At 41.6% G+C, this 284,555-nt stretch overlaps 17 protein-coding genes and 2 long non-coding RNA genes across 36 annotated transcripts; 7 read left to right on the forward strand and 12 right to left on the reverse strand.

The window, feature by feature from the left end:
• Positions 1–639: 639 nt before the first annotated feature.
• On the forward strand, positions 640–8,599 carry LOC147203589 (uncharacterized). The gene is made up of 15 exons (XM_086114550.1): positions 640–734; positions 2,017–3,479; positions 3,559–3,690; positions 3,789–5,882; positions 5,955–6,077; positions 6,161–6,304; positions 6,449–6,568; positions 6,654–6,809; positions 6,911–7,023; positions 7,107–7,239; positions 7,316–7,467; positions 7,545–7,641; positions 7,747–7,908; positions 7,984–8,147; positions 8,239–8,599. Exons 2-15 carry the CDS (start codon positions 2,114–2,116, stop codon positions 8,335–8,337), a joined length of 5,055 nt encoding a protein of 1,684 aa, XP_085970676.1. The 5' UTR covers positions 640–734; positions 2,017–2,113; the 3' UTR covers positions 8,338–8,599.
• Positions 8,600–8,770: 171 nt separating this feature from the next.
• cyp21a2 (cytochrome P450, family 21, subfamily A, polypeptide 2) lies at positions 8,771–14,301 on the forward strand. Of its 2 annotated transcripts, XM_086113695.1 has the most exons (12): positions 8,771–8,993; positions 9,255–9,377; positions 9,478–9,567; positions 9,938–10,092; positions 10,238–10,333; positions 10,535–10,645; positions 10,732–10,818; positions 11,184–11,255; positions 11,609–11,722; positions 12,879–13,045; positions 13,787–13,890; positions 13,969–14,301. In XM_086113695.1, the coding sequence occupies exons 1-12, from the start codon at positions 8,771–8,773 to the stop codon at positions 14,214–14,216; spliced, it is 1,590 nt and encodes a 529-aa protein (XP_085969821.1). In that variant the 3' UTR covers positions 14,217–14,301. The 2 variants fall into 2 exon arrangements, with proteins under 2 accessions (XP_085969821.1, XP_085969820.1); XM_086113694.1 differs by having other exon boundaries at positions 13,787–14,301.
• LOC147203591 (uncharacterized) lies at positions 9,376–15,325 on the reverse strand. Its single transcript, XR_015101189.1, has 4 exons — positions 15,181–15,325; positions 12,855–13,010; positions 9,926–10,085; positions 9,376–9,825 (listed from the first exon to the last, which is right to left on the reverse strand). It is a non-coding gene; the product is annotated as an uncharacterized LOC147203591 (long non-coding RNA).
• Positions 15,326–16,040: 715 nt separating this feature from the next.
• On the forward strand, positions 16,041–17,673 carry LOC147203592 (allograft inflammatory factor 1-like). The gene is made up of 6 exons (XM_086113541.1): positions 16,041–16,115; positions 16,208–16,269; positions 16,356–16,422; positions 16,505–16,546; positions 16,638–16,803; positions 16,892–17,673. The coding sequence occupies exons 1-6, from the start codon at positions 16,097–16,099 to the stop codon at positions 16,974–16,976; spliced, it is 441 nt and encodes a 146-aa protein (XP_085969667.1). The 5' UTR covers positions 16,041–16,096; the 3' UTR covers positions 16,977–17,673.
• Positions 17,674–18,456: 783 nt separating this feature from the next.
• LOC147203593 (uncharacterized) lies at positions 18,457–55,508 on the reverse strand. 9 transcript variants are annotated; one of them, XM_086113855.1, is made up of 34 exons: positions 55,349–55,508; positions 43,583–45,057; positions 43,191–43,457; positions 43,008–43,112; positions 42,544–42,662; positions 42,137–42,355; positions 41,943–42,030; positions 40,271–40,423; positions 39,786–39,883; positions 39,315–39,487; positions 39,118–39,225; positions 38,371–38,553; positions 38,078–38,230; positions 37,195–37,980; positions 36,734–36,928; positions 36,427–36,645; positions 36,080–36,322; positions 35,780–35,992; positions 35,503–35,682; positions 35,168–35,401; positions 34,877–35,041; positions 34,521–34,718; positions 34,172–34,363; positions 33,846–33,878; positions 33,541–33,734; positions 33,262–33,327; positions 33,134–33,172; positions 32,494–32,556; positions 29,919–30,092; positions 24,712–25,089; positions 24,176–24,298; positions 22,450–22,560; positions 22,286–22,366; positions 18,457–20,353 (listed from the first exon to the last, which is right to left on the reverse strand). In XM_086113855.1, exons 2-34 carry the CDS (start codon positions 45,047–45,049, stop codon positions 20,324–20,326), a joined length of 7,050 nt encoding a protein of 2,349 aa, XP_085969981.1. In that variant the 5' UTR covers positions 45,050–45,057; positions 55,349–55,508; the 3' UTR covers positions 18,457–20,323. The 9 variants fall into 9 exon arrangements, with proteins under 9 accessions (XP_085969981.1, XP_085969980.1, XP_085969982.1 ...); XM_086113854.1 differs by lacking the exon at positions 55,349–55,508 and adding an exon at positions 52,726–53,244; XM_086113856.1 differs by lacking the exon at positions 55,349–55,508 and adding an exon at positions 50,843–50,986 and having other exon boundaries at positions 38,096–38,230.
• A 1,965-nt stretch (positions 55,509–57,473) lies between these two features.
• On the forward strand, positions 57,474–61,349 carry LOC147203594 (potassium channel subfamily K member 5-like). Its single transcript, XM_086113863.1, has 5 exons — positions 57,474–57,749; positions 58,625–58,736; positions 59,779–59,945; positions 60,036–60,204; positions 60,283–61,349. The coding sequence occupies exons 1-5, from the start codon at positions 57,564–57,566 to the stop codon at positions 60,984–60,986; spliced, it is 1,338 nt and encodes a 445-aa protein (XP_085969989.1). The 5' UTR covers positions 57,474–57,563; the 3' UTR covers positions 60,987–61,349.
• On the reverse strand, positions 60,968–67,488 carry LOC147203595 (serum paraoxonase/arylesterase 2-like). Its single transcript, XM_086113864.1, has 9 exons — positions 65,432–67,488; positions 65,260–65,330; positions 65,132–65,187; positions 63,049–63,211; positions 62,451–62,577; positions 62,123–62,326; positions 61,961–62,048; positions 61,690–61,818; positions 60,968–61,571 (listed from the first exon to the last, which is right to left on the reverse strand). Exons 1-9 carry the CDS (start codon positions 65,506–65,508, stop codon positions 61,410–61,412), a joined length of 1,077 nt encoding a protein of 358 aa, XP_085969990.1. The 5' UTR covers positions 65,509–67,488; the 3' UTR covers positions 60,968–61,409.
• Positions 67,489–68,190: 702 nt separating this feature from the next.
• Positions 68,191–73,043, reverse strand: LOC147203596 (serum paraoxonase/arylesterase 2-like). The gene is made up of 9 exons (XM_086113656.1): positions 72,918–73,043; positions 72,758–72,828; positions 72,627–72,682; positions 71,706–71,868; positions 70,826–70,952; positions 69,350–69,553; positions 69,170–69,251; positions 68,885–69,013; positions 68,191–68,757 (listed from the first exon to the last, which is right to left on the reverse strand). Exons 1-9 carry the CDS (start codon positions 72,992–72,994, stop codon positions 68,596–68,598), a joined length of 1,071 nt encoding a protein of 356 aa, XP_085969782.1. The 5' UTR covers positions 72,995–73,043; the 3' UTR covers positions 68,191–68,595.
• A 3,910-nt stretch (positions 73,044–76,953) lies between these two features.
• Positions 76,954–81,603, reverse strand: LOC147203597 (serum paraoxonase/arylesterase 2-like). The gene is made up of 9 exons (XM_086113655.1): positions 81,439–81,603; positions 81,280–81,350; positions 81,149–81,204; positions 80,120–80,282; positions 79,586–79,712; positions 78,111–78,314; positions 77,932–78,013; positions 77,642–77,770; positions 76,954–77,514 (listed from the first exon to the last, which is right to left on the reverse strand). Exons 1-9 carry the CDS (start codon positions 81,513–81,515, stop codon positions 77,353–77,355), a joined length of 1,071 nt encoding a protein of 356 aa, XP_085969781.1. The 5' UTR covers positions 81,516–81,603; the 3' UTR covers positions 76,954–77,352.
• Positions 81,604–82,584: 981 nt separating this feature from the next.
• LOC147203598 (casein kinase II subunit alpha-like) lies at positions 82,585–94,370 on the reverse strand. The gene is made up of 15 exons (XM_086113372.1): positions 94,297–94,370; positions 93,453–93,544; positions 93,197–93,278; positions 92,951–93,079; positions 92,767–92,878; positions 92,571–92,672; positions 89,147–89,197; positions 88,992–89,051; positions 88,814–88,897; positions 88,616–88,726; positions 88,427–88,528; positions 88,244–88,344; positions 83,708–83,856; positions 83,514–83,603; positions 82,585–83,432 (listed from the first exon to the last, which is right to left on the reverse strand). Exons 4-15 carry the CDS (start codon positions 93,049–93,051, stop codon positions 83,317–83,319), a joined length of 1,179 nt encoding a protein of 392 aa, XP_085969498.1. The 5' UTR covers positions 93,052–93,079; positions 93,197–93,278; positions 93,453–93,544; positions 94,297–94,370; the 3' UTR covers positions 82,585–83,316.
• Positions 94,371–95,870: 1,500 nt separating this feature from the next.
• LOC147203599 (uncharacterized) lies at positions 95,871–98,625 on the forward strand. The gene is made up of 9 exons (XM_086114445.1): positions 95,871–95,878; positions 95,969–96,021; positions 96,123–96,155; positions 96,308–96,355; positions 96,557–96,616; positions 96,745–96,801; positions 96,891–96,932; positions 97,723–98,034; positions 98,503–98,625. The coding sequence occupies exons 1-9, from the start codon at positions 95,871–95,873 to the stop codon at positions 98,538–98,540; spliced, it is 651 nt and encodes a 216-aa protein (XP_085970571.1). The 3' UTR covers positions 98,541–98,625.
• Positions 98,400–100,298, reverse strand: tyrobp (transmembrane immune signaling adaptor TYROBP). 4 transcript variants are annotated; one of them, XR_015101271.1, is made up of 6 exons: positions 100,140–100,298; positions 100,054–100,068; positions 99,847–99,939; positions 99,703–99,755; positions 99,078–99,619; positions 98,400–98,597 (listed from the first exon to the last, which is right to left on the reverse strand). XR_015101271.1 is itself a non-coding variant. In XM_086114447.1 (5 exons), exons 1-5 carry the CDS (start codon positions 100,282–100,284, stop codon positions 99,563–99,565), a joined length of 363 nt encoding a protein of 120 aa, XP_085970573.1. In that variant the 5' UTR covers positions 100,285–100,298; the 3' UTR covers positions 98,400–99,562. The 4 variants fall into 4 exon arrangements, 3 of the variants coding, with proteins under 3 accessions (XP_085970573.1, XP_085970575.1, XP_085970574.1); XM_086114447.1 differs by having other exon boundaries at positions 98,400–99,619; XM_086114449.1 differs by having other exon boundaries at positions 98,400–99,619; positions 99,847–99,981.
• An 82-nt stretch (positions 100,299–100,380) lies between these two features.
• On the reverse strand, positions 100,381–103,778 carry hcst (hematopoietic cell signal transducer). The gene is made up of 5 exons (XM_086114450.1): positions 103,710–103,778; positions 102,698–102,769; positions 102,526–102,546; positions 100,956–101,102; positions 100,381–100,823 (listed from the first exon to the last, which is right to left on the reverse strand). The coding sequence occupies exons 2-5, from the start codon at positions 102,741–102,743 to the stop codon at positions 100,777–100,779; spliced, it is 261 nt and encodes an 86-aa protein (XP_085970576.1). The 5' UTR covers positions 102,744–102,769; positions 103,710–103,778; the 3' UTR covers positions 100,381–100,776.
• Positions 103,779–107,115: 3,337 nt separating this feature from the next.
• Positions 107,116–119,786, forward strand: nfkbid (nuclear factor of kappa light polypeptide gene enhancer in B-cells inhibitor, delta). 2 transcript variants are annotated; one of them, XM_086114709.1, is made up of 12 exons: positions 107,135–107,249; positions 110,425–110,552; positions 110,649–110,682; positions 111,675–111,856; positions 111,950–112,131; positions 113,815–113,920; positions 114,012–114,158; positions 114,975–115,026; positions 115,425–115,582; positions 116,575–116,691; positions 116,771–116,935; positions 118,568–119,786. In XM_086114709.1, exons 1-12 carry the CDS (start codon positions 107,234–107,236, stop codon positions 118,637–118,639), a joined length of 1,359 nt encoding a protein of 452 aa, XP_085970835.1. In that variant the 5' UTR covers positions 107,135–107,233; the 3' UTR covers positions 118,640–119,786. The 2 variants fall into 2 exon arrangements, with proteins under 2 accessions (XP_085970836.1, XP_085970835.1); XM_086114710.1 differs by having other exon boundaries at positions 107,116–107,249; positions 111,675–112,131.
• Positions 119,787–121,025: 1,239 nt separating this feature from the next.
• On the reverse strand, positions 121,026–123,950 carry LOC147203603 (uncharacterized). Its single transcript, XR_015101193.1, has 5 exons — positions 123,923–123,950; positions 123,416–123,451; positions 123,269–123,343; positions 121,242–121,273; positions 121,026–121,156 (listed from the first exon to the last, which is right to left on the reverse strand). It is a non-coding gene; the product is annotated as an uncharacterized LOC147203603 (long non-coding RNA).
• A 1,185-nt stretch (positions 123,951–125,135) lies between these two features.
• LOC147203604 (phospholemman-like) lies at positions 125,136–133,506 on the reverse strand. Of its 2 annotated transcripts, XM_086112832.1 has the most exons (10): positions 133,318–133,506; positions 132,374–132,410; positions 131,001–131,057; positions 129,291–129,308; positions 129,167–129,190; positions 128,225–128,299; positions 126,356–126,392; positions 126,211–126,248; positions 126,076–126,102; positions 125,136–125,225 (listed from the first exon to the last, which is right to left on the reverse strand). In XM_086112832.1, the coding sequence occupies exons 3-9, from the start codon at positions 131,050–131,052 to the stop codon at positions 126,098–126,100; spliced, it is 249 nt and encodes an 82-aa protein (XP_085968958.1). In that variant the 5' UTR covers positions 131,053–131,057; positions 132,374–132,410; positions 133,318–133,506; the 3' UTR covers positions 125,136–125,225; positions 126,076–126,097. The 2 variants fall into 2 exon arrangements, with proteins under 2 accessions (XP_085968958.1, XP_085968956.1); XM_086112830.1 differs by lacking the exon at positions 132,374–132,410 and having other exon boundaries at positions 133,318–133,502.
• A 6,624-nt stretch (positions 133,507–140,130) lies between these two features.
• On the reverse strand, positions 140,131–157,197 carry fcgbp (Fc gamma binding protein). The gene is made up of 26 exons (XM_086112833.1): positions 157,010–157,197; positions 153,321–154,355; positions 152,895–153,229; positions 152,219–152,798; positions 151,554–152,149; positions 150,945–151,488; positions 150,324–150,865; positions 149,717–150,257; positions 149,364–149,557; positions 148,964–149,105; positions 148,119–148,696; positions 147,469–148,033; positions 146,604–147,172; positions 145,931–146,492; positions 145,652–145,851; positions 145,083–145,218; positions 144,674–144,993; positions 144,005–144,584; positions 143,354–143,940; positions 142,707–143,274; positions 141,979–142,559; positions 141,353–141,908; positions 141,078–141,277; positions 140,618–140,992; positions 140,268–140,539; positions 140,131–140,194 (listed from the first exon to the last, which is right to left on the reverse strand). The coding sequence occupies exons 1-26, from the start codon at positions 157,050–157,052 to the stop codon at positions 140,182–140,184; spliced, it is 11,214 nt and encodes a 3,737-aa protein (XP_085968959.1). The 5' UTR covers positions 157,053–157,197; the 3' UTR covers positions 140,131–140,181.
• Positions 157,198–157,570: 373 nt separating this feature from the next.
• LOC147203606 (uncharacterized) lies at positions 157,571–169,108 on the forward strand. Its single transcript, XM_086112829.1, has 8 exons — positions 157,571–157,717; positions 161,339–161,393; positions 162,375–162,410; positions 163,191–163,223; positions 164,390–164,464; positions 164,587–164,655; positions 164,843–164,885; positions 167,394–169,108. Exons 1-8 carry the CDS (start codon positions 157,586–157,588, stop codon positions 167,437–167,439), a joined length of 489 nt encoding a protein of 162 aa, XP_085968955.1. The 5' UTR covers positions 157,571–157,585; the 3' UTR covers positions 167,440–169,108.
• Positions 169,109–169,266: 158 nt separating this feature from the next.
• On the reverse strand, positions 169,267–175,518 carry fxyd5 (FXYD domain containing ion transport regulator 5). 4 transcript variants are annotated; one of them, XM_086112826.1, is made up of 10 exons: positions 175,382–175,518; positions 173,759–173,804; positions 173,185–173,226; positions 172,962–173,081; positions 172,763–172,813; positions 171,920–171,991; positions 171,564–171,593; positions 170,024–170,098; positions 169,901–169,946; positions 169,267–169,525 (listed from the first exon to the last, which is right to left on the reverse strand). In XM_086112826.1, exons 1-10 carry the CDS (start codon positions 175,436–175,438, stop codon positions 169,483–169,485), a joined length of 582 nt encoding a protein of 193 aa, XP_085968952.1. In that variant the 5' UTR covers positions 175,439–175,518; the 3' UTR covers positions 169,267–169,482. The 4 variants fall into 4 exon arrangements, with proteins under 4 accessions (XP_085968952.1, XP_085968951.1, XP_085968954.1 ...); XM_086112825.1 differs by having other exon boundaries at positions 171,920–171,994; XM_086112828.1 differs by lacking the exon at positions 175,382–175,518 and adding an exon at positions 174,905–175,359 and having other exon boundaries at positions 171,920–171,994.
• Positions 175,519–284,555: the final 109,037 nt, after the last annotated feature.

The raw sequence follows: 284,555 nt of genomic DNA on the forward strand, positions 1-284,555 counted from the left end.
ATGTGGTTTACAAAAGGACGGATGGTGGGTGGCCATTTTGGTCCAAGATGCAGAGCGTCCACAGAGCATTTCTTAAGATGTGCTGGATAGTTGGTCTCTTACATAACTGTGGTGTAGTTACCTCTCATTAATGCCAACAGACGGCCGATTCATATAGCAGGAGGTTCCTGTGCCCCCAGAGTGGCCACTGAATACCTGCAGTGTTATGTTATGCATTGCAGCTGAATCATGATTCTAACACCGAGCATTCATTCAATCACTGTTGATGTGTCTGCGAGTGTATGTTTGTTTGTGTATGTGTGAGTTGTACGTACATTGTTATGCATACAGTGTTGGGTAACATTATATTGGAGGGAAAAAAAATCACAATGAACCAACTTTAAAATGAATTGAAGATAAATGATAACGTATTCAACTACATTAAACAGGGTGTTCTTAATTGAGATAGTGGTCAACAATAGAAGATCCATGGGAAAGGACCTGAAGTCAATGGAAATGTACCCATTTTTTTGTCGAGCTCCAATATTTTCAGAGGTGGTTGAGTGAGTGGGATAGCTTGGGGGAGGAGTTGGGGGGGGCGGGGGCGGAAAATATGTGGGGGTCCCTTAAGTAGAAGCGAACTTTATCCCTTGCCACCTTTCTCCTGCTCAACTCCCACCCTTCAAGTCTGTGGACAATTTTCCACTCAAATGGAGGGAGGCAAACAGAGATAAGATACAAAAACCATTAATCAGGTAAGTGCCTCTTCATCCAATGATAAGTTGGGGTGAGGAAATAAATGTATTGGTATTGATCTCTTTTAACTGTCAAAATATCATGCATTTTGGCGGAGAACTGATGTGTATATTGTTTAAATATTGCATGAAATCTGCATATTTGAAATTAAATACATCAACTGCAAACCCAGTTTTGTGATATGACCGTGCAAAAGCTGTTTCAAATATTTGCCAGTAAAAAGATTTTTGGCTCGCATATTATGTTCATACAGGTCTTGTGAAGGCAGCCCTTTCATTCACTTCAAGTGTCCGGTAATTGGTTAAGGCGCATGCATCTTTGATTGCAAAAGTTAATGTAAATTAACTTGTGATAACTTACGCCTTCCCTGTTTAGAAGTTAAAGTGGTGCACTTCAGTGCAGTACATACACTCTTAATTGCCAAACACAAAATGTAGGTCATCTGGTGTTGCAATATGTTGACCTGTTGAACAGTTTACTTGATATTCTATCAATTACATTCAGCAGTTTGACATATTTCTTTAGGTGGGTTTTATTGGCCGCGGCTGCTGAGGCTTATGTAAGCTTCTGTGGAGCGAAAGACAAACAATGTCCCACAGTCCCATACAGTCCCCCACTGTTCGTTCTCCACTAAGGTTCACCATCAGACTTCTTCCTTCCTGTTCAAAACCATCTAAGATGGACTGGGCAAGCAGATGAATGGACTATTATGGGTGTGGGTCGGAACACTGTCACATTATGTCAGCTCCTATTTCATATAGGTTTATTTTGAAATTGCACAGTAAATGCAGTTTTGATCAAATGTGAATCAAGGATAAGCTTTCTTTAGTACAATATGTTAATAAAATTATATGTTTGTATGTCTGTTCTGAGTAAATGGAAGAGACTAGGATTTACATTTTTACATGAATTTACGTGTTTATTTACTGATACAGAAAATCAGCTAAAACTGATGGAATGGGTTTTGAGGGCATCGTTTGTGGATGACTGCTTAATTAACCTTTTACCTTCTCGGAACTTATGATCACAGGGTTTAAAAAGCTTGAAAGACCACTTTTTTTTTTTTATGAAAAAGTACTGTCTTTCAACACTGCCATGTATAAAGACTGAGCATGAACCTTACTTTTAGTAGCCAACAAATGGTCATCAAGACTCCAAGATGAGAAGACATCAAGATCAGAAATTGACTGACTGAAAAAAGCAATACATAAGATCCTCAGATTTTTTGAAATTGTTGATCAACCAAAAAGACGCAATTAATCGTGTTCTTCTCATTTGTAGGTAAAAGCTGGCTCAACCCAACGGAAGAAAAACGTCATAATTTTAAGAATAATATTCAACTGATATTCCAAAGTCAATCTCTGGTTACTGCCTCAAAATGTTGTTTTCACTTGGACTTCTCCTCCTTCTCACTCCATTTGCTTCACTTCAAACCAGCACCAATCAGAAGAGAAGATCCACAGAAAATGCCTTGACTAAAACCAATATTGCTTTCACTGCTCCGAAACCAAAAACCAGCACCACTCCTGCCAAACTGAACGGCCGCCCCACCCAAAATTTAAACATCAACCAGACAGTTTTACCGACTCTTCTCCCCAACCAAAAACCTTCTGTACTAAACCTTACAGCAACCGCTAGAAGCAAGCCCAAACCGACAGTGAACTCCACCACTGTGTCCCCACCACTGAAGACATCCACAGCTAGTGGAACTGTAACCAAGAAGGACAAGCTTACAGTGTCAGTTAATCAGACAGGTTTAGCTAAACCCATAAGAGCCAGTGAAGTGAAGGTTACAAAGGGCAGTCATGGACCCACTGGAGCCCTTAACGATCAGTCAGCAGCCATAAAATTAGCAATAGTCAACAACACTAAAACCACTAAAGAAAAACTTCAACTTTCAGTCAATCAAACAGCTTTTGATAAATCTCTTTCGGACAGCAATGGGAAGATTGCCAAAGTCAAGCCAGGCCCCACGGGAGTTCAAAATGCTCAGTCAACATCCACAAAGTCAGCCAGTAGCACAAAAACCACCAAAACCAAGCTAATAGCCTCTGTCAATCAGACTGTTGTTATGAAATCTCCCTACACTGGAGAAGTGAAGAACTCGAAGGAAAGTCCTGCCCCCACAGTCCAGACTCCTCTCTTAATTTCAGCAAAGGCCTCTACATCCAGCAGTTCTGCCGCTGTCAAAGTGAAGACCATGGGATCTGATAATCACACTGTCGGAGTCAAAGATTTGAAGAACTCCAAAGTTAAACCGACTTCCACAGTCCAAACTGCCACACCTGCAAAGGCTGCTGCACCCAGCACCCCAGTAAAAGTCAAACCCCAGACAACAGCCTCTGCTGATCCTACAGTTGTGGCCAAATCTCCCTCTAGTGGTGATATCAAGAATTTAAAAGAAAAACCTGTGCTCACCGACCAAAATATAACGAGAGGTTCTGCTGCTGTCAAAGATAGGGCCCAAACCTCTGCAGATCAGGCAACTGTAAACAAGGCTCCCAGCGACACTAAAGTAAAGACTGTGTCTTCACAGCCAATCAAGGTGGTTATTGCTAGTGACTGTCAATCAAGCAACACCAAAGAGCATGAAGTAAGCCTAAAACCTGGTGCTCCGCTGGTCATGACACATAAGATCAGTTTGATGCCCGGTGGCTGCACTGGCGGATGTGAGGCCGAGATGGCCGAGCTGAAAGGACGCTTGGCCAGACTGGAGAGAGAGATATCCTCGCTAAAGGACAAATGTATGGTTATTAGCTTCCTCCTATATGGCTGCTAGTCTCTGCGTTTTAATATAACAGAACTGTTTTTTTCCCCAATCAGGTCCGTGTTCTGCAAACTGTCCAAATGATTGTAGTGACAATGGAGAATGTCAGAAAGGAAAATGCATTTGCCAGGAACGATTCATGGGTCCAGACTGTAGTCACTGTGCCCAAGGAGCCGAGTGCAGTAAAAGTAAGTGATTCCCTCATGGATTGAATGACTAAATGTGAGTAACTGTAATGATCCTAAATTCAAACTCTAACAATAATCCCTCTTCTCTGTAATGCCAGAAGAAGCCAAAGGAGTGATAAAGGTAAAAGTGGACACAGAATCCCAGAAAGAAAATAAAGAAAGAACCACTCTTAAGGAAAACATAGAGGACAGAACCAAAACGTCAGTGCAGGTGCAACTGGAGAAGAAGGACCAGAGGAAAGGCACTGATGCCAAAGAAACCGACACGAGTTCAAAGTTCGCCACTACTGCTAAATTAGGTCTTGCAAAAGCACAGATCAGCTTGGATGCTTCTGAAAAGAAAATTATCATCAAAGGTTCCACAAAGACCACTGTCCCTACTGTTGGCCAGATTCTGTTGAAGCATGAAGGCAGAAAGCAAGAGGAGGCCCGCAAAGGCAAAACTATGGCTAAAAAAACTCCTCTTAAAGTAGTAAAGGAAGGAACCATGGCTAAATCATATTCAAAATCCCATCAACTCAAAGATGAACCTCAGTTTAACATAAACCAGAGTGATGCAAGAAATTTAAATAGAACAGCAAAATTTTCAACAGTTCTTACCAGGATGGTGGCAACCAACAAAACATTTGCTGGAAAGGACGCCAAAGACCAGTCCACACTCATTGAAAAGAATTCAACTCAAGGATTAGAATCAACACAGATTAAAAAGGTAAAAGTGGATACTGCTGTACATTCTGTTGATGGAAACACTGATAAACAGACAAATGTGCCTGCTGTTGAAGACATAAACATTGATCCTACCAAAACCAGACAAGGGAGGTATTCAGTAACGGATGCTAAAACTGGACATACATCTACATCTGTGGTCTCTGGTGATGACAGAAAACCAGATGCTGGCAAGAGCACAAAGGGGAGGGATGCTGCAACAGTGCACTCTGTGGATGGCAAGTCCGGAAAGTTGGGAGGTGCAAAAACTTTGCATTCTGTTGATGGCAAGACTGGACAAGGCAGACAAACTACAACTATGCACTCTCCTGACAGCAGAAGTACAGATGCTAGCAAAACCGGAGGAGGGAGGGATACCAAAAAATTGCATTCAGTTGGTGCAAAGCCTGGACAAGGCAAACATACTGCTACTGTCCAGGTGGTTGATGACAGAAATGTCGATGCTGGCCAGAATGGGAAATGGAAGCCTACGAAATCTTTGCACTCGATTGATGACAAGATTGAACATGACAGACATACGACAACTGTGAACTATGTTGTTCGTAAGGCTGAACAAAGCAGACAAACTGTGCATTATGTTGACGACAGAAACACAGATGCAAGCAAGACAGAAAATGGAAGAGATACTGTAGCAAGGCATTCTGTTGATGGCAAGACTGGCCAAAACAGAGACACTATGACAAGGCACTCTGTTGGTGGCAAGATCGGACAAGGCAGTGGCACTGTGCACTCGGCTAACAGCAAGACTGCACAAAGCAGACATACGACTACTGCGCACTCTGTTGACAATAGAAACACAGATGCCAGCAAAACAGGGGAAGGGAAGAGTACCATAACAGTGCACTCTGGTGATGGCAAAACTGGAAAAGGAAAAGATACTTCAACTGTACATAGTTCTATCGATACCACGGATGCAAGCAAGACAGGAAAAGGGAGTGTCACTCTGAAAATTCAGAACGTAGTGAATGCCTCTGTTGCAGCCACTTCAGACAATGCTCGAGTTTCCCAGAGCCAAACAACGACCCATGGCAGCTCCATGACAAGTGCCACAAGGACAGGAGGATTAGGTTCTGTGAAAGTTGTAAACATCTCCTCCCACAGCTTCATCCTCTCATGGTCAGCACCACAGGGAATGTTCAAGAACTTCACAGTGATCAGAAGGGAACCGCAAACAGAAGGCGATGAGGAAGAGTATGAGGAGTTTGAAGAGGAGGCTTTTGAGGGAGACAATGTTTATTCAGCAAAGAACAAAATTGAGGTCCAGGTACATAAAGAGAGCTCCTCTTCAAGTAAAGTTGTTGCATCAAAAAGTAAAACAGAAAGCAAGAGGATCATGCTGCTGGTACCTGGCAGTGTGCGATCAGTTGAATTCAGTAACCTTCGCACTAATACGCGCTATGTCCTGCACATATATGGTACGGCGGTGGACCGAAAATCCAAGATTCACAGAGTTATTGCGACTACAGGTAGAAATCAAATGCACTACATTGTTCCTTGAGTCAGTGAATGTGTCCAAACTCCAAGTCTTTCTTCTTTAGGTCCAGAGCCAGCCACAGATATGCTTTTCAGTAACATAACAGAGACATCACTCATGGTCTCCTGGGCTAAACCCAAGACAACAATCACAGGCTACAAGATTACATACACCCACATTGTCACAGGTATGTTTAAAAATGCAGAATATTGAAATGCATAATCATTAGTCGTATATAAATGTTGTATTACTTATACTTTTTCCTTCAAGGTGAGACCCGTTCCGTGAACTTGGACTCCCAACAGACTTATGTGGTTCTTTCCAAGTTGTCTGCTGGATCATCCTATATTATCACTGTCACCACAACACAAGGGAGAGTCCATAGTGATGCGCTTGTGTCCATTATCACCACAGGTACAACAACTCTGTTCTCAAATTGTGAAAGTCCTGCATATTTACTACAGTGCGATTATTTAAGATATCCTTTATTTGTCCCGCAATGGGGAAATTACAATCAGAATTCAGAAAGGAAAAAGATTTGCTGTTTCTCATCTGCAGTGCCCGCCCCACCAACCCACCTACGAGCCAACAATGTGACAGATACCAGAGCAGTGCTACAATGGACTCCCAGCTTGGGCAAGGTAGACCGCTTCATCATCAGCTACGAGTCATCCAAGAGTGAGTGATAGAACCATAAATCTAGTATCTTGATGATATGATCTTAGTGATTGCAAAACCAACTAATTGATTCTCCGTTCCTCAGCTCCTAATGTGACTGTGACAGTGATGGTATCTGGAAACGCCGTGGAGCACCAGCTGAGAGGCCTTCAGAGAGGGACTATGTACACCATCAAAGTCCTGAGCCAGAAGGACAGTCTTCAGAGCGCAGCCATTACAACAACATTTACCACTGCCAATGGTCAGTAGATAGATGCAAGTTAAGGACTGGATCAAGCATGTTTGATCAGGTCCTGAAGACACCAGAACTTACTATTTGGGCATGTATGTATCTTTCATAAGTGGTCAAAGCCAGCGAAGTGGGTGCTCGCTCTGCTCTGATTGTTTGGAGAAGTTCCACTGTGGTTTATCACAGCTACAGACTGATCTACCAAGTGGTAGGAGAGGAGGCAATGGTGAGTCCAAGACCTTGATTTTTGTTCCCAAACAATTAAATAAATCCATAGGGTATTACTGTAATTATTTCTGTTTATGCTAGGAGCTTATCCTAGAGCCCACCATCACAGAGTATAAACTGACAGGACTGTTACCCATGTCACGCTACAACGTTCTGGTGGAAGGCGAGAGAGATGGGCGTTACACATCAATTGTAACCAGCGAATTTATCACAGGTAAACCTCAAACCCAAACTCATCCGTCCACTCCAGTGTTAACGCTCATTATTTCCCCTCCAAACCCATTTCATAGGTAAGCTGCGTTTCCCCTACCCGACCGAGTGCTCTCAGGAGCTGCTGAATGGAGCTCTTCAGTCAGGAGAGGTAGACATCTACCCCGAGGGAAAGGAGGGCCAGGGCTTCAGAGTCTACTGCGACATGGAGACTGATGGAGGCGGTTGGACGGTGAAATGAAAGTTATTGAATTAACTTGTGACATGACAGAATATTTTCCTCTAGATGCCTCAATTTGTTTTTTTTAGGTGTTCCAACGACGAATGAATGGAAAAACAGATTTCTACAGGACCTGGAGTGAATACAGAGACGGCTTTGGAAACCTTAGTGACGATTTCTGGCTCGGTATAGTCAAAGTTTGCTTGAGTAATCACTAAACAAACAACCGAATGTCACTTAATAGTATGATTTGTGTGGACATCACGTTTTTCTTCCGACCACCACCAACAGGAAATACAATTCTGCACAACCTCACCAGCATCGGTCCCGTGAGCTTGAGGGTAGACCTGCGATCCGGAAACGAAACAGCTTATGCTCACTATGCTAACTTTTCCATCGATTCTGAGGAGAATCATTTTGCCCTCACAGTGTCTGGATACACAGGAACAGCAGGTGACATGTTTTGTTCAATCTTGCAAGCTATCAGCAGAACTTCATTGCAATTAACACACTGTCATTCTTGGCCAGGTGACTCAATGAAGTACCACAATGAACGTCCTTTCTCAACCCGGGATAAGGACCCTGACTCTTTGGGCATCCACTGTTCTCGGGCCTACATGGGAGGTTGGTGGTATAAAAACTGCTACAAAACCAACCTCAATGGACTTTATGGCATCAACACTAATAATCAGGTACAATACAATCAGGAGTTACTGGACTTTTCTTATCCATGTTTCTACCCACTGACCAAAGAGAATCAATGTTGTGGTTAATCCAACGCAGGGAGTGGTGTGGATAGACTGGAAAGGTAAAGACTCCTCCATTCCCTTCACTGAGATGAAGTTCAGACCGTCCAGGTTCTCTCCTGCGACACATGGCTAAAGATGATCAAGCTCGCAAGAACTCCATATGAAGAAAGGATCTCATTGTTATTGTGTGTCATCATTCAGCTGTTTGATTTTTAAGTGTTCCACTTCAACAGAGCCTTATCTCTGTTGAGCCCTCTGTTGAGCTTTCTATTTTGCTATGCGGCCCATCCAATTCAACAGGATGGCGTTCACTACTACTGTAAATATGCACTGTCTCACTCGTTGAAATAAATGTAGGTCTGATGTGGCCTGGTTTTACATTAAACACATCCTGTTAAGGGACAACTAATGTGTCGTCCTTCTTTGCATGAAACAAAAACATTGAGAATCAATCTGTCACGTTGCCAAGGGAGTGTTGTCATGTCCTTCGCGGGGACACCGATTTTGACTCAAAAGAAAACATTTAGATGCCCTTGATATGAACGGCAAAAGTACCCACACATGCAATGCAGATGAGAGATGCTTTGGGTCACTATAAATGGGGCGAGAAATTTGATGAAAAGTGTTTCGAAGAGGAGCAGCATCACAGGAGACACAAGATGCCAACAGAGGTGGTGGTGTTCACTGTGGCAGCTGCCCTACTCATTCTGGTATTAGCGCTCCTGCAAACTTTCTTCAAATCTGCACCAAGTAACGACTCTCAGTGTCCCAAAGGAAAGACTCCACCAGGTAATTCTTTTCAAGATAATGTCCAACAAAAATGATGCATATCATGATTTCTTTATTTTTAATCAGAAAAAAATACCAGCCAAAATTTTGAGGGATGTTTTTTCCTGAAAAATGAAGAGTAATGTGTCATGAGAAACATGCTTTTCATTGGACAGCAACGGTATCTACATGGCCCATATATCACTGTCAGAGATTTTTTTTTGTCATCTTATTTTTCCTTTTTTTCTTCTTCTTCTTTTATTTATTGTTTTTCCTTCTCAGGCCCTGCAAGCAGTTTCTTTATAGGCAACATGATGGAGTTAACTCACGACCATCTGCCAATTCACTTAACCCAACTCGCACAGCGCTACGGACGCATCTACCAACTTAAATGTGGAAACACTTGTAATCACCAACATTTTAATTGCTTCTTGTGAACATTTTTTGTTCATCTTAACATGTACGGTAGACACACACCAAATACATCTTTCATTCTTTTCTTCAGGCATGGTGGTTCTGAACAGCACTGAGGTCATAAGAGAGGCTTTGGTGAAGAAATGGTCAGACTTTGCAGGGAGGCCCCTTTCATTCACAGGTGAACACTATAGTGGTTGGCATGTCTGCCTTACAGTCAAGAGATCCGAGCTCAAATCTTGCTTAGAGCATCTCCGTCCTTATTTTTAGGACACTCTGGTTATCAGCTATATTTCCAAAATGTGCATTTTATTTTAACTGAAGACTCTAACTTGTCCAAAGGTGAAAATGTGAGTGAGAATGGTTGTTTGTCGCAATGTGCCCTGTGAGAGAGTGGCAACCAATTCAGGATGTCCCCCTTCCTCTTGCCCTACGTCAGCTGGGATAAGCACCAGTTCATCAGAGACGCTCATGAGGACATGTGCTTTACAAAATGAACAGATGGATGGTTCAATTTGAATTTGTGACCGTGAACTTACCCTCTTTCCTAGGAGATGTCGTGTCTGGTGGAGGGCGCTCCATTTCTCTGGGAGACTACAACGATGAGTGGCGAGCCCATCGCCGCCTGGTCCATGGCGCTTTGCTGCGATGCTGCCATGATTCGTTGCACGGGTTGATTGAAAAGCAAGGGTTGCATCTCTGCAAGGTAGGTAGACACAACATCGCAGGGAAAAAAAAGAGTTTAGAGAGAGTCCCCGCTGTTCCTGAACTATAAATGTGACCATTATTGGGCTATTTGATAATGATAATGAATGGTATAATACAACGTTGGTTGTATCTTTCTTTTGTAGGTTCTGAAGGCCTATCAAGGCAGTGCCGTTGATCTCTCTGATGATTTCACAGTGGCAGCCAGTAACGTGATCACCACGTTGACTTTTGGAAAGGAAGTGAGTTTGTGTCCCTTTAAAGGAGGCGGGTGACCTCGAGGGACACACATTTGATTTTTGAAATGGACAGTTAAGTCAAGTCATTGATAGTTAGTGCATGCATTATCAGTTAGCATAAATGCATCAATAGTGAGAGGAAATCCACATTCCAGTCTTCAGTTTTTAAGCATTATTGTTGATGTTATTGATCAATTGTTTCAGTATGACAAGAGTTCTTCAGAGCTGCAGGAATTACACAACTGTCTGAATGAGATTGTCGCTCTATGGGGCTCCTGTTGGATTTCCGCCCTGGACTCCTTCCCTTTGCTGAGAGTCAGTTAAAGAAATAATAATTCAAAAGTCTGTAAAAATCATGAATATAAAACATTTAATGTAGAATGTAATCTGTTCTCTCCAAGAAATTACCCAACCCTGTTTTCTCCCATCTCATGCAAGAGGTGACTAAGAGAGACAACATCATACGCAAACACCTCAAGGACTACAAGGTCAGTGTTCACTCATGTCATTGCAATGTGGTTTGTTTTGAAAGGATACAGCCTTTGGGGGTGAAAGAGGGTGACTCATTTGTCATGAGAATTCAAAACAAACATTCTCCTACACACTTTCTATTTTAGCTCTTATTTTGGAGGATTCTTTCTTTGGTTCTGGTGAAAGGCAGGAACAGTTTCTGTTTGGCTATTTATGCTAAATGAAACAGGGTAAAAAAAAAAATCTCTCAAAATTCATAATTTTTACTTGTCGGTGCTTACTGGGAGCACGGATTGGCTGCGACTGCCTGGGCGCTGCCCTTTGTAGCCCAGGTGGTACAATTAGTATAATCTTATCATCTTTTGTTTTGTCTCTTGTGCAGTCACAAGACAACAAACCTGAAAGCACCATCACACGCTACTTCCTCCAGGGACTCGATACGAAGAATGGAGTGGTAATCAGGATCATTTACAAGCATTCTTATGGTTAAATCCAGATATTGGTGGAGAGTATCAGTGACACAGGTTCTTGTGTTTGGCAAATACCACTATAAATGCCTTTGGTGTCCTCATTAGAATAACTCAAACATCATGAAAAGGCAGATTTTTTCTGGTTGGCATGTATGTAGAGTATTGTCCAGAAAGATATGAAGTTCAATGGAAATTCTTAACTTTTGGGGCTTTCAAAGGCACCCTATAGTGACAATGACTGTTTCATATGATTGTTTTATATCAAATCTACTGTGGTGATGGATTAAATATACCGTACATGGACAAAAGTGTATGTGGTTGCTGTGTTGGCCAACAGCAGCTGACGGACATTCATGTTCACATGGCCACTGTAGACCTGCTCATTGGAGGAACGGAGACCACAGCGGCCTTGCTCAACTGGACTATAGCATTCCTCTTGCACCGACCAGAGGCAGGTCACGTCAGCATTTTCATTCCTCATTTACTGTATGTACAAACCCCAATTCCATTGAAGTTGGGATACTGTGCAAAACGTAAATACAAACAGAATACATTCATGTCTAAATCCCTTTCAAGCTATATACATGTGAATACACTTCAAAGATGAGATATTTAGTCATGTTTAAACTGACAGCATGTTTACCACTGCATTTTGTTATCTTTCCCTTTAACAACACTCAATAAGCATTTGGGAACTGAGGACACTAATTGCTTTAGCTTCTGAGGACACTCATTGCTGGAGCTTCACAGGCAGAATTCCTTCTCATTCTTGGTTGTGTACAACTTCCGTAACTTAACAGTCCAGGGGTTTTCGTAGTTGTAATTTGCACTTCATAATGTGCTCCATATTTTCAATGGTTGACAGGTCTGGACTATTGGCAGGCCAGCCTACTACTCACACTCTTTTACTAAGAAGCCATACTGATGTCATACATGTAGAATGTGGCTTGTTGAAATAACCAGAGGTGTCCTTGAAAAAGATGTTGCTTGGATGGCAGCTTATATTGCTCTAAAACCTTTCAGCATTAATGGTGCCTTCACAGATGTGCAAGTTACCTTGGCCATGGCCACTAACATCCCACCATAGCATCACTGATATTGGCTTTTCAACTTTGCTCAGACAACAATCCAGATGGTCTTTTTGTCCTGAGCTCCATGATTTTGACAAACAATTGGAAATGTGGACTCGTCAGACCACAGCATTCTTTTCGACTTTGCGTCAGTCCGTTTCAGATTAGCTCAGGCCCAGAGAAGCAAGTGGCATTTTGGGTGTTCTTAAAATATGGATTACGCCTTGTATGGTCGAGTTTTAACTTGCATTGGTAGATATAGCGACAAACTGTGCTAACGGTCAACGGTTTTCAGAAATGTGAAATGAAAGTACAGTATATCTACAAAAAGAACAACAATGTTCATAAGTCTGAACATTAAATATCTTGTCTTCATAGTGTATTCAATTGAATACAGCTTGAAAAGGATTTGTAAATCATTGTATTCTTTATTGAGTTATGTTTTACACAACATCCCAAATTCACTGTAATTGGGATATGTAGATACATTACCTTTGACATGCATGTGCTTACTCGCTCCTCTGCTGTACCCATCAGGTCCAGAATCAGGTGTATGAGGAGCTGTGCACTGTACCAGAGGGTCACTATCCCAAATATAGCGAGAGGCACAAACTTCCTGTCCTAAGTGCGCTCATCAACGAAGTGCTCCGACTCAGGCCTGTTGCTCCTCTGGCCGTACCGCACAGAGCCATCCGAGACAGCAGGTCAAAAAATTGGAAACATGCAAAGACACAGAAGTGGTTAATCATTAAGTCATTTCGTCATGACTTTTGTTTTTCCAAATTTAGTTGCTTTTAATAAGGCTCTAGTGTTAGAGTGGGGTTTTTTTTATACTTTATTTTAGGTTATTTTTAGTCTGAGTATTTTTTTTTTATATGGGGTATTTCTTATAATTACAAATTTTATTGCTAATTATTGTTAGTTTTAGTGTTGTAAATGTAATTTTAGTAATTTTTTAAAAGAATTGTATTTCATTTACAAAACAGTTTTTTTCCAGGTTTAGTTATATATTTTTATCAACTATAATAAACCTGCTATAACACACCTGTGTTTTTAGTTTCAGGGATTGGCAAATTGAGTGAAATATTTTTTTTTATTAAATAAAATAACATTAGTCACTAAAAATGTTATCCTTATAATATTGATAGTGAATACAACTGTGAAGGGTTGCCATGGATAGGCTACAGCACCCCCATCACCCTTGTGAAGATAAGTGGTTTAGAATATACGGTAAATGGATGGATATATTATTGTACAGTAAGTGTACAGTATATGTATAATATGTACAGTAAAACAAACAGATTCCAGTATCTTTTGAATTACATCAACTCCGAATCTCTGTAATTCATTCAAATAAAGTGATAGCTATTCAATGAACTTGAATACTGATGAACTGGCTTTGATGAAGTTCCTCAACTCATTAAAGTGAACCGATGCTTGTGTAGTATTGCAGGTTATTACATCCCCAAGAACACAGTGATCATCCCAAATCTTTTTGGAGCTCATCATGATCCTTCAGTCTGGACTGAGCCGGACAGCTTCAAACCAGGTAGGATATATTTTTTTGAAAATGAACGGAATAAATTATATTTCCTTCTACAGCAAACCTCACCATTTTGTCTTTCAGAGCGTTTCCTGGAGGGAGGAGGGGCCTCCCCGAGAGCTCTGATTCCCTTTGGAGGGGGGGCTCGTCTCTGTCTGGGGGAGTCAGTTGCCAAAATGGAGCTTTTTCTCTTTACGGCCTATTTGCTGAGAGATTTTCACTTCTTTCCCACTGATGCCTGTCTCCCCGACCTGAGGGGCGTTGCTAGTGTTGTACTCAAGGTCAAGGCATACAAAGTTATTGCATGCCCACGACCTGTTCACGACAACTAAAGTCTTGAACTATTTATGTGGCTTTAAATTGTGAAATGTCCAATAATTGAGGATTGCTGCACACTTGCCGACTAGAACAGATTGAACAAATCAGCATCCTTCACTTTTGAGGGTTTGTCTGTTTGTTTCTACTGTAACTATTATTTCAGTACCATTAAATGTGATCAATGCAAATATTTATTTCATTCGAAACGTGGTTCTTTTTTAGGGTGTAGGTTTTTTATATTTAATCACAAATCATCAGTTAGACAATGCAACAGTAATTCATCATTTCATCCAACGTTTCTCCTGAAAATACGACACCATGATCGGGTTCATGATGATACATGAGATCATTTGGTACAAAACGTTATCATTTCTACGTTGACCGATAAACACTTTTTTCAGGGCATCTTTAAAAGGAACAACAGTGCCACTATGTGGAGAAAATACGGCACTACAACACTTTGATCGGAGGAACAAGCTGGTTTGCGTTTGAACCTTATCGTTCCTTTTCCCTGGCCATGACATGACGGTCGGCAGGCATGACTGTTCTCTGGCATGACTGTTCTCTCTTCGACGAAAAGTGGATTTCTAATGAAGTCCCGCCTTCGTACAGAACTTTTGTGGCTAGCTTTTCAGCACGATCAACACAAGTGATTGGTTGTTATGTCAGTCAGTCTCTTTGGAGTACATATGAAACACTTAAATAATATTTTGTTAGTTTTACTGTTTTATTAGTTTCAAGATTATTTTCCAGTAAAAATTGTAAGAAAAGCAAAGGGTCAAAGATTTGTATTTTTTCTTTTAAAGAATGGCTGGCACCTAACATAAGGCAAAACCCTTCCACCAAAGAACGCCTGCAGTTGCGAAAGATATACAAATGTTACTTTCACTACACACCAAATAGTTTAAATTCTGTCTATTCAACATTCGTCCCTGCATGAACTAAAAAATGACAAAATAAACAAGCAAGAACACTGACCTGGCAGGAAGTGCATGATCCACATGTGTACGCCACGATCACGAGACCCAAGACACAGCATGAGTAGGCCTAATGGTGAAAGGAAATGGGGATGATTTTGAAATTTCAGTGGGAATAACTTTATATGTTGAAAAAAATAATAATGAAAATAAACTACTAACGGACTAATTACAACTAGACTTTAATTGAGTGGTTTTTCTGCAGCACGTACACCACTCTTTTTCAAGTTAGTGGCAAAAAAAAAGTCACTTTCACTTGTTCTTTGGTGTCTGTGTGCTGCCTTTTTCAGTTCAATCTATAAAGTCCTAAAATAAACCATGGTTTATTTTTATTCTGAAAAAGTGCAAAAATTCTGTGGCGAGTGTACACCTATGAAGACAATAAAAAAAAGTAACTCAGGGCCAAACCTGTGAAACACATCCCAATTTAGGGATTGTAATATTGTGATCACTTTTAAATAATGCTAACGAGAATATACAGTATATATCTCAGATCCTTCATTTACGACGTGCTGACATATTAAATTTCAAGGTTACAGTCAGCCACGAAAAATACATCACCGTGTTTCTCATTTGTTTTATATTTATTGTGAGATACACGAAGAATGTAATCAATTGACGGCTTCCCTTTGTTACATTTGAAAGGATGTTGATCAACACTGTACATTCCAGATGTCTTCCCCACGAATGATATCATTTGAAAAAGTTATTTTGAGAAACATCCTACGTGCCGTCACAAAAAATGTGAATGACACTGCATCTTCCCAAACATGATGGCCTTGTGCAACACAAGTCTTGTGAAAAAATGTGAAAGTCTGATGGCAGCTTTAATACTAAGAGAAGTTCACTTCCTCTTTGGACTCATTTTAGAGAAGCAACAACAGGCTGCGTTTAAATTTCTCTTTTGCAGTGTACAAATGGACAGCAAAGTTCAAGGTTGGTTATTTTGCGATCCATCTTTCTATATTTTGCTCGCCATCTTTCACTTGTCGAACCAACCATTAAAGATGTGTTTTTGTTGGTGGCAGGTGGTAAAGCGTACGGCCTCCTCAAGTCTCACCAAGAGGACAAACTAAACGCCATCAATGAGGTAAGACATAAGGATGTCTTATATTCAAGAACACAATGTTGAATTCCTAAAAAAGAAACAATAAGTGTTATTTTCTTACCTGATAGGCTTTTCTGTCTGATGAGCAGTATGCAGACGTGGAAGACCTTGCCTGCAAGCTTGACGTGTTCAAACGTAACAACTTTAAGACACGGTGACTAATTGCAAATGTTAGTCTCTGTTCGATTTTAACTTCTTTTTTTTTTTAACTCTCCAGAGAAATACATGGAGTTTGATCTTAACGACAAAGGGGATATAGGTAAACCTTTGGATTCATGAATTACAATTCCAGAGGCCATGAGCAATGACTATCTTTTGATTTTTACTTTATTTTTGGTGGTGGATTTTAGACATGATGGGCTTAAAGCGGATGCTGGAGAAACTGGGACTTGCCAAGACTCACTTGGAGTTGAAGAAGATGATGTCGGAAGTGGTTGGAGGAGCATCCAAAGAGACAATCAGTTACGCTGACTTCCTAGATATGATGCTGGGAAAAAGGCATGCCATTTTGAAGCTGTGAGTGGAACTGCAGGCCAATTTGTCCTCTGAAGTTTCTCTACAGACGGTTGCCACATGCACTTATATGTGATTTCTTTGATTTCAGAATTCTTATGTTTGAAGGCATGAACAAGGACGAGAAGAGACGTGAGGGACCAGCTTCTCCCAAAAACTTCTCAGAATTACCCTGAGGGAATTTTCTCTAACACATCATAGGTTCCACTTAATATTGGGGATCGACACAGGAATCAATTATTATTATTATTTTTGTGGAAGTGATTGTTGTTTAATCTTGTCTTGAGGTGAAAAGGAGTTGATCGCTTGGCCTTGACTAACAGCGGCCATTTTGATTCGGTCTCAACGAGTCTGTGCTGTGAAGAACATGACGTCAGACAAGATCGTGAGCTTGTGCAATCGCGTTGAAATATTTGAAAACATTTGATGAATGATCAGTCTATTTTCACCATCGTCATGGAAGTGGATACAAATGCCCACCCTCTACCTCTACCTATTATGTAACCATTGTAAATTATTTGTCATGCAATATTTAGCCTACTTCCTCGAATGATTTTTTTTATATTGAAATATGTATATATATATATGAAACATGCCTTCGTTGCTCTTAAAATAAGATGTTCAAGAATCATAAATATTCAATATGATGGAAGCCAGATGAAATGTCTTAATGTACACTAGGTTTGCTTTCAAAAGAATCTATCAACTGTTTCTTTGTGTTGGAGAATCATACAAAACATTCAAGCCAAACCTACAAAATGTCTTGCATGGGTCAAGAAATAGCATGTTTCTTGCAAGTTTCGTGGAAATCAATGATGACGTTTTGTGCTTCTATACAAATGGTGATTAAAGATCTTTTCTGGAAAAACCAAATTGCCTCTGAAGTAGTAATGAAACCTTGACGGGCAAAGTTGTAAAAATTCCGAAAACATTTAAAACAAATCCTCATCAAATGAAATAAAAATGAGTTTGGACGTTCATCACAGTTCTTTCATAAATTCGATGAAAAGTTGTGATACGGTATAAAGGAAGTACTTGGAATAAAACTCTGCTCTTCCCTTACACTCGGATCGTCCAGCATTTTACCACACAAAGAATTCAAATCATCTTTTCCGCGGCAGCCTCACATTCTGGACTAAAGGGGTGCCCGAGTCCAGTCCTGTTGTCCATGTTTCCCTCCGCCAACACAACTGAATCACAGGCCGAATACGGGCTCTCCAAGGCCGCAGTTGGACATCCCTACTTTTGTATGTTTTGTTCCCACATCATTCATAACATTCCTCCGCATTTGCTTCTGGACCCGGATTACAAAATGAGACCGGATGAGTGCAAATTGTGTCAAAGCGGACTAGTTTCAGCTTGATGACGAACAAAGACGTTGCGCATAATTACCAAATCCCTTTGAAATCTTGCCCTTCAAGAGATATTTTGAAATGAATTGTTCTCCACAGCAGCGTTTCCCAACGTTTATGTACTTTCAGCATGTAATTGTAATGCCTGCCACTATACGTCAATGTCATAGACAGACGAACAAAGATACTTGATGTGCATTAATTAAATAGTGAGCCACGGCGAGGTGCTGTATAGTATCCACGGAGGCTTTTGGGAAACAAAGTCATACTTTGCATAGTGTGCAGAGTCCATTAAGAGGCAGAATAATGTTTATTTCATTTTTTTAATAAACGACAAAGAAGAATCACAAAGCAACAATGTTTTCCACCATCTAAAATCTATTTTTCCCATGTGAAATTCTAAATTTCTTCTGGGGAGGTTGCCGTTGTCGTAGCTACCAGGTTTGCGACCGAGACTATGAAACACGTGGTCTAAAAAGGGACGGGTGTGTTTGACAGCGTCTATCTTCTACAGAAAAGCACATAAGACAGCGAGTGGGCGCAAATCTACTTGGACTATGTGGTAAAAGGCTTTACAAACTTTCTTGATATAAACTCGGTGACGTCTCTAAACGGAAGCCGCTTTTTCCTTGAAATGTCACAGTACATCAAATCACATAAAACAGTTGCTACTTTACAAATAAATTACTGTATAGTAGAACGTAAAAAAAACAACAAAAAAAAAACAACAACAACCAAAAACGTGTGCTCCTATGACATCAAAAGCCACATTTACCAGGACAGCTGCCTTCGCCTCCCACTTGCGCTTTTACCCAGACGAGCCACAAGCGCAACGTGTTCTCGCAAGAGTTTCCTTGGAAATTGTACAAAAAGTTCTGCACGATATTTGGTCACATTTGCCTGTTTTCCAGAGACTGTGCCCCAAGGACAAATGTTATTTTCCCATAAATGCAAATGAGTTAATGAGGGCTTTGTGTCAGGGGGAAAATGTGACTATAAAATGTATTGTTAAAATGAAGCCTTTTAAAGCCACCTCCATTCTTGCACGCATTCCTCCGAAATTCTCGTGAGAACAGGCTCTTTCCATGTTTTCACTTCACTCGGCTGACCATGAATGTACGTTAAAAGTAGGGACAGCTAGAAATAGATGGACATTGCTCATACATTCTAATTGAGGTCTGTGGTCTTGCGAAGTGTATTAAAACCTGAGAGAAACAGACCAAAAGCGTTCAACGTTTATCAACGCGTCACAACTGAGGGAAGCACAACGTTACACCATAGCTAATTAGTGGCGGGGCTGACTGACGAGGTGTTCCGCAAGAGGAACTGAGTAAGGGCAAATCACGGAAGAAAGAGACCTCCACTTTTGTCAACGGCAAACTTAAATCGGGGGGAGGATATGAATAACTTAAAATTTTCAATTTGTACAAACACTATAAAAGCATTACACCTATAAAATAGATGAATATGTCAAAATAGTTTTAATTCAAACTTTACAAGAACTTTTAGGCTACATGTTGTCAGCTGGTCGTAAAAGAACAAAATTTTGGTTACCGGTATTTGTTTTTCCTGAGCAAAACCAAACAACTGCCCGAATCGGGGCACAGAATTATCTTTGTGAATCAATGTGAGCTACATAATTGTATCCGATGTTTCTCCTGAAAGTAACGCTTGAATAAACAGCAAGAAGAGTTCCCTTGTGACTACTCCAAGGGAATGAACACTGACAATCGAAATGAACTCAGAAACAGTGCATTTGTGAAATAAATGTCTTTTTTTTTTCCAAATGGGAAGTAAACGAGTTTCAGAGCAAACACGTCTGCTACAATTGAAAAGAGAAAAGCAAACATGTCTGCTACAAATGAAGAGAAAGAGAAATATGTTTTCAAACAATGGAAGTGGAAGTGAGAAGCTTTCCAGACCCTCTGTAAGTGAGGTTTGATCAACAAACACGGAGCAGCCCTCTAACTTTCTATGAATAACTCAAAACCATAAAGAGAACGAAAACAAACACGATCTACGCAGATTCGGCTACCGGGTGCACATTCAGAGATATGTGTGCGTGCGTGCGTGCGTTAAGTGTCGGTCGGTCAGCGTGTGCCGAGTGCTGCACTCTGACCAAGGGATATGGGAGATGGACAGTCAAAGTGGGAGCTGCGCGTGGTGCCCAGTTACAATGCTGATGCGCCGCCATCTTTCTCCTGGAAGAGATATAGACCATATAAAAATTGCTTCAATTCTAATCATGTTGGGAATAGTTGAAAAGGACCGTATTTTCCGCACTGTGAGGCACACCTAAAATCATTCAATCTTCTCAAAAGCCGACAGCGTGCCCTTTAATCTGATGGGCCTTATGTATGGCGTTACGCAGTCTCGTTATATTCCCCAATGATTTGTTTCCCTGTTAGTGCTCCTGTGCCATCTCGTGGTGATTATTAGAATTGACATGTGCTTTCGCCAACACACACTCAAGCAGACAACTACTTTGTAAGCTCTGCGCAGCCATTATGAAACAAAGATAATACCAAAAGCAAAAGCATAGTTAACTACTGATTAAACGAAGGAAGAAGGATATTTAGCCCCTTGTGGATGTGAGCCCACGAGGTCTGTGTGCCTTTTTCCTGAATCAATTAATTGTCTTCATAACTTTTGACTTTTATTTATTGTTTTGTGATGCCATTTGTATTTATATGTTTAATGTCCGTGTTTGTGACCAGTTCTGCATCACTTTGCTCTACAATAAATAAAGCTGTATTGTATTGTATACTCTTTAACATAGCTCTATCTAGTGCGGGGGTCGGCAACTCGCGGCTCTTTAGCGACATCTAGTGTCTCCCTGGAGCTTTATAAAAGATGTTTGAAAAGGGAAAAAGATTTTGATAGTAGGCTAATATAGCTCAAATCGATATAGATACATGTTCCAGCTCCGAAAAAGGAGAACTGTGGTGTTGGTTTTTAAAAACATACACTTTATTTATGCTTTTAACAGTCTCGACAAACACAGACACGTCTGCGTCCGACTCCGTGCCTTCTCTCTTCTCGTTCGACTCGAGAGGCGTTCAAAGACAGCCTCCGAAAAAGGGAAATTAATGATCACTTCAGTGACACAAAGAAAAGCGAAAATGCACCAAAACAAAAAATCAAGCGAGGAAATCATAAAATACATTCTATGGGGGCGTTTGTGAACACACAACAAAGGAATGAATAACATAAATAATTCTGAGACAGTCCAGTCTCCTACATACATACAGCATGTGTTTCCTTCATTTAAGTTTTATAGAACGCTTTTATTTTTGTGCGGCTCCAGACATATTTGTTTTTTTTTGTCCTTTATGGCTCTTTCAACGTTTTGGGTTGCCAACCCCTGATCTAGTGGATGCATAGCGCAACCATTATTGTCGCCTCTATTCTATGCCCTTTGTAATGCATTGCGCCCTACATATGAAAACAGTTTTGAAATAGGCCATTCATTGAAGGTGTGCCTTATAATCCCAAGGACTTTATAGTGCAGAAAATACAGTACTTTTCCTTTAGATTCACATAGCTAACTGGTCGCTATTTGAAGCTAACGTACTGTATAGAACCTCTCGCAACAACGCATTGGCGCTTTTACGATCTGGCTGCCTTGAGATCGAGTTTCAGAGATGTAACAGAGGCGGGACGCCGCCGGTCTACAAAAAATAAGATTGTAAAGGGGTGGACAATTTCCAGTAAATTTCCCTTAGGTTTCCAGTAGATTTTCATGGGAGTTGAGATGGGGAATTTGGAACATATTTACTTAATGGAAACTTTCCATTGCAATGATATGAGATTATGCAAATTGAGGGTACTTTAGTGGAAAACTTCAAACATAAATACAAACATTCTATTTTGTAAAAGCAGAGATTCCATGAAAAATAATAACTTTCCTTCCGACATGTGAAGAAGGCATGACAGTCTGTTAATTGTGCCACCAAATTGTGCAAAATTTCGCATCTGTTCTTGTGTTCAAGGGTATATACTGTATCGCAAAAATGGGAAGTTTAACTCCCGACGCTGAGTTCTCCGCCTCGTTGTATGTCATTGAGTCTAAAAAGGTTATTGTTATGTGAAAATGGGCTTGTCAGTTTATGGCATCAATGGAGCTTTTGTACCTTATCCTGGTCAACATCACTGTCAGCAGTTATGACAATTCTTTTCTCCACGCGAGTTTCTGAGGAGCCACTTTTCACAATCTGCTTTCGGGAAAACAGCAAAAATATGTGAATAACAGGAAAATATGAGAACAGAAGAGCAGATTGAAAAACCAGCAGCTGACCTTTGAGATGTGTGTAGTGGTGGTAGTGACGGTGGTGCCACTGATGGTTTCTGAGGTCTGAGAGATGGACACGGTGCTTTCTTTGTCCTCTTCTGTCCCATCAACTGCACCCTGAGAAAGACAAACCAAAAAAAAAAAAAAAAAAAATCAACATGAATGGTTGTAGACAACCACTACGTACGCCATCTGAACTTTGTTGTGTATTGCAACGGGCAAGTTGCTAAAAATAGGTTACTTCGCTCAAGCTATTCCCAATGGGTGTGCTGCAAGAAATGTTCCAATTCCACCTCATTGGTACAAAAACGATTACCGTTTTATTTTTCAATGAATGACTAAATATACACTATCTTTGATCATGTAGCTATGTCAGTCTCAACTCAACTGTATTTATAGAGCACTTTCAAACAGCCATCGCTGCATACAAAGTGACGTACAATGAGCAACTATCATATATACAACAATAAAGCAATAGATCAGTAACAAGGACGGTAGAAAGCACGAAACAGTAAAACTAAGATCAAGTCTGAGTCATGCTGAGTCAAATGCCAAAGAATACAAGTGAGTTTTGAGGTGGGTTTTAAAGATGGGCAGCAAGGGGGTTTACCGATTAGTGATTAGGCAAAAAAAAAAAAAAAAAAAAGCTCTGGCACTACATGGCAAATAACCTCAATGGGGATAATAAATACAACGTTTGTCAACCATTTGACATAAAAATGAATGGTACAGGTACCATTTTTGGTACCGGCGATCGACACAGTAGGCAATATTAGATTCTGACAACTTGATAAGCATGAGAAAAAATACTGGGGTATGACGGTATTATTAAAATCATGTGAAATATTTCAGAACTGTGTTTTATTTACCCAATATTTTTTTGAAATATTTGGGTAAATAAAAACAGACATTTTCCTCCCAGTTTTGCAGAATATATTTTATTTTTAAACAAAATCTACAATATTTAGTACAGAGGAAATGTGTACCATGTTAAGTTTAAATAAATAAATGTTGACACTCTTCTCCAGCTTTAATTATTCTTTGTAAGTCACAGTGTCCCAACACTGGTGAGCCATTTTTGAACAGACCTGTGGGCTACTCATGTTGTCCACTCGTACCCGCTGGCACAATTTTTTTAAGGACAATGCACATTAATCAGAGCAAAACAGCATCCATTTTTCAGTGTCTGTTAGCGTCTTGACCATGCGAAACTGCTCACCCCCCCCCTTTGCTCACCAAGAGGAGAAAAAAAAAGTTAATAGGTGGCAAATAACTTCCAAGGGGCCGCTTGTTTACTCAACTCTGCAAGCAGCCAATCAATCATCTTGTCCCTGCTTAGACACCTCCTCAAAAAATACAAAAAGAAAAGAAGAGGTCATTACCACTGACAGCCATTACTGAAATGGTGACTTTTTAAAACCACGGTCAACTGTCAAACTTGTCATCAGCCCATGATTAAGGGACCCCAAAAAATATTTTCCAAATACAGCCGGGAGACTTGGGACCTGTCTTCCTTCACACTATCACAGACGTGGCATACAAACAATGACAAATTCATTGGATTCCAGTGGGAATCATGATTTTATGATTAGCAACCAGGTAAGACACGGGGCTCTGTGGTTTGGCTTTATTCCTAACAGAACTACTCACACTTTGCTGATGCTTCTTCCTTCAGGTGACTACTTGATATAGATGGAACAGTAATGGCTGAGGCTAGTTCTGGAGCCCCTACCTTTGCAGACTCGTAGGTGACGGTCTTGGTTGGGACGATAGGGACTTCTGTGGTGGAGATGCCACTGGGTGAGGAGTTAGGGACAGCTGTGATGGTGACTGTATGGGTCTGCACCAGAGGCGGCTGTGGATGGGAGCATAGCCCCATGAGTGGCTGTTTAACCTGACAGACACCTTGCAACCCACAGCAAACCTTTCACACCATGCATGCCTTCTGAGGCAATTCCCAGAACAGGTTTATTCATGATGAAATAAGCCCGTTCTTCGAATCATTCCCTTTCCATCACCAGTGATTACAAAAGGAAAGCAGAAAATATGAAGCAGGGGTCCCAGAAATGAACAAAAGATCAAAACCAAGATGGTAAAAGAAAGTTTAGATCATTTGTGGCATCGTAGAGAGCACCATCACCATATCTGAGAGCCCAACGCGCCACTGTGCAATGCTGCAGTGAGAAGCAAGTGTACTTAAATACACTGAAAATAGTAAGAAGTTTGGAAAGAGACGGATAAATGAGCCTTAAGGCGACGGGAGGCTACCTGGAAACTTTGTATGACCTGTGGACCACCGCTCATGAAATACGAAGCAGGAGAAGATCCAACTATACTCCCAGAGTGCTCCGAAAATCTGGGACATGAAACTTCTTCTTTCTGGGTCTCATCTAAAAATGTACTGCTGGGGTCGAGGGAGGGAGGCAACTGCACCATCTCCACCTCGACCATTGGCACCATGGATGATCCAATCACCACAAGTGCTTCCTGATCAAATGACTTGTCAAAATGAACTCTGGGAGCCACAGCGCTATGGCAGTGGCTCACAATGGGACTGGACTTGCTGGAATAGCCCAAACTCACAGCGGTTTCCTCGAGTGCAGCTCTGGTCTCTGTACCTCTGCACAGCGGACTAATGTGCAAGCTCTACAAGAAAAAAAGAAAAATGCCAATCTGTGTAAATCATAACGATGTACTGCAGTCGTACACTCCTGTGACAAAAGGCCTTTGAGCTTAAATGACACGCTAAGGCAAGGGTGCCCAAGTCCACTCATCGAGATCCCCTATGCAGCCTGTTTTGCATCTCTCACTCGGCCAACACAACTGATTTAAATGCACAGTTCATCAGTAAGCTTTGCAGAAGCCCAAGAACAATCCTGATCATTTGAATCAGGCGTGCTGGAGGAGGGAGACATTTCAAACAGGCTGGATATGGGGCTCACGATGAACAGAGTTGGACACCCCCTTTGCGCTAAGGGGTACATCATTGAAATGCTAGATCTTAACAAAACATGGATGCATAGCGGGTATACAGGATCCCAGTGACAAAATTCAATTAATCCAAGAGACTCAACCTGACATGACACCAAACAAAGCTGATATGACACCAAACAATACAGACAGAGATTTAAATGTTTGTTTATTATTAATATTGGTACAAAGAAGTCATAGTCATTGTTATTATCAATCCTATATCTGTGTACCATATTTCCTCAAATAGTGGCCTTAGGGGTTTATTATTTACCCAAAAGTACAGTACCAGGTGCTGCGAATGGTTCGGGCATGACAAAGCGATGCCTGTTAATTGGTGCAATCCAACGAGGGAATAACTCTTCCCTACTCATTGACATTCATTTTGTTGATTGTATTTTCCCATACATCTTTATTTATGTAGCGTTTTTCACAACAGCTGCAGCTGTGAATTGTTTATATCGAACACACGTATCTTTGGTAGTTTTGAAAATAAAGCAATGTTTTTAACCACCTTAATGTTTAACTTTCACAGAGGATGTCCATAGTCAAGAGTCAGAGTGTTTGTCTTCAGTGGCGAGTTACACACCGCACTGCTGCCAAAATGCCACACTATTTAGACAAATATTGGTATGGCGCCTTTACATATGTGGTGGAGCCGTAGCACATAAAACATACTGTCCCACTTGTTAGAAATGTGGCTACAGTAAGGTGTCGTATTTTCCGCACTATCGGGCACACCTAAAGCATTCAATTTTCTCAAAAGCCGACAGTGCACCTTATAATCCGATGCGTCTTATATATGGATCAATATTCAGATTTCTTGGATGTACTATTTTCAATGATCTGTAAAGCACTTTGTTACAGCTGCAGCGGTTGTGAAAGCGCTACATAAATGAAGCTGAATTTAGTGCATTGTATTGTATTCTCTTTAGCATAGCTCCATCTAGTGGCTGCATTATGTAACCTCAGCCACTATTGTAGCTTCTATGCTATGCGCCTTATAATGTGGTGCTCCCTATATATATATATATATATATATATATATATATATATATACATATAAAGTCTTAAAATAAAATAGGCCATTCATTGAAGGTGCGTCTGATACCCCGAAGCGCCTTATAGTGCGGAAAATACGGTTCTTATGGTATCACCTCGTATTTTTTTCCAGAAAAGGAAAAAAAGAGACATGAAGCACAGTGTTTGTGTTCAAGAAGATTATGCTTATGCCTGGTGAATTGAAACGGTGGTCACTATTTGAGGATATACGGTAAACTACACAAGACCACGGGTAGTTTAAAAAACAAACAAACAAACAAAAAACTTAAAGGGTACCTGTGATTGTCAGATGACAAAATGTGAATGTGGTTTATCAAGAAAAATTGCACCCAAAGGCATTTTGATAACACTGGTTGTATTAAAGCAAGCTTATTATAGCTTGCGGGACCTATTTGTCGGAGAGGCCATGGCAGTTAACGAATGCAGACATACTTGCTCCTTCTTGGTCTGCAGGAAGCGGAGCTGTGACGTAGCGTCGTTGAAAGGCAAATCTGGATCGATATTGGCTGCCGTTGGCAGTACCTGCTCGCACAGGATTCTGGTCTAAAAGCTATCATGGCGGAATTCAAAGCACATGGATGTCTCAATAATAAGCGAAAAAACAATGCGGTAGCGATACACACAAATTGGTGGTGACACGAACTGAGTAGCGTATTGGTGGTTAAATTACTGTAACTATTTTAAACTAACGGTTGATGCTGTGTTGCCGATAACATGCATGTGTACTCTAAATGTGTTCCAAAAAGTGAATTTGAGCCTTTGGCAAGCGTTTTATACAACATATGGTGTATATAAAGTATTGTCAAAATTCATTTATTTCACCCTCATGATAAAAATGGATGTTACTTTGTTTTGGATTATAATGTGTTTTTCAGGGAAATTAACATTAGTAATGCATTCGTATGGATCCAGGATTCGGTGGTTAAATGATTAACGAACAGCGATCACGGATTTGAGGTACGAGTCCAGCCTCAAAGTACTACAAAGTATATGACAAAAACAACAGCAACAATCTAGCGTATCACTCAATAACTACTGGCAAGGGGAGGCCCGGTCGACGATGTGACATCAGATCCATTCCTACTATGGCGCCTTGCATTAAAATTAACCAGAGTGATTGCGGTCGTGCCGTTTTGGCAAATATAAGACTAGACAAAAAGATGGGAACAGCAGATATTTATTAAACTTTACAATGGTGCGTTGCTTCCCCATCAATTCCTCAAAATGAGCGGTCGGAGGTACCCTTTAAGTTACTACTTGGTTGCTTCCATCAGACATCAATCTACCTTGATGATGAAAGAGACGTGTTACTCCATGTTTGGCGGTATGATTTACATGTTCTGTAATTATACAGAATGTTGCAAAAGTTTCTTTTTTTTTTTTTACTTTCATAACATGGGCATCATTTTTTATACACCAATTACATTTCAATAAATATTTTGACATGATAAAATGCACACATAAAAAATTCAGAATGCATGAATACACAACCAGTGACGTGTAAATGGAATGTTTTTATTCTTTGGTCATGCATGAAGACTCATGCAGTTGCTACACTTGACCAACATGTGTAAAAAAAAAAAAAGGTTGAGTATTACAATATAGCTGCCTTGTGGATTCTCATCACAGAAACAATGACAAAGATTTTGATGAATGTCTCAGTACACCAGAACTATTGGCTGATTTCAATAAATATGTCTTTCTTTCGCAATGTGAATAAAAGTCGGTTGGAGAGGCAATACGATGTCAAACAAAAATGTGTTTGAGTCCAACAGAAGGTCCGAGAAGATGTAAAACAATGTTGGATTAAATTCCAGTTCTAATCAGTCTGTTTGGAAATAGCGTGTTAAGAAACAGAAAAGGTAATAGTCTTGTTCCACGAAGGAGAGGGGGGGGGGGGGATGTCTTCTCGAGTGGGAGGATGAGAAATGAGGAATGCTACAAGTGATGTGAGAGAGTAGGCGGAGGGACGGAGAAGAGAAAGAGAGATGGCCAGGTGATTGGGTTCTGTCTCCGCAGGTCACACTCACGCCTGTGTGGGACTTCCACAGAGTCCAGACGGCCCCTCAGCTGCGTTTGGAGTAGAAGTCGAGCAGGGGGCCGCGCGGGAGGCGGGTGACAAACTGAAGGGGATAGGGGAAGCAGGGGAGAGAGATGAGAGGGAGGAGTTTTGATGGCCATTGAACTTGCAAAAATGCTAAATTGGCAGTGTTTGAAATTTAGATAAAAACATGGCAAGTGTTTGTTTGAATTTTAAACTGCAGATCCTCGTATTCCAAACATGGAATTGTTAGCACATGCATTTTAACATGCATTTTTGTTTTGTTTGTTTTTTTCATAAATTAATAAAAAGACATTCTCACTTCGACTTTCTTTCAGGTACTCTTTTACGTGCCTTACATAATTACATTACACACTACATTGCATAATTTCATGTAATTCTCCTGCTCATTACGGATATTTAGTTGTAATGGTTTCTTCAAGTGCAGACATTATGAGAGCAGTGAAACGGGAGCTACACCAGAAAGTATACTCCATCCATCCAAAATGCAATATTGGTGTGATGTTTCTAATCAGATTATGTAAGACACAATTGACGATTACCTTTGATTCTATTTAGGATCTAGTTCACGATTTTGATGGTGGCTAAAGGGTAAAAAAATCGATCGCAGCTGTCAATGCTTCTCTCTTCAGGAACAAGTAAGGCTCGAAGAAAGCAGCAGTGAAGTGTAAAAGCAGCGTGGAAAGAGAAGGGTGCAAAGCAAAACTGTCATAAAAGCAGAAAAGGCATGATGAAGAGAGGAGGGAAGTAAACTGTGTGTTGTGTGAGAACGTGCAAATCCTCCGGGGGAGAGGTTCATTTCCCATTGTCATGCGTCACGTCTGTCAGCATGCGATGTGGACATGTCAGGAAAATCTGATGCATGTCCGATGAAGCATGTCGGCAGAAACCCAAAGATGCCTCATCCACATCAGACTTGACTGAGTGACAACAAACAAATGCAGCCCCTATTCAACCAGTCCAACCACCATTCTTCATCAGATCATGCGTGTGCTGCATCTTGCATGCCATCGCCATGAATAGGTCTTAACATGCGCACGCAGACCGTTACTATCAAACCATCAACCAAGAAAGCAACCTGAGGGACCCTCATCAAATACTTTGCCATTTAAACCAATTTGGTCACAGGGAACAGTGATGAAAAATAAATAAATAAAAACAGCGTCCAATTTGCACATGGATAATAGCACACACTCTTGTGATGCTTTCCAAACACACACACCATTCTTGATAGCTGTCAAACTATGAGTAGATGTCGGATATCTGATGATACGATGCATGCATGTGTACGCACATTTTCTGTATTTGAACCACTGTGTGTGTGTTTCTCCTTTTCAATTTGTGTCATACAATGATGTGTCGTTTGATGCGTGACACCTACCCCATCTGCACCGGGCTGACCATTGACACCCAGAGTACGTAATGGTGAGTGGGTGGACAGACGCTTGTCCCATTCACTGGGCCTGGAGTCTGGCACAGCTTCCATGAAGTTCCTCTTCAGCTCGCTGACACTGGCGTGATGCCTGAGCAGGTCCTCATGAGGCTTATCAAACTCCTACAAAGGGAAGGAAGTAAAGGGAAAGATTGATGAATATGGAATATGACAGCAGGCTAGAAAAAAGGACGGGTGTGGAGAAAATTAATCAGGGATTATCATCAGCTTTGGTAAATGTTTGATTAAATTTGACTAAGCAAAAGCAAAGTTAGTGATTCAATTTCGACAAACCGTAAATGAGACGCATTTTAAATATTCTGGATTGTGCGTTTCACATGACTGATCAATGGATTGAGACTCATTGCATAATGCAAAGTTACGTGACTTGATCAAATGATGTTCCAACCTGTGCCGTGATTTGTCAAACAGAGTTGACTGTAAAGCTTTAAATCAGACTGATATAGTGCCTTGCATGATGCTTGCAAAAATCTGGCAAACATGCTGCCAATCAGTGAAAGTGAAAACTGCAGCCAGGTCGATGAAGGTCAGCCTTCACAAAAAACAACAACTTTGAACAAAGCAGCAATAACCCTGAACATGTAGCATCAAGTGGATCGCTATGGATGTGCAATCACACATAATGTAGCCAAAGCTTTCGTAAGGAACTGCCATTAATCATTAACTGTGGTGCATAGAGCAACTTAATGTTAAGTGTCCCTAGATGTAAATCCTTAGAATATGCACAGGGAATAATTACAGCCTACTTTGTTTTCATCTCTAATCGCTAATAACGAATGCTAAATTAGAATTCCATTAGTAGATGAATTTTAGTTGCAGAACTGCACAGACTGTCAATGCATGCGTTTTAAGCAAATTAGCAAATGAGATGGCAAAAGCATGGCGAGAGAAAGGGCATAAGCATAACAGGAGGATCCTGATGGTCTATTGAAATATCACATATGTGAAAATCTCAGCCCAGGTGAGCAAAGTCACAAGCATACACCACACCTGCACGTTCTATTTGTAGGTTCCTCCTTGATTAATAAGACAAGCGTGTGTGTGTAATGACGCTAGACCAGGGGTGTCAAACATACGGCCCGCGGGCCGGAACCGGCCCCCGAGGGGGTTCGATCAGGCCCGCGGGATAATTTAAAAATGAAAAAAAAGCATAAAAGACACAAAATGAATATTTTTATTAAGATGCAATTCATGTATTAACCGCTAGTCATTGTTTTCTCTTTCGTTTGTAAAGTGTAGGTGGGGGTTACATTTAGATTTCATATGCACATGTGTAAATGGTTTAAAAAAATCCTTTCTTTATAAATCTTGTTTAATCTTAAAATGCATGACTATATTTTTAAATACTAATTGTTCAAGTTTTGTGCCTTTGTACAATCAGTGGGATCAGTTGCACTGCATATATGTGAATGATAAAATTAAATTGCACATTTGTCGAAGGAAATCTAAGGTGTTTTATGAAATGTTAGGTAAATGAAATGTAGGTACATTTCAACATTTTCCTCATGTACTTGTGCGTCGCTATATCAAAACAAAGGAAAGACATATTTTGGTTATTTATAGCAGAGTATGGTATAATTTTAATGGTCTGGCCCACTTGACATCGACCGAGGCCGTATGCGGCCCACAATATGAAATGAGTTTGACACCCCTGCGCTAGACTGTATCACCGGTTGATACAGTCAACCTATCCCCGTTTAATCTGACCGTACACTGTACTACGAGAAACAGCACTTCAACTATTACATTTGTCGGTACAAAAAAAAAAAAAAAAAAAAAAAAACCCGCATGAAACAGGCACAATAACAAGAAAGTGATCATTGTGATGACAGCAAAGCATGCTGGATAACATCTCCTATTCCCTAACACGGCACACTATCGTTTTTCTTCAATAACGCGATGTGAAGCGCGATCATGACACACAAACACAACCTACAAATCCCATAACGCAGTGCAACAGCTGCGATGTTGAACATTAGGCACCCGCAATCTTAATGTTATCTTAATGATGGAGGCCTTTTTTATGTACATCGCTTTCTTTCAGATCTGTGTTTTTTTCCCAAGGTTCTGTTCAAAACATTTTGTTCTAGTCAGTTCAATAAATATTTACCCTGTTCAGACGTCAACCGAAAGTGTGCTTTAGGTTTTGAACCGCCGTGCATTTGAGATAAAAAAAATAAATAAATGTGATTTTGCTTGCTGCCCCTCACTCGAAGGATCGTTTTATGGACTGTTAAGTATAATCAGTGCAAGAATCAAGAAGAGCAGCCTTCTTGGCAGAGGCCTTCAGCGTTCAGTAGCAAACTCCTGGAACAAGTGGATTAGAATTGGCATAAATACACATTTCTTTAATCTGTAATCTAAATAGCCTATCAGACATGATGAATTCTGATGTGAGTCCAAAATCAAGCCTTCATGCAAGCGTGATATGAAACAGCAGCCAGGGCGCCAAAGAGCAAGAAAATAAAGCGAGAGACGTGGCATCTCCAGTGGGGATACAAACCTCCAACATTAAAAGGCTATGCCTCATATAAATTGAGTCACCCTCAATTTTCTTAGCCCTTTTCTGTGAAAAATGAACAGAACAAAAAGGGAGGAGTCAGGGTGTCAGTTTCCTATGAAGGTAGCTACACGTCAGACAAGCGTGCTATGACGTTCACTCGAGTGTTAATTGAAAACAAAGGAGCTGCAAAGAGTCGACATGCAAAACGGTTTGAGGCTATTCATCAAGTCCCTACAGGATTACGTCCTCTAGTCTGATGTTAACGAAAGAAACAAGCATTTGTGGTGACACGAGTGGAAATACAGAATGGATTATCATGACCAATCCTAAATGCACAGAAGATCCATGCAAATGCATTCCAGGGATTGCAACGTCATGCGATGAGGATAATAATGTCGTCAAAGGCAAACGTGTGTACAATCTTGAGGCACGAATACAAATACGTGTACACGGTCCATATGGCTTGCAAATTATGTTTTATTCATTCTTGCATGTTCTATCCAATAAACTGCAGATGCCCCGAACATCGTATGGCCGAGCTACATGTTTGCATACTGTATGAGAAGAAGATGGAATTGTTTTGGACGCAGCAAATTGTCCGCAGAAATGGAGAAGCGACACACACGTCTAAGAATCTGACCTTTCTCAACTGCACCACCTCTCTGCTCGTCACCTCAGACTGCGAGGAGAGAGGGAGACATGTTAGCATACCTACCACTTGTTGTCTTGAATGGAAACATGTCTCTGAGGCTGGAGTCTGACACTAACCTGAATGTCCCCATTGATGGAAAGTGTCAGTGAGGAGTCAATTCTTTGGTCAGTCCATACTGCTGACTACAGCAGCAAGAGACATAGTTCAGAGAACAATCCCTGATTGGTCATTTCGCATTTTATTTCTCATTCATGGAAATATTTGAATGGTAATCACTATTTTTGAGCAATCTTATGACAAATTTCATGAGGCAGCAGTTTTTCTAAGAGGGACTTAAAATATACTTGTGAAGCAGTAAACACTTGAAAGCACAAAGGTAAAAATTGAAGGACTACCTTGTCCTCAGTTCTTGATGGCTCAACAACTTCTAAAGTGACCTCAAGTTTCCCTTCCTCTTTGATTCCTGTCCTGATGGGAGTGGAGGTCTGTGGTTGCTCCCACGGTGCCATTGGAATTCCAGCCTCTGCCAAAGCGGCTTGGGAGAAGACTGGAGCGCTGACAGGACGGGTGCTTCTCTGTGTGATCACCACTGGACACAAGAGAAAGCGGAACAGAGCTCAATGGAAATTAATGTTGGGAAAAACAGATTACCGGTATCTAAAAAAAAAAAAAGACACACACACACAAACTCCACACTTACATTGCTGTTGCCTCGATATCTTTCCGCGAGTTTCTAGGGAAAAGAGCACATACTGTGGGATACTTTACCTTGAACTCTCCTTCATTGATAACTTCAGCAAAGCACACACAAAATACCACCAAGTGGAAAGAATGAGAAGTTGCAGTAGAGTTCTTGTGAGGAAGCGAGGAGCTACGAGGCTCAATGTGACTGAGAAAGTGTAATTAGGAGGTGATATGACATCCTTAAGCGATGGTCAGCCATCATCCATCTTGATTTGATGTTAATAAGCAGGGGTCAAGAAGCCAAACCAAGTGCGAGTCGCACATCAATAAAAGGCAGAATACCTGGCTTTCTGGGGGCAAAGTCGAGTAGAACAAACCAATCGTCATGGACATGAGTATGTTTGAGGAGACGTCTTTCTTCCTGGATCTGTTTTTCAAACTGGGGTCTCTCAGAAAGAGAAATCCTTGTTTTGGTCTCAGAGCTTATCACTCTCGGAACTTCTGCCGGGAATCTGAGGCGCTCAGGGATGGCGGCTAATGTCACAGAATATCATTAAAATACATTAAGGCACAAACATTTACGATGAACTAGAGCAACCACAAGCTCTGGTTGAAAAGCCAAATAGCTCCGTAAACTGACCCAGTAATGTGACAAATGTTTGCATGAAGGAACGAGTCCTTTCCAATATACCTTTTTTCCTAGGAACCACATCTAGAAGAGTAAACCAATCATCCACCATCTTTGTCCGCGTTTGAAATGGTTGCTGATGCAACATCTCTTGCGTCCACATTTGCTCTACTGCAGTAATTCTCTGCAGTGACTTTTGCTCTATGACTGACCAAGCTTTGGGTGCAGCTACATCAGGATACCTTTGGACAGGTTCAGCCACTATTGTAGAATTTAAAAAAAAACAACAACAACAAAAAAACGTCAAATCAAGCTTAGTCACAAAAGGTGATTCGTTTTAACTTCTACGTATAGAAAAAAAAAACCTGTGCTGAAATATAAATCAAACTCTGCTTTGTGCGTTGTTAAAACAGACATACCTGGTACTTTTACTGCATCTAAAATCACAAACCAGTCATCATCCACTTGTCGTGGTTGTGGTTTAATTTCAACTAACTTCACTGGCAGCCTCACTTCTTCTCTGCTGGATTTTTGTGTTGTTGCTCTAACTGCGGTGTCATCCACGAGATGCTCAACCACAGCAGCTGAAAATGTGTACATAACGCAGATATGAAATGAAACTTGCAGTCGTTGCACTGTGTAACTGATTCTTTCTCGTTAACGTGTAGGGTTTAAAAAGTGTTCATGAGGATACATTTAAAGATGGATACCTGATGGTACAGGAGCTGTCTTTTCTAGGATTGTTTGTTTTTCGAACACTTCAAACCAATCGTCCTCTCCTTCTCTCCCTGATGTTGGTACAAGTGGCCTGAATTCTGTAATTCGTGTCTCAACAAGCCTGGTGTTGTCACCAGTTACCATCATCTCCCATTTTCGAGTCCCAGTGGTGAACGCCTCAGCCTCAAAGGGCTTCCTCACAACTGGAGTTACTTCAACAGGGGCGTCTGGCACAAGCAGACAAAGCCAAAAGGAAAGGAGTGTTTCTATCGGCCAATCAAAGGCAAATGTGCTCTGTTGTCGGTGAGCGCAAACACAAACGAGATACCTGCTAGTCGTATAAACGCCTCATCACGAACGGCATCAAATGCCACAAACCAGTCATCATCTTTCTCTGGCTGTGGTTGGGATGGGCGCGCTCTCATTTGGTCCAAACCAACCGGTAGCGGTGTCGGCTCTATGCCTTTCGCTTCAATCACAGGCCCAGTATCTGGATAGATCTTAGCTGCTATTAGTAGGGAAAGTATTTAAGAAAATTTCATTCCTTTGTTGCACTGGCATGTGAGAAAACCACAAAAGATAAAACGTAAGATGGATGTGGGTACCTGGGGGCACAAAGGCCCTTTCTCGGGGAACAACATCCAGCAGCAGAAACCAGTCATCATCTCTGTTTAAGACCGTCGGGAATATTTTCAGCTCTGTGTTTTGAGAAGCCTCTTGTTTTCGCGCCATCTCTTCTACTACAACCTCCACTCTTTCTTCAACCAGAGTAGAAATGCCTTTTTCAGCATAAGTCTGAGCGTACCCGGCCTGGGTCACTTGACCAAAGCAAGGATGTGAAGAAAGATATTCAATCAGCGAAGGTTGCATGAAGTAAGCAAGGGAATGTGGGATGTCAGCAATACCTGGAGGTACAAACTGGAGCTCTCTGGTGGGAACGTCCAGCAGTAAAAACCAATCGTCGTCTATTTCTCTGAAACTTTGTGACAGCATTGTGACTTCATTTTGGCTCAGGTCCTCTTTTATTTCTGTCTCTTTAATTAATACATCCTCGGGCTCGTCCCTCATTTCAACTATCACGTCAGTCAAAGAGGCATCTTCTTCAGCAGACACATCAACAGCAGCTACAAGATACAAACCTGTAGAGCCTACATGTTGGAGAAGGGCTTTTAGATTAAAAATGGCAGCAAAGCTCAAAGCAACAGTTTGTTGTTGTGAAGTTGTGAAGCAATGCAGGGGACCGTAGCAATACCTGGAGCTACATAAGCCGTTTCTTTGGAAACAACATCCAGCAACACAAACCAGTCATCATCTCGTTCTTTCACCGGCTGTTGTTGGCTTTCTTGAAGATATGTTGGTGCCTCTTTCCTCATCTCTGTCTCTTCAAGTTTCACCTCTCTAAACTCCTCATGCTTTTCAACCAGACAGACCAAACTTTCTGCCTCCATCTGGCCTGCTTTCTTCAAGGTCACTGATATGAGCAAAATATGCGAGCATGAGAACAAGGCACAAGAAAGCTCAAGTGTTTTGCAAAGCGGCACAAGGGAAAGTAGCAGTACCTGGTTTGACAAATCTGGGAACACAATCCAGCAACACAAACCAGTCATCTTCTCTTTCTAGAAAGGTCTGTGGCGGTGGAATGTCTTCTACTGGTCGTTCTTCTAGTTGGACCCTTTTATCCTCAACTGCTGTAACCCCCGATTTTGAGGTGAAAAACTCCCCCTCATCCAACGCACCATGCTTCACTGATGTAACTGAACAAGGTGAAGAAAAATGACATACTTGGACTTAAGTGATAAACAACTTGCACCAAAGCCCAAAAAGAGGCAAAGCTTGTTGACATTTGCAGGAAGCCGTTGCAAATTTTGTTTACAAGTGCAAACCAGTTGAAAATCCGTCAAATCTAAATTTAGAAAGCATCAGCAATGTGTTTTATGGTTAGCGCTACAATCTACAAGTAGAACAAATAGACAAGTAGACAAGTAGAACAAAGCTCGATTTCAAATACTCAATGATGTACCTGAAGGTTTGATAACAGGTGCGTATGGTAGACGGTCAAAAAGCAGGGACCACGTATCCATGTCGTTGTCTGGTGAAGATCCACTTTCAACCTCAGTAACTTCCCTCTCAGCTCCCTCCTCCAATATTTCTGTCTTCAACCCAATCTCACCATTTTGGGAAGTCTTTTCTGAGATTATCTTTAGAAGCCTATCTTCCATAGCATCAAGCCTCTGTGGGCTCTGATCCACAAAAGTAACTCTCTTCTTAGTGCTCACCACCGTCTGATAAGCCACCTGAGAAGAGGTATCCACCTCATCTTTCCATTCTTCTTCTATCTGACGTAGCTTCTCTCTCAGACTATAATCAAATAAATGTTCATCTTTTTCTTTTTGAGCATCGTCTTCCTCGGGCAAAAGGCCCTTTAGAAACACCTCTTTTATTTGCTCCTCTAACTCATCGTGCTCCTCACCCTCATTCGTGTTACTCACAATCCTCACAGAATTTTTCAGCACCATCCGAGTTATGGCTTTACTTTCCTTCTGTACTTCCTCTTCCTCTAGTTTGGCAACTTCTTGTTCCCCTAATTCCTCTTCAATCACTTCTTGGATCCTACCTGACATTTCTTCTACTTCTTGTAGCCTCTCTTCTAAATCTCTAACTTTCTTCAGCTTCCTCTCCAACTCCTCCATCTCTTCTAGCTTCTCCACCATCATCACCATCTCCTCTAGCCTCTCATTGACCTCCTCGTCTGTCAATTCTTGCCCTTTGACACACTCTGTCTCCTCATCCTTCACCTGGAGCTGGGCTGCATGGAAGAGAAGCAGGAACGGAACACGAAACGAGATGCAAAAATAGGTGTTATGTCTCATTGACCATAGAAAATGTCTGCTTGCAAAACATACCATCACACAGTGACTCACGCTGAGGTTTATCGACATGCTTATACAAGGACAAGCTGGAGCTTCGATCAAAGTAGAGGAACCAATCACGGTGTCGTTCCTGTGCTGGTTGCAATAGCCTGTCAATAAAGCTCATGTTTGCCAAGCTGATGTTAGCTGACAATTTGAGAAGAAAAGTAAGACAGACCAAATAAGGAAAAATACAGAATGACAAAAGTGTTCAATAAATGTACACTGAGCACACCTGTGAAGGCAAATATGTTCCTGAAGCTAGCAGGCATTACAAATGCTCATACCTGGCCCTTTTACAAACTCAAAAGATGGGGAAAAGGGAAAAGGAGGATCTCGTTCAACCAGGGTAGCCCAGTCGTCTTCTTTTCTCGTCTGTAGCTCTGCATCATACGAAAGCTCCCACCACGGCCGACTGCCTGCCTGAGTATTCCAGGACTGAATAATTGTCTGTTCAGACTCACCTCTGGCTGTGAAGACATGATGGAATGATGCCATTATGTGATGACGCTTTCTGGTGTTTCAAGTTACATGAAAAGCATTTGAGCAAGGTTTCGGTGAGCCCAGTAAGCAGCGGTTAGTGAGAAAGCTCAACGTAAGTGTTTTGAACGTGGCCATTAAGCAGAAATGCTGTCCCCAAAAATGGCAACGCTGTTTCAAGAAGTCATTGAAGCAGGGATGGTTGCACAAAGGGGATCCAAGTTAAGACAATGTGCACAAAGCTGCTGACCACATTGCATGAGATCAAGCTGCGACTTCTGAGCAAGACGAAAAACCAATGTCAAGCCTGGATCAGTCGGCGTATTTTGCAGCGTCCAAAGATATGCTGGGATCATGCCAGGGGGAGGACAAAGAGGGTGGCTGAACAGTTCACAGAACTGACACTGTCACCCATATTTGAATGGTCTTATTTGGTCAGAGGATTAATCATGATGGCAAAGGAAGGATCCATTGGTACATTAAATGAAAACATATTGCTATTAGTAAGCGAAATGAACCTTGCCAGGTGCAATGCTCCACACAATTCTGGGTACCTGGAAATTCAAGGAAAGGGTGGGGCTTTTCAGAAACAAGCAATGATGACCAGTCATCAACCTCACACCTGGTTGATGCTGTGAGGCTCTGGAGAGTCTTCTCTCCAGCTGTTGGGCCGAAAGAACAGTATCTTTCTGCATTCATGGTTTAATGAAGAAATCTTTGTGCAGCACAAAGGTTGGGCTCTCAAACCTACCTCCATCTAAATTACGGGAGAGGCGTTTGCTTGCAGAGCGTGTGAAGCGAGGGGCAGGGCGGTCGATCATGGAGCTGGCTTGACGGGTCTGTGCCTGGGTGCGCCCGCTGTACCTGAACTTGGAGCCCAGGACGAGGAAGCGACGTGACGAGGGAGGCTCAGTTGTTGATACCCTGAGGAACAGAAACATTTCTTCAATTTGCGTTGACCATCGAAGCAGCAAGCCTACAGTTGCACGACTGTCGATGGTTTCGAATTCCAAAATTGGCAGTGTTGCGTAACTTGGTAAGCAAGAACTTTGACACTTAGATGGTTCATTCTAAGGTCGGGACGAGTGCAATGTCGCTGGTCAAAAGGACAGAGAGCCAATTTCACGGATTAGGCTGCAGTGAGCCAATTATGCAGAGGACGGGCATGTGTTGGCAAGAAGGGGCATGACATTCAAACTGGTCAAGCTCAACCTGTTCATACCTGAAGAAGGTGTGATGTTCAACGCAAACTTTCCACAACTTCTTCGAGGCTTTGTAGTTTGGTAGTCTGAAGCCGATTGTGCTTTCATACTGCTCTTGCTATGTGAGAAGAAAACAAAACAATTGAGGCAGAGTCAAAAGGGGTCACAATGGGTTGATCACATTAGTCTGCCACGCAGCATGAAGCATGACATTTACCCCGGAGCAAGGTCGCATGAGTACAGTCTAACTCCTGTGCGGGCAGACAGGCTATTATATTCAATTTCTGTAATTTAAAATATGAAGAGTATACTTAATTAGGGCTCAATTAAAACATTCAGAAAGCGAAAAAAGTAATTAATCCATCAGGATCACAAAATATAATGCAGAGTCCCCAAAAAAAAGAGCTGTTTTTTGTTTTTTTTTTAAACTGATTTGGTTTATGAAGAAGACACATGATACACAATTCAACAGTGGAACGGATGGAAAATGTGTACTGTCATTGACCTCAGATGGACGGATCTTAATGAAGAAGCTGCTGCGCTTGTAAGAGATCTTGAGAACTTTTGGCCAAGGGAACCGGTTGATTCTCAACTTGTCCTTATAAACCATCAGGCCACCAGAGCAAACTCCAAGTGTAATGTCAACACCATCAAGATCCTGCAAAAGCACAAACAAACGGGTCACAATGAGCTGGCCATTGCAAAGTTCTGCGTTTTTAAATTCCGTCCACTAGGGGGCAGACTTTCGAACACGATGAGGTTCAAAAGCATGTTTACTGAGAGACACCTGACATCAATTTCATCCATCCATCCATTTTCCGATCCGCTTATCCTCACACGGGTCACGGAGGGTGCTGGAGCCTATCCCAAATGTCTTTGGGCAGTAGGTGGGGGACCACCCTGAACCAGTTGCCAGCCAATCACAGGGCACACAGAGACGGACAACCATCCACGCACACACTCACACCTAGGGACAATTTAGTGTTCAATCAGCCTGCCATGCATGGTTTTTGGAATGTCGGAGGAAACTGGAGTACCCAGAGAAAACCCACGCAGGCCTGGGGAGAACATGCAAACTCCACACAGGGAGAACGGAGCTGGAATTGAACCCGGTACCTCTGCACTGTGAGGTCGACACGTGAATCACTGGACCACCGGGCCGTCGACATCAATTTGATTTTGTAAATAAAATCTGGATGTTACTGATGTGAATCACAAGCTGTCGCATCATCATGGAAGATATCTTTAAAATACAAAGGGGCTCGAGGCATTAAAATGTGAGAACCTTTATAGACTTGTAGGTAATTCAAAGGCAAACCACACCCGAGGCCGAACTTGAAATAATATACAGTATCTCTTGTCAAAATTATACAAATTTAAAGTAGAATTATGCTGCCCAAAAAAGTGTGAAAACAAAGAAAATTTGTGCTTTTCGCCATGTTGGAATGATAGCATCTCGGCGTCTTTTTTGGGAAACAAGTTTGCTTGTGTTTGGAAGTAAGGTTCTGTGTGGTTGTGAGATTCTCAGCATGGGCTTCAGATGTTCATCAGTGCTGTGAGTGCAAGGGGATGTTTTGGTAATTGTCATGACAGAGAAGAGCTACTCACAAAAATATGTGCGTACAAAGATACAATGTTTATGCGGCAGAATGATTGCAAGTAGACTGTCGTTTGTAAGGACAGCTTTTGTGCTGCACTATAGGAGTTGTAGTTTGAGTGTGTTATCAGCGTTTCCTACAGTATCACGCCATTAAAAGATACTTGCGGAAACGTAGCAGTGGGGGGGGGGGGGGGGGGGTCTGTTAGAATGATCATGTTTGGTTGTGTTATCATGGGCCATGATTTTTCATAGACATGGTGTAACAGTGGCGGCGTGTTGTTTTCAGACATTTACACCACGGTTAAATTACTGGTGCTTTTGGTGGCCACGAATATGACACACTAGTTTGTGTAATTAATGATACTCTGGTCTCCTTCAACCTACAAGCATACTTCTGTCTCATAATAAGAAGTTCTCATCAGTAGTGACTAAGATCAAGCTTGTTGCGAGAGCGTGGACCAAATTCCACGCTATTTATCAAATGTTTCCACAGACTGGATTTAATTATGGAATGCGATAGATGTGACCCATATGCTGGGAAATAGGATAATAGGTAATTGTTGGAACCAGATATCACCTTGGCTTGGTGAATGTCCACACCATACATTGCAAGTTTCTTGGCATTTTCCAAGAACAGCATGTCGGCTTGGGCTGGAGTCATTGACCTTCCACATTAAAAAAAAAAAAAAAAAAAAGAGAAGATGGGTTCTGAATCAAATATTAAAAACGGGGTTGACATTCTTCAAGTGGTAATACATTGTGGAGGCTTACCTATATGTCCGATGTAACTCCATCACCTTTGCCTCCAGCTCTTTACTTTGTCCAGGAGCAAGACTGAGATCTTTCACATAGTCAGCTCCATGGACTTCTGGGTCATATTCACCAAGCTCTGACTGTGCTGTGTAAGAGCCCAGCAGGGAGAGGGTGACAAAGGAACATGGAAGAACCCCAGTCATGATATCCTTTCTCAGCTGGAGACACAGATAGTACCTGGAAAAGAGAAGAGCTTAGAATGTATAATAGAGGTGATGTTTTGGTCATTGTCATGACAGATGGGTGGGTGGGTGTGGGGGGGATACACAGTTATTCATTACCAGAATTTATATGCACTCTCCTAAGTACGATGCTAGAGTCTAGAGGCCATCTCACAAAAGCATAAACACCAAAGTGAAATTCACCTTGTGAGGTCTTCAGTAAGCTGTGCCGGGTCAGGAGGATAGAACTTAATGTTGAAAGTAAACTCGTAGACAGCACCTGGCACCTGTTTTCGGATTTCCTTGGCAGGTTCCAGCCATGTCTGATGGAGGAAAATGTAACAGTCAAGAACATTTTATGATCCAAATAAATTACTGTCAGATAAAACTCCACTAAGTAAGCTTGAAGTGGCTTCACCGGGGTGTCTCAGTCACATGTTCAGGTTGCCCTCATGGTGGCACCTGTAATATTTGACATTGATAGTGACCAACTTCTCTGATCACAACCACCTTCTAAGTGTGCGCGGTACATGTCAGTGGCGACGTGCTTTGCATTAGTAAAAGAAAAAAAAGTTTGGAAAAAATCAATCGTATTGACAAGGACAGTAAATGAACTGATAAAATCAATTAGCTAATCCATGCAAACGAATATTGAGTTTAAAGCTGACCTTGCTGGTTGGTGTTTCCCAGTGAGCAAGGCCGAAGTAATCTTTCTCCAGCAGGTTGAGGTTCTCACAAACTTTTGTGATGAGCTCCTGTCCTTTCGCATGTTTCTAAATGACAAGACGCAATAATCAGAAAGATCAAATCAAACATTTGTGAACGTCCCGTCATTTGTTGCGATGACTTACGTCCAGCTGACACTCATACTGAGTGTCATCCAGCAGAGTGACTTTGCACTGGATTGTTTTCAGTCGTTTGGAGCCTTTGGCATCGTCACCCTTCTTCTCGGTCTTCTTTTCTTTCGCAGGTTTTTCCTCGTTAGGCTCCTCATCTCCCTTTGCTTCCATCTGCTCTGCTTCGGCTTCTGCCTCTTTTTTCTGTGCACCCGCCTCCTCTTCCGCTACTTTGGGCCCCTCCTTGATTGCAGCTTCTTCCTTGGGCTCCTCTGAAGCTGGCTGGAAGATGTCAGAAAGGGAGAAGAGATAAATGCACAGACAAGTTTGAAGATGTGAGCTCAGTAACATGAATGACCACAATCATGCTTCAGACAACCACTCATCTTGGCGGTTTTTCCTCTGACCTGCATCTCGGCGCTGCTGAGTGAGTGCTGATCAGGAGCTTGTTCGGTTTCTGGCTCCGTTTTAAGTTCGGGTTCTGGGGCAGCAATTGGTGCTTTCACCCGCGCCTCACTTGACCCCTTTTGCTCTTCCTGCGTTCCTTTTTTCACTTTTTGTTTTTTCTTCCCTTTGTCTTCTTCCGGTTTATCCTCTGCCTTCTTCTTCCCTTTCTCCTCTTCCTTCTTTTTGGGCTCTTTTGATTTGTCCTCGTCTTTCTTTTTTACCTGTTTTGATTTCTCCTCTTTCAATGTTTCCTCCTCTTTCTTTTTGGCCTCCTTCAATGTTTCCTCCGCTTTCTTTTTGGTCTCCTTCGATGTGTCCTCCTCTTTCTTTTTGGCCTCTTTCAATGTTTCCTCTTCTTTTTTCTTGTCCTCCTTCAACTTTTCCTCCTCTTTCTTTTTGGCCTCCTTCAGTTTTTCCTCCTCTTTCTTTTTTAATTTCTCCTCCTTCACCTTCTCCTCCTCCTCCTTCTTTTTAGCCTTCTCCTCCTCCTTCTTCTTTGCTTTTTCTGCCTCTTTTGCCTTCTCCTCCTCTCTCTTCTTCTCTTTCTCCTCCTCCTTCTTCTTTGCCTTTTCTTCTTCCACTGCTTTTTTCTTCGCTTTTTCCTCTTCCTTTTTCTTCACCCTTTCCTCTTTTTCTTTTTTCTTTGATAACCTTTTGTCAACTTTTTCCTCCTCTTTAGTCTCCTTTTCAGGCTCAGTTTCGGTGCATTTATCTTCTGTCCTTTTCTCCTCTTTTGTCTCGACTTTTTCTTCTTTTTTTTCTACAGTTTCCTCAACCTTTGCCTCTTCTTTTTGCTCCTCTTTCTTCTCCTCCGCTTTCGTCTTGTCCTGTTCCTCTTCCTTCTTCTCCTCTGCGGTTTTCACCGTCTCTGCATCCTTCTCCTCTGTTTTCTTCTTGGTGTCTTTCTTTTTCTTCTTACTACCCTTCTTCTCTATTTTATCCGGCTCAGTCTTTTTTTCCTCTTTTTGTTGTATCTCTTCACTTGGTTTTACCTCCTTCGATTCTGCCGTCTCTTCTGGGAGCGCATCCTTCTCTTCAGTTTTCACTTTCTCTTCTTTTTCTTCTTCCGCTTTACCAGCCTCTTCTTCTTTGTCCTCCTTGTCCTCCCTTGCTTTCTCTGCCTCAAAGCCCTCTCCTTCTGAGCACTGCGAGCGGCGTTTAAGGAAAGAGGAAAAGAGGCGAGAGAGGCCTTTGCCAGCAGAAGTTCTGGTGCGAGGCTTCAGCTGCTCCTCTTCAGGGGAGGAGGCTGCATCAGCAGAGGCAGGCTCAGCGGCCTGTCCCTGTGCCTTCTTGCTCGACTGTTCCCCCTCTGGCTCTGATGCTGTTGCCTCTGGACTCTGCTTGGTCTCAGGTTCAGGTTCAGCGGCGCTAGCCTTCTGCTTGCCTTCAGTGTCCGCCTCGCTTACGGCACTTGCCTCTGTTGTCATGGTAGCCACTGGAATGGAGAAGAAGAAGCCAGTCAGAAATGTAGACGGGTCACGGCGCTTTTCAGAATGTGACAGAGCACAACACTGCTGCACTTGAAACACAACAAACAAGATTAGGATCAATGAACTATAATCTTGTGTGTCGTAAACATACGTAATTCTGTTTGGTAAACATATGCAATAAATGGCAACAGGCTTGTGTATCCATCCAACATTGGTAGTAGCAAAGAAACCAAAACATTTTGCTTCAGTTAGTCTCAAAAATAATTAGAACACGCTTCTAATGTTTCCTAGCTAATAATAGTCCAAGAATAACACATTCCTGTTTTGCCTCTTCAGAACATTCATTCACTGAGTTACTATCAACAATTTAGCAATCCGCTGTTTTACGTTGTTTCTTTCCCCTTTCAGTGGCAGTTACCCAACTGTCAGCCACAGACTACATTTGCAATACACACTCATGCATGGACGTCCTGCCATGCATGCACACAAGCATAATTTGACAATAGCTGTTCTTGTTGGATAGTGTGTCCACTATCACAACCTCGCCTGTTACACACTCATTAAATCTTATGGGCACAAAGGAGGCATTCTACACTGTGTAGGTGCCTTTTAGCAGCGCTTGTATCATCCGTGTCAACACTGCGCACCAACCTATGTAGTTCTACCCTCTCGCAGACGAGAACAGCTTGATAACAGCAAAATACGCATTGCGAGCATTCAAATCCCCAATGCCAGTCAGGCTTGCTTTGCAAAAAGATTTTATGCCCTACTGAATAAATACTTTATCTAATTTCTTTGGTACAAAATACACAAAATTTGAAACTGTCACATCAAAGCCACAGTAACTTTCTCAAGACGTTGACTGTAGACAAGAGCAACTGTTTGGCTCATGACCTGTCCAGTTACGGTATTTAACATATAGAGAACACTGCAATATTTAAAAACAAAACCTCAAAATGGGCACATTGTAACTGTATACGTGACGGTTGCAGGAAAGCAGCCTTGTAGTTTAATGAACACGACTTTGTTGGGGTTGCGGAGAGGACAGATCTCACATATTTAGAAAGGTCTTACTTGCCGATTAAAGCCGTTGACTGGCTGAAATAAACTGCCAGCATTATGCAATCACGCAACCTCTACTGGCTGAGAAAACTTCCCTTACAGTAGCGATACAACTCGTCTGAACTACAGTGCGTTTTGCCTAATTGGTCACTAATGTTGCAGTGTTAATGTCCGCCATATAAGTTGAAGCCCCCCCCCACCCCCGCCATGAATGAACTAGGGGGAGGGGAGACGCTCGGCAGGCAGACAGAGGGGCAGGCCACTCGTCCCTAGGCACAGGGTCGCCCCAAAGGATACAAGCTTTGGCCCACTATACCATGGATGCACCTCCCATTGGAAATGTAGGAGAGAAGGGGGGAACCGCACACAGGCACACACAACACACACATACACACACTAAAATCCTCTTTAGCCCTCCCATTGTTTGTGTCCAGTGACCAATAACTACGCTGCACTCTATAACTAATCCTGACCACCCTTCCCCCCCAAGATACCCCCCATAGGCCTTTTCCCTAGGTCACCAAACATACACCATGTCACAAGCACACACACGCACGCACACACACACACACACACACACACACACACACACACACACACACACACACACACACACACACACACACACACACACACACACACACACACACACACACACGCACGCACGTAGCTATGCATCAGTGCTCACAGCTTCCACCGGGTCTTTTAATGCTCTGTCATCTCAATTCTGATTGTCAGGAAGCAGACATGCTCCTAATGGACCAGCTGAGCTTGTGCCTGCTGCCTCCTCCATTTTGAGGTGCCTATCTAACATCTTAGCTTTAGGCCAGCTGAGCAGGGGGGAGCCTCCACTTGACTGATGGAGATAACAGGAGTGACCTTGCTCGTTGAAGTGCAGGACTGTATCTTTTTTTTTTTTCATCATGGAGCCAATAAAATAAATGCCACTGCACTATAAATAAAGGATGCCCTCAATAATACATAATGAGTCTTTCTAATGAGGTAAATTATAGATGAAGTAGGCCACCCTCTAGCAAGAGCGAGTTGAATGAAATCCCCCTCCAGCACAGGTGTCAAACTCAAGGCCTGGGGGCCCAGATCCAGTCCACAACATAAATTTTGGGGCCCATAAAAGGAAATCATGTACGTCAACTTCATGTTATTTGCAAGCATTTTGGTTGTCAATCCCTCCGTATAAATCAATGGAAAAATAGTTGAACAATTACTGACTAGCTTCTGATTTCAAACCTAGTTATCCATCAATGTGTTCGGTATATATGAAAATATAAGGTGATCACCCATTTACATGGGTTTGCAGTCAGAACAGCTCTCAGAGGGACATCATAACTACGATGTGGCCCGTGACAAAAATGAGTTTGACATGCCTGCCCTAAAGAAATAGTGTGAAGGAAATGTGCTGTGTTGAATGAAACATCGTGCATAAATTAGTTTGTCTTTTTATTTCCTTGACCTCACTTGTAAAGTAGATTGGATGATTGCCATTTCATGTCAATTTATCTCACCCCCCACCCAAAAAAAAGAAATCCTTTTAAAATTCAGACTTATATATGAGTGATGCTTAACAGCTGTTCTGACATGGTGTGCAAATATGAGGTGAAGTGAGACAGAAGGGCTGAATGAGGAGGAGGAGGTATGGTATATAAATAGCTGTTTGTGCTGAGGATGCTTACACTCATTAGTTAGCCTTTACTGACGAGCTCACATCTATTTATGTTCACAGCATTCTGCAACACATGGCACGCATATGCACATGGACACAAATGTATCCACGCTTGCCCCAACATACATACAATTCGTGCAATTAGTATTCATGTTGCAAAACTATATACATGAATGGGAATGCTGATACAGGTTTGGAACGCATACATTACATTATTTTGTCAATTTAAAATAAGGAAAGCGTTTTACCTTGTCACCAGGAGTAGGCTTAAGTAATTAGCAGGAGTTTAGAGTTAAGCAGGCCCAAGTTATCGAGTGAGATTATCTCTACCTACCTGCCTTCAATGGCCATCTCACTGTCTCCATTAGCAATAGGAATCTTTTTATTTTTTCCGAGGGGGGGGGGGGGGGGCAATACCAATTATTTAGAAGTCAAGAATGCCAAAGACCGATATTTGGAGCCGAAATTCATTTTCAGTAAAATGAAAAATATTAACATAAAAAAGTTTATGAAATACATACTATCTCCAACTTGTTGAACAGCCTTTAAGTATATGTTGAACAACTTTTTAGATTTTGTTTTGTTTTTTAAATCTCAGACAAGTGGCATCTTTGTTTTAAAATTCTAATCACATGAAAAGATCATGGAGCTCACAGCATCCTCAGTGTGTCTTAAAAAGCTAAATCAAAACTGAAACAATAGATGCCCATTGATTTCTACTGTAAATAAAGTTTTTCTCCAGGAAATGAAATGTTTCACGTCTTTGTTCAAAAAATAAATAATAAAATGTAGAGACGACCCATCAAGCAGCAGCATCTCTTGAACAGTTAACTGAAAATTTAAATAAATAGTTCCCTGAAGTCAAAACTGTTTTAAATTGATCTTGTATCGGCCTTCATTAAAAGATGAAAAGATATATACATTTTTAAAAGGCAATGCCGAATTTGCCGAATATCTGCGCTGATAGTCTGTCTATCCCTCGTCTCTGTGAACTTGGATTCACTGCCAGTATGGCTTGTAGGCGTTCAATGGAGACGAGCTGGTGAAGAGACGGAGACAATTAGCTATGCTATGCTCATTCATGGTACTGTATTACAAGGGACTCCGCCCGTCCAGCTAAAAAACAAGATCAGGAGAGCTCAGCTAAAAGCCAGGAGATTTGCCCTCACATCACATAGTCGCTCCTAATATTATACTTGTTGGTAAACACAGATATAGTACACACGCGCTGACATACAGTACACGCCAACCCGTGCATTTTCGCGCTGGACCAAACGGTCACTTAATGAAAACAGACCTGCCTAACAACACTAGCAATATTTCCTAGTTGAGGTTTGACTGACTATAGCGACCATTAGTCGTTGTTTTTATCAATCCGCAAGTAAAAAGAGACAAAGAAACTAAACACGGTCTGCAGAGTAATTAATGTGTACAGACACAATTAAATGGATAATAAAACTGTGAAAGGGTACACTATTCCAAGGTCATTCTAAGACATTGATGTCTTTTTATGTTGGTTACACAGTTACAGAGGTTTATTCCATTGTTAACTTATTCAAAACCCAGTTCCCAATGAATCAATACACACAGATGGCAAGTGCTGCTGATAGTGTAACATGAACCAACGAATGAAGCAGCCTGATTGATTTTGTGTGGTCACCCTGTAAGTGTGTTTCCAACATCAGCTCAGCCAAAGCCTAGCTGCGAGAATGGTGTGCACTAGAGAACACAGAGAAAGAAGGCTTCCAAACATTCAACGTTTTGTCAAGATGTTTGCATTTATCGGGCCAACTAAATGGTATCACAAGAAACATACAATCCATCCTGTGCAACACATGATGCAGAGTACATCAATTTAGAATACATTGTTGAAAAATGGGTGGATTCCTCCGTCATTGACAAGCAAAGAACTGTGGCATGTGGAGTTAGTTTATTTAGCACTACAATGGTAGTCTAACTGCCCAAACGCATCATAACTCCCAAAAGAGGATTAATAGCAGCAAGCTCCGATGGGACCTCAATAACCTCACTCTCACACAGCAGTCGCAAACATCCTTCTGCATCACTTCCATGCTCTCATCACTTTCAGCACGACACTGATGACCCCGAATAATAAAAGTGCCATCATTGTCATTTTTTTTAACCTCGCTGTTTCCTCTAGCAACTGGGTGCACCGCATGAACTCTGACTGCCTCTGCGTCATCCTCCCCACGTGATATTTGCAGCTTCATGAAAGATTATCGGACTATATTTACCCAGCAGTATCATCAATGGAGAGGAAGCTTATTGCACGATGGTCGCTTAAGTGTAAGGCACCTATTTTTATATTCTGCGCCAAGTGAGTGCGGGTATTTTAACACATCCGCCCTCTTGGGGTGAAAGCAAGTCAAGCAGAAAATTCAATTCAATAGCAGAAGCATCTCTAAGACAGCGTGAAGAACGACTGCACGTCAACTAAGTGTGCTGTGGAATAACCGCGATGTAAGACAGGGATCTAGAAGGACGAAACCGACATCAAAGCAAGACAGAATCTCAATTGTATTTTGGATATTGTCCTGTTAACAACTGAGAAAAAAAATAAACAAGCATGAAATTATCCATTCTAATGTACTAATTATTTAAGGATGGCGTTCGGTGTATTAACTGATGCAAAATAAAATGCACCTGACACATTCAAACGCTATTGCATGCGTGTTTTAGCCGAGTGAAAACATGCGCCCCCAGCCATGTTCACCCATATAACTCACACGCAGAGATAGTGAGTACTTTTGATTTGTGAGCTTCACTACAATGCCAGTTTCAAATACACCATTCATTTCTGCATTGTTCAGAAAAAAAGGCGTAGAAGCAATTTCATAAACAACATAGATCGGATTTGATTTGGAACTTTTACCGCAATTGAAAAGCGCAGACCTGAGCTGTCTGTGTCGCACCACCGCGCGGCGGCTATTTAAACTATCCGAGTACGAAAATGGCGCCGAATGTGCGGCAAACCAAAATAAACAACAAACCCGGCCCATCATCGTCATCGGTGCATTCGAACTCACCAACTGCGGGTTGCGCATCAATGGGCAAGAGCAAAGAAGAAGTCAAAAAAGGACAGAATCCCGTCGTCGGCACGTTCAGATGAGGAACAATGTTGCGGTGCCACACATGCTTTGTTGTGCTGGAGGTGTCCGACGCTCGTAAAGGGGCGGAGCCTCCACCAAGGCTTGGACCCGACTCCGCACCCAGCAAGCACGATTCGACCGCAAATGCAATGTGCACATCAACTTATTAGATTATTTTTCATAGAGATGCTGGATATCATAACGGAATAAACATTTAAAATGTAATTTAATTCCCCATTAATCTTTAAACACAGTTGTCCAACTCTCCGCCTATGTATTTTTCCATGTAGTGTACTGTATCTACAACAGCTGTTGGGAAAGGTCAGATGAGGATGCTCAGCGAAATACTAAATGCTTTTTATTTAAGCTTTACTACATTCCAATACTTTTTTTTTAAGTTTGATATATTTCACAAAATGTGTAAACACCCATCTATCAATTTTCTGCAACACTTATCCTCAGTAGGATGTGGGTCTGCTGGAGCCGATTCTAACTCGCTTCGGGCAAGACGCCGAGCACACATTGGACTGGTCGCCAGCCAGTCGGAAGGCACATATAGAGTCAGTCCCCAAAAACTTCACACACACCTTCGTACAACTTAGAGTAGGGTCTCAAATTCAATTTATGTGGGGGGCCACTGGAGCTGTGTCTGGGCTGCACCAATTGTTCCAACAAAAAAAAAAAGCAGTTCAAGTAGTCAAAAAAAAGCACAACTAATCCAATTCTCTCAATCTTTATTAGTAACAGCGCAGATCATTGACGGTTCTTGAGAACGTGAACAAGATTGATGACCGGGCCGTCTATTTCATCTCCCCGGTTGAGTAATGGTGTCTGATTTCTTGAGCACTGCAAATTTATTTGTGCATTCAAAACATGTTGGGTGTCCCGTGAGCAACAATAAAATTTTGCATCTCCTGATTTTCTTTAATTTAGCTGTTCTTCACGCCAACCTCTCTCTTCATGGCAGTTTAAAAATATATATACATGGCTGCAAATGTGTGAAAAGATTCCTTCTCTTGGTGTCACTTCAGAATTCCATTTTGAAGAAAGCCGTCATGAGTCTGAAGTATGGTCGACCATAACTGATTTTAAAAAACAAAAACAACTTCCCTCTGTCCCCACACACACAAACCATCCAGGGCAACGACACACCAAAAACGTGGGGGCCAGATGCTGATGTCCAGTAGTGGGCCACATATTATTATTCAGAGAGCCACGAATGTTGATCAGGCCACGATTTTGAGAACCCTGACTTTGAGTCTTCAGTCGAAATACCATACATGTTTTTGTAAGGTGCAAGGACGCCACGGTACTCTTCGTGAGATTTCTGTTTCTTTTTTTCTGTACATAAGGTTGTACCTTATCATTGTGTGTCTTTGCTCACTGTCTATGAATCACAGGCGTCTGAGTGCCATCTTTTTATGTTTAGTTTTAACTTACAAAATATGACTTATTACACTAGAGAGGGCTTTACAAACAATCACAAAGGCAATAGCAGACAAATCATTTGAACGCTCTCATTCCTAAGGCACTAAAAGCCAGTTACACATAATACTGACATAAAGTGTCAGGTTCGACCCATCAATCTGAATTTCAAAAACAAACAAACACATTCATACTTGTGTGCACACATTCAAGCCGTCTTAATGGAGCTCACCCATCTGCCTGACCCCATTAGGGCCATACGCTTGATAGGCAGCGGGCGGGTGGGAAGGGGGTCAGTGAAGGGGTTCATTATTCTCTCTCAGACACCATCACCTTTGTCTCACAGGGACAAGTTCATGTAGTATGCCCGGCAGTTAGCGATTCAAAGATCTTACCAGTGAATAGGTGATTCTGTTAATCCAATGAGCCCAAATTCGCCGGTCTGCAGGGGATACTCAAAAAAAATTATACTTCCAGCATAGCAAAAGTCACTTTTTTTTCTTGTAGACTTTAGTCACAGAGCAAAGTGACGCCACATCAGGGTGTTCAAAGTGCTGTTAATCATTTACTAACTCATTCCCGGAAGAGACCCGACGAATCATGCCTGATACAGAGAGAAAGGTAGCACTTAGTTTTTTTGCTCAGATCATCTCGCGTGCCCAGGTCTGAGAGAGAAAAACAATGGGGCACATGAAGGAGTGGTGCTGCAGCTCAGTTGCTTAGGAGACTGTTGTGTGCCAGTGCAAGAAGCAGGTGTTGTGCTGGACCCAGGAGAGCAACGGGAGACAGAACCAGGAGGGGAGGAGCGCCACTCACAGACCTCACAGATCCCCTGAGACAACGCCAGACTGAAACCACAGACTAACTGACGAGCTCACACTCACACTCTGGACACACCCTAAAAAAGTGACATGTCCTAAAAAAAAAGAAAAAAGGAAAGAACAGCCATATGCACTGTTCATGTATGATGATGCAGAGCACCATTCAGTCATTCAGCTCCAGCAGAGTCACAGTGGTGGGGGTGGGGAGAGGACTATGTTTGTTTGGAACATCTTTATCCCTCTCTGGCTCAGTCACTTGATGATTACATAATAAAGTCCTGCATCCACCCAAATCATCTCCCTTTGACTTTCAGCGCTGCATCTGGGTGCATGTTACACATCATACAGCAGTCATCTTATGTAAAGCTACGAGCCGCCAGGAAAATACTGCAAAATATGAATTTTGAGTGCACGCACGGAAGCACAGTCGCCGTGGTTTTTGTTTGTGCTCCCGCCCTGAGCTCTCGGGAGCACTAATGGGATGGCAACGGCACATCAATATTCATGAGGCACTGTTATATCATGAAGAATTCATAAAGCAGGAAAGAATGTTGTTGCCCCAGTCTACAAGCAGACTTCTTTGGTCTGGCTTATGTTTATGAATTTACATCAAGGCACAGTTTTTCAAGAAATAATCTGTACATTTAGTTACAGTCGACCAGAAAGGAACTAATTTTAACTACCGGTAAGCTTTTCATGTATATTGTAAAATAAATAAATATGTATAAAAAGCTTTAAAAATGACTGTAAATATATATAAAACCATACAGTACTGATTTTAAATGTATCATAAAATCTAACATCTAAAGTAAACGCTTATTATTTTGTGTGCTCGGGATTGAAAACAACAACTCTCATAGAAAGACACTGCACTGGCCAAACAGTGATGGCTTTTTTGCCCATCTGAGAGCATCGCCGTGTTTTAATTAATGGTACTTGCTTGTGCTAGTGTGTGCTGCCACCTAGTGCAGAAACAAATTAGCACACTTATCACATGTTAGGTCAACCACTGCAATTCTTTTAGTATTTACACACAAAATTATGGTAAATTACAACTGATATTTTTAATTATCAAAATAAATATTTAAAAAAAACATTCCTGAGCACAGTGGACCGGTTTTTAGCACATCTGCCTTGTAGTTCGGGAAGTACAGGGTCCAAACTCTCCAGGTACTCCTCACACATTTAGAAAGCATGCATGTTGAATTCATTGATAATTCTAAATTGTCCATAGGTGTAAATGTCAGTGTGAACGGTTGTTTGTGTTCAAGATGCATAGTAGTGAGTGCTGTGACTGACTGGTGACCCATTCAGGGTGCACCTGCCTCTCACCAAAAGTCAGCCAGTCGTTGCCGAGGACAAATGCTACAAAATGCATTGCTAACTTACTTTATTTACTACTATGTGTGAGAAATCTCAAGTACAACTGTCTATCGTCAGATGTGCGCCGACCATTTCGAATCAGAACCTGTTCTCTTTCACAATAGAAAGATGATTGTTAATACCCTCTAACAATCATCTTTCTCTCAACACCATCGATGAACAATCCATTAGAAGAAAAAAATCTGCCCAACCAAACTTACATTCTTTACAAAGAGTATCAAATTCTTCCTTATGGCAGGAGATTTAGAGTTCCCCGGAGCAGGCTGAACCGTTACAAACATTCTTTTATTCCTACATCTATTAAGATAATGAATGCAAATATGTTGGTTAGTGTACACTGCTTTGATTTGATTAGTTTCACGGGATTGTGGTGTGTTTCGCCATGGTGTGTGTATGATGCTGCAGACTGTAAACTGCAGAACCAGTTGAGTGTCCATGACAAATTTCCCTTTGGGGACAATAAAGTATATGAAATAAAACGATAAATGAAAAGACATACAGTATATGGCTCGGAGCAAGAGTGAAGGAATCCCTCGCCATTTCCTGGGTACCTTAACACAGATCTGGCATTTCGAGAGCATATGTTCTCATAAGATAAAGATGTGTTTGCGCGCAAATGCTTCAGGGTGACTTTGTGACCCCACCCCACCCTCCAAAAAAAAAAAAATGAAGAAATTCCACAATGCAGCCGTTGCACAGAATTACAATGACCATACTTGCAACCCAGTTTTACATGTGCGACACACAAGCAGCATTCGAATTGGATATCAGACCATATCATACTTTATAAGGTTAAAAGTGAATGGTTACTCACATGTTCATGTCAACGTCCAAGATAGTGTGTCCACATGAAAAAGCAAGAAATAAGACTGTCAAGTGAGCAAAAGTCAAACAGTCTAGGCCTTTGCAACAATATATAGTGGATAGACTATTCAATGTCAGACAGCAAACGATATTAAAAATTAAGTCTAAACATCTATAATAATACATTGCATTAACGAAGAACAAAACAATAATGTTACCTGAAGTTGTAAATATTTAATTAATTGCAATGATGACTCTTTAAAACACTCACGATAGTGTTTTACAGTATTCGTATTATTAATGTGAGTCTTATCTAGGGAGTGCAAACCTAGATGGTGCTTAGCGTTAATACACAGAGCCTTCTCCAACAGCTGGGAAGAGAAATGTGAGTTGAAAACATTGTAAACTGCAGACGTTGCAAAATAAAAATGTTTCTTACCTGAGCGACGACATTTTTGGAGGATGTTGGCGCCATCTTTAGTGAGAAACCATTAGTTCCGGTGTTTCCCCCCGCAAGAGGAGTCAAACGGGTTTCCACGGAGGCGGTGACGTAGGACGGTGACCAAGCAAAACCGTCGACCTGAAGGGTGGAGTTATGTAGTGTAATTTACGCATAAACACTAACTCTTTTCTTGTCCATTTAAGCTCCTTTTGGGGGTTGCAAAAGCGTCACAACTCACCTCGCACATACTATGTTGCCATTAGGTTCATAACATTACAATACAGGCGTGGGCGTTATTGCACAAGGTGCCGCGCGTGCGCAGTTGAAGGGAGTCCCTAAAAAATAAAAACAACGTACAAGTCACCAAGCAGTACACAACAGGTTAGAGTGGTTTAATTAGAATGACATTAATTCATTTGACATTTATAGGTATTTTCAGATCTATCAGATAGATGACACAGTCTGGCATATCGTGTTATTTTGACACTAAAGGTATTCCATAATTAGAATCTCATATGAGAACAGATAGTTGCACGACCACTGTCGCCTTTCTTGGGTGAGCATCAACTCAAGTACAGTGCAGTACAATGCAGTACAGTATTATCATTCATTGCAGTGTGGGTCCAGCCCACTTCGATTCCGTTTTACACAAACACATGGATGCTGTTTCTACTTCTGGGTCCTTGCAAATGAAGATAAGGGTAACTGTCACCTCTTGCATGGTTGACACAGTTTACTACTTGTAAATGGTTGTATTTGTCTAAAGCTCACCTTGTACAATGAGATAGATAGACACCTTGAACTGGTCACCAAAGCACCAAGAGGGAAATCAATCACATGTATGGACAATTTACAGGCTTCAGTTAATCCACCATACGTGTTTTTGGAATGGGGGAGAAAATTGGAGCACCCAGAAGAAACCCATACAAAACAGGGAGAACATTCAACTCCACACAGGAACGTCAGGACCAGGGTTTCAACTCATGACCTCTGAATTGTGAGGCTGGTATGCCAACCAGTCACCCAGCATTCCTAATCATGAACTGGTCAATGAATTTCAATGACATCCTCTTCTTTGCTTTTCTTTGACTACGTACCAGCTGCTGATGGCCCTTTCTGAAGCTATCAACGAGGATCAATAAATATTATGTGATGCCTGGCTCTCCTAAAAAATTTAACAAACGACTGCTTGAATAAAAATTCTAATTAAAATATGAAATGCACTGGTCGATTTATGGCTTAAACACCTCATATAAATATTGCTATTCAACTCCATATTATACAACAGCAAGTACTGCATAAAATACAGAAATATAGTGCACGTTAAGAGAAGGTCAAATTAAGTTCACTTTACAGGTTGTAGTGCATTTTAAATTCATCTCGACGTATCAGGTTTATCATTTTAAATTCATCTCGACGTATCAGGTTTATCATTTCACTTTTTGTAATAAGTGTGTGTGGACTTGATGTGTTTCTTAGATGAGATGAATATTTACTCCAATTTAGATAACAATTTGCCGCAAACAATTAAATCAGACACTTTTTGTATTGTTTTTGTCAACCTGCAAAGCGTTTTCACCTGCAGCACCAGCCAGGTACACGGTAATATTACGTTCTTCAGGCGACTGAACGTTGGAGAGGCGTGCGCGTATGCGTGCGCACGCGCGCTTGTGTGTGAATCGAACAGGTCTTTTTTTTTTTTTTTTTTTTTAGTTCAGGAAGAAGAACGTTGAAACGGGAATGAGAGATGCGGCCGGATGGGGCATAAAGTTATTTCTTGAATATGGCTGACCAGGGCCCCCTTTTAACATCGTGCGTTATTTTTTACTTGTCGATTGGGGCTGCGATATTTCAAATTCTTGAGGAGCCAAACTGGGAATTGGCAAGGAGCAAATATGTTCTTCAAAAAGATCATATTTTGGAGAAGTACCCCTGCCTTCGGAAAGAGGATCTGGAAGAAATTCTTGGGGTATGAATTTATTTACCATACAAGTCGATATTCGCGCAACAGTTGGTCGGTTCCGATTTGTAATTAAACAGGAAATCTCACGCCAAGTACGTCTAAGATTAGCGAGGCTGCAGAGTGCAGTATTTCAGTTTTTCCGTTCGTCTCAGAAATATGCTTCGTTGTTGAGTTAGAAAGCACAAAAAAGTGATCCACAACAAAAAGCTCATTTTGTCATGCATGTGTTTCGACGAGGAAAAAGCGTGACGCTATTAAATACTCTCCCCACGGGCAGCAAGCATGAATCTACACGTCTTCTTCAAATGTTGGAATGTTGGCACAAGGTGTGTCTCGTCTTCAACGTCTCAACAAGTGTTTTATTAAGTTACAAAACGTCACAGTATCGATGTTTTTATTCGCGTATTTTATTCAACTAAACTTGCACGTCTCATGGATTCCAATGTAACATCTGTCAAAAATTCCGCCTTTTTACAAAAAACGTTGAAACTTCGAGAGTAATTCAACTAACAATGATTATTGTTGTGGTTTGCAATGACGTAAACGTATTATATGAACGCATTGTACTGTCTCCATTTCGTAGCCCAAATATTGCCAGTGTCAATATGTACAGCCAGGTACATTGACAACGATATCCGTCTCACAGTTCTTAAATTTATGGTGACAATCTGTACTTCATATGTGTCATACTTGTGACTCTTCAGCTTTCGGCTTGCTCCAAATTGTCCATTGTGATTGTAAAAGTTTCATTTGTCTATGCGTGCCCTGCAATCGGTTGGCAAACAGTCCAGGGTGCAACGAGGTCAAGCATTATACCTGTAGAAAATGGATGAATTGGTGATGTCCTCATTAATGAGTGTATTCTTTATGACACCTTCCAGGTAGCGTCAGAAGCTGCAGGTCAAGGTGTGATCATCACTGGGGACAAACATTACAACATGTGGGACTGGGGTAATTCTGTCATCTTTGCAGCGACTATTGTCACAACAATAGGTGTGTGTGTTATTTCAACTAAAAATGCCCATGCACTTGAAATACGAATTGAAATAATAAAACAATGATTTTGTATGTACGGCAGATGGAACAGTTCTTTTTAGTCACAGTTGTTCAGATCCAGGTATATTAAAGTATAGCACAAAAAGTAAGAAGGAAGGAAGACTCTGGGATAACTTGCTTGTCAAACTAGATAGTTTTCATATGGAAGTGAGATTTTTTACACCAAGGTGGAAAGTAGTTGTTTCATTGGACGTGGGTGCAAAACCGTTTGGGATATATTTACCATCCAATACTGTCGATTCTGACATGCTATGTGAGCATCACAAATGACAATGCAATGAGCCTTAGATACGTTAATTACCGGTAAGTAGCCAACACAAAAAAAAAATATCAAGAGGTTAAAGGTCTCCTGACCGGCTTCCACATTGTATTGAATATGCCCCTTATAAGTTTAATCAAAATAAAGAAGTGAAAATCAAGTTAGCTGACTTTGGGCAAGAGGCAGTGTATACACCGGAGCTTTCACAGTCAATTACAGGCACATTCAGACAAGCTGCCCTGCAATAGGCTGGCAACCGGTCCAGGGTGTCCCCCGCCTTCTGCCCGAAGATGGCTGGGATAGGCTCCAGCACCCCCCCGCGACCCTTGTGAGGATAACGCGGATCGGAAAATGGATGGATGTACTCAGACAAGCAACAATTTACACCAGTGGGCTCTTTAGAATCTTCAATTAACACATCATGGATTTCTTTTTAATGTAGCATGCAAGGGTGAACAAGGGAGCACACACAACCGGGCCGACATTAAGAAAACTAAGAACCTCAGCTCTGTGAGGCAGATGTGCTAACCACTCGAGTACTGTACTACCCTGCATTATTTCACTGGTTCTTATTGTAGTATGTGATTATTAAAATAACCTACAGTATGTATGATGAGGAAATTATTTCTTTTCTCTTGAAGAAATACCAACAATTAGGATAGTTGAATTTGCTACACATCCTCCACAACAACGCATTTTTGTTGTTGTTGTATTCTATAGGTTACGGTAATGTCGCCCCAAAGACTAGTGGAGGTCGAATCTTCTGCATCCTGTATGGTCTGTGCGGCATTCCGCTGTGTCTGGTATGGTTAAGTAAACTGGGTTCATTCTTTGGTGACCGGGCAAAACGTCTCTCCCAGATCCTCATCCGCAAAAACGTGCCAGTGGTAAGACTTAACACATAAAGTATGGAAACCATGTAAAACTACTTAAAAAAAAAAAACTTTTTTTGGGGGGTGGGGGGGGGGGGGGATCAGAAACGTGTCCAGCTTATCTGCACAGCTATATTCCTGTTATGGGGGCTCTTCGTGCACTTGGTTTTCCCTCCACTTGTCTTCATGTCCCTGGAAGGATGGAGCTACTTGGAAGGCCTCTACTTTTCTTTCATCACCCTCACAACTGTCGGCTTTGGAGATTACGTGGCAGGTTGAACGTCAGATCTTCGTCGATTCCTCTCTGTGGTACATGACATTCTTGTATTTATCACACGCGCATTCATTTCAGGTGTGAATCCAAATATGGACTACCCCAGGCTGTACAAAGTATTTGCGGAGATATGGATCTACATGGGCCTGGCGTGGCTGTCTCTGTTCTTCAGCTGGAATGTAAACATGGTCGTGGAGGCTCACAAGGTGTTGAAGAAAAGACGACAAAAACGCCGACCCTTCCATGATGAAGAACCCAACCCCGAAGAGGTCACGCCCAAGTCGGACGCGGCCAAGCTGTCTGTCATTGATATTTTTAGCTTCTTATCGGACAAAGAGGAAGACTACAGCACTGTCATCAAGGAAATTGGAATGACCGCAAAACCAAGTTCCATAGACGTTTTCAATCGCTCCAAGAGCTGCAGCGACATCGTTACCACCAACATCGAGATGCTGGATCACTCGCCACGACACAGATGTCTGATGAGCATCAGTGAAGTGTTTATGAACCCCAAGGATGACAAATGTCAAGGCAAAGAGAGTCAGTCGTGTCTCCAAGAAAATTCTTCGACAACAGAACCAGCGGAAGGCGCGAGGACCGATAACGCGCTCGACAAAGTCAGCGGTAAAAACGATTCACCAAACGATGGCATTATATTTACTCTGCCACCCTCGGGAAGCACACAGGAAGAAATTGCACAGCCAAGTGATGCTGTGACTCGATTTACGATTTCTAAAGTAGTGGAGGAAGATGTTTCACTTGATAAGGATGAAAAGGGGTAAAGTTTATTATCAGAAGGCACTACATGGACAAAAATATTGTCATTATAACAGAGACAATGTGCAGTTGGTCATTGTCTCTGCTCTGGTTGATCCCAACAGTGCTTGATGGAGTTGAGGTCGGGGCTCACATTTTTCTACACCACATTTATGATAAACCTGCCACGTCATCTTCTGTTACATTTCATTGCCAAGTGATACCCAGGACTTTATATGCAATGTGTTTCACTATTTCTGTAATTTATTTGTTTTGTCTTCATTCGCTCCAAACTGTGTGGTTGAATCTCAGGCTAATCTACATGCAGTACCATCAATATGTCTCTTTACAGGCACCCTTAAATTCAAATTAAATCGTTCAAATTCCCATTTCTTCATTCATTCATTTTTCCAAGTCTCCTTTTTTTCCCTGAGATCACATTTCCTTTCCTAATCTAAATCACAACATAAAGCCTTATGAAACACGGATCCAATGAGCAGTTTGCCTCCGTAGATCGTCGCTACAGATGAGCCCATGATCACATGACCGTCATCGGCATACACTTGTGTCACCACTGGCTCCTCTGAGAGAATGTTTTGAATGCGGATGACCTGGAGGACACGGTATCATGGGAAGTACGATGAAATAAGGGAAAAAAAAGCGAATTGGGTTTGAGTGACTACACATCACAATCAGGTTGACAAATAAAACAAGGGTGTTGAGACAAACCTCTGATCCGGGTGGATTTTTAACGTCAAACTGGAAAATTCTCACTAGGTTGATGTGACAGCCTAACCACAGGTCACCTGTTTTTGGGTCGACTTCGATGTTGTCACAGAGTGAGCCCAAAGCCACGGACTGGTGAAAATGTAGGAGATAAAAATAGAATGAAATGTTTTTTGTTTTTGTTGTTGTTTTCTAATCACAGGGCATTCCCTAATTTCCTTTCATGTAACAATGATTGCTCAGGATACATGCGTACTTGTACTTTTTGTTTTACTTTACCTTGACAAAGACCAAATGCATTGTCTTCTTTCCGCTCCAACACATGCACATTATGGGCAAGGATATCAGCCACATATATATGTCTATTCATGTCATTAAAAACATAAGATGTAGATATTCATCACTCAATGATGCAACTTCTAAAGAACTCACCAACCTTTTATCGGGTGAAACGTTGATGCCATTTGCAAAGTAATACCCATCAGAGACCACTTTGACCTTCTCTGTACTGTAATACACAACGTTACTCAAAGGTTGAGCCAGAAGAGGCTCCACAATACTTTTCAGCAGTACATCTGAAAAATAATGATCATTGGTGGCATAGAATCGATCCACTCCTAAAGCCACAATATCATTCACACTAGTGGGGGGGGGGGGGGGGGGGGGGGGGAAAGAGAAAAATGTTATTGACTATAAGTGATATAAAGAACATGATTGAGTTTTGTTGAGTTCAGTTATAAACATGAAATGTAGCGTTAGAATACCTGTGAAGAAGTTTATGTTTGAAGGTCTTCAGATGCGACAGGGACAATCCCCTCTCAACAAATTCAAACAACTCAACTTGGTTTCCGTAATGAGGATGATTCACAACAAACAAGTAGACTGTGCCATCTGAAAATGATGAAGGGGAAAAAGAATGAGGAGCAATTCTTTTGTATACAATGTACATTTGTATATATTTATCAGGGACAGCGGTTACGACAGTGGACAACTTAGCGCGTTATCAGGTTACACGGTGCATGAAAGGGTTAAAAAAAGGACAGTCGTGCAGTGATTTCAATATCAAACAACAGCTAAAGATCATAAGAAAATACTAAACGGTAAAAGAAACTCATTCACTCCATCGCATAGTGGTAAATTTACTTCAATGTTCTTCATTTGTTCTGTAGAGTTTGTCAGAATATTGACAGGTCCAATAGCAGACCGTCTCCGAATAGGTTTGTCCATATACTTTACAAAGCTGCATGTTAAGTAGTTAAAAAAAAAAAAAAAAAAAAAATCTATTGTTGTATTGTCAAATAAATTGTCTTCACGGTTTTGCAAAAAGACAATGAATGCAATTCAAAGCAGAACTGCTCATACTGGTTGGCTCTGTGAAGACACTGATGCCATGAGGGTTGAACGTTTCCAGGTCAAAGTTCCCTGATATGGGCATCTCTATGGGTTCCATGTCAGGCTCCTTCAGATTGAGGAGGAAGATCTTACCAGGATCATCGGAGGATGGCAACCGAGGATACTTTAAACCCTGTGAATATTGAAAATATACAGGGAGACATCATGAATTTACATCATATCAACTCCCAGCTGCAGAGAATTGAAACCCGCATGGTGTTCACTCCGGAGGACAAATTCATTCGTTTTTGCGAAGACCTTTAAAAACGAATGAGTGCATAGATAAAGGCGTGGCCAATATTGTGTTTTCTGGTTACGTTAGGCCAGTTCCTTGCAAAGGTTACCTCTTCTAAGGGTTGGAGTGTAATTAGTCGACACTCCCTATACAAGTGTTTTGCCAAGAGACTTGTTGGGTCAATGTAGAAGCTGCGTCCATTAATGCAATGCAGGTGGTGAGAAACTGATGTGGCGCCAAAATGCATGTGGTTATCATTATGTGTGTGATCTGTTGGTCAATTGGAGTACCCCACACACTATAAGAGCAGTAATCACACAGATACCCTTTTTTTCCTTGAGTGAGTAGATTAAAAAAAAAAATGTCAGTCAAGCTTTACTGCCTCGATAGACGAGTTTGGTGAACAACTGCGGCTGTACCCGCACCTGAGCAAAATTGTCACTGTCTCACCATGTCCCCCGAACCTCCGAACTTTAAAGATCCAGGCGTCAAATTACACATTACAGGACATTAAGTTGATATCAGCAAGCAATTGAGCTGATATCAACATGGCCTGGCACCTGGAATGGTTCAAATAAGGACACTGACTTGCAGTACAATCAAGACTGGGGTCACTCTGATGTTGTGCATTCGGTGCGTGTGGGTCAAGGCCCTCTCGACAGTTTATGTGACTGCAAAGTCGGATTTTAGTTGTAGGTTCTCTTTATAGTCTAATACTGTGGTTGTAATGTATTTATTTTATTTATTTTTTACGCCGAGTACTGCCTAAAAAACACTTGGCTTTTCATGTACCACCATAATAAAAAAAAGAAAAAGAAACAGTAACATACTCGGTTCAAGTATTCATAAAATCAAGGCAAATGTTGTAGTGTATTTCTAAAAGCTGTTTAATGTTATTGGAATTTTAACATTTTAACATTGTGCACAATTTTAACATTAAAAGAAATTACTGCACTGGAAGGAGGGAACTGTACTTACATAGTTGAATTATGTTTTGTACAGAGAAGTTTAACTAAAAATTGTACGTGCGTAAATGCTTGACAGCAAACAGCTCTAATTAAATAAGATAAGATAAGATAAGATAACCTTTATTTGTCCCACACTGGAGAAATTTACAGTCTACAGCAGCAAGATTGTGGGTAGAAAGAAGAAATAAGAAAAACCAAGTGTTTGCATTCAAAATGCATACAAAAATGCCAATGTATTGTCCTTGAAAGGCAAATACAACTTAACTGGACTTAACAAATGTACGGTTAATACGATTGTAATGTTTAAGCCATTGTCACCTGATGCAGTTTGAATATTTAACTTCGTGATTCTTTTGCATACCACTAAAGGGAGCACGTGTACCACGAGTGATACTCGTACCACACTTTGAAAAACCACAGCACTGAAGAAAGAAAATGCTTGACTTAAGTTGAACATGTACATCAGTCACATATGATTGAAATGTATTAAATTAACATTTTTAACATTTTTTTGAAATCCCCCAGTATGGTCGACAGACCAGGATCTTTCTGAGAAGGGGTCCAAACATATTTCTTGGTCCTCAACCATCATCAGCTTGCTCTTCAGAGGCAGAAGACCAGCCCCAGGTCATGTGCAACATTTGTTTTTCATTTATTTGTAAATGTTGATGCTGTTCAATCATTAACTCATTCACTCCCAAAGACGTTTTTAAACGTCTTTTCAGACTTGGTCTAGAATTAGCTGGTACTGAATGAGTTAAAAAAACAGTTGATGCAAAACGCGAATGACACGTACATGCTATTCGGGACAAGACTTGAGAGAGGTCAACATTAGACCAGTGCAACTTACAGTGCTGATAAAAGCGAGTCCATCCCCAAAGACAGTTATATCCTCTGAACCATTATCTGGAAAAAAAAATAAAAAATTAAATGCATGCTTACGGAATACGCAAATGTTTTGTGTTCACGTGATCTTACTCAGATTCTTCAGCAGTGCACAATTCGGGAGGTGATTCTTGACAGGTTGTCGAGACGCAAGATACATTTCCCTACAATGTTTGCGAAGGAGATGTTAGTGACGGTGCAGAACTGTAGAAAAATACAAACGTAAAGTAGGCTAGAGCTGATGTCCAAAGTGAACGTTGCTTACCTCACCTTGACCATCCTCGCGCCAAACAGCATGTAAAAAAGTGTTACAGCCACTGAGACCAAGCCGAGTATTTCCATGTTTAAATCGCACAGCACACTGTGCGGCAAAAGACGCCGAGCTATTTATCCTCAGTCGGATAAATAGCACCGAGCTCACCCGGGCAAATCTGAACGAGTGAGAGAGTAAATAAACCGGGGAATGAATGACCCCTGGTTTATCTGACGCACGGAATCTAAATCGGTTGTCTTTCCAAGGGCTGTCTTAAAAGGAATAACCACTTTACGCAGGTCCAAAACAATGGAAATTGAGAGTTAATCGTCAGAGGACATCAACGTGGGATTGAAGTTATGCTCTGTCAATGCAATGCTACACACTGGAAATCGCCAAATAAAAAAATTAAAAATCAATAATGATACCCAGTTGCCGCTACAAAGGTGCCATTCATTTTGTGATGCAGCTTTAAAAGGAGTTGCTTGTTTAGCTTCCTTCAGTCATGATAGGCAAGTATTTTTGGTTTCATTTTAACATGCCAGTTGTTCCAAGTGTACCGGAGAACAATTAAGTGTGACACGGTGGCCGAGAGGGGCAAACGCGCTGCAAAAGGCCGAACGCTGCAAACACAGGAATGTTGCATCCAACAACAACAAAGATTAAAAAAAAAAAAGACGAACACACGTGCAAACTAAAAACACAAACCAACTGTAAAACGAAAACGCTGTTAAAAAATGCTGCAATATGGCCACACGAGGAATGATGCAAACAAAAAAATCATAAGCACATAAATGCTGATAAAAACATAAATGCAACAAAAAAATGCTGGGGTCACACCAACAACGTGGAAGCAAATATTACAAACCACAAAACAATTTTTAAAAAACGCTGCGGAAAAGAACTTCTATCTGAAAAATGATGCCAGTTTACTCCACAAAACGCAAGTTTGCCTGGCCACGAGTGGGCATTGCAGGAGCACTCTTGTGAGACCAACCACATCCTCTGGAAAGACAAGAGCGGGATTTACACACGTACAATTTTTAGTTAAACTTCTCTGTACAAAACATAATTCAACTATGTAAGTACAGTTCCCTCCTTCCAGTGCAGTAATTTCTTTTGTTAAAATTGTGCACAATGTTAAAATGTTAAAATTCCAATAACATTAAACAGCTTTTAGAAATACACTACAACATCTGCCTTGATTTTATGAATACTTGAACCGAGTATGTTACTGTTTCTTTTTTTTTTTTATTATGGTGGTACATGAAAAGCCAAGTGTTTTTTAGGCAGTACTCGGCGTAAAAAATAAATAAAATAAATACATTACAACCACACAGTATTAGACTATAAAGAGAACCTACAACTAAAATCCGACTTTGCAGTCACATAAACTGTCGAGAGGGTCTTGACCCACACCCACCGAATGCACAACATCAGAGTGACCCCAGTCTTGATTGTACTGCAAGTCAGTGTCCTTATTTGAACCATTCCAGGTGCCAGGCCATGTTGATATCAGCACAATTGCTTGCTGATATCAACTCAATGTCTTATGTGTAATTTGACGCCTGGATCTTTAAAGTTCGGAGCTTCGGGGGTTTGGGGGACATGGTGACAGTGACAATTTTGCTCAGGTGCGGGATTGTCTGATTAGTAGGTAGGTATTGTAATATGGCATTTTTGAGAGAAAATAAAAACGGTACGGAGGTACCGGGTTCAATTCCAGCTGCGGCCTCCACTTACAAACCCCCCAAAGTAGTGTCTTCATAACAAATGTTACATTTTAGTAAAGCATAAAAAGAAAGGACTATGTCCATGTGTTCAACGTATACAGTATTAAAAGTGTGTGTGTGCTAGAACAGGAGTCCCCAACCTTTTTTGCCCCACGTACCGGTTTATGTCAGACAATATTTTCAGGGACCGGCATTTAAAATGTGGCGGATTAATACAACAAAATAATATGGTATGAGCTGCATGAAAACTGTGGTGTTTTCGAAATATAATAATAAACACAAGGAGCGTCTAATCTGGCTGCAACATTGATCGCTATGGTCATATTTAATGCCTTCAAAATATGATACAACGCAAATTCAAAGTGCATGAAAATAACGACTCACCACAGCCCCGAGCTTGATTTTCTGCAACTAGACGGTCCCATCTCAGGGTAATAGTCGACAATGACACCTCAAGTGTGTGGTTTATGTCCAGTCTACTTCGTAATTTTGTTTTAGTCGCCGTTGCTGCAGAAACCCCCCACCTCACACAGGTGGGATGTCGGAAATAGCAACAGTGCTATTGTGGCGATATCAGAGTATTCAGACGTAACTTGAATCCAGTTGTCTCGAACGTACTTTTGAGGCCGCCGTTATTTGCGATCTCCAGCAGTTTTTTAACTCATTTTGCGACCTCCAACGTTTTGTTTTTAGCGTAATCGGTCACGTGACGGAGAAGCGTGACACAGACGGATGTAACGGAGAATCCGGTAATTTTTCAAAATAAAACATCTTTCGTATTCCGAAATAAATAAAACGGAATTAAGGCAAGTTCATTCTGTGCGCAGCAGCACCAAATGCCCTGCGGACCGGTACCGGTCCGCAGACCGAAGGTTTGGGACCCCTGTGCTAGAAGACTGACCATTTCCTTCAGTTGCCCCCCCCCCCCCCCCCCCCACAGTCTTCCTTCAGGAAACGCATGCAATTTCTGCCTTGCTTACTTCAACAACTGCCGTCTGGAATTTATGGGAATATCATAAGCAACAGTGCTGCACCAAATTTCATTTAAAAACTTTTATTTCTGCACATTCTGATTTTACGGCACAAAATATGATACATGTACAAATACATGTTTAGTGTTTGAACGTACAATATCGTGTAGGCTTATTCATCTATCGGAAAAATAGATCCAAGTTTCTATAGCATTTCGGGTGCGTAAAATGAAATCCATCCAAGTAGAATTTGGGCGAGATGGACTCGTCGCCAAACGCACAGCAATAAGTTTATTCACCTGTAATTTTACCAACACTAAGGATGAATGTACAGTAATGTTGCCTTACTGGGCTCCGATACAGATTTACAAAGAGAGACATAAGTGCAATATTGGGGGAAGAACAGTGCCAAAGACTTGCTTTACTTTCAATTAGTGTTTCCAGTGGTTTTGTGAAATGTACACATCATCGCCTAGTCCAAATCACACCATAAAGCCTTATGAAATATTGATCCAATGAGCAGTTTCCCTCCATACGTCGTAGCGACAGAGGAGCCAATAATCTTGTGACCATCATCGGCAAACACCTGCGTCACCAGTGGCTCTTCCGAATGAATGTTCTTAATGTAGATGACCTAGATGACACAACATCATAGCAGATATGATGAGTGACAAAGTTACATCAGAGTTGATGAATGGAAAAATTGCTTTGTGATATTTGGATGTTGCAGTGGTTCGTATGGTGGGTGAGTGTTCCCCAACCTCTGATCCAGGTGGATCTTTCAGGTCATTGTTCAAAAGTTTCCATCCGTTGGGGTGGCAGCCTAACCACAGGTCACCTGTTTTGGGATCGACTTCGATGTTGTCACAGAGTGAACCCACATCCACGGCCTGGTGGCATCGTAAGACATTATCATTCGGTTTGTCTACAATCTACATGGTCTTCCTCAAGTATTTGACTTCTATAAAATATTTCTCCAAAGTTAAAATGAATCATCACTATTAATTACAAATATTTTTTTTCTTCTCTATTTTGAAATGATTTACCTTGACAAAGTCCAATGCGTAGTCTTCCTTCATTTCTAACACGTGTACTTTATGGTCAAGGAAATCCATCACATATACATACCTATTCATGACAAGGAAATAATGATTAATCCGTGAAATAGTTTTTTCCCAAGACATTGGGGGTAGGGGGGAACCAAATCTTATGAAAAAATCGCCAACCTTTTGTCCGGAGAGATGTTGATGCCATTTGCAAAATAATACCCCTCAGAGACAACTTTGACTGTCTCCGGACTGTAATACACAACATTAGTCCAAGGTTGACACATGACAGACTCCACAATCATTTTGAGGAGTTCATTTGAAAAATAGTGATCGTTGGTGGCATAGAAACGATCCACTCCCAAAGCCACTATATCATTGACACTAGAAAAACACAAAAGAAAAACAGTTCATAATCAACTGAGCAATACAGGAAATAGGCGATATATATTTATACAGTGTTACAAAATATTTGACATCATTTGTGAGATGTGAATATCTGAGTCGTAGGCAAACACAATCAATAGGCTCCATGTAGAAAAACAAATGATTCATGAAAATTCCAACAACATAAGTGATTTCACTAAATTGTAAAAAATGTTCAATAAGTGCACCACATTTGCAAACACCTCATCACTGACCAAAAATGTCAAAACAAAGTGACGCGTTAGTTTTGTGCCCCCTGCCATCTATTGGGGACGGTATTGGTTCTGCCTGTCACTATTTGTCACTGGTATAGATCGATGAAAAAAAGATTTTGTTGTAGTCAAATCATTTTCTGACCAATTTAGTGCAAGTGGATAATTTCAGCATGTTGGTTTGGGAATCACCAATTCATAAGGTGCCATCTTCTGATCTGCTTTATCCTCACAAGGGTCGCGAGGAGTGCTGGAGCCTATCCCAGCTGTCTTCTGGCAGTAGGCGGGGGGACACCCTGTACGGTTGGCAGCCAATCGCAGGGCACACAGAGACAAACAACCATCCGCGCTCTCACTCACACCGTGGGACAATTTAGGGCGTTCAATCAGACTTGCCGTGCATGTTTTTGGAATGTGCGAGTAAGCCGGAGTACCCGGAGAAAACCCACGCAGGCCCGGGGAGAACATGCAAACTCCACACAGGGAGGCCGGAGCTGGAATTGAACCCGGTACCTCTGCACTGTGAAGTCGATGTGCTAACCACTCGACTACCGGGCCGCCCCACTATATATTACTACATCAAAAATACTATATAATAGTAATGAGGGGAACCACTAAAATCAAATGACTGTGTGGTTGTAGGTCCAAGAAAAAAAATACCTCCCAAGTCATGCAAATTAATTCGGAGTTCACCCTCATGTCTCATATCATGCAAGACATTACCAAGAGTCGTTTTTATTTGTGAGAGGTGCAATCATACTTTTACACTTGTTTGACAGCTAATATTGTTGAAGTTACTTAAAACGTTGCCTGTGCAGTTATTAAAGTTTTCTCGGTGGCGACAGTTTGACCTATATGTACAGATTACAACATAAGTAGCAAAATTACCCATGAGCAAAACAATTAGGGGATCAACCGACATCAGGGAGTTTGGCTTGACCTTAGATGTTTCACGGTCATTCAAGTTCAAAATGAATAAATAATTTCAAAGCAAATTACGTTGCCTTGAGAGGCGCACCTGTTAAGAAGTTCATGTTTGAAGGTCTTCAGATGCATCAGCGACAATTCCTCCTCGACAAATTTAAACAACTCGACTTGGCTTTTGTGGCGAGGATGATTAACGACAAAAAGGTACACCGTGTCATCTGAAAAACAACAAAGAGACCAACAAAGCACTGTGTTAAAAAGAACTTGTAGCAGCATTTTTGTGTGTAAAAGGGAGGATAGACGCTGCTTCAAAGGCCATCTTGACATTCAGCAGGCATTATGAGGTGTTACTTTAAGATAAGAAAACCTTTATTAGTCTCGCAATGGAGAAATTCCCAATTCACAGCAGCAAAGTTATGAAAGGAAGAAGTAGAACAACAAAATATAGGAGCTGCTGGAAAGGCAGCCACTCTCGCGGCACCATTTTGAAGTCAAAATAACAAAAATAACACAACACATAGGACACAGACAGTCGTGCAATCTTCACCAATTTTCTGCATACACTTTGTTGTCTGAAGCAGTTATAGATGAAAGAGGAGAGGATCAAAGTGTCCTTTCACCAGTGGATCAGAGACGTCATGCTGAAAATGTGCACACGTCTGCTCCAAGCTAAGTTTTGAAAGCAAACACGAAGCTGTAGTTGGGGGCAATTCTTGAAATGAATTGTATTTCGACATTGTACCAAGATGTATATTTAAACACAGATTAGTTAATAGAACAGACACACCCAGGGTAAGGTTTTGCAAATGCTTGCATAGGTAACAGGTTTGTACGCATGCTTAGCGCATCGACTCTCATACCAACGTTTTGAAAAAAGAAAAAAAATACAACAACGACAAAAATCCTCAATTGTTATTGCACTCAAGGTGAATATTTTTAACTTCATGAACTCAATGTTGGACAGCTGATACCATTTGGGTCTGCGTAGACGCTGATGCCGTGAGGGTTGAACGTCTCCAGGTCAAAGTTTCTCGCCACGCGCAGCTCGATCGGCCTCACCGGAGACTCTTTCAGATCGAGGAGGAAGATCTTTCCTGGAGCATCCGAAGAGCAAACTCCGAGGTACTTTAGACCCTGTGAACAGAAAGATTGCAGACAACAATGATGTTCTTGTTGTTGTTGCAAATATGATCAACGACATAAGCCAATACACTTGGTACTTTCCACAAAATTGATTAAATTAGTATTTGTTAGCACATATTTTTTAGTGTGTGGAATTGAAAGTTGATTCATCCAATCCTGAAGCAACTGAGGAAAATGGAATTTGAGGTGACGTGCTATTGGCTTAACCTCAACAAGTTCACTGTCTAAAGATGTATGCACACATCAATAAATGGACTCATTTATCAAAAACGTTGCTGAAAGGTGCACATGCACAACATCATGTGGCCTTTTTATGAAATGACCAAAAACCATATCGCTCACCTTTGACTACACAAAAGGGCTGCCAATCTTTATTAGCAAATGCACAGTTTATTTTCTTGCTTTAAATGGCACGGTAGGTGTGCTCACAAACATATTCACGACACTTGTTTTGCTGTTGGTACTTTTGAGTGTGTCCAGCAGGCATTACATCAAGGTAGAATAACAGGCAAAGCCAGGTCATATTGCTTTTGTTTCCTTTAAGGGGGCTTTTTTCAAGCAATGCTTGCAGACAGTAGAATTTCTGTCAATAGCTTTCACTCCCCCATTTCACTGTGGCCCTCTGTAGTCACGCTTCACAACATTTATTAATACAGTGCTTCGATAAGTAGGCGCCACGATTGTGCAAACTTTAAAAAACATTTAGTTTATTAAAATAATCCTAAACTCATCGTGGTTCAAACACTTACATTGCTGACAAAAGCGAGTCCATCCCCAAAGACAGTGATGTCCTCTGAACCGTCATCTGCGAATGCATATTTATTAACATTCACAATGTATTTATGTATTTCTTGTGGAATAATATAATGAGCCCGCTTACTCAGATTCTTCAGTGGAACACAATTGGGGAGGTGATTGTTGACCAGCTCTCGTGAAGCGAAGGTCCTCTTCCTTTTTTTCCCCGAATGAAAAGTTCGGAAAGACCACAAGACACATGCATGTTACTGATTGCAATTACGTGGGAAATAAATATATTTTACCTTAAATTGACTATCCTCTCCCCAAGTAGCACAGATATCGCCGCTACAACAAGTGCGACGAGGCCACACTTGCCCATGTTCAAGAGCCCGCAGGATCAGCAAAGTGCTGCATAACTTTCCGACGCACGCACGACTTTAAGCAGACGGGCGTGCCCGCCTGCCTCGGCGGAGCGGACAAGAGATCGCCTCGAGCATCTGCAAATACATGTAATGGTTACAAAAGAACTGTACAGCGTGTGCGTAGACGATTGATGGACTAATACGTACTACCTGTTTGCGTTACGTCGACGTGAAACGAAGCTTAAGTACGAGACTGCAAAACCGCCGTAAACCGAAGACCAGCTGGCGGATTTGCGTTTTGATTGTTGTACAGTATTCTGAAGAAAAGCTATATTGTCACGTTCGATTGCGATTTGGCAGTCTCCAAAACAGTTCGGAATGTCTTTGACAAAGAGAAAATTAAGATTCTGCAGGATAAACACCTGCCGCAGCTATTGAGTGAAGGTCTATTTGACCGGCACTTCTCTTAAAAAGTTGACTTACTGTTTTGGTTTTAAACTGCAAATGCTAGGGTGCCAAAATAAAGGGCAATAATCACCAGATCTGTGAAATATTGAAGCACGATTAGGGGAGCGTTAAATTCAAAAGACGGTGCTTGCAAATCCGTTTAAACTGTTTATTTTTTGAAGTTGTTTTCTGAAGGTGATGACTCTTCCCAGCATAAAACCAAAAGTTACAAAATTGTCTATGTCATCAAAATCATTTGTAAGAGACTTCATAAAAAAACAAACATGAACACATACATACACGTACAGAAGTGAACGCAACATGAAATTGGCAAACTATCGACCCTGTGATATTCAGCATTGGGTGCATGCAACCTGACAGTTACTGTAGAATATCTACAAAAGTCCAATTCTTGAATAATAGCAACTAACAACTTCAAAAGACCGACAACTCCTGCACATGGCGATGTGTGTGTTGTGTGTGCACAGCACTGAGTACACCAGAGTCCTGACTGTCGTGTGAAGTCGTGGGGAGGTTCACAGTGTCGTACAGCAGGTTCCCGCATCAAAACAGTTTCAAGCAAGACTGTATATTTGGAACATACAAAATAAATTTTATTATCCATTCTCTTCATGTCTATATCTTATTAGAATTGTCAACACACCCAAATTAATTCTAATAATCCTGACAGGTGTAACAATACATGTTCTGTCAAGTCCAGGTGTCAAAATATAAATGAATGTGAAAAGCAATTTAAATCATCTTTGTTATTGTCGACATAAAAAGGGGAACCGTGGCGCGGGGGCCATAGTGAGAACTAGGCAGGATGTGGCCATGAGCACACACAAACACGGGACGAGGGGCAACAAGGATGGGCGAGGAGGTCCCTCAGGGCTGGGCCCCAGTGGCTGTAGGGACTTGTGTGGCCAGAGTGTTGGGGGCGGAGATTAAGATTAAGATATCCTTTATTTGTCCCGCAATGGGGAAATTACAATCAGAATTCAGAAAGGAAAAACGCTGGGTAGGGAGAGGGGGAAAAAAAACCACGCTCGAACTATCCTCTTCCGAGGATAATTTAAGTCCAGGATAAAAAAGACCCTAGCACATGAATAAGCATTAGACAGTTACAACAAGTCACAAGACATAACATGTATAAAAGGGGGCGGGGGGTGAATGGGAAGGGGGTGGGGGTAGGGTAACCGCGACGCGGCCAAAATGACCAGCTGCACGGTCACCGTTGCGCTCCGCATTATCGAACCACGTCACGGGGGAAAAAGAATCGGAGCGATGAAGACGGTGATAACAAGGATGTGTATGCGCGTGTGGTTGTCCAGTTGTGTATGTGTATGCGTGTACAGGTCATAGCTGCTTCGTCGAGGTCTGCTCATCATGAAGACAGTCCCGGCTTATCAGTCCATGGCCGAGAAGGAGGGTGGTGGTGGTGGGGGCCCTAGACTCCATGCGTATTTCCATCCAGGGGAAAGGCCAGATAGCGTTGTTTGTTTTGGAGAGACGGCCGCCAACAATTCCAGACAGCCTTGAGTCCTTGGTCTGTATCTCCTCACTGGCACCGATCATTCTGATCCGAAAATACTTTCTGCAGCGTGGATTCCAACGTCTCCATGGTATTATCGATCGCGCGGAGTCGCTCCAAAACCGCAACAATATTGCGGTTGAGCTCAGTCACCGCTTGAGTCTGAGTGTTGGACATTCGCGCCAAGCCATCCAGAGTGACCGGCAGCTTCTTTACTTCCAATAGAGCCGCTCCCATCGGTTGAATTTTGCGATAGAACAGCAAGCTGCCAACACCAAACAGCAGCATACCTGTTATCAAAAGGCCAATAATGTAGATGTCTTCCACATCCTCCACGGACAGTACTGTCAGGCACACCGGTCTCCACTTTCTCCATGGATCCAGGGCGTATCCGGCAGCAAGTGTCCCCGGAGGGCAAGCAGGCTCCCCACTGCCCGCTCTTTTCGTCGATTACATCGAGAGACCAGCCAACTAATTCCATGGTTAGTTCTTCGGATGAAAACACGGTAGGAGGCTAGGGAAAAAAGTTAGACAAAGACAGCACAAAAGACTAAGTGGCGAGCAGGGAAAAAAAGGTGGGAGGGCAGGGGAGCTGTGCAAAAAGCGTCCGCCTTCTTCGAGACCTAAGCAGAGATGCAAACAGCACGTAAAAAAGTGTTACAGCCACTGAGACCAAGCCGAGTATTTCCATGTTTAAATCGCACAGCACACTGTGCGGCAAAAGACGCCGAACTATTTATCCTCAGTCGGATAAATAGCACCGAGCTCACCCGGGCAAATCTGAACGAGAGAGAGAGTAAATAAACCGGGGAATGAATGACCCCTGGTTTATCTGACGCACGGAATCTAAATCGGTTGTCTTTCCAAGGGCTGTCTTAAAAAGAATAACCACTTTACGCAGGTCCAAAACAATGGAAATTGAGAGTTAATCGTCAGAGGACATCAACGTGGGATTGAAGTTATGCTCTGTCAATGCAATGCTACACACTGGAAATCGCCAAATAAAAAAATTAAAAATCAATAATGATACCCAGTTGCCGCTACAAAGGTGCCATTCATTTTGTGATGCAGCTTTAAAAGGAGTCGCTTGTTTCGCTTCCTTCAGTCATGACAGGCAAGTATTTTTGGTTTTATTTTAACATGCCAGTTGTTCCAAGTGTACTGGAGAACAATTAAGTGTGACACGGTGGCCGAGAGGGGCAAACGCGCTGCAAAAGGCCGAACGCTGCTAACACAGGAATGTTGCCTCAACAACAACAAAGCTGCAAACAAAATAAATAAATAAAGACGAACACACGTGCAAACTAAAAACACAAACCAACCGTAAAACAAAAACGCTGTTAAAAAATGCTGCAATATGGCCAAACGAGGAATGATGCAAACAAAAAATCATAAACACATAAATGCTGATTACAAACACAAATGCAACAAAGAAATGCTGCGGTCACACCAACAATGTGGAAGCAAATATTACAAACCACAAAACAATTTTTAAAAAACGCTGCGGAAAAGCACTTTTATCTCAAAAATGATGCCAGTTTACTCCACAAAACGTAAGTTTGCCTGGCCACGAGTGGGCATTGCAGGAGCACTCTTGTGAGACCAACCACATCCTCTGGAAAGACAAGAGCGGGATTGTCTGATTAGTAGGTAGGCATTGTAATTGGGCATTTTTGAGAGAAAATAAAACGGTACGGGGGTACCGGGGTCAATTCCAGCTGCGGCCTCCACTTACAAACCCCCCAAAGTAGTGTCTTCATAACAAATGTTACATTTTAGTAAAGCATAAAAAGAAAGGACTACGTCCATGTGTTCAAAGTATACAGTATTAAAAGTGTGTGTGTGCTAGAAGACTGACCATTTCCTTCAGTTGCCACCCCCCCCCCCACAGTCTTCCTTCAGGAAACACATGCAATTTCTGCCTTGCTTACCGGTACTTCAACAACTGCCGTCTGGAATTCATGGGAATATCATAAGCAACAGTGCTGCACCACATTTCATTTAAAAACCTTTATTTCTGCACGTTCTGATTTTACGGCACAAAATATGAACAAATACATGTTTAGTGTTTGAACGTACAATATCGTGTAGGCTTATTCATCTATCGGAAAAATAGATCCAAGTTTCTATAGCATTTGCGGGTGCGTAAAATGAAATCCATCCAAGTAGAATATGGGCGAGATGGACTCGTCGCCAAACGCACAGCAATAAGTTTATTCACCTGTAATTTTACCAACACTAAAAATGAATGTACAGTAATGTTGCCTTACTGGGCTCCGATGCAGATTTACAAAGAGAGACATAAGTGCAATATTGGGGGAAGAACAGTGCCAAAGACTTGCTTTACTTTCAATTAGTGTTTCCAGTGGTTTTGTGAAATGTACACATCATCGCCTAGTCCAAATCACACCATAAAGCCTTATGAAATATTGATCCAATGAGCAGTTTCCCTCCATACGTCGTAGCGACAGAGGAGCCAATAATCTTGTGACCATCATCGGCAAACACCTGCGTCACCAGTGGCTCTTCCGAATGAATGTTCTTAATGTAGATGACCTAGATGACACAACATCATAGCAGATATGATGAGTGACAAAGTTACATCAGAGTTGATGAATGGAAAAATTGCTTTGTGATATTTGGATGTTGCAGTGGTTCGTATGGTGGGTGAGTGTTCCCCAACCTCTGATCCAGGTGGATCTTTCAGGTCATTGTTCAAAAGTTTCCATCCGTTGGGGTGGCAGCCTAACCACAGGTCACCTGTTTTGGGATCGACTTCAATGTTGTCACAGAGTGAACCCACATCCACGGCCTGGTGGCATCGTAAGACATTATCATTCGGTTTGTCTACAATCTACATGGTCTTCCTCAAGTATTTGACTTCTATAAAATATTTCTCCAAAGTTAATATAAGTCATCACTATTAATTACAAATGAGATGTTTTTTTTCTTCTCTATTTTGAAATGATTTACCTTGATAAAGTCCAATGCGTAGTCTTCCTTCATTTCTAACACATGTACTTTATGGTCAAGTAAATCCATCACATATACATACCTATTCATGACAACGAAATAATGATTAATCCATGAAATAGTTTTTTCCAAGACATTGGGGGTAGGGGGGAACCAAATCTTATGAAAAAATCGCCAACCTTTTGTCCGGAGAGATGTTGATGCCATTTGCAAAGTAATACCCCTCAGAGACAACTTTGACTGTCTCCGGACTGTAATACACAACATTAGTCCAAGGTTGACACATGACAGACTCCACAATCATTTTGAGGAGTTCATTTGAAAAATAGTGATCGTTGGTGGCATAGAAACGATCCACTCCCAAAGCCACTATATCATTGACACTAGAAAAACACAAAAGAAAAACAGTTCATAATCAACTGAGCAATACAGGAAATAGGCGATATATATTTATACAGTGTTACAAAATATTTGACATCATTTGTGAGACGTGAATATCTGAGTCGTAGGCAAACACAATCAATAGGCTTCATGTAGAAAAACAAATGATTCATGAAAATTCCAACAACATAAGTGATTTCACTAAATTGTAAAAAAATGTTCAATAAGTGCACCACATTTGCAAACACCTCATCACTGACCAAAAATGTCAAAACAAAGTGACCCGTTAGTTTTGTGCCCCCTGCCATCTATTGGGGACGGTATTGGTTCTGCCTGTCACTATTTGTCACTGGTATAGATCGATGAAAAAAAGATTTTGTTGTTGGAGTCAAATCATTTTCAGACCAATTTAGTGCAAGTGGATCATTTCAGCATGTTGGTTTGGGAATCACCAATTCATAAGGTGCCATCTTCTGATCTGCTTTATCCTCACAAGGGTCGCGAGGAGTGCTGGAGCCTATCCCAGCTGTCTTCTGGCAGTAGGCGGGGGGACACCCTGTACGGTTGGCAGCCAATCGCAGGGCACACAGAGACAAACAACCATCCGCGCTCTCACTCACACCGTGGGACAATTTAGGGCGTTCAATCAGACTGCCGTGCATGTTTTTGGAATGTGCGAGTAAACCGGAGTACCCGGAGAAAACCTACGCAGGCGTGGGGAGAACATGCAAACTCCGCACAGGAAGGCCGGAGCCGGGATCGAACTCACAACCTCTGCACTGCGAGGTCGACGCGCGAACCACTTGACCACTGGGCCACCCGCACTATATATTACTACATCAAAAATACTATATAATAGTAATGAGGGGAACCACTAAAATGACTTTGTGGTTATAGGTCCAAGAAAAAAAACACCTCCCAAGTCATGCAAATTAATTCGGAGTTCACCCTCATGTCTCATATCATGCAAGACATTACCAAGAGTCGTTTTTATTTGTGAGAGGTGCAATCATACTTTTACACTTGTTTGACAGCTAATATTGTTGAAGTTACTTAAAACGTTGCCTGTGCAGTTATTAAAGTTTTCTCGGTGGCGACAGTTTGACCTATATGTACAGATTACAACATAAGTAGCAAAATTACCCATGAGCAAAACAATTAGGGGATCAACCGACATCAGGGAGTTTGGCTTGACCTTAGATGTTTCACGGTCATTCAAGTTCAAAATGAATAAATAATTTCAAAGCAAATTACGTTGCCTTGAGAGGCGCACCTGTTAAGAAGTTCATGTTTGAAGGTCTTCAGATGCATCAGCGACAATTCCTCCTCGACAAATTTAAACAACTCGACTTGGCTTTTGTGGTGAGGATGACTAACGACAAAAAGGTACACCGTGTCATCTGAAAAACAACAACGAGACCATCAAAGCACTGTGTTAAAAAGAACTTGTAGCAGCATTTTTGTGTGTAAAAGAGGGAGGATAGACGCTGCTTCAAAGGCCATCTTGACATTCAGCAGGCATTATGTGGTGTTACTTTGGGGGCAATTCTTGAAATGAATTGCATTTCGACATTGTACCAAGATGTATATTTAAACACAGATTAGTTAATAGAACAGACACACCCAGGGTAAGGTTTTGCAAATGCTTGCGTAGGTAACAGGTTTGTACGCATGCTTAGCGCATCGACTCTCATTCCAACGTTTTGAAAAAAGAAAAAAAATACAACAACGACAAAAATCCTCAATTGTTATTGCACTCAAGGTGAATATTTTTAACTTCATGAACTCAATGTTGGACAGCTCATACCATTTGGGTCTGTGTAGACGCTGATGCCGTGAGGGTTGAACGTCTCCAGGTCAAAGTTTCTCGCCACGCGCAGCTCGATCGGCCTCACCCGAGACTCTTTCAGATCGAGGAGGAAGATCTTCCCTGGAGCATCGGAAGAGCGTATTCTGGGGTACTTTAGACCCTGTGAACAGAAAGATTGCAGACAACAATGATGTTCTTGTTGTTGCAAATGATGTTCTTGTTGTTGTTGCAAATATGATCAAGGACATAAGCCAATACACTTTTTTCACAAACATGCATAGGCATAGTAATTGATTAAATTAGTATTTGTTAGCACATATTTTTTAGTGTGTGGAATTGAAAGTTGATTCATCCAATCCTGAAGCAACTGAGGCAAATGGAATTTGAGGTGAGGTGCTATTGACTTAACCTCAACAAGTTCACTGTCTAAAGATGTATGCACACATCAAGAAATGGACTCATTTTAAAAACGTTGCTGAAAGGTGCACATGCACAACATCATGTGGCCTTTTTATGAAATGACCAAAAACCATATCGCTCACCTTTGACTACACAAAAGGGCTGCCAATCTTTATTAGCAAATGCACAGTTTATTTTCTTGCTTTAAATGGCACGGTAGGTGTGCTCACAAACATACTCACGACACTTGTTTTGCTGTTGGTACTTTTGAGTGTGTCCGGCAGGCATTTTTGTTATTGTAAAGTGTCCTTGGGTGTCTTGAAAGGCGCTTATAAATAAAATCTATTATTATTATTATTATTATTACATCAAGGTAGAATAACAGGCAAAGCCAGGTCATATTGCTTTTGTTTCCTTTAAGGGGGCTTTTTTCAAGCAATGCTTGCAGACAGTAGAATTTCTGTCAATAGCTTTCACTCCCCCATTTCACTGTGGCCCTCTGTAGTCACGCTTCACAACATTTATGCAATGCAGTGCTTCGATAAGTAGGCACCACGATTGTGCAAACTTTAAAAAACATTTAGTTCATTAAAATAATCCTAAACTCATCGTGGTTCAAACACTTACATTGCTGACAAAAGCGAGTCCATCCCCAAAGACAGTGATGTCCTCTGAACCGTCATCTGCGAATGCATATTTATTAACATTCACAATGTATTTATGTATTTCTTGTGGAATAATATAATGAGCCCGCTTACTCAGATTCTTCAGTGGAACACAATTGGGGAGGTGATTGTTGACCAGCTCTCGTGAAGCGAAGGTCCTCTTCCTTTTATTTCCGAATGAAAAGTTCGGAAAGACCTCAAGACACATGCATGTCACTGATTGCAATTACGTGGGAAATAAATAAATGTTACCTTAAATTGACAATCCTCTCCCCAAGTAGCACAGATACCGCCGCTACAACAAGTGCGACGAGGCCACACTTGCCCATGTTCAAGAGCCCGCAGGATCAGCAAAGTGCTGCAAAATTTAGTAAACTTTTCGACGCACGACTACAAGCAGACGGGGCGTGCCCGCCTGCCTCAGCGGAGCTGACGAGAGATCGCCCTAGCGTCTGCTTGGGGACAGACGTGGGCGCAGCGAAATGACTCATTGGAATGCTTGATTCTATTTCATATTTATGAACAGATGTGCACATTTAGAGTGGATTGCTGTACTTGGCCACGCGATGTCATCACAAATCAACAGTCTCTTTTCTTCGTGAAAATGCTAATTTCCTACATGTTATGAGCACTTGAATGCAGCATGATCTCTAACAGGAAACCGGAAACTCAAAATTTACGCGCATTATTTTATTTTTGATCATTTGAAAAAACTGAGAAAGAATGCATTTTTCCCTGTAAAATAATTGAAATGAAGGCATGGATATGGATCTAACGTTTGAAATCAAGACAGAATACAGAGAAAAACAGCGGTGGTGAAATACTGTACTGGTGAAAGTCCTGTTTACGACGGCCTAGACATTACGAACAGCGCGCGGCAAAAGAACCCGCCGTACATACTAACTTTCTATTTATTTAGAAATATTGCTTCATATAAATACATGCAATGGTTACAAAAGAACTGTACAGCGTGTGGGTAGACGATTGATAGACTATTACGTACTACCTGTTTGCGTTACGTCGACGTGAAACGAAGCTTAAGTCCTGTATTAGACTGCAAAGCCGTCGTAAATCGAGGACCAGCTGGCTGATTGAGTTTTGATTGTTGTACAGTATTTTGAAGAAAAGCTATATTGTCACGTTCGATTGCGATTTGACAGTCTCCAAAACAGTTTGGAATGCCTTTGACAAAGAGACAATTAAGATTCTGCAGGATAAAGTTTGGACACACCTGCCCCAGCTATTGAGTGAAGGTCTTCTCTAAAAAAGTTGACTTACTGTTTTGCTTTTAAACTGCAAATGCGAGGGTGCCGAAATAAATGGCAATAATCACCAGATCTGTGAAATACTGAAGCACGATTAGGGGAGCGTTAAATTCAAAAGACGGGTGCCTGCAAATCCGTTTAAACTGTTTATTTTTTGAAGGTGTTTTCTGAAGGTGATGACTCTTCCCAGCATAAAACCAAAAGTTACAAAATTGTCTATGTCATCAAAATCATTTGTAAGAGACTTCATAAAAAAACAAACATGAACACATACATACACGTACAGAAGTGAACGCAACATGAAATTGGCAAACTATCGACCCTGTGATATTCAGCATTGGGTGCATGCAACCTGACAGTTACTGTAGAATATCTACAAAAGTCCAATTCTTGAATAATAGCAACTAACAACTTCAAAAGACCGACAACTCCTGCACATGGCGATGTGTGTGTTGTGTGTGCACAGCACTGAGTACACCAGAGTCCTGACTGTCGTGTGAAGTCGTGGGGAGGTTCACAGTGTCGTACAGCAGGTTCCCGCATCAAAACAGTTTCAAGCAAGACTGTATATTTGGAACATACAAAATAAATTTTATTATCCATTCTCTTCATGTCTACATCTTATTAGAATTGTCAACACACCCAAATTAATTCTAATAATCCTGACAGGTGTAACGATACATGTTCTGTCAAGTCCAGGTGTCAAAATATAAATGAATGTGAAAAGCAATTTAAATCATCTTTGTTATTGTCGACATAAAAAGGGGAACCGTGGCGCGGGGGCCATAGTGAGAACTAGGCAGGATGTGGCCATGAGCACACACAAACACGGGACGAGGGGCAACAAGGATGGGCGAGGGGTCCCTCAGGGCTGGGCCCCAGTGGCTGTAGGGACTTGTGTGGCCAGAGTGTTGGGGGCGGAGATGACTGGTGATCCAGCGATGTTCGCCAGCGGCTGTGAGGAGGTCATTGAGCTGATGCCTGCGACACACAAAGAAGCTTGCTTACTCGTAGGGGCTCGAACCACAGGGTCTATTCTGCATTGGGGATACTACAACCTACCAGCCATCATACTTGAGGAGCTGACTGGTGCTGAGCTGGCCGCCATCCCTCCAGGAGTGGCTCCCCTTCCCTGATCTCTGACGATGGGATCTAGAACGAAGGTGGAGTTCATGTCACAAGATGCAGCGGATCTTGTTTAGGCCAGCTGATCCAAGTGATGCAGAACAGTCCAACAAAAAAAGGGGCACACTAACAGAAGTATGGATGATCCATGGCCTCTTTGGCTGTCAGCCGGGCTTGATGGTCATAGCGCAGCAGTTTGTCCAGGAAGTCCAGAGCCTCTGTGCTTACCAGGTGCTGGTTCTCACTGTGTACAAACCTCTCCCACCTTTTACGAGAGTGTCTAAAGAAGGGAAACGCATAGGAAGGAAATACAAAAAAAAGGTCACGTTATACCAGAGGCCCCCACATCCGGCTGCCCACCGGTAGACCCCCAACTGTTATGGCTCTGCACCACTACATTCAGCACAGCGGCAACCGTGTTTTAGTCGGTTCAGCTGGTATATACCAGGACTTGTCGACACACAAACAACTTGTTCCTGAGTTGATCAGAGTTCAATGCCTTGTTCACAATTTTTTACTTTAGTTTTTAAGATAAGATAAGATATGCTTTATTAGTCCCACACTGGGGAAATTTACAGCCTCCAGCAGCAAGAATGTAGGCAGAAAGAAGAAGAAAAAACAAACACCGTCCAATTAAGTGCAATATAAATACAAAATGGATAAATCGCAGTGCTATTTACAGTTGTTTTCCACATCATTCAATTATTAAATATTATTGTTGCTATTTTTTATTCAGCAGCCTGACAGCAGTTGGTAGGAACGAGCGTCTGTATCTCTCCTTCTTGCAGCGCGGGTGTAACAGTCTCTGGCTGAAGGAGCTACCAAGTGCTGTCAGGGCGGGCTGGAGAGGGTGGGAGGGACTGTCCATCATAGCTTTTAGCTTAGTTAGCATCCTTCTGTTGCCCACCTCCTCCAGAGTGTCAAGGGAGCAACCCAGGACAGAACTGGCCTTCCTGACCAGTCGCTCCAGTCTCTTTCTGTCCCGGGCTGAGATGCTGCCTGACCAGCAGACAATGCCATAATGGATGGCCGAGGCCACCACCGAGTTATAGAAAGTCTTAAGGAGCGACCCCTGAACCCCAAAAGACCTCAGCTTCCTGAGTAGGAAGAGTCGGCTCTGTCCTTTCCTAATCAGGTTGTCCGTGTTTGTAGACCAGTCCAGTTTGTTGTTCAGAAGAACACCTAGGTACTTGTAGGAGGTCACCCTCTCTATGTCCATACCCTGGATGTTCATCTGTGCCGGTGAGGACTGTTTCCTGCAGAAATCCACAACCAACTCCTTAGTTTTCCTAGGGTTGATCTGGAGGAGATTCTGCTGGCACCAGTCCACAAAGTCCTTCGTCATTCCCCTGTACTCCCGATCGTCCCCCTCTGGAATGAGGCCAACAATCGCAGAGTCATCGGAGAACTTCTGAAGGTGGCAGGTTGGAGTGGCGTGTCTGAAGTCCGAGGTGTAGAGGATGAACAGGAATGGAGCCAGAACAGTCCCCTGCGGCGCTCCAGTGCTGCAGAGAAGCCTGTCCGACTCACAGCTCTGCAACCTCACGTACTGCGGCCGATTTGTGAGGTAGTCCGTGATCCATGCTGTGAGATGGTGGTCCACTCCGGCGTTCTGCAGTTTGCCTCCCAGCAAGTTGGGCTGGATGGTGTTGAAGGCACTGGAGAAATCAAAGAACACGATTCTCACAGTGCTCCCAGCCTTCTCCAAGTGTGACAGCACTGAGTGGAGGAGGTAGATAATGGCGTCTTCCACGCCGATGCCAGGCTGATAGGCAAACTGCAGCGGGTCCAGTGCCGGGCTCACCAGCGGTCGAAGGTGGGCGAGGACGAGTCTCTCCAGCGTCTTCATCAGGTGAGACGTCAGCGCCACCGGTCTGTAGCTGTTCAGCTCCTTAGGGTGGGGGGTCTTGGGCACTGGGACCAGGCACGAAGTTTTCCACAGCTGTGGAGTTCTGCCCAGCTTCAGGCTCAGGTTGAACATGTGCTGGACAATGTCACACAGCTGGTCAGAGCAGGTCCTGAGGAGCCGGGAACTGATCTTGTCTGGACCTGCTGCCTTCCTCACATTCATCTTCCTCAGTTGGTTCCTCACCTGCTCTGTTGTGACGGACAGGCAGGAACCAGGTGACAGACTGGGTTGATGAGAGCTGGTCGAAAGAGGAGGGGGAGGAGAAGAAGTCCTTAGTGAGAGTGGTTGCAGTTGGTGGTTGGGGGAAGGGACAGACGACTGGTCGAAACGGTTGAAAAAACGGTTCAGTCCATCTGCCCAGTTCTTGTCCTTCTCAGTCAATGTCTTTGGGCTGTCATGGCCTGAGATGGTTTTCAGGCCCCTCCAGACACCAGCGACATTGTTGGCCTGCAACTGGTCCTCCAATTTCATCCTGTATATCTTCTTCCCCTCCCTGATCTTTCTTCTCAGCCGAATCTGCACGGCCTTCAGCTCCTCTCTGTCTCTCGACATAAAAGCTCTCTTCTTCTCCTTCAGGAGGGCCTTTATGTCGGGATTAATCCATGGTTTGCTGTTGGAAAAACACCGCACAGTTCTGGTGGGTACGGTGTTCTCCTCACAGAAGTTTATGTAGTCTGTGATGGTGTCAGTGAGTGCATCAATGTCCTCCCCGTGAACCTCGCTGAAGAGTTCCCACCTGGTCGTGTCGAAGCAGTCCCGCAGAGCATCTTCAGCTTCCGTGGACCATTTCCTGACCATTCTGGTCACAGTTGGCTGCCTGTGCACCAGTGGTTTGTACACAGGCTCGAGAAATACCAAGTTGTGGTCTGCTCTTCCAAGAGGGGGGAGGGGGAGGGGTTTATATGCCTCCTTGGTATTGGCATAAAACAAGTCCAAAATTTTATTGTCTCTAGTGGCACAGGTTACATATTGCGTGAAGGTTGAAAGGGAGGACGACAGAGAGACATGGTTGAAGTCCCCAGAGATGATCAGCAGGGTGTTGGGGGACTGTGTTTGCAGCCTGCTCACGACAGTCATCAGGGCATCACGCGCTGCATCACCATTAGCCGACGGGGGGACGTACACTGTCACAGCTATGACATGTGAGAATTCCCTCAGGAGATAATGGGGCCTGAGGCTAATGGCTAGCAGTTCAATGTCCCGGCTGCAGAGTTTGTCTTTGATCGTGATATGCCCCGGATTGCACCATTGGTCATTCACAAAAACAGCCAGTCCCCCACCTTTTCTCTTTCCACTCCCTTCATTCCTGTCCGCACGTATGAGTTGGAAGCCGTCCAACTCGGCATGTGTGTCCGGAGTGATCGCTGTCAGCCACGACTCCGTGAGTAGCACCAGGCTAGCCTCGCGGTACTCCCTTTGATGTCGCGTTAGCGCCGCCAGCTCATCCATCTTGTTAGGGAGCGATCGTACATTCCCCATGATGACGGACGGGAGGACATGTCTGTACTTTCTCCTCCTTCTCGGCTCGACACCCTCGTCTCCTCCTCTTCAACTCGCGTGGGATATCCGGTCTGTCACCGGCCAGTAGCCCACTGTTAGCCCGCCATGCTAACAGCTGGTCCTTACTGTAAACAATGGAGTTGCGTGTGCCATCGGGATCTCCATTCACAGGATACGTAAAAAGATTAAAGCAAATAAAGGAGATGAGCAGAAATGAAGCTGCCCCGCTGCCCCCCGTAGGTTTGGGGTACAAAACCACGCAAAACAAAATGGGAAGAAGAAATAAATAAATAAATAAAGTAAAAAATACGAAAAGAAACTCTTGAATCAGACTCAAGAGTTACATCCATTCTCCCTCCAATGGCACACAACCAACATGAACCACATTCCCGTGACGAAGATTTACAATTTGAAATGAGACAAAGCATCGGAATTTACAGTACTAACGGGTAAATCGCATGAACAACCATGCCAGTCGCATGCAGTGGAAAAGGGGTTAATACTGTTATCGGCTGAGAGGAACGTGCTTGCATAATTATTCATTCATTATAGCCAGACGTCACACTTTGATACAAACACGGTGGTCAAGTCTACCTCGAACTTTTTAAAACGAGTTGCGAAAATATAGATTTGTTCTCAATATTAACATCAGTATATGGTTGTTAATTTGAATAAAAACAGGGTATCTGCAAGTTTAAAATAGATAAAAATGCATTCCTATTTCAAATATAGTATGTGAGAAGAGCACCCGCCGCATTGGTCTCGATAAAGGGTTCTCAAACGGGGGCACGTACCACGCTGGGGGGGGGGGGGTATGTGCAGGCATTTCAGGGAGTAGATGAGATTTTAAAAAAGTAGCATCCATGAAACAAAAAGTAAGAGCTTGATCACAGCAATTGCCACCCTGCCATCACTGAGGATCTTATGATCCTCAGTGAAGCACAAGCCCAAGTGTCTCACAAAATGCAAAAACACTTAGTTCAGTGAAACAATGCAATTCACAGGATTGACAATTGGTAAGGTTGTCTTCTTTTAATTATGAAATAGATGTTTTAAGATGCTATTTTTATTTTTAAATTTCTGCTTTTACTATAATGTTAGCGGGATTGGCGCTTAAGTGTATTCAAGACATTTTAAGGATCTGCGGGAACACTGGAAATACTTATTAACAGTACTTAACATTCAGCCCCCCCCCCCAAAAAACCTGACATAAAATGACAATAGGAATGAGATGGTAAAAAAAGAAAAAGAAGCTTACCTTCCCAAAATGTCATTGAACCGCGGATCCAATTCAATGTTGTACTTGTCAATGTAGTCATACAGGTCCTCCGTTCCTAGGACTTTTGCAATTCGCACAAGCTGCCAACAAATAGATAGGTCATTAACTGACAACTACACTCGTGAAAAGTGCATTGTATGGCAAGGCCCGCTGTCACCTTACCTGATCGTAGTTGTCGTGACCGTGAAAGAAAGGTTCCTTTCGGAAGATCATGCTGGCCAACATGCAGCCCAAACTCCACATGTCAAGACTGTAATCGTACATCTGCAGAGAACAAGAGAAGGGTCATGGTTTTCAATGATTCGGCCCCCACAAAAAACAAACACTAAAGAACATTATGGTACTCCTCACCTGGTAATCTACCAGTAGTTCAGGTCCTTTGAAGTACCTGGAGGCCACACGCACGTTGTATTCCTGGTTCGGGTGGTAGAACTCAGCCAATCCCCAGTCGATTAAGCGGAGCTGAACATTTGCATCAAAACATATCAGAAATTAGTTGAACAAATACCCTTGAATTGAGTCCATTTTTCCGTCAAAGTGAGCCAGTACCTTTCTGTGTTCGTGGTCGATCATTACATTGTGTGGCTTCACATCTCTGTGCATAATGCCCATACTATGGCAGTAATCCAGAGCCTAAATAACATCAACGTAACCTGTCAATATTACATCGACACAGTGCTAAATTTTTTTTTATTAATAACGCCACCATCTTGCAAATGTTACTTACCTTTAAGATTTCATACATGTAAAACCGTATGTCAAAGTCAGATAGGGTTTGATACAATTGCTGTAAAAAAACAAAAAGAAAGAAAAACCCATACAGGTTTGGTATCAGGTGATTGTTGTGCTCTTGAATGAGATGAAAAGCCAGTGGAGCCATACCTTGAAGTCTGTGTTGTTCACATGTTCAAAAACCAGAGCAGGGGTACGGGACTGCGGAAAAAAAAAAAGTGCAAAGTGAATACATGCGCGGCATGGTACATGAAATTTTAGCGTGCCTGAAAGAACCTTCATCATGCTATTTTAAGCGTTACACGGTTAACTATAGGCATATATAATAAACATATCATATATAATTATTAAATAAATAAAACCGTTTGGCACAATGGCGATTGTTATTGTTATGTAATGAAATTGGAGTTATTTTGGTGGCTATTTTTCCAACCCGAAAGCAAGACACATGTCACGCACGAAAGCACCTCTTTCCCAAATATGCTTGTCAGGCATCCCGCTGGCTGCTCGAGGAAGGGGCCACGTGTTTAGTCTGCAGGGGCGCTACTGGAGTGGCACACTCCATCTTCTTCGTAAAAGATTAAGGACCCAATCGTTTTTTTAGGAATGAGCTGGTGCTTTGTGAGCAGGAATGCTCAGAGAAGGGTGAATAGAGGAAAACACCTCTTGAGGGATGCTTCTGGTGAGCAATTAGCATTTTAACATAACTCAAAGCTCAAATAAAGTTGACTTTGCATCATCGACCATTTAAAGTACCTAATTTGAGCCACCAACAAAGTATGCACTCACTGTGTGCTTTCATTTTCCCCTTGGTGACACTTTCTAATGGAAAGATCGTTCAAGAGAACATTACCCAGTGTAGTTATGGGGAAGTATGCAAAGTTGTCTAAATCAGGATATGCTCAGAGTAAAAATCGAGCCAAATCTGAGCTATTTCCCTGCCTTGCATTCAAAGACCACAATGGTCAGATTTGCAGACAGCTTAGAAAAATGATCGTGAGGGATGATTCTGAGGTGTTGGGTGTGTCAAGACTGATAGTTCCTCCTTGACCTGCTCAGAAAACTGTTGAGGTCAACAATCGTAAATGTGAAATGTTCAATTATTACAAGTATTTATGTGTGCTGGATATAGTCAGTTTGGCCACCGACTCAAGAAATTGTGAAACGAAATGACGGCTAATTAGCAAGCAGCATGAAAGCTCCACACTGTTGCCGGACAGAAATCGTTGAGCAACTGTTTGTGTTGATTGTTTTGTACAACATGTTAGGCGAGAGTAAAAATGACGAGTAGTAAACGAACCTGAGAAATCATCATGGGTCAAGTGAGAAATGAATCAGATTATTAATTACATCTATCTTTGTTTCTCTATTCCGGTGATGTATAGCTACCATCAGATGTTGGTGGGCAAAGCCGTTTGGGTGTTCAACACATGTCTGTGCTGATGGACTGCAACAGCTGTCTGATGTGTGCCGCCCACGTCAAGTACAGGGGCTGACTTCCATTTACGCGTCTCTGATGTTTGAGCACACACAAACACGACAGCGTGCGTGATACGTGAGCCGTGACTAATCAAAGCGATTAATCCCCCCGATTTGAAAATGGCGGCGCCCTGTAAAGTTATCAGCGGTCACATTGAGGTTAAATTTCTCTAAATCTAGCCAGGTGTTGCATCATCCAATTTCATGAATGATACAGAGGACAAAATGACGTGACTACTTATTTAATTGACGATGGTACTTCCAGTTTTTGGAAATTGGACAGTATTTCATACAAGCCGCTATAAGCTTAACCTCTACCACACCATGTGTGAAGTTAATGACTGGAGAGTAGTCAGCTTAATTTTTGTTTGTGTACATTTTATTTATCTATCAGTGTCGGTAAAAGTGTTTAAGAAGTCCAGTTCACGTTTACATATTAAATTTCATGAAACATTAAGTTGGATATGTGTTATTAATAAATATTTATGAATAGGTGACTCCAAGGGTGTCAAACTTTGTGTATGCAGGAGTCCACGGTACATAATTCTGTTTACGACACACTTGTGTGGCAGAATTATGTTGTCTTGGAGAATATAAATTACGGTCCAGCGTGATTTGATTCGGCGTGGGAAGACGGACCTTTCTGCACCAGCGTCAATCACAGGCAAGTGTCGAAGCCGGAATACCCGCACGGATGGCTGAGAGGGAAGTTTCCCGTGGCTGGCAGCGTTCTCGCTGTCAGCCCTGCACCGACTGCGGGGACCTAGGCACGTTGCCAGCCACCGCCCGATGCCAGCACCAGAAAGTCCACCCACCACACTCAACCAAAGAATGTTAGGAAGTGCAGGCATGGCTACAATATACTTCAGTCTCGCTCGTTTCCAAAACCGGAAATATATTTTTAGCAGGAGTGAAAGCCTGCGTGAGCGGGCGACGTCATTACGTTGGTGTGCGTGCACTGCTGTGCTCATGTGTGCCATGGAAAACCACAGTGCAAATGCAACTCTTCCACTCCTGCACAAATACAACTTTTACAAAGATGCGCTTCGCAACCCAGACATGGAACCATTCAAATCCATGTGAATAGGTGCATACCAACAAAAGTAACATATTTGGTACATTTGCCTTTATTTGTGTGTCCTATAATGTATAATAGATCTGACTTCGTTTTTTTTTTAAAAAGCCTTAAGATTATACACTGAAGACTTTGAAAAAAAATATTGCATATTAAATTGATACTAAGGAAACAAACCACAATTAGAATATTTTCTAAATCGTTCTGCTCCAAGGTGCGTGTGTAAAGGGGGTCCTTGGTTTACGATGGTCCTGACATTCAAGGTTTTGAGGTTCTGAACAATGCGCAATGGAAAAGATTACTCACCAGTCATGTGAGCACACAACACAGGAAGGCATGGTTGGTTTCCACCATGCTTCAAGGTTTTTATATGAACGTTTTACATTTGTGGTCTAGCAGTGTTTTTCATTAACACATTCACTCTAATAATGGCTACACTACTGTGCAAGCATTGGTTAGAAACAGACTACAGCACATTCCGACTTCAGCACAAATTCTGAGTACGTTGCCGCCACAGGAACGCAACTCCGTCGTACATCCACATACACCTCATACAGAGAAAAAGTGAGTATACCCCTCCATGGTTATATCATTGTTAGCGTCTTGCACTAGCCACCATATGCTTATCACTTGTGTTCATGTACATGTGATTAGGACGATACGTGTGAGTAGAATTTGAACCATTGCATTAGTGGGTGACGATGTGAAAACAATTAGATGCACAGAGCACATTGGGAATGCATTGTTTTATCCCCTCTTCCTTTGTCATTGACGTAAAGTATATTTGCCATACTTTCATACTATAATGGTTCACTTTTATACTAAGGTGAGTTAATAATGATAAGAAATTAATAAAATTATCTTCAGTCCAGCAAATAAAGGTGTGATGATAGCAAAAGTTTGGACCGTCAAACCAATTAGTCGAAATTTCAGTGGCAAGTTTTGTTTTGGAAGTTGACCAAATTGAAAGTGTCACAACACATAGAGGTGGACAATATTGAGATGAGTGCTAATACATACCACGGGATCCTTGACAATATCTAACAGTGAGATGATATTTGGGCCGCCCCGGAGGTTCTCCAGGATCTTAATTTCTCTCTTGATTTTCTTTTTTTTCACCGGCTTTGAAAAGAGGAGAGGAACAATGATGGAATTGTAAAACACTCACAACATATAATTGCGACAGTACTTGTCCAGAACCTGATGCCTGCCATACCTTTAGTATTTTGACAACCACTTTTTCATTGTTTGTGATGTTTATAGCTTCAAAAACCTCGCTATATTTGCCTCGACCGAGTTTTCTGACTAGCTGATAGTCGTCCTGGTTTCTGTAAGGTGACAATGTAGAAATTATTGCCACAACCAACAAGCAAATATTTCACGGCGCACATATGCCTTACCCCCATTCAACAACATGGGACTCATAATCCCAGTATTCCCGAGGTCTCTGTGTGTTTACATCGGGGTAAACTCGAGAGCGGCTTGGAAGGGGGCCAGACATATTCTACAGAGAAGCTTCTCGAAATGTCCTAAAATAAGACAAACAGCAACAATATCGGGGAAGTGTACACTCCCTCAACAAGTACAGTAGAAGATTGCATCTACATATTTGGAATATTTTCTCACTGAGTAAAAGATGACAATACCTGGGAGGTTTCCTCCAGGAAGGTGGTGACAGATGAATCTAAACGAGATTGGTTGAGAGGCCTCTAAAATTTGAGAGCTACGCTGGCAAGCAGATATGACAAGACATATTTTAAAATCATAGACAGACAAAGTGGAACCAATACACAAAACAAGGAGTCACAAAAGAAGTTGGTCAAGAGTTTCTTCCGTGAATGTAATTACATTATAAGGCTGTAACATTATCAATGGATGTGCAGTCGTGTAAAGTCAATTCACCTGGCTGTTAAATGGGGGCATCCAACCAGTTTAATCAGGACGTGCGGGGTTCAATACAGTCATCACTGGGGGCAACAACCACACAATACCTCCTGTAAGGGGAGAGTGGGGGGGGGGGGGGGTACAAAGTAGGTTGATTCCAATCAATGCTGTCAATAAGGCAAACTAAGCTAACGCACGCCATCCATTATGGCTAATACGATTAATATCTTTGATGTAGCCAAGCAATCAATCCACCCGAATGCTGTGATCAGATGTCAAAGAGCTTCGTGGGGATGTGGCTAATTTGCCCGCTTCAAGCTTTAACGAACGCGGCGGGTGCATGCCGGAACCCCTTTTTTCAACGGCCTGCACAAGTGCAATGCAGCGAAGAAGCTAACATTAGCTTAGCTCAGCTCAGCTTCGCGGGGCAAGCCGGCTAGCTGGCCGGGCTGCTAACAAGATAGCATTAGCTCGTCAAGTGGAGAGGCTAAAGCCGGTTGCAAGTCACACTTAACAGAACATGCCAACGCCACAAGGGCGCGAGCTCGCGACAAATTCCATCTTTGGCACCGGGAGAGGCGAATCGCCGATTTCTATGATTATCGTTTATGTTTAGCCGAGCCACGAGCTTCGAAAAATGTATTTCCTAGAGCTAAAAAGTGCTAAGCTAACAGGCTCATGGGGGAGTGAATAGCCTGTTTGGATGGCGAGGCTGACAACGCCTTAAAAACACACCCCGCGAAGACGAATGTAGCCGCAGAGAGGTAGCGAGACTGCGCTACGTGGTCCCGGCCGCCCCCCGAACGTGGAACGGTCAACGGCGGTTACAAACTAAGGACGATTCGTGGTTAAAAACCATTACCTCTCAGCGTTGCTGGGACATCAATATGGCGATGCTTGGGATCAGGAGCTTAGCTCGGGCGCCGTTGGCGGCAGGGGGCGCTCTCCCTTTTCTTTTTCCCAAGACTTTTTTGGGGACACATCCGCCAACAACAGGTCACATTGAAGGTGAACATATTTCCTCTTGGCTACATAATTAGATTTTTTTTTTATAATGTATAACACACACCCTCATTTAACCAGTATTTCCCAAACCTTATTGAGGCAAGGTACCTATAAAAAGGTGACCAAATGTTTTAATGGTCAAATAATGATGAGCTCCCCTCAATTTCTTCACAAATTTCGGGTGAAATTTGGGCCTGTTCAGTTGACCACAGAGCTGATGTACTCACAAGAACCCCTGACTTATTATCTTCTATAAATTGCAACATCCACAGGTTCTTTACACGTTCTGACACCTCATGGAATAGCTTTTGCCTGTCGCGACACTGGCACAGTTAAATGAACCAAGATGTATTTATAATGAACTAATAATAATTTTGGGGCAAACAAATTCCCACAACACTCTTGATCTCTCACAACACTTTGGTTGGGAATCACCACATTAAATCATTACAAATGCTCATATAATGTCACTATCTCAGAGGTGGCAAAAGTACTCACAAGCTGTTCAGTGGAAGTGCAAATCCTTGAGTTAAAAAAAAATACTAGTTGACTGAAAACTAAATCGTCAAGAAAAGACAGGGACAGGAGAAGTGAACTAATCTCTTCAGCTTCGTGTTTGCTTTCAAAACTTAGCTTGTAGCAGACGTGTGCACATTTTCAGCATGACGTCTCTGATCCACTGGTGAAAGGACACTTTGATCCTCTCCTCTTACATCTATAACTGCTTCAGACAACAAAGTGTATGCAGAAAAGTAGTGAAGATTGCACGACATTCTGTGTCCTATGTGTTGTGTTGTGTTATTTTTGTTATTTTGACTTCAAAATGGCGCCGCGAGAGTGGCTGCCTTTCCAGCCGCTCCTATATTTTGTTGTTCTACTTCTTCCTTTCATAACTTTGCTGCTGTGAATTGGGAATTTCTCCATTGCGAGACTAATAAAGGTTTTCTTATCTTATCTTAAAGTACAGACACCTGAAAGGTCTAGTTAAGTAAAGTTAAAAAGTATTTGAACTTTGCAATTTCTTACCATTGGTGAATGCCCATTAAGTTACCTGTGAAGAAGACCTTTTGTTTTGGCAGTGGTCACATCTGTTTACAACCGTGACACTGGAGCTGTAACAAGGAATAATATGCGGTTAGACGATACTTTAGTGAAGGGAAAAAAAACAGCCAGGGGCATTTCCCTGATAATTATGCACATATGACCACTCGAGACAAGACATTTGATTGATACTGTGAATAGCCCTTTGTCAACTTTGCAAGCTCCCTTTGCCCAGTCAAGCCATGCACTGTCAAACAAAGACAATCGAGTCAGGTCAGAGTCTTTCATTAAAGGGCAAAGGCCTGCGGGAGTAGAACAAGATGCCGTCAATAAAAAGCCTCATTTGCAATTCTGACTCCTCACAGTGGCTGCTGGACACCGACGTCAACCATGAGGCTGTGAGTTTTCATATATTAATGTTCTATTTCTGGCAGAACACGGCATTGAAAGGCACTTTCACAAACACTTTGAACTCTCACTATTTTCAGTGTCATATCTTGGCTGATGCTCCTTCCGCTTGCTACAGCAGCTCCAATCAGAGGTGAGTCAATTTGAGCATACAAGAAAGAGTTGTTCTTCTGCTATCTTGCAACTACAGGAACTGTTTCTTGTGTGTGTTTATTATTGTTTTTTTTTTTGTAGCTCGAAGAGAAAATGTGGTAACCTTTTTGAATGGTGAGAATATTCATGCCAGATTTTCACCGTATAACAGTTATTGTTATCGTCTTCCTTTTATTTTATTTCACAGTATTTAGTATTATTCAGTATTTTGAATCGCCAGAACACAGTTAACGCTAAACATCAAATGTTCATCGCTGCTGTTGTAGATGCGCTCAGCAAACCCACGAGAAAGACCGTACCTGCAATTGACACAGGTGTGTAACGCCGTGAGTAATCAACAGATGATTAGAATAAGGACAAATAATAACCGATGATAAGTCAGTCAAAAGAATTACACACATTGAGCAAAATCAAAACAGTATCGGCTTTATTATTTTTTGTTATGCCTGTGACATGATGGAACATGAGTTCTTTTTTTTTTTAATTATGAGGATATAAATCATCTGCTTTTGCAGCGCACAGAAACCCTCCAAGTGAAACAGAGAAAGAACAAGATTCTGAACAAGATTCTGCAGGTATTGTAATACATAAAAAAGCAGGTATAGAGTAAATTTGTCCTCTTTACAGATCAGTAGGAAGGTAATATTGAAAAAAAGTACACCATCATTCAACTTTACTTTTTTTTTGCAACATTTATTCACAGATCTTTCCGAGGATCAGTCTTTTGAGAGTGCCAACCAAGATACAATTGCAGGTGACGGTGTGTGGTAACAATTTTTTAAATACATGAGAAATGTTCAAAACAGTGTTCTACTCTGGATTAAGTTGTAACAATTATTAATATTGCAGAACCCGCAGAATCTGATTCAAGCCTTGGAGGGGAAAGCAAAGGTAGGAGTTTTCATAATAATTAAATAGTTATAAAGTATACAAATTATAATTTAACTCAAATTGGAAACTTCCCTTGGGAATGGAATTAACAAGGACATTCTAATATGTGTATTATTCAAAATTGCAAATTAATCTATAGTAATAAACATCCATCCATCCATTTTCTAATCCACTTATCCTCACAAGGGTCGCGGGTGTGCAGGAGGCTATCCCAGCAGTCTTCGGGCAATAGGCGGGTTGCACCCTGAACTGTTTCCCAATCAATGGCAGGGCACACACAGACGAACAACCATTCTCGCTCACTATCACACCTACGGAAAATTTAAAGCGTTCCATTAGCCTGCCATTCATGTTTTTGGAATGTGGGAGGAAACCGGAGTACCCCTAGAAAACCCACACAGGCACGGGGAGAACATGCAAATTCCACACAGGAAGGCCAGAGCCCAGATTCGAACCCTTAATCTTTGTATTGTGAGGTGGATGTGCAAACAATGAACATAAATGAAATAAATAAACATGGGAAAGTGAACTTAAAGATTCACCAAAAGTCTTTGTAATACAACCAAATTAATTAACATAATTGAGTTCGTAGATGTGGTCTGATATGAAACTGTTACTACAATTAAAAGAAAAAAATCAACTGCAAATCATTGAGTGTCTAAGATTACCGGTACTGGGAAGTTTCCAATAGTATACAAGGAATTGTCTCAGTTGAGATACAATCATTATTATTGTGGTGTCGTTTCTACCTCGAGGGCTGGAAATCAATATTTTATCAATGCTTCCAAAGATCTTGACAGTGATGAGACTCCTCGAACAAAGGAAGAAGCTGAAGCTTCACCTGGCAGGCAAATGGGAGCAATGCCTGTGAGCAGGAGACGAGCTCAAGATCAACAAAGTGGAGAAGACGCCGATTTGAACAATGAGGAGGAAGTTACTGATTGTGTGAACGTGCAGAGCATGGTGTCTGTCCAAGGCAGCAGTTTCCAGAGGAAAGAATCTGCTGAAGGAGCCCACTCGTTGGGCACAAGCAGAGAACTGGCGGAGCGGCGCAGTTTGGAGATGAGACCTGCTGCGGTCGTCCAAGAAATAGACGATGACGGTGAGTTTAAATGCCATGGAAGACAATAGTGTGAAGAGTCTGAGTACTTTAACTCAATATTCCCTCGGAAACAAGAGAATTTGTCAATTCTGAAACAGCCATTCGATAAGTCGGTGTGCATTCTGACTACATCTAAGTCCTTGACATATTTTTAAATGTAACCTCTTGCCGTTTCATTGCGTAAAAGTTGCTTGTTAATTAACATTTGTGAATGCAGTGCTGAGTCTAATTGTTCCTATATTTTGTTGACTCAGCCGCACCCGCCGGTTGACTCACAGTCAGTGAATCAGCTGATTCCAAATGTTACCTACATTTAGATTTGTACTTCTTTGGAGCTTTTCAAGTCACCAGGAGAGGAAAAAAAATCAAGTTCAATGGAACATTTAATTTAAAATTGCGAATCACAAATAATACAGTGAAATTGTACATGTACATTTATGCAGAGATTTTCTGAAATATCCTATTCAGGTTCAGTGATGCAGGAAGTCGGAGCCTCTCCCAGCTGAGTTGGACAAAAGGCAGACGACAACCTGGACTGGTTGCCAGCCAATCACAGGGCACATCTGGAGACAGACAAGCATTCACGCTCACATTCACACGGTCACGCAGCGGGAACTGAACTGCAGGCGGCCGAGTGAACTAAAGTTGATGACTTTTGATGGCTTATTTTCCTTCAAAAATTGGTTTGGGCGATTTTTCTTTATCTTAATAACTTGTGCGACAGTAGTCTTTAAAAAGGTGTACAAATTTGGTCGTAGTACAAAGCTGGACAAAATGAACTTTTGATTCCTTCCTGTTTTGCCTACAAATGTCATGTATTCAAAAGTGTAAGCAAAGAGAACAGTTTTGATGATTATTTTTTTTTTACCTTGATACTCAATATGTTTTCAGTAATCTTTAATAAAATGCAACTTGCCTGAAAAATAAAAGCATAAGGGACAAAATGGTGCAAACCTTTCATTTAGTGTCTGTCTTTAGTTACTTAATTATGATACAATGAAATAATTTAGGTGGCACGCTGGCCGACTGGTTAGCACGCCCACCGCACAGTGTAGAGGTGAAGGGTTCGATTCCGGCTCCGGCCATCCTGTGTGGCATTAGCATGGTCTCCCCGTGCCTGCGTGGGTTTTCTCCGGGTACTCCGACTTCCTCGCACATTCGAAAAACATACGTGGCAGGTTAATGTAACACTCTAAATTGTCTCTAGGTGTGATTGTGAACATGAATGCTTGTTTGTTTATGTGTGCCCTGCAATTGGCTGGCAACCGCCCAAAGACAGCTGGCATAGGCTCCAGCACGCCCATGGACCTCATGAGGATAAGCAGATGAGAAAATGAATGGATGGATAATATTATTTGTTATGAATAATAATATAATAATAATAATAATAGATTTTATTTATGAACCTTAGTTGTAGCAAACATCATTTTATTCACGAGAGCAAAACAGGACATGAGAATTAGCAGTACACAATGGAACAATGCATAAAGTTAATGCAATGGAACATGGAACTGAAAAAGACCGGACTTCATTTCCTGAAGTCTTGAAGTTCACTGTACACATCTGATTGAATTCCATGCAACTCCTACAAAATAAGAGCACATTAACATGCCATCCATTTATTTTCTTTTGTTTTAATCTAAAAGAAAATGAAATTAGAATTGATACCTGATAGCGAGATTCTGTTATCTCTTCTGGTTCTGGTTGTGCATGTATTTTTGCTGTTAGTCCATTAAAGATATGCAAATTAATAATTGATAGCAAAAAACAAACAAACAAACAAAAAAACGCATTTATAAGTCTAATGCTCACCATCCCGCTCTGTCCTTTTCTTGAGGAGGGTCAACAAGTAGAAAACAGAGCCCGCAATGAAGACGGTCAAGAAGATATCAGAGACAATAATGCCTATGACGGAATGCATGCTGATGAGATAACAAGAGCCACATTCTACCAAAGACACAAAGAAATAACTGAAACATCAAGCAAAACATCACTCTGACTCAAATAAAACCAATATACCTTGTCTTCCAGAGCCTGCAAGACATGTTCATGATCAGGTTATTGTACAAGTAGAGCACAGTTTAAGTATGTAGCACAGCACTTACCAAATAGTGAACTCGCAATACAAAAAGTGTCCTTCATGTTGTGCGTGGTCTCGTCCATAAAGATGTTGTCAATCAGAAGTGATTTTCCAGAGGAAGAGGATGAGGATGAGGCAGACTTAGTGAAGGGAAGCTTACGTGTGGACATGTGATTGTGTTTGGAGGAGGAGAAGGAGGGCGTCCATGAAGAGAAGTTAATATTTACAAAATTTGTTTCCTCACATATTGCAGGATCAGCATAACATTTCACTTATTTACTTTCTTTATTTGTTGCAATTAATGGAGACACAGATATAATAGCATCAGCAATAGAGGTATAGGCCTATAAACTGTAATGACAATATAGTCACAATATTCAGTCCTTTGGGCAGTCATGTTCCACAGAAACATTATGACTTCATTCTCATAAATTACAACTGCATTCTTTCATCGTTACAACTTCATTATTCACATTGTTAAAACCAAAATGACTTTATTTTTCTTTTCGATGGGTGCCAAAGATCCCTTAGTGAGTGATGTCTAACATAACAGTGATTTTTCTGATTTCAGGATGATTTTTTTTTTAAACCCCTCTGCCTGCTTATTTTTTGTTTGTTTTGTTTCTGGGTAAAAATAAAAAACAAAACTCGCCCAAAAACAGTCAGGTCTTGTTCAAGGTCCGCACATTCATATACACTTTGTGATCGTCTGTGAAGAGATGTCACATGGAGGGAAGGGGTCGGGGGAATAAATGAGTCAACATTACTGGAACACGTATGCGCGGGCGCGCGCGCGCGCACACACACACACACACACACACACGTTGTGCTATTGCCTTACTTTTTTCTCTGCGCTTGTGATTTTTGCTACTCTGATTGCTGGCACATCGGTAGGTGATGGTGACGATGATGAGGGTCAACAGCACATCTGCACTTATAATACCTGCCAGCATGCCAGGCTCAATCCTGTAGCATGAAACAGGGCTGTCTGGTGAGTAGACAACCCATAAGACATTGTGAGTGGGCGCAAAAGAGAAGGCTGGAAAAGTTGAATCAAGCCTGATCAGAGAGGTATTCATTTCACACCATGTTTACTGGGTGCAGTTTTGCTGTGTGGTTTAGAACTGCACTACATCATACTTGGAAATGTTTCTAATTTTTTGGCTTATTTCGAGAGAGGATAAATGACCATATATTAGAAACACAAATCATTGGGATGCAATCCAACAATATTACTACGATATTGTAATTTGATGTCACATTACTCCCCCATAAAAAAAGAAAACATTTTGAGTCCTGACCAGTAATGTACAAAAACAAAAAACACAACTCACAACTTGAGTGGCCCTATTTTTGTGGCCAGCGAGAATAATGTGCAGTCTAAATGTGCACACGGTTGGAGTTTTCCTTTTTTTGGAAATTTTATACACATTTGGAAATGGGCGTTTACACCATTGTGAGAGTGAACACAGCTCCCTTTCATGGCTAATCGAAGTGGTTCCCCTTTGAATTAATTGCAGGAGAGGGAGACGGTGGACAAGGCAGAAGCATAACGGGCTCGCTTAAGTCCATGCAAACGAATGTGTTTATAAGGAACTGCAGGGAGATCTCCACTTCCGGATGATAAGTGGGCACTTGAGGAACACGCCTTCCACTCCTGATCAAATGTCCTCACACACTCCCTCCCCGACCCGCTTACCCCACTAACATACCAGTTGTTCCACCATCAGGGGGTGCTTTTTAAACTACCATATATTAAAGATGTTGATAATAATAATAAAATACAGAAATCGTCAAACCAGCAAAGTCAAATTAAAACTTGAATAAAAGTAGAGGATGTATTTTTTTTTTTTACACAGAGTTTACAAACTACTTATATTGCAACAGTCTGGTACGTGACCCTTCAGTGCAGTCAACCCCTATCTTGTTATATGCATCAATATTCGAGAGGTTCATTATTACAGTACTGTACATGCGTTGTTGTGTGTAGATCATTGCAGAGGTGATTGTTGAAGGACTTTTTTTTTTGTCAAGAGCTGCATTCACACTTTTAGAGAAGGCACCCACACTCATTTGGAGCAAGTGCAAGCTATGTATGATAAATGCACGTGACTTATACTTATGTATAGGGGTTGTGAATTCAAGTTATCACACATGTGCGTGAAGTAAAAATTCCAACATGGCGATGTCATCTCTTGGGTTCAACAAGTTCTCGTAGGTGTCAATGAAATGTGTATGAATTAAAACAAAAACGTTACAGATCTTCAAATACTGTACTTATAGTATTTAAGTAAATTGTCCACCACTGACCGCACATTTGGGACACCTTGTATTTGACGGTGCAAGTGTAGCTAATGTTTTGGGTAGTGAGTGTCTTGCTGAGTTGTGTGCGCCCTCTCGAGTTAACTTACCTTTCTGTGCCACAGCCTGGTCTTTAACAGAGAAAAAGAAACACAACACATTCATCACACCTCTATGCTTGGAGTTTACCTTTTGACACTCATTATTTCCGTATTAGATTGTGGTTTTCCTTCCTGCACAAGAACAGCCAACTCGCAGATCAGAAATGTAGGTAATACTTACTGCAAAGTACGCAGAATAACAAGATAAATAATTTGTTGCATGCCATTGTCCCTGTGCTTCGCTATGGACTTTCTGAAAGACAAAATAATTAAGCAAATAAAATAGATAGATAGATAGATAGATAGATAGATAGATAGATAGAAATCTGAATAAATATATATATATATACACACACACACACACACACTGAATATAAATCAAACTCATTGTTGGACGTTCTCCTTCAGGACTTTCTGGTAGACAGCAGAATTCATTATCCCATCAATCACAGCAAGTTGTCCTGCTCCTGAGTTAGCAAAGCAACCCCAGACCATCACACTACCACGACGACCATGCTTCATTGTTGGCATAATGTTCTTTTTATCAAATGCTGTGCCATTTTTATCCCAGACGTAATAGGCCGCACATCTTCCAAAAATATAAATTTTTGACTCATCAGTCCACATATTTTTTCCCTAAAGGTCTTGAGGAGCATCAAGATGTCTTTTGGCAAATGTGAGACAGTCTTTGTGTTCTTTTTGGACAAGAGTGTTTTTCACCTGGGAACTCTACCATGTTTTTTGGACAGTATATTTCTTATGGTGTAGTCTTGAACATTGACTTGAATTGAGGCCAGCGAGGTCTGAGATTAAATTGGCATTTAGAAAATGCATTTTGTCTTTCCTTGGGTAGTCTCTATGTGATAATAAAATTGGTTTGATAAACTGAAAACTTTGTAGTGATAAATATGCAAAGAACACAGAAAAATCAGGTAGGGAGCAAATCCTATTTCACAGCACTACCTCTCTCTCTCTACATATACTGTATATATATATGCATGCCTATAGTTAACTGTGGAAAGCTTAAAATAGCATGATGAAGGTTCTTTCAGGCACGCTGACATTTCATGGACCATTACGCGCATGTATTCACTTTGCATTTTTTTTTTGTATATATGTACATGTATTATGCACACAAACAGCCGACAAACACTTTTCTATGGATATGCAAGGGGGAGTTTTTATGCTCTTACCTGCGGTAATGTGTGTGCCATCCAAGAACAAGAGATGATGCATATAACGAACTGCAGCTCTCGTTTTCACTCCTGCTCAAACGAAAGGTTCCCACCCCTTTTTTTGAGTTTCTTCAAGGCTGGTTCTCTCTTAACAGCGGAGGGCGCTGTCCATACAAGAATTCATATCTGTACTCGTACTGTCGTGTGTTACTGTGTTGCTTTTCTGTGTGTCCAACTACAAATACAAATTCTTGGGGGAAGGGGGGGGGGGGGGGGATAAGTCTCTATTCAAAGTAGATACTGATTCAACTCCTGTACTTAAGTAAAAGTAAAACTATGCAGCCTCTACTGCACAAAGGTAAAACATAATATTTTTTTTAAATGTCTCATCTCAACTTTTTTTTGGACAGAGAATTTTAGAGGCACCTGACAGGAATGCAGCACAGAGAGGTAAGGCGGGACGAGACCATGTTAATTTTTCAAAACAAATCAGAATCTTAAAATGAACTCTAAAATGCATAGTCAATCAGTGGAGGTAGGCAAGAATGGGAATCATGTGCTCCCTCTTCTGTATTCCACTTAAGAGCCGAACATATTGAACCAACAGACATTTCAGGGATGACTCGCTGACTCCAAAGGCAAGTGCATTAAGCCATCTGTGATGTGATGGAGTTATGGATTACTCTTTTAGAGTGCTGTTGTGCAGTGTCACCTTTGACAGCTGCATTTGGTAAAAAAAAAACAAAAAAACAGCTGGACTTAACTGCTGTCCCGCTGTACCGATCAAATTTAAAATAAATGTCCAATTTAAAACCTAGATGTTGATGAAGGTTTAATGTAGCACAGCTCTCAATGTATAAATAAATAAATTAATGATTATAAAAGTATTTTTTAAAAATTATGAAAAGTATTAAATGGTATGTGCAAAAAAAAACAAAAACAAACTAACTAAATAAAAAGTACAACAGTTCCAGGCATTCCTGTGTGGAGTTTGCATGTTCTCCCCGTGCCTGCATGGGTTTTCTCCGGGCACTCCGGTTTCCTCCCACATTTCAAAACCATGCATGGCAGGCTGATTGGACACTCTAAATTGTCCCTAGGTGTGAGTGTGAGCGCGGGTCGTTGTTTGTCTCTATGTGACCTGTGATTGGCTGGAAACCAGCTCAGGGTGTCCCCCGCCTACTGCCCAAAGACAGCTGGGATAAGTGGATCAGAAAATGGATGGATGGATGGATAAAGTATGTTTGAAGCCAGTGCACCAAAAGTGAATGAGTGTTGATCAGCACTGCCCGGCAGCAATGCTTGCCTTACACCACAGGCGAGTGAGTCACAACTGACATAGATTAAAAAAAAATAAAAAAAACATGACTCAAACTCTAACTCCTGATGCCATTCCAATGACTATACTTGTTCATGGTCAGCGCTTTAAATCCCCCAGCATGTGGAAATGCCCCTTGCAGATGAGAAAAAAGTCTACTTGGCACTCAGCCAATTCATATGATATAATGTCGACATTCCGTGTTAGTGTGATGTAGTAGAGACATATGGGCATTGGACAGTCTGTGAGCGTATGCGCCAAGTATGTCTCCCGCACACCCTGCACACCACAACCTCCGAAACCCCCTCCTCCCGTAACTCCACCCCCTCCAGTAGTACTTAGTGTGTGATGTGTAGCAAACCCTTGAACCCATGGCATCTCTAAAGCCATTTTATAACCAAAAACGCAATTTTACAACCAAAAACATACCACTTCCAGTAAGGATAGAGCAGTAAATTAATTGTTCCCCATCAAATATTTCAGTTATATTTCATTTTTAAGTAAAATCCATCGATTCACCAATCCATTTTCTAATCTGCTGATCCTCAGAGGTGTTGCAGGGATGCTGGAGCCTATCCTAGCTGTCTTTTGGGCAGTAGGTGGGGTACACCCTCAACTAGTTGCCAACTAATCGCAGTAAGTACAGAGCATTTGTATGTAATCAATTAGAACAGCCCCCCCCCCCCAATTTAACATTTTCGATTCACCTTTATCTGGATTACATTTGAAGTGAATTATTATTTAAGTGCTCCCCCCCCCCCCCCATTTTACTGTGGCACATTGCTAATAAGATCAAACTGCACGTTATTGTGTAAATTAGAAGCCTATCCAGGGCACTACCACTACTGCCCGCAAGATGCTATAAGTGAGCCACTAAAATAATGTGGCCCACAGCATCAAACGCTGCAGCTTGGGTTGGCTGGACACGCCCATTCCTCAGCCATTTGACACAAGGTTCCTTTAAAAAAACTTTTAATCAATCTGACTCTGAGCTTCTCAGCGTCCTCAAAGCACTGCGTTTTAAAACGTGAAACACGGAATTTATAACAAACCCACTTTAACAACTTGGCACATTTGCATAGAAAAAAATGTGTTTTGACGTTTGATGAACTTACATATTTCTCATGAACACAATTCTAAAAAATAAAAACAAAACAAAACATCTACTTAGACTTGCATTATCACTTTACTGTAGTCTGAAATTCGTTTTTCATTTTGTTACCGTTAGATTACTGGTCTTAATTTTATAAATCTATGTATCATTTGATTAGTTTTTTCAAGATGGCCTGGAGAGGTTTCTTTTCTTTTTTTCTTCTTCCTCCTTTAACAATGATCAAATTAAATCAAATGTACAGGAGAATAATTTTCTCTGTGTGTGTTGAAAATGGAGTGAAAAATAGTGATGAAAATAAAAGCAATAATAATATCAAGAACAAGAACACCATCTTCAACAACAACAATACTAGTCACTCTTCTTCTTCTTCTTATTGAGATATCAAAATCGTACTCCAGAGATCAAATTTGTGTTCATGAAATTACAAAATACACGAAGCTTTTGTGCTATGCATCATTTGTTTCATTCTGTACACTTTCTAATGCCAGATTTTTTTATTTTTATATCTCAAGTTAGTATTTGTATCATCATTATCTGGCAGCCTTGTTTATGCCATTCAATTATTTGAAGTTATTTTACCGTGTGAAAAGGACATTTTAGCATTTAGCAAGATATATATATATATTTCATTGATTATTGTTAACACCAGTATGCGTCTAGCCTACGATTAAGTCATTGTGTTTTGCTCTTTGTAGTACATTACAATGTTTATTTTTATAGACGTTATTAATGCAACATGAATGCTGTACTTTATCAGGGGAAAAAAATTAAAAATGATGATGATGATGATGTCATTCATATCATTCATTACAGTCGTCTTAGTTCAGAATGTATATTATATTTTGAGAGTGAGAGTGAGAAGTACATACACAAGCGCACGTACAGACACAAGCGTGCGCACACACACACACACACAAATGGGCGTGGATAACACACGCACACACGTGTGTGGGCGGTGGGGTTGGGCGGTGTATTCAGTGTGTACAAGCAGTGTTGAGTAGTCAACAACAAGGCAGACAGACTGAAGACAAGCACGCGTCACACATCTGCACACCGGTCAGGCTGTTGGTCATTCCCTCTCAAACCAACCAAGACCAAGACCAAAGAGACATGCACTTTGATAAAGGTGAGTCCATTTCAATCACTTTTTCCATTCATGTTCTGCCATGAATGGACATCTAACATGTCATTCCCACCCAGTGATTATTGATGTTACTTTGAATCTTTAACTCATGACTTCACTTACTTACTCATAGCTTTAAATACTGATTCTGGATTTTAATTGACATTTTCCAACAATTTCTATAAAGTATGTTTAAGCAATGTAGTTAATGTGTACACTCGGCCTAGATAGTCCTTGTGTGTTTGCATGTGCTGCCGGTGTTTGCCTGAACAACAGAGATTCTCTGTCTTTTTTTAAATACATATTTCCATGCTCTCTGATTCTGTTTGACCACAAAATGAGGAAATTGGCACAGTGCTGCTTGTTTCTGTCTGTCTCTTTCTTTCTTTCTTTCGTTCGTTCTGTGAGGAGGGAGCACAGAAGAGAAAGGTCGTTGGAAACCCCGTCTTTCCTCCCACGCACATGACTCAGTGTCCAGGGCTTTCCACGTACCGTATTTGAATATAGCAAAGGGCAACCCAAGACTAACCCAAGGATCACGCTCCGAGTCCCAATTATATGGACAAAACAAATCGTGACAACTGGCTCTTACATCAACTGTCGAGCCGTACGGCCATCCCATAAACAATTGTACAAAAATATTTTGCTACAACATTAAGATTCAAAGTGAGTTAAGGGGTCTATCGCAATCGCTCATTACTTAATTAATTATGTAAGTATTTGCCCTGTGATTGACTTGTGACCACTGTAGTCTGCGTTTGTCTTTTTGCCAAAGTCAGCTGGGATAAGCTCTTGCTCCCCGCGACACTAAAGAGGATAAGGAGCATAAAAAATGTGATGGCTGGATGTCTCAGTACTTGTGCTCACATTGTGTATGACACCCCAACCGACTTCTCTGAGCTGCTCCGGACCGTAATAGGTTAACTCTTGATATTTCACTTTGTTTTGTTTTCTATCCTGTGACCTGTTGACATTTCCACGTAAACATCAAATGTCTCACAGTGTGTAATGTGTAGTAGTACATCAACTCAAGCATGAAACTCATTAGTCATTTCAATTGACCTTTAGGGGGCATATAACACAACCCCACAAGGACCTATTGTTGTAAATTTGGAGCTAGAAGCAGCAACTGATTTAACAAATTATTCACTGGTTTGATTTCCTTATAATATTTGAGGACACACTGAGAAAGAAAAGACAACAGTCACCATCAGTTGTTATGTGTACACATACTCACACTGATCTTTTTCAAAGCTTTTGATTGATTTTTTTTAATGGATGGATTTAATTCTTTTTTTTTTTCGAATCCACACATGGTCAAAATTGCACGAACAGGTTCAAATACATAAATTCTGAAAAGGAGGTATTTCCAGAAATGGTGCTGAAGGCACGGTCTTATATATGAATGGACGAACAATGCCACTTACTTGCTGTCGGGGAAGAGAAGACACCAGCGCCTCTATAGTATTACATTGCCACTCACTCAGCCCACCCAACTTAAATAGAATTATTTCTGTGCGACACAGTCTTTGCGGCAAAAATGCTACCATGTATGGAATTTGGTTGGACCACTAAATCTGGAAGGAGCACTACATGCACATTTCATCTGTAAGAATGCAATTTAAAATGCTCTCTTACAAGGCATATCTGAGTGCTACTCAAAGATTTGTCCAACTCCATATCATGTCAGCACCATCAACAATGAAACGAAAGGGTTGCGGTGGACTGGCACGTTCACGATATCGTATGGGAGGAAGGAATTCCAAACAATGAGTACAAGGCAGGGATCAGACCTTTTTTCATACAGAAAAAAAAAACCCCGAAAACACAAAACCCCTTTGACATCTAAAATGAAGGTCGTATTTATTTTACTTTTTTCCATTTCAGCTGCAAACACCACCTGGAGGGTGCGATATGTCAGCGCCTCCGCCATATTGGATGCGACCATGATATTAGCCACAAAATGTACAAAATGTACCTGCAAAATGGTGTTGGAATGGCTTAAGACATTCGAAAGTAGTGGTTTATTTTCTACATCACATGAGTTCAGACTGTGTGTAAAACGGTTGATACACCTCCAAGTAAAAGGCATCTTCACAGTTTCATCAATGTATGATTCAGCACTCAAGGCAAGGTCTAGGTATACAGGTATGTGCTGTAAATGGCGTCTATGGTAATAATTACTCACGCTCGGCAGCATTCAGGCTGTTGACTGCATGTGGCAGTGCTTGTTGTCAAATAGAATACGTACAAGTGTCAGGTTTTGCATGATGGTAGGTAGAAGACCCCAAAAAGCAAGGAGGCAGAAGGAGCAGGGTGGACTGAGTAAATTATATGAATAAAAAATACAAACAGCAGTACACTGGAAAAAAAAACCTAACTGAAGTACTCAAACAAAGTCCTGAAAAATCACAAGAAACCGAAGTAGCAAAAAAATAAAAATAAAATGACAGAAAACAAAACGTGACGTGGGGTGGGGGGGGGGGCACACAGATACACACGATGATCCAACAAAGATTGATAGAACTCACGAGACAACAAGAAACACTTGGACAAGACACAAAGGTTTGAGGGAGCCGACTGGTTAACACAAGGGATGACAAGAACAGGTGGAGACAAAACCAAATGTAATCTAAACAAAAACATAACAACAAGTAGCTAAGGGATCATCAAAAATATGGAGCAAAAAAAGCACTCTCGTGGAATAATAACAACCTCAGCGGACAAGTGAATGTGACAATGCTTTGACGTCTAACTGTGTGTGGTTTCACAGTCAGGAAGATGTGGTTTGTGTTTCCGCGAGTGAAACACAGGAAGATACCATAGAAAAGATATAGGCAATCCCATGGTGAAGGTTTTCTGTTAAACCTCACATGTCTTCCAAATGGAGCCTGTGTGTCAGATCATGCAGTGGAAACCTTTGTTCTGTAATGTGTGACTTTTTCCTCTTGTACTCACCTGTCAAAGGAAAAAACAACCAGAGCACAACATAGATCAATAGGTAGATCAATGATATGAGTAGAGCTCTACATAGAGCTATGTAAGATTCAAACCCGGAACCTCAGAACTGTGAGACATACTGGGCATGCAAACCAGTACTTTTCTGCCTGCTCTTTGACACGACAATAGAAGTGGAAGTGGAAGTAAATTCAGCATGTTAACGGTTGTTGCCACACAGCGCCAAAGGAGAAGCCATGCTACACTCTGCCCACAGTGAAAAAACTATTGGAACAGAAGAGGAAGCGAGAGACGTCCTCGTTCTACCCTCCAAACACAACTGGTCTCGCTGGTCACAGCATGCTGACTGTAAGAAAAACAACTCACAGTATCTTAGCAGTTCGTAGTCCAGTATTGTGTACCGTCTTACATGAGATGCCTTTTTTCCTATAATTCCTCTCACAGCACCTGCAGACTCCAGAACAACTGACCTGCGCAGGTAAGACTTTGATAATTCCCGTATAAGAATATCCCAAATATCTCAGAAACAATGACCTCATTGTCTGGGATTCTATGTGAACGTATTTGTGAAACACCTATATTCAGTGTACCATTTGTGGAAATTTCCTGAACCAAGGCAGAAAAGAAAGCCAAGAAAAAGCCTCATCATCTGCTCTAAGGAAACCTTTACTATCAACTGTAAAAAGTGTTTTAAAACTTTATAATCAAGTTGGAGTTCACCTTCACAATTAAATTAGATCCAACTAGAGCAGTGACTCCCAACCAGTGTGCCATGGCACATGAGTGTGCCGTGAGAGATCATTGGGTGTGCTGCAGTAAATAATCTGCTAATTCTCTCCACAAAACACAAATTTATTCCGTTTTCTATGCGTGGAGTGCGAAATGATTCAAGTACAGTTCAAAATGGGAGTGGGAGGATTCTATGTGGATCGATTCTGTGGGATTACGACTCAATTCAATATGGTACGGCTCAGTTGGAGAGGGGTATGATGCAATGACTTGTTTGTTGTCAATTTACATACATTTAAATGAACCTGTCAGTTCTACATATGTGGCATTTCCTTATATATATATATATATATATCCAATTAAAGATGATTCAATATGCATCTGGGTATATTTTAAAGTGGAACGATTCAATGCACTTGCATCAATCAAAAAATGATTTCCCGATAAAAATTGTTTTTTTGCTCCACCCCTATTGTTGAAACGTGTGCATTGGCGCACTAAAGGTTGGGAAACACTGCACTAGAGATGACTTAGCAAACCTTTTGACAACATCAAATATAATAATGATCGTGATGATGACGATGTGCGTGGTGCCTGGAGTTGCCGAATGTAAGAGGTTTGGTCTACACATGTCATATTGCACACACTGAATAGCAAGCAAGTGGCCAAATGTTAAAGAGCATCAAGCCGTTGTGTCTACAATTACTGCACCGTACCTAGGCCTCTCTGTCTCTTATTCAGGCGCATCAAGCAACTATACAGACATGCCAGCTATGACATGTGATCAGTGGGCTCCAATGCAAGGGTCTGCTCCCTCTTATGACCCCACTCAACCTGGACCAAGCTTCCCTGTGGGCTATGAGGTCCCAATGGATTCAGATTTCAGCTCCCAGCAGCTTCAAGGATTTGTGTCACAGTCTTATGTGAGGAAAATTTCCTCTGAAGCTGGAGTCTATTGTGAAAGCATTTGCATGAATCATTTCAAGTCAACTTTGAGCCGGTGTTCTTTTGAGCAGGACTGTCTGATGGAAGCTGCAGATCAGGGCGCGGCTTCTACTTGGTCCCCTCTGGAACCAAGTCAGGCCCCTCATTCTACTTTTGGGTCTTGGATGGATACCAGCACACTAGAGAAGGCCAGAATGCTGATGAGAGACATGGACTACAGTAGAATCATTGGCCAGGATGAGGACGGAGACACGTGAGTGGTCATCTGTGTGTGTGTGCGTACATTTAACTTGGGATTTGAACTTTACCTTGAACATTTGGAGGACTGCTGTGTGTTTTGAAACACGGGAAATACTGTCTCAATTTAGGCAGTGATGCAAAGAAACAAAGTACTTGTCAAAATATGCTTGTTATTTTTTCAACCTCTGCAGATGACAACACAATGTAAAAAGATGTCAACATAGAAGTATAGTGATCCCATGCCACTTTGTACTTCAAGTTTTGTGGCTTCAGTATTTTGAGGGTGGTTTTTTTTTTTTGCGTATATTCATTTAAAAATATCCATCCATCCATTTTCTGATCCGCTTATCCTGAGAAGGGTTGCGGGGTAATTAAAAAAAATAATAATAATACTGCCATAATGGTGCACATATAGCTGGAAAATGTGTTGTTTCGTGTTGATGTGGCTTTTTATGTGTTGTAATTTTTTTTTTTTGAGCAATAACTTTTTTTGATTAGTTAAGCTGCGCTCCATCCCCTTGCCGCACTCTGGAGCAATGTGCCCCAACTGTGTGAGAACGTGTCATCCCGCTCCTCAGAGATGGCACCATCATTAGGGACACATTGCTGTGCGGCAATGGGAGGGAGCATAGGGGTGGTTCGTAGCCTTGACATGATCAGCTCAGGCGATGACAGCCCAAACTATAAGCTTGTTTAGAGTTTTTTTCTTCACTTGAAAAAGACCATTGTCTGACTAAAAAAACTAACAAAAAAAAAAACCTTCAACCTATTTCAACTAATCAGAAGACAAGATGAATGTCATCGTGCGACCCATCACTTTGCTTTTCTCCAATTTAAAAACCTCAGTGACACCGTCGGTCACAAGCCAAGTGAGAGTCTCCTTTCGCCACCAACACGGGCCTCTTTCCCTCTCTCATGTGATGTGGCCAAAAAAAAAAAAAGTGTATAAAAACACAACCAATAACTTCTTCTACACAACCTACACATCAATGTGCACTGTTTTATGAATGACTCTTTATTACTATTTTGACACTCTGCTAAACTGTCTGAGTATGTTGACGTCTGGTAATCGTAGAAACAAAAACAAAAGTCAGTGAGTCATACATGGAATATAGCCACCTCTTACAGGAAGCAGGGCCAAATGAATGAGTTGAAAGGCTTCCCACACATTTACCGTCAATTGTCACAAATAAAAAGCCACTCCACAGAATAATTGGAATTTCCAAGTTTTGATTATTATATCGATTTGATTTCATATTTATGATGATAATGATGACTTATTAACGGCAGTACAGTGTACTAGTGTTTAGCCCGTCTGCCTCACAGTTCTGCGGTTCAGAGTTCAAATCTCAGCCACAGACTTCCTATATGACACTTGCACGTTCTCCCTGCGCTTGTGTGTGCGCTTCCTTCGCCAATCCAAAAACATATACTGTATGGACTGTATGTCTACTTGAATACTAACCAATTTGATTATCTAAACTAACCAGTCAGGGCTTCAAAAGTCAGTTGGGTTAAGCTCCAGCTCACCTACGACCCTCAACTGGACAGATGCTATAGACAACAGATAGGAAGATAATTTCATGAAAAAGTGTTTCTATTTTACAATTTTTTTAAAAATCAGAGTCGTGTTCAAAAACTTAGGTTATCCAGTATGTTTTTGCCTAATTTGTTTTTGGTTGGTTTGATTTGTCAGCATCCTGCATATCTACACTGCTAAGGGTCTCAGGGAGTGGGCCTTTGCTGCAGCAGAGAAGCTGAGGGATTTAGAGAAGCTTGATGCTAAGGAGCACAAAGGCAAAGTATGGAAAAAAAAAATCATTTTAATACATGGACATATACTTCACTTCTGAGCATGCGTGGATTATATAATTTCTTGATTTGTATTTACAGACTGCCTTACTGGTGGCGGTGACAGCAAACCAGCCAGACATTGTTGAAGATCTGTTGTCATTTGGAGCTGACATCAACGCTTGTGATGTCAAAGGACAAAGTGCTCTTCACCTGGCCGCTCACGATGGCTTACCGAGGATATTGCAGGTATGGGACTGAACCACTTTGGAGTGATACTGGGTGAAAAATATGTAGTGCACCAAATTGTTAGAAGTTGTTAGTTTTTATTGTTTATGAAAAATATATTTTCTTTAAGTCTCTGATGGTGTGGTGGTACACTCGCCTGATTTGTGAGCAGGCAGTGTGGGATCAGTTCCCACTCAGTGTGGATGTGGGTGTAAATGTTTGATAAATGATGTATGTAAAAATTTGTCTATATGTGCCCTGCAACTGACTGGTGTCCAGTTCAGGATGTAGTCTGCCTTTTGGCCGGAGTCAGCTGGGATAGGCTCCCGTGACCCTGCTCAAGATAAACTATGTTGAAAATGGATGGATGTTTGATTTATTACCCCAGCTACTACCCAAAGTGAGCTGGGATAGGGTATAGCACGCCCACAACCCTCGTGAGGATAAGCGGCTCACGATAATGAACAGATGTTTCTCTATTCTTACGAAGAAAAAGGAAAAACAAAGGATTCATTTTTTTGGAAGACAGGGGAAAAAATTGGAGATAATGTTTTTCAAAATTTCTGTGTAGATTCTTAGTCGTCCGGGCCAAGGTAATGCACAATAGTTTAATCGAGGCAACTGAACTATTCGTGTTTGTTGAAGACATTTCAACTTTAATCCAAAAAGGCTCTTCAGTTCTACATTTTTAGAGGGAGTCACCCTATTTATTCCTTCTGCCAAGTGAACATGAAAACAGCAAAACATAAAGCTACTAGAAGCATATTTGTAAGGGATCTAGTGCTTGCTGAGCTCCTATTTGTATACAATATCAATGAATTACATTTTATTTTCCAGATAATTCTGACCAACAGGCCCGCCGTCAACCTCGAGGCCAGAGACTTCGAAGGTAATGTCTCACCATATAAGAACACCATAGAATACATTCTCACAATTGTGTACAATACTAAATTTAATTATGCAATTGTAACACATCAAAAGAAATGAACCTCTGTACACAAAACATTTAATGACGTCGTCACCGGGCTAGTAAACATGCAGAACGCGAACCTGCCTAAACAGCTGACTTTGCGTTGCACATTTTGCCATCAATAAGTCAGATTCCTAGTTCAATAGTTGTTCAATGAATGTTTTACATCACACCTAAAAAGTTAAAGAAAGAAATACTTATTAGCGAACACAATTCTTGTTTTTCCCTTTTTACTGGATGTGATCTTTTTGTCCCTCATACTATCTACGTATGTAGCTGTTACTATTACGGACATTGACTTGTCATTTTTGTCCTAGGTATGACCCCCCTACACTGTGCAGCCATTTCTCATTGTGTCACCATGAAGGCTTTGCTTGCCTGCGAGATGGCGGATGCGAACCTGCAAGCCAAAGCTGCGGAGAAGCTCTCCTGTGTGCAGGTGCTTCTCAACGCGGGCGCCTCACCACTCAGCCAGGTGGAGTACAAACGTACCTCTGTTGCAATAGTGTTACACTATTTATTTATTTTTTTACATTTGCTGAATCAAATGTGATTTCATTTCATTTGAGGTTGTATTTGAAAATGACAGATTAGTTTATCAAACACTCAATTCATACAGTAATTCACGCAGTTAAATTAGAATACAGTGGAACCACAGAGTTCGAACATAATTTGTTCTTGTGAGGTGTTCAAAGTCTGATTTGTTCGACACCAGAAATAATGTAAATAAGTCTAGTTCGTTCCCAAACTCCAAATACAGGAAATTCCGATGTTAATGCCTATTGATTTAAAAACTTGTAATCCCTGGATTCAAACAATAAGAAATGCAGTTGAAATTGTCGATTTAGCCAAGATATAATGGTTAGCAATATTCGTAGCACACACACACACACACCATTTTTGTACTTACCAATTATCTCCTTCCTTAAATCCATTGCGGTTTGCATCACTTTCCCTTTTTCTTTGCTGCCGGTCGCAACTGCTGTCTTTCTTTAGGCCCATGGCTAAAAAAAGTTGTACTGGCAAAAAAACAACAACAATCTTGCAAATGTGATGAACCTGTTCACGCTATGACTGCCTGACTCAAAATAGCCAGTGGCTCGTCTCGGCCACTGTCCGATGTGCATTTGGCATCGCTCGGTTTCACTTGGCTACGTGCATTCAGCTTTTTTTATTCTGATGTTTTTGGAAGAGTCGCGAGTCGTTCGAATTCCGGGATATCTAATTTCTAACCTATCTAACGCAATGTTATTAATTTTTGAAAAGGCTTTTAATAGATGCATATGTATCTTTGTTTCTTCCAGTGAGTGTTGTATTAAAAAAGGGGAAATACCAAATCCAACCACAATGATGTCATCACTTTCATTTTCTTTCTAGTCATATTTACATGTCCCAGCACAACTTATTGTGATTTTGTTGTGCTCCCCCACCCTCCATCTCCCCACACCCCCGATCTCCAAATTGCAGGAAATCAAAAGCAGCAAGACAGTGTTGCATTTGGCTGTGAAGGAAGGGAATGTTGTTTTGCTTCGCTATCTGTTCAGCATCCCCATGCACAATGTAAAAGACTTTGTCAACATGAAAGTGAGTTTCCCGCGTTTGGTTTCATTGTGTAAAGTCGTTGCGTGGACAGTGTATCTCAAAGCCCAATGTCTGCTTCAAGGCACATGGCCACACGGCTTTGCACATGGCGGCCTGTCTCCATGGCAACCCCCGACAGGAGGAGATCCTGCGGCTCCTACTGAGTAGAGGAGCTGATCCTAGCATCCGCAATATGGAGAACGGCCTGCCGGCGCATCTTCTCCAGGGTGGCCCGGAAGGGGAGCAGGTGAGCTACATTCTTCATTATATTTTTTTCCATCTACATTTGACCATTTATTTAGAATTTATTTTTCCCTCCTTGGTGAATGACCTGGCCTATCTGTTTTAAAAATCAAATGTAGCCTCCAGTTCTACATACAGTGGCCTTAACTTGTCCACATTGGAATTTCATGTGCTCAAGCTACAAAATGTAGCACCTAATTGTGAACTGCAATGAAAATGACAAATCTGAAAAATACAAATGCATCCGCCTCCTTGCTCTGATACAGATTGCAGATGGATAGTTACTAGCACATGTCAACCTTCTGTTGCGTCCTTTGAGTATCGTATTAGAAAAAGGAACTGCCCAGATAAAATCCAACCCACTGATGTCATCTCTTTCATTTTCTTTCTTGTCTTCACTCTGTTTCCATGTTCATGTGATTTGGTTATGTTTTCACAAACACAAATGTATTTTATTGGGATTTTGTGTGAAAGACCAACACAACGTGACACATAATTGTGAAGTGGAAAGAAGATGATACATGCTTTCTGTGTATGTGTGTGTGCATGTGTGTGTGTGTGTGTGCATGTGTGTGGGTGTGTTTGCAAAAAAATGTGGCATTTTTTACTCTGAAACCCCAAAATAAAATCAATTGACGCAACTTGCCTTCAGAAGTCACCCAATCAGTGGGTTGTTAGAAAACAGATGTGAAAAAACAAGAAGCCAAAGTAATACACCAGCCAGATCAGGGATACATTTGTGGTGACCCTCAAAGCAAAAAAAAAGAGCTTTGCATGACTACAAAACATGGAAATCATTCAAATAAGCATTTGCATAATTCATGTCATTTGAATTATAAACCAGTTATTTTGTGATTTCCTCGTTTGTGAATACAGTACACAACAAAGGGATAAATAACAAAAACTTCGTTATTTATGTTATATATGACATCGGATCATTCTGTTGGTGTCACGCTCAAGGAAATGCCAAAATAAATTCTGTAAGGGGGCTAGAGAATTAATTTTTTGATTTAATCGCTTGATTTTCTGTTTTGATGCATTATTTTCAATTTTCGTAGTTTCATTGAAGTAATCGTTACTTTACGTTTTTTCAGAGGCGGTCAGGATCGCCTCTCGAGTCGAACGGAAGGAGTGTAGCTCTATCTAGTGGATGCATTGTAGATTGCGTTTTATAATCCAGTGTGTCAAAATATATGAAAATTTTTCTAAATAGGCCATTCATTGAAGGTGCGCCTCATAATCCAGTGTGCCCTTTAGTGCGGAAAATATGGGTAATTAATTAAAAAGCTGTATATGTAATATTTAAATATAAATAAAACATGTACCGCTAAATATCTATCCATTCATCCATTTGTGGGTTATTTTATTCCCAACAAAAAACATGACTAAATTTGATAAATCTTTACAGATAAATACATTTTAATTAACCAAATAGCTCAGTTAGTTCAACAATAATTATAATATACAGTATATTATATTCATAAAAGGTGGCCTTGAGCCTGTACTTTGCCCACTACTGATCTATCACATGATGATTTCAATAAAATGCATTTACTTTTGTGGTTGTAACATGACCAAATGAGGAAAGGTTCAAGATGTCGGGATACTTTTACAAGCCTCTGTGTCTTTCTTTCAGCTCAAACACTTGCTGAAGAAACGTAGCGCTTCGACTCGCCGACGTCTGGTGGCCCCACAGGACCAGGAATGATTGAAAGTCTTCTGTTAAGAAGGGAATTCTTTCCATTATATCAAGGAGTGAAAGTCTGATGGTAATTCACATTGGATTTTAACTCAGAAAACGATTCACCATTTAGCTGCTTTTCAAGAACAGCAAAAGTTGATATTTATGATGTTTCCATACTATTTTCTGTCGAGCGTTTGTACTTTTTTAATTTAAAAAAAATCATGCTGTTTGGAATATATTTAAAGAAAATCAGACTGAACATTTTTTTCCACATTTTGATTGAAGTCCTTGTCACCTGCCACAACGTCAGGCACGCATGCACAATCTAATGTCATCCAACAGAAGAGCTAAAATGCCAAATGCTAATGGAGTGCACTGCTTGATTCATCATTCATTTTGATCATACGATAGTCGGTCAAGACAATTGACTCACCCCAACGCTCACATTTTGTGGAAATTCAAGATTGTGTCTCAAATAAGCAAACCAAAATGAATCATTATTATCTTTGTAAAAGGCAGATTTTTGGGTGACATTAGATTGTGTTTAAGTGTCTCAGTTACAGGGTTAAAAATTGTGGCTTAGGTGAGAAAGTTGTCATTTTCCAGAAACTTTGATTTCCATGAAATCAACGGTCTGACCTGGAAGAGTCTTTCTCATGATGATCGCATTGACGATGGCTGCTGTTGCTGAATTCAATCAGCATATTTGCTTTTGTTGGCATTGCTCATGTTGAAAATGAGCTAACTGAAAGACTCGTTCCTGTTCTGTATGCATCATACTTGTGGATGTAACATGTTTACTGTGTAAAACTACATTGACTTGTGTTTGTTTCCTGTCTTAGAACCAAAGCATGACAAATTCACACATTAACAGTACAGTAGTCTACTCTGACTCAGAGTAGACTACTACCTAACTACATGGACTAAATGAGTCATAGGTGTTTGGATTGTTCTCGTGAGTCTTTACATAAATTAGCGGCGAGGGGAAATTGAGCCACTCACAGAAAAGTTGTAACAATGATGGCCTTTACTCTTTAGGAATCCACAACATTCACTTTCAACAACAAAAAATTCCTGACATTTTGATTGTCATGACCAGAGACCACCAAGAGGTGTCAAATTTGCTTTTGACTGTAATTTCAGTGAGAGAAATAAAGGTTGAGGTCTGTGACTCATGTGTTGTTTTGCGTGATATTTCAAATTACCCTGAGTATGTAGTTGTTGCTTTTTTGACAGACTTGTCCACCAACTTGGTTTACGGAACTGATTTTCAAAAAATGCACTGGAAGTGGCATAAATAGTGTGACACCTTCACCAAGCCTACCAAAAAAAAAAGATTACTTCTATCCTATTGGCTATTTTATATACGTTTGTGACTCGTTGATACATAAATACGCTTATTTTTGTTAATACATTTATTTCAAATGACTCTGTCATTAGGACTGTACTTACTTTACTGTATGTTGAGCAACTACCTGTTACCATCTTAGCTTCGCTAATGCTAAACGCGTATCCGGAACTTTCTGTGCTTCGTCTGCAGAAGTTTAAAAAAACAGTGGGGGGGGGGGGGGGGTTCTCCGAGGTTAATCCTATAGGAAGCCTCACTTGCCTTTCTGATGGGTGTTTTCCATCGCGGTGCTGTTCTCTGTCAAGCCGACCGGCTAGCAGCTGGTGGTTGATGCTAGCAACTTCTCCCCTAACGGGGGGTATGAGAAGGAACAAGTTAAGATAGCATTTTAGGACATTACAGAAGGCATGAATAGATTTTTTTTTTTTTTAGTAGATGTTTGCACATTCAAGAGTAGGTAAATCGGGGAATAGCTTATGGCAAAATCCTGATCCTGTCAGTCAAGGACCATTCTCAGTGTCATTTCAACGCAAAGAGGTTTCTAAGCAGTGTTGCCACAGTTACGCTTGACTTACCATAATTAATTGTTTTTAAGAAAAAGAATGAGTCTTGTGGACTGCATTTATCATCAAATACATTTTAAAATACAATATAAAATAAAGGCAGTCTTTTTACTTGACACATTTCTAATGGCAAAACTTAACATATAAGGTCAATTTTAGAATATCGCAAATAAATTTGGAGACCTCTTTTAGTCACACAATCTTTGGGGATTTTCTCTTTAAATGCAGACTGATATGATCCATGATTTTTTTGGGGGGGACAAAGTATTATTGAAACATGTTCAGAAACAAAGTCATTCAATGCATGTGCCAAAAACAGCATCAATTGTTGAACGATAGACTTAATTGATTGTTGTGGTGTTATTTGTTACACTGCACACAACTGCAACTGTTAAATTCTTTTGCTTTAAATGAAAGATTAGCCTCCTCTTTCTATTCCTAAAGTGGATCCCAAAGAATCTAACACAAGTGTGAGAAACATTTAACGTAAGTACATTTTTTATTGATCATCCAACTGAGCTCCAACAACCATAAAACACTTTTATGTATGTGGTACGCTTCTGTTCTCATGATGCTGGCTTCTTGTTGCTCCAACAAAATACTGCATTTGCTATACAGCTGGAGTAGGCACTGCAATGAATGAGGGGGGAAAAAAAAACGAGACAATTAGAATGTTACAGAAGTTGGACTTTACCCCAAACTGAAGTGAACTCACCGTCTTTCTTTGGTATTTGAGTATCAGATGATCTGCAGGTAGAGAAAGAGAAAATAAAAGACATGAGTGCATTGGTCTTTGGGGTTTGCAGGGTCATGCAGAGGCAGCACAGGATCAGGCGCATCCATTGTCAGGAGTTCAGACTGTGACAAGGTCTGGAAGAAAGGGGCATTTATTTAGTCCATACTGTAGTTTGTCCAACAGAATCTTTTTTTTTTTAAACTCTTGTGTTTTCAAACAGGCGACATGCGATAAATTTAGGCGTCACACTATCCTCCTGACTACCAGGGAAAAAAAATTGTCCAATCACATTTATTTTGAAATTCCCCAATCAATGTGAAGTAATTGGACTACTCCAAAAGAATTTTTTGAAATTCCACTACATTTAAACACTTGAATACTAGGCTCAAATACACTTAAAACAACTCAAACAACACTTTAACGTGTTCATAAGAGTCTTATAAATAAAATGTCAACAGCATTTCAAGACAAAATGTGTTTGATAAAAAGTATTACCTTTCCTCTTCCCATAAAAAGTGCTTGCACTGAGGGAAACCATTTTCTTACTTTTTCTAACCCCTACAAATCTGGTAACACTGAATGTCCTCTTTAGAGTAACAAAAGGAGTTAATGCAATTGGATGCACTGGGTGGGAGATATTTAGGTTCACAAATGTCCTCTACAGAGGACAAATTTGAACTACTTGTAGTCAGGAGGCTATACCAACACATGACGAGTGACCATTCTAAAAATTGTTCCAGAACTCGATCATGTCTTGGGGAGCGTGTGTTTTTTATTGAGGAATGATGCAGTCTAGTATCCTTTGGTTGGTCCGCTGCTTCAAAAGGTTAAATTCATACAACATGCACAGGCGCAGCATCCACTAAACACGTCTTACTTGGATGAGGATTTTACACATTTAGTGCATTTGTTACCTGTTTGGGGAATGATACATTGGTTACTAATATATCAGTGTGTACACTCACCGTTCACTATGTCATGCACACACGCACACACACACACACACACACACACACACACACACACACACACACACACACACACACACACACACACACACACACACACACACACACACACACACACACACACACACAATCTAAAGAGATCCAATCCAAGGGTGGTATTGAAAATTCAGTCTTTGCAAAGTTAACCATAAATGTATGGTGGAAGTACCATAAAGGTATTTTCACAAATAATCAAGTGCCAATAAGTAGTCAGCTGTAAATAAATAATATTGTGACTCTGTGTTTTAAACTGCTGTTTCCCAACATTTGTTGAGCCAAGGCACACATTTGATCCCCCTAAAAAAATAAATCTCACAGTATACTACCACATAAAAATGTCACAAATGTATGCTCTATGAATGGCAACGCATGAATATATTGGTTAGTTGCATATTCTGTCATCTAGTGGAAGAGTATTTCATTGTTGCCTGTCACTATTCATTATTGGTTGGCATATAGAGAAATCAACAAATATAATTTGTAGTAAATAAATAGCAATTAAATGAAATTGCAAAGTTTTGTGCAGCAGACGCTATGATCTCTCACCGCACATGAATGTGCCATGGCATAGTGCTTGGGAATCGCTGGTCTATCCTGATTTGATGTGAAATGTTTTGCTAGCTTTCCAGGGGGCCCTAGTGAGCATTTTTTAAAAACTTTATCGCACACATTTTCATCAGGGTACACATGCTAGAAAAATTGGCACGTGAGAGCACCCACAAGCCAAATAACAGTGATTCCAAATTGCTCCAGTAAAAAGAAAATAGGTAACAAAAACAATGCAGTTCACATAAGCTATTCAAACCCAGGCCAAATTTCTTGTCGAAGTGAATTTTTATCTTGTGAATTGGCAAAACATGGTACTGACATTATGTATAAACTGAGCATTATATTTGTAAAGTCATCAATTCTTTAGATCTCAATAGACTCTGTGTGTGGACCTAATAAAGAGTCCAGTGAGCGTACTACAGTGAAGGTATAAAAGAAGTAAAAACGTACTTAAGGCTATCAAAATGCCAGCCACAAACATGACAATGGCAAGGACAAGCCCTGTGGTCCTCAACGTCTCTTCATCTATTAGGAAACACAATCTGATAAACTTAAGGTAGATATTATGCATACACTTTTATCAGGCATATCTCTTACCATATTCAAAGTCGTTATGGTCTGGAACCGTTGCTTCTGTATGTAAAGAAACAAACATTGTGAAGAGTGAATGCAGACCTCCTGTACCCCCCCCCCCCAATGCTTTTCTCAGCAGAAAAGATGCATAGCAAAGAAAGGTGGAGCAGCAGAATCCACCACAAACACCACCAGTTTTTTTATTTACTTGCCTGTATTTTTCTGATTGATTGATTGGCATCTTAAGCCAAGCAGCATGCTATCCAATTGGTATGCATGTTTCACATTTCATTTTAAATGCATTGCACTTATAATCTCTTTCAAGGCAAATGCAACTATAACATTTCCTAATGACACACACACACAGTAGTAGTGTTGGAAAGTATAGCAGTCATGATTAAAAATGCATGGCGGATCCATTTTCTGAGTAGCTAATTCAAGCTTTAATTAATATTATGAAGAAAATAAGCAAAGCAGCAGTTATGTGAGCCAACTTTTTGACCATGTTCTGATTATATAAAATGAACTGACCTGTGGTGCCCATGGTTTCAGCGCACAAATGCTGAAGATTTCCTCCAAATGAATAGACGTGCGGACTACGGATGGGTGGAAACGCACTGAGCAGTCAAAAGCATCGCTCGCCTTCAAGTAAGCCCCCTGGTGGCGGCAGTTGAAAATTGCACTTGTCTGCTGCAACATACGGAAGCTATTTGAGCGTTTACTTGATATGCTTGATATCCATCTTAAAGTCCATGTACGCTTTTTGTCTTCACTAATACGTCAATTCAGCACACTGTTAGAAGGATTGTCTTGAAAACCCCCCAGAAAAAAAACCAACCCGCTCCAAAAAAGCAACAGCAAAAAACAGCCACAATTTGAAAACATCTGCAATGGAGGTTAATGGTGAGGCAAAACTGCGTTCTACTAATGAGGCTCTTAATGTTAACTAGTCGTATTTTATGTCACCTGTAGTAGGTCAAGTCAAGTCCAACTTTGTCAAAGCAAAAAAAAAAAAAAAGTATGCAGTTTTCAACTTGTGCAGTGTTAGATTACTAATTTGGAGTTATCCTGTAAGTATGCCAAAATTGTCCTCCTATTGAGAAAAAAAAAACCTCATACTAGTTTATAAACCAACTCACTCAGTGTTTCCCATTGATTTTATGATACTCCTAGTGAAGCAACACTACAAGTGTAGTGTGGGCACGCCATTGTACAAGTGCGAATTTATTTATTTTCTCATGAAACTGCTACTTGAGATGAGGTTTTGCTGAGTTTGATTGGCAAGAGTGCAGTGCAGCCTCTGCCTGTAATCTGTAAGGAAACGTTGAAACCTTTTACCCCCGCAGATGCCCAAATTCGCAGGAAATCATTGTTTAGCAGCAATTGCCGCAGAGGCGGATGAAATGAGATGCAATTTTGCAGATAACCACTCTGTAGACGGCCACTTTGCACCACACAAATCACTCACGTTCATGGCGGCGACCGAGCCAAATGCAACGTCAGCACAAGAGTGCGGCAGTGGGCTGCCTCCTGGCCCGCAACACATGGGCAGATCGCCAAAAATATCGTGGCGTGCATGAAATATAAAACATGGGAACCTTTTTTGTCTGAAATTCTATGAGGCCATGTTGTTTTGCATCAATGCCATTGTCCATCAATCTACAAAATTTGACTGCTCTGTTGCACCACAATGACAACATAAAGAGCATGTAAGAAAGAACAAAACAAATGAAAATGAAGCAAGTTTTCAAATTGAATTCTTTATTATTGAAAAGATTGTCTTCAGCCGATAAGAAAAGAACATCTGCTGGCATCAAGTAGTAATGCTTGGTAACTGCAAAGAAATGAGGTAGAAGAGGAGTGGTAAAGGAAACTCATTTACCTTCAACAGCAAGTACTGTACAATTAGGTTAGGTTGTTCAGAGCTGTAGTTGGTCAAGTAAGGCCCAGAGTGCCATTCTTTAATTTGCTTTACCGGGAAATTATTTAATCAGTCCTGTCATTTTTGGTGCATTCATTTGCCCCTTTTCCCCCTTAAAACTGTCGAGTTAAAATCAATGTATTCTTTTTTTCATGAATTTATCTCATTAAAAAATTAATTGATTGACTTGCTGATATAATACAATCAATACACTATACCAAAAAAAAAAACATCATTAAAATGAAATTACCAGTATTGGTAAATAGCCTAAAAATTATTCCAGCTATTTTGTTAGTAAGACTAACTGTATTATGTATTTATCTCTTTAATTGGTTAGATGACAGATTATAAAAAATACAGTGAAATTTGGAAAATAAAGTTATATTTACATCTTCAACTAAACAGTTTCTATTTTTTGATTTGTTAATTATAAACAACCGCCAAATTGGTGAATCCTTATTTTAACATTTACGATTTTGTATATTTTTCATTTACTTGTTCTGAAAATGTTGTACTGATTTATTGCAAACAAAGATTTAACAATTCTGTGTTCAATAATTGGTTGTAAGTTAAAAGGGGGGAATTATGTTATTCATAAAATACAATAAACAATTTTCCATATTTTGTGTATCTCAAAGAAAATATAAAGTATTATATTGAAACATTTTTTTTGAAAAATGACCAAAATCATTGGTTAGTTTTAAAACTCAAATCTGGAACTGAAGCACAAGTGTTTTCCCATCCCTGGTTTTGAGGTACTGACCAGTTGATCTTTGTCTTTGCGATTATGCTGTTACCAAAAAAAAAGAAAGAAAGAAAGTTTGATTATTTTGTTGACAACACACAAACAAACAAAAACATATATACAACAACAAAAAAACAGCATAACTATATTTACCTCTTGGAACACCTGATTCCATATCTGGATTTCGTGACCTGGCCACAATTAATAAATAGTTAAAATAGTCCAGAATAGGCACAACTCACAACAAACCTGCACACTGCACACAATGGATAGTTGGCATGTAGATTTATTGACTCACCTTGACTTGTCACTCTTTTTACACACACATTTTCGACCTGTTTATGAGGAGGGAAAAAAATTTGGTTACCGGTACAAAAAAAAAAAGTCCAAAAATGTCGCTATGACACGCTTAAATTTTCTATTCTTCGTAACACCCCCAGGGGGTAGAGCAATAACAGCAATTCTCAACCACCGTCTGGAAAGTTTGAAAACAGGCAGAATGGGGATGAAACTAATAACCTCAATTTGATTATAAGGAGTAGGATGTCAAATTGTAGTGGGTTTATTTTGAAAAGTAACTGATGAGGCCTTGATTTATTCACTTTAGAATAATAGACTGTATTTTATTCTTGTCGCCGCACTAGCTGGAAAGGTTGATGTGGGAAATCCCAAAGCAGGCTTGTGACCTACATGTTGTCAGGGTAAAGCATCTTGAAAGACAGCGCCAATCCTTTTTTCTTCTTTCTTCATCCACTGAGAGGCGCCAGCGGTGTCTTTCGCTGGCAGGAAGTCTCTCAGGGCTCTTTTTTTTTTTAAAGAGCCAAACAGTAAACTTGCACAGCACTGCTCTCCTTTATGTTCTGTTTTTATGCACTGTCTTTATGATTTGTCAGTGTTTCTGGCTGTTTTTTAAGAATGATGTTTCTCCAATGCCAACCTCATCGTGAATAACTGAGAAACCCTGTCGCCCTCCTCTACTCAACTTCATAAACCGTGAAAAACAAGTGTGACTAAAAAAATATTTACGACATGCTAATTGAATTTCGGCAGTAATGTGTCACCGTTTTGCAGAGTGAGTCACTTTTTAAATGAATACATTTGACAAACCGAGAAACTTTGTTTCCAATTATGGAATGTGACTGTGATTAGGCTGGGACGACATTAGTGGGAGAGGCAGCTATTATATTTGATTTATTTTATTACATGTATATGGTATGTATGATAAAACCCCACCCACTTTTACAAATTCCTCTATTTGCTGAAAAATGTACGTGCATTTTCATAATCTATCTGCAATGCCCTAGGATGCCACAAGATGGCGACAATGTAATGGCTAAACAGGCAGTCATTTATCTGTGTCAAGGAAGTATGATGAAGTAAAATCTCAAATCTTCATCTGCCGGGGAGGATCGGAGTTCAGCCTGGGTTGAAAGCAGAAGTTATGGAGAACGTTCGCTTCGGGTGAATGTTTTTGTCCTGCTGAACGATGCCACCATTTTTTTTTTCCAAAAATGAAATAATCTGTAACCCATTTCATTTTAAGTTTAAGAAATTATAGTCTTTGTGTTATGTTTATGTTTTAAACTATTAAGAAAGGAAATTCTTTAATTTGTCTTTTTTTTTTGGCAATGTAGGGGCATCAATTACTTGCATGATTTCGGCAGTCAAGGCGGGACTCAGTCCATAGCTCACACAAATAGAAGAGGGTTTAATATTTTTTTCCAATTCCAAAAATAGCAAGCAACCAGTTAAGGGCGTACCCCCCCGCACCCCCCCACACACACACGCACTCGCCCAAAGTCAGCTGGAGAAAAGGGCCTTTTCCAAACTTCAAAACGTGTTCTTGAGATTAGCAATGACTTTTCCCAGAGGGACGAGCTTTTTTCTTTTTTTCCTACGTCAAATGCGTGCTGCCCGTTATCCGGTAGATAAAGTATTTAACCAAGAGAAGCAACGAGAACGCCATCCACAGGCTGTGTTTGTTCTTGTGTGTTGCTTATGGGTTTTTTGGTATATGCTGTCCGAGTGCTGCCTGGTGGGAGGAAAGTTTGAGCAAAGAGGAGTCTAGTGATAAGGTACGACCGGTATGAGAGCGGGTGTGTGAGAGCTGATATTAGACTACCCTCCCTTCATGATATGAGCGCACAGATGTGTTGTAAATACTCACTGACGATGAGGGCGATGCCTAGGAGGAACAGCACGACAGCAAAAACCAGGCCACCGATCCTCAGCGTTTCATAGTCTGTCAAAATTCCAATATTAAATTGCAGGGATACAGATTGGTCGATTATGGACACACATTAAATGAAATATGTCATTCAAGGCTGTCAGTTGAAAAAGAAAATCCTAAATTCAACTGCAATTACATTTAGTAATAGCTGCTGCTTTGCCTCGCAACAAAGTTCAAATGGGCTGAGTAGTTAATTCTTTAATGTCCGTGTTTAAACAAGACAATTACAGGACCGAGATGTTTATTTCCCAAGGGAAGAAAGGAGGTGTCGCTTTGGGGAAAGGCGTTGAATTATTCAAGTGGACAAAGCTACGAGTGACATGGCGTCTATGAGAGCAGGGACCACAATTTGATCAGCTTCTTAACAGCAAAGAGATAAAAGTAAGTCGGCAGCAACAATTTCAATGTCTATTTTATTGTATTCAATTGATCAGTGGTTACTAATAGTAACGAAAAACATGACATGATATATCGATAAAACACCACTGCTCAAAATGTATTACGGCAAAAATATGAGTTCACGTGCTCAGTAGTTTGATGGTGGGGTAATCAGTGGTATGGAAATAACTCATGTCAACAGGTGCAACTGGAAATCTCCATTCAGGCGGTGAAAAACACTTTTGCTGTCTTAAAAGAGGCGGCCCAATAAATCATTACAGCTCTCAACAGGGTTTATCCAGTTTACATTATTAATAAATTTAAAACACAGTTATGGAAAATGTTAACTTTCCGTGCTGATATTGTGTGGACAAAAAAAAGATCCAATTTCAAGAGAAAATCCACAGCTCGTGTGGAAATATGGAAATGCGAAGTGTGAGATGCCATACTCTGACTTTGCAGATGTTTCCTTTCAGAGATTTGTAAGACTTGCTCACTTACCATATTCAAAAGCGCTGTCGTAGTCTGCTTGAAGAAAACAGAGAGAGGAAAGATTTGAGTGACTGATTGACATACTTAATTTCTGCCTTGGCGGTACCAGAATGTGAACTCAGACGAAACGCACCTTTTTTGCTGTCTGCGGCTGAAATTGTGAAGACAAAAAGTAGACAAACATCATTAAAGAGCAGAAGGTATACAAAGCATCTCAAAGTATTGTGATTATGAATTCTTTTGCCAGTTGTCTACAATCTAATTGATTTGAATGCTCGTTTTCAGCTGCCGTTCTGATGTGCCTAACTCTAACCCCTGAACCCAACCTATAAAGCCTAACACTAACCTCTAACTCTCGCCTGTATCCATAACCCGTAACCCTAACTCCCTAACCCCTAACCTAACCAAAACCCCCAACCTTAACCCTAAGCCTACTTAACACAACACCCTAACTCTAAACACTCGCCCTAAGCATAACAAAAACCCAAACCCTAACCTATAACCCTCAACCCCTAAACCTAACCCAAACGTAACCCCTAACCCTAACCCAGGTGTCTGCAACCTTTTACACTCAAATAGCAATTTCGACCCGGTTTCCACGGAAAAGATAACAGTGGGAGCCGCAAAGACTTTTTGACATCCGAAATGACGATGCTAGCCAAATATATATACATATAAATAAAATACACTATTCACTTGTAAAATAGTGTGTTGCTTATAAAATCTTAATGAATGACTCTTTCATATGTTGACCATCAGTGAACGGCTTCCCATATCCCATATATATATATATACACACTGTATATATAAAAATAAAATTGTCTTTATACGTTTGACCTATCTGCTAACACGTCCTGGGCTCGCAAACATCTCTGAAGTAGGCGAATGCGGATCACCAAAATTGCACAGGGTCTGAAGAAAGAAATTCTGGTGTCGGGAGGCAAAATAACAAGGCCAGAGTGTAGCCCAACACTGTATTTTCCTAACAGCACAACACTAGCTGGTCACCATTACAGAACTTCCTTTTTCATCTCAACAGTATTTTTATAGCAACACTGCCACCTAGTGTACAGTCAAAAAAAAACAAGTGATACGCGTTTTTGAGACAAACATCATAAACTTCAATCGGACACTTGTAATTTCTTTTTCCAAGCCACGCAGAGCCCCAACATAAGGATGAAACTAGCCGCATACGGGTCCAGAGCCACGAGTTGCTGACCCCTGCCGTAACCCTAATGCTAACTCTAACCCTTAACCCGAACCCCCGAAACATAACCCCAACCCTAATTCAATCCCAACCCTAACCTATCCTCCATTTATATGTCTTCCTCAGCATTTCTTAGCCCCCCCCCCCAAAATAAAAAATAAATAAATAAAACAAAGAAAAAAAGAAAGCCTTCACTAGAGGAATGTTCAAATACGGAGTTTAAAAGTCATGTAGATGTGTGTGCAATGAACAATTCTTAACAATCGTGAGTATCGGCGTATCTGCCTAACATCAAGCAGAACGAATGACATGCAGGAAGAGAACACATGTACAATCAGGAGAAGGAAAAACCCAGCAGCAGCCAAAAGACTTCATTGTTCAAACAAAGGACACATGAATATGACTTTAAACGGTACTTCCTTCACTGTGAAAAAAAAATATGAACATGGAAATTTGGGTGACAAAGTCATGCAAATCGTTTCAGAATCGTTTCAAACAAGCAGCGCATGACAGGCAAGTCTGGCAAGAGTATCAAAAGGGCCTTGTGACCACCAATGGGAGAGACTCTGTACATAAATGAATGTTTCAGAGACAAAGGTTTCATCGAAAATACTGTACTCCATAAATCATCCTCACCGAGAGCAGAAGTCAACCAGGAGACAAATGCCACAATCAGCAAAAGATCCATTGTAGCTGGTGAGGAGAAAAAACAAGCGTTAATGAAGGTGACTTTATTTCTAGTTAGGGTTAATTTTTGAGTGAAATTTCAAGATGAACCCATGACGCGCTATAACTTTTCCAGGTGAACTTCAATTGACCTCAAAATCTTTTGTATGCACATGTCCGACTGCTCAATGTTTCAGTCCTTTTTTTGCACAGCTAGCAGTTACTGTATTCAACAAAGAGAATGCATGAACTGCTTCTTTCGTGAGACCATAATAAGTAAATTACATGGCTTGTAAGTATAGACGGATGCTGGGGGAAAAAAACTCCACCTAATTCACATTTTATAGTCCAATTTGAGTCTAATCTATATTTTGTTCCCTACACTTGAGTCCAGAGTCAATCAACAACAAAGGGAAGGTTTCAAACAAATTTTGGTAGTTGTGGTGAGCACACAAGAACCCAATGTGAACCAATTGATAAATTAAACAATCATTTTAGCATGTTGTTTTGTTTTCTCTGGACAAAGAATTTGAAGTGGACAAAAGCAAGATTTCACTTTCAAGCTATGGCCAGAGTTATCAGACTACATTGTCTAAAACAGTCAACAGTCAAATGCAGAGACACTATCATGAAGAAACTTCCACATCCCCCACGGGTGTGACTCCCATGCTGTCGTGTGAAAGTCAAAAGGTAAGAGGAGCTGCATAGATGGATGCAGAGGTGCTATCTTCTGATAAGCAGCACATAGTTGCTGGGTGAAGGTGTTGACGTGGTTGCACAGGGTTTTTGTGTGTCCATGTCCCGCATACACACAGTGTAGAGTGCGAGGTGCTGTATCCACAGATAAAAATGCTTTATTTGGGTAAGCGGTTCAGATAATGGATAGATGTCTAGATGGGCTCTCTCCCCAACGCCCCGCTTCCATAGTAGCAGTCCCTTGCCTTGCTCTTCAATGATTCAGAGTAAGGACATTTGTGAGTAAATTGAGATAGCAGTATTTAAGTTTACATAGTGGCTTTTGTTTCTATTACATTTGTTGTTTCTATTACATTTTACAAAAGTGAGATATGCTTTGGCTCTGTTAAAGTTGCAAAACACTGCCTTAGAGCGATGCACTTTTGAATTCTGCAGTCAACACCTCCTGATTGGGACAGCACAGGATCTATTTAAGGCAACTCACATCCTCTGTGGTCCAAGATCTCCGGTGTTGAGTTGCATTTGCTATTTGGTGAGAGGGTTTGACTGTTGCGTTTGTTGACCTGAACCCACAGCCACCATTTCATCGACATCATTATCTAGCAGTGTATTGTTGTTTGAAAGCTCACAAAAATATGTTTGCTTACCGGCTCCACGGCTATACACTGAGAAGTGTATCTCCAGCTGCGTGCAGATGAATGACAATTTAAAAGACTTCAGGCCTAAAAAGACCCTTGGCGGGAAGCATGCACAACCACAAGAATCCCAAAATATGTAAAGAAATCACACCGATTTGGAAACATAAACCCTGGCATTTGTGAATATTGTCCACTGCAAAGGATAAAGTTTATGTAAGGAGAGTCAATGCTTTCCTCCCTGCCACAAGCCTTCTTAAACACTGCTGAGATTTCAAGCATGGAGTGGAGAGAAATGAACACTTCATCCGTGGAAAATGGGATTAACAAAAACCTGCCAATCAACTTTAATCAAACAAGCGCAAGATGAGTTATACCAATAAGCATCGGTCCAATAATTGAATGAAAGGGATTTAATAGAAGTCTAAAAGCAACACTTTCGAATAAATTATCTCGGATTATAATAAAACAGGATTAACAATGGAGGAAGGGCGGGGGTAATTGGAAAACGCACCAGTGTCAACCATAAACAAATCGTTGTCGGAGTTCACGTTCTCGCAAAATAACGCGATACCCACCGATGAGTTCATTCTTGGTTTCTCACTGTTGAACGCAACAGCATATAAATGAGTACCAATGAACTTCACAAAATGAAATAAAGAAAAAGAAAAAGAAAGGGATAAATCGTAACAAATAAATGGAAGAAAGAAATGGGCACACTTGTATTATTCATTTGCGAGAGTAAAGCGGCTTGTGGTCATTAAATAGTCACATGCTGCCGTGGGCATTTGGATGAAAGTCGGGGGCTGCAACTGCAGACGACAAAAATAGGTCTAGGTCAAATTGAACAAACGTGAGTTGACTGAAATATTTTCTAAGTGTAGATATGACAGGTCAATGCGTTTCAGGCAATACGCAAATACATCGATCTAGACAACTCAAAAACGACAACTTACCACGTTTAAAACCGCAAATGTTACCTCCACCCAACTTAGGTGTACCTCCTTTACTTTAAAAAGTTTTCCTTCAGCAGCAAGTTCCCGACAAAAAAAAGATGGAATCCGCTATGATGTTTCAAAGAAAAAAAAAATTACATCTGATTTACGAGGAATTGCAGAACTCTTTTTACTGCGTGTCTTGTTTGGTCCACTGAGGAATGAAGGAGGGGGAGGGGGCGGGCGGTGGTGTGAAGTTACTCTCAGTCTGGCGTGCAAATGCAATCCAACCAACCGTAGGACAATTCATTAGGGACACCAAGAACCATGCCCAGCTCTGATTGAAACAGACTAGTGTTTCATCAAGTATTTATTGAGCATTTTATCGCAACATTGATCGATTTTCTTATCAGAATGTTATTTAGTCAGGATGTGTTTTGTTTTTCTCATGTACGAAAGCACAAAAACACCTTCTACAGTAGGCCTACTTGTCACCATTTGGGTTGTGGGTGAGCTGGAGCCTACCCCCACTGCACACAAACAAACCATTCATACTTAGATTCACACCTGTGGGCAATCATGCTTGTTTTTGGCGGAATGTTGGAGAAAGCCATGTAGTACCCGAAGAAAACACATACAAGCACAGTGAAAACAAACTCCACACATGAAGACCGTAGCTGAGATTTGAACCGTTGAAGACTTGCTTATCACTTAGTTGCTGTCACCTTGTTCAAGAAATAGGCCTACTGCTCTAAATTTTGATATTTGATACATGTTGTGACTTGCGAGTACAGGAAGTATGTCCTTGAGGTGGATTCAAGATAAGATACAAAGATCTCAAATTAGACTTGCACAGTGGTGTCATGTGAATGTGTTAGTGTTTCACCAAAACAAAAGCAGATAATGACAGCAGATTGTTGTGCGCTCTATGGTCTCTATTGGTGGCTAGCTATGTTCTCAAGGTCTCCTCCACACCAAACTGACACATTCTCTCCTGTGGGACGAGCAAATAAAGAGCTGGCTGGACAAACTGTAGAATATGACTCAGTATATAGTTGAGTCAGGGTTATTGATTGGAGCCTAAATAAAGTAGAGGTAAAAAAAACCCCCTCCTCTGAATCGTTTGATGGGTGTGAAAAGGATTGCAATGATTTCCCATGGCCTTCACAGTCAACAGCACTTAAGCCAATGAAACATCTATCGGACATGTATACACTGGCATGACTGACAAGCCATTCACTCATTTAATTTTTTTTTTTTTTTTTTGAAGAGAGGTGTTCAATTGATATACAGTATATAGAGGAGTTTCAAAGAAACCTTCAGGCTTTTCATCCTTCAAACCTTCAACATTTTATTTGACAGCTGTCCATTCACACAGTAGCCTCAACATGAAGTGCAAAGAATTCCAATACACGAGATGCCTTTACAAAGATAATACCTGATTTAGCTACACGAGGGAGGCAGAATCCCTTTCACATGATGCAGTGCAATTCTACACCACTACCAATTAGTACTGTACACCAAAAAAAAACCCCATAATAGTGATTAAAAACTGGACATCGTCTTCCGGTACAGATCTTGTCATGGGCCACACGTACCAAACCAAATTGTGGATTGTGGCAGGTTATGTGATATTACACTTATGCTTGTAAACCTCTTGTTATGCTTTGTTATTGTCTTTTGGGATGATGTCTTTTGTTTTACTCATACCAAGATATCACATTGATGAGAAACTGTAGTAAAAACCACATAAATTTGACTCCTACACGGGAAGCACAGATGGAGGCACAGAAAGACAGCTGACATTTTATTATTATTGGCTAAAAAAAGTGGTGGTGGTGGGGGTCAGGAAATACGCTATCACGTATTTATCAAAAAAGATGAGCGAGTGACAGCAGCACCAGGCTTGCGCTAGAGACAATGGAACATTCTTCTCCACTAGATGGAGATGTTAGTTAAGAAAGTGAGGCTGAAATGAGGGGCAATATAAGGAACATACTGTCTCGCCAGTGATTAATGTTAACTATGACTCCACTTTTTAAAATTTAAAAATAATGCGTGATTAGGACCAACATCCAACACCAGCAGCAAAACAAAACGCTTTTCTATCCATTCTCTCATTCAGTTTACCAATTTGACAAGATATTTATGACACGTTTTCATATGGTCAGGCGAAGAGGTTATGTAAAAGCAAAGTCTCCATATATTTTTCTGCTGTTTGTTTTGTGTCCAGTTTTGGAAGAAAGGGACACATTAAAACGGCAATTCTTTGTGGTATGGACTTTGGGCGAAAAGACGCAATTTGGGGTGAGAGCTTGAATGAATATTGTCCCCAGATGAGTCTTAAATGTCCTTGGATGACAAGCAGTGATTGGATTGCAAGCTTGGTAGCTTTTGATGGCTATGCCTTGTCAGCCTCACCTGCTTTTTAATCAGTAATTACCATGGGGGATTCTCTGGTATTTCTTAATTAAATTGGACCAAATGCAATTAAAAACCACACACCCTATTCCTTTAAAAAAGCTCTGTGGAGTTTAGTTCTCGCTGTTAAGAGCTTAAGCGGCTGAATGGTCATAGCACTGTCCCATTGTTTCCTGATCTGCACTTGATTATGCCAATGGTCAAATTAAGTTACCCTTTGCATAATGAAGCCGGGTTCATAGGGTAAAAGAAGGTCAGATTTTAACTGTAGTCCAAGTGGTAATGTTGTTACTGCAGATCAGGCTTGACTAAACTGCGAGCATACCAGATTGATACTTCTGAAATAACACATTTGCTCAAATGAATCTTATGATAAATATTAGTACGGTAGTGATATTTGAGTTTTAGCTATTTTTTTAGGGGGGTTGGTGGGGGGGGGGGGTCATTGCGTTTGAGCTTTTAGCCACAAATTTGGCTGGTGGAGAAAGTAATAAAGCTTAATTGAACATTTTGATGGGGGAGAACAGGTGTGTTCTGTATTCATGACTCAGTGTGTGGTCGATTAATTTTGCTTGAGATACAGTAAGCCTAAGGCCAGTGAGAAATGGAGACTGGAGTATAACAACATCAACACCCAGAACTAAGCATACAGTCAGTCACATGCTCAGACAATGTTAGTATGGGTGTTCATTTTTGCCATTTATTCTCAAGTGTCCTCAAAAGTTATGACCTCGCGCTGACAAAACTGCTTGACCAGTAAACAACCAGCAGCAGTCAACAACAATATAGGCGACTACCAGCAATTGTCTTGTCCCTAGAAGAGGTGTGTCAAACATTCCAGGACTAATGTCAGGAAAAATGCATTTTAAATCCAAACAACCAACCCCTTCAAAGTTATCCTTTCCCAGCCTTCCCTCACACGCCTTCACACACTCATGGAGAGGAATTCTTGGAGGATTCTCCACATCTCTGTCATCATAGCCAACTCAGTCGTCTATATCATCAAACCTTTGATGACCCCCTTTCAATTTGGGAAAAGGGTGTGCGAGGTGGTGGTGGGGTGTTATTAGACAGAGACCGGTCAGGTGAGTCGGGACGTTACTCAAGCATGGCGATGTTTTTCTCAGCCAAGAACTGTCAGATTCTCAAGGCATTGTGAATTGGTACGTTGTCATGAAGAAGCCATGAGTTGCCCTTCCACAACTCTCTCCTCTTTTACAAACAGCAAACACAGCAGGATCTTTTGGTGTACACGCTGGTTTATTGTCTGGCCCACATTGGAAGGGTCAACTCATTTTCTATTTATGGGTATGAAATATACAGGTGTATGTTGTGAATAACGTCGTGCGTAAATGCTCTCAATACAGCTTTAACAGTCAGACCCCCCCATTTGTCAACATTCCACTGTAGTGTAAAAAAGGTTGAATGCACAGACTGCAAATATGAGATAAATGCCTTATTCTTGTAACTGGTGTCCTTGGATAAAGCTAAACTAACCCACTGACGGTCGGAGCTTCTCATTGCGCAAATCGATGCATGAGGCGACACTGTGACAATATCTTCAAGGGAAAAAAGGTACCGGTACTTTACATGAACGCAACCCATTAACATGGTATTAATCCTTAATGTCACCCTGCAAACCTCCTCAAAGGCTGACTTGTTGAATAGACTGTCTGATTCGGCTGCAACCAAACTCATTATGCACACAAACCACAAACACATCCTATTCAGTGTTAGGGCAGTGGAGGAAAATAAGAGGCCAATGCCATTACACACACAACCACAATGGGAATCAAATGGTCGTCAAGAAACACTTTGACATCATTCAAAGTGGCAGAGGCATCATTCAGTACCAACAAAAGAGTAAAAATGAGACTTACACTATGCGCAGGGAACAGCTGCATGACAGGAAATATTTGTAAGGCCTTTTATGAGCAGCTGACTGCAGTTGACATCGGACAAGAGGCAGGGTCCTGTGCTGGACCTAATGGACATACTGGATACCAACTTAATCAAGGCTACAACAATTGTGTGACTTGAAGACAAGATGCTCAATACATTGGATGTGAAATAAATGCATTGACATTTTCATTGCTACTTGCAGTCCAAATGGCAAACACAATTTTCTGCGGCAGACATTGAAAAGGCTACTAGGCCGCCAGGATGACATTGGGGTCCGATTTGCCTCCTTTTGTGTCTGCAATGTAAAGGAGAAAGACACAACCAGGCTAACACTGTAAACAGCGGAGGAATGTCAAACAAAAGAATGGAACATAGTTGTGCATCGCCTTGGCCTTGATATTGCTCTCTTGTCTGCATGTACCTTGGTTGGGTCATTTTGTGGTATGCAGTGATACCTCAACTTAGGAGCGAACCAACCGCTTTTCCATGTGCAAGTTGTCTTGCGTTTTAAGCAAAATTTAATTTCCGATTGCCTGATGTGTCACTAGCAAGACCAGCAACAAAAGTAGCCAAGATTTGAAAACCCAACTTTTGGTCAGTAGGTAAGCCGCTCTCCCGACTGAGCCACAATCACCCACCCGGTCCAACATACTGTCGTTGCCCTTAGGATAGCTCGTGACACCAGCAAGACCAACTGGTCACCAATTATCACGAGCTACGGGGAGAACCCCCGCAACAAGCTGGCCCTGCTGGGTGGCTGTGGCTCAGGTCACAGAGCAGGTTGCCCAGTGACCGAAGATTCAATTGTTCAAACCTTGGCCGTTTTGTTTTTTCTTTGCTGCTGGTCTTGGTGGTTAAACCTTGCAAGAGTAGCACGAAAACAAAACCATGCTGACCTATTGTTTATGTTGTTAATGGGGTTATGTTATACAAAATTAACTGTTTTGTAGATATGAACTTTCATTCGTTCGAGTATGCGCGTTGGCAAACCGAACAAGAGAACACGATTTAAAGCTCCAGGTTAAAGTGGACCACAGGAAATATTTTGTTCGTAACAGGGTAGTGGATTTATGGAACAATGTTAAGAGCGATGACAACTACCCCACACTGACTATTTTTCCAAAACACACGGCTCAATTGTCATTTGATAAATCGTGGGGTTAAGAGACTGGACAAAGGCCCAGCTGAATCACTGCTGATCAATTTACTTTGTTTGGCTTTGTCTGTTTGTGTGCACTATACTTAATTGCATTCATGTGATTTTGCTTGATGTGGTTGGTGGTCTCTTTGTTGACTGTCTGAAAATACAAGAGTGAATACTGGGTATATTTCTTTTCATCCACATCACCTTGCAGGAGCAACAGTGTCTGCAATAATATAGCCGCATCAACTCTATCCCTGACTTTATCATAGGTGGTCTATACTCCCCTCAGATAAGTCCTGGAAGTTACTGCTGTATCTCACGCATCACCATACAAAGGTCAATGTGACATCAGCATCGTGTGCACTACATTACACAGAATTGCTGAGACACATCGCTCTAGTCTTTATTCTAAATGCATAGACAAAGATGTCATAGCATTGAACTATACAAGGCGATTGCAGGGTTAGGATATTTTTACATTATGGATGCATTCCTGAAGTTCTTGCAAATCCTAACATACAGCTAAACCTTAAGTGTAACTGCATGGAAAATTAATTCTGCAATTAAATATAAATGAAAGGGGAGTGATGTAAGAGCTCAAGGCATTATCATCCACTCATTTTCTTTTGGCTCACAGCATGTTATTTTTAATGCGGTTAAATGCCTTGCTGCCCCATTTACCCGTACTTGGAAAAACAAACAAGTGTCAGTTTTCATGCGCAGTCTGTCAAATGACTCCTTTGATTCATTTGATATTTATACTTGCTTGAGCTTTGTAAGGGGATTCTAAGTTGATGCCATAATATAAAGAGCAGTGATGTGTAGGTCACTGCTTCACCTCTCAGGTGGTTCTATTCACTTTGAGCTTCAAGGAGCAAAGTGCAATCAAGGGAAAAACATATTCCCATACCTGCGACCATCTTCAGTCACACTGTGTGACTCACCCGAGGCAATGTTGCGCTTTTCCATAAAAGCAGTTTCAATGCCTGTCAGAGAGGTCCCAAAATTTAAATAGTTCTTTGGAGTTGACCAACTTCAGTAAGTAGACGCATGACAAGAATGGAACCAAATTCTTGCATCATGGACTCAGACACATGTCACTGAATTTAATAATTCTAATAAATTGCTAGGTCGTTTTACTTTAACACACGCACACAATGGCAGAATTTAAAAAAATATGGAAATTCAGATAAATTGTTCTTGAAATGAATATCTATAGGCTGGCAACTCTGCACATTTACGAGGCAAGTTTGTTCAATTAACTTTTGTTGTGTTATAGATTTGAGAACGGGTAAATCCTTTACATTTTTAAATGACAAAAATAGTTACTGGTACTTAAAGCCCCTTCACAGAATGACAGTACAATATGCATTTTAATCATTTTATTGGAGGAGTCAACAAATGGAAACACTGCCATTTCAAAGAGTCAGGCTGTTGAGGAAAACAAACGTTTGTAAATAGTAATGAAAAACACTGCCTGTACAAAACGTAGAGTTCTACCTACCAGCCTTGAAAATCTGAAAGCGCCCATGACTTGACCGATGTATGCCATTGGGGGTCACTCAGATTTCCGCAGATGCCACATAGCTTTCCAGCATACCAAGGAGCTGCCTTGAACGTGGCCATAGTGATGCCGATCTCCATTTCCAACTCTGATTCCAGTCCAGCCTCTCTCGTCAGGATCACTACCACTTCAGACTTGTCCTGGGCCATGGCAGATGACAGGGACACCCCTAAAGGCAAAGTGTAAGGCAAAGGCACAAGGTGTCCATTCACCTGTGTGTGTGGACAGTGGACTGATTAAGACCAACAGAAAAGGGAAGAGAGACAAACTTTTTGGTTATGCAATAATACCTTCACAATGCCATCCTGGATAACAATTGAGGATCCCACAAGGAGGATTTGGAACACTGTAACAAGCCTGGTGCCATGTCTATCACAGCGTCCATAGTAAGAAATGAGGTTAAACCAATTTTTAGAGGTCTCGTCGCAAAGGCCTATCAGTTGGTAAGGCGTCTGTGGTGCCAAGCTCAGCTGCTGCCCATTGAAAGTGGAGAGCTGTAGGCTGTCTTTGAGTTGACAGACTTCCGGGCCAACACAGCTCCAGTGGCCATTCTTCAGAGAGCACAACTGCCCAGGGCTGCAAGCAGCCTTCTCACACAAGGCGCCACCTTGAGGATGGCACCAGCATCTCTCTGTGCAGTTCTCACTGTACAGCTGCTCATCAATCTTGAACAGGGAGGGGGTCGTGGAAGATGGCATTTAAACTTGCCTAATGACTAGAAATACTCCTATGGAGCTTATACATACATACCTTAATATATTTGCCATGAAGCACACACCCACATTGGCTGACCGGTACACATTCGCCCTCGTCAAACACTTTTCCATTCTGGCACCGGCATCCTTCTGAACACCCATCTGCTGAGGACTCGGGATGCAGCAGGGCAGGACATGAGTTGGAGTTGTAGTCAACACACTGACTTGGGCTGCTGCGGTCAGGACACTTGAAAGCTGGCGTTACAAATGAACAAATCTAGAGCAGGTTGGAAGATTTTCATTTTAATTAGATCAAAGAGGTTTACTCACAGCAAGGGCTGTTTTCTCTCCAGGAACCGACATTTACTCCCTTGGCCTGGCAAGCTGCCATGTAGGCTTCCAATACTAGACAAACTGCTTCAATATATGCAGCCCCACCACAAATGGCTCCGAGGCACACATCTCTGTATACTTTGGGTTTAACACCCTTGTTCCAGCAGTGATTGAATTCAGTATGTGTGGTCAAGAGGATGTCACAAATTGTTTCGGCCTTGGCAGACAAAGTGCACCGACCACAGTCCTTTCCACAAGACCCACTGCAATTCCGTCCAGGAGCAACAATAGACCAGTCATAGAAAAATGCTGAAATATTTTTGGCGAGATAACCACTTCGTAGTTGCAGGTCGTCAGATTCGTCCCCATTGAAATTCCCACAAAGGCCTGAAGTTGTGCCATTATAATCCTGAGGTATGCTCAGCCTGAGATACTTTGTGGAGGACACCTCAAGACTCACCCCAGCCACAGATGTGATGATCAACCGACCACCATCTTCATAAGCTTTAAGTACATCAATACTGTAGGGTACCTTGAAGTCCTCGCCATTTACCTGAAGTGAAACACCCGTTAGTTTGCCCACACCTTCATTTTATATTAGCAGCTCAAGCTGCAGAACTTACTTGTATTTTCCGAGGCGCTTCGGGATTGATGGTTATTTCCACTGCAGCCAGAATAAATTCTACCTTGCTGACAGTAAAAATGGAGTCATCTACACCCTCCTCAAAGCTAAGCAGCAGACTGTGGCCATGTATATCTTTGGGAGAGCGTTCAGACACTAAAAAGCTGCAAGCGCCATGGTGAGGTATAACCAAACCATCATAAGTGACGTAGCCAAACCCAGCAAAAACTTCACATGCTACATGATGCCGAGGTGTTGGCTCAAAAAGGCCATCACTTGACAAGAAAGGTTCTTTGGGTCTACAGAGTGATGGTCTGCAAGTCATTTTCCCCTCACGACAGTAACAAATGCGACAGTTTTTTGGTTCTGAAAAGTAACCAGCGGGATGGTATCGTCCTTTGTATAAGCAACCGCAGTCTGCTACCAATACGCAACGATCATTACGGAGGACATATCCAGGATCACACTGGCAACCCTCCTCACAACCGCCACTGCATTTGCTTGCAGAGGAAAGTCCTTCACATACAACAGGACATCGAGGTCCACACAGTTCGTAGTGACTATTTTTGGGACATGTCATACCTATGGAGAAGAGGGGTTGAGGAAAACAGTGGGTTAGAAGAATTAAATGCATCAAATATGTTTGCGAAACTAAAAAAAAATATATATATATATTTCAGTTAGTTTGCATCGACAGTATTAGGATTTCTTTTAAGTCAATTTACTCACCACAGAAGGTATCACTCCTCCAGTGCCTGATAGGCAACTGAGCTGCTTGGCAGGCAGCTGCAAAGGCTGTGATGGAATTGCAAAGTGCCAAATAATGTCCTCCATAAAAACAGGTGTCTGCTAAACAGTTGTGGAAGTACAGCTTTGGACTAAGAACTAAAAGGCATTCTGCAAAAGGACCAAACTCATCCCTGAGGATCCCACAAAAATTAGTTCCTTCAAAATGTTTCCGTGCATTCGCAGGGCAGTTCTTCGGTCTGGAAGTGCAGCGGGACCTACAGGCCATCGCGCCTCCCAATCTCCAGCTGTGAACAAACTCGAGTGTATTTTGAGCTTCCTCTTCATCTGGCGTGATTTGGTCATCATAAGGGTCAGAGTTGGCATTCCCACAGAGACCGCGAACAAATGATTCATAACTACTAGGGAGGCCCACCATCACAGTGCCAGTTTTATAGACCGTCACCTGCAATCCCATATCAACATGAATAACGAGAGATGAAGGCGTTTGGTAGGCAGTGAAATGTCCTGTATGGTGCGAGTATGGCAAAGGCTTCTGCAGTGCATTGACCTGAGGATAGAAGAATTCCAAATGAAAATTTTAATTTCCTGGGTAGTATTTAAAAGTATACGGGGGAATGGGTACTTACCAGCACTTTGTCAGTGTCACCTTTACCAACTACAACTTTCAAATTGTATATTGAGAGTGTTAAAGTGAAGCTATGAAAGAATCTTTTGTGGCAACTTGCATCCGAGATAGTGATGTTGAATGGTTTGGATCCATTTATATTGGTGTTTGCTTGGACTAAAACATAGGCACAGCTGTCCCTAAAGTCATAACTATGTCCATCAAAGGTGGTGAAGTGCATCCCAGTGAAAATACTACAGTTCTGAGGTTTGTCAGCTTGGCACATCCTTTTGCCAGGGAGTTGCTTGCAGGACATTCCTTTCGGGCACCGAGATGAACTGCACTTAGTTTTTCCTGATTTACAGACACAGAGTTGTCCACAGTCATCTGGGATCCAGAAAGTGGAGTTCAGGCGGTGGTATTTGCCTCTGGGGTCGGTGCAACCACACTGCTTAGGTGGCACGCAACCCTCCGGACTGTTGATGAAACCCGGGTTACAGAAGCAGCCTTGGACACAAGCACTATGACAGACTCTCTTTTTAGATTCACAGGTTGGGGGACAGGCTGACCCACAAGTCTTGTAGTGGCTGTTTGGTGGACATCTTGCAACTGAAAAATAATTGGTTCAGTATTTAATTCATCAAAACATATGAATCTTGATAGGAACACTTACCAATTGTCGGTTCGGGGGCTACGTAATCACTTAGCTCTTCACAGATTACAGAATAGGATGTTGTGGCCCGTTTAAGAAAAGCCTCTGATCTGCCTTGTATGAGGTCCGCTATGCAACTTCGATAAAAGGAGTCCGAGCTGAGATGAGTGTGACAATGTGCAAATGGACCAGCTGGATCAATGAGATCATCACAGTGACTTTTCTGAGTGACAACGATTCCATTTGACAAATCTTCCAGCAATGTAGAGTTATCCAATGTGTTCTTTTCACAACCAGTACAACAGTTATGATCACCATCAAAAACGCGATAAGCTTGAGCCAACTCCACGCTCGTTTTAGCGAGACTGACTCCGTGCAAATGAATTGCAAAGTCGTCTTGAGTATCACCATTAAAATTGCCACACAGCCCATAGACAATATCCTTATAGTTGGGGTCCAGCGTTATAAGAATAGTGGTATTCCAGTCAAACAGCACACGCAGCCCGAAGTCAGTCTTCAGTAGAGTTTTGCCCTCTTTGTTAGACACTTCAATCTTACCCCAAAGAAGAGTAACAGGAATATAATTTACTTGACCATTAACCTGAAATTAAAGAAGATATTCGTTAAAATACCATAAATATAATCAGGAAACTCCGTTTAACATAAAAAAAAACCCCATCAAAAACTTACGTATACACTGTCCTTGTCTCCAAACTTTATGACAAAGCCATATGCTTGCACAGTCACCAGCTGCACAGAGGACACTTCTTTGCAGTCACTTTTCTTAGACACCAAGAAAGGTGTCGCTCCACCTGCTGCTCCTCTGCTGCCTGAAAGCAGGTATGTGCAGGTACCCTTGACGTCATAGCTTAATCCATCGAAGGTGTGGTAGTGTTGGCTTCCCCAGGTCCAACACAGACCCGGACGACTCTCACAAACTGCTTCACCGTTGCTCAGGTGGCAACGCTCCGATTTGTCACACTTTACCGCACAGGAATCTTGGCCGTGCTCTGATCAAATGACAGTTTTAGACACCGAAGATAAATTTGGCAAGCAAATGACTATGGCGACACACTTTCCAGTCATGGAAGTTACTCACCATCTTTGCGGCAGCCAGACAGTCCGTCTAAAACCATGCAACTGTGCAGTGGCGGACACTTGTATTCCTCACAGATAAGTGGAGGCCCACAGGTGCAGTTCACAGTACAGTTTTGTAGAAGTACACTTTCAGAGGCCTGCAAATCACAAGTGGTGGATATTTGAATATGACGACAGCTTCCTAAGCCGACTACTGAAATTAGGACTGCATGATATTGGGTGGAAAACCTGCAGCGTGATGTTGGATATTACAAGAGCTATTGTGATATTTACCATGTACCTAAAGAAAATGTCTAATTTAGTGAAAGAAATACTGCACATATTTTCAAGCGACAAAATATGCAGGCTCATTTTATTGTTAGCTAATTCTCACAATTCTATGTATTTTTAAGTTATGTTGTGAGTAATGCCTCCAAATACTGCTCACCTATTGGACGGTGATATGCATTTAAGGTTGCATCTGATTGGTCAAATTCACATAAAGACATACAACTCCATATGAAACTAATATTGTGCAGCCCTAATGGAAATGCATTTTTTTTAAATCAATGGAATTCCTGGTTAATCAACCTTAAGCCTCCTCTCTTCATGCATGCAGCCACACTGCTTGGCTGGCATACATGCTTGACCATTATAAAGGTGATGAGCATCACACTGGCATCCTTCCCCACAGTCTCTGGGACACTGTGCAGAAAAGCTGATCTCAGGACAGAGGGAGGAGCAAACGTTGGCACACTGGCTGAAATGGCTGAACTGAGGACATTTCTGAGCTATACAAAATATAAATGAAATAAGTCAGACATTTTGTTGGTCTTAAAAAGTAAAAAAAAACAAATCTGTAGGACTTACCACAACCAGTGATGTTCCTCCATGGGTCAACATTCACACCAGCCACTTTGCATGCCGCATCATACACTTCTAAAGCTTCACATAAGGCTTGTTTTTGACCTTCTGCGACACAGAGGTTATTCAGGCACTGGGTGTAATAATTCTGTGGGCATATCAAATTGTGACAAGAGGAGAAGGGCCCCTTTGGCTGGGTAAGAAGGCCACAGTACAAGTTAGAGGTATACTCTGGCACAGGGGATCGACAGCGTTGGCAGGTGCTGTCACATGTTTCGTTGCAGGAGGATTCTGAGCCTGACAACTTCCATGATTGCCCAAAGATGTCTGGATCGGAGACAGCAGTGCCATTGGGTAGCTGCATGTCATCCGAGGGATCATCATTGTAGTTTCCACAAAGACCACATGTTGTCTGGTGATAAGCCTTTGGTAGCTTGACCGCTACATAGTTGCCAAGGTCAGAAATAATTTCTACTAGGTGTCCAACCTTGACAGTTCTCCATTCATTTTTTTGATGCACAGTTACATTGTTCCTCGAGAATGGGAGATTCTCATACATTTCATTAACCTGGGGGGTGGGGAGGAAAAAAATAAAATTAAGCGAATCACTAAATTAATGAGAATTGCAGATAGTCCATTAAATACCGTAATTAGATTTTTCATGACTATCATTACTCACTTGAATGTTTTCAGGATAAGCAGTTGACATCATAAAAGTCATATTATTGAATTGCAGATAAATCTGTTTGCCTTCACTCTGGTTACCATTGATGGTAATCAAAAGTGGCTCCATAGTCAGGTCCTTGCATGCTTGAACCAGAATGTAGTTGCACGAGTCACGGAACTCATACAAGTGTCCATCAAACGTACTCAACTGGGATCCATTAATGTAGCAGTTGGCCATTTTAAGTTTGGGGTGGCAACCTAGAATGCCCCCGATGAGGGTACACTCTTCCTCCTGACTACATGATACATCAACACAAGTCAGGTTTCCACCAGAATGACACAAACACCTTTGCTCACATGTAGACCTCTCTTGTCCAGGTAAGATGTATTCTGAATTTCCATACCAGCAGCCACAGTTGGCTGGATTGACGCAGTTCCTTCCACTGTGGACTAAACCTGCTCCACAGAGACAGTTCTCCCCAATGTTGGGAGGGACTTGAATTGTCAAGTTAAGCCAGTCAAGGCAAATGTCAACAGGGGAGTTACTCATGTTGTAGCTGGTACTGGAGGGACATGCATCATCTGCAGAGAAAGAGTGGGGACAAAAGTCAAGCCAATGTCATGGTGCGAGTGACCAATGAAGCATTACTACCATCTAGTGGATGGGTTGGAGGGAGGTTGTGGCTTTCGCAATCAACTCTCACTGCAGGTTAAACATTAGCTTTTGATTTATGTCGAAAGCAGACTATTAGATATAACTGACTACGCTATTAAATTTGACAATCATCGCACCTTAATTTTCATGCAGTGATAATTTGGCTATTAACACCAAAATTACATTTGGTTGCAACACAAGTGCTGAGGAGTTTAATACTCACAGCAAAATTCTGAGCTCCTCCAGGCATAAACTAAAGCCTTGTGATGAAGGCAGACATCAGCATACTCTGCCAGGGAACGGCACACTGCAGGCTGCACATGTCCATAAAGACACAGGTCACTGACGCAGCTCTTGTAAAAGCTGGAGGGGTCCACTTTGCTATGACAGTGTCTGAATGGTCCATTAACTTCCAGAATCTTCCCACAGGCCACTGGGTCAGAGAAGTGGTGCAAAGCCTCAGATGAACAATTTGGACAGCTTCCACCAAGGCAACCTTCCACACACCCGTCGTTCTGTCCGCGTCTCCAAGCTTTTCCAAATTGCTCTGGAGTGAGATGCTCCCATGTGCCATTTACCATGAGGTCATCAGCAAGATCAGAATTGAAGTTGCCACACAGGCCGCAAGTGGCATCAGCATATTTACTAGAGAGATTAATGACTACGATCCCTTCTTTGCTAATACTTAAAAAGAAAAATGTTGAATAGACGTAAATGTGCAGCCCCATTGAAAACACCAATGTCGTTCCATTGGCAGAAAATGGCATAATCCTCTTGGTGCCATCAACCTGTGGGGAAATTACATTTTTCAAATCATCACAATGCAGAAATTGATTTACTTAAATGCAAGGGGCAGGAAAGGCCAAGACTTACCTCAATGCTTTCTGGATTTTTGTTATCCAGTTGCACTTGTTGTCCATTTATGCTAACCAAGACCATTTGTGACTGATTATATGTATCTGCCTGTACATCAACTGTGATGACATCAAGACCTGGCAACTGTTCACAGATGCCCAGTAACTGATACCTGCAGGTGCCAAGGAAATTATACTCATGCTTGTCAAAGGTGAGTACACGATGACCAGTGTAGCGGCAAATCTGATAATTATGCTGCACACAGCTTCTGACTCCATTTTGAATACCACAATACTGATCCTCATCACAAGAAGCATCACTGCAATGAATCTGGCGCGTGTAGGCATTACATATACAGTGTCGAGTACACGACTCATCAGCCCAAAAGGTCGCGTTGCTGTGGTAATGGTCTCCATTGTATGTACAGCCACACTGAGATGGGTTGATACAGATGCCACCATCAAGAAGAAATCCAGGGTCACACTGGCATCCTTCCACACATGCTTCAGTGCAGAATGAATTTAACTGTGCTTCACAGGTAGCAGGGCAGGCGGTCCCACAGGATTCATAATGGCTATTTACTGGGCAGATGAAGACTGAGAGAAGAAGGGGCAAGGAAAGCACACATTTCATACTCCCTCACATCAAGTTTGCAGTATTAACCTGTCATCAATTTAGACAGTCACGTCTACGCAACAATGAAAAACTAGTCATGTTTTGTATACAGTGGACCGAGATTTATGCATATAGTATAACAGACTTCCAAAAGGGGGAGGGGGAATTCAGTGCAAACAAGTGCCGCATGGAGGACCTGCCTGAACAGTTGCGGTGAAATGTCAAGTATCAGATGAGGGTGGGCTTACTTTTTCTCTCTGCACATTGCCAATTTGTATCAAATATGCAGTTCTGCCCCTTGGGGCAAGAAGCTGCTTTACAGCACAGGGTGGCAGGGGAGCAGCAGGTACACTGTTTGGAACAGTTGACAGTCCACAGAATTTCCCCAACCTGTAGAGCAATAAAGGGAAGGAAGAGACAAAAATACATATTTATATACAGTCTACTAAAGACTAATGAACAAAAAAACTTGATTTATTTTAATGATTGGGATAGCAAGCCAGTTATTGATCCTGTGACATGAATATCAAATATATGACAAGTTTGAATCTGTTCCTGCAGAAAAGTCAGATGTCCTGTTTCACGTTTAGATGCAATGAAGTAATAAAAATTGCCACCTCAACCAAAGTATAAAATCTAATTGCTTGCCTTATAGTACTGCCCGAGGTAGAAACATCCACATCGCTCCGGTCTGACACAGCTATTCCCACTCTGCATGTATCCAGAATCACACTGACATCCCTCATAGCAGGTCGATGGACAGGGTACATCAGATATTGCGCAGGACTGTGAGCATGCATTACCACATACATTGTAGTGAGAATGCTCAGGGCAGGAAAGTGCTGTGGGAGAGGATGAGTACATTATATATGGGGGTGGGGTGTTACAGGTCATCTTATGCAGTTTCTTAAAAGCATAAATTATTAGCCTAAATTTAGCTGTGAATGTGAACAGATCACGGTGATTTCACAACAGCAGACGGAAACCGTGAGGAAGCTTACCACACATATCCCCCCTCCATGGTTTGACCTCACCTCCTGCATCCTGGCAAGCAAACGTGTACTGCCTCAAACTGTCACAAAACGTTTCAGTGTCATTTGACCTGCACAAATCTTTCACACAGTTGTGGAAAAATGGCATTGGGTCTACTGTGGAATGGCAAATCCCAAATAAGCCTCCAGGAGCAAGCAACAGGCCGCAGAGGCCATCCGATTTAAATTCCGGAATGGAGTTGCATAAAACACAATCATGACAGTCAACGGCGCAGTTTGTTCCAGTGGGAGAAAAGCACAGGGATGATGATGTATGCATGGAGTAATCGGACATCATACTTCCTTGGTCATCTGTAGCACCAGTAGTACTAATTTGACACAAGCCACAAAGTCTTTTGTGTGTGGCTGGAATAGTCAGTTGTATTAAATTGGGCCCTCCAAAGGTCACCACAGTGCTCAGGTCTGCAGCAATGATACGAGTCAGTGAGCCAGAAGGCAGTACTGCGACACCATTCATATAAAAAGGTAGGGCCTTCAAAAGACCGTCGATCTGCAAGCAACAGGACACTCATTATTGTGGCAGGAAAAAGGTTTTTGTACATTTGAAGCCATTTACCTCAACATTTCCAAAATGCTCTCCGGACAGTGTCAGGTTCATGTCATGGATTTTAAGGTGCAGCTGGCCTTCATGAATAGCAGCAGAAAGCTCAGGTTCATCACATAGCTGGAACAAGAGGTGATGCAAACTCCCCATGTTCAAATCAAAGGAATGTCCCTGAAAGGTCTCAAAGTGTCTGCCACCCATGACAGTACATTTCACATGTGAGCCATGGCATGCACGACGGCCATGTTTGATAACACACTTCGTTCCGGCAGGACATGTGTGGTGTCTACATTGCACTATATTGTGGCCCACACACGCGCAGGACCGAAGGCAGTTCTCATCAGGGTAGAAGTTTTCATGGATCTTGTAGTAAACACCATTATAATTGCATCCACATTCAGAATTTGGTACACATTCCCCACCACTTTGGAAAAATCCAGGCTTGCAAAAACAGCCTTCCTTGCATCTTTCTGAAAGCCGATTTGTGTTTCGGGCACAGGCAAACATGTGGGTAGAACAGAGGTGGTATTCACTCTTAGATGGGCATGTTACAGCTGAGGAAAAGAAGGAAAATGATTCAATCCAATGCTAAACGGGAGACTCAAAAAGGTAAGCTTGTACTTCATTACTTACAGCAAAAGTTGGAATCTCGCCATTCATGCACTACAGCGCCCATTTCTTGACATACTGCAACATAGTGGGACAGAATCTGGCACAGGGTTGTCTGGTTACCATTGCAGAGGTCATAAACACAGTTATCATAGAAATCTTGTGGATCTACTATTTTGTGGCAGCTCTGGAATGCCCCCAAAGGATCCATTAACCTCCCACAAAACTCCTTTCCCTGATAAAGATCCTGGTTTTGTGGACTGCAGCCCGAGGTGCTCATGGGTACATCCCAACATTCATGTTCACTACTGGTTCTCCAGTATCTGACTGCTTGAGTACTATCAAAGTCATCAGTCACCAGGTCATCCTGTGGGTCATCATTAAAGTTCTCACACAATCCACACAGATTACCAGCGAAGACCTTGGGCATTGTGACAGTCAAGATGTCTGGGCTGTATGTCACAACAACACCAAAGTCAGTTTCTATACACTCCGACTGTCCTTTCAGGTACAGCATTACTTTGCCTTGGCTCAAAACAGAAGGAAGGTTCAGCAGCAGACCGTTGACCTAAAACAGGTTAAAGAATTAAATACCAAATATTGTGAAAATGCCATGAACAACAAATGACTTACCATAACCTTGCTACGCCACTCAGGTGACATTTCAATGGAATAACCAGCCACGGACATTTCAACATGTCGAAAAGAAACATTAGCTCCTGCCTTGACGTGGTTCTGAACTTTGATACTGAAGTCTTGCAGGTCTCCCCATGCGGGACAATGCGATGTGAGCAGATAGCTACAGTTGCCGTGAACTTCAAATTTCCGGCCATCGAATGTGGTGTAGTGAGGATATCCTTTGGCCACACAAAGGCCAGGTCTCCCAGCGTGGCAGCCGATGACTCCATTTAAAACCATGCAGACTTCTCCAGCCTGGCAGTGAGACTGTGTGCACATAATTGTCTTGGACTGAGGCTGGCAGATGCATTTCTCTTGACACTGCTGGTCCATCCAAAAGGTCTTTGTGGGGAGAAAATAGGAGCCATTTTGAACACAACCACACTGGCTGGGCAAGACACACTTGCCATTACTTAGCAGATATCCCCTGTAGCACTGGCACAATTCCAAACAAGGAAGGCCGCAGTTATGGCTGGGATCTGGGTTACCACATGTTGCCTGGCAAGCCGACCCGCACACCTCATAATGGCTATTTATAGGACAAGTCATATCTGTAAAAAATAAAATAAACGTTAGTCCTCCTCATTAAACAAGGTAAAATGAAGCAGTTAAGAACTTACGACACTTTGCTATTGCTCTCCAATTTTGGATCCTGGCCCCAAGCCTCTGGCAGATGTTGGCATAGGCTCCAAACACTTTACACACTGAACTGGCAGCTCCATTGAGACACAGGTTGTTCTCACAACTACGAACAAAGGGTTCAGGATCAATAAACAAGTGACAGTCACTAAAAGGCCCATCCTTCCTCTTCAGTAAAGTGCAATTATTCTCGTAGGGGTTGCCCATTATGCCAGGATAAGATTCTGTGGGACTGCACAATTGACATGGGCCATCTCCACAGTCTTCCATGCATGCATCTGTGTTGCTTTCCAAAGCCCAAGGGAGGGTAAAATCCATCGTTTTGGACACGGTACCATTAGGAGTGATGGTGTCATCCGAGATGCTGTCATTGGCATTTCCACAAAGACCACACACAAGTCCATGCAGCTCTGGGTGTGCTTCAACCTGGATATTATGAACCCAGTCATACTGCAGAGTCACGCCGAAGAAAGTCTCCAGAACAACACTTTGACCACTTGGATATAGTCTCAGCATCCTATTTCCCAAGATGACAGGAAGGTTCTTGCGATGCCCATTAACCTATGAATTTTAAAAGGCAAAAGACAGTGACTACACACGTGCATGAATGTCACTTTTTTGTTCCCTCCGCCCCTCAATGTTGGCTCGTTTTCTTACCCTGATTTGATCTCGCTCTCCTTTAACCATGGAAATATGAAAACCATGGATTTTTATCTCCACACTGTAAATGCCAGAGACGGCCGCCCCGTTCAAATATGCTCTGGTGATATTAATCTGAAGTGGGGTGGAAGCATTTATACCTGGACAAGTGGTCTGCACCAAGGTATAATTACAATTTCCCAGGAGAACAAAATGTTTTCCATCAAAGTTGCGATAATAAGAATCACCCCATGCAGAGCATATTTTAGTTTTCAAGGAACATAATGGATGTCCATTTCTGAAGGAGCACTGCTTGTTGTGACCACAGTGCAAATCATCACAGGAGGAAATTTCTGACGTAGGAAGGGGGCGGGGGAGGGGAGAAAGGGGGGGGTTAACAAATATGCACATTTTAACAATGAAAAACTAAACTGCAGTACTTACTTTTTTCACAAAGTGATGGATTCAGCTCTTTGTTTAAGGTGTTCAGATAGTGTCCCACAGATTCCAAAACATTTGCATCAGACACTGGCCCATTCTGACAGATATCTTCCACAGACAGCAGTGCCGTAAGAGTTGAAGCACGCTGCTCAATGTCATTTCGGTAATAAATGAGCTGAAGCGGAACATCGCTAATGACATGAACTTCATCCAAGGCCGAAACTGGAATGGTCTTCATCACACCTCCATTTAAAGACATACTCTTCTGCTCCTTTCTCGTGGTGACATCCAAGTTAGAGTTTATGTTTGTCATAGCCAGCAGGAGACTGGAACTTGTTTTAGAATCTACTAGGGAAGGCAGAAAATATTTATAACTCCAGAGAGAGACTGGTTTAAGTTCTGAAAATCCATATAAGCAGTCCCCTAATAAGTGTTTTACACAGGTAAAACCAACTATCACACTTACAGGTTCTTGGGAATAAAGCTCTGAGCCAGAGAGACTGAAGTTACTTTCGAGGTAGAAGCTCTCAAACAACCCTAAATGCAACTTAAGGAAACTTCCCCCAGAGTATAAAGCTCCGTTAAAGACCACATCCCCTGAGAGAAAGATCTCCACTGATGTCTCTCGATTGAAGTTGGTGACCACCATTTCGCTGACAGATGTCTGAGTTGGGAAGTTTGGGGTAACTGGATAGTAATGGGTCCCCCAGGAAGACACGTCATGAACGAGGTTATGCTCACATCCAGTCTGGGTGCAGAATGTCGCAAGAACTGTAACAGGCTGTACAGATGCTATGCTGAGGAGGGAGGAGGAACGAGCACTGGCCATTCCCACAGACGAAGGTAGGTGAACAGTCTGCGACTGAGATGCATTGAGAGAGATGTTATGTATAAAGTCACTTTGCAGAACTTTCACAGTGACTGAAGTCCAAACACCAGTCGCCGTTATTGTTACTTGGTAGCTAGCATTTGCTGTTGGGTCATTATGAGGTGGAAACATCATCAGAAAATTCCGATCAATACTCGCCCCAGAGAGACCTGAGAAGAAAACCAAAAATCATTGTACTATACGCGACTCGAAAAACTCAAAAGGAAGTCGTTCCTGCACAAAAGCTAACATGAGTAGGTCAGGCAATTGTGACAACAGTTGAATTTACAACTGTAAACCACACACTTGCAGAAGAGTGATAACATCTTGTGTGCAGAGTTAGACAGGTTTCCCAGTGTGCGAGCAGAGATAAGAGGTGTGGTGTCAGATTTCAGCCAGCTGAGCAGCCAATGAAGTTATGTTCCCAGTTCCTGACTGGGTACACCTGTATTAAATGTGCAGACTGGCTCCTGTAGTTTCCATGATAACAAGGATCTCTGTGGGAGAGCAACAACATACCAGCAGTGCATACAGAGAATCCTGAGCTACAGCAAACTTTAATGTAAGTTTGAAATTTATATGTGCATGCTCTAATGGGACAGGGAATTCCTTGCATGAAATATTACAAATAAATACTAACGAGATTGCGATACGGCACAAAAAATGCATTCATTAAAAAAATAAAACATTTACTTGATGTGCATGTTAGAACCGCTTAAAAAAACAAAAACGTACAAAAAAAAGTTTAGTAATGCATTAGTTGGTGAGGTGCAATCCATTATTCTTAAGGCACGGTGTTAAATCACATCTAAGGATGGTGTTTGTAAAATACCAAAGTTGTCTCATACATAAACAGTACGTACTACAATCATTTTGGTTGCTCCAAGGGTTAGAACACAGGCACGGCCCAAACATCACTGAAGTGGACAAAATTTGTGTGGGCAGGCAAGGAATTGTTCAGACTTGTGCTCCTTTAAAAGTGTGGGGGGAAAGGAGTGGGGGGTGGGGGGGAGAGACCAAATGATGCAAACGCAGAATATAGTCAGAGGAGGGATAGTCAGTAGCTCCTGCATGGCTCAGTCAAGTCAGGCGGTGAGCAAATTCAACATTTTAAATGAGTGGCTTTCAACTGTTGTAAAATTGGGACCTGTACAGTATTTGCCATTTGTCTTCAAGTCGCGACGGACTTTAAGGAGTTGTCAAATATTCAATATTCAGCCTTACAAAACATTTAGAGCAAATATTGAAACATGCGGACGGCATGCTCAAAATGCCTTTCATAGCATCTTTAGGTACGACGAACTGCATGTTCTGAACGCAGATAGAAAAAAATATATTGATCTCTTCTTTTTAGGACAGCCTCTGACCGTTTTGTGTGGGAACATGGAACAGAACCGAAAACAAATTCATGTACAGTTACACCCCACATAATGATGTTTCCGATGCATGCCTGTCAATGCACCATTACTCTCCAAGTGAAAGCAAGTTCACGCAGGGATGCATGTCAAATATCTCACTGAACAGGAGATCCTCAGTTTAGTCCAAATGTGCTGTAGTTCTCACTAACTTGCGCAGTAGCAAAGTCATAACTACAGTGAATAATTGTATGAAAAACCATAAATGTAACTTAACGTTCCTTCTCACACCACTGCTGAAACTAGTTCATTATGCCACTGTTCATAACCTCAAAACATCTTGTTCGTTCTGGACCTTCATAAAGCAAGAACTTCAGCTGTGAATCACTGTTATAGAGTATTCAAGCTGTTCATCTGTGTAAGAAAGCAATTACGCCGAGCTGTGTCTGGTTTTACAAGCCAGCATCTACAAACAATCAATGTGGGGCAGTTGCATTACTAGTTTACCTCCTACATTTCTCAGAAAAGTGGTCCTAACATCACCCACAAACATTTAACAGCTTTTCAGTAATTAACTTTCGTGATCACAATGCAGTAGCTCCTACAGAAACTGCATTCCCCAAGGCGATGAAGACGTCCGTTTGTCATGTTTCTATCGCTGCATTAGACTGAGTAGAAGCCCACGCAGTAATACAACAGAAAAAAAACTATCTGCAGTCAGTGGGAGAGGATGGTGAAGAGATGTCTCCATCTCATGAATCACCATGGCTTTAGCCCGACAAATTCGTTATGAGTCCTCACAGAACATATTGTGTACGTGTTCCAGCATTTTCTGTTCACTTCAAAAGGAAAGCTCCTGTCAGTATCAACGACATCCAAATCTGATTTAAGGACACAAATTCAGGTATTTCCCCAGCAATTGTCAGGTCAGGTAGTCATCACAACTCAGTCGGCTAAAAACAGCCAACACAGACTTCACACTAGCTGGAAACTTATTTTTAGCATGTGGACGTACAGAATGGAGACAGAAACGAGTAGAATTTTTGAGAAAAGGAAGTGACGATGGAAAAATATTTGGTTCTACTGAGACTATAAAAGCCGTTTTTGTTTCTAGATAAACGAAACTGTGGTCTATTCCAGTAAATAATTTGCGGATTAAAACGAAGGTAGATTTTAGAGATTGATACCTGCAATAATAATACATGTTCAACAGATATTGTTCAGTTACTTTAATAAACCAATCATTTCATTTGTCCAACGCAATATACAGTACTGTAATATTGCAGGGATTAAAAAAATCAGCAGTGTTCATTTATACTCCAATATTACAATATCTAAATTACTTCTGTGATTTTATGCTTCAGTTTGTGACATTTCTCTGGGTTCGTTCAGTATAGTGAAGCTTCAATCGAGAATCCCTTGTATCTTACATCAGTACGTTTCAAATAACTTGCCGAACACTTACTTACCTAAGCACACCAGGCACGCATGAAGCAGCAGTAGAAGCTGCATTGTTCCTGCGGCAAGAAACACGTGAGGAATTATATTGGCTTTACTTTCAAGGGAGATGACACATTTCACGCAAGCTCCATGGGTCACGGGAGCGATGGCTGTCAACGAGCGCGCCTACAGTTGACACGGTTTTATCGCTTATCGTGAAAAGCCACCAGCTGTATGTGATTATGATCAGCCCGCGTTGTCTTTCGTTTCAAATTAACGGTCACATTGTATTACAGTCCACAGTAGAACGATGTAAAAGCCAGATGTTGTTCCTCAGCTAAGTCTATTTTTTTAATGATTGCAAATTTTAAACAACAACAACAACAAACGATAGTGATTCACTGCTGTGAAAGTAACCGGAAGTTGTGGTGACCTATTTGCCGAAAAGGCAGGAAACTCCTCGCGGTAGTTTCCACGGCATCAATTTATTGACGATGAGCGGTACCGAAATTACCCAGCGCCCAGTAAATCGGCTGTGTAAATCCCCTTGTTCCCGCCCCTCCCACCCGAGGAGGTGAGAGCAAACCTTGGCCCGAGTTTGAGTGATGAAGCAGCGGATTCTTGTAAGGAAGTGGGCTGCAGCCTGCAGCTTTGGGGAGTGTGTCATTCTTAATGGCACACAGCACAGGGGCATAACAAGGATGCACTTCATCCAGTTCACTTCTCTCTCCCTATTGGTATGTATATTGCAGACATTGCTTATTTTACCCCTTAATCCTTTCAAATTAATTTGCCTTTTTTTCTTGCTGTAATGAAGCAAGCCAAACGTGCATTCTCTCCTTTATAAAGCTGACTTTTTCACGGTAAAATGATAGTTTGTTACTGCGGAACATTTCCTTTGTGCCTATAATTCTGGGCTATAAATTCTATGAATCATTATCAGCAGCTTCACTGTGAATGTCAGAGGTCAGACAGGACCACTTTATCTCTTGTTAAAAGTTCTTTATTTATTCATTTATCCATATCTCAGTCGTGTAGGTTATCTTTTGGTGCTCTTTTGTTTGACCGTCTGTAAGCAGGATTACAGGATACATTTTTGGGAGCTGATGTTTATTGAATTGCAGTTGGGTATGGCCCAAGGACCATTTGTGTGTCAATCTTTCACCATTTAGCTCAAGCCATTGTGAAAGCATTGTTTTCCATTTTGTGTCAAGCCTCCCCCCATGAAACTCAAAATTATTGTGTTATTGTTTCCTGTCAAATCTAGCATTCACAAAGTGATGGGTTCACAAAAGGTACAATGGAACCCGATAAGTCAGTCCTCTAAAGGACCTTACACAACCTCTGAAAAAAAGAATGAAAGAGTGAACTACAGTAATGTTAAAAATGATGGGGTCGGGCCAAAACATCTTATGTCACAATTTGGGCCAGCATCAGTGAATTTACCAAGCCCCAATCACATTTGGCACCGGGTGATGGGGCCAACATTAATGTTAGATCCTGTGCACGGATGAGCATTTCGTTGGGAAAGGCTGGAGTCTTCTTATTTTGTTGTCTATTTACGTGTGGTGTCCGCTCTTACTGCGTGTTAATGCTTTGATTCTGATTAGTGCTGTCGTGAGGTACACTAATAAATGTTGTGGGCTGATGTTTTGCATGATGCCATGAAGGATTGATTATTTGACATCAAAGTCTTCATAAACATTTGGCTCCCTCATGGCTCTCATTCTAGATCCCAAATGTTTTGGATTAGTACAACATGGTAGGTTAACTACTTTAACATAACAATTTCATTGATGGATGATTAAAACTTGAATCCCTGTGATACAGTTTTTTTTGTTTTTTTTTCAAAATAGTGCATTGGAGCTTTTTCTCCACCTAATAGAGGAGTGAACCTGACAGTCAGCATCTCGTAGTTTTGGATAGTAAGTTTAAAAATAAAATACTAGGATTTATGTGCACCTATTGTTTGATGTGTTCAGGCACCTTGGTGTCCGTTCAAATGACTTACATCTTCACGCACACGCAGACAATACAGGATGTATGTGTATCCTTCTAGTGGCTCAACAAATTACATGAGTAGTGGTTCATTATTAGGCTCCTTTATGAAGTATGGTTATAATATAATTGAACGAAAACTGCAATGGCGTGTACACTATGGGTCAAAGGTTTTCTTGCATCATAGTTTTTAATCCATTTGCCTTAATATTTCGAGTGACCTTACCTGTTTTTTTGTTTTTTTAACCTGTGGCACTTCATCACTTACGATATTCATTGGTCTAAAACTGCTTGACTTTAAATGAAATAAAAATAAATGAATACATACAAATGGTTGACTTGTAGTGGACGTCACAACCATAAATTATATATATATTATTGTAACCATTAAAAAACCATAAAAAATATATATATAGATAAGATAAACTTTATTTGTCCCACACTGGGGAGCGGGGGGAAGAAAAAAAACTAAGTGTTTCATTGCACAAAATAAATGTTTCAGAAAAGAACTGTACACAGTTCAATATAAGTGCAATATAAAATATAGCATTAGTAATATATATATATACATACATACATACATACTGTATATGTAATATATATTTTTAAATCATCCACCCATTTTACTGATCAAGGTCCTGACCCCTAGTCTGGGCAACCAAAAGGAATCAAAACTACAAATGCACTGACTGGTACAACACATTTTCTTTTTCCAGCACTGCTCTCTCGTTTAATGATTTGTCGATTGAGCTTCTCTGATCTTTGAATCTACATTATGTCCTGAAGGCAGCTGGTATTTCTTATTCGCAAGCAAAGCAATGGTTCATGTGTGTTGTAAATATGGCCTTGTATTAAAAAGTAAATTAATTCACAGTTCAATTGTACAAGAATAGATTACCCAATTTGAAAATGCCGCATGCATCAGGAAGCATTTTGATACAGGGGCAAAGCTTTGATAAATACTCCCTAGATTGGATCCACTTATTATTTCAGGCAAAGCAACTCAGAAAAGCAATTTGGAGGCAGTTTTTATTTGTAGCTTCTTAGGTTGTTTCCTTTTGGAGAGCTCCTGCAGCTATTCCAGGGGCTAGAACAGCCCTCATTACACACCCTCTCCAATCGACATCGGTTGTGTGATTAAGTTCTTTATTTTCCAGTATGGGCATCCTAATAGTTTGTGATACTGTTCTAATTTTGCACATAATCTGGGCTGCTCCGCACTTATTCGAGTGCAGGGCCACGAAGGAGATAAATGGAATTCAGCAGTTGACGGCTGCCACGGCAGACCCAAAGTAGAATTAAGAATAGAGTTCAAAAACAGTACGACTATTTGTCTCTCGTTTTCTGTCCGTCTTCACTTCAATTCACCAACTCATCAGTCAAAAGTAATTCAAATTTAATTTCTGTGAAATGCGTTTTATCCGCCTGTGCTCATGAGCAACAACCTCTAACTGCCGCCTGTATGATGGATGTAATGTGCATAACGTTGGTTCTTTCCACATGGTCATTAACAGCGGAGGAAACCAAACACAATGGGTATAGCTAACAATGACCAGTGGCCACAAAGGTCAGTGAGACAGCTCCTTCTGTATTACTTGCATGAATGAGCAGTGGTTCCTGATCCCATGTAAATCTCAATGACTTGGTCTCACCAGAAAGGCTTAGCCTGGGACTTCCACTGGATGAGAGGTCGTTCCCATGTTTTCCTCTTTTAAAAATACCAGCCGGTGTATTGTGTTGGATACAGCTGGGGCTTTGGTTGGCAGCACGCACAACAGCTGTGTTTTACATCTTTGTGGTGTGCAGAGTTACTGTTACTTTTGGCCTTTTTGTCATGAGGAATTTGCTTCCACTGCATGTGTGTCAGTTGACTCGTAAATATTTGCTCTTCTGATAGATAATGTATTTGTCTTCTCCAAATTGCATTAAAAAAACACACCCTCTCATTCTTTTTTGTTACGAAATCATTGAAATGTTGCTCATAAGACACGAAGGACGGGACAATGTCAAATAGCCTTTTGCTGGTAGCTGACTGTGACGGAATTCTTGATTTTTGCTGAGCAGTGTGGGAAATAAGGCTCTCCTTTTCTGCGTCTCGCACGCACCTCAAGTTGCAATGTAGCCTTGCGTGCACAACCTCAGACCAGTATAAACAACACAAGTCGGACTTTTTAATTTTCCACTGACTGCTTACGTGGTATAGACTCTCAGTTTGCCAAACAAGACCAATAATAGGCATGGGTGAAGCCTTCCATCATAGAACCAAAAACGCAAGTTTTTTTTTTTCTTTTCCACACATCAACGGCTCAATATGATAGCAGATATTTTTAACTTGGTTCCTCTTGCTCTCTCCCCGGCAGCATTTGAAGATGATGCGATTGCTGCTCCTCTGTCTGCTGCTGTCATCTGCCACTGGTGAGTTCTCATCTTTATGCCGCAAGCAGCTGATAAACATCTGATCAGCCTCCGTGTGCCGGCATGCCTTCCTCATCTACCTACATGTAGTACTGCACGTGGTGTTTACACAGGCTGAAACAATGCAAGAATAACATTAAAGCCTATTTTGCACAAAGGAATCAGTCTCAAGGAAGTCACACTTAATGTAAGCTCAAATCCATGTGCAGTGAATATAAAAAGTCCACACACCTATATTATAAGGAAACCATGGTTCAAGTTTTTTTAACCATAATTACAAACATTATATATTGTGGAAATTCAACACTGCTCATCACCAAAAAAAACCCCCACCATACCTAGGGTGAAGCATGGTTGTGGTGCAATCATGCTTTGGGGCTTTTTTTCTTCTTCGTCTGGAATTGGGACCTTTTATAAAAGGTGGAGGGAATTATGAACAGTTCCAAAAACCAGCCAGTTTTAGCACAAAATCCTCGGACTCCTGCTCGAAAGCAGTTGTGCAACCATTTTTATTTAACTTAATTCTTACTTCTACTCCCTAAAAGATTGAAAATGGTTCATTAATTCTACAGGTTATAGATCACATTATGGAAAAAAATGGAAATGATTTATCTTTAATTAATGTTTTCTCCGGGTACTCCGGTTTCCTCCCACATTCCAAAAACATGGATGGCAGGTTAAACTGGGCACTTCAAATTATCCCTAGGTGTGAGTGTGAGCGCGATTGGTTGTTCGTCGATGTGGGATAGGCTCCAACACACTTGCAACCCTTGTGAGGATAAGCGGATTTGAAAATGGATGGATGGATTGTTTCCTTTTTTCCCCTCCCATATCGCAAAAACATGGCATCCGAAGAGGGACGTGTAAACCTTTTATATCCACTAAACCGTATACCTGTTTGCATGTCACTGAATTATTATTCATGAGCCAACCCATGATTTAAAAACCTTGTGTGGTGAATTAATGCCTTCTACTCCACAGTTTTTTCTGATGAGATTGAAGGATCAACGTTTGATGGTATGTAATGCATTGCCTTGCACAATATTTACTGGGAAAACAATACATGGGGGGAAAAAAAGCTGTCAGGATGCTCTCAGGGACTGCGATGGTACACTGAACGCTCTTAAATGGTACAGTGGACCCCCACACACTTACCTGTTCGGCACCAACGGATTTGCACGATCACAGATATTTTTTTTCATTTTTCAATATTTTTAATTTTAAAAAATGGTTTCCCCTTTTCCCCCAGTTTTTCATTCAAATTCATATTGAATATAAATATATATATGTGTGTGTGTATATACTGTATGTGTGTATATGTGTAAGTGTACAGTATATGTGTGTTTTTTTCTGAATTTGTGGGTTTTAAATGAAATGTGTAAAAGCAGCATTGTACGAGTGTCATTGTTGCCAGTTCTTGTATCTATCAGGTTGTGAGGGTGTATTGATAGCCGCAATGTACACGACAGTCATGACTTTCTAAATTGAGAACATTTTGATAAATGGCTAACTGTGATCCAATTTCTCCATCTATTTTCTGCTGCGTATGCTATTCAGGATCAGCTGGAGTCTATCCTAGTTTTCTGGGCGAAAGGCAGACTCTACCCTGATTCTGTAGCCAGGCAATCACACGTGTGCTGCCCATATAGACTCTCACATCGCACCCCTCCTGTCACTGAACAGGAATCGATCCCACGCTGGCCGCATAAAAGTCAACCTCGTGTAAAACAATACCATGTGACTTGCTGTTGTGATGTAAGTGTCACATCTGAATCTATTTTCTCCTCTTATCTACAGGCCAGGATGACGAGGATTCCTTTGAGGAAAACGGTGAGTTGATTTTCAGTTCCCAAGAGTAAATAGTGGAAGTAGGACTTTGCGTCGTATGCGTCACTAATGCAAACAGTGTAATGGCAAACGTCCAAGGGAGAGTACAGGAAGGTTTGTGTCCGCATCAGTTATTGTCATCAAGCTTTGGGTACAGGTTGTTCTGGACCTATGGGATGTGTGAACAGATTCAGCCCCTGCCACTCCCACCCCCACCTCATCATCCATTAAATCCTGAATAGAATCAATTAGCTCCGTATAGGGGCCTTGACAATTGTGCCAAAAGGCCAATGAACATTTCGACATCCCAGCCATCCTGCCCTCAGGTCAGCTAATCAACAGTGGCATTCTCATCCCCTCAGCACAGCTCTCTGTGCCACTCCTCATTTTGTCTGTGATAGACATATGATGGAATTACAAATCTGTTCAAAGCCGCCTACATGGAAATAGACACGATTTCCATGGTTACACTACCACTATCATGTTCCCATATTCTTATTTCTCCCCACTTCATTTCGGAAATAACTCCAACATGTCTCTTTCTTGTTGGCGTGTTATATACTTTGTCAAAAAGGTGAGAACATTTGTCTTAGGCTTTTTTTTTTTTTTTGGATAGCATGATCAAATGGACATGAATGTGGTGCTCGAGAGGTATTGTGTTGGTCATGAATCTAACATAAGTTTAGTTTGTCTCACCATAAATCATAGCCTGCCTCACCTCTATCGACTACTCAAAATACAAATAACATAATGACTGTCCCATCTAAAATAAAGCCTCCATTTCAGACAAGAAATTCATCTTCTAAATAAATATTTTCTGCTGTTTATAGGTTGTCTGTTTTCGCAAAGACACATTTTTAGCCATTGTGAAGGCCCTCTGATCAGAAAAAATTGCATTCATGTCTCAGACTTAAAAGCCTTATTCATTCTTTCAGCCCGCTATACACTGTTATTTGGTCTGGGTTTATGGATCTCTTTGACAACTGTAAAAACATTTTCCATGTGCTCATTTAGCGTGTTTCTCATAAACTCCCTGTTGCAGCCCATGGCGATATAAACATCTTTCTTTGATGAATTGCTTTCATCACCAATAAAAGGTCTTCACCAAAAGCTAGGCTGTCCTCTCGATGTGCTGCTGAGCTGGCATGAAGTCATTTCTTTTCTTTCAGAGATGACAGAGGTCCAGGACAGAAATGATTCAGGCACATTTGTTGATAAAACCAAGGGAGAAGAGGTCACAACAGGTGAGTAAACAATCAGCGCTTGAAACCGAGTGCTTATAATTGACAAAATGTAAGGATTGCATAGAATCTCAGCTATCACCACTTGCTTATCGTCAAACACGAATTGATATTTCTTCTTTTAGATCAACTCACTCTGATTGTCATCATTGGCGCTGTGAGTGTGTTGGCGCTTTTAGTTGCAGTAATAGTTGGTAAGTTTGTGTTCAAATCTCAATGAGTGAAATGTGAAGTTGTGGCTGTTTCAGGTCCACTGATGACAAATGCACTGCCAGGAACCCCTTAAAACGCTTGGCTGCAATCTTGTGTGCCATTTAAAACTGTGACCAGCTCAACAAATAGGCTTCTGCAGCTCTGACATTTTCCATTTCTCTCTTGCAGCTGTAATAGTTGTAAGACGCCGCATGCACAAACAGCAGCAAGGGTAAGGTCATAAGCTTCATTTTATTGCTCTTTTTTAGCTGTGAAAGAATTCTGTTATGGAGAGGAGGTGCAAACTATATTAGTGTTGCATGGAGAACTCCATGCCCCATTTTTACTCTAAGTCCAACTGCACGTGCCAGAACCAGTCTGGTGGCTAACAGTTTCCCTGCTGCCTTTCCCAAATTGCTCCATGTTATCTAACCCAGCAGCATCAAAACCTGAGAAAAACACTTAGGGGGCAAAATGGAACCAGGTTCCGCCCTTCCGAGCCTGTTTGGACTCGCTAAACAATTACCAGCGCAGCCTGAGGTTGTCACGCGTCACCATTTCAACACTCCCCAACTGTTAGCTTCTCCATCTTAGCCATCAAACAATAGCCTTAAGACAATGGGCACTACTGTGCTGGTATGACCTAATTGAACAAGCCCTAACCTGCTCTTCAGCTAACCTCATGATAGATGACCTTCAGGGTACAGCATCCATGGTCCTCTGACAAAAGTGCGGCTGCAGCATTCAAGTAGCATAACGGCCATCAACACAGGACTATAACCGAGACATATTGTGACTGACCTTTTAATTGCTTGTATACATGTTTATGGATCTCTTGCATACCAGCCCAGCAAGTGTGAAAGAACAAAACCACGTACATTTTTTTGTGAGCAGACTATGTGTCTTTAAGCAAGATCTTTATATGATGGTCCCGCTGTTATGTTACAGTCACATGCACAGATCCCTTCAAAAGCTGGGCTCAAAGTATCTGGGAATTAAGCCAAAGAAGTAGCCAACCACTACGCAGTGCAATACTCACAGTTAAGGGATGGGAGGATGTATCCTGAGAAAAACAGAACAATTATGTTTGTGCCAAAAAATAGTTGTGGTAGCTTTGGTAGAATCTTTATTGACCTTGAAGGAAAATCAAGGGGTCCCAATTTCGTGACATGCAATATCACGAGACATGCAAGCCTCTTCTTGCATTTTCATTGTTCTACATCCACACCTTTTGATACCTTGCATCTATGCACACTTTGAATCCTTGAATAAGCATTACCTCTATCTATGTCTTTATCATCTTTATTTTATCTTTTGTTATTTTCAGAATCTTGGGACTCGAGTATTGGATTTCGTGCCACAACGAGAAAATAAATTTGTTGGAAAGTAAAAGAAACATATACTTAATACTCTAACAGAAATTTTAAAAAACAATAAACAAAAATGAATAGTGGTTGCTCCTGCGCCTTTTACCTTCTTGGGGCAGTATTATGCAGTGCATGGGCACGCTAAAAAATGACATCAGAAGAAAGTTGCGATCAATAGAGCTTCGTTTTCACAGATTTGGGAAGGATTTTGGCCTTTTGTGCAGTGTTATCTTATCTGTGTGTACGTGTTTCTCCAGCGATTGCGTCTGGGGTTCGTTCTAGAATATATCTCACAAAGTTAATGCTCATGTCTCCGTTAGCATGTCAATGGGATATTACTTATTATTCGTGCTGGTGGTGACTTAAAATTGAAGCATGTTTTGTATTTAAATATACAATGAGTGTAATTCTTTTTGTTGTGTGTTTAGTTTCACACTAAACTCCAACAAGGTGTTTTAAACAGCTTAAAACATGCTCAGAGACTCATACGCAGAATCATACGCAAACAGCAAGGTGCAGTCAGAGTACTTTGACAATATCAGGAACTTGTAAACACACTGTGGCGTTCTGTATGTTAGTCGTTTTTTGTTTTTTAAAAATTATTTTTTACATTTTGATTTAATTGTCCAGCCTGAAATAACAAATCAGCTTTAAATGACCTTTAATTATATGGTTTTATTCTTGATTTGTGATCATTCATCTATGTGAAGACACTGATCATGCCTCACAATAATGACAGTATCGACAGTGATTTAACAAGGTAGGAAAAAATACATACACCTTCAATTTTCATGCCGTGCCACCTTCCTTACTGACTTTATTGAATGTGGTGCTGTGGTATCACTCTGCAGAGCAGGGGGTTTCTTTTGTTTCGGAGGGGTATAAATACTTGCTCCACAGTTTGGGTCAATGTGTGGTTCCAAAGTTCAAACTTGATGCCAGCGATCTTGGAGCATTTGTTGAGCCGACAATCAAGTCAAGCTTGAAGGGTTGAATTCCTCTGCAGGATTACTGGCTGCCCCCTGGGCCTGCAATGTGTTTTTGTGCGTGCGTGTGTTAGCCGTGTTTGCTGCTGACTGATCTCACTGCTGAAAAGACGCTTAATCACACAGCAACCTCTGGCTTGTTGGATCAACAAACCCACCTGGGGTGATCTGTGTTTTGAGGCACTGCAGCCTCTGTGCACCTGTCAGAACTGTGCTGCTTGAGACAGCCATGCATTTCCTGAGTTCCGACACTCGGATGTTCCTCCTACTGCTAAACGTAGAAGTTGCCGAAAATATCGAGAGGATGACATGTTTGTTTTTGCTCCACCTCACCTCATCTGTCTCTTCACCCCCCCCCCCCCCCCCACCCCCCCCTTGTCTCACTAGGATTTACTCTGTACCTACCGAGCAGGACCAGAAAGGGGCAGTCTAGTTCCTGGAAAAGAACCGAATCTGGAGCACACACACACGCATGCAAGAGCGACTCAGCAGGCAATATCATCTCATTACAAGGATTATGCTTCTTTTATAGCTCTGTGTATTGCTCCTACTAAGTCTATCAATCCATAAGTAATGCTGTTATATACTTTTTGTGTGTTCCTGCTGTTTCTACCCAACAAATAACTAATTTAAGGACGTTTGGAACATATTCAAACCTTCTAATTAATTGGATTCTATTTTGGGAATCTAAATCAAAAGGCAATAAATAGTTTTAATGCTTTTTTAAAATGATTTTTTTTTTTGCACTGCCCATGGTGTTTTATTAGCAGAAATAATCTGCACAGCCAAAGAATATTTAATTTGGTACACATGGAGTAAACCTATCCATGTGAAATTGACTGAGACTAATTGTGCTAATCCAAACTAAACCAGCCAAAAGTCCACACTTGCCTCTCTTGGTCGCTTGTCCGACAATTTTTGTTACTGGCCCAGTAAGACTGACAACATGCTGTGGAATAGAAGATCAAATGTACACAACCATCCCCTTATTCTCTTAAACCCCCCAATGGAAATTGTCAGGACAAACACCGGCTCTCAAAGCAAAAAAATTAATTGACTGCTGTGAATGAGGATGTTTCCGTTTCTCTTTTTGTTTTGGAAAATTCTCTCTTCTGGTGCAGCTTGTAAATAGCCGTGTGACTGCCGAGGAGGCAGGTTAATGGCTCACAGTCGTTCGAGGAAAGGCCGGGTGTGAAAATCTCATGAATCAAATAAAGCCTAATGGACGATTGGGGAACAAAGCAACAATCCCTCCATTCCATCCACACAGAGCGTGATGTTTCCCTGCTGTCGTTTTCGCAGAAATCAATTATTCCCTGCGAAGCAAAGCTTTCATTTCAACAATACGGAGCGTAGGTTATTTGGGTGGGGGAGGGGGTGACTTTTTGTAGATTGAATTGGACGGGGGGCGCGGCTCTTCAGTTTTCGCTCGCCGTGGAGTGAGAAGCTCTCTGAGAAAGGCAACACGGAATTAAACTGTGCCTTTGGAAACAAATAGGATACCATTGTGCTTTCCCATTACACCTTGCCGCACTTTGTCGCCGTGTCAGCATTTCAAAAGGGACAATAGAGTTATTGATATTCAAAACATTTCATTTGCTTCAACATACAAATACTCCCCTTTGAACGCTTTTCTTTAGAAAAGGCAAGTCTTGCCTTGTGGAGAACAGGCAAGACATCATTTGGCCAAACTCCCATCATTCCACATGAATCACTTTTATTTTAACTGCCATTACATAAGCTCGGTCCAATATTAGAGCCTTGAATGTCTTTCATGTCCAAAATTACAGAGCATAATATTTGCATTATGGCCTTAGTCCATGTAACGCCCTTCTTGTTGAATGCATTTGGTTGGTGTGAAATATTTACTAATATGGTTGTAAAAGTCGAGGGTAATTGTCCATATTTATATATACTTGTGTATGTGTCACTCTGTATGAACATTTCCATGTTTTTTTTCCCAACAAGTAACTTAAGTACACAATCCTACAAACAACATTTAATAAAGGAGTTAAAAACATTCTATCATTTGCTCATTTAGAACGTGCTGTCCAGCAGTAAACAGAATTGATTGTGTTATTAAATCTGTTTTTGGGAATGTACTCGTGTTGTTTTTCTCTCGCACCCGTTCGCATCGTATTTGTTGTCATAGCAATGTCGAGGTAATGTGCCAGTCACTCAGGATGGTTCTCTGAGCTATATTCATTAGCGTCGAACCACGAAGAGATTCAAAGGCCCTTTACAAACCAGCGTGAAGATGTCAGGTTTAAAATATTCCAGGTTTAATTGCAGATGAAATTGAAATGCTTTGTACAAAATTGCCAGTCAGACTCTCATATATGAAGATGGGTAAATGGAAATAATTTGTTTTTTTTTTACTGTAGGTTGACAAAGACATTTTCAACAAATTCAATTCATTGTCTGGAAAAAAAGAAACCTTCTACCTAATTCAACTAATAACAAGACAGGATGAAGTTCATAACGCTATATCTCCTTTTCTTTGCTCCAAACTATATGACCTGGAAAACACAAAACAGCATGATTATCTTAGCAAACCATTTACTACACATCTGAAAGCATGCCATTTTTTTGGTAGTAGTAGTAAAGACTCTTATGATTTGGATCATTTAATCACTGCAAACGTCTTCGTCAGCATTCTGTTGTACCCAAGTGATTGATTGTGCGTCGGATGTTCTCCACTGGTGTAATAGGAATTGCTCAGCCCTCAGCCCCGGCTATGATAAAAGCAGCTAGCCTTCACGCATAATGGAACTGCATTTTACTTAAAAAAAAACAAACAAACAAATAAAAACACCTTTCTTAAACCACTGCGCAAATGTTTTTTCAGTGTACGCTTTTGACCGTATATCAATAAAAATGAATACATTTCTTACTTTGTTGACCTCTTGCGACACCTGGGAAGCCGACAGACCTTACCACCTACACAAGTAAATGAGGAAAAAAAGTTTAAATTAATAATGACAATTTCAATTGATCACAGATGAATATATTCTTACAGCCGAAAACCATGATGCCGATCAGGAAAAGAAGTCCAGCGATGGACAGTCCAGTCACTTGCAGGGACCAATAATCTAAAAATAACAAATGCATATGACAAAGTCATACTCAACATATGGCAAAACACCAAGTTCGGATTTGTGTTGGAAGATTGTTTCTCTAACAATGTTTCTTGCCAATTCATATATTCCACATCCATTCTCTATCGCACTTGTCTTCATTATGCTCAAGGTATTCCATGTTCTGTCTAAGTAATGTTTTGTGCAAATTATTTGCTGCCATCTGGCTCGTACCTGTGTTAATTTTTGTGCACCTTGGAGTCTCAGTGAGTTGGGTGGAGCGATTACTAATCAGCTCTCGGCCTTTAGCGCTATATGCACACTAGCTCGTTCCCCTTTTTTCCTTTTTTTGGAGCCGATAGCAGTCTTGCATTTGGTCTCGCACAAGTAATAAAGTTGTACTGCACACTGGGAGTGACACTCTTCGTTTTTCATCTTTACTCCTGTAAGTTTTGGCATCTTCCTCGTGACCCGCTTCCCATCTCAGGAAGCCATTTTGCCTTGCACCACTGGTATTTTGTGTTTTCCAGTTTTTTTCCCTTTGTGGGCGAGGGGGGTATTTACTGATTTTATTTGTAACTTTTTTTTAACATAAAAACACTAATAGGTGTGTGTGTGTGTGCGTGTGTGACAAACTAACAACAGGTGAGGTGGTGGCTATCCCAGGTGACCCTGGACTGCTCGCCAGCCAAATGGAATTAACTCAGTTTACATTAATTAGAATGGGAATTTTTGTTTTTAAATTGAGGTTGCACAGTATTTGCTTTTGTGTTCCACTCTCACCCCTTGTTAAGTCTGGTCTTTCTATCAGAACGTGTCTAGCAAAAAGTCAAAGAAAAGCAAAACGCACATAGGGCTTTTTTTCATAGTTGTGCTGCATAGTCAGGGATCCATCCATCCATCCTATTAAAATATTTTCTTGCTAATGATAATAATTACTTAAATTAATATTGATTTCCACAACAATTCCGTGATTGTCCCATGCTGTTGTCATGTTTACGAATGAGAGACGATGACATCCAGCACAGGCGGCCCGGTGGTCCAGTGGTTAGCGCGTTGACCTCATAGTGCAGCGGTACCGGGTTCAATTCCACCTCCGGCCTCACTGTGTGGAGTTGTGCATGTTCTCCCCGGGCCTGCATGGGTTTTCTCCGGGTACTCCAGTTTCCCAAAACATGCTGATTGAACACTCTAAATTGTCTCTAGGTGTGAGTGTGAGCGTGGATGGTTGTTCGTCTGTGTGTGCGGGCTGGCAGCCGGTTCAGGGTGCCCCCCCGCCTACTCCCCCGAAGACAGCTGGGGTAGGCTCCAGCAGCCCCCCCCCCCCGGCCCCCCCTACTTAGACCACATTCACACCCATGGTCCATTACAATCTCCACTGAACCAAATATGCATGTTTTTGGAAAGTGGGAGGAAGCCTACACAAGCACGGGGAGAACAAGTAAACTCCACAGAGTAGAGCAGGATGAAAAAATCTTACCATATGTGAAAGCTTGATCCCAAGTTGGATCTACAGTAAAAGTGGAGAAATAAGTTAGAAGGCGGCAAACAGGAAACACATTCTGGAGAGCCAACTGGAGGCGACACATCTCGTAGCCCTGCTGACACATTTGATGACGGTGTATCACCGACATCTTATCTCCTCTCGCAAAAGATACAATCGAGCATGAATCTGCCGGCAAGACAGGAACTGAGGTGCTCTGTTCCTCCAGTCTGCCGTGAGTTTTGTTTAGAAGGCTGGGAATAGTGACATTGTCAGCCTGCCAGAGATAACAATAAAAATGTAGACGCCCAGGGCATTTAATGTGCCGATGGAGTAGGAAAATGTTTGGTTACCCCAGGCAAGCTCTTGATAGGTCTCGTTTTTGGTGGTTGTGTTCGGGGTGGCTGGGGAGGAGGATATTGCTGCTGCTGTCATCGGGGAGAGGGGAGGGGGGGGGGCAACAAAAAACAATACATTATACTATACATATTTTCTTCGTGGTTCATGTTTCAGAATACATTTGATAAGTTTGGCTATGTTTGCCATTTGAAACACCCGTTTATAAAAAGTTCATGTTCGTAGTCAAATCTCAATGCGGTTAAAATGTCAATTCTAAATGCATTTTTTCTTTATGAGTATACTAATACATGAGCTCATGCAATACTTGTCAGTAGAATGGTTTAATACTTCATCATACTAAATATACCCACTTTGGTGAGCCCTGCATTAGACTAACTACATTAAAAGCTACCGAAACTGCAGGTTTGTTGAATGAAACACAAAATGCAAAAAGATCAAGGTCATTTTAAAAAATGTTCACAATTCCAAAAATGGAGTTGCAATTATGGAAAAGTGGTAAATTTACAAGCAACAGGTCCTAATTTTAAAACTATACTTAGAAGGGGAACAAAAAGGAATGAAATATATTTTAATGATATTAAATTTGTGATATTTGCACCATGCAATGACAATAAAGGCTTTCGATCTAAGAACTTATTAGCAGACCTAAATGGCTGACACACACTCACTCACTCTAGTTCCATTATTGTTCCCTTGAACAGAATGACCACATGGTTCATTTTACACCCTTGCCCTTGCCCCCACTACTATGATCTACTATATTTATGACAAACTCAATAACTTCACCAGCTGGGTGCTCCAAACACATCAGCAACCTCCAGGGTGGAGACTATTACCTGGCGTAGAAGTCAGCTCACTGAGGCGCTCTGTTGTCCCCTCACTGGAAACTACAGCAACACAAAGCTTCACGATAAGTCACATCCGGTTAAATAATAATCGATAGCTAGATGGATGGATGGGTGGATGGATGGAGAGATGTTTATTGCTTTTGGACTTTAAATCTAATATGTCTAATATCACATCCAAATACCGTACCTGTCGGGGTGCTGGTTTCTGTTTTGGTGGTGCTGATGTTGATGGAACTGATGATGATGATGCTCTGGTTAACATTGATCACTAAAGGGTCAGCAATACTCGTGGGCTCCTGTCCCTTTCCTGTTACACCAAGGTAATTTATTTATTTATTTATTTTTTTACAATAAATCACAATGCCATTAACAGAGAAAATGATAGGAGCCGGAGCTAAAAATGAACAGACCAGATGTTGGAGTGAAAGGTTCAGCTGTGATGGCCTTTGACACTGCGTAGAGAAGACATATAATAGTAATAATGGTGTTTGATAACAAGCCGCAGTTGTAGTGGAGTGGAGTGGAAGAACAAAGCACAGAGCTGTGACCGCCTCACACAATGTCTGTTGTCCCGGCACCCACGTGACAACGAGTCTAGCCATGCCGAGCGGAGAGGCCTCACAGTATGTCAAAGTAATGGTCTTGTGAGTGCGGTGTAGTTACAGTACACAGACTTGGCTCTCATGAAAGCTCCAGTGACCACAGTGCCCCATTGTTGTTGTTTACCCACTCAGACTCTCAGCACCTTTCAATTGCCATCAAACCTCTTTCAAATATTTCTAATTTCTTGCACTTAAGCTGCATTTTCAACAACTTTGCATGATCTGCGGCTATTTTAATTGTTTCAGTCAGCCACATCCCCGAAATGCTCACTGGCCAATCACAGCTCAGCAAAGACCAGGCAAGAGCAAAAAGTGAACTGTATAATACTTGGGTCAACTCCATCCTAGTAACATTTACAATGCAGAAAATTGTGTCACTTACCATTTAACAATGCAGACAGCATAAACACCAGAGAAGCCAAGTAAATCTAAAATAAAACAAAACATTTGGAAGTGGTGTGAAACAACAGCGACAAATTTCGTAGAAAACTGTTAAGCACCATATTAAGGTATCACAATGTGATGATTTAAGATTGCAAGCTACTATTTGTACAATTAGCCCACCAACACAAGAAAAAAAATCTCAACAAAACAAGGTGTCACTTTGTATTTAAAAATGGCAGTCTATTATACATTGGTACATTTTGACCCGTGATCTATAACGCTTGTACTCATTAGGGCAGCGGCGTCAAACGATTTTTGTCGCGGGCCACTTTGGCGTTACATCTTCCCTCGGAGGGCCGTTACGACAGTGAGACCGAATAAATGTTAAATCATCACATCGTATTATTACTTGTACACACACACAAAAAATTATGGTTTGCTTGTTTTGAAATCACTCAACTATTTGTTTGTTGTTTGTTAAATTATTGATCAAGTGAGTGTAATCAGCGTAACAAGATTATTGCAAAATGTCAACGTTTTTTTCATTACACATGACAATTTGACATTTCGGTCCAAATTTTAGCAAGGATCATGGAAGTTGACATTCATGATTTATATTATGTTGTCATTGATGGTTGCTATGGTTACACTGTACAAAAAAACAATACAAATCATAGATGACTCACATGGTATCGTGTATATGTACAGAGCGGGGTAAAATAGGGCTTGGACTGTTAAAGTGGGTGCACTTACTCCATGGAGGCTTATTTGACAACACAGACAGGAAGTCTGCATTGCGAGCTATGCCACGTTTGGCACCTCTACTTCCTCTTTGAAGCAACATCCCCCACACTTCTGTCACTAAGTAGCACGCAGCTGCTCTTTGCGTTAAATATCATTGTTTTAAAAGATGCGCACATCATAGCAAACCCTTTCATTTATTTCTGGAAGAAAAAATAAAGTACTGTGGAGGCTGCAAATTATGTTCACAATACTCCCACACTATTCTGAGACAAACTTTGTATCGATCAAACTTCAGAATGCGTTTCAATTGTAGACCTGTCACCAATTAAAATGTGGAATTGGACAACGTGTCAACATTTTTGTTTGTAAGTTAGCGGAAATCCTTTACTTGCTGACTTACACACAGTATGGATTCCTCCCTCGTAAATGAGCCAAAGCCACTAGAGCAGGTCTTGGTCTTTTATTCCAGCAGGTGTGTAGACCAAGGAGGAGGCAAAAAACAGGGCTAGCTGGAGGTTTTATTCCTCAGTGTCGCTTTATATCAGCATTTCTCCCCCAAGAGAAAATGAATCTTTGACCTAACCTGGTGGCAGCTCGTCCTCCAGGCTTGGAAGAGTGTGACAGGTGAGCATCGAGGCTGCCATGAGCAGTGACAGCTCACATTAGCAGGTCATGCCAATCTTCATCTCACTGCATAGCATATGTCAACGCTGAGGCCTGTTCCCCTCAGGGCCCAAAAGGCTTCTACCCCCTCATGACCCGCCTGTTTGTCACATCTCCATCTGCCTGCTCATGTCTCTCGGTCTGTCATCCGCTATCAATTGCCCTTCACCAAAACAGGCCTTTCAAATCATCCAGCGGAGGCTATCGTGCCTACCTTTGTGTCCATTGTGTGAGGCAGCCCGCGCCAAAGCTTCATCCTCTTCATCCTCATAAACCACGAGGCTTTTTCTTCCTCATTCAGAGAGGCTGATGAGGTAACGGCCAAGCAGCCACACCCACGTGTTCACTGTCACGACTTCCTCATCCAGGCATGTCAACTCTGTCTCATTCGATCACTCCCCCCAACGACACATCCACTTCCACTCGCTCACTCTTCATCACTCCAGCGGTCACAACAACATAGATCATTGTTTTCACGTGTGCATGAATGTGCAAGAATTTCAGTAAACAACTATTGTTCAATTTACCGAACAACAGTACAGTCCCATTTGGCAGGAAATATGAGGTAGACATGTTATTTGGTATAATGGACCACATAAAGTGATGCGGCATGATGGAACTGGCCTCACGCCTTATGTTTGACACCTGTGGATTACGGTAATTAACCATTGCTATGTATTAAATACAGTCGAAATTTATAGGAAAGAAAGACATCTGCTGAAACTGCTGGGGCATTACTTTAACTGCACCTAATGGAACTTCCTCACTGACGCTGAAAACTATTTGTGATTATTATTATAAATGCTATACAGTACTGTAATCAAATGTCATTATACTTCATTTGCATAACACTGTGTGGATATTTACATATTAACAGCGCCTTTCTTTTGAATCAAACCCTCCCCCCATTAATGTTCCGCAATCATGCAGTTCCTGTATGTCTGAGTGTGCACGTTTATGTGTGTGTGTGTGTGTGTGCGTGTGTGTGTGTGCGTGCGTGTATGTTAGACAGGATTTACACAAAGCCTACGATTCATCCACATGTGCAGAGGAGTTTCTGTCCTTCTGTTTGTAACTAAGCTCGTTCTTTCGCATAAATTAACAATTCATACTGAGCATATGTCAGGTCAATAATGTGGATTTATCACTTTATCTAATAATACCCAAACTTTGCGTCAGACTTTGTTTCTGCCGTATGCTTGACCTCCTCCTTCTGCTGAGAATAACGATATCAGTTTAATCATTGATGTTGACTGCTTCACTTTAGTCAACGCCCACATTATACAGTCACAAAGCTAAAGTCATTATTTTTACCGATGATATAAGCCATTTGCAATAACTCTTTGTTTCACTCTGGAGTGTTTCTCCACATTTATTTGTGAAAATGTAAAAGAAATACTTAGAGTATATATACCACCAAACTGACTTTAAACGACGCGTTTCTTTAGGTACATTCATTCAATGCAATGAGAACGAGAACAACTAAAACAGATCAAGTCTGGATTTGGAAACACATCTCAACCTCATGGCTTCAGGCAGAATATGGATATGAATGTACTGTTATTGCATTAACTATGCAAAGCACATCTTGTTAGTTTACTGACTTCCTTTTAGGGTCGTGAGGTTTCCAAAGTGGTTTGACATTAGATTTTCATATATTCATCATTATTATCCTGATCACCTTCATTGTGGGAAGTTCATGGAGAGTCATGTTGGGTCTCACTAATATGCTTTTGTCTCATTGCCCCTGACACGAGTGCATGGAGATTCCTGGCATAGGGTGCAACATATCTTTGTATTCCACAAATGAGGCCTCTTTTATTAGAGTTAGACTCAGTAATGATGTATGGATACCGCAAGTTGTTGGATTCATCTGTGAGCCACTTTTAAAAGCATTCAAATCTGCTGATTGCTGTCATGTGGGTGTGGGAGTGAACTGGTCAGTGTCCTGTTCAAGATTTGCTGACGTTCTTTCTATGTTGGTCATCTGTTTGCCTTTCGGAAAGCCTGAGCCACCATCACTGCATCAATCCGGATCGTGCACCTGGGTTTGTCCTGGCCTTACATTTGTCTCCCTGCATTCGAGGACAAAGCTGTAATATTAAGCTAAAAAAAGAAACATTTCACAAAAATGAAGTCCAGATATAGGGAGAAAAATCATGTACAAGAAAATAAGCTTAATTTTAATTTTGAATACCACAAGTCAACACAATTTTTAATGAGAGATGGGTTTAGTGACTCTAAACGTAATGTTACCGCTGATTTAAAAAAAAAGTTGTTCTTTTTCTCCTAGCACATCAGGTTTTAGAGATGTTTGTGTTTTTGTTTTGTAGTTTGAACTATAAAAGCTTGTGCAACACAGAATGAACCATGTGTTGGAATTTATTGCTATGACGCTTCAGAAAAAAAAGACCATTAATTTATGATGATGATGATGATGATTATAATGTAAGATAAGATAAGATCAGAAAACCTTTGTTCGTCCCGCAATGGAGAAATTCCCAATTTACAGCGGCAAAGTTACCAAAGGAAGAAAGTAGAAGAACACAAAGTATAGGAGCTGCTGTAAAGGCTGATGATGATTATTGTTATTATTAAAATCTGATGGGCTAGAGAAAAAAAAACAGGCAGATTCAGAATTAGCATAAAAAAATGTGGAAAAGTTGACTTTCATGTCTGTTTAAAAAAATTGTTGACCAGTGTATTTTGTGCATAAATGTCTACCTACATTAAGATAAACACTGCTGAGTATGGTGTATGTCAAGTTCGACTCAAGTATAAATTTGACAAAGAATTAAATATTCAAAACTTGGTCAGATCAGCCGACTACACACATTAAAATCACCTCTTTTCCTGACTACATTCCATCATCAAATGTTTTTTTTAATATGTATATAGTGAGGATAAGCGGTTTGGAAAATGGATGGATGATATATTCCATAATTATCGACAGAGTATGGCAGGTCTCGAAAGAGGCAGCACCTGCTGCATACAGATTGCTGTCTTTACATTTCTGTGGAATGCTTTTCTTTACCTCAACTTTACTTCTCACATTCATTCCTTTTCCTCGTAACCTTTGCATGTTGTTTGTGTCTGTAAATACTGCCTCACTGACTTTCTGAATCTTTTCATTTCTTCTTCCATCCATCCATCCATCTATTTTCCGATCCGTTTATCCTCACAAGGATCGCGGGGCGTGCTGGAGCCTCTCCCAGCCGTCTTCGGGCAGTACACCCGGAAATGGTTGCCAGACAAAATTGCGATAATACATACTGTATGTAAAATATGTGACACACCATGACATTTTCAGTCTGTGTTTATTTTGTTGAAATAGGTTGTCCCTCAGGCAACAGTGTGAACTGCAGTGCTAAGCACGTCTGCCCTAAAATTCCATGGTTTGATGTTCGACTCGCCTCCTGTGTGGTTTGCATGTGACCCACTGTACTTGAGTCTTTTTCTTCTGTGGGTTTTCCTCCCCCATTTCAAAAGGATGCACATTAGGTTAATTGAAGATGCTAAATCACAGGTGTCAAACTCAAGGCCCGGGGCCAAATTCGGTCCTCCACATCATTTTATGTGGCCTCCGAAGGAAAATTATGTTGCGCATGTCTACTTCATTCTAGTTATCCATCAATAATAAGAGACGATCACATGGGTTCACAGCCATAATGGCCCTTCAAGGAAAACATTATTCCAATGTATCCAATGACAAAAATTAGGTTGAGACCCCTGCACTGCATTATCTACAGGCATTAATGGGAATGATTATTTGTCTATATTTGCCCTGGCGACCAGTCCAGCTGTCTTTCCGTGTTATGTCCCCACGCTTTGTAAATGTGTATGGAGTGTATTGATGTGCTGTGCTGTAAAATATTGATCCAGGTTTCCAACCAGCACACAGCGGCACTTTGGTGGCGCAGTGAGAGATCATCAGGTGTGCCGCAGGAAATGATATCCTCACTAGGGTTGTAGGTGAGCTGGAAGAAACTGGATATGGATGAGAGGCAGGTTTTCCCCTGAACTGGAGCCGATAGCGTGGCACATACTGTAACTACAGATAAACAACCATTCACATTCACTTCTATTGACAAGTCTTCAACCTAGCATGTTTTTTTAAAGCTAGATAACACTTTGTCGACAGTACAGAGTGTACAACTAACCTTCGTATTTTCTGCTGTAGCTGACACAAAGTCAACAAAGACACCGTGTTTCCAGCTTGAAAACGCAAATGTTTCATCATGGTATGTGCAAGTCAGATGTCATCGCGCTGAAAACGTGACTTGGCGGTGGCACACGTGACATCACTACCTCACAGCGATAGGGCTTAGATGACCTCATCCCATAATGCTTCACGGCTCAAGATAACGCACTAAGTATTTGAATAGTGACTTTAATCACACTATTGTTTTAGTTGCAGTAATGTGTTTACTAGTTACTCAAGATTGCTGCCCATATGAATTAGAATTTAAGTGAAAATTTTGTTCCTTGAGATTTGCCGGGAATTGGAGGCACAGCCTGTTAAAGCCATTGTCAATTGTCACACTAGGCTGACATTTGTTTGTTCACAATAGCAGTCAGGAAAGCATTAGGAAGGATGTAAAAACAGGCTAGAAGCCAAGCTAAGTATTTGTTCCTCTTTTTTTTCTTAATTGAGTACTTTTGCGGCATGAATGTTCATAGCTCCCTGGAGTATTGAGCTGTCAAACCTTCAGTTTACATCATATGATGCTGATGATGCATCTCGACTCCGCAATGCGCTTAGCGGCAGAGGCGGCTTGAACTTAAACAAATGTTCAGTAACGAGCTAAACGTGTGTTGACATTTCATGGTGGAGAACAGTCAGCCTTAATGAGGAAATACTGTATATCTGAAAGAAACAGGAAGATTTATTTTGAAGCTGACATGCAGGCTCCTGTCAGGAGTGACATGGAAAAACTGGGATGGACCCACATTATCGGAAAACAAAAAAATCAAGTTGACTTGTAGTTTAAGTGTAATTGCAATAAAATGTATGAGCTGTTCAGAACAAGCAAACTGAATGTTGTAAAAGAGGGGAGGTGGGTGGAGAATGGGGGGGGGACGACACATATTTCCCAATGCAGCTTGTTTTGGCTGTCTGCATGTCTTTGCTCATGTGACTGATGTGACGAATCGTGCCAGAGGGAAAAGCAGAAGCTCGAGGATAAAATATAATGGCCCTGTGCAGATAAATGTAATGCATTCTGTCATTTTCTTATAATGTTGTATGAATGGCAACACATGAATAGAATACACCATCTAGTGGAAGAGCATTCACTGGTTTTGCCTGTCACTCTCCATTGGTGGCATAGATAGATGAACAAAGTTATAATTGTAAGAAAAAAAGAGGGAATTTTGTTCGAAATTAAATGAAATTAGACAATATACTGTGTCAATCTTGATGAGCTCTGATAGTACACTTGCATGCCGCAGCATGGTTGGGAATCACTGCTTGAAATGTCATACCAGGCACTGAAAACGGCACTGCCACTGACGTCGTCAGGCATCTAAATGTGTGATTCTGTCGGCTGTATGAAAGTGCACATATTCAATTTATGGGTTCTGTGTGAAAGAACAGGCTGATAAATACTGAGTCTGCAGCTCAATTTACATTTTTATGCCAACTGTGTGAAAGAAGCTCCAGCCACCTCCTCAAGTTTCCTCAGCGTGGCTACTGAGTCGATCATAGTCCATCCATCCATCCATTTTCCGATCCGCTTGATCCTCACAAGGGTCGTGGTGGGTGCCGGAGCCTATCCCAGCCGTCTTCTGACAGTAGGCGGGGGAAACCCTGAACCGGTTGCCAGCCAATCGCAGGGCACACAGAGACTAACAACCTTTTGCACTCACACTCACACCTAGGGACAATTTGGAGTGTTCAATCAGCCTACCATGCATGTTTTTTGGAATGTGGGAGAAAACCCACACAGAGAACATGCAAACTCCACACAGGAAGGCCAGAGCTGGGATTGAACCCACCACCTCTGAACTGTGAGATTGACACGCTAACCACTGGACCACTAGGCCGCCTCGATTATAGTCAAGCAGAGAATCTAGTGTCATAGATCTGCCGACCATGTATTCTTGCTTCTGATGCGCAACTCATGGCCTAATTTCTCTCCACTACTTGTGAACAAACTGTGAATCTCAGTAGTGTGAATTCCCCAACGTTGGCACACACTCTTTGGTCCCCAAATCCTGTGGTCAAGTGCTTCACATTGGCGGCAAGATCTCAAGCTTTTTAAAGCTTACTGTATGTACGTTGAGGATTTAAAAAATTGAAAAGTAATAGTGCTTTGAAATGTGGGTGTTCTTGTTTAAAAAGATGATCACATGGTGACTGTGTTTTTGAAGGTTGTTCTTAAAAAAAATACATATTTTATTGCAATTGAGTTGTGTTGTCTTCTTTGAAAAGCGGTATCAGGCATATCTTATTTAACGATCAAATGTGGGCCCCTGGGAGAGAGACCGTTGGACAATACCTGTAAGAGTGGATTAACATTTCTGACAAATGTGTCAGAAGTATTTTTTATATTCATACTTTTATTTATCAAGTTGTGTATAAAGTTATAAACCAAAAAAGATGCAGGGCGGATTCAGAAATTATTTCGTCTGTTTGGTTACCAAGGACACCGAGTGAAGGTGACGGAAACAAAAAGCACACTAAAACGACTTTTCCTCTGAAAATGTCAAGGTGCCCATCACACAACCCAGTTGCCTTTCATCCTAAAAGCCATTAATCACAAAAGACAATAATCCGAACAAAATCCAAATACACAGAAGAATGACCTGTTCAAAATGCTCAGAAAAGCTTACCTTAAAAAACAGAAGTATTCTCAAGTGCACCTCTCAGAATCGGCTTTGTTATTGCCTTTTAACATCAAGACAACAACATTTGATTGGTGCCAATAGCCGCATGTGTACTTTGTTCTGTTTGAAAAACGAAACACTCTGAATGATGTTTTTGCTTGGAAAGGAAGGGATTGTGTGTTCCACGACCTTCTCCTACTTTTTTATTCAGAGTGGATGAATTTGTGTGGGATGTGTGTGTGTTGCTCTGATAATTACTGTGGTGGGAAGGTTTCTCTTAACCTTGAAGAAAACCACAAGTTCGATCGACTGAGCCGACATGACACTTCTGTTCTCCCAACACAAAATTGGCCCTCTCGCCTTTCCCTTGTTATGCTGTCAATGAATAAAAGATGATTATTTTAATAAGAAATGTTGGACAGCGTAAGGTGAAACAATGTGCACATGTATATGTATTTTGTCAAAGCTTGGAAGCTGGAAGTTTTTCTTTTGAATGTGTTCACTTTAGACATACTTGTTTCTCGGAGAGGACGAGCAGAATTATTCTGGAGGTATCACTCATTGCAGCTTTTTATAATGCAAGCCACAAGGCATCATATTTGAAATATATAGAAATCCATATGATGGCTAAGAGCACGGAGAGCTGGGTCTTTACCCAACTGACTTCGGGCTAAAGGCAGATTACACCCCGGACTGGCCACCAGTCAATCACAGAGCACATTTAGAGACAGACAACGATTCACACTCACATTCACATCGTTTCTGGATGGGAACTGAACCCACACTCACTACCGTGCAATATCTACCAGCCCATCAGTGGAAAAAGGCAACAACAATAATGTAATTGTATACCGGTAGTTGCTAAAAAGAATAAATGTGTCAGTCAATCAATCTATCCATATCTCTCTCTCCCTCTCTCTCTCTCTCTCTCTCTCTCTCTCTCCTGTTATTATTTTCAAGAGCCAGAGAGAGAGAGAGAGAGAGAGAGAGAGAGAGAGAGAGAAAGAGAATACTGTAAAACAATATGGAGTATAGTACCGGTGCAGTATTTTTATGAATATAATTAAGTTTTAAATCATTGGCCCTCACTGGACCGCAAACCTTGACCAAAATAAACTGGGATTAGCTACAGTTGACCCCAGGTTCTAATCAGATAAAGTGCAACAGAAAATAAATGGGAAAATGGATGTTTAAAAAGGTTGGTAAAGTAAAAAAAAAAAAAAAAAAGGAATATAAGATAAGATAAGATAAGATAAGAAAACCTTTATTAGTCTCGCAATGGAGAAATTCCCAATTCACAGCAGCAAAGTTATCAAAGGAAGAAGTAGAACAACAAAATATAGGAGCTGCTGGAAAGGCAGCCACTCTCGTGGCGCCATTTTGAAGTCAAAATAACAAAAATAACACAACACAACACATAGGACACAGACAGTCGTGCAATCTTCACCACTTTTCTGCATACACTTGTTGTCTGAAGCAGTATACTATACTTCTAAAATTCTGAGAAACAAAGAATTTCATTGTATTTCATTATTTGCTATGAACTTAACACATAACTCCCATATTGTATTTGTAGTTGTATTTTATGTCGGGCGTCCGGAAGGTTCCGCACAGAATTGGACCCTACAAAACATAGACTCGGGAAAGTTGATTAACAAAAATATTTACTTACAAAAAAATCGGCACAGGGCCGTCAAAGTATAAATAATGACGCTGAACAACAAGACAGTCTTATTGGTTTGATTTATTTTGGATCATTCAATGCCTACGGCTTTCCTCAGGATGTAGACTCAGTGGTACCGTGTCGACTCCGGTGGAGTAATAATCAAGAGAACTTTCCTGAAATTAGAGAAACAAAAGCAAGAGATAACATCACAATGTCTCTGACCTAAAGTACCCCTGTACAAATGACTATTCCAGGTGTTTTATCGGTTTCTTTCAAGTAACACACAAATACAGACATGCTTTTTGTCTCAGGAGTGCCTTGTTTTTATTGATTCACCTCTTGCACGCCCTGAACCGTAAGGTCAATACTCTAATCAAGTGTGCGAAAAAGAGACAGAACATAGTGATCACAATGGCTGTGCTACAATTTCAAGATCACTAATTTTTAAGAGCACATTAGAGTTTGTTTCTTTAAGTCATTTTAGAGTGCGTTAGTTTGGTATGTTTTTGGAATACAAAGCTCAGTTTTGGTGGGTGAACCACAGAGATGAAAAATGGGTATCATAAGTGCAAATAAAAGTAGTGACGTTTCAGAAGAACTCTTTTATTAATGTGCATCTTGAAACAACAGATCATATACTGTAGATATACTGTATATATGCAGTCAAACCTCGGTTTTCGTCCATAATCCGTTCCAGAAGGCTGTTCGAAAACCGAAATTGTTCGAAAACTGAAACCACACTCTTTTTCAAATAAAAATGTTGATTGAACACGTCTGCTCACAATGGAAAGCAACACGAGGAAGCATCACTTTCTTGTGTATGGAAGGCGAGAGGAGTCAAATGGTGCATTCAAGTGCTCAGTTTGTTCGAGAACCAAAATTTGTTTGTCATCCGAAGCATAAAAAACTCGAAATTTTTGGTCGAAAAACGAATTGTTCGAGAACCGAGACGTTCGAAAACCAAGGTTTGACAGTATACAGTATATATACTGTATATATATATATATATATATATACACACACACACATATATACTGTACTCTATAGTGCATACCAATGTAGTTTATCATGTCTTCACCCAAGACTTTGTTTTCTGGGGCACGTGTATCAGGTGCGGTCTTGCCCTTGGCAGGGGTGAGAGATTTTTTTTTTTTGGTGAATTTGTCCCAATCCCACCACTGTATGAAGACCAATTATAACATCATTATTGTTTTTCTGTTATTTATAATAAAGTGTACCTCTACAATGTAGTTTTTCATAATTACAGCATGAATATTTTTTCTACCCGAAGAACAATGCTGTTGAAACATTCTCAGCTACTGTAGGGATGAAAACGTTCATTGTGGGTTTATTGGAAGTAGAAAATGATAAATCTGCCAAACAGCAATGCTTGTTTTGAATGCTAACTGCAAGTTATTGATCCGTGTTCCATCAGCGTGAACAGCTAAAGGTTTCATTAGTTTATCTATCCATCTCCCCCATGGTATAAATGGATTCTCCTCTGCATGATAGCGTCACCTCTCAGCCACACCTTTTTTCCCTCCACTCATCTGTTTACTCAGCCCTTTCTGCACCTCATGTTTTCGAAATTGCCCGCTCCCGTCAAACCGACCATTTCCTCTCCCTTCCGCTCTTCTCCCGCTCTTACCACAGCGTAGTCATCATTGACATTTCTGACGGTCTGATGCAGGCTCCACGAGGAGGGTGCACTAGGCTGTGGCGTTGATCTCTCCGCTCTCATACTCATTCGGTTGGCTCGCAGTTGAATGATGAGCCCTGCATGGAGAGCCGCACACTGGTCTTGACCCTAAACATTTTAATTAAATGTGATGCCTAAGACGATGTACATACAGTATCATTCCTGTGAACAGAAAAGCATTGTGCGGACAGAACTTTGTGTGGTCGTTTTGGCTATTTCAGGCATGCTATCGCATCTACTGCAGTGTTAAACTCAAACAGCATTTGTTCCAGGGAACTGGTTGACCTCTAATTTGTTTGGATATTTCCATGGTAAATAATGGAAATGCAGTGAAACCACCCAAAAGGGATACAATATGGAGTTCAATGAAATAGAAAGGGAAGAAATATGATTTCATGCGTGATATCGGCTAATCTCATGAGACTCCAGCCCGGAGGGAAACCGTGACCATAACCATCAAAGAGGAAATGCAACTTTTTGCGACATTCGGAAGCTCAAGAGGTAATACATTTAGATGCACAAAATAATTCTACCAAGCAGATGGTTAAAACTAAACGCACCACACAACCATTTTGGGCACAATGCCGGAGATGTTGTTAGCTCTCTGCTTCACGGTTGTGACCTTCAGGGTTGGACCATCCTGCCTTCCTGTGTGCAATCTGCTTATTCTTCTGGGTTTTCCCTGGGTACTGTGTATTTTTCCCACATTCAAAAGCATGCATGTTATGTTAAATGAAAGTGTAAATTGTCCATCAGTGTGAATGTGAGTATGAATGGGTGTTTTTTGTGTTGGAGAAAAAAGTTAACGAATGTCAAAACATACAGGAGTTCATCTTTTGTTTTTTGCTCAACGGACAGCTGGCTGAACACCAGAGCTCCGTTTGACTTCGGAGTTTGACCATCTGAGTAATGCAAGGCCATCCCTTGTTTGCCTCACAGCTGGCCATAAGACTAGCAAATAGAAGCATATTGAGGGGACTTCGGGCAACTGAACTTTTTGATCCTTAGTCATCATCCAGGATGTCTTTGTCAGCCGAAAGGGGCTCTACAGAAAAAGAAAAGGTGACTCTTTCTGCATAAATAGCTTAAGTATTAATTCACTGTGGATTTTTTGAACATATACAGCACAGTTGAATTAGAGTGACACCACACGAACCGTGGTGGTGATTGTCAGCACTGCATTGTAATCAGGGTAGCCTCTATCTCTCTCTCTCTCTCTCATTGCATTGAGTGCATTGACAGAAAAGTTTTTTGGTAGTTGCAGGCTGGTCACAGTGAAGAGTGGCGCTCTGGGAGGAAATCCATCCACGTACAGGAAACTATCCGGCTGGTCCCAATGGTATCAGTGAGCCAAAAACACTAGCCTCTTTTTATTTATGAGAGAGAACCATAATTAAGCTCGCATCCTGTTTTGATGGTTCATCTTATGTGAAATCTTTGGCACAAACCCATGTTGACCGAACAATGGGCAAGAAAATTGAAGGAGGATCTAAGAAAGGAATTGTTTTTGATGAAAGATATGTATAAGATATGACGCTAATATGACGATATGATGGTGTCAAAACTGACTTGTGTGACCCAAAATAGTCCAATAATTACATTTGTCATCTCTAGATCAACACCTTTCTACTATATAAGAATGTACCTTCCCACTGGCCCTCCATCTCTCTCTGACAGCTGTTCTGTGGGAAGAACAGCTGGCGCTCTTTAATAGAAATAGAAGGGAGAAGAAAGTTATGAGGTATTTTCTTTTTCCTTCTTTTTTTTCTGTCAAATACACCACCCGATCCTGTTATTATTTTCAATTTTATGTGCTGGTTTGGCAATATATTCTGGTCATTCTCAATTCCATCTAGACCGCAGAGGTGCCCAAACTTTTTGGGCCGAAGATCGACTTTTCGATCAACCAACCTCCCGCGATCGACCCGTTACCGCGCACTCGCACGCACATACACACGCATGCCATGATGAGCAACAGCCTGACATAGAGACATGCGACACACTTTTGTAGCCTGTTAACTATCGAAGCTCACACGTACCGTTTTAAAGTGCTTTCTCAGTCCTCTAGATTCCTATTCTTTGCCCGTGCCCTTGGTGAATTGTACATGAAACAAACTCTGAATCAGAATAATGATAACGATAAAAGATATAGCACAACATCTCTCATCACAAGCTGCAATTGCAGACTGCTGAGCGCTAACAACATCCGGCCACCGTAGGTTAAAGATTTATCTGCTTTATTTTATTTTATTTTTTTCATACTTTTTGCAAAAATGAGACATGATAGGATGATTAGTGTGTAGTGTACATTAACACACAAAAAAATATTACTAACATGCACAAAGACACACAAATAGCAGACGTGTGAATATTTTCTTGCCATGATGTTCATTTGTTTAATGTAAATGTACGTAGGCTTCCAAACAAGATTAGGTAAGAGTACATTCACTGCCAGCCATTTTAGAGCATTTTGAATTTTTTTTTCAAGAAAATGGAAAGGACTAAAGAAAAAGAAAAGAAAAAAATCCATTGAACAAGGACGGCACACTGAAAAATGAGAAACATACTAATGTTTGGTGATGATTCAGATCTTGTATATATATATATATAGAGAGAGAGAGAGAGAGAGATATATGTGTATATATATATATATATATATATATATATATATATAGATAGATAGATAGATAGATAGATAGATAGATAGATAATTTCCCTTTGCCAGCGGTGTTGTAACTCCACATTGCATTCGCTACCTAAAGCACTGTGCAAGAAGCATGACCTGACTTTAAAAAAAAATTGTTTTAAAATATAGCAAAAATAATTTTGTACGGGTAATAATGTATTCTTTTCCTTCTCAGGTGTGCACGACATGATTTAGTTGAGGGCAAAGCATCGGTGACAGGCTGGCGTTTATCAAATACTCTCAAGTGGTGCTGTATTTTAATAGTGGGAGATGTGATGAATAAATGATGACTAAATGGTGTGATGATATCAGCCAGGAGATATCAACATCATCAAGGTCAAAACTCACCTTCAAAGCTTTTCATGTGTTTATCTCACAGTTCATTCTGATAGCTTTGAAAAAAAAAACATGTTTTTGACAGCAAACACTTTGCATTACTTATATATATATATATATATATATATATATGGAACCTGCCTCATCAATCTCAAGTTGTGACAGTAATTGTCGTTTGTGGATGTTGGAACACTGAGCTACTAGTTGTTTCGTGGTCAACCGTGACTGTGGGTTTCAAAGTAACCATTTAGCCCACATTCTCTGCATGTAACTCCTCTGACTCGGGTTGCTTGAGTAGTAGCATTCCAACAGAGCCATGTTATCGCATCTCGCCCATCTCCATTTTGTTCCAGTAGCCCATTTTTCATCAAGGTGCTCTGGTTCCCCAGCACCTGACGCAGACCTTGTTTGGCCGGGCGACATCTGAGCCGGCATGTCAATCGTTTTATTGTCTCTCATCATTGTATGAGGTAGGCATTAGCGTGAAGGATCTTGCCCAAGGACCCACACTGGATGGTGTTATGTGCTCATTTTTGCCCCAAGCGGGATTCGAACCACCGTCTCCCGTACGCCTAACCGATGCCTTACCAACTGAGCTATATGTTTTTCATTGGGAGGCCAGCCCGAATGAATGAAATGCTGAGCGAGGCAGCAACTGACCTGAAAGCTAAGATCATGGCGAGAATGAAAGCTGGGCAACCTAGAAACCGATTACAACGGCTCTGTGAAGTACCACCTGAAAGTCTCATGGAAAGTGTGAATGCAGCACTGAGGGCAATCCCTACCGTAACAATCACGGAAACCAATGAGCTGATATACGCTTCAGCATCAGTTATCCTAGAGATGCTTGGCTATAAGAGCAACCATGGAAGCCATGAGATACGTTACCCACCATGGAAAAGACGGTTGGAGGCTAAGATCAAGGCTGCTCGGAAAGATGTGAGTCAATTGACGGAGGCCCAGAGAGGTGTGATGAAAAGTCCGATACCCGAGAGGTACATCCAGATGACCATACCTGAAGCACTCGAAACTGCCAAACAAAGGCTCCAAGCCTTGTCCAGCCGCCTAAAGCGGTACACGAAAGAGAATGAGGCCAGACGAATAAACAGGCTGTTCGCAACACAACCTGCAAAAGTGTACGCTCAGTGGCAGGGTCCTAACAACAGAGCTGACCCACCAAGACTGGAAACTGAAAGGTACTGGAAAGGCATATGGGAGAAGGAGGTTGCACATAACAGCAGTGCACAATGGCTGGTGACCCTGAGAGAGGAGCACAGCAACCTCCCTGAACAAAACCCAGTTACCATAACAGTGGCAGACATACAGGAAAGAGTCTCAGATATGAAGAACTGGACAGCAACAGGCCCGGACATGGTCCACACCTACTGGCTAAAGAAACTCACAGCACTCCATGAGCGCCGAGCAGCACAAATGAACCAGCTGCTGAGGGATGGGACTCACCCAGGATGGCTAACCGAAGGGCGAACGATCCTGATCATGAAGGATCCCTCAAAGGGTGCAGTCCCATCCAACTATCGGCCAATAACCTGTCTCTCCACAACATGGAAGCTCATGCCAGGCATCATTGCGGCTAAGATAAGTGGACACATGGATCAATACATGAGCGAAGCACAGAAGGGCATTGGTAGAGATACCAGAGGAGCCAAACATCAGCTCCTGGTTGACAGAACAGTCGCACAAGACTGCAGGTCCCGACATACCAACCTGTGCACAGCCTGGATTGATTACAAGAAGCCTATGACTCTATGCCACATACATGGATCACTGAATGCTTGGAGTTGTATAAGGTGAATAGGACCCTAAGAGCCTTCGTTGCGAACTCGATGAGGATGTGGAAAACCACACTTGAAGCCAATGGCAAGCCACTTACCCAAGTGTCCATCAAATGTGGCATATACCAAGGTGATGCACTCTCCCCACTGCTGTTCTGCATAGGACTGAACCCCCTAAGCCAAGACAGGCTATGGATACCGCCTCAGAAAGGGAGCTACGATCAGTCACCTCCTCTACATGGATGACATAAAGCTGTATGCTAAGAGCGAAAGGGACATAGACTCCCTGATCCACAGAACCAGGATCTACAGCAGCGACATCGGGATGTCATTCGGGCTTGAGAAATGTAGTCGGATGGTGACTAAGAGAGGAAAGGTCGTCCACACTGAAGGGGTCTCACTCCCTGGAGGAACAATAGCAGACATTGAGGACAGCTACAAGTACCTCGGTATACCACAAGCCAATAGCAACCTCGAACTGGCAACAAGGAAAGCGGCTACGGCCAAATACCTCCAGCGAGTGAGGCAAGTCCTAAGGAGCCAGCTCAATGGCAAGAATAAAACCCGGGCAATAAACAGCTATGCCCTGCCAGTGATCAGATACCCTGCAGGAATAATAAAGTGGCCAAAGGAAGAGATTCAGACCACGGACGTTAAGACCCGAAAGCTCCTAACCATGCACGGAGGGTTCCATCCCAAATCCAGCACCCTGAGACTGTACGCAAGCCGAAAGGAAGGAGGCCGGGGACTAGTGAGTGTGAGAGCCACTGTCCAGGATGAAACATCCAAGCTCCATGAATACATCAAGGAGAAGGCTCCAACGGATTATGTACTCAGAGAATGTCTCAGACAATGGGGAACAGAGGATGAGATGCTGGAAGAGGGACCATCATGGGAGGACAAGCCACTACACGGGATGTACCACCGGATAATAACTGAAGTGGCTGATCTCAAGAAGTCCTATCAGTGGCTAGAGAGGGCTGGCCTGAAGGACAGCACAGAGGCACTCATCCTGGCTGCTGAGGAGCAGGCCCTGAGCACCAGAGCCATTGAGGCCCAGATATACCACACCAGACAAGACCCAAGGTGTAGGGTTAATGGATAATGTTGTGCAAAGAGGCACCTGAGACAATCCAACACATAACTGCAGGGTGTAAATGCTGGCAGGGAAAGCCTACATGGAACGCCATAACCAGGTGGCTGGCATAGTCTACCGAAACATCTGTGCGGAGTATGGACTGGAAACCCCAAGGTCAAAATGGGAAACACCTCCGAAGGTGGTGGAGAATGACAGTCAAGTCAAGTCAAGTCAACAGTATTTATAGAGCACTTTCAAACAGCCATCGCTGCATACAAAGTGCTGTACATGGAGCAATTTAACATGCACAATAAACAGTAAGACAAATCGGTAATAAAGGCGGTAGAAAGCACCAAACAGTAAAACCAAGAACACATCTAAGTCATGCTGAGTCGAATGCCAAAGAATACAAGTGAGTTTTGAGGAGGGTTTTGAAGATGGGCAGCGAGGAGGCTTGCCGAATGTTCAGTGGGAGGTCATTCCAGAGAGAGGGACCAGCAACAGAAAAGGCTCGATCCCCTCTGAGCCTCAGTTTAGTTCTTGGTACTTTTAATAAAGTCTGGTCCACAGACCTGAGGCGCCGGGCAGGTGTGTAGGGGCGGATGAGCTCAGAGAGGTAAGGTGGCGCGAGATTATTCAGAGATTTGAAAACAAATAAGAGGATCTTGAAAATAACTCTAAAATGAATGGGGAGCCAGTGAAGGGATGCCAGAGTAGGAGTTATGTGCTCCCTCTTACGAGTAACAGTCAAGAGGCGAGCAGCAGCATTCTGGACCAGCTGAAGGCGCTTAATGGAGGACTGGCTGACTCCAAAGTAAAGGGCATTGCAGTAATCGAGCCGGGATGTGACAAAGGCATGAATTACTGTCTCAAAGTGTTCATGTGAGAGGAGAGGTTTTATTTTGGCCAGCTTTGACAGAGCGAAGATCCTGTAGGACTTCCAGATCCAGACTGACAAGATGGTAATGACAAACCAACCAGATATCGTGATTATAGATAAAGGGCAGAGGAAAGCCGTTGTAGTGGATGTAGCGGTCCCAAGTGATGGAAACATCAGAAAGAAGGAACATGAGAAACTCGAGAAATACCAAGGGCTCAGAGAAGAGCTGGAGAGAGCCTGGAAGGTAAAGGTGACAGTCGTGCCTGTGGTGGTCGGAGCACTCGGGGCAGTGACCCCCAAACTAGATGAGTGGTTGCAACAGATCCCGGGAACAACATCGGACATCTCAGTCCAGAAATGTGCAGTGCTGGGAACAGCAAGGATACTGCGCAGAACCCTCAAGCTTCCTGGCCTCTGGTAGAGGACCCGAGCTGAATGAGGGACGGACACCACCCGAGGGGTGAGACGAGGATTTTTTTTTTATATATACTGTGTATATATATATAAGATAAGATAAGATAAGATATCCTTTATTTGTCCCACACTGGGGATATATATATCCCCATATATATATATATATATATATATATATATATATATATATATATATATATATATATATATATATATAGGTGAAGATAGGTATAGGTAAAGATTTGTTGTTTTGGAAACACAGGTAAAAATTACAGGGAGCGACTGTCAAGGAGATGAGGAGGAGCAACGCAAGTTGGATGATGCTCAGTCGACTTCTCTTGCTGCAGGCTACACCCCACTTCGCTGAATAAATAATTCCTCTATCAGCTCCTCTCATAACATTCTCGAGCAAAGAGGTCAGTCTTATTTAGATCTTCTCTCTTTAGAAAAAAAAACCCTCGTCGCCTCTCTCCTCTCAAATGATAAAGTAGCGTTTAAAATCAGAAACGCATGAGATTAATTATGTACATTGACATTACTGAGAAAACGTGGTGACAGGGCCAGCGCTGTATCACACTTTATGGGCTTTATAGACAGTAAATAACAAACATGTTCAGTGGTGGCTGCGGGCAGTGGTGTGCTGATAAAGGTGGCGCTGCAGGGATACCGTGACGACTTGCAACTTGAGGCTGTAAAAGTCGACGTACATAAGGCGTGTAATGTATAACAGAGCAGCATTATCGGGGTGATGGGGCGGGGGGTGTTCGAGCTGGGAGCTCAGTGATAAGGTAGAGATATTGCCATGGAATAAGTTCCTGAAAGCGTTGAAGCTCAGAAGTAGCAATTCTCTTCACTTCACACTTGTGTAGCCATAGTGCCCCCTACGTCACTATTGTAATGTTGCTGCAAAAGGCTGATAAAGCTGCACTGCATTTTTATGTGATTCTGCCGAATGGGAACCAAAGAAAAATGTTAACCTCCACTCTCAATTACGTGATATGCATAATCCTTTCATGTTTTCTACGCGCTGACCATTGGGTTTGATCATTTCATTTGTATTGAAACTCGGCATGAAATGATTTATGACCACTAGGGGGCAGAAAGACTCCAACAACTATAGCCCCAAGTGCACATCTGGTTCTTGCTCATTTTGTATAAACAATCACCTGTTGGCAAGGTCAATTAAGCTCCACTTCTGACTGACGTTATCATTGGTTTACTAGTTGCCTGACTTCCTTTTTCATAGAGCGTTTTAAATCCAAACTGCCATAATTTCTCCACAGTGAATGTTTTCGACACAGTGCATTTCAATTTAAATCCTGGTACATCATCTAAACAAAGACATCACTTTTCACACATCAGTAGGCCGCAACACAAAAAACCCCCATCATTTTTGGCACAAAATTATTACGCTATTCATCTATTGAAATTAATCATCTTACATTTTATTTAGTTCATCTTTGGTGTGTGTGTGTGTGTGTGTGTGTGTAGGCATCGCCTTTCTGGTTTCAGGTGAAGTGATATATTTACATGCCTTGTCTGGAATGGATGGATAAGAGCCTATGGCCAACAACAAACCATTTGACCAAAAATGGTTAAAAATCAACTTTTAAAAAACCCGACCAACAACTCAAGGCAATGGGTACCCAGTATTGTCTATAAACCATGTTATGTTTCATCAATGGCAGAGCAGTGCAGCTAGCTCAAAGATTGTCCAGACTTTGCTTTGTTTTCTGGTTCTGTCCCCTTGACTGGTAACCTTGTGTAACACGGGCTACGTCTGTTTTATAATTGCTAGAGATGATGAAACACTCTGGGGCAGACAACGGGTTTCTACTTGGACCAGTAAGGGGACACTAGGTTCGATTCACTGGAGCCAATGATGTCACCATTGAGGGGGTGGCATGGGCAAAGAAACAAGACAACAGTTGTAAAACAATTACCTTTTATATCAAACATAAACACGTGACAACAAAATTATCACGACAAACACAGTGACAAAAAGGTAAATAAATCCAATTTAGTCTCAACCTCTTAGTTGACCTTTCCTTCAAGCAAAATAATTGGTGATCACCTTTCTCAACACCGGTGTGAGTTTCTTTTTTTCTTTCAATCTGAATGAAATAACTAAGCACAAAATGTTCTTGTCAACTCCTGTCGTACAAAATAAATTCTTCTAAACATCACCAACACAAATAAAATAAAATAAAGTTCATCAAATGTAATATACTGTATGTTCTTTGGTTGGCTCGCCACCACCACTGTACCCCCTTTTCCAGCACTTGGTAGAAGTCAGGGCACCGTAATGGAATCCACTCCACTGAAGGCACGCTAATCCCAGCGCTGTCCTCAATTAGAACTCCACAAAAGACCCGGCCAGAAGAATGTCGAATGAGACTCCGACGACGTTATACGGTCGGCGATATCCCAGCGGTACGGAAAGCTAACGGCTACGTTAGCCAGGCACAGTGCTCGAGGTTGCGTAGAATGACTCTCTCTTTCTTCCGAAACACTTATTTACAACAGTCGAAGAATACGTCCGTTCGCGTTCAGGTCCCGTCAGAAAAAAGAGCGAGATAGGTTGCGCCGCACGTTCGTGACGTCACGAAGGTGAAAAACGGCACCTCTCATTCGCTGACACCCCACTAGTATTCTGTGCCCTGATTCGTTCGGGCCACGGCAATATTCAGTTCTGTTTAATTAAGCAAATTTTAACGACGCTACTCTTTTAGTCAACATAGATTTTGGTTAAGTCCACTCCCCATTGCCTCATGCCATAATCCGGGTTACACTTGCTTCACTGTGTTCCTTCCAGACGGTTTGAATCGTGCATTCATAAGCCAGAAGGCATGGCGTTTAGAAAGATGCACAACATACAATAAAGGCACATCCATCCATTCACTTGCATCATCTAATGGGTCTAAGAAGAAGGGATGTGCAAACTTTTTTTTGCCCAGCTTTCAACTTTAATCCCACTGTGGTGGGGTGACACCAACGTGTAGCCACACAAGGCTGTTAAGCATCGTTCCTGCAGTATGTCTGCCCTGAGGCTTCCTGCCGGGTTGGACATGACTGGAACATGGACTGTATATGCCTGCTATTTAGGTTTTTCTCTCAGCAAATGAGGCACATTGTTTTTGTAGTAGTAGGAGCAGGAGTTGTACATCCAATGTCCTTGGTAGTGGCCAGCTCTTGTCATGATTCGGTTTAGGGACCAACAGGTGGCACTGTAGGGCTCCCCCGGCAGCTGCACACCTGTTGGTCATAGGTAATTAGGGCTTTAAAAGGACTCCCAGCTCGAACACTCAGTGTCGGGTCATTGTTTGCTCTTGCTACTGTCATGTTTGTTTGTTTGTTTGTTTGTTTGTTTGTTTGTTTGTTTGTTTGTTTGTTTGTTTGTTTGTTTGTTTTTCCTTTGCTGCTGTCATGTTTGTTCTAGGAGTGTTTTGGTTATTGATAGTTTTTGTTTAAGTCATGGTTTTTGTTTGTTACTTTGGACTTTGTTTTGGATTTAGTTTTCTTTGTTTTAAATACAATTCGTCAAGCACACCCTGCTCCTCCCTTCTGCCTGCTTTTTGGGGACCACCACGCAACGTGACACCTCTAAGGTCTCCAAGATCTGCAGTGCGGAAACATTTCTCCTTCAGAGACTGATGCTCATCCACGTATTAAAAAAATCTAAAGTGGTTTGTTACATCCACCAACTAGGACTTGATTGGATCACTTCTACGTTGCCAACCTTGAGTGAAAAATACAATAGCCCTTCAGGGTTGAAAAGGATGAATTGAACAAGTGGAACCACTGTGATCACCTCAGGTCCACACATTAGAATAAATAAGTAAAATGCAATTTCCAAGTGCACAAAGCACACATTGAATGTTTGGACTCTCATGCACCTTCTGCTCCAGATTTTAATGACCAGGAAAAAAGAAGTTTCTCCTGAATCCAAAATGCAGCAAACAGATGGACTCTAATCTCCAGAGTGCTGGAAAAGACTGCATGCTGCAACATTAGCCGCGTTTAGTTATGTTCAATTGCTAGTTTTCTTGAACCTAAAGAGCCAAGTTTTGGATATTGAACTTGGCTGTTCTAGTTCTCGAAGGTTAAACTGGCAGTAATTCATTGGGTTGACTATTGAAATTATTTGCAAAGCTCTGTCCAGTTGACGTGACTTGGTTTTGTAAGTTAGTTGTAGGAAAAAAAAAAAGAATACAAGAAAAACGACGGTAACAGGAGGCTGTTGAGAATAATAGGGCTTTTTACGACAGAAATATACACCCCTGGAGATGAAGTGTGGATATAGGGCTTGTAATTAGATCAGAAAGACAAGTTGATTTATTACGATTATTATTATTATCCATCCATCCATTTTCCGAACCGCTTGATCCTCACTAGGGTCGCGGGGGGTGCTGGAGCCGATCCCAGCTGTCTTCGGGCAGTAGGCGGGGGACACCCTGAATCGGTTGCCAGCCAGAGACGAACAACCATCCACGCTCACATTCAAAACGAGGGGTAATTTAGAGCGTTCAATCAGCCTGCCATGCATGTTTTTGGAATGTGGGAGGAAACCGGAGTACCCGGAGAAAACCCACGCAGGCCCGGGGAGAACATGCAAACTCCACACAGGGAGGCCGGAGCTGGAATTGAACCCGGTACCTCTGCACTGTGAAGTCGACGTGCTAACCACTGGACTACCGGGCCGCCTTTATTCTTATTATTTTATTCTTTTTTTTTTTTTTTTACAACTTATAGAACAGTATCGAGAGTACTAGAACATAATAGTGATCTTCACTCGATGAACTTCAACTTTTGAGTTGAAACAAAGATTATCCTAAGTCCAAAAGGCAGCTTTTGGACTTACATTTGCAAGACGAAGCTTGAAATGTTTTACAGTCATATCGAACTTAGTCACTGGCACATGAGCTGCACTCACACTGCACAAGATGCACATCGTCACTGCCAGAGGTTGCAACGACATTACTGGCGGTGCAGTGCTAAATTCCAACCTGAGCCCGAGTCACATTACAGATAGTTAGAAGGCCTGATTCATCATCCTGGGTCCTCCACTCCCATCTGCATCTCTTCATCTCCCTGTAAAAGACAGAGTGAGAAGGAATAAGTGGAGGAAGGCATTTCCCTCTCAAGATATAAAACATCTCCTCCTACGGACAAAGGATTTGTGGTGGAGGGCATCGGGATTTGAGCTGGGGATAGTAGAGGCATCAACAAGCTCAGTGGACTAAGAAGGATGACCATAGGGGGGAAAGCCACAGATTAAAAAAAAAAAGAAAAAAAAAGGACGGGACTTTACCAGTAGGAAACCGGAAACTCAAAACTGCCGGTGGGTGAGGGAGGTTTGGACTGGAAAAGGCAATCAGTAGATGCAGAGCCCTCGCTACATTGACAAATGTGGCCTTTAGTCACGCGGCGGTAATGAAAGCCATTTTTCTGGATTTGGGCTGAGTATGGTGCCGTGAGAGGTGGCGTTGAGGGATAGTTAAAGCCAGTAAAATATGAGTGCATTTGTTCGTTGAGAAAGATCAGTGATAAATGCGGAGACTAGATCAGATTAGAGTAAGAAACATGAATAACAAAATGAATTACAGCTAGTGTTTTGAACGTGTAGGCGGACCTCCCCAGCCATTTGCACGTAAAGTCAGCTGCGATGTGGGTGGCATGTGTCACAGATATCGGGTCAGCCGTTTCCTCCGCACTCAATAACAAAGGGCCTTGCTACGCTTTAAATGTGGGAGCATCTGAGGTTAAGAAAGGGGGACACAGCAAAAGCACAATCAAAGGTTAACATGCCAACTTGGGACACGTCATTTGCCAACCCATTAAACAGGTATGCTGCATTGCTGTAATTACTCTTGCGCTCATTTCCGTCTGAATGTGTTCATAACCGTGGCCTAATTGGCCTCTGTGCTTTCGTTATCACGCCATTAACCTCTTTATACGTCGGAGCGTCGCAGATGCTTTTGCTGCTCAACTGAGGATTGGTCCTTTGACACAGTAGGCCCCGTACTGACAGTACATTCGCATTCAAATTGTGGCCTCTTTCATCCATCTATCTATCTAAATAATTCTCACTGCTCGAAGCCTGCATCGGTCCTCGTCTGCTCAGTTCTTGCCTTTATTCGCCTCTTCCCGAGAAGCACTTTATACTTCCCGGGGGTGCCATGTACTTGAAACAATAAGGCCATTAGCGCCTACTTGTCTCAACCTATGTTCACACTTGAAGAACACTGCAGAGAAAAAACTTAAGAGACACAAACCTCTGGGATGGTTAGATCTTGCCTTGTTGGTCTGCTAACAAAGACCGACATTGTTAAGTGGGCTACATTGCCAGCCATAAAAGCTACGACAATTTCCCATACATAATGAATATCTACAACTGTCAAGCCCATCAGATAAGGATGGCAAAATCCATTAGGCTTGTACCATGGGCTTTGGTGAATTAGGCAGCCCTACATTTTCAACACTTGCATTATTTAATCATCACTAGCGGGGCAGAGGGCCTGATGCCCGAGGCCGGACCTGGGGCTTCGGTAGAGTAGCGTGGCCTCGTACGGAGCCCTAATGAGGGAATGTTTGCACAGTAGTGTCTGAAAAGTCAAAGTTTTTTGGGTGGGTCATTTGTTGCCTTCAAAATCACAGTACATAAACAAAATCTCAAATGCTCTTTTCTTGAGAAAACACAGTACAGTGCTGGATGAATGATGCAGTCTCATGAGCACATGGGTATGCTACGAATTTGCGATATTTGAACCAATGTGTTATTATTTACTCTGCTTGTGTGTCCTGGGCAGGCATGTGCAAACATGCAGACATCCAATGGGGGCTTGAGCCCCTGCTCTTTTGTTTTCTGACGAAAGAGTTTTTTTAAAATTGAATTCCTCTCTCTTATATTTATTCCTGTGCTGACAAATATTCCCGGTCAAATAAATATGAATTGAGAAAAAGAAAACTCCAACTAGCTGGTTGGGAGATGTCTCGGTGCACTCTGTAAGATGCTCACCGCCCCTTCTGCCTTCTCCTGCAGCACAGATGTAAGCGCAGAGGCAGAGGCAGGACAAGAAGCAAAGCCCAGCCATTCTCAGCACTGTTTTGATTTTGTCTCTGGTGTTTTTAATCTTGGCAGTGAGTGGTGAAGTAAGACGTTTTTGAGTCACAAATGACAAGACGAAACATAATTAAAGTGTGTCTTGCTCATGTACACGTATGAACGACTGGCTAATGTGTTTGGGTTAGCTTCGGCTCTTCATCATGGGCCTTCAGTTGTACTGATGCACTACATGATGTCTTGTCTGAAAACCTCACTGGTATGTACGTTGTGTGCAAATGAATTAAAATGCCCTAATTTGTACACATTTGGAAATGTCTAGGTATCGCGGGTATAAAGAACGGAAGAAAACTGCAGATCTTAATTTATTAGAGGGGATAGCTTCCCCGACATGTTTAAATCAATCGAGAACTTGTTTATTGAATTAAGTGGAAATCTGGTGATACAAACAGATATAGGGCAGTTAAACAAATGCCATCTAAATAGGCCGAGATGTCTTTTGGGAAGATTCTTCTATTAGAATGAATGAGACCAAAGAGCCATGATGTTTAATTTCAAAATGGCTAGAACAGTGGTTCTTAACCTTGTTAGAGGTACCAAACCAAACCAGTTATTATGCACATTCACCAAACACTTCCTTTGTGAAAAACAAAAATATGACTTTTTACAAATTCAAGCCATAAAAAACGCATTTATTAAAAGCAGAAAAAAGTACATAAAATTTCAAGACATAAGTACCGGTATACATTTTTATAATTTTACGTCAGACACATGTTGACTATTGAGCGAACTAAATTACCCGCAGCACTGATTGGACAAGCAACGCAATGCGATCATCTGCAGCCAGTGATGGCCTAGCGGGCGTGTCATAACTAATAGACATGTTGAGTCGGGTGTGTCTTAACCTCCATGACAAAGGCTTCGTCGAACCCCTGAGACCGATTTGCCGAACCCCTGGGGTTCGATCAAACCCAAGTTAAGAACCACCGGCCTAGAATGTGAAAGCGTAAGCTATACCTGAATAGTCTTAAATTAAACAACTTAGAATTATTTTGATTGTATACTCTGCACCTTTAAATTGTTTATTCTGCTAGTTGGAATTTCAACATTGAATTTGAAAGGCACGCTGAATAGAAGTTAATGTCACCATCAATGACTATATCCAGGTGTGGAAAGAAAATTGTAGTGGTAATAATGATCATAATTTTAATAATTGATCTGAACATTCACTAGAAACTGTCCCTGATCCTCGGATACATTTATGCAAACTCCAAACATTGCGATGATCAGATGTGCACCCAATGTGCAAATTCACATGAGTGAGATAACATTTTATAGTTTCTGTAAATTTGAACAGCTCTAAAACAATCTCGTCTGCAACTTTAATTAAAGGTCCACCAGAAGGACAAAAGTGTTGTGACTTGGGGCTAACGGTGTTAGTTTACACTTTGCAACATTCAGCTTCCAGGTTTCTTAGACAACTTTCTTCAAGACTGTTTCTGTGTGAGTGTTTCTCATTCTTGCTCTGTACACCGGGGTAGAGGCATGCTGGACCATAAAGGGGTTGGAAAAGAAATGAAAGCATACGCCTGTTCAAAATGGCTTATATAGCTATGATTCAAGGGGAATGGTCTTGACTGTAGATTGATTGAATAACTGTTGAAGAGATGTGTCCTCAAGCCTAAAAAAAACACCCAATACAGTGCTTTTCAATCTTGGGTACTCAAAGCAATTCAAACCATTACCTCATTCACCTGCTGATGACGTGGCATCAGTAGCAACTTGAGGTTCGGTATCTTGATCAAAGACACTTTGATATGGTCACAATGGCCGGGGATGGAAGACAACCTCTCTACCACTGAGCCATGATGCGACAGAGTACGTTGAGACGGAACGTAGAATGGTTGAGACTCACTCAAACTCAGGCATGCTTTCCGTGTGGCCAGACTAGAAAAAAGGGGGGATGCCTCTTTTCCCTCTAACATGGACACACACATCCACTGATCACTAATTTAAATTAAGTATTCATTCCACACTCATCAAACACACGCCCTTTGGTCACTGGTTGCTGGCTATGCGACATCTAATCTTGCATTATTGATTGGGCAGACTGGAATCCCATGACAAGCCAACAATGGGCTTTGTGAGAGATACTTTAATTAGCGCAGCACTCACAAGATATTTTCTGGGTTCCCGGATTCAGGAAACTGTAATTTTATGGCAAGTATGATGGAGCTCACAGAGAAAAGGAGCGAGTACAGCTGTATGACACAGGCCCGGAGGACAAAAACGGGTTTAGAACCTTCGCTCTTGTATTCACGGAGATAGCAATCCTCATTTAGACTGCATACATTCGAGCCTTAATGAGAATCACATTTGGCAGGGTCGCATGCTGACTAACCTGCCATGTTTTATTCAGACCCTAAATGGCAGCGCTGAGTGCTTACTTGCTAGCTCAGCTCAACTAGGGCCTGGTTTTATGGAGCCGTCACCTTTGACGCGCTTCTCTTTACTCTGCGGCCAAACGCATAAGACCTCCTCTGGGTTGGCGGAGATGAGCAGTGGGATGGTTGCCATGTCATCCTCCACCACCTGGACCTGTGTGGGTTGAACTTTGGTGGCTGTGACACACATGAGGCACAGTTGGACGTCGACCAATTGCGTACGAGCGGAGGCACGGATAGACGACGGTCCGCAGGGCCACATAACAACATGACAAAGTATTCTGTGAATTAAAGCTGCCAAGAAAGTAACTAATAACAGTCAACTGGTGGAAAAACAAAATCCAACTAAGAATCCCAGACCCAAATGCGCAGGTACGTGGACGATGGGAGCAGCGAAGAAACGTGGGAGGTAGACGGACAGGCATTAAAAGGACTAGTGACAGTGCTGTTGTCCGGCTGCTGCTCCTCACAAACACGCAGTGACATTCCTTTCTGCTCATGTACAGTGCCGAGCTTTGAAGCTGTGGCGGGCTGCTTCCTGTGAAATGGCATCAAACACGAAGACGGCCATGTGGCAAAGCAAATGCACAATTAGGACACATTGCTGCAGTGCATAGCAGATCCTCAAATCACAACAAAGGTTTAAAAGCAAAGCCAAACACAGAAAAAAAAAAGAAAAAAGAACACCAGCAAAGCAGTTTACATCATTATGCATCGTTTGAGAAGCGTGCAAACTTCAACCATTGGTCACACGGCAAAACAAACCAAGGAGAGAAAAATAGAAGTGTTCGCTCTTCCCTTAAAAAGCCCAATGAGCTGAGCTAGAAGAACGTGTTGGTCCCCTCCTTTAACTGAGAAGTGGACGTTTGGCAAATGACTCGGTTGTGATGAGAGTCAGGCATAGAAAAACATGCACTGGTACACCACCAAACGGAGCCTTCTCGGGGGGCGTTTGCATACCTTACAACCAAGGACACCAATCCCATCCAGAAAATCTGATCATCTACTCAGGTTCCAAATCAATCATGCAAATTTGCATGGTTAATTGGATATATTTTTCTCGATACATGCCAGAAAAATACGGCGTGTTGTATTTACTTCATTTTATTTCATCAAGTGGTTGCACAAAATAAAATCAACCGCATCCAGGTACATTCTTAAAGTAGATGAGTAGTCTACAAAAAGGGGTAATGGAGATTGCATTCCAATTGCAATATTTTTATGGGAGTCATTCAAATTGAGCTCACAATGATCTGTGAGTGTCGTGTAGGGTGAGAGGCTTCTTACCTTCACTTGTGGCATCACAAATTGGGCAGCTTTGTTGTCATTTGCACTCGGGATCAATACCAGCTCTCCGGTCAAAACTCGAACAAAGGATATCGGCATCTCAGTACACCTGTAATAAGCTTTCCATTATGCAAGCAAGAAGAACGATTTTATACAAACTAGCATGGACGAATGCAGGGGTTGTTGTGTGGAGATGAAAAGACCTTTAAAGAGGATGAGGGTCCAGAGCGCTCCAAAGGAAAACCAGATGAGGCTAACCTTGCTTCCTGAATGGTGAGCTACATGTTGTGAAGGATTCTCACTCCACACATTTCACGATGGGTGTATTTGAAGAAAGTGGACATTTTTTTTGTATTCACTCATAGGTCACACAATAACGTATACCTTGTGGATGTTCCCAGTCACCCAAGTCATTTCTTTCTGAGGGCATTGAATCGATCGCAGCTGGACTGCTCTGTTTGTCTTAGAAGATGTTTTGCCCAAAGTGGTCTGACCTAACCAAGCCTTGTTGCATGAACTGATGAAGCCTTCTCAGATGAGAGGTGAAATGTCTTCTAAGATGAATAGAACAATCCTGTCGCGATCGATTCAATGTCCTGAGCGGGGGGTGGGGGTGGGCACCTGCAAAATTTAAGAAGAATTGCTGTATCAAAAGTTATGTTCTTGCAACAACAAGATAGTTCATTTTTATACAGCGTATACTGCAAGCTAAATATTTCTCATGTAATATATTTCTTATTTTGGCCATAGGTTGTTGTGGCGTAGACCTATGTTGCCTGCTGCAGTGAACTGCCTTTCTCTTTCAAGACATCGTACTTGTACAGTATTGCATCACATGTTTAAATGTACTACACTGAGTGTAAAAGATGTCAGTAATGTTCCCTCTAAGATGCGCACATGCATGAGCAATTGCGCACTGCTCTTACCCTCAGCATGCACCACGCACACACATTACATTTCTACACTCATATCTTTATTTCCACCCCGGTATTAAAGTCCAAACAGGACACCACACCATTCTCGGCGGCCTTCTGGTTCATGCTGAATATCCCACCATTGTCCCCCTGCAAGACCAAATCATATTTGGCAGGTCAGCCGGCAGACTTATTTTTTTTCTTTCTTTTTCTCCTCAGAAGCGAGACACGACAACACAGCACACTCGTAGACTCTCTTGGTGAATACAAATGGCAAATTAGCTCGGCTATAATCACAAATGCTGTGCATGTGCTCTTGCAAATAAGAATATTAAGCTCTCCTCCTTTGTACACTTGAATATATCGTGCAAAGCATCATTTTGCTCCTCTCAGTGAGTGGCCATGGCAGTGCAGCACATCTAGATATTAAGGGTCTTATTTGGGTGATTACAGAGAAAGTCACAGTCAAGAAAGACTAATTCAGACACTGTGAAGAAGCGTCGGTCTTAATTAACCTCACACTGTTTCACATGCATTAGCGCTCACACGACAGAACACCGAGTACCTTGTGTAAGATCAAACGAGGCTGCGGCTGCCAGACAAATAAGAGCCTGCTTAATAATGCTCATCGTCTGTGTCAGCTTTTATTCACTTTGATCTTATTAACATTTGCAAAATACGAGGTGAGGAGAGACACACTTGCCTTTTTGGAATCAGCTGCTGATGCAGTGTGAAGGTACACTGCTCATGGTCACAGCCATTTCCTTTATTCTGACGTCTTCCAAGAGGTCATTTTCACAATGTTGTTGGTTCGCAAATACTTGGATTCATGTTATGCCTTGCACTCATACAAGAAAAAATATATATACAGTAGCTAAAAAAATGCCCTTCCTCAAATTGACAGGCTCAATTGTCAAAATAAGCAGTCCTTCATGCAGTACAAATAGGGAGCTCCATTTTGTGGAAACCTTCCATGGAATGTTTTTTTGTTGTTGTTGTTTTTTTGTTTTTTTCCCTAGTTATTCAGATAAACAACGAAAAACATGGAGGGTAAATGGAATAAAAATAGGACACGTGAATCCTTTCGGATCACAGTGAATTTAGTGGAGTTTTGCCATAGACTCATTTAGCACGTTGATTCCTGTAAATTTATTCCTGCTATAGAAATCGGCCAAACCGTAAAATCTTCCCCCCCAAAGGTTGCAGAGCTATGTTCCGAATATCTTCCGGAAAAAGAAAGTAATCCGTCCCACTTCAAATTCAGAGATTGTGTTGGGGCGTTTTCAAGATAGCACATCAAGTCCTGGGCGGCCCGGTGGATGACTGTTTAGAGCATAGGTGTCAAACTCAGGTCCTGGAGGGCCGCTGTCCTGCATGTTTTCCAAGTCTCCCTGTCCCAACACACCTGGTTCAAATGAACAGGTTCAATGTCAGGCTTCCACAGAGCTTGCTGATGATCTGATCATTTGAACCTGTTCATTTGAATCAGGTGTGTTGCAACAGGGAGACTTGGAAAACATGCAGGACAGTGGCCCGCCAGGATAGGTGTCAAACTCAGGTCCTGGAGGGCTGCTGTCCTGCATGTTTTCCAAGTCTCCCTGTTGCAACACACCTGATTCAAATGAACAGGTTCAATGTCAGGCTTCCACAGAGCTTGCTGATGAGCTGATCATTTGAATCAGGTGTGTTGCAACAGGGAGACTTGGAAAACATGCAGGACAGCCGCCCTCCAGGACCTGAGTTTGACACCTATGGTTTAGAGCAGGGGTGTCAAACTCATTTCACATTGTGGGCCACATACGGCCTCGGTAGATGTCAAGCGGGCCGGACCATTACAATTTTCCATACTCTGCTATTAATAACCAAAGTAACATGTCTTTCCTTTGTTTTGGTCTAAAGAAGCACAAGAATATTTGGAAAATGTTGAAATTTAATGAACATATTTTTTACAAAACATTTCATGAAGCACCTTAGATTTCCCAAGACAAATGTGCAATTTACTTTTATCATTCACATATATGGATTGCACCTGATCCCACTGATTGTACTAAGGCACAAAACTTTAACAAGTAATATGGCATTGGAAAATATAGCAATGCATTTTAAGATTAAACAAGATTTATAAAGAAAGGAATTTTTAAACCATTTACACATGTGCATATAAAATCTAAATTTAATCCCTGCCTACACCTTAGAAACTAAGGAGATTGCTGTTAAATGTGTAAAGAATAAAGTATTCACATGTCCTTGATAGCGTCTTCTGTGTTGGGTCTGTCTCAGTGACAGACAGACTGCTGTTGTCTTCTTCTCTGATCAAAACAATGTTGTCTTCTACTCTGATCAAAACAGTGTGTCCCCTAGCGGATACTCCATGAATTGCACCTTATTAAAAATATTCATTACGTCTCTATGCATTTTTTCACTTTTAAATGACCCTGTGGGCCTGATTGAACCTCCGGGGGGCCGGTTCCGGCCCGCGGGCCGTATGTTTGACATCAGTGGTTTAGAGCGTCAGCCTCACAGTGCAGAGGTGCAGGGTTCGATTCCGGCTCTAAACACTCTAAATTGTCCCTAAGTGTGACTATGAGTGCGGATGGTCGTTCATCTATGTGGGCCCTGCAATTGGCTGCAACCAATTCAGGGTCTCCCCCGCCTACTGCCCGAAGACAGCTGGGATAGGCTCCAGCACGCCCCGCGACCCTTGTGCGGATAAGCGGATCAGAACATGGATGGAAGGACATCAAGTCCTGGCCCTCGATGACCGTGGAGGAGCGCAGCAGTGTCAGCTTTACATGCTGACATGACAACTAGTCAAGAAAGGGATACAAACAGACAATTACAATGACACAATGAGCATAACTATAATGCAGAGTGGCAGATATTTTTATCGGAGGTTTTCAATGTGGTTTGTAAAAGTCTGCTTCATTTCAACCACAGCGGGAGAGTGTGCAATGGCTGCAGGCAATGTGCTGCTGCTGCATGTAGCCCCCCCCCAGAGGATTGTGAAGACTGGGCGAGACTGGGTCAGGTATGTAAATCTTTGTGTCTACCCAAAGAGATACCAAATGTGATGCAATTCTGCATGACACACATAAAGAGTGCGGAAAGTTTATTACGTGGTTCACAAGTAAGACAGACAGTGCCCTGGAGCAAACTTGAAAGTTCCCGATATTGTTGCGTAGCGTGAACAGAATCGCTCAAATCAAAGTATTTACATGAAGTAGGTGCATCACTGAAACCGGATTTGAGGCTGGGACTTGGACTTTGTGGCTCTGTAGTGGAAATAAGTGTTAGACAAAGTGCACCAGGACTGTTGAATATTAATTCTGTGTTTGTTCTATTATAGCTGAAACAAACATTTTCTATTCAGAGAGAAAAGCATTATCCATTAACCATAGGAGTTGCAGGGTTTTATCGCCTCGGGACTGTACATTGAAGCAATTCAGCTAAATTAGCATAGCTGGTATAAAAGTGTTTGCAATGACATTAATCTGGAGGCAATTGTGAAAAATGTCGAATAATCATTAGTTTCAATAATGATGTTAATAAAAGAATTTATGCTGGGACTGCAGAAGACTTTGTTTTGGAATTAAGACTAATTGTATCCCTCCTCTGAGTAATTCATGTTAATACTGGAAAACAGTGAGCCCATGTTCAGTGTAGGCAGATATGTTCCAGACTCAATCGGTAAAAATCCGTGGTCTGTTAAACCACGATGTCATGTGAGTAGACAGAAATTCTACGTACGCACACTCACTCACAGAATGTAAGTACAGGATCAAAACCTGTGGTAACAGCTTGGTGGAATATTGTTAAACTAATCTATGACCACCAAATTGTGTTATCGTTCTGTGAATCTAGCATTGCAATTGTCTAAGGTACACAAAACAATCACTAAATCCAATGTCCAAAGTTGAGAACAGATGATGAACTCATTTTGGTCAGTGAACACCAAGACGCTAGCTTAGCATTAATTTAGCACATGCAAGGCAGCGATGACTCCTACAGGGGCGGCTGGCAGGCTCACGGGGCTAAAAGGGGCCTTGACTAAGATGTCAGGGGCTGAAAAAAAAAATCGATTTTCATGACTTAACGCACTTGGGAGTTTTTTGTTTAGTATTTTAACACACCGCAAGCATGTTCGTCCAGAAGTGTGGAAATGCTAATGTGGAATAAACATTTTTGACCGGTAAACTCTTTCGAATGTATTTGCAGTATGTCTCATTTAGGCTAAATAGTAAAAATGCCATGGATACGCACAGTATATGTGCAAAATGCTCTGTTTTTAGCATTTACCCTACATTTTATCACCACGTTCTGAACGTACCTACACACACAGGGTATGCTGCAGCACAAAAAACGGTAACAGGAATTCTATTGGAACTGAATGGTTACCTGTGAACTTTTTTATGTTTTAAAACTTAAATAAATCTGAACTTAATAGATTTCTGATGGTGCTATAACACCCCTAGCCCCAGTGTGGCATTGTGCATGAGGCACACCTGCCCCAGGAGCGCCTGCAGCACTGCTGTTTGCTGAGCAGTCAGGTGTTCAGGTGATTTGCACCAGGTTGCAACGCTGCAGTAATTCATCATAATCATCAGAGCTGTTGCCGTGTGCATGCAGGTATTGGGCATTGTTTGTGTGTATGCCCTAGCTGAAGCTCTTTATTGTACTGTATTTTTAACGGTACAGGACTGTTTATTTTTGAAATGCTATTTAAGTGTTTTGCAAAAATATATGATTATGCTGATGATGTTCAATAGCGATTGGTTAACTCTATTGCGGCCTTCATAAAACAACACTGCGCTGTTTGTCTTCAGACGTAATATTCTGGTAGAGGTTGCTGATGGTCTGTTGGTTTATTGCCACATATTGGTCTGAACATCACCATTCTGACACATAAAAAAGATAAACATCAGCGAGATAAGACTGTAGCCCCCAGTTGGTGTAGTGGAGAAGGGACTGACAATTCCATGCACTTGCAATGCAAGTTCAAAAGGTAAAATAACTAATTTTGCTAGCATGACCACATGTTCATAAAGCTGTTGCCACATGGTGTTGACGCTTTACCTTTGTTCCACCAAAGAGCGGTTGGAGGGTTTCCACCAAAAGAAATGCACACACACCAACTAACCAACAAAGCTGCTTAGACTTTACCTTAATCCAGACCTAAAATGACTCGAGGCTGAGGGGGCGTCTGCAAGGAAACCAACATGTAAATGTGGGGTAAACGAAGTTAAAAGAGAACTGAAGCGGAAATAAGGAAGCAGCAGGAGTACTGAGAGATGTGTGAGGAGTGAATGAAGAGACCGCTCTACGACTGGAGCACTCTCTACAATTGAGTAGGAAGTGTCCCTATTTGCTGAGACAGCATCAATAAATTGGATGCGTTGAACAAGACTTTGGATAAAAGGTCCAGATCTGATGAAATAATTAAAGGAGCAGTGAGATGGATCCAGCGCCGTGAAGCAAAATAACAAATGTTCAAATAGTTATAAGATGACAGGAAGTACAAATAGATTACACTCCTCTTAAATAAAATATATGCCGTCAAATAAATTATAAGAAGGCAGCCATTTATTATCGTCGTAATCAGTTTCAGAGTGACTGCAGACTGGACCAACAAGACAAATTGCACATTGCGAACAATCAGGGCGGCTGAGAATAGCCAGCACTCTTGCTATGATGGGCTGGTATTCTGAATGCACCTGCGGCTCAGCCGGCTCTGCAAAATTAGCACTTACCACAAAGCCATTTTCCGGAGAAAAGCGAGGAACACTATGAAGAGGGAGGGAAGAGTGCCCACGGTTTCTGGGAATGGATAAAGCGCGCGTGGCAGCGACAATGTGAAGGACAGTCAAAAAGTGTCAACAGTTGTGTTCCCCTGCAATCATCAGTGTGATTTAGCTTTTGGAGAAGCAGGTGGGCTGGTTGTAAAAACGAAACAATCCTTGACTTTAAACAATCAACAGAATAGAAGACACCTAAAGCTACTTTGCAACACAGATAAAGCAGCATCACGGCAGGGATATTTATCGTTATGCTTCGGGCATTTTTCTATTGATATCGTGTCGATTGCAGCACATATTGATATCGAATTATCACATAGTCATAAATATGCTTTTGAAAACTGCTGTGGTTTTGGGAAAAGACCTTTGGTCTGGTAGGGTCAGAGAGATCTGGGCGCAGAGTCCACACAGGCAGGCTGAAATAGTGACCCTTTAGACAAGAAAGATTCAGTTCGTTTTTTTTTTTTTTAAAGCGTCAAAATCTGCTTTGAAGATAATGTATCACTCACTTAGTGACGTAATGTGACAAGACCTGCGATTCAAGCGGTGCATCCATCCTGTTTTTGGACCATTAGTCCTGCTTTTCTGGATTGACTCTTTGGACATCCATCAAAGTCCAACCCATTAGTTCATCCACTCAACAGTGCAGTTATCTAGCCACCCACGCACTCATCCATCCACCCAACCAGATAGCGAGCCAGCCAGGCAACAGCCATCCACATAAGCAATCCATCCAGCAACCTGTCCGGTCATCTATCAATTCATCTGTCCATTAATCCAATGACTCATTTGCCTATGATCCACCTGTCCACCAAACCTTTTAGCCAACTGTCCATCTATGCATCCTTCCATTCATCAATCTTTCATATACTGTATGTCTGTCTGATATCCTTTAATGTTCAGTATTAACTTTATTTGGAGTGTTAGTATGCAAAAACGCTAAATTAATCCAATCACATTGTGATGTTTTTTCTAATCCATTTGTGTCCACGTGTTACGTCTTCCCTCTCAATGATTGCAGCACTTTGCTCCCTGTTGTGGCCTCGAAATGAGCTTCGCCAACTTCCCAAAACTTGCTTGTGTCAACTGTAGCAGTTTCTCATATTTGGCAGACTGGACTTTTTTGAAGAAGAAGGAAATGCAGGAAGTTTGAAAAAGTGCAGAAGAAAAGAGAGTCACGCAGAGAGTCTTCATTAATCCAGCAAACCATGTTTTAAGGCTACGGGTGCAAGATGATGCCTTTAAGGCATACAGTGGATTATTTTTATTCTGGGCCTTGTGCACTTTTTCACTTGATACCTTCTGTTTGAAATTGCACCTCATTGCCAAGCACAGCCATCTCGCATTACTCCCTGCTGTTGCGTGCCGTACGAATATGAAGAAGAAGCACAATCAATATTGCTTAAGACTTTGGCTGCAATAGCGCCGAACAATGTTGCACATCCTCGGGACCACTGTTATCTCAGGATATGACACCAAGTTATTATCTTCGACACAGAGGAGACAAGCAGGATTAAAGCAATCTCTGGCCCTGTTTAATGTAAAGGCACCTGGCGAACGGGAGAGGATCGGATTTGTCTCCCCACCAGAATGTAATTTTGTGCCTTTGACAGAAGCTAATTCAATCACACAGTGCCAAGTAACAGTGCGCCCAAATTCATTGTGCTCACTAGAAGCGAATGTGAAAATAGGAGCTGGGTGGAAAAGAAGGGACACAAGAGACAAAGACAGTCTTGGAGCGGAGAGGCTGGTGAGGAGAATGAGTCTGGCAGGTGGATGAACACATACGTTACTTCAGCATGCGTATTCACGAGCTTATCCTTTGAGCCAGATATGGAGGAAGACTGTGCGCCTGTCAGCTCCACTCCATCTAAAAGACACACTGGAGTAGAGATACACAAATTGTGTAGACACGAGTTTACATGAGGTTGGTGTGTGTTTGAGTAGTATGCTATAACAGGATTGAAAACAGCAAGGTCCCTCAAGCTGAGACAAATAACACTCCATTCAAGTGTAGATTGTTGTTAATGATTCCAGACCAACCCGCAAAAGGGAACATACAGTATTCTACATGTTGTTAGGCCTGAAAGGGCGCACCGATTCTTACTTTTTTGGCTGAGCAGATCCCCCCCATTGACATACAATACAATACAATACATGCTGATTTATATAGCGCTTTCACAACAGGACGCACCTTCATGGAATATACATACGCACTTTGGGTGGAGCAAACTTTAAATGATGGTGTTCCCTCACTTGCTTGTGTTATGTTTCTGTCTGGTTAAGTTTGGTTTTGTTACCTCATGTGCCCTTTTTGTCACCACCTGTTCTCGTCATCAGCCTCCCTTGTGTTTAACCCATAGGTGTCAAACTCAGGTCCTGGAGGGCCGCTGTCCCGCATGTTTTCCAAGTCTTCCTGTCCCAACACACCTGATTCAAATGATCAGATCATCAGCAAGCTCTGCGCAAGCCTGACATTGAACTTTTCATTTGAATCAGGTGTGTTGCAACAGGGAGACTTGGAAAACATGCAGGACAGCAGCCCTCCAGGACCTGAGTTTGACACCTATGGTTGAACCAATCAGCTCCCTCAACCCTTTGTGTCTTGTCCAGGTGTTTCTTGTTGTCTCGTCACTTTACTTGTATTTAGTTCCCTGAGTTCTGTCAGTCTTCGTTGGGTCATTGTGAGTTGTGAGTGTCTGTGTGCTCCGCTCCTGTCACGTTTTGTCACAGGGTTCTTTTGTTACTTTGGCTCCTTGTGATTTCCAGGACTTTGTTTGAGCACTTATAGTGAGTACCGGTAATTGTTCAGTGTACTCCTGTTTGTATTTTTATTGAATGCATCTTGGTCAGTTGCACCCTGCTCCTCCTTGCCTCTTCTCTGCCTTTTGGGGTCCACCACCACCACGCACCGTGGCAGCTTGGACCGCATTCAACCAAAGGTTTAAGCGCCATTCCTCTTGTGCACTCCAGAGGCTGTGCTAAGTTGGTGAGGATGTAACATCATATTGCTCATTTCGAGTCATTTCAGCTCCTTCGAGAAGCCGGTGACAGTCGGCTGACTAGTGCTAACGTGCGGCGTGGGCGAGTGGGCACACCTGGCTCATATAAGTTCACCAACGGCCATAATTTGATCCTACCACATGATGCCAATGGCCAAATGTCAACATTATTATTATTAATTTGTCAAAAAAAGATCAGCGTTAATCACAGACAACTACAGTCATCATATTAGCGCTGTGAGTTTGCATTAATTTGTTATTATATGTTTGATTGTGGTGAAAGCAGAGTTGCTGTGCAACCAGCTCAACTACCACTCGTTTTGCATGGCTCCAAACATGCATTCAATCATGAGCAAAGTATTCTGAATACATTACTTGGATTGGATTCACTGAATCCAGAATGCAAAATCACATCACAACAACAAAATCAACGTAGCCTGTTGGATAACACATGTCACATCACTCGTGAACAAGCATTTGTATCACTTCTGGATCCGCTGTGCAAGTTAATTTCACATTTAAAGTGTAACATATTTTACAATAGATCCTGTGGTATTCATGCCCTATGAAAACTCCACGCTGCTTAGGGCCACCATCAGAATTAAATGAGTCACGGTTGTGCCCAATTTCCAGGATCCGCATGGTTGAGTTGTCAGAAGTCTGCGTGAGAGAATCGGCACACCTTGAAAGTGTGTAAGCCAGGTGCGTATAAAAAAAAAAAAGCGAAAAGGACAATATGCTCTCTGGTGAACATTTCAAGAGACAAAACAAAAAACAAACAAAAACATTTTTTTACTGCTCCCACACGCTTGAAACTAATTTTAACTTGAATATACACACCTTTGAAACATATTCAAAACATACCGGTATTTAAACACACCAGGCAAAATTTACAAGCATAAAAGACTTTAAAGCATTGATAAGTGCTGGGTGCTGTGAATAACTTTAAATGCCAGTTATCCCCAGAACATGGCATTTTTCTATCTGTTGAGGGGGAACAGAAAAGCAGTCTCAATACAATGGCTGTGTAAATCCATCCTTCCCGGAGCATATCCAAGAGTTTTATTTTCTCCGGAATGGTCAGAAGCTTCCTCTGGCGCTCTACCAGAAACCTTTGAAGATGTCGGATGCTTGAGGGCCATTGCAGGGCTTCAAACTGAACTGTTCGATGTTGCCATTAGTCAATCGCTGTTTTGTACAGATGGGTGTGGGACACCTGTGAGTGAGTTATTCACACGTGTAATGCAACACTATACCAGGCACTAGATAGCAACACACTGTCGGTGTAATAAGTGTGACTGAAGGAGAAAATGGGCAAAATTGAGAGTGGCAATGCTGCAGGGGTGGCTGGGTAACCAACTCGTAACTTGCCATTCGTCCACTGTACATGCAGCATCAGGTGTGTGAAAATTGGAAATCCAAATGTGCAGGTTCTCTCCCACACAGAATATACACCTTTTCAATCCTTCAATGACAAAAAATGTGAGATATAAAATTATTTCTGAACTTGCATTTCATCCTCCTTGAACTGTTTTTATGCTAAAATAATCAGGTTGTCACCCCCAGAAGACTCAGAATTGAATTATTGGGCAGACGCTATTCAAGCTTTCTGGCAGACCATGTCTGTCCCTTTTAAAGTTATTGAAAGTGTCATTTCTGCCACCAGCGTTGCATTAATGGCGTCAAAGGTGAGGTGACAAAATATTTCTTTGCTGCCACCCACAGTGTCACCACGTCCATCTCCAAGTCAGGCTCGGGTGTTGGAACCGCATGACGTAAACATTTCAGCTGCGTATTATCAACAGACCGTCTGGAAAGTATTCACAGCACTTCATGTTTTATGTGAAAGCCTTATTCCAAAAGGAAATATATGAATTTTTCTAAACATTGCTGGAGAGATCTGACAAAGGACCCGATGGAGTTTGAGAAGTTCTGACAATAGGAATGGCCAAAACTGCCCAACATCGGTGTGACAACCTTGTGGCATCATTAAGAATTGAGGCTGTTATTGGTTACAAAGGTGCATAAACCAAAGTTCCGAGCACAGGCTTTGAATTAGAATGCGCACTACATATGTTTTTTTTTCTTTTGATCAAATCTCTTCTAATCTACAGTATATATTTGTGTTATGATGTGGTGTTGAGTGTAACATTTTGTGCAGGAAAATATTACAGTACTACATGTAAAAATAACACAGAATAAAATAACTGAACAAACTAATAATATGATAAAACATAGGATGAAGCCAACACATATATTGAATAAATGAAAAGGCTTTTCCTTTTACATCTTTGTATACAAATCCCTGTCACATTTTTAAACTTGAGAAAACAAGTAGTCTGGCTCAACTTCTGTTTCACCATGACAGACGGATACAGATTCCGCATCACTGCAGACACTGCACTGATCCATCTGCCAATCTCCCGTACCATCCTTGCCTCACTCATGAACAAGACCCCAAGATACTTGAACTCCTGCATTCGGGGCAGGATCTAATCCATAATTTGGAGAGGGCACGCCACCCTTTTCCGACTGAGGACCCTGGTGTCAGATTTGAAGATGCAAAATTTTATCCCAACCGCTTCACATTCAGCTGCGAACCGTGACAATGAGAGTTGGAAATCACAACTTGATGAACAGCAGTACCGCATTGTCTGCAAAAAGCAGAGATGCAATCATCATGCCACCAAAGCGGACCCCCTCAGCGCCTCGGCAGTGCCAAGGAATTCTGTCCGTAAAGGTTATGAACAGAATCGATAGGTGACAAAGGGGAGCAATGGTGTTGGCCAGCTCTCACTGGAAATGAGTTTGACTTACTGCCAGCAACGTGGACCAAAATGGCATCGATCGTACAGCAACCAAACAGCCAAGAAGGACTCCTTCTTCAGGTTGATAGCATCCCTCACCGCTGTGCTCACCGACCACCTCCTGCCCACAGCTCCGGTCGGCTGGAGGTGCGGAACATGGACCACTTTGACTCAATGGCCATCCATGTTTTGTACTCATCACAAAGGGTCTTTTGAGCTGTGCTTTGTCTGGTCCCTCATCGAGGTCGTGTTTGGGTGACCCTGTTGGGGGCATCAGGCTCCAGGCAACTTAGCCCCTAGCATTACTGGGGCACACAAACTCCTCCACCATGAGAAGATGACGGCCATACTAAATAATAACAATGAATTTTGTTGTTGTCATTGTGAAAAGTTCAAATGTTTCAAGAATTAAGTCATTCATCTCTTGCTCTATTTTTGGTGGCTCTATATGCCTCATAATTAATTGATTTACTCTATTGACTGAGCTCAAGTCGACTGGAAGTGACTTGGGATTTCTTAGCATAATATATTCCTCTGATCTATTGATCACTTTGATTGGCTGGAAACCAGTGCATCTCTTGCCTCAAGTTAGATGGAATAGGCTCCAGCTCAGCCATGTATGTATAGTAGTGAGGACAAGCACGATGGAAAATCGATGGATAGAAGATAAGAGTAACCCCCAGTATATGTGGTACAGTGCTTTACCTCTCATACAAAACCGGCATAAGTGGTCTTAAAGTGAATTACTCAAGTGAGATTAATGCTCTGTTCAAGTTAGAATACAAATTGTGAACAAGAAGTGTACACAAGAGATGAAACAGTGATGACACCAATCCAATGCTAATCCATCATGGCAAGCACCAAACACTTTTTAGATTGCCCCCCAGCTAAATGTGGGCTTTCTAGACTGATCAAAGCACTCTTCACTTCTCGATTGCGGTACTCTACAGTCCTTTTATCTGACCGTAAATAGTCATTCCAGGGGGATGTTTTTCACGCAATGAGTCACTTTTTGTTTTTACTTAGATGATAAGTTCTATCAAATTACCACTGAAAGCTAATTGTCTACTGTGACTGCATTGGACAAGTCTGACAAATCAAAATAAAAAAAAGTACTGTTGCATTGCTTTCAAAAGAGATCAAGTGAAAGGGCAGACTGTGCGAGCTAGACAGCTGGGAAGGAATGAAGAGTGAGTTGTTCAATTCATAAATAAAGCTTCCACTAATTCGGGCTAAACAGATGAACTCTCCAGTCCACACATAAAATCCTCCCTCGGCCACGAGGGGGTGCTGTTGCTGCGTGCAGAGCTGCCCGTTGGCTCGGCTATCCTATTGAGACAGATGAGATGTGGCTTCAGCCTCAAACTGATTTAAAAGAAGCAATTGAATCTGTGTGGACTGTGATGGGTTACCCAGAGCACTGCAGAGGCGCACGTCGAAATAATGAGATGCATTTGTTTACCCCTTCACCCTCCCACACCGCCCATGCGAACCGAACCCTCTTCCCGGAGAAGCGTCTATTGACAGTGCCTTTGCTCTCCATCTATTCGGGCCGGATTCTTCACATATCACTTGTTGTGCTCGTGGCAACCAAACAAATCTTAAACTAAGAATAATGATATGTACACGAATGAGGCAGGCAGGTATCTAATTTCGTCCTTGCTTGCTGGCCAATTCTTCTAATCTCTTTCTCACTCCATCATGTCTCTGGTGGTTAACCCCCCTCCACACCGCCAACTCCCAGCTTTCTGGCTTCTCCCAACGCAATCCTTCATGACCGCTGCAGCTAAACTACACAAGTGCGGAGGGAAGGTGTGTTCCAGCTCATGCTGGAAATTACAGCCCCTCCATCCGTCACATCCACTCAGGCTAACCATGTGACCTAATCAGACTAGTCAGGATGAACTTCAACACACACACAGGTTTGTACAAATGCGATAGCAGAGAAGCTCTCATCCTGTTCAATTTAGCAGACATGCACTCAGAGCAAATAAGAGAGAGCAAACATGCTGTTCTTTTAATTAACTCTTTCCCCTCACTCATTGTCAACTTGCCTGTCTGCCTTTATTTATTTATTTATTTTTTTAAATCCGGTTGCCTGCGTTCCCTCTGTGTCCCGGCTGTCTTATTAAGGCGCGCATGTGAAGAGAAAAATAGAGAGGCATGCAAATTCTGCTCAGACGAGAAACTGAGCCGCAAAATTCAATTCATTACACAAATACAGACGGATGGATAGATAAGGCAGATAAGAAGCAGATTAACAGGCACACATCAGTATGCATAAGCAGCTTTTTTCTCCCCCTTCCCTTTTTTTGTTCCTTTCACATAGAGATGCACTCACTGCCTTTTCTTTTTTATGCACACAAACTCAAAAGATAAACTCAAGTGGACACTACAAGCACACATGACAACAGTCAAATGAATATGCACGATTTTCTCGAAAATCAACCACCAGCATGCCAAACTCATTTCCTCAAAGATATATTATAGGGATATCAGAAAATAATTTGGCCTCCAAAACATGTTAAATCAAAGGAAATAATAGACAGACACAAATCAGCTCTGTTAGTCAAGGATAAAACACAGTTTTAGACATGTGTGCACTCTGAGGCACACACACACTTCAATTTGTCTTGAAAATACCATTTGAGTGTAAATTCGACTTCCAATGGACATCACACTTTTCTTAGATGTTTGAAGTTTCCGACTGCCACTTTGGAGGTCCGAAACATTCAAGGCAAACTCAGTGTATTTTTGGGCAACATTTCGCGTCACTAAGTCCTCAACCTGTAGACAAGTATAGTAATGCAACTCTACAGTATAAACAGTCTAGACTTGTTCTCCAAAAGGCCACATACAGTAAAATCATACGATGCAAAGGCCTCTTCGACTTTCTTAACGCTTTCATGGATGATCCGCTGGGACCACCTGATGTTCTCGATGGTTCTGAGAGCTCTGCTCTTGAAACCATCTGTTCTTGCAGCCATCCAGATTCTTGTTCAAGTGCCGCGTGAGGAGGATGGAGAGTCCTGCTGAATTGTCGATCCATAGCTTTGTGTTGCAGTTTCCAGCGAGATTACAGAACTGATGTTGTCGGGGCTCTTCTGTGAATCATCTCTGGTTTTAGTTCAGTGTTGTCTGTCAATATGGAGCCCAGATTTACTTTGTACAACATTACCAATGTCAAGCTGGGGTGATGGGGCAGGGTGTGAATGGTCTTTTGACTCTTTTGTCAATGTGTCCCGCAATTAACCAGTTCAGGTGTCCCCCTTCTTCTCATCCAATGTGAGCTGGGATAGGCTCCAGCCAACATTAGTGAGGGCAAGTAGTACAGAAAATGAGTCGATGGAAGGCTTTAACAAAGTAAAAAAAAAAAAAAAAAAAAAAGAATATGCATCACTTTTTCCATAAACCTCCCCAAGTGATTACCGGTACTTCTCTAGCATTTTAAGGAAATCATAGTGTGCCGTCAAGTTAAGTCAAGTCAACTGTATTTATAGAGCACTTTCAAACAGCCATCGCTGCATACAGCTCTTTGCAGAATAGGCCCACGGGCTAGTCATCTGATCATTGGCAGCGCCCTAGTGCTCGCAGGTACCACGTTGATAACCACTGATTGGTTTAACCTTTTCATGCCCCCTGTAATGTGATAACATGATAACCTGTCCACTGCAGTAACCGCTGTCCCTGAAAGCGTTATAGTCTTTCATCATTTGAGGTGGCAGTATTCTCATACTCTCAAGGTATAGCATCGTTCTGGGCTTGTAATAAACACGCTATTTAAGTTCTTGTCCTTTCGTGGGGTTATACTGGGCAACTGTCAGATCTTTTCATGGACACAGATGAATAAAGTCACCATGCTCTGTGTTGCTTGCACCATCCCTGATAAATTGTTCTATAATTCATAACAGGGAGTCCTGAAATGAAGCCTCATTACATTCTGTTTGAGTTCTAGTCATTAGGCACTGCTAAGATTTAAAAAAAAAAGCATAACCGCCCTGGTTCCTAAAATGTCCTCTCTAACTCCCCAACAAAAAAAATATGATAAGCCTAAACATATGGGGGGCATGCGCATGCATATCTCAGTAAGACCCAACTGGATGACTAAGGCAGTCTAAAATCGGAGCACATTAAAATTTATTTGGAATATTTGCAAGAGGTATCTGTACATCCATGCAATTCTCTCAGGGGAGCGGTAGCTGTTCATTAATGGGATTAAATGCTTGTGCTAATGGTACCGAGACACAGGATGTGTCAGGTATGTGATTGGCAAAGTGAGGGGGAACTTTCAGTTGAGGAGGGGCTTTCAGTGGGTGGGCTAGAGGTTGTTATTGTCATGGATTACTCACTGGCACTTGATCTGCCTATTGCAGTAATCCCCCATCCAAACTCTGCAGGAAGGCAAAAACACACAAGAGTGATGTTGCACTGATGGAAATGCCTTGAAAACATCACTTTGTAAGCCGACGAATGGGTCTTATTGACATTTTTGCCGGCTATTTACTGCCTGTGGTGATCCATCTTGAATTAGCCAGTCATAATGCCACTCCCGCTGACCCAAGAATCCAATTATACAACCAGCAATCCCCTGTTTTGTTTTCACACTCTGCCCCTCTCTGCCACCATATCCCCTCATAAAGCGTTTATAGTGTTTTGATTTGATGCAGGGCTTGATGGGCTACGACCACGGTTGAGTGGCCAGCGGTGCGGGGCCTTGGGAGCTGTAGTTCAATGACGGAGAAGGCCGCGGGAAACTCATCAGAGACGGTACTCTTCAAAAGGACGCGGGCTTTGCCAGTCCCAGTTCAGCACTAACACGAGATTGGATTTATCAGCTCATTATCAAGGCTCAGATTAGTCATGTATTTTGAATCAGTTGAGTATGTGAGGTGGAACAAACGACCCTTTTGGATCAACGTTGCGAGTGCATTTTGAAGTCGGTCCCTTCACACTTTCGCCCTTCATAAACGGCACAGCTGCAACTGTCCATCCTCGACAATCCACAGCTGGAGAGTTTGCTCCCAAGACGCCCAACTAAAACACTAGAGAAGCATAGGAGTGTGGAGAGGATTCTCAATGGAGGATCAGCAGATGTCCTCCTAAACAGGCTACATCTACTAAAAATGCTTGATGCAACCATCCATATTTTTAAACCATAATCTTGTTCAGGGTCAGGTGGGAGCTTGGGGCTATGCAAGGTGGAGAGGCGCTGGAATGACCACCAGTCGATCACGGAACTGACGCAGAGATACACTACTAATTACAATTACACCAGGGGGGCACCACTGAGTCTTCAATTAATGTAACGTACTGTGGAAGGAGCATCCAGGTAGAACAAGCCAGAGTACAGAGAAGACATGTGAATTTCCCACAAAAACACCCAATTGTCCACCCGCTCACCGATCCCTGTCAATCACTTCATCGGGTCATTCATCAGCCCATAGGTCTTGACACAAAGACTGGCCACCATTCACACTCACATTTCAAGTCGTCAATTCACCCAATCTTTCACGTTACTGAATGACCTTGACAACATGCCAGACCGACACAGCAAGGACAGAGACGCGAAACCCTCTTGCCAAGTCACAACAGAATTCACCACTTTACCGCTGCTCCACCGTGATGCTACACAAATACAATTTGAAACGTACTTTTCCATTTGTGACCAAGATGAAAGTTGGTTGACTTGCACTGTGTGGGAGTCAAGTCTGCCATGGCTGCAGGTGTGGGCCTGCTGAAGAACATGAGACAAAACACTTTCATTCAAAAGGAGATGTCTGCGCTCTATATATTCTACACCGCCACCACATCCCTCCCATCGGCCCATTGATGTCAGGAAAATGTGCTCTCTTCCCAGGAGGAATAGTAGAGTGAGGCTGCTAGAATCGCCACGGCAACACCCCCCATTCCCCACTCTGAAATAAACCCTGTCCGTAGCCAGAAAAGCCTGGAAGCGAGGCAGCGGGGGAGAAATGGGCAGCGGGACTTAAATGAATGAACTTGGCCTGGACAAGAAAGTCTCTCGTCACATGTGGGCTTGCTCCCACAAGAGCAAGGGGCATAAGATGGAGATGTTGTTCGAGGGCGAATATGAGGCGGTCCAATATTATTGTATTTGTGCTACTTAGTACTCACCGTGGCATAATTCATGATTATTGAAACAAAGGGGATAAATTGCCATGTGTCATACAGTGAAAGCCGGATATAGTCATAGGTAAAGGGTGGTCTCGCACAGTGTACCATACAGGGTGTTAATTTTAACACCGGCAAAGTGTCAATATGAATCCACACCACTACTAAAGTAACATTTACCAAAGCCCGTCCGTACCTCACTGAACGGTGAAGGTGTGCACGTGTGTGTGTGTGCATAGCAAAAATCACACGGCAGCAAAACAGACAGAAGACTATGGAAACAAAACAATTAACAATACATACTCAAGCCCATTTGCTGGAAGCCGACATGGCCAAATGAGAATACCTGAAAAATTAATTGATGAGGCCTTGTCTTTCAGATTGGGGAAGGACATTTGGATTTTCATATCATCTTATTTCCATGTTACATTTTGGAGAGTTGGCAGATTGTTTGTCAAGCAGCTGATAAATGACGATCATTAGACTGAATGGAGTCAACTGGGCTTCTCACCAGTCCCCAAAAAGTCATTTTATGAGGCCATTTTTTTGGTTGTGCAAATACCATGATGTCAAACTTTTGCTCACCTTTCGCAAAGTTTGATGCCATCTTGTAAGTGACGAAGAACGTTGTCTCGACTCCAACCAATGAATTTCAATAATTCCGTAAGAGCGTTCAATTTCAAATACACATCAAGGTGACACCTCACATTTAACAGCATATCAGTGGCTATTTTATTGCTGCACGGTGTTAAAGCAACACCAACATGCTCTATACATAATAAACATTCAAGAAAACACCATGAGCTCATGCCATTCCAACTAATATCTCGGAATGGCTTTACGCAATGGACTGTTCCAAACTTTCTTATTTCTAAAATTATATAATACTGTATGTCTTTTTTTCCCTCTCAATTTGAATGAAAGGTGAACCGTTTTTGAGTTGGAGGATGTTGATGTTGTGGGAGGGGATAAGCTGTAATGCAAACAGGAGTTCTACAGCAAAGAACAGACTGAATTCAGTGACTTATCTTTGGTGTAGCCGGATTCAATATGCCTGCGACACCTTATCTTTCAGTCATGCCAAGCTTTATCAGTAGAATATTGAGCAGCTCTTGATAAGCCGACTGACTGCCAGTTAAGAGGATGGGAACAGTGTATGTGACAGGAAAACTGGTCTCAATATAACATTCATTGTTTTGTTGATCTGAGGAACTTAAGAGTTGCTGAAAAACTCACTTTTTACAGAGACCCAAGTGGTACTGGACATGATTGCAACACGGCCTTTGGACTGACTTGCTTGACACTCAAAGGGGACGTCAACTGGACATGCTAGTGGCCGGGAAAGGACGGAGGGAGTCCTTAGTGTGCGTGTCACATTGACTTGTGATGGGGACACTAAACACATGTAAATTATTCATAGCCCTCCTCTTTTTAGGTCAGAAAGTGAGCTTGGAGTATGAACCGCAAAATCAATTTGTACAGTGACAGTCAGACTTTTTATTGTAGTGCCAAATGCGACTAATTCTGGGTCCTGTTTGAGTGGATAAAAATAGCCAATCTGCTTGTATCTTTGAAAGGGAAATGTCACACTTTCTGAAGAAGCATTAAGCATTCAGTTTTGTAACACTTTACAAGAATGGTAATGATAAGGAAGGTTCATAAATGGTTTATAAATTTGGGTTAACCGTTTAAAACTTCAAATCAGTCCCTGACAAGAAGAATAGAAAGTAAGGCTATTTATTGCGACACTGATTTGTCCATTTGTCATACTACTTGTTCTGAATTAGTCAATTGTATCACACTTTAAAATAAGTCACAAATACAGGGTGTCCCGAAAGCCATTCTACGCTTCCTTTTTTATGGGTTTTTTTTTTGTTTTTCTTTGGTTAGAGTGATCAAATTTTACCTGTACTGACTTCATTTTGTTCAAAGGGTTCAAATGGAAGATTATGATGCTCAAAAAGTTCAAGTCGGCACAGGTAAACCTTCATCACTAGCCAAAGCATAAACTGAATTGAGCAAGGGCATCAAACTACGGTATCAGATGAAACTCCTCAAATGCTGAGCCCATCGTCTGCTGGACATTGTTTCTTAATGATTTACAATGCAGTTGTAATATTGTAAGGAACCTGTTCAATACAAATGAACCGGTCCAATATGTAAAAGCTCGCCTACGCATCAAAGATATATTTCACTTCAGAATTAATTTTCATAACAGTAAACGAAATCCAATCTCAGATTCGCAACACAGAGTCTATTAACCAAAGCCAGGTGGAGCTCTTCTCTACGGGTCTCTCATCTGATAGCCTGGCATGCCAACAAGCCATGATTTGTTTGATGCATTGCCAAAACCTGTGGGGATTAGATGGTGTGCGGTGTGGCTTGTGCAGCTCCTGACTCTCTGGCTCGCAGCCTGCTAACATGTGCAAAACAGCATTTTGGTCTGACAAACATTCAACCTCAAATGCATATGTCAACTAAGCTGGCAAGGTAATTAATGCCAACCAGAAGCAATTTTCACATCTAAGTTATCTTTGAGTGCGGAAAGCGCAAGAGCGAGAGGAGGGTATTAATCATATCCCTCTTTGCTAAATAACTCACAAATAGTGTAATCAAGTTGGAGGGTGTATGTATTTATAGCATGTGAGATGGCGGATGGCTTCAGCGCAATTTGCTCATTTGTCCATTAGTCTGTATTTATATCAGCGAGGGCCTTCACATTTTGGAGATACAGTATATCTTCATGGCTACTCTGTCCGCTCCAGGCAGATATATGATTATTGTCGCACGGTGCACACGTAAAACCACGCATACGTTCTCCAACAGAGGGGCTCCAGTTGTTACGATGACGAATTTGGGCTTCTTTTTAGAGCCGCCGTAATCAAGTGGTGTGACGAGCGACCTCTCACCCAATGTCATCTGGGATTGGCTCCAACCTCCAGTGGCTCTACATGATTAGTGTTATACATAATGGATGAGGAGCTCATTTTTCAGGGGGACCGCACAGTATTTTAACAGCTACAAAACAGTCAGCCCATGAATATGAAAAACATGTAAAATATTTGATGGCAGTTCAACACGGTTAACTGCTTCTGTTGTTAATTTCCGGCCCACTCAGCACTATAAAAAAGTTTTGAATGTGTTGACCAGTGTTTAAACAAGTCTGTGTTGTCAGTGTGCTTACTAAAAAATCTCTCTGCACAAACAAATCAAGTGATTTCATATTTCTATACAGTATATGCATGTGAGCTTATGGAAACTGAGGGTCGAGACTTTGAACTTAAGAACATGTTGAAATCAATGCTGACCTCTCGTGTATTCGTGATTGGGCGACTCAAGATTTTTTTAAGCATCTCTAAATGGCATTGAGGGCCCCAATCAGTGAAAGCAGGGGGATATTAAGTGCGGTTAAGTGGCATGTTAAATGATTTTGCTCTTTCTCTGCGGTGTAAAGTGATTGCATATACTGTATCGGCGTGCTTCCTTTTTCTTTTTCTGACCAAGGGTACCTGCAATTATGGCCATTTTATTTCTAAATGAGGCTTTGATAACTTGTATTGTATATTTGTGTGTGTGTGTGTGCGCGCGCGCGTGCGCGTATGTGTGTGAGACACCAAACAGTTGTTTGTGTTTGTCTGGTCACATCCTGTTTTATTTTGAAAGAATGACTCGCCTCTCGTTTTGGTTCACTTACCCTTCCTCCTGTGCCAGTCTGATTGTCAGCCCCGCCCTAATCGTTTCCACCTGTTGCCCCTTACCTTGTGTATAAATGGTCCTTGTCTCCCTTTGTCTTGTGCCAGTGTGTTTCGTCCTTGTGCGTGCACTCCAGCCTCCCGCCACAGATCTGACCAGTACTTGCCTTGTTTCCACAGCCTTGCTGTTGTGAGTTGTCAGTCGCTGATCCTCAAATAAATATATGTTATTACTTTGTACAATCCAACTCTGTCCTGTGTCCAAGCCTGGTCCTGACAGTGTGGGAGTGTGCGTGTGTGTGTACATGTGAGAGACCCGTTTGCCGTTTTCTTCTCCTTATATTATTCTTGGCTCTGGACTACCCCAAAATTGTGGCATTTATACCCCTAAAATATGAGACTGTCAATTTTCCATCTACTACAGATTTGGTCAGGTTTTCTGTTAACCGATAAAGTCATAAAAGTACCAAACTTCATGAATGGGGATTTATTTATTTTTTTTGGTGAAAAAGAAGTGTCTGTTCCCATGACTGCACCAGAGAAAAATCTGAGCTGTAGAAATAACTGGAAACTAAAGAGAGCCGTGACATTATGTTCTTTACAAGTGGATGTAAACTTTTGATGACAACTGTAAATCAAGTCTTGTGGTGTCAATTATTAATTGCTACCGTTCGAGACCTTTTTATTGGGGTACTAAGCGCAGTAGTATTTTAACCTTAATAGCAGGGTAGAGCTAGACACATTTCATACATTTCCATGCAACGTTCTCTACAACTGCACCACGTCATACGAACAGATTGAGAGGTGACTTGTGATGGTGAATTTAACATTGATGTTATTTGGATGTTTTGTTAGATAACAGCATTTTGTACATAGATTCATATTCATTGGATGCTTGTGATATTTCTGTTTTTAGATTTTGGCCGTTGTTCCCGACTGTGAAGCTCTTTCACATAAGTGATTGCTGCTAATCACATAAGTGAATTCTGCTATAGCAAAATTCAAGTGAATTGAAGACGTATATTGTGGATATCTTCCTCAACTGTCGTGAGGAATACTAAGGAGCTGTGTGAGAATATATGGAAGAAAAGCAGCCCATTTTTTGGGTTTGTTTTTTTCTGTTATTGTATTACAGTGAAGAGCAGCTTGTCATGATATGTAGGTATATGTGCTTGCTTTGTACGTGCAAACTGCTGACAATCTAGGTGATGTGTTGTTAACAACCACATCACCTTTGCACGCCAATTGGTCATAAGGTCAAATCGTGTGATCACATTACTTACTTTGAAGTCCAAGCAACAGCTTTGTTGTGACGAGAGTGTGTGCTAAAATAGGATGTCTGATGCAAGGCTCAGGCTAACATGATGCCTACTCTCATGGGGTTGCCAATCATGTAGTAGTGTGGAAAGCCTGGCAGTCCTCCGTCAGGTCCCAGGAGGAGGCCCTTCTTCACCCACTGAACGGTCCCGAGGCCCACAGCACCTCACATTTTAACACAGCTGTGCCTAACATGCGCACGGTGAGGTTCCTGGGCTCTGACCGGAAGGTTTGCTGGGTCTGAGCGCCTGGAGACATGAAAGGCGGAGAAGGGGACAGCAGGAGATGGAAAGGGGTTGGTGTTGGGAGCTGATGGTTTTTAATGTAAATGGCTGAAGAACAAAGGGTGCCGGTGCCCGTGTGGCGACATAAAAGGAATAGATGACAAAATATACACCGCAGGGATGAAGTGTTGTGGTCTTTTGTCTGCCGAGTCTCCCCTCCTGTTGTGTCTGCCGACATTATTCATCCTGGCATATGTTTTATTGATGACCAACCACAGTGATACGGCCGTAGAAATGAGTCAATAAAGTAATTACTGCAAATTAAATCCCCCCATCTGCCCTGCAGACAGGGTACTAGTGTGAGCAAAAGTCATGAGGTTTCAGCGGTCTCCTTCACCTCGGTTTTTCAATGTCGATGTCCAAACAGCTAATACCTCCTGGGAGGTGTAATCATTAGCGCTTTCATCCCTCTTGTTTGTCATAGGTGTGGCTGGACATTGTTCAACCACAATCTTTAAATGACCCACTGTGGTGCTGTGTGTTTGATCGTGGAAGGTGATCTTTAAAAAAAAAAAAGAAAAAAGACTGCCCATGAGGCTCAGCCACTGTGGTGAGGATTATATGATTAGCACGTTATGAATAATTTCAATTCAAGAATGCAAATGCAAGTGCAAACTTCAATTAGCGACCAGCATTATACTCAGGTGGGGATCAATATTTAAGTAGAAGCCCATAAAGAAAGCCAGCTTGAAACTGCTGGGCTCCAGGAATCATGACCTTGATTGGCGCAATGACCAAGTTGTTTGTGAAATGCACGCTCCGTTGCATCTGACAACATGAGTGAGAGACAGAGCTCGGCAGATCAAGGCTGAACCAGTCACCTCACGTCAAATATGAAGGGCAAGATTGGCCATTACATGGGATGCATGCAAACAACCAAACACAGGCGCACATTTGCATGTGGTTTACATTAATGAATACGCAGATATATGCTGAAATGCTAACAGCAAGTAGTAATGGGCTCAATAAAAACGCCGTATAACAAAATGTAGAGTTGAAAGTCATTTCCATGTGTCAAATGTTTCTTAAAGTGATATTTAAAGACAATTTTGAATGGGAAAATGAAAGTTTTCTCTTCTAGCAACAAAATTCAATGCAATCAAGTGCTGGGGAGCAAAATATGAGTGACACCGTCGAACAGCGCATTAATCTTACAGCAGGAGTTTGCAAATGGTGCATGAAATTAGCTTGTAATTGAACCTAAAATATTAAATTATTAACATCGATCTTATTGTTCCAACAAATCTTTTCACGTTTGTTGTTTGCGATCGATTCCATTGGTGGCTAATGCTGACCAAAGCCAACATAAGATATAGCCAACATTTGACATAATTGTTTTTCTTAATTATGAGCCTACATTTTAACAAATAACATTTTTCTCAATCTCACTCACTGGTAAACTTGACAAAAAAAAAAGTCACCTCGCCAAGAGAGTTGTTGTCCATGTCTTAATCGTAGCCGATGTTTTACCAGCTTCCTCACAGTCAGTCAGCCTATCTGATGATGACAACAGAACACTAAATGGCTGCAGCAATTGCTCTTCTCTTTCAGTAACACACGCGCACACACACACACACACACACACGCCCACACACACACACAATTGCTGAGTCTAGAATAGTCTAGTATATGGGACAGATTGAGAGGAGATAGCTAACCTAATGCATACCATAAGCATGGTGTGTTGTATGTCTTGTCACCTAAATAGAGTACCTAACTTTCTATTTGAGGATTCAAAAGAATACAATGTTCATATCAATTTGAAAACTTCATTTGGGGAGGGAGGAAGTTGGCCAGGCCAGGCTGTCTCCTTCTGCTTCCATCCAGTCTTAATGCTAAGCTAAGTTAATAGACTCTTGGCTCTGTTCACTCGCTCCACTTAGCTCATACTGTATCTATCTTCCTATCGAAGTCATGGTATACAATTCAACTTGGCATGCATAGGATGGAAGGCATCTTTATTGAAGGACATAAGCAACACCAGCAAAAAGGGATTAACAGGAAGTGTTGCAACGTGAGCAAATATCATACTTGTCTGCCTTCACTTGCCTAACAAAGCAAAAATTTAAAGGCCAACTGTGAAGTCATTTCAGAAAATCTCAAAGTAAATCTTTTTAAGATAAGAAAAGATAAGAAAACCTTTATTAGTGTCGCAATGGAGAAATTCCCAATTCACAGCAGCAAAGTTATGAAAGGAAGAAGTAGAACAACAAAATATAGGAGCTGCTGGAAAGGCAGCCACTCTCGCGGCACCATTTTGAAGTCAAAATAACAAAAATAACACAACACAACACATAGGACACAGACAGTCGTGCAATCTTCACCAATTTTCTGCATACACTTTGTTGTCTGAAGCAGTTATAGATGAAAGAGGAGAGGATCAAAGTGTCCTTTCACCAGTGGATCAGAGACGTCATGCTGAAAATGTGCACACGTCTGCTCCAAGCTAAGTTTTGAAAGCAAACACGAAGCTGTAGCGTCCATTGACGAAAAGAGATTAGTTCACTTCTCCTGTCCCACGTAATCCGCTTCAAACTCCAAGCCGCTACTCCCAGTTCCAAATCCGCATCGGCGCTCCGCGCTAACGCTCCTTTCTTCTCATCGTCGGCTCCTCAAGACTTACATCCATCCAGCCGCAGACCGTTCAACAGCACCGATCTCTCCGCTGAACAAAGCGGGGCTGTGAAAAATGCTGCCCATTACAGGCGCAAGACACAGCAACGACAGTCAAATGGCGCCGACATTCCTCCCAGTCAAAAACAGTGCTGCTATACCCATGCTGCCAGAGTCTCCTCCTTGATGAATGTCGTGGCCAAAAAATGCTGAAAAAAGTCCACATCAGGTCCACACGACGTAACAACAAACAAAAAGTGACAAAACAAACACAAAAACAACAAAAAAAAGCAAGGCTCATGAGAGCACTTGCTGACGGCTGCCTACTCGGGCGCCATCTTGACTTCTTATGTCACCAGTGAAGTAATTCGACAAACTAAATGAAATAAAGCATGAAAAAAATTCTCTCTCAATCGAAAGTGTACAAGGCCAGTCAGAAATCAATTCGGAAAGCGACTTTTTTAAACTTATCTGAGGGGATCCAGGTGTTTAAAGAATTGGAGGAAAACGGGGTTGTTGGCAAGATGTATATTGGACCTTACATGTACGAGCCAGATGCTCAGGATTCGGAAAATGTTGTGCCCGAACGGCTGGACATGGAGCGAAGATGAGACCTATCAAGATTGGAAAAACAATAAGCTATTTCAGCTGCGGTTATTAGCCTAGAGTTATTGTTTGAATTCGATGCTGCAAATTGCGCACGATGGGATTACCTACTTGGTCCATGTATTCCCGCTAGAACACATAATAGTGTATTGGTGTCCTACATTGTCATTGCTAAGGTAGTTCTGTTGCGTTGTCGGCCACTCCACGCATTATATCGGCAGCCTTTTTAGTTGCAAACCATTAAAGAGGATTCCATTCATGCACTCTGTAGTTTGAAATATTTGGAAACACCGCACAAGCATGCAAAGAACATGCAAACTCCACACAGGAAAGGCTGTTGTGCCAACAAGTGGTCCATCATCATCTATCCAATAATACTTTCAAAGTAAAAGCATATAAGCCAGTGGAACTGCCGGAGTGGCACACAGTGCTTGCCATGATATTGGATGATCACTATGTAGTCAAATACTGTATTCCTTCTGTTAGAACATGTTCGTTTTTAGAGGGCAGTTGATGATTGTTCATTTGCGTCTCGGATATTTGAATAAGAGACAAGTACAAGTAAAGACAAATGATCCTCGTTTTGGTAATTACTGATCTTTATTCGGAGAGAAAAGTACTAATATGACGTTACAATGTAAGAGAAACTCATCAGTAAGCCAATTTCGGCAAAAGTCAACATGGCGTCTAAAACAAGATTATCACAAAAACGGATGACACGATGAGATGAAGCGTTTAATTTCGGAGGATCGTTCCAGTGAAGCTGCAGCACTGTAGACGTGTGTTAATGCCGAAGCCAAGCTTGAGAGCTCACTCACGTAAAAAGATTAGAAAAACATGTGTTTGTGGGAATTTGATTAAGGCCTTTATAAAGTCAAGGTTGCCACTGCTCAGGTGAGCGGAACGAGGATGTGACTTGAAAAGGCCACAGTTACCATAATGATAGCTCCGCGGTGACATTTGAGCCTCTTACCCCAGATGAGACTGAGAAAGGGTAGCGCGGAGGGAGACGCAATCCGTGCTGACATGAAGTCCATTTCCCCACTGACACCTGACCTTCAACAATCCTGAAAAATATATAATAGGCCTACATGACCTACACGTTCTCTTATTGGGGTGGGGGGAAAGAACCACTTTTGTACAGCCAAGCGTTGAATTATATTACAAGCTATCAAATTTTCAGTTGCTCTTGGCTCGAGGTTCAAGGTTAATTTTGTGACCTGGGGCTAGTTTTCAATACTCTATAAATATTTATGAAAATGTCCAGTCTGCATCTGTCCTCTCAAAATGTACTTGATGCAGCTTTATTTTGTTTGTTTGTTTGTTTTTTAAATCACAAACCATGGTAAAAGGGTTTTGATCAAGCATTTATTGATGCCGTTTTTTACTGCATGAGTCACATAGTAAGCCTCTGTGATCAGAGTAATAAAATAGACAAGTGGCATCGTGGAAAATAGTCCCAAAAAAATGACATTTGTAGAAATGACAAATTCTCTGAAGAAACATGAACAAACAGAATAATGCATCCTCTGCATTGGTTGTATCGTGGTACATGCTGCTGCCTGTTATGCAGATAGTGAGAGTTGGATGACATGCCAGTATCCCCAAAAATGAGGGCTTTAGAAAGTAAGGACACCTGTAGAAAGTGTGGATTAGTGGTGTCCATCCTTAAATGCATCTGCTCCAGGAGAAGAGCAATTCATAATCTACCTTACTGAAAAACGTCACTGAAAAAAATCTATCTATCTATCTATCCATCTAGCTCGCTATCCATTGTTGCCTGTGAAATTAACTCTATTCAAACTTGATTTCACTTTCCCACACATTTGACCATAGAAAAATGACATGCAACATCACAGGGAGGTTAGTGTAGATCCACATTTTACAACACCTGCAAGGGCATCCAAGACAGCTGTGCCATTCTGCCTGACCTGGACAGGTAGATCTCTGAAGGCGGCAGCCATAACATCATCAAACGACTCGCTACACCCCATTCTGGACCAATTTAATGCGAAATTACATGAAATCAGTCAATGAGCAGAAAATGATGTTGCAACGTCCACGCAGGCAGATGTAGACCTCCGTCTTATTACCAGAAATAAGCCCCCTCGCCACGTGCCCATGGCGCCAATTACCGTACTGTAGCTTTTGGAGGCTGTGTTGTGAACCGTTACCGCTTCAATGCTGAAGTGCTGTTGGAGAGGCTTTCTTAAAGATGCAGATAAGATTATCGACAGAATATAATCACATTCAAATATGGCACTCTTGTAGAAGTCTGATAACACACACACACATATAGACACAGAAAGAAGGCTCAAATATTTGCCAGTGTATTTTTTTTTCCTTTTCTCATATGCAGAAACTCCCAATACAGTCTGAACTAAGCTAGTGGTCCCTCAAGATCTCAGATGGCTTGTTCAACCGGTGCCTTTTAAACAATGATTCCATTCTCTTTGTTTCCAACGGAGCATTCCCCTTTAGGATTGCTGTGAGTGGAAAATTTGATTAACTGAGGACGTGTGAAAGCAGAACGAATAGATTCCTTTTACAGTTGACTCACTTTTGGTCCATTAGGAGCAGATGATTAAGTTCTTTTTATTGAAATGGGGCTGTATATGAAAACTACATTTGTTTCATCCGTTTTATACCACTTACCCTTTTGAGGGTTATGGATGTGCCATAGCCTGACCCTTGGAAAGAGGTGGGATACACCTTGGATTGTTTGCTATTAAGTGGATTTAATTAATGATATATTTTTGGAATGTAAGAGGAAACAGATGGAGAAAATCCACGGAAGCACGGGGATAACATGCGAACCCAACACAGATCAGCCTGAGCTCTGAGCCCAGATCTAAGCAGTTCAGCAACATCCTAACTATCGGCGAAACCAATTGAGGCATGTGTCAGTTTACTTCAACTCAAAGTCTCAAAGTATTGACTGGATTACCGTGACTTCGGTATACACTCACAGACATTCAGAAAAAGAGGCAAAACTTTGTTTCGACTTTCAGCACCTGTACCTGCATATAGAGTGCACAGAAATAAGAGTGAGAAGAAGAAGAGGCAGAAACGCACAAAAAAAGTCGATATACTTTTTGCCATAAAAAGAAACGGAAGAAACTTTTGAACTGGTGTGTGGATTTGCATACAAGCAAGCAGGTTGCACATACCTGTTGAGTGGCGCCAAGGCTCAGGAGTGTCGTTTTTTTGTCTTCGTGAGCTACAGATGACTCCCTGAAAACAAGTGTGGGAAGGAGGGAAAGAATGCCAATGGGAACACCTCCCCACCTCATTTCCTTTCACTTCACAATTGAATAGAGAAGTATGGAGAAGAAAGATGCTGGTTGCGGGAAAGAGTAAAGAGCGAACCAGAGACGTGCATCCAAAGTGATGGTGGCAGGTGACAGGTGGTCATGTGAAAATGACGACGAGGGCCAAGAAGAGCCTCAATATTTTAGTGTACAGCATGGTTTGGCAACTGGCAGCCCACACTCTGAGTGGCCATTTGAGTTAAAAAAGAAAAGAAATTGAATTAAAAATAAATAAATTGAACAACCCCCCTAAATTCTTCCAAAAAGGTTGATAAATGTTCAAAATATACATCTTACATGAAAAACTGGAAAATGGAAATCTGCAAATATGTGAATCCAGAGGTGCCAAACTGTGAATATGATTGTATTTTAAGTTTTAATTCCAGCACTCACCACTAGATGGCAGACATGTCTTTGTTGCACTTATACTGGGCCTTACACATCCCTATATTCCATCGTGAGTAGGCCTAATATTTTTTGGGGGGCTTTGGAATGATATGCAGGACAAACAGTACCTCAATAATATTAAAAATTTGAATGGTTGATATTTGTGAAAAAAAGGCACACCATGAGTTCTTGCACTTAATGGTGGTTTCTTGTTCAGTAGTTTTGTGTCATCCTTGAATGGCCATTTTTAATGCAAGAAAGCTGAATGCATTTACAAAAAAAAATCACAGTTGGTTATTTTGTTGTTTGCCTCACACCCTTTGTTGATTGGTTAGGATATTGCATTTGTTACCCGTGCATTGAAAAATGTATTCTCAAAAAAGTATTTTGTCCATATCTAAAATACTTCTATCGTGATACATCTGGTTAGGGAGTGGTCCTATGTGATCCCCCAGTAGTACTGATGAAAACTTGTGACCCCCTCCAGCATTTAAGTTTAAGGAAGCTTTAAGAAAGTGCACTTATTAAACAATACAATTGTTTTCCCAAGTTAATAATGTATTTGCGGTCATGTTTCATCCCGCCTTTGTGCGAAATATCCATAGATGTCATTTGTTTTGCATTTAATCGCTCTGGTTTGGAGTCGTGCAGCCACAGCACTCACAAACATGGATGCAACAACACAGCTGCCAGTTTGGAACATTTACTGAATACTCATATATAATGAATGAAATTGAGAGCATCCACATCGACGTATTTTCTATATTGAATACTCCCAGTGTAACGTGCTCTGCGGCAAGGAAGGAGACAGACACAGGCCAAGGAATTCACTTTTAGTCTAGTGCCGCCCACCGCCCTCCCCCTTTGCGTATCCCCGATGTCAATTATATACTTCCAACTGAATGGTGGCTGGAGAATACCACCATTTGCTCAGTCAACATGGAAAAAAGCTTGCCTCGACAGGCAACTGAAAGGTCATATTTATTTTCCACGTGCATGTATTTTTCATTTGATTCGCTGATTGGCTACACTGGTTCTCCTCCCCCATATGGACCTCATGGACAAGCTGTTTGAGCGGTATCAACTCAAAGGCAGCAAATGACGCACCACAGCCAGTACATGTGTGTTATTTTGTTAGCTGTTCCGAATATTTTCCCCTTCCTTTTTGTATGATAGACGATCTAAGTGAAAGAGATGATGTTCAGATGATACCTAACCAAACCGACTGCATAGTTGAGATGAGGTCGACAAAACAGGATGGACAGAATAAGCTAGAGCAGTGAAATTGGGTGTGAAAATAGATGAGACCATGTCATGAAATAGACGTCAAAGATGAGATGAGATGAGATGTATGAGCTAAAATAGATGAGATAAATGAGATGAGGAACTAGATGAGAAACATGGAATGGATGGACATATTGGATTGGGAGGAGACAGCCGAGATGCTACATGAACGAGATCTAAATGATCATCATGTTTGATGAGATGACAGCAAAAACGTTGATTGATGGATGAAATAGGCTGGCTCAATGAGATGAGAACTGTGACATGAAAGTTATCATGAAAAGACAGAAAAGTTGGGAGATAATAGAAATGACATTAGAAAATAGATGAGATGAGACGGATGCAATTATAAATGATGGTAATGTGAATGAGTGTGTGTATTTTATTTATATAGTGTTGAGGTGAATTCTGTGCCAAAGAAGTGTAGTCCACAGGCCCGATTTTCATACCCACCATAAATAGAGCGCAAATCTAACATTACGCATGGGCGGGGTTTTCTGTCGTTTGGTGTTTTCCTAGACTTTGCGCAGGTTGAAGTGGCGCGTTTGCGTCATTGTCCGCCGATGTGGGATGGAGCGTGCTTGGCCAATGGAGAGGCTCCTCTCACTTCTATTAAATTCAGGGCAGTTGAAGCTCACGCAGTGTTAGACATTGAGGCAACAGAAATAGACGTAGGGAAGCGATAAGATGACATCATGATCAAGCATCATGATGTACAGATCACATGTAAAAGAAGGGACAAAAATAGAGACTCAATGTGATACACAAGATGATAAATGAAATACAGTATATGTGATGAGATGATGGACATGATGAATTGAATGAGAAACAAGCTTGATAACTGACAAGATCATCCATCCATTCATTTTCTAATCCGCTTATCATCGCAAGGGTCGCGGGGCGTGCTGAAGCCGATCCCAGCTGTCTTCGGGCAGTAGGCGGGGTACAGCCTGAACTCGTTGCCAGCCAATTGCAGTCCATTTTCAACACCGCTTATCCTGAACAGGGCCGCCGGGGGTGCTGGAGCCTATCTCATCTAACTTCGGGCAGAAGGCAGACTATACCCTGAACTGCTCGCCAGTCAGTTGCAGGGCACATGAACATTTCACACCCACATTGACACCGTCACTGAGTGCGTACCGGTCCCATCCCGTCCACTCACAAGCGACACCAGACAAGATCAATGAGAAGAATTAACTAAGAGACGAGATCAATTAAATGAGTGACGAGAACTGAGATATGAAAAAAAAGAAGCGAGGAGATAGATGAGCTTAACAAAATGGATGCTTCAATAAAATGATTAAAATTAATTCACATGTGCTGTAGAAGTAATCTATTTGACTGAGAATTTGTTAATCGAATAAACAAATAAATTAATATGAATGTCACACACTATGACTAGCCTATACATATTTCACATTAATAAGGGGACTGAATGAAATTTGCCTCGCACAAGTTGAAGAATTGTTTTACTACTTTAGGAATTCATTAATGAGTTCAGCCTCCAAAAATGTAGTCTGTCAAAAACTGGGGCAAAACAAAACGCTCCAATTGAAATTTATTGCAGTGCGCCTGTGTAACACTACATTAGTTTAATGTAATTGTACCTAATAAATTGGCTCGCGAGGATCTGCCAACTATTATCTCAGGGAAAAGTGCCGTGAAACCCCTACATTTGGGAAGCAGGCAATAAAAAGAGAATGATAACGACACACGCATATTGGCACAAATTCAACGACTTTAAACTTGTGCTCATGCATTCTGCGTGGTTGCCAGCGTGAGTGGGTATGTGTGATGTGTATGAGTGGCTGGTTTTGAGGCCCACATGTTAGCCAGGCCGAGCAGTCAGAGCTGGTCCAGCAGACAGTCATTAGATCTAGCAGGAAGGTTAGTTCTACCCCTTTACGAAAGGGAGTGTGTACAGCATAGGTGGGAGACGGGAGGAAGATGGGAGGAGCAGGATGAGGAGGAGAGAGGCGAGGCGAGGGGGCTGTGAAACTCAGGTTCACACAAACAGCACTGTCAGCAAGATTGGAGCCAGATAAAGGAAGGAGGAGAGAGAGAGAGAGAGAGAGAGAGAGAGTCTGAGGGATGGACAGAGGAGCTGAAGATGAATGGCGAGTGGAGAAATGCTGGGAGGGGAAAGAAGAATATTGCAAAGAGGGCAAAAAGAATTCATGTCAGGTGGTTGGACAGGCAGAGGGTGAGATGAAGGGGACATGAACGAGCAAGGTAATGGAGCGAGAGAGAAAGGATGGAGTATGGACGGAGAAAAAAAGTACTGTAAAACGGACTACGGAATGACGAATAGAAGGTGAGGGAAGGAGGGAAGAGCAGCAGGAAGAGGGGTGGGGGAGGTCGGCGGTAGCAAGGCTGACAGGAGGAGTTGTTTTTGCAACCCAACGGGAAGTCGACTGACTCAGACCAGCGTGACAGGAAAAGCAAGGAGGACAATTAATTAAAGGCAGAACAACACAATATGTGGAAGTGGAAAGTGCATCTCCAAGAGCTAAAAATAGATCACCATTGCACGACATGTTGATGTCTCGGGCAAAAAACATCAATTAGGGGCTCCAATTGTAATATTTATAAAATACCATCATATACCGACATTCCTCTTTTTACCATTTGAGTCAATTCACGACTAATTCATGATGTAAAGATTCTATTGTTATTAGTAATTTTGAGAGCCCAAGTGCAGACAACATTGGATAATGAGAGTGATGTTTTTTTGAGCACAGGATCAATTATAGAATGATATGACAATATGCTATATAACACACATGTTCACCCATGACAAAATGTGACTTTTTCCGTTGTTTTAGACCCAGGACGGACATACGCAGTCCGTGACAACACTCTAAGTGGCCCCTCGAACAAAAAACAACGACAAATAAATGTTTTTTTTGCATTTATTATTATTTTTTACAAAACCAGACAAATTCTTCAAAAAAGCGGATTGACATGCAATATGTTTTTTTCCCCATGAAAAATAGGTGGGAAGTGAAGAAAGAAATTCCAGAGAAACCACAAAAGAACCCCACAAAATAATTTTTCCAAAAAATTATTTTGGTAGGCGCACCTGTTCTGCGTTTACCAATCAAGCCTGCCATGTATTTAAGGACTGTTAAGCTGCCTGGTCCCTTGTCATATTATTGACCTTGCTTGCTGTTGTGCTTCGAGTGTTGTATTGTAGACCTCAATATCTTTCATAGTCGCTCTTGTCTTATAATAGAACTTTGGATTTTCATTATTCCTTTTTATTGATCTCGATCTTTGGTTTCACGTTATTGGACTTGTGATCTTTTGTTGGTGTATTCTCGGTCTTCTCTCATACCTTGTCCGGGTAAATGCATTTGGTTTTATGTATTGTTTTTTTTCCTGGCTCCTTGTGAGTAGGGATTTCAATTTTGTACTTTGTCGGTGGGCTTTTCTGCAATAAATATTTTTGTTATCGTACTGAGCTGGTTTTATGTTGGGTGTACAGTGGTTTTATGTTGTAATATCACCATTCATCCCTAAATGGCAGATATAGCTTAGTTGTGCTTAACCGTTCTTGCATGAGTAGTATAAATAGAATAATCTTTTTGCTACTTTGGAATATGTAGAAAAATCATAGGACCTCAAAAAAATGTACATTTTAAGTGAGTTGATTGTTGTGGAAAAAAATGCACAAAATGAGTTCTTGAACTTTTGGGCCATTCCTCAATGTTAATTTTCATGAGAGAGAGACCGTTGCACTGGGGAAAAAAATCACAGTATTTAGGTGATCCATCCCTGTTATAGATAAAGAAACCGGACGGGCATTTTTGTTGAGTTGCGAGCAAAATGTCACCCAAGCGACTTCTAGTATTCCCTCAAGTGACGGAGTAAGTGCATGGCATCTGTTACATGTGCTGCAGTCTACATTTGCTAAGTTTTTCTCCTTCGGGTGTCCGTAGCAGCCTCCTGTAGGGGAAGCACATTCTACGAAATATAATTAGCAATTGCTTCACCTACAATTACATTGAAATAATTACACTGTGATACAACTTTTTATTTTGCATATAATTGAAATTGATATTGGGTTAGGGTTTTTATTTTTTACGCACTGTCCCTTTAATATCAACAATACAATACATGCTGATTTATATAGCGCTTTCACAACAGCGACAGCTGTAACAAAGCGCTTCACAAAACAGTTAACATAAAGTAAAATAATAAACACAACACATAACATAAAACACGGACAGTCGTGCAGTCCTAACCACTTTTCCGTCACACGCTTTGTTGTTTGAAGCAGTTTGAGATGAAAGAGGTATGCAGAATGTCTCTGATCATATGTAGCTACAATGAATTCACCTGTGACAATTTAAACATGGAAAATAAACAATGACAGTGTTTCACAATTGGGGCATGACCATGCTGATACTGACCCCCCCACACCCCCACCCCAAAAATCTGATTTTGGCTGCTTTGTAGGCATGCAGAGGTCAACCACATGCAACATTCAATCTGCAAAGGAGTATTTTAAGCACCCACTATTCTTTGCAAAGTGGTGAACAAATAAATAAATAAGCAGATCCAATTCTGTGGGCTCTGAAAACAGAACAGACTATATGCGCTGAGCTGCCGAGTATTACCTCCACACTCTGAGCCTGGGCATTAACCACACAGCCATCTGACCCAGTGATCTGATTGGAGTCGCAGCTTCTGTTGTCCGCTACAGTGCAGCTGCACAGTATCAGACAAGCTAAATCTGTCGACAAGGTCACCATATTTTGTTTTTTTCCTCTTCCCAACCAATCTGGCTCACAGGCAATGTCAGGAGCTTTACCAGCGAGCCACAGTGTGGAAATGACAATTCCAATCCACAAAAAAAAAGAAGAAAAAAACGGAACAAAGGGTAAAAGTTCTCTAAGTCTGACAGTATAAATAGACACAAAATCCTTTTACAGTAACACTTTCTTCAAAATACTTTTTCAATAATACATTTTGGACTGGGACATGAACTTTGTACTATTTCTGCTCTCTAAAGCAGGCTTTCCGAAACCTTTTCAGCTAAAAATGGTCTATTGCATCATCATTATGACAAAAAGTGTACATCTTGCACCAGAACAGCATGGCTTCATGATTAGAAAAAAAACTCGATTTGGCATAGTAGGATGTCTGGCACATTGCTGAATGTTTTCAATGTCAAAAAATAGAGGTGCTTACAGCTAATAAATGTTTTGGGAACAGTATCATCAGTGGGTGGTTGGCTTTATTGGCATACAGAAGTGAGTCCTTGACCCTTAAACAATAACCAAATTTCATAACAATGAAAGAGTCTGACATACGGTGAACGCCTAAGTCCGGACAGTGGAATCCACAGCTAATGTTTGGCGCTAGCGCTAGATGTGTCTTCAACTATCAATTCTCATTGTCCTCATTTAGCTCACCAGAGCCCATCCCGGGCAATATGCACGAGAGTCGGAGTATACCCTGGATTGTATCGTCAGCCAATTTAAGTGTGGATACTGCGAACCATTCCCACTCATATTAAAACCTCTATGAACAATGTACGTAGAGTCTTTCATTGACCAAAGAAGAATGTTTTTGGAATGTCCGAAGAAGCCCACAGAGCACACAACTGCACACAGGAGACTGAAATGTGCGTGTGAATGACTGTTTGAGTAAATGCGCACTGCGACTGGCTGATGACCAGTCCAGGTTCTACAGTAAAGTGGCATAGACTCCATTTCACTAGCAATTTAAGGACAAGTACTGTCGAAAGTAGGAACAGGATGTTGATTGATAAGGCCCGGCTAACTAAAGACAATTGAGTTTCAAGAGCTGCGTCCACACAGACAACTTGCCATCAGGCTTAAGACTGTTTTGGGAAAAACCCAGTTAAACATACCGACACAATCTGCTGCTCGCTTTCAAAACCCGATGTTTCCCTATACATGTTGGCAGTGTCATCGAGATCAGGGTGGCATATCCATTTGTGTGTGTGTGTGTGTGTGTGTGTGTGTGAAACGGCTGGATGGGTTTGAGGCAACCAGCTGTGGTGTCCAGATTGGGGAGGGATTATTCCCCCAAATCTCTGCCATTTACCTCAGATGCCTAACAAGCTACAACACAGCCGCCATAATTGTGACTTTTATTTTATTGTTGGTAACAAAAACAATCATGCAATCAAATTACAGCATGTTGATGATGCGTTATACTGATCTGTGTCTCGGTGAAGTACAACAAGGGAATTACATTGCCAGTATGCGAATCACGATAGATATATCATCGCAATCATTAGTAGGATGGACATGCGACTAATCATTGTATTGGATCAAGGGATATATTGGATGGCTTAGCGCTAAGTCGTCTGAAGCATCCACATAAACGAATATGATGATAAATATCACTGACTCGCTGCCAGCAAAATTAATCAGCCGAGAGCCAAGGAAAAAGTAAAAGTTTTTCAAAAGGCCACTCTTCACTGGCAAGAGGAGAACTCCTCATCTAGCAGACTCCCGTGTAATGTCAGGAGGTCAGAGGCTGGACAAGATCACTGAAACAATATTATTAGGCTAGTGAGGGAAAAGGAGGCAGGGTCAGATAATAAGACTCAATCTGGCTGAGTGAAAATGGCTGGGAGGGAAAGTGCTGACACCTGCCTCGTTCTTCCCCATCCAATTGCCATACAGCGCTAACTCTGTGCTACTGATATTCATGCCGAGCTGTCCGTCCACGGCCCACAAACTTTAACTGCCGCCTCCGCCTCGTGATTCTCCTCTCTTCCTTACTCCTGCGTCTCATATATCAAGTGGAGAACATGCAGGAGAAGATGAGTAGAGAGGACATAAGGAGACCGTATTGAAATTTGAGGTCAGAAAAGACAATTTCTGAACCCATTCTTTGTTTTTTTTCTTCTTTTATACAAAGCCACCTCTTCTGCTTGTAATCAAATATATAAATACCTCCAACCATTATGTATGTGGAATGGCTGTGTGCACATATCAAACATGAAAAAGGGAACTAAACAATGAGCTTCCTTTAACAAGCAATTCAATATAAAGACAGTGCTCAGGCAATAATGTGAGAGATGTTATTGGCTCTGACAGGGCGGTGGGGGTCAAGCCACATTGGGATTTTGCCCAAAAAAAACAGTGGGATTAGAGGTTGACACTGAGCCATGGTTGGGCACACCAAAAAGAAAAAGAAACAAATGGCGACAAAAACAAGACATACTGTAAATAAATAAGCAATATCAAATAGCCACAACACGAGTTTTGAAAAGAAACAGTGACCCCTTTTCGCACTTCACCATTCATAAACTCATCTAGTCACGTTTTTCTCTGTGGGAACCAAATATTTTCTCAAAAACTCAACAATTTTCATTTTCTGTCAACACCCCCATCCTTCCAAGGCATCATGTTGGTTGAAGAATAGCTGGTGGCGGAGTAGCTAATGTTAGCCACCAGCTATGTAAGAAACTTGATAAGATTGTCCAAAAAAGGAAAGTCTGTTAAAACACTGAGTCTTGTTAGAATGGCCAATGAAAGTTGAAAACACCGCACCTCGAATTTCACAAATCAATGATAGGTTCCATAGAAATTGAATTATTTGTTATCTGATTATCATGTCTGTCTGTTTTGTTTTCAGCCCCAGCTGGAGTGAAGGGTGGTTCTATCCAGCAGGCGCACCTGTTCCCCATTTACCAATCAAGCCTGCCATGCATTTAAGGACTGCCAAGCTGCCCGGTCCTTTGTCATATTATTGACCTTGCTTGCGGTTGTGCTTCAAGTGTTGTATTCTAGACCTCTCGATACCTTTCATAGTCCCTCTCATTTTTTCGTAGAACTTTGTCATTCTTTTCATTATTTCTTTTTATCAATCTTAGTCTTTGGTTTTGCATTATTGGACTTGTAATATTATGTTTGCTTTTTTTCCTGGCTCCTTGTCACCAGGGATTTCAGTTTGTACTTTGTCGGTGCGCTTTTCTGAAATAAATATATTTTTTGTTATCAGACTATGAGCTCTGAGCCTATATTTCTGGAATTCAGAACATTATTCGGTTGTGTTCAGAACGTGACACAGATAGTGGTCAACCATATTATCAGCACAGAGTTAAATTCTGTTCTTAGGAGATTGTTTCTTTTATGACCGGAGGAGGTCAGGTACTGAAGTTCTCAGATTCAATTCATCTAGCGTGTGATTAGATCGGCTAGAGGAGTATTGTCACCTCAGCAATGGACCTAAGACACTCTTTCTAGTTGCAATAATACATGTGGTATCATTTCATCTGTTACAAAGCAGGCTTTCACTTGTGGGCGATGTGCAGTGAACTGACTGATTCCAATGTTCATCATTGCCTGCTTCCATTTTGATTGGTATCGTCTTAAAAATGCATTTCAGTACATTAAAATATCTCAAGTTCAAGCAATAACAATCAAACTGCTCCATGCCGGATAAATCTCTCTTGATTTCACACGCAGGAGTATTTAATCTGATTTGTGTAGGCTGTTACTTACTGTTTAACCCAAACATTTTTAGATTTATATCACTGGTCAACCAGTGAAGTCAGCTGCTAATGTTCCCTTCCACTGCTAGTTAATACAATGTTTTATTGTGTTAATGCTTTACATTACATGCAAGAATTAGTTTTCTTGCAAAACAGATGGACGGAGGTTTTTGCCCCTCAGTGTGATCGTCACTAACCACGTCAAGTACTGATGACCTCTCAGTCCATCACTGGGCGTGATCCCATTGTTTGGCTTGCAACCTTGTGTCCTTTGTTTTTGTTTTGTTTTAGGGCAGTGAAGGAATAATTATGCAATTTAGTTTTACTTGTCATACATTTGCATATTAATAATGATGAATTGATTTTTGCTTGCAATGAAAAATCTTTTTGTTTGCAATGAAGAATGCTTATGCTAAGAATAAATGAGAATGCTTTTGCTCTTAAGAAAGATATGCTTATGCTATTAATAAATATATGCTCATACTTATAATAAAGAAGGCTGAGTATACTGTGTGACAGTTGGGGGACCTTTCCGAGAATGTGGTTGGAAAGAGACAAGGTAATAAAACAAAACACTCTGGCTAGCTCGAGAGCCATCTCCTGCCTGTTTCAGGTCTCTCTCTACTTCAACACACCCGATTCAACTGACCAGCGCATCAGCAAGCTCTGTAGAGGCCTGAAACAATCATGAATAACTGAATCAAGTGTGTTGGAGTAGGGAGGGATGTAAAACAGGCTGTGGAGGAACTGGAGTTCCATACATCTGTCTTAGTGGGACTTGGTTGATTCCACGTCCCATTTTGTTCTTTTTGAGACTGAAGTCCACAATATGCCTTGCCAACCTGCTTCTGGGTCCTTAACCGCACACCCAACTGACACAGGCAGTATAGAAAATGGATGGATTATATATTACTGTATTATTGTTACTATATTGTATAAGGCAGTGTGCCCCCCCGATTGGTGACCAGTTCAGAGAGCCTACTGCCCAAATACAGCTGGTATAGGCTCGTGACCCTTGTGAGGATAAGCGGATCAGAAAATGGATGGATGAATGGACTATATTGTATTTAGTATTCAAACTCAACCCATGTTTTTGTGAGTAGCCAGCCAAAACATTTATTTTACAAGCTGCTGTATGATGCCCCCCCCCCCCAAAAAAAGTCATCATGAGCAGATTTAAATATTCTTATCGGCTGCAGACATGTCATTTCCTGAAAGAACTAGACATTTTATACAGCATGCTGCAGCACCGTGGTAATATCACAATGCTGATGCTTATCTTTTTGTATCAAAATATAAATGCAAGTATTATTAAAACAAAAAGTGGTTGGAGACCTGGAGACGAGTGGTTATAGACCACTATTTGTTCCTCCAGTTATTTAGAGTTCTGTGTGGTGTGTGTATATGTGACATAACACCCATTCGTCTTTTTTAATTTTTATTTTTTTAGTTTACATGTATGTGTTTATCTTTTTGGGCTGTTTGTTTGCATCATTCCTTTGTTTGCAGCATTCAGCAGTTTGTTCCTGTCAGCCACCGTAGATTTCAGTTTAGTGGGGAAACTAGAGTATTTCTCAATTGTGTCTTAAAGTATACGAGGCAGAATGAAGTGCACAGCATGGCACTGACCAGCAGTGACACTCTCAACTCGCACCGTCTAAAGAACCAGACCACATACGAACAGCTACGGAAGTTAAGGTCCATCGACACAATTCCTCAGGGCAGCATACCTGTTGAGTACGAGACAGGCATGGAACCACAAGTTCAGAGATTCTCCCATCCTACGAAGTTCATCAATGTTGATGATCATAATGCTTCATGCTTCCTCATACAATGGTAACCTCACACCATCACCAAGCCCGTAATCCATTTATTTACATACCCAACTAATTTTTCCCCATTGAACAGACATGATTCCTTTCCAGACTGCTAAAAAGCGTCACCGTTTTTTGTCGGATTATTCATCCACATTTATATATATGTAAAGAAAACAAACAAATGTGTAAAAACGAATCAAATAGGGAATCTCAAGAAATAAACAAAAATGAAGAAATTGGAAAGTCACGCAGAGACACAGTAGTATTTATGTCTTGATGTATACCTTTTAAGGGCCTAGTCGATGACATTAAAAGCCACCCTCCAAATCCGGCTCTGGTTGACTTTTTCATCACTCATCTGCTCCATGCTCCAAGTGAGACTTTTCAATTGGTATTTGTGTGTTTTTGAGCAAATGTTGTCTCTGAAGCAAAATTAGAATTAGGCTTGCAACACAAAGTACAACAACAACCAAGGAATGGCTGGTAACTAGAGAATAATGATATTTAGGGAACTCATAGCTCTGTGGTTGATTAGGAACATTTTGGGCCCATTTTGGAAACACAAACGTGCAACCTTTGAAAATGGATAGTTGAAATGCCAGCATTGTTGGTGGCCAGATGACAGTGATATTTATTTCTGGGGAAATGGAGCTGTGGGGGTAGGGGGGGAACACGAGGAACGACGATTGTTTCAGGCCAAAACGATGGCCTTCAAACATATGCCTTCATAAAGGCTCCAATGTGTCCTCACAGGAAGAGAAAAACAAGAATTAAAGGACACACACCTCTGCCAACTCATCGGCTTTTGGCTTTGCTCGGGTGGAGCTTGCCATCCTGCCCGTACCATTTTCAGAAAATCTACTTTAATTAACATATCAGAGGGCCAAACGGGGCTCAAGCCCTTCTCTGCAAACTGTAATCTGCCCAGTTTGAAGTGATCAACCACACAACGGACACAACGAGGCCTGCCAAGGCAAACACAAGGATAATCCCGTTATACCTGCTTATACGCCGGGCGGCTAAAAGCACTGAACTGACACTCTCGCTCAGACGGGAAACGGCTTGCAAAGCATTTTCATCTAACCAAAAGTGTTTTGATGATCTTTTACAACAAGGCTTGAACTCCAAACTGCAGTTTAGCCACATGATGCCAAATGAGCGCCTCCTTCTCCTCCACCAGGAACAAGATTAAATATCAAGCAAATGAGGGTGCCCTTCTCTTATTACTCCCCAGTGGCTTTGATCACTTAATTTCCACCTGTACAACTTGCTGCCCCCTGGGTGCCCCTGCCTCACTCACAACACTTCATCTTTTCTTTCTTTTAACTTTCCCCTTTATACAAACATTGTCACACCCACACCCACACACACATTGTATTTTAATCTCAGGGTGTCAGTGAAATAGTGAAAGGGGGGTTGTTCTTACCCCTGACTTGCACACCCCCTGGGGACCATCAGGCAAAGTTGAGGGCGCAACAGATGGAGGCTATTGTGCCCCCAAAAGAAAAGTAGGGAGGAGGGGGGATTTTAAAGCGAGCGTGCATGTATGTGTTGTCTTTCTAGGGCTGGAGGAAGAGGGGCTAGGGGTAGTTGAACACAAGATGTTTAAAATCTGCTTGGTTAATAGTCTCCCGGAATGCCACCTCCTGCAGTTTTAATGAACCACCCCAAGTGAAAAGGCCCAATGGAGCACGCTGTGTTTGCCAAAACAGTCCTTGGTTTGACGTTCTTTGACCCCTGCCACTCCCACGCCACTTGAAGGCCGTCTCCATGGTGACCAATCGAGAAAGTCTACCAAGCCTGAGATGCTGATATCAATTTCCGACACTGAATGTATCTTGTTGCCCCTCTTTTCTCATCCCGCCAACAACAACCATTTGGGTGAAAAGTTTTTTTTTTTTAAATCCAACCCAAACATTTTTCTTCAGAACGCTTAGTCCTTATTAGCCCCCGAAAGGCTGAAGACACACATAAACAGACACAAATATAACTGCGCACATCCACATAAACACAAAAACTAGCCCTCATTGCCAACAAGGAGCCTGATTATTCAACATACATGTGTGTATTCATAGGGAAGTTTGTGCCATGTGCGCATGGGTTCAGGACTAATAAAGTGCAATGTCCCTAATTAAAGAGTCTTTGTATACTACAGCAGTGGTATCAGCTCAGCGGTTTCAATACAGGGTGGCCATGTTCTCATTTAAATACTTGCAGGAAAGAAAAATAACAAATAAGGGGCCAAACAATTGAGTATTATGGTCACACTGAAAGAAAACACGACCAGAATAAAGTTGTTATCGTAGGGGTCCATTATTTATGACAAAGCTCCATTCCTCCAGCTGCAATGTAACCTGGAACTGGAAAATCAGAACACACTATAGCATATAGTAAATCTGAAGTACAATCAATATTTGTACGAAAAATACTTATGGCCTATTAATATAAAAGCAAATGAAAAATAGTACGGCCCTAACTGACCGTGCCATCTTGTGCCGTGTGAAGACATTATATTCTTACGCCACTGTGCATGCGAGTTTGATTAAGTGACGCTCATAACCTCAAAGTATCATAATTCTAGTCAATATTTTTCCAAAAACATAAATATAAAGCTAAGCCTACTTTCTCGTGCGCATAGTATATATCATTTGTAATCTCGAAATCCACACTGTATGTCCATAATCTATTCAGAAGTATTTATTGTCATGATCCGTATTCGGCAGCAGGTGGCACACGTTCACTTCTGCCGCCTGCACACCTGCTGCCTATTTGCCAGAGATTGCACCTGCTATATCTAGGCGCTCCGACAGTCAAATCACTGCCGGAGCATTACATGCCGTGCCACTGCTGTTGCCCATGTTTCACAAATTATTCGATACCATTCGTGGTTAGTTACATTTTCGTCGTCCCAAGGGAATCATTATATTATCGTGCTTGATCTAGTATTTGTATTAACATACATTCCTTGCCGGTTTTTTGCAAGCGTTTTCTGTTGTCGTGTTTTCTTATTTTCCCGGTTCTCGTTTTTTACCAGCGTTTTCTGTTGTCGCATTTTTCCTTTCCTGGCTATCGTTCTTTGACCAGCGTTTTCTGTTGTTTATTAGGCGGGATTTTTGTTTGTAATAAATATTATTGTTTTTACAAAGTCCTTGTCGGTGTCTGCTATTTCGGGGATCCGCTTGTTTTCGTTTTCTCCGTTACGTACGAAGCAGTTCCCTTGTCCTGCTTCGTACGGAACGTGACATTTATAACAAACACAACGCCTAAATTCCTATTGAGTAGCTCTGTAGACAAAAATATATGTCAGTATTGCATTTTTAATGTTCCGTTCTTCAAATCGAAATAACTGCAAACAACTTGAAAGGAGAGCAATCATGAAAAGATGATGGAGCTAAGCATGCGAGGGGATAGATTCATGAAGTGCAGTGAGACAAGGGAGGGTCAGTCGGATCTGCCTGCCTTCCTTACGACTATTTGTCCTGAACAGCATGTATTCACAAAAGGTGGCCTCTACAACACGGTGCCATAGTGAGCCATTCATTCGCAGTACGCACATGTCATGTAACCTTGAACATGAAATGGAGCGATAGGAGACATGGCCATCGTGTCACAAGCTGCTAAAAAAAAAAAAAAAGTTACATGTAACACTATAGAATGCTCCAAAGCCTGCGATGACTTATCTTTCCACATCAAAATTCCACATCGGGAGGCTACATATATGTGCCATAATGTATGCAGCATAAAAGGTCTCCTCTGTTATAAGTTGAATCCGTTGCGGGCCCCCGCTGCCGTTTACCTGCAGCAGGCCTTTTAAGAAAACAAAGTGGAAATCCTGAAAGGGTAATCAGAGCTGCTCTTCCTGTCTGACATTCATGAGCTCAGCCTTCTAATGGCACCATTCATTATAACCCCTATTGAAATAAACACAAGCTTAATGATATAATAACAAGTGAGGCAGGCTGCATATACCATCATAATCAGCAGGAAAGAAAAAAGTACCAAGGAGCTAAAGCAGCTCTTACCTTACATCCCCCAAAGCCAATCTCGCTGTCTCCCACACACGGACACGTTGGTCTCAAGGTGAGTTTAATTAGGATGAAGACTGCACAAACGGGTGAGGAGATGGATGTATTTAGAATGTGCAGTCGAGGCGTGTCGAGTGGGTGGTGAGGGTTTATTTACAACACTGCAATAGGAAGAAGCTCCATAAACTCGGAAAACGCAGCAAATAGGCACATCTTGACACACTCACAAAACATACAAATATTGAAAGCGTTGAACTACATGGAGCCACTGAGTGCCACCCGCTGACACTCTTATGGAACCCAACTGATTAAAATCTTATGAATACGATGCTCATTCATAGTTGTTGAGTAGCAATCCCTTGGCCATATGGCATATATTTGACACGCTTGTCTGCCACATATTTCAATATGCAAATTGAAATATGACAGAGGCTTAAAGTGGTTTAAAATGTGGCATCATTTTCATTTTTAATAATCCATAATAATAAAATATGTAATAAACTACTGCCCTGAACTAGGCTAAGCGTATTCTGTAGCAGTTGGGAATCCCATGCCTAAACTCCTCTCATTCTTTGTTATAGTTTGACTCTCAGATATGCTTTAAAAACAACATTTGGATAGATTGCCCTTTCTCTCCAGACAACAAGCAATCCAGCAATTTTTTATTATTATTTTTATGTAAAGAAATTAAGTGGCTGCAAACAGGTCTGCCAATGACAACATAATACATTTTGATGAAAATTTTCCAATTTAAAGGATGCTCAATGCTTGAACATTATTTATTGTATTCGTAGTATGCCAGGAAGGGCATCCGGCTTAAAACTTTGCCAAACATTTATGAGTGCACATGCAAAAATGTGGAAAGCGCGTTCATAGGCAGAAAGAGAAAAGCAAGAAACAAAGCTAAACCTAAAAGTGCGCACTTGCTTCAGCTTGGTTCAATCATGGTTCAGCTTGCGAATATCAGAAAACAACTGAGTATCTATTTAACTATTGATATGCATATATCGATATACTGCATCTCTCCAATTAACTACATATATATAGAGAGAGACAAAAAGACGGACGGACAGACAGACAGATCTTTTATTAGAAAGAATCAGTCATTACTTTTGTTGCTCTGTTGTTGGTGCAATTAGAGGTGAAATTGTTAAGAAAGAAAAAGGACTTGGACATTCATTTGCAATGCAGAGAGGTTTTGATTCACTCTGGACCAGAGCGGTGATGAAGTTGTGCTTCATGGAGCCATATTTTGAATGTAGCCAGTGCACATTTTGGGCCTGCTGTTGGATGAATCAACATAAGCAAATTGAACTAATTGCACCGTGGCCTGCCCAATGGGCCCGTCTGGTTCTCGGGAGGAAAGAGAGCTGAGAGAAGGAGAGAACATTAGTGAATCCCACTAATTGCTCACACACCTGTGCCCGTCCACTTGACTCGGCTGGGGATTTGAAAGCGGGTGTTGCAACAGGAGGTTCCTGATATGGTATTGTCCCTGTTAAAGAATTATGTTGTTTAGCTGATCCAGCATACAATGTGTCAGCTCTCGTCGAGGATGCAAATTGTGCTTCCAGAAGAATATTCATCGCTCCGTTTGGTCGTGAAAGCTGGAAAATTAAAGTGGCCAGTTTTATGACCATTCTGTCTGAATAAATGATGATGTTCATGTGTAAAGCATAAAAAAAGGAGTGAATCATGAATGTGAGCAGAGAAAAGGACCACACTGTTCTATTCCATTTAGCAGGGAATTGGGCCTTCTTTTACTGCACACCAGTATACCATATGATTATATGGATAAAGAACATTCTGAGTGTGACTTTACCAGCTTGATACAGAATACAAACCCAAAATGCATATATACAGATGTTATACTCTATTTCCAATATACTGTTCAACACTGTATAACTTTGTACAAAATTGGGAATTCTTTTTTTTCGTCAATGATAGCAATCCACCCAGGTCCTGAGGCAGAAACGCAGTCCCAAACCATGACGCCCATCCGTCGATCATACTTTTCAATTGGTATGAGGATTAGTCTGTCTCTTTAACTCTTCATAGAGAGATAATGGCCAGCAGGGAGCCGGGCAGCATCCCTAACTGCACATCCCCTGCTTTACGATATAACACTGCTGGGGCAGGGGTACCTTGCATGAGGATGGCAGGGATGGCCTATTGTGTGGGTGTCATAACAAACTGGAGTAATGTTCACATATTGCACATTAATCCCCCCCTCCTCCTCCCCCACACACATACAGTACATACTTCATCATTTGTTTGAAATCCCCAAGCAATGGTTGACTCCCTTTTTGTATGCATCAATGACTTGAATGAACCTATTACACAAAAAAAGGCTCCTGCAGATGGACAGCATTTTGTGTGCAGAACCATCTGTTCAAGTGTACTTTATTACTTTGTTTTCATTTGTGGTTCTGACCCAACCTTCTTTGTTCCACTGTGGTCAGGTGAGTTTAACGCTCGATAGAATGTACAAAAGAGAACAAAAAGGGCACCATCTGCAAATGTTCAGAATAAAGGGACGTTTGAGTGAGTGGTACAGATCACAAAGCCCAAAAAAAAAGGCTAAAGGCTCTTGTACCCTTGGAGTCGAGTCTGACTAAAATGTAACTAATGACTCTAGTCTCGCCTCACCAAATGGCAACCTGAACCTTCCCTGTGGTGAGCGTCACTGAAGTGTCGCTCTGTGAAATAGAATTCGGAGCAATGTGGCTCCTTATCGTACCAGGGGAGAGTGGTTGAGAAAATAACAGTTGGAAAGCACATTTATGAGCTGTGGAGGAAGAGAGAGAGATGGATGTGCTCTGTTGTGTGGGAGGGCGATGAGTCCAGCAAGTCTTAGAATGCCATATGCTACCTTGAGGCAGGCATAGTCCTGCGATGGCGAGGGGGGGCAGAATGAGGCGAGAGTGACTGGCGTCATTAGAGCTGGTCCGACACGGCATGTGCCCAGCCTTCACATGCCTCCGAGTGTGCCTGATGGACGGAGGGGGGCCGTATTGAAGGAGTGAAAGGAATGCATGAACGTGCATCATTAGATAATGAGCTTGGTGTTCATCACGGGGAAACGGCAGAAAGCAAAAACAGAAATGTGCGAGTGTGGAGACTGTGAATTAGGACGAAGCCAGACAGAAATGAAAAGACGCGTACATAGTTAGGAAATATACAACAGTGCTGATTATTGTTCTGGTGCCACCAATGAGGGCTGAAGCCCTTCGTGCTGCCAGGCAAATGTAGTATTAGTCACTTCAATAATTAATCACCCTGCGAGCGTGTCATTGCAGCCATGCACTGACCCATTTCGTTAGCATTTTACTCACAGGACTGTGTTGTACCCCGTACCCGCAGAGCCCCTCTGCTCACAAGTCTTCATTTGGTGAGGTGGGAGGAGCAGAGCCCAATACTCTTGATCGCGCCCGGTCATTCATTTGCCACTTTTCTCTGGAGGAATAAAGCAGTCTCACCGGTGCCCAAAAGTGTTGGAAACCATACAGGGAGGCAGAATAGCGGGCTCGGCTGTGGCCCGATGGGTTTTGCAGCCTTTCTAGTTGAAATATGGAGCCCATATGTAGGACGGCCATGTGAAAGTGGGGACCCAACAGGGTTCCTTTAGGCTTTGATGCTCATCGCTACAAAAGCAGATGGCCCTGTTCTGTTCCTCCAACTTTTTTGTGCCTCCTCGTCTTTTATCCAATCCTACCTGCCTATTAGCCCCCCGTCTGTCATGGTCTAGCAGCCTTGTGCTCATCCCTCAGGGGCTAAGGAATGAAGTCAAGCTTCCCTATTGACACGGGTCTCACTGCAAAGCTTTGAATAGAAGTCAACCGAGTGAAAGGGCACGTTTTGGAGGACAAAATGGAAGAACGCCAGATCAATACAGCTGGGCTATTTGGACCTGAAATGCTTTGGTCACCATGTGCTCTGTCAAAGCGGTGCGAACCACAGATAGCAAAGAATTTTCCTGACCATTGGTTCAAAAGTAACAAAAAGTGTTAATGGTAGAAAAATCCGCGTGCACCTGTCTGCAAGATGAGATGAAACCAGACGGGCAGCCCACTGTGTTTTCGCTCTATACTGTAGATCTTTCTGGCCTTGCTCTAAAAGCAGGCGGAATTCATTACAAAGGTCCAGCAACCATACTGTTTGCCCTTCGCACCCAAGCAATTGCTAAATCAGAAAGGCGTCAGAGAGCTCCAGGCAGACGCAGTACAAACAGGTTTGAAGGCCCATCTGCAGTAATCAAACAGTCCCTCCTGCACTCGAGCCGCTCTCTCCTCTGCCTCTCGATGGCACAAGCCAATTAACTGTTAGTTACAGAGCCACAGATGAACGCCCTAATTGATTACATGGCAATTGCCAATTCAATTATCAGTTTTGGCACAAAGTGCTGACCTGAGAGATTGAACATTCCCGAAGTTTGTCGACACGGGTGTATTGGTAACTTTATAAGACTATGCCTGAGAATTAAATGTTCAAATTATGAAAAGAAAAAAAAAGACTTTCATTTAAGAATCACTTGTGCAACGTTGCGTTTTTGGAGAATTGTCAACGCGAGTGAGGAGGTATTCATGGTATGACAAAAACGTTTGGGGATACACAAGCCCAAAAAGGTTGGGCACCACTGCTCTAGGGTTGCGGGGTGCAGAAAATAGATGGCTGAAAATGTTTTAGCAGCACTGCTCCAGTGGGGGGACTGACCCTTCAGTTGAGTGTGGCCCCTGAGGGTGCATCATTTTTGGATCTGCGGTGGCAAGTGTACCCCCTGGAGGCGGACCTGGAAAAAAAGTAAATCAAGCTAACCCTTAAAGACTGAAATTTAATATGTAACGACCTACGAACAATTCAGCTCACGAAAAGCCTCTCGGCACGCATTGTCTTCATAGCTTGGGGCCTTAGCAAAGAAAGCAAAAGTGGCACGAGAGAAACTGCATTTAAGCTACTCATTTCCTCATTCTCTCATGAGTGAGCCGTGGAGAGGGTAATTTTTAGGATATTTTCAGAAGTTCAAGCTAATGTCATTTTACTGATCAAAAAAATTGGGGGGAAGTGATAAATGGGCCATTCCGGCCGGATGGTCCCGAGGGGAAAAATGGGAGGAAGACTACATCTCCTCCACTGAAAGTGGAAAAATTCTTCTTCCACAGTGTCATGGGGTAATTTTGATTTGTGGGGGTTTTATTTATTTATTTATTTTTGCTTAATTATGTCTGCTTCTTCTCTATTTTTACCTCTTCCTACCGATCCAGAGAAACAATTTTTTCTGTCCTCAAAAAAATCATAAAGTGAGAAGTCACATTGTCTTTTAAAAGATCAGTTTGTCACACATGGTCATTTTTCATCATTTTTTTATTACCTCACACCAGCGAGCACTTTCTCTTTACAAAAGGCAGCGCGTTTTTGAAGGGGACGACGCCGCTTCTGGCATCCGTAATTGGATGAATGCATAGCACGTAAGTGGAACTGTGGCCTTGCGACAACATATATGGACATTTTGACATGATTACAACGGCATTAATTATTAGTTGCCTCATTCCAGAGAAGCTTTGATTCAATAAAGAACATACATAGTGTAGATACCAGTCGCTGATGGTGTAGTGGTACACTTTCTGGACTCCGGGCTCCGGGCAGCGTGGGATCGGTTTCCACCCAGTGACAGTGTGCATGTGAGTGGTTGTGTTCCTCTTTATGTGCCCTGCGGCTGACTGGCAACCAGTTCAGGGTGTAGTTCGCCTTCCGCCCGTAGTCAGCTGGGATAGGCTCCAGCAACTCCCCACAACCCTCTACAGGATTAGCGATGTTGAAAATAGATGGATGCTGTCGAGTGTAGATTGTATTTTCTGATAAAAATAAAATGACTTCAGAACTTCCACGGCTACCACAACAATCATTTGTGATTGGATGATCGAGGATGCGGAGGCAGAATTTCTGCCTACATGTGCAAGGTATTTTCTCCTTCCACCGTGAAGAGATGCAAAACATGTTCAGTTTACAACACTGCGTTTTGCACATTGCCCATGATGGTCACGCAGCCCGAGAAGAACCACAACATAGATTCATCCGCTACCCCGTGCCAATATTGTTTATGTACGGAAAATAGTCTGTCAATATCAGTATTCTCTATGAAAATTTTAAACTCAAATTGTTGGTAAGCAGGCGGCGTTTGTAAGGTGAAATTTCACTGTATGCATAAATAAACAGTAAAAACAATGGGATATAGGTGCAAAATTAAAATTTGGAAGTCTAAATTCAGATGGTGCTTGGAGCATCATGATGAGGAGTGAAAAAACTGGCAAATATGTGGATTGTTTATTCATTGTTTCTGACTTACACTTCTCCTCTGCTTCCTGCTCCACAAAACACTTTGTTGCCAGGAGCACACAAAGAAGCTTGGATGGAACAACAGAGGCAGACACACTTGAGAAACATAACCACGCATATACCAACACACATTGGTATGTGTACCAGCCACAACAAATAAATTTTGTTTATTATCAGATATAAATATTGATAAGGGAATGTTCTATATAGGTGCATATGAAGAGGTCAAATTTACATATGACATAGCCCCATACATAAACATGAAATATATATGTACATGATTAAGAAAAAAGCAATACACACATATACCCCTCAGTGTATATAAGCCAGTATAGGAAGGCACTTTACCAGTACAGCATTTTGGAGCCTGAAAATGCAAAGAATTCCTTGCGTTTAAAATGGAACATGGACGTTGCAAAGAAAAAAAAAAAGACATCCTAATAGGACCGGTAAATAGAAAGCTGGTCTATATAGTCTGAGTTAATTCTCAAACAAGTCTGTCTGGACAATGAAAATGGGAAGTAAAAAAACTAGTAATAGTTCTAAGGCGCCCTGAACAGAACCAGCGCCGACAAAACACAATGAAAAAAAATTCACATTTTTACATGATCACGCCATTATAAAAACATATGCACAGGTTCGCCAATTGAATCACATGAAAATCGATCGCCCCTCCAACATCCACAAGACTATTTTTTTCTCCATCATGGAGGATTGTTCACGCCAATCAGGATGGAGAAACCCTGGTTGAGGTGTTAGCGCTAACATTGTCTATAATATATAATAATAATCATAATTTCCCATGACAGATCCGTATCTCACTCTACAAGGTTTTGTTGTTCGAGCCAGTGGGAGATCAGAACCTGAAACTGTTAGAGGGGAGAAAGCAAATGGATGAAGTCTATTCAACTGACTCTACCCATTCTCCCTCAAGGTCTCTGCATTTATATCTATATTGCTTAATGGTCTGCACACTAGCTTATGGCCATGGGCTACATCTTTAATGTGTATATGTTGTTGGGTGTCTATGGTTCTATGAATTTCCTTTACCTAGCATGTTTCCCACTGCAGGGATTGGGAGACAATAAAGATGCAAAGCAGGAGGTTACACCAGTCTAAAGCCCTGCAAGGGTTTCTCGCAGAGAGTAGCATCTCGACATCTTTTTGGAGGCCTTTATCAAAGGCAGGCTTTTAACGCCACATGCTCCACATATACTCAGATGGGCTCCGAGCTTCTGACCCATGGCGCTGAAATTCTTCGAGAGGCAGGGTGTCCCGCTACAGGAACAATTCCCTGCTTCCCTTTAGTGTTTTTCTTTACAAGAAAGAAAACGACCTTAGTGACAGCCTCTACTTTGAAATGTGCGGGAGTGAGGATGCACACTGTTCATCATCGCAAAGGACCATCTTCCCTAAATGTCCCGAGTTCCTACCAACACACGAACCCAGCACATACTGAAGTGTATCTACCGCCCATATTTAGTCACGCTGTATAACTTTCGCATGCTCGCAGCGAAACTTTGCGTCCTTGAAGAAATCATCAGTTAATATTGACACACTCCTTACTGGAGACCTTGTGGAAACGCACAGACCGTCGGAATGCGCCGGTTGATGAAAAGCAAAGAATCGGTTCAGAAGAAACGAAAATTCAGATGCCACACCGTAAGTTTCGGTACCGCCCTTCTGATGATTTCAATATGTTGTGAATCCCTTGTACCTTCACACTTGTGACCACTGCAGCCATTTGTCTGTAACTCATTGGTGCCCGGAATATTCTGCGAATAAAAGCTTCGAAGAAACGATTCGTCGTCTCCAGCCTGCATTTGGATAGCCAACATCCCCATCATCGGAAATTAACGAACACGCGGAGGAAAGAAGGCCATCTCCCTCCCAACAATACATACCCAGAAAGCCAGTACATACACAAAGGCGCACAGAGACCAGCATGACTCCCTGGGCTTCCACTCAGGGATGAAGCAGCATTGTGGGAGAGGTTTGGCATAGACAAGATGGAAAGTCTAGAAGAGAGAGAGCAGCAAAAAGACAGATTACCAAATGGGAAGACCACGACGCGCACTGCATTCCTAATCAGCCGGCTGCTGACTTGCAACTTTACTACTTTCATCGAGGCTGTACAAAGTCACTTGTGAGATGAAGTGAAACAAAGTATTCCAGTGAATGTAAAGTGGGGGGTGAAAAAAAGATAACTCGTCGCGATTGAGTGTTTGACCACAGTTAGTTTATTGAAGAAAAAAAAAATTAACCATCAAATTTGTTTTATTTCAAATATTTGGAATGGGATGTGATTATTTCTGCTTCAATGTTCTGAACTCCTACTTAATAGCACATTCCTTTTTAGCTGAATTGTTTCAAGATGTAATTAATCAGAAATCCATTCCATCCCCCAAATTCTTAACGACCCATGAATGCAATCAAGGATTGTTCTACCCAAACGTAGTCCCAACAGTCTTACAATACTTTGGTATAGAAATTGGAGGACAAACTGTGAATTCCCATTGAATACATTCCAGACTAACCCGCGACATTCCACGGTGCCTCTTCTAACTCGAACCCGAATAGTTCTCCAAATAAATGGCAAACCGTGTTTGCCTCAAGCTGTTTATTTGTCACTTGCAGTTGAAGGTTCGTGTAAAACTGTCACATAAAAGAGAGAATCGGATACCGTGTGTTGAAAAACCGAAATGTTTAATTAAGCAAAAAGAATTCCATCGAATGAAAGTCCACTAGCTTGATTTGTGTTTTATGTGAAATGCCATAGGTGGGGAAATGATATGTGATCGTGATTAAACCCTAAAATTGTAAACATCTGCTACTTTAACACACTCAGAATAGAAATGCATTCAAACAGCAATACTACTCGCAGACATAAACACCAGAGGTGGGCATTCCGTCGAGACTGATTAAAGTCCGTCAGTCCATCACTGACGGATGCCTGTTTTGCTGACAGTTGACGAATGACGGGAAACTAACAAAAATAAAATAAAAAACGGACTTAACAGTGGTGAGGTGGCTATTCGTCCATCAGTGTAATGACAACCGAAGTAAGTTTGGCTCCTAATGTTAGCTGCTAGCGCAACCCTCATTGTCATGCGGGAGCAGTGGTTTCAAGTCTAAAACACCAAATTTTCCTTGACTAATTTTCAAACTTTCTACAGTAGCTCATGGGGTATGTAATTCTTTGGAAATCGTGACAATCCTGTCATCTAACGTACCAACTAAATGCTTACTTTCACTTAGCAGAGGAAACAAGTCACAAAGCCGTACAACTTCGATCACCTACACGATTCCACTGCAATTTCTGAAAGAGGTCAGTGTTTGCTTGGGAGTGTAAGTGTGTGTGACGGAGGTTATTCCTTTTATCCTTTGACCCAGATTGAAAGCAGAACAGAGCAGGACATGAAAGACATGCACCTCCCTGTGGTACAGGGTTTATGTGCAACCTGAACACGGGCACACCGGCACAGCCACCCGAGCAGAAAACACTATTATGCACACTCACAGTCTAAACAGCCACTCATGGTGCATATGCTCACAAAAATGTATGCACGTGCACACATCATCAAAAGGAAAAAAAAAGTCATCATCATAAAATTAAGATTGCCCGAACATGGCAGCACACCTGCAGCCGTGTTCCTGACAAGCCTTACGCTCCTCTTCTCCATGCACGCGGCATATTAGCTCAAATCAGTGAACATGCATCTGCATGCACGTATTATTACAGCTCGCTATTAATGGGCAATATGCAACGCTTGTAGATTCTCAAGTCGATTTAGTATTTGCGTTGCCATTGGCAACATCTATAACTCAGTATTATTAACAATGTTCACAGTTATTCAAGTGATCACACGGTAACAATATATGGCTTTCAGAGAATTCAGGTTTTCCCATTTCTTGAGCAGGTCAGTGTGGTTATACTGGAGCAGTGTGACCTCAAGTTGAGATGGGTGAGAAAAAAAAGTGGTTGTCAAAGACAACAGTGGTGATGTATATTCAGGTCAAAGGTTGCTCCTCTCTTCAGGACATGGTCAGGGCACAAGTAATCTAAGTCTAACACCAACCAATGTCTTAAAATACATGCTACAATCTCATTTCTATACATCTATCTATCTACATTGAATAGAGATTTGTGACACAAATAAAATCAGCCCTCATTTGTTATGTTTTATTTTAGAACACGGCTCATTTAGAACACAGCAAATAATTAAGCCTCAATACAATCTGTATAAATATGGTCCGACATTCTCCACTCATAAATAATGGAAAAGATTTAAATTTAATGAAACGCAAAAAATAATTCTCGTCACTTCAATTGTGGAATGTGATAAAGAGCCTCATTTAACATGTTTGTTGCTGCACCAAGGATAGGGGGTGCTAGAAATATGTCTAGCCCCTGTTGAGGCACCCCATCAATTCATTTATATATTTATTTAGGTTTAAAACCATTAAAAAGTTCACAAGTAGCCATTCTGTTCCAATAAAATCCCAGTTCCCGTGTTTGTGTTGCGGCTGTACCCCGTATGTGTTTGTGAGGGCAAGGAAGGGTAGGGCTGAGTCTTTCCATTACTTGCAGGTTAGGTTACAGTTTATAGATTCAACTGGGGTGGAAACGAAAGCATGAGTGTCGAAATGTTGTGTGTGTGCGTGGTGCGTGCTAGCATCCCTGTGCGCTGAGAAGGTGAGAGCAGAGCGCAATTACTCACGCGTGCATCTTGGAGGGAACATGGTGCCATCCATCTATGTGGTCTGTTGCGCATCATTTCACTTCTGACACCATTTCTCACGGAACTCTGAAGAGTAGAAACCTCAACTTTCAGCACGTGAACATGGGTTCAATGGACTGATAAAACCTGCACGCTGGAGCCGACACCAAAGTACCAGGCTCTTTTGGCATGTTAGCCAGACTCCATGCACAACTGTATTGTTGGCACACTCTGTCACAAGGACACACAAAAAAATGGGATTTACAATAAAAATTTTACAATTACAAAGAAAATAATAATAATATCCTGCAAAGACAATTTTATTGTTGCTTTGTTGCTACCAGGCAAAATTTGTGGGGCACGATCATTTGTGCCCCATAGGCCAACAAAAGAATTGGTAAAGTAGGGGCTAGCGTCTTGCCTTGAGACTTGGCAGGAACAGCCAGTCAGACAGTAATCCAAAATCAACACTATATGTTTGAAAATGAAAATTATACACAACAAATCCCCCTCTATTTGTGCTTTGTATTAAATACAAAGTATTATGCTACAAAATGTCAGACTATAAGGACCTGCGCTGGTGCCCCTCTTTCTAATGCAGCATCAACAGTAACAATTAAGCTGGATTGATTGTCAATGTTTTTTAAACCGAAATCTCTTGAATGCAACCCTATCGTGGTCTGGTTTAAAAAAATTAATAAATAAAATTGAATCAATTGATCTAAACACGGCGCTTATGTCGTCGACTCCGGTGATGTGATGCATCGCCGCTTAATCATGGACTGTGTAAGCTAGCAGGCGAATCCAAAGTTAACCGAAAGCTAACGACTTCAGGCTCACCCTGATCTCTACTAGTGTTCATCGATTCATATAAGTACAAGTTTTGGAGGATACAGACAAGATGGATCGATGGGAGCAGGGTTCGAAATTCATGCTGAGATAGCTTGACGAGCATGTCGGCTCGCTTCACCCTCTTCCAGCGGCGTGTCCATGCTCCTTACAGTGCAGCCGCCACGCCGGCTATTTACTCAGAAAAACCTTGTGAGTTTGCGTATGTTGATGAAAAAAGTCAGAGCGTAGAGTCCCTAATGCTTAGCAAGTCTTGTCTCGAGTAAGTAAGCGGCGTCGGGGCGCTTAGAATTAATGCAAATGAAAAAAACAAAGAGGATACTAAGTAGCGTAAACAGAGTGATAAATATCCCACACACCATGAACAACAGGTCACTTTTACATGAATGTCAAAAACAGGTTATTGCCTGTGTTATGGTTGTGCTACTGACTATTTAAAGATAGCGAATGAAATGCAAATCTCTATACTTGAGAAAATACCCTGTCCCGGACACGGCCTCCTCCTCATCCGGACCCATTGAAGCCTGGGAGCTGGAGCGCATGGTTCCGGCCCGTGTTACAATGCAAAAAGGACAAGAGGGAATGAAGAAGCCAGAGGGGGCTCGGAGGCATAAAAGTTCTTTTCTTCTGTGCCCTTGCCTCTTCTCTTTGAAGCAGAATAGAGGGTTGCCACGGCGATGAGGTTGGTCCGTCTCCCACAGTGTGGTGTGGGAAGAGCAGCAGCTTGCTGTGACATTTACTTAGGCGCAAAGGAACAGACACCACAGTGGAGAGAAAAATGCTTAAACATACACCGAGTGGAGAGAGAAGCAGCTGGCATGGAGTAAATGACAAACACCTGTACGCTCGCACATTCAAAATTGACTTTTGTAGTATTTCGGGCCTCCCACTTCATTTGCTCTCATTTTCATCTCACCGGTAAGCCAACACATATTTCCACCAAGATCACACTCACTGCCAAACCCATGTACACAACCAGGCGTTGTCAAAGACACAAAATGCACAAACAAACACATAAAGCACTAAGCCCCGGCCGGCTCTACGGCGACGCCAAGCCGCGAGCATGCCAGGAAGTTCTGTCATCCAAAAGTGGGAAACTTGGCAAGCGATTGTTGTGAAACACAGCTTTTGTTTCATTTTTCGGCACAGGAAATGGCAAAACAACAGAACATTTCAGCAAACTCTCTTCTATTGCTTATCTTCTGGTGCAACCGTGGATGCTTGTGCTTGCGCTCGCAATTTGGGAACTGCAGCTTGAAACCGAGTCGGCGTGGAAGGTCTCCATAAGAACCATTTGAAGATCGAATTGAAAAGCAAACAGGAAGCTGGATCGGAAGATAAGAGTCAACATGGATGTAATGTGTCCGCAGTTTATTGAAATGCACCCATGTGCTATTTACTTTGGGGAATCTCATGAGAATGCTAATGAGCACGTTGGAATACAGAGGGATCTCTGTCACACATGAATAGGCTTTGTGTTGTTTCAGCCTGGAGCGCCAGTTGAAAAGTTCACTTTTAGCCTACATCTCTTATTTTGGAATTAAAATAAAGGCTTCTTTAACGAACTAAATATGTTTTAGGGCTTCTAAGATAAGTAGAAAAAAAATGCAGTGGTGCAGTGGGAGTAATTCACATATGTGAAAGACACAAGTCTGGAGTTGTGACCTCCAAGTCTCAAGCAAGTCCTAAGTCAAGGAGGGAAAAAAAATCAAGTCATTTCTTGGTTCAAGCGAGTTACAAGTCAAGTCATTAACTCTTGCTCAGGAAGTCACAACATATGTTGGAGTGATAATAAAATGCCCCGAGAATTGTGTTGGATATATTTTCATCACTGCTTTAAACGTACGTCGCTTTGAGAAATATTTTCTCATGCTTGAGCAACACTCATCACACTTTGTACTATCAAAGGTTCCAAATGTGTTTAGCATAGTACCCACGCAACTCCTGACTGAAAGCTATGCTGTCGAGATAACAGATGGAAATTCCCCCACACTTTGCGGGCAGAGTCAGAGACTGATAAGGGGAGACAAATTCCGCAAGATGACCGGAGCATCTGGCGAGACTTTTGCTGAGGTGCACTGTAAATCTCTTAGGCATGAATTGTTAATGTTCATAAGACAAAATTAAACTCATTCTCTGTCTGATTAATGACTCCTTCCATGGGCTTATAAACAAATATACCAGAAAAAAATGGCATCAACTTTCTCCTCCCTATAACTTTGCTTTTTGCCTTAAATAAGCTCTCAGCATGGCTCCCAAGAAACGGAAAGCACAAATGATTGTGCCATTACAAAGACCTGGACTCCGCTTGTGTTCAGGATTTATGGCAGTTTTATTCATTTCTATGGGAAAATGTATCTAATATAGTATGCTAGTAAATTGACCAACAAGCTTGATCAAGGAAAGAATTAGTCTCGTAAGTCAAGGTAACTCTGCACTCACCTTTGAGCTCTTGAGATTGCTATTACCCAACAAAATCCATGTATGCATTCATGCGTGCATGGATCGAATACAGTGCAACGTCAACATATCTGAATTTGGAAAGGACCGCTCATAATTTATGATGTTTTTCATTGCACTAAGAACATATATTGGGTTTTGTTACATGTGGTCTGACATAATATTGTAGTGCTGTAGTGCTGTTACAATTTTTGGCCTGTAAGTATGACAAATACAGCACCTCGCTCTGGTTCACAGTCACTTTTTATTCATCATCACCGCCAGCAAATAATTGCGAATGATTTTTATTTTATTTTTTTGCCACTAAATTTGGTGAATTGTTATGCCTAAATTCCCCACGTTTTACTCGTTACTCCTGCCCTCAGATGTGTGCCATTGGCTGGCTTCAGCTGATGTACATTGGACAACATTAAATAGTGATTGGTTGGCTTCAGCACTGCATTCGAAGGCAAGCGGCAATATTAGATTTACATGCAGTATCAAGCAGGGGGTCGACTGGTGAGCATGTCCGCCTCAAAGTGCAGAAGTCGACGGTGGAGTTGGCACGTTCTCCCCATGCCTGCGTGGGGTTTCTCCGAGGTTTCCTCCCACATTTCAAAAACATACATGGCAAGTTAATGGAACACTTTCAATTGTTCCAGAGGTGTGAGCACGAATGGTTGTTCGTCTTTGTGTGCTCTGCAATTGTCTGGCAACCAGTTCATGGTGCACCCCGCCTACTGCCCGAAGACAGCTGGGATTGGCTCCAGCACGCCCCCCGCACGCGACTTTTTTGAGAATAAGCAGTTCGGATAATGAATGGAGATGTGTTTAGAAGCAATATAAACAACACCGAATTTGATTATATCATTTGAATACTTACAGTTTAATCCTTTTTTTTTTTTTTTTTGCTTATCTGATTCAAGGGCCAGGATGGTATTTATTAAGACTTAATGCCCAAAAGAGCACTTTCACTGCCACCCCAAAAAAAACATTCACCGATCATACCAAAATTATGCAGCATTGTTCTTGTTTAATATTAATTCCAGATAAAATATTAACAAAACAGCGGTGCAATACATGACAACGACTTTAATGATATGTCATCAATCCTCATGCTGGCATGGTCAAACTCTCTTCACTCCCGCAGTGATGTGAGCCCAAATAATGTCCAGCAGAAGCGCCATCCTTCTTTATGTCTAATCTTATCAGCCGCCGGGGGCTTTCCCTCCAAACCAACATGGTCTCAAACGTGCTCTGTCACTGCCGTGCGTCCCATGTAGGGGAGTGTCAGTCTCAGGGGGTCACTAACTCTGCCGTAAATGAACTCTGGGATAGAAGCCACCCGAGCGAGATGAGCCTGGAGGGGATCTTCTCACCCTGAGATGAGTGATTACTTCTCTGGCACCAAGTTATGCTAATGAATTCATTTTCGAAAGCACAATGATTATTTAGAGTTCATTGCCAACTGTTTCACATTTTACTCACTTGCTATTTTATACAGAGACATTTTCTTTTTATTTTGCAGGCGCTTGTGTTGGCACGGCAGTATGCAAACCAAGGGAGATAGGATGAGAGAAAATTTAGGTTATTAAATGACTCTTCTTCCCGCTCAGTCTAATGTGTCCTTGATGTGTGAATGAAACAAATCAAATATGTCATTTTTTTTCCTTCCTGAATGTATCACACGTGACAAATATACAAAATGATATTTGAAGTCACTATGGTTGTGAAAATGGCTTTGCTTGACAGTACATTTATCACACCATTCCAGCCAGTCGCAAGGGTCTGTCTATGTTATCACTATTTACGCAATGGACACAATATATTAGAGCCATGTCAGAAATTCTGACCTGACAATGGACTATTTTTGAGACAGCTGGCAACCTGCGCTTTTTTTATATGGTCACATCATATTTTTCAGACGAAAAGTCCCTCCGGAGTGTAGGACGCCACGATCAAAACATTCATCAAGAGGAAAGAAAAAAAAAGTCGTTATGACTCACTTAGAAAATACTTGCTAGTTCGGTACAGGACAAGGACATCGTTTGTCGTTTATATTTTGCTCCATGACTATGTTTAATGTTTAACGTCATTATAACAAGTTAAGAAGTTGAAACACGTGATGCCTTTTTGTTTCCATTCCAACGGAGGGTGCTAAGGTGGCACTCAACAGTGAGCGGCCTTAATTAAGGCATGAACATTTTCAACAATAGTGTAAAATCATAAAAATACTTCCAAATGTACGCATGTATTTTTAGATGAGCAGGATAAATTTGTTTCACAATTAAGGATGAGTACAATGTTTCATCCATCTGTCTTGTCTGACTTTTGACGCGTTGCCAGCCTGGATGTGAATAAAACTTTTTACGTAGGCTCCTGTTAAAAAGTTGTACATGCTCAGTAGCCCCGACACGATATAGATTTACTGTACACTCCACCAGCCTCTCAAAATGAGGCCAACATCATATTCGACTTTTAGAAAATGTGGCTAATTGGAAGGCCGTGGGTGTTGGCTCGAGTTAGAGATGCAATATGGAGGAGGAGGAATTGAATCATTCCATGACGGCACGCAAAAAAACAGCCTTTAAGATGAGAATGTGTTGGAGAAGCTCAATGGTTAGTGCTTCGACCACACAGTGCAGATGGACCGGGTTCGAGTCCAGCTCCGGTTCAGGGTGTCCCCTGCCTACTGCCCGAAGACGGCTTGGATAGGCTCCAGAACCCCCCACGACCTTTGTGAGGATAAAGTGGTTCAGAAAATGGATGGATGGAAAGACCGTTAAAATGTTACTTATAGTATATAACGACTTAATAATGCTGTTTTGAACTAGGAACATATCGGATGGCATCCAGTGCTCCAGAACAAGTTGTGTTCGACTTTCGAGCTTCCGTTGTATAATGTATTACAAAGACATCTCTTCATGTTGCTCCCCAAAATTTTTTGGACATCCAAGAGATGACAATTTCAACATTTTTTTTCCTCTGGTCTAAAATGGGAAACCAACCACCCGCTTTTGTCACGACTTTGCAAATTTGGATGTCGTATTCCACCTGGGGTTCTGCATATGGTTTGCAGTGTGATAGTGCTTCTTCGAATCAGCGTCAGGAGACCTCAGCATAATACTGACTGAATATGTTTGTGTGTTTGAGCACATTTGCTGCGCTGGTGAGCACACTGGTAATGAAAGGAGACGTGGCTTCTGACCACTGTGAACGGATGCTCAACTCAATGATGGTGTGTTTCTGGAAGGCTGAGGAGATGGCCTGGAGGATTGTGGGGGACACATGGGGTCAGAGGAGCTACAAGAGCCTTTTGCTAAAATGGAAACAAAGTTGGAAAAAATGCAAAGGAAGTTTAGATCAAGGTGATGCTTCCAAAAAAGTGAGAATGGACAAAGTCAAAGGTAGCTTTTTAGAGGCATTGTAAACAATGCAGAGAAATGAGAGCCATGCCCAGACGTAGCGTGTGAAGCAGCATCTGCAGCTTTAATTACAATAACACCCCCCCCCCCCCCCCCCAACCCCTCGCTCACTCCACCTCACTGTGCTCTGCCACCTGTTTCCATTTCAGGGCTCCTTCTACGTGAGAGAAATCCAGGATACAACATTCAACACAAGTGATGCAAACACACAGGCTCCCGCATCACAACGCCACACCGAGGTACTCATCACCACCACCACAAAAAAAACCCCGCGGGTATCTTGATGTCTTCTCTATTAGGGATGTGAGAGTGAGAAACAGAACAAATCTGTCACCCAAGACATCTCGTCCATGAAGTTTGTTTCTTCTTTGCGGCTGGATTGATTTGGAGCGTCGGCCGCCCGGCTGATAGAGAGATTGTGGCTCCCAAGAGGCCACAGAGTCGGCTTTCTTTGCAGCGTGATGAACACGCTGCCATGCCAGGACCGTGCTGTGCCACTGTGGCGGTATCTGAAGCCCGAGATTACATCTACTCAGCTGGGATTGTTTTCATATAGCTCTCGTGCATGGATGCAAGAAAGACAGTTGCTGCATTTGTGGCCACTGGGAAGTTGAAGATGTTTCCGCAAATGACCCCTCCAATTGAATGTAAACTACCAACCACAAAAAGCGACGACCAGTACTTGTTTGGTTTGTCAGGACACAAACTTTGTTGGCCTTTTTCTTGGTGTCTTTCTGTTGTAATCCGCCTCCCACCCTAAAAAAAAATAATCTTAATAAACCGTCTTCAAACAATAAATTTATTTAGCTTGCCCATCATAAAATCAAACAATAAATATGTCTTTTAAAAGCCACACATTAAGATGAAACTAAAAGGTCACTTTACAAAAAAATATACAGATACTTACAGTCTTCCTTTGGTGCTTTAATTTCAAATGGTGCCTTGTGGCTTTTTTGTAGGGTATTATTTTTTTTTTGGGATGATACAAATACTCTGTATATACAGTAGATACCATTGCACACTCCAAAGTCTAACACAGTTTTTTTGTGATGCTGGTTGACAGCAAATTTGTTTTATTTTTCCAAAAGTGCCCCTATAATGAATACATGAAAACAGGTAAATTAATGACTGTATTAAAAAGTAAAATAAAATAGAACTTCTCCCTATTTGAACACGTAGAATGCACTGTTTTAAAAAAAATGTTGCTGAAGTTAATTGATTCGACCTTGCTGCTTTTTTTTTTTTTAGTGCAGTAAAAATTCTTGGCATTGTTTCTGGTCATTTCCATGCTAGTCGACAGCCGCCGTTATGCTTTAGGCTACATAATACTTACTGTATGTTAGCAACTGCTTGGTGAAATTAATTTGTGAGTAGTACTAATTGGAGTGCTTCATCTTCAGCCAAGCTCCATTTCCGGTTGAGTGGTTATTATCAAACATTTCCCCATCTCCAAAACTTAGTACCCTTCTGTTGGAGGCATCAAAACAAAACATGGAAAAATGATTTTGCCTGCAAGGTGTCACATCCTTTAAGCGTGTAGGCACTTGTGGTGCGAGAGAAAGAGGGCACGCGTGAGTAAAGTAACTTGGAGTGTAATATGGCGTGTCTAATGTCGGTAAAAGAAAGTCATGCAAAGAGGATTTGTGGCGAAAAACCATCAGATCAACTCTGTTGCTGCAGATTTGCCTCATGAGACCAAGCAGCAGAGGCCCGGGCTTATCTGAATAGAGGTGAAAGATTGATGGGGGTGAGGGGGATGCGTAAGCAGTACAAGCCTCTTATAATTGAAGATCTCTTTCAGCGAGAAAAAGCATGTGAGAATCACTCCCCACCTCCTACCAACACACACACACACACCACTGCCCCGCCTAAACCCATGAGCTGTTAACTGCTTTGCCTCGAAATACTGCTGGGTTTCAAATGATCAATCAAATAACTTAGTGAGAATTTAGACTGGTTAGATCTTGTCGATCAATTTTATGGATCCCAACAGTCAGCGCTCCATCTGACATGGATCGAACCGGGCCGTTAGAAACAGAGCAACACGAAGCATCTGATAAATTCTGATAAAAACACAAGCATGAATCAAGAATGATCGTAATAAGCGCAAGATACATTTCAGCCTTTAAAGTAAAAGTAATTAACACGGACATGTCTGCAGAAGATAAAGGACTACACGTCCATTTTTTCGCTGAGCCTGGCTGATCCGAGCAGCTACATGGAATAAATAAGATTACCCATTTGGACATGCAAGTAAATCTTCCTATATTGGAGCAGGGAGAGGGGCTTGGCGACAGGACCAAAGCGGTGAGCTTTATGGAGGCCAAGACAGTGGCAGCCATGGGTGCCGAACACAATTACTCTCTCAAACAAATCTTTTTATTTCATTTTTAGACTCGCCGCATTTTTCTTCTTCTTCGGGGCTTCAGAAACAGTGAGTTTTCACACCCACCCTCGGCAAAACCATTCATCTCTGCCGACTTGAATGGTATATCGTATCAGATAATACTCATCACCATCGGATTGCTAAAAAGCCTTCATTATAGACCCCACTACTTTTCCTCCCTCCTCGGTTTCGCTTCTCACGCAGCGGCACAAAAATGTGACTAAAATGGAACTCTGATCATCGCCATTGGCAAAAAAAAGAGAACTTCTTTCTTTGAACTGTGCAGTCATTGTACTTGTAGACGTTCTCATCAGTTTGAGTGGGCTCCTGTGAAGAAAGATAAACTACTGTAGGGATGAGCCTTATTGTATCTTTGTTTACTGAGATTACGGCCTCACTACTTAACTGAAAGCAGACACTTGTGAGGAGCTTGTTGGTAGTGTTGAGGAGCCTGACATGAGTTTTGCATGAGAATGAAAACAGAAACACTGCTGCTCTGACCATTGCTTGATTCAACAACAGCATCTTGGAGTCTAAAAATGCACACATACATATATCAAGTCAAGTCAAGTACAACTTTATTGCAAATTTCTTCCCTCCCAAGACAACATACAACAAGAGGAGCCGCTGCGTGTGCCCATCAAAAGAAAAAGTAAAAATAAAATGACAAAATACAGTAATACAACATATATATATAGTGACGGGTACATCGTGCCGAGCAAATAGGAAATGATGAAAAATGAAAAATGAAAAATTCTTGCGTCTTATATCAGTGGGGCAATAGAGGTATAAAGTTAAAAATTGAATAATGGAATAATTAATGGAAAACATGAACATTGTAATTCCAAAAAAAATGTAAATATGAAATAGATAATGCAATATAATAATGTACAATATTTTTAAAACTATGTTGGAACGTGTCAATGAAGTATCGAACCAAACTGGGAATCGCATGTATTGTTGCGCCCCTCATACACGTGTAGTTATTTATTTGTTTATTATTTCATACATGAATAATTTCCCCTCTTTAAAAGGTAAAGGTGCTTCGAGGTGCCACATACAAACCAAAAAAGATCCAGTGACCCAACAATCACCTCTGCTGCCTTTAACGATTGACATACAAAAGGCTGGCCAATGACTGTGGGCTGTGAAGCGTCTTGAATTAATTCACATGACTGGGAAAAAAAAAAATCAAAATGAGAACTTCCTGTGTTCAGAGATCGGGAAGATAACAAATAATGCCTGACTGCCAAACAATCTTAATGACGGATTTGGGGCTTATGAGAGGAAATATTTTGGGACTTGTTAACAAAATGTAAGCGACATGAACATGAAAAAAAAAAGATTAGTCCTGTAGAAGCGCTTTACGCACACACAACCGCTAGCCGAGGAGGGATGAAAAAAAAAACATTTTTTTTTTTGTGTTCAGTCTCTCAACAGACCTTGATCTTCTCAAATCCTTGTGTATCTGATGTTAAATCCATGTAATGTGGACTAAGACCTGTGCAGAAATACATACAGCTACAACACAGAACAGATTGTGGGCGACGTCTTTGCCAAATCCTTGCTCGTTTGCCCTGAAAGTAGAGGAAAAAGGATAAACGGATGGGTCATAACGTTGTTTGACTATGAACGCAGACTGTCGCATCAAATCAAATCAATTGGCATCATCGTGAAATTAGACTTTTTTTTGGTCTATATTTCAAGCTTTTGGAGCCTGGGAGGGGCATTTTTGGTGCAATGTGCCAGCTGCTTTGTGGAAGCTGTTGCTGCAGACACTCAAACAGTTCGGAAATACAATTTTTTTCGGGTTTCGTCAGAGAAACTCATGAGATTATTGCATTAAATCATCTATTCGGCCTTGATTGTTTTTAATCCCAGTGAAAAATCTCAACCAATTTAGGAGAATGAAGCAAAGATTATGGTGGAAAAAAAGCACATGTACTGGGTCAACCCAGCGTCTATTTAGATAACAAATTGCAGAGGAGAGTGAAAAATGACTTTACTTGCAGATCGGCTATAATGAATGGACACACAATCAGTTATTTCTCTTCTGTGCAGCCTGCAATGAACAATGAGGCAAGCTTTTTTCTGCAAACATGCCAACAAATATTTTTTTTTTCAAGCTTATCTCCATAAAAACACCCATGCGAGATTCCCTACTGAGTGTGGCTTTAAAACACCCGCCGCACACTCACTTGTTCATGCTCCTATAACATGTATTAATTATCCTGTCACATTCAAAGTTGGGAGAAGTACTTTCTTGACTGTCGCTCTGCAATCTTTCTTTCTGCCTTTCTTTCTCTTTTTCTTTCTTTCTGAACCAAAACCACATCCAATTATGGTCCACTCCCCTGCTTGGGGATATTACATTAAAAAAAATACACAGAGACAAAAACACCCCAACGTACTGCCACCCATACAGCAGCAAAGACATGGAAATATTTTCCTGAGCTAGAAAAATAATAACTAACCCTTTCCCACCGCGTGTGTTGTTGAACACCTGCTGGATGTAGCCGACCGATTTCAGCATTTTGAACCTACCAGATGAGCGGCAGTCAGGTAAAATTTGTATTTTATTTTTTTAAATTTTTTGTTTTTAATGCCTCCAAAAGAGCAAGCAAACAAAAAGCTGGAGGGATGCTGAGGTAACGACGTCAATGATGAAAAGACCGCATCAAGTTGACTCGTGTGGGTGATTTGCATTGACCCGCACTGCTGCTCTGCATGCACAGATAACAAGTCAGTATGGATATTTATGTAAGTGTCAAAGCAAAACGAGCACGGTTATCTTTGAAAAGACTGCTGTTTTGGATATGAATTGAAATGGGCAGAGGCAAATCGATATTAGACCCAACAGTTGGCGATGCTTAACATTCCAATCCGTATTAATATAAACTGAAGGTCAGCAAAGTTAAGTGTCACTAAATGCCTGCAGAGCTCTTTTTGATGTGACTTCCTTATCCTGTGACTCCCTGTTTGCCAGGGCATTTACGCAATCAATGTTCCCTAGCACCAAACAGCTATGCAAGTCCATAATGTACAGCTAACTTGTATTTAATGAGCTTTATGACCAGTCGTAAATGTTTTTTCTGATGTGTGATGAATAACATGATGGTTAGAAGAACATCTCAAAGCACATCAGTCAGTAAGATGTTTTTTTTAAATTTTGGTTTGACTATCGTACGCTTTTAACATTATATCGGTTCATCTCAGCCCTATGGTTGCCTTGGTTTGGGGCAGTCGGTTTTCCTCACGCATCGGTCGCGAGTCTCCTGCATTTCCTTCTTAGCATGTGACTGGTAACCCCTGTAAGGATATACATTTTTCCCTGAGAGGAGAATGATTGCATCAAAAATATGGGCCAAATTGGATGGAAAGAGTGACACAGTTACAATGAAATTTATCTTGCCGCAATGCTTCAAAGGTTATAAACAGAGCAAATGTGCAGACATTTACTCTTTGTCACCCGTTTGGTATCAAGTGAAACTTTGCCAACTTTGCGTCAGTCAAAACCTGTCAAGCGAAGTAGGCCCCAGACAGTAGAAAAGAGGTGAAATTAATCATTGCATTTTCTTGCTGTAGAACTGTTGTTGTCCGAGAACAGGGGTAGGGAACTCTGGTTCCTCGAGAGCCATATCCTGCCTGTTTTAGGTCCCTCCCTACTCCAACACACCTGATTCAAACAATCAGCTCATCAGCAAGCTCTGTCGAGGCCTGAACAATTGAATCAGGTGTGTTGGAGTAGGCAGGGACCTAAAACAGGCAGGATATGGCTCTCGAGGAACTGGAGTTCCCCTACCCTTGCCCTAGGAGTAGGTTTGGGAGCAAAAGTTGGTCAAGTCAAATGCATGAGACTCGATCATCTTCAAAGTCCTGTAAAGCGTGGAGAGCTACAAAGCCAACGTGGATACCAACGTGCGTGCCGGGGAAGTGCATCGATTCAGTTTGTGAAGTCAGGGAGAGTGACCGCTTTAATGAGGTAAGATTACCACACCACAAATGATGAAAAATTCATGGTACAAGTTGGCGTTGGCGTAGGCCGTCGCTCAAAAATTTCATTTGCTCTTTGATATGCTCGTTTGCCAACTCAGCAGGCAGTATTGTGTGACTGGAAGACACACACACACACGCACACACACACACACTTAGGCCTGAATGTTGAAGCTATTACCGTGAATAGCCTTTAGACACACACAAAAAAAGCATGTGTGCGTGTCCGTGTGTGCGTGCTTGCATCTCTACTTAATGTATATTGAAAGTGCACATGAGCTGGTTTTGTGTGTGTTGGCAGCAGAATGTGTAACAGGGGGGCAGCGCAGGTGAAATGATGCATACTGAATGTTAAACTTGCCCATCTCGTTGGCATTGCGGCGCTTGTACAAACTAACTCCGATAAGTGCATCTATGGAAAAAGTCGGCCAGGCTTTATCTTGTCATTGCAGGTTCGATCGCAGATAAAAGGATTGGGCTAACAAAAAGTGAATATATTAAAAAAAAAAAAGTAAAACCAAGCCTGAGCCAGGGTCTGACTTTCCGCTTCAGAGCGTATCGCCACCGCTCATCAGCATGGCCTCGATCACCCTGGACTCACTGAGACCGCCGAGCATGCTTTAAGATGACATTTTCCCCGAGAAACTTCCGATAATAGGTTTTGCTGCTGATAGTTGTCCCCCACCACCATCCCGACGCCCACCCCAGGCTATCACCAGTAAAATTTTGCTCGCATGTAAATTCAAACAGCTTTTCAAAGCATTTAATCCCACACTGTTGTTAACATATACTCACTTCTCTAGCCTGAGTGTGCTCCTTCTTTTTTTTTTTTTTTTTTTTTAAATAACTCTCTATGCCTTCCACCCTCTCTGTACATCGTCTCTATGTTTGGAAATAAGGCTCCATCCAGCAGTGGATCCTTAGGGTGATGGTGATGGAATGTATTTGAGGGCCAGCAGCGTTTCTCTTTCCAACCTGCATGCAAAATCATCCCAACAGGGAATCTCTGGCTTCTGTTTAGGACACCAACAGAGAATCGAGAGCACCATGGTAACAATGTGGCTCTTGTAAAAAAAAAAAAAAATAGAAATTGGCAAATATAAGTCTCCACAGTTAAGACATTTTACGGTCTAATAAAGTTAAGGAGAAGCAATTGGCAGAAGGAATGCAACCAGTTACAGTAGATGTCTGTATTGTTTTCTTGTTTGGTTTTTTTTTTCCAAGTTTTGTGTTACCTGAAATTATTTGCACGCATGGCAAACTAGAGGCGGCAGGATGGTGACATGGTTGTTAGCAGGTCTGCCACATGCAGTTTTGAGGTCTTGGCCGTCCTGTTTAGTGTCTCCTCATGCTTGCGGAGGCTTTCTACGGCTAAGCCCCGTGCCAAAAACATGCGTGTTAAGTTAATTGCAGCCTCTAAATCAATGGGCAGTTAAATTGCTGAAAGGGGCCACAAATTTGCATCAGTGCTACTGAGGGTCACGTAGGACCATGCATTTCCTAACCAGATGTATGACAAAAATAGTATTTTAAATTTGGACAAAATATATTGCATAAAAATGCCATTCAACAATGGCACAAAACTGCGGATCAAGAAAAGATTATTGATCACTTGCAAGAGGGAAAACATAAACACATTTGAGATCAGCCAGTGCCCAGACACATGTTGTGTGTCACTATACAGTGTAGGATTCGCTTCATTTGTGTGCAGAACTGAATTTTCTCAACAAAACAAAACAAAAAAAAGTGATCTCAAAACATCGTCCAAACTAAAGTGGATGGACATTCAGTATTTAGAGACGTCTTTCTTTTTCTCAGAGGTGCATCGGCGTGGCCTATACCGGGAAAAATGTTGAAACAAATGGATTGACTTTACTGACAACCTTGGAAAAATCTGGCCACAAATGAAAAACCTTAAAAGTAAAAGCTCATGCAGCGAAGCTTTTTTTTGTGTGTGTATTTTTCTGCCTTCCATTTTCAATGTCAAATTTCAAAAATGCAAATACAAACAAAAACCCCAAATCTGATTTGAATCAAATGTCTATCCATCCATTTTCTGATCCGCTTCACCCTCACAAGGGTCGCGGGGGGTGCCGGAGCCTATCCCAGCTGTCTTCTGGCAGTAGGCGGGGGACACCCTGAACCGGTTGCCAGCCAATCCCATGGAACACGCAGACAAACAACCATCTGCGCTCACACTCACACTTAGGGACAATTTAGAGTGTTCAATCAGCCTGCCATGCATGTTTTTGGAATGTGGGAGGAAACCAGAGTACCCGGAGAAAACCCACGCAGGCACAGGGAGAACATGCAAACTCCACACAGGAAGCCCAGAGCTGAAATCAAACCCGGTAGCTCTGCACTGTGAGGTCGACGAGTTAAACCACTGGCTCACCGGGCCGTTGAATCAAATATTCCACTGCATAAATACCCAAACTACAATAACTATCTAATGCACAATAAGCCCCAAAGTGCTCCCTATACAAAAAAATAAAAAATTAACAATATAGTTATGCTGCTGTGCATGTGCGTGCACACAAAGCTCTCACACAAACTCAATTATAGTCAGTGCTCTCTGTATTTTTATTTTCCTGCCTAGCAGAGTGCTCAAGAGATTATGGTCTTGGTAATTGAGAGTATTCCTACTGAAAATGAATGTTTCAGCCTGCTTTCCAAATAGAAAAATAAAACAAACAGGCAAAACATTTAATTGATTTCCACTGCACATTTTTTTTGTAGTGACCCAAAGTGTTAAATATTCATGGGCCATTAAAAATAAAAGATGCACATTTTATATATCTGATTCTTGCTATGCGCAGCCAAGTCTATAATCTGTTCAATCCGGTACATTGTCCCACTCAGGGGTGAGGCGGGTGCTGTTTGTGCAAAGAGAAAAACACCATTAGTTTCCCACATGTTCCGCCTTGATTAGAGATGGAGGAGAGAGGCTCCAATCCGCTCATTTGGCACTCAGAAAAGCATACAACTGTCATACAACTACAACAGCGTCTTATGAACAACTGTTCATAACACACTGTTGTTTTCAAATAAAAAAGCATTCCCCCCCCACCCCTTCATTATAACATTTTGATAAAATAACTGAAGGGGGATTCGTAATGAAACCAAGGGAAGTCATAAAATGTTTAATTAAGATGTGGATAAGTTTGGAAGAGAGAATCGAAAAAAATCACTTTTCAGCATCCCTTTATGGAAGATGAGGGACATAGAAGAAAGCCAATGAAATAAAACCAGGAAATGGAAAGCCGAGCTTCATTCCCCACAAAATACGGGGAAAAAAATGCAATGTGCAACCTCCCAGTATCTCTTCATCTCAAAACGAGCATTAACTTTTAGCATTACAAACCCGCAAGGACATCTGGAGACGTCTGAGAAAAGGTCAGCATGCTTTTTGTTGTTGTTGTTGTTGTTTTTTGTTCTCCTGCTCGCACTTCCTATTTTGCTCTTCAGTGAACATTTTTAAACGTCTGCCGTTATACGACTGGGAATGGCTTGGCTCAGTGTGAAGCTGGAGGAAATTTGCATCGGCTGCCGAATCCATGCTGGGTTTGCGTCATGTTTTGAGACGAAACCCAAGTCTAATCAGCCCAAACGGGTTGAAACGTGGCTGCAGGTAGCTCCTCCGTGGCTGGCGTGTATAGAGACTGCCCTAGGATGGGTGTTGTTGGTAGGGGGGGTTCAGGCCAAGTTATGAAAGGCAGTGACGGATCCAAACCTCCTGTTTAATTCGTGTGTGACTGAATTCCACCTTCATTAGATCCTAACATCTCAATTACGTTCATGCTGCCCAAATTGGGCCAGTTAAGTGAGCACCGACATCTTCACAGTGGGCAAGAGAGACACTTTTATTTTTTTGAACAGCCAATGAAATAAAAGCAACAAATCTTGTTCGTTCTCTATCGAGAGATGTCCAGAGCGAAAGCCCAATTTTTCCCTAGGATCATTCATCCATTTTCGATTATTTTCTTTCTGAGTCCAGGCCTGTTATTCAGAGGGCACATATAAAGACCAAGATGCACTTGCGTTCACACCGTCACTGAATGGGAAGTGAACCCAAGCTGACCTGCACTGGTCATACGAGTGAACAATTACACAAATTACAGCCTTTTATCGTCATTATCTCAAGATTTACTTCCACTGGACACTTAATTAACTTCATCCTTATTTTAAAACGGCACCAAATTGTATATCTTTGCAAACAGGGTTGCCGCATATGTCTGATTTTTGCCGCTAAGATCACCAAGGAATTAAGGAAAGTGACCAGGAGTCACACTAAATGAACCCTGGAATTGCATTTCTATTATAACAGTGGTCATAATATTGTTACTGGTATGTATGCAATGGATATGTACACACACACACACACACATACAGTAGCTCATGAAGTTCTTGATTGTAACTATTGATCAGTGCATGTAAAGACTTAAATCAGGAAGTTCCATTTGAGAACATCTTGATTGTGTATAATTGATTTCGTATAAAAATCCAGTTTTACAATATTTGCTAACGGATTGGCTTTGTAGTTTACGTTGTGTTTAAAAGACTCCAGCCTAGTAAGAAATTTTCACATACAGACAACAAAACGATCCCCTAGGCAGACATAAAAATCGTTGCTATATTCACCTTGGTGACAGTCTGTTTTCATTTAAAAAGAAAAGAAGCCAAATGACGCATCATGTTATTATTCCTCCAGTGGCTCAAACAACAAACCTAAGCCTTCTTCAATTCAGCAATTGGTTTCTTTACTTAATGCATACCTGTCAACTTTTTGGAGCGCCAACCTGTATAAACTACCAAAATAATCCTTATAAAGAGCAAAAAATCCTTATAACATACCAAAGCATTTTATATGTCAAAATAACGGCAGAAAAAAACCCACGAAATTTTCAATGATATTTATTGTAGATCTCCATAAAACAATGTCTGGTTAATGTCTAATCATCGTTCTACTTAGTGGCATTACTGTGTTCAGAGTTGTATTCCTGCGTTACTTTTTTCACCAACTCCAAATCATTTGGAGTTGGTGAAAAAAAAACGGAAATGTTCAGAATCCGTATGATTTGTGCGATACGGCCATATACGTAAGATTCACCACAAAATCTGTATGAACTATGGCTAAACCGTATGAGTTGACAGGTAAGTTAATGGGTTATGCAGCTCTGATGTACCATAATTAGACTTGATAAATTCATTGCAGTTGTTTGTGTAGACATGCACGAGTACATGCCAGCAATTGCCGTAGTTTGCAGGTTCTCATTGATGAGATATATATCCATCCAGCCATCCATCCATCTTCTGATCCGCTTTATCGTCACAAGTGTGGCGGGGAGTGCCTATCCCAGCCGTCTTCGGGCAGTAGGCGGGAGACACCCTCAACCGGTTACCAATGGCAGGGCACACAGAGACGAACAACCATCCGCGTTCATACTCACATCTCGGTACAATTTAGAGTGTTCAATCAGCCTGCCATTCATGTTTTTGGAATGTGGGAGGAGGCACGCAGGCACGGGGAGAATATGCAAACTCCATATAGAAAGGCCAGAGATTGGAATCAAACCCTGCACCTCTGCGCTGTCAGGCGGACATGCAAACCACTGGACCACCAGGCCATCCAGGATATATATATCCATCCATTTTCCGAACCGCCTGATCCTCACTAGGGTCGCGGGGGGTGCTGGAGCCTATCCCAGTCGTCTTCGGGCAGTAGGCGGGGACACCCTGAATCAGTTGCCAGCCAATCGCAGGGCACACAGAGACGAACAACCATTCACGCCCACACTCACACCTAGGGACAATTTAGAGCGTCCAATCAGCCTGCCATGCATGTTTTTGGAATGTGGGAGGAAACCGGAGCACCCGGAGAAAACCCACGCAGGCCCGGGGAGAACATGCAAACTCCACACAGGGAGGCCGGAGCTGGAATTGAACCCGGTACCTCTGCACTGTGAAGCCGACGTGCTAACCACTGGACTACCGGGCCGCCCTATATATATATATATATATATATATATATATCCATGTATTTATATTTTCTGTATATTCTGTTTATTATTCTTATTTTTTTAAATAGCAATGCCATCACTTATATCCTCCAAATTGTGCCAGACAGGAACAAACAATGGGAAGTGTGTCACTCAAATCGTGTCATGCAAATTCAGCCTTTAAGATGTTTTCAAACGTTTGTGTCTTCAGTAAACTGTTGTGTTAATGGTCCCTTAATGTAATACTTCTGAAGGATGGAAAACAAATGCGAGCAAAATAACATCATTACCTCAAGGGTAATTGTTGTTGTTGTTGTTGTTCTTGGCACCACATTGTCATGTAAGACTACTTCAAAAGGAGATATTGAGCTTGACCCTGAAAACAACGTGATCATCTTTTGGGGTCAAGAGGTGTGGTATGAGGGTCAAGTTCTACCCAGTAACCATGCTGAGTACCAGTCATCTTCCTCCATGTTTGTTTCCTTGCACGCGCTGCGAGCGGTGGCAATGGTGCGATGCAGATAGCACACTTTCCAAAGATCTTTTCGCAAGTTCCGTCCTGTGGACATCAGCACGATCAGCATCTTGACTGAACGTAAAAGTATGTCAGAGGCAAGCGAAATACACTGAGGGCGAACCGTTGCTTTGCTATCTCTGACTCTTTATCCTCTTGTCATTTAACTCTCATCCCTGATTTCTTTGCTAAGCCGACTCCAGCTGGATAACCCTGTAAATGCTTGAAGCCTCAGTCAGGTCAGTGCTCCAGAATATGCTTAATTACAAGCACGGGTGTGGATAACACGGAACTGTTTACCATCAACGAGACACAAACATCGTCAAGATATAGGGCAAGTGACACTCAAAAACAGCTTGCAGAACCAACCATATCCATTGTATTCTTTACAAAATAATCAGGCACTTCTCACTTTGGATTGGGTAGAAAAGAGATCAAGAAAAGTGTACTGGAAAATATTTTTTTTTGCTTTTGTGCTTAATGATATCATCTTTTGAAACTTTTTTTTTTCCAAGCAATCGCTGTGACATATGGAGCTGTGCGCGGGGGGAACTCATAGCAAGTTAATCTGCCCCTGATTCCCATGGCTTGGCCATACTTTGCCCCTTTTAATAAACTAGGTCACAACTATGCACAGCCAACACAGGAAATGGGAAGGAAAAAAAACCACCAACTAAAAATAAAAGTGTGGAATAGAAAAGGCAGAAAATCCTCCCCAAAAAATGCCCGAAACAAAATGAGATCAAATTTGTTGAGAGATTTTTCAATCACTTGGGGGGGGGGGGTTGTTGCAATTTTGCAAAGTGAGTTGGAAAACAGCTGTGCAGTCAAAGACAAGATGCACTGTCGCTCTGCTCTACAAACACACACGAGTGCCACACAAGACAAGCAGCCACCAGAGAAGCACAAGATGAAACACTCTTACAGGAAGGTGAAGGTGTCAGCAGATGATGCTATCGTCAGGGGTGCACATAAGAGGTGCGCAAGTGTACGTGCACACCGAAAATTGAAAAGTGCACATTTGTGTACCGTTTTTGGGGGGGGGGGGGCAGAGAGTAAAACAGGGCTTGAGTTTTTTTACTTGTACAAACCAGCAAATCTTTTGAGTGAACGCAATGAATGGGGTTATGCCATGAAGTGATTCGTTCCTTTCTCAGTTCCGTTGAGCTCATCTTCAAGCATGTTCACAAAAAAAATCAAAAAATCAAAAAAGTGTTTAATTTCACACTTGATGAATGGGTGGGCACTCCATGTTTGATGAACTACCTGCGCACATACGATAGATAGTCATAACATGCTCTCTTGAATATGTTGCTGTCACGATAAAGATTACTTGATTAAAAATGTTGTCTTGGCATTGGTATGTTATGCTTTATTACCTCACTGAGTTCGCTCCTTTGCTAGCAAAATAGCTAGCAGAGTAGAAGAACTCAGTCAGCGCTATTCGTAAATAACCGATAGTCAACATGAATGACAGTGTTTTTTTTTTCTTCTGAACAAAAATATATCTTAATACGTTTAACAGACTTCCTGTGCCACTAAACATGATTTAAATCTATTACATATGCACTTAACAATAGTATTGTTAGATCGAGGTGATGTTGCTGGGGGGGACCACTTTGGGTGAGGAAACAGGAAGTGATGTGTGTTCTCCGATGTTACGAGACTAAGTAGCATACTTGTACTTCAAGGGTTAGGCCAATACAAGTTAAAACCCATGAGTTACAATTTCTACAATTTTTGTATATTTTTGCGTATTGTCATCTTTAAATCAAAGACAAAGCATAAAAATTGCGCGATATGAAATATCCTAATTCATGTTTTATATACTGTATATAGATTTATATACAATATAATTTTGGTCACAGCACAGTACCGCTTTTATTGTCCATAGAGGGCAAAAATACAAAGAAAAAAAATAAAAACTATATGTGTATGTAAGCGCTGATGACACTGAACATGTCGAGTTGTTGAAAGTAAAATAAATACTCAGGAATAATACTTTTGTAATTTTTGTAAAATTGTATGTTGCGTTATATAAACTTATTTATATCGACTGCAGCATAACCGTCCACTCTGGATGGTCAGTGAGAACGGAACAGAGCAAAACAGGTGGGACGATGAGATAATAACATGTGGTAATGTGACGTATGAGTTTACTTCCTATTTACCAGCTTGGCATTTCTAATAAACATAACATCATATTATGTTGTGCGGTAAGATTCATGCAATGTGTAAAAAGAATGTTGAAAATTGCCACTGCAACACCCATATCCACGAGCATCTTCTCCTGTCCTCTCCTGGGGGTTTTGTTGCAGTTTGTCGTGGCAACCCCGCAGGCATGCGGTGTCTCCTCAAAGCTTCTGCAGCACCTCGAATGTGTTTCTCGTGGGGGAAAGACCCGAAAGGAGAACCTAGGACTTCGAAAAAATAAAGTAGCGCAGGAGAGCAGAGAGATGAGACAGATGAGGAGAAAATGAGAGAGGTTTTCATGTTTTCAGCCTGTCCTTTTGATGTGCACACCAAAACACAGCAGCCCGTCCCAGTGGCCAACATGACAGTCTGCTTGGCAGCCGCTGTGCACGCTTGGGCCTCCGCTCCGCCTCCATTCCCGCCCTGTCCTGCCACGCTCATCCCTTCCCGATCCCCTACCTCCATGGCTTCTCACAACACAACCTGCCTTCACACATGCCAAAACACAGTTGGCACCCCAGGACGGATCCTCTCATTTTTGCCAAGCAGTCCCCGTGTGATGCCAGCGCTTTTGGAAACAACACGCATAAAACTGCCGTGTTATTTGATGCACAATGTTGCCCACTTAGACTCAACTTATTACGAAAACAAAAACAAAATCTCTTCTGTGTGTATTAATGCCATACTGGAAAGAAGCGTTTTTATTCATCGAGAGAGAAAAAAAAGGAATGTTCTGATATTCCAGTGCTATGATAATGATACAAGCAATACAATATTATGTCCGGCAAAGCCTTTACCAAAAGAAAAGAAAGAACGTTACAATTAATTAGGAATTGTTGAAAAACATGAAGGTATATTATGCTCATTGCAACATTATAATGACAAGTAATATGTTATTTTTGTTATTCGGTGGATTTATTCCTGTAAAATCAAAAACTTTATTCTTGTCATAAGTTTACTTTTCAATTCAGTCTTTGTTGTTATGAAATGTTGGCTTTATTGTTATAAAATCGTGGCTGTATTTTCAATTTAAACTCATGATTCCATTTTTTTTCTCATAATTTTGCAAAGCTATTCTAAATAGTCCATGACTTTATTCTCCTAAAATTTCAACTTGTTTTAAATTCAAAAACCATTCTTGTGAAATTACGGCTTCTTTGATTGATTGACTTTATTTTTTTTTTTTACTATTTTATTTTATAATTCTGTGACTTTATTCTCTCAACATGATGACTTTATTATAATTCTATCACTACCCCCTTTATTCTCGCTTAATTCAAACTTCATTTCTGGAAGAATTCTGACTTGATTCTTGTAATTCAGAAGACAGTATTCAAATGTTAATTCATTCTTCTCAGCCTCTTTTGACTCGATTCTCTCAAAATGTTGGGGTTTTTTTTAACTCTCATACAATATTTTTTTTCAAGTTCTTTACATGTGTGAGCCATCTCCAAACAGCTGTTCCTTTCAATAAATTGGAATGACGGCCCCAACACGCTCAGCTCCAAGCACACAACTGGGCATCAATGTTTCAGCGCAGCTGCAACGCAAACACACACATAGACATAATTCTTTTCCATTACTGAATTCCTAATCACAACAAGGCGAGTGCCAAATAAAAATAATTACAGCAAAGACAAGAATGCTAATTAGGACCCGGATAATAATGATGTGCATACATGGCCAACTGTGTTGTGATCATCCCAGTTATTGTTCTTCATTGTCTTTCATCTCTGTTAAGAGGCGAGGAAAATCAATGGCAGGCTCTCAGAGCAGCTTGGCCAACTGACAATGATGATGGCCTGCGTCATTCACTCACACGCACGCACACACACACACACACACACAAAACTATACACACACGTGCACTCTCATATCTCACACACACACACACACA

Source organism: Hippocampus guttulatus, chromosome 6 (assembly GCF_054856545.1).
Source record: "Hippocampus guttulatus isolate MCC_2025c chromosome 6, RoL_Hgut_1.0, whole genome shotgun sequence".
NCBI classification, from domain to species: Eukaryota; Metazoa; Chordata; class Actinopteri; order Syngnathiformes; family Syngnathidae; genus Hippocampus; species Hippocampus guttulatus.

What these genes read in the sequence shown, in the direction of transcription:
- LOC147203589 (XM_086114550.1), top strand. Translation starts at nt 2,114, where the DNA reads ATGTTGTTTTCACTTGGACTTCTCCTCCTTCTCACTCCATTTGCTTCA. An exon ending in AACCAGCGAATTTATCACAG is followed by an intron (nt 7,240 to 7,315) that starts GTAAACCTCAAA and finishes CCCATTTCATAG; the next exon opens with GTAAGCTGCGTTTCCCCTAC. An exon ending in TGGATACACAGGAACAGCAG is followed by an intron (nt 7,909 to 7,983) that starts GTGACATGTTTT and finishes ATTCTTGGCCAG; the next exon opens with GTGACTCAATGAAGTACCAC.
- cyp21a2 (XM_086113694.1), top strand. Translation starts at nt 8,771, where the DNA reads ATGCAGATGAGAGATGCTTTGGGTCACTATAAATGGGGCGAGAAATTT. An exon ending in CAAAGGAAAGACTCCACCAG is followed by an intron (nt 8,994 to 9,254) that starts GTAATTCTTTTC and finishes TTTCCTTCTCAG; the next exon opens with GCCCTGCAAGCAGTTTCTTT. An exon ending in AAGGGTTGCATCTCTGCAAG is followed by an intron (nt 10,093 to 10,237) that starts GTAGGTAGACAC and finishes TTTCTTTTGTAG; the next exon opens with GTTCTGAAGGCCTATCAAGG.
- LOC147203592 (XM_086113541.1), top strand. An exon ending in AACTAAACGCCATCAATGAG is followed by an intron (nt 16,270 to 16,355) that starts GTAAGACATAAG and finishes CTTACCTGATAG; the next exon opens with GCTTTTCTGTCTGATGAGCA. An exon ending in TAACGACAAAGGGGATATAG is followed by an intron (nt 16,547 to 16,637) that starts GTAAACCTTTGG and finishes GGTGGATTTTAG; the next exon opens with ACATGATGGGCTTAAAGCGG.
- LOC147203593 (XM_086113855.1), bottom strand. Translation starts at nt 45,049, where the DNA reads ATGACAACAGAGGCAAGTGCCGTAAGCGAGGCGGACACTGAAGGCAAG. An exon ending in GACAGCTCCTGTACCATCAG is followed by an intron (nt 35,042 to 35,167) that starts GTATCCATCTTT and finishes ACACATTTTCAG; the next exon opens with CTGCTGTGGTTGAGCATCTC. An exon ending in CCATCAATGGGGACATTCAG is followed by an intron (nt 33,173 to 33,261) that starts GTTAGTGTCAGA and finishes CTCTCCTCGCAG; the next exon opens with TCTGAGGTGACGAGCAGAGA.
- LOC147203594 (XM_086113863.1), top strand. Translation starts at nt 57,564, where the DNA reads ATGGCTGACCAGGGCCCCCTTTTAACATCGTGCGTTATTTTTTACTTG. An exon ending in ATCTGGAAGAAATTCTTGGG is followed by an intron (nt 57,750 to 58,624) that starts GTATGAATTTAT and finishes GACACCTTCCAG; the next exon opens with GTAGCGTCAGAAGCTGCAGG. An exon ending in CTTTGGAGATTACGTGGCAG is followed by an intron (nt 60,205 to 60,282) that starts GTTGAACGTCAG and finishes CATTCATTTCAG; the next exon opens with GTGTGAATCCAAATATGGAC.
- LOC147203595 (XM_086113864.1), bottom strand. Translation starts at nt 65,508, where the DNA reads ATGGAAATACTCGGCTTGGTCTCAGTGGCTGTAACACTTTTTTACATG. An exon ending in TGTCTTCACAGAGCCAACCA is followed by an intron (nt 62,578 to 63,048) that starts GTATGAGCAGTT and finishes CATCATTTTCAG; the next exon opens with ATGGCACAGTCTACTTGTTT. An exon ending in AACGTTTCACCCGATAAAAG is followed by an intron (nt 62,049 to 62,122) that starts GTTGGTGAGTTC and finishes TGACATGAATAG; the next exon opens with ACATATATATGTGGCTGATA.
- LOC147203596 (XM_086113656.1), bottom strand. Translation starts at nt 72,994, where the DNA reads ATGGGCAAGTGTGGCCTCGTCGCACTTGTTGTAGCGGCGATATCTGTG. An exon ending in GACTCGCTTTTGTCAGCAAT is followed by an intron (nt 71,869 to 72,626) that starts GTAAGTGTTTGA and finishes TTCTGTTCACAG; the next exon opens with GGTCTAAAGTACCTCGGAGT. An exon ending in CGTCTACGCAGACCCAAATG is followed by an intron (nt 70,953 to 71,705) that starts GTATCAGCTGTC and finishes GTTGTTTTTCAG; the next exon opens with ATGACACGGTGTACCTTTTT.
- LOC147203597 (XM_086113655.1), bottom strand. Translation starts at nt 81,515, where the DNA reads ATGGGCAAGTGTGGCCTCGTCGCACTTGTTGTAGCGGCGGTATCTGTG. An exon ending in GACTCGCTTTTGTCAGCAAT is followed by an intron (nt 80,283 to 81,148) that starts GTAAGTGTTTGA and finishes TTCTGTTCACAG; the next exon opens with GGTCTAAAGTACCCCAGAAT. An exon ending in ACGCATTGGACTTTATCAAG is followed by an intron (nt 77,771 to 77,931) that starts GTAAATCATTTC and finishes CGATGCCACCAG; the next exon opens with GCCGTGGATGTGGGTTCACT.
- LOC147203598 (XM_086113372.1), bottom strand. Translation starts at nt 93,051, where the DNA reads ATGTCTGGCCCCCTTCCAAGCCGCTCTCGAGTTTACCCCGATGTAAAC. An exon ending in ACATGTATGAAATCTTAAAG is followed by an intron (nt 88,898 to 88,991) that starts GTAAGTAACATT and finishes GATGTTATTTAG; the next exon opens with GCTCTGGATTACTGCCATAG. An exon ending in CTCCTCAAGTATGATGGCTG is followed by an intron (nt 83,433 to 83,513) that starts GTAGGTTGTAGT and finishes TGTGTGTCGCAG; the next exon opens with GCATCAGCTCAATGACCTCC.
- LOC147203599 (XM_086114445.1), top strand. An exon ending in TGTGGTAACCTTTTTGAATG is followed by an intron (nt 96,156 to 96,307) that starts GTGAGAATATTC and finishes CTGCTGTTGTAG; the next exon opens with ATGCGCTCAGCAAACCCACG. An exon ending in CCTTGGAGGGGAAAGCAAAG is followed by an intron (nt 96,933 to 97,722) that starts GTAGGAGTTTTC and finishes ATGCTTCCAAAG; the next exon opens with ATCTTGACAGTGATGAGACT.
- tyrobp (XM_086114449.1), bottom strand. Translation starts at nt 100,284, where the DNA reads ATGTCCACACGTAAGCTTCCCTTCACTAAGTCTGCCTCATCCTCATCC. An exon ending in GAAAAGGACAGAGCGGGATG is followed by an intron (nt 99,756 to 99,846) that starts GTGAGCATTAGA and finishes ATGGACTAACAG; the next exon opens with CAAAAATACATGCACAACCA. An exon ending in TAACAGAATCTCGCTATCAG is followed by an intron (nt 99,620 to 99,702) that starts GTATCAATTCTA and finishes CTTATTTTGTAG; the next exon opens with GAGTTGCATGGAATTCAATC.
- hcst (XM_086114450.1), bottom strand. Translation starts at nt 102,743, where the DNA reads ATGGCATGCAACAAATTATTTATCTTGTTATTCTGCGTACTTTGCA. An exon ending in GTTATTCTGCGTACTTTGCA is followed by an intron (nt 102,547 to 102,697) that starts GTAAGTATTACC and finishes TCTCTGTTAAAG; the next exon opens with ACCAGGCTGTGGCACAGAAA. An exon ending in CCAGGCTGTGGCACAGAAAG is followed by an intron (nt 101,103 to 102,525) that starts GTAAGTTAACTC and finishes TCTACTCACCAG; the next exon opens with ACAGCCCTGTTTCATGCTAC.
- nfkbid (XM_086114710.1), top strand. An exon ending in CTGGTCACAGCATGCTGACT is followed by an intron (nt 110,553 to 110,648) that starts GTAAGAAAAACA and finishes TTCCTCTCACAG; the next exon opens with CACCTGCAGACTCCAGAACA. An exon ending in AAGACTTTGTCAACATGAAA is followed by an intron (nt 116,692 to 116,770) that starts GTGAGTTTCCCG and finishes GTCTGCTTCAAG; the next exon opens with GCACATGGCCACACGGCTTT.
- LOC147203604 (XM_086112832.1), bottom strand. Translation starts at nt 131,052, where the DNA reads ATGGATCTTTTGCTGATTGTGGCATTTGTCTCCTGGTTGACTTCTGCT. An exon ending in CGACAGCGCTTTTGAATATG is followed by an intron (nt 128,300 to 129,166) that starts GTAAGTGAGCAA and finishes GAATTTTGACAG; the next exon opens with ACTATGAAACGCTGAGGATC. An exon ending in AAAAAGAGTGACAAGTCAAG is followed by an intron (nt 126,249 to 126,355) that starts GTGAGTCAATAA and finishes AATTGTGGCCAG; the next exon opens with GTCACGAAATCCAGATATGG.
- fcgbp (XM_086112833.1), bottom strand. Translation starts at nt 157,052, where the DNA reads ATGCAGCTTCTACTGCTGCTTCATGCGTGCCTGGTGTGCTTAG. An exon ending in GAGACAAGGACAGTGTATAC is followed by an intron (nt 144,585 to 144,673) that starts GTAAGTTTTTGA and finishes CTTTAATTTCAG; the next exon opens with GTTAATGGTCAAGTAAATTA. An exon ending in GAGAGAAAACAGCCCTTGCT is followed by an intron (nt 141,278 to 141,352) that starts GTGAGTAAACCT and finishes TTGTAACGCCAG; the next exon opens with CTTTCAAGTGTCCTGACCGC.
- LOC147203606 (XM_086112829.1), top strand. Translation starts at nt 157,586, where the DNA reads ATGAAGCAGCGGATTCTTGTAAGGAAGTGGGCTGCAGCCTGCAGCTTT. An exon ending in TCACTTCTCTCTCCCTATTG is followed by an intron (nt 157,718 to 161,338) that starts GTATGTATATTG and finishes TCTCCCCGGCAG; the next exon opens with CATTTGAAGATGATGCGATT. An exon ending in ATGCACAAACAGCAGCAAGG is followed by an intron (nt 164,886 to 167,393) that starts GTAAGGTCATAA and finishes TTGTCTCACTAG; the next exon opens with GATTTACTCTGTACCTACCG.
- fxyd5 (XM_086112825.1), bottom strand. Translation starts at nt 175,438, where the DNA reads ATGAGGATGAAGAGGATGAAGCTTTGGCGCGGGCTGCCTCACACAATG. An exon ending in CTATCAAGAGCTTGCCTGGG is followed by an intron (nt 171,594 to 171,919) that starts GTAACCAAACAT and finishes CTTTTACTGTAG; the next exon opens with ATCCAACTTGGGATCAAGCT. An exon ending in CGGCATCATGGTTTTCGGCT is followed by an intron (nt 169,947 to 170,023) that starts GTAAGAATATAT and finishes TTACTTGTGTAG; the next exon opens with GTGGTAAGGTCTGTCGGCTT.